Source organism: Pseudorasbora parva, chromosome 13 (genome assembly GCF_024679245.1).
Source record: "Pseudorasbora parva isolate DD20220531a chromosome 13, ASM2467924v1, whole genome shotgun sequence".
NCBI classification, from domain to species: domain Eukaryota; kingdom Metazoa; phylum Chordata; class Actinopteri; order Cypriniformes; family Gobionidae; genus Pseudorasbora; species Pseudorasbora parva.
The window spans coordinates 25,934,909-26,209,481 of record NC_090184.1 but is presented as its reverse complement, the minus strand read 5'-3'; the positions used below and the strand labels follow the sequence as shown (position 1 = coordinate 26,209,481).

Sequence of the window (274,573 nt, the reverse complement as noted above, 5' to 3'; positions counted from 1 at the left end):
AATCCTTCTCAAGCCGGTCCAGGACCCAGTTGTTCAAAAGTTTGGTCTAGATTTGGAAAACCCGTGTTTTGCTATCCAGAATCAGGTAATCTTTCTTATTTTTGTGCTGGAGCTCTGCAAATCTGGATTTGTAGTGCTCCAAATGGGGTTACTTTCATAATGTAGGATGCTAGCTATAAAAGAACCACTGGTATAGAAGAGTCTAAATCTATTGACTCTCTTCTTTTTAAATTTAAATGGAAAAACGAATTGGAACACAGCAGGAAATCTTCAATACAGTCATAGTCTTCTCTACAGGAGGTTTAAATGTTTAATGTTTGTTTTTTTAAATAAATTGGTTGAAAATGTTTAATGGGGAATTCCGTTTGTTTCTGGATTATTAGTTTGATTTTTAAGAACCTTTTATTTTTTGCTTTGATGTGACTTTTAAAATTTCAAACTTTCAAGCTATGAGTCATGGAAGCTGGTGTATTAAACAACTTTTTTGTCATATCAAATTAGCAATCTTAAATTGTTCCCAGTGTTAGTCGTAATTGTATTTTTACTAGTGATAATTCAATTGTAGAGCTCTCTGAATCCGTTCTTACCCGTAAAAATGCAATTACTATAACGCTGGGAACAATTTAAGATAAACTGGCTTGCCAAAGTAAAGGGCGAATTAAATTAATAGACTTCATAATAAGATTATGTCCACATTTTTCCTCCCTTTTGCCGTTTTGCGCATTTTGGACAGAAGCAACGACTCAATCCAGACTGTAGGCCTAGTGGACGCGTTTGTGCAATTAATCATTTTTGTATTATTTTCGGTGGAAAAATAATTCCACCGAAAATAATTGTCTAATAATAATAATGACTGTTCAGAAACCATAAATCTCATTTAAAAAACGTAAAAATTAAATCTGTAGCTATTTAATAAAGTATTCCGATTTGATGTGTGATCACGTGCTCTACTCATGCACGTGCATTTTAGTTGCTATAACGACGCGTTATGAATTCTGAATGCATATGTACGATAGATGTGCTTGCGTGCATTTTAGTTACTATAGCGATGCGTGTTATGAATTCTGAATGAATATATACCATAGACATGCATGTGCATTTTAGTTGCTATAGCGACGCGTGTTATGAATTCTGAATGAATATATACCCACGCGAACCGATCTCTATCTGTTGGTTTGATTCACCAATTCACAAACTTGCAGAATATTTTCTGTGCTGCTGATTTTGCGATCTTGAAGGAAATTTCTGAGAGAATTATTCTTGAAGAACATTGGAAGATAATATCCTTTATAAAGTTATATTTTTGTTCATATTATCTTAGAGGATACTTTTCATTTATTGTTCTTTTCTTATTTTAGCAGGAGTTTGGAGTTTTATTTAATTTTTTTGTTTTATTTTATTATTATTTTATTTTGGGAGGAGTATTTCTAAGGAGAGTTGTAGGTTATTGTATTGTATTGTATTGTATTTTGTATTGTGTTGTGTTTTTTATTGCAGTTTGGACTCGAAGGATGTCGATGGCTCACATGATGGGTGAAAGAGGAGGTGAGTGTGCTTTTGGTTTTCACTTGTTTATGGTTTGAAGTTGTACAATGATTGACTACATTAATGTGAAGAAAATTGTGTAAGGTTAAAAATCCCCCAATGTTCTCAGCTTAGTGATCACATGTATTTGATTCCTTGCATATTAAATAAAACTTTTCAATTTGAGTAATGTAACTATAGTAACAATATTTGTAATTGATCACTGACATTGTTTATTGATTATTATCGAAACATTACCAACGAATGTTATGTGATGTGTGAAATATTCCAGACTCAGGCCGCTCTAGATCCAGAAGAGCTGCTTCCTCTCAGACGGCTGGTCAGGAGATTTGGAGACTCTGTTCTGATGACCGCGATCTGCTGCCAGACCTGACCCAGATCCAGGCGATTCCAAGATGTTTAGCACCTCCGTCTCTGTCTGAGTTTTCTGTTTCTGTGTCCACAGGTCAGGCGGACAGGAGAAAGATGGCGTGGCAGAGCGGCAGCCAGCAGAGCTCAGATGATGATGAACATCCCCTCAATTCAACTTCATCTAAATGCTCTTGCATGGGTCAGAATAGTATTTTAATAAATAAGTTATGGCTCCATTTCTATTTCTAATTTCAATGGCTGATTTGATGTCTAAAATTTTCCAGACTCAGGTCACTCCAGATCCAGGAGTGGATCGGACAGCTTTGATTGGTCGTGCCCTCCGCTGCCAGGTCAAGTTCCTGTCGAGCCAACGGGGACTTCTAATGGCCGAAATGTTCAGGGTGCCATGGAGGCTTCTCCCCTGAACAAGACCTCAACAGGTGAGACTGAAATAAGGCTGGCCAGTGTAAAGTGTACAGACAGAGATTTTGAAAATTCATGCATAACTGCTTCAAGTTTTTATCATGGTAATGTCCGTTCACATTTACTGTTGCTCAGCACAATTTTGCTGATTTTCTTCGTTTTTTTTAGAAAAGATTTGAATTGGACATTCGCAGTGCCGTTTCTAGTCATAGGCAAACTAGGCGGTCGCCTAGGGCGCCAACAGCTGGGGGGCGTCAATGAGCCCCCGCCCCAACAAGATTTTTTAGTTATTTCATATATATTTTATTATTAATATTTCGTACTTTTTCTATTTCAAGGCATTATGATTAGTTGCGATTATTGGAGTGAAGTCGCCATGGTGATAGTGGAGCTGCTGTAATGAAATGAGATCATGTAGAGGGCGGCAGGGAACGTCGTCATCCGTGGCATTGTAACGCTTGTGTCCGAGTGAAAAATGCGGATAGCTCACTTAATGTAACTGTAGTGGATGCAAACACGGAGGCGATTAACATCAAACAGATCGCACTTTATTCCCCGCTGAACTCTCATCACAAACTCCCTTTCCATCCACAGCATTACTTAATAAAACAAAATAACTGTTAGCAACAGAAAACAAAAAATAATCCCCACACATGGGAGCTCAAGACTCAGTGCGCACATTCACAAAATGCAGACTTCGTTTGCAGGGAGCGCTCGCAACTCTTAAAGGGGCCACACTATATTTCTACTCGTTACAGCGTGCTTTAGTTTCATCATCATGAAAAGGTCAAAGCCATCAGGGGCTCAGTATCGTAAAAAGAAAGCGAAATATACAGGTATAGCCTACTTATTGGTTACTTGTTCTCTACTAAGCTGGTCCCTCTATCATAATGTTGAGCAAAACATTACACTGAATATTAGTACTGGACGGACCACACGCCATGCTCATTTCAGGTGCAGAACATTATAGCAGTTAATTTGAATAATTTTTTTTTTACATCAGAGATAGCTGTTTAGTGTAAATTGATCAAGTAGGCTAATACTGTCATAACCATGGGCGTCACTAGGCCCTTTTTTATGAACTTATGCATCAGCCCCCCCCTAAAAAAATATGTGATTAACCTTTAAAACATGAAACTGGCGCAAGGCTTCGGCTACTGCTTCGTCCCGTCTTTTAGTCTTTGATTCACTGTGTTCTTCAATCCGCAGCGGCGCCGAGTGACATGGTTTTCAAGCTATTGTTATCTAATTTTTTGGCCTTCAGAACATCTTAAAATACACATATGTAGATCATAGAAATCAAATTTTTGGGGGGGGGGGGGGGGGGGGTGCAACATATGAATCTCGCCTAGGGTGCCAGAAAGGCTAGAAACGGCCCTGGACATTCGTCTAACATTTTCAAAACATCTAGAGAACATTCAAAAGTAAAGTTCCCATAATGAAAAAGTATAAACTACAATGTTCCTTTAACCAAGAATTTTTTTTTTTTTTAAATGGACGTTTTAAAATTTGAGGAAACATTTAATTTTAATATTAGCAATCTTAAATTGTTCTCAGTGTTACTAGTCATAATGGCCTTTTTACCAGTGAGAATTCAGTTGTAGACATTTAGCACCTCTGTCTCTGTCTGAGTTTTCTGTTTCTGTGTCTACAGGTCAGGCTGACAGGACGCTGCAGAGCGGCAGCCAACAGAGCTCAGATGATGATGAACATCCATTCTCCTCATCTTCATCTTCATCTAAATGCTCTTGCATTGGTAAGAATAGGCTTTTAATAACGAAGTTATGGCTCTGTTTCTATTTCTGCTTTCAATGGCTGATTTGAAGTCTGAAATTTTCCCGACTCAGGCCATTTCGGATCCAGAAGAACTGCTTCCACAGATTCTTCGCTGGGCATCATGTCATCCTTGTCCCTGAGCAGCAGAGGCTCATTCAACGTCATTTGGAGGTGGAGTGGCGATGGATTGGACAGCCGAAGCGAACAGGGCAGGTCTGACAGCTTTGATTGGTCGTGCCCTCCGCTGCCAGGTCAAGTTCCTGTCGAGCCAACGGGGACTTCTAATGGCCGAAATGTTCAGGGTGCCATGGAGGCTTCTCCCCTGAACAAGACCTCAACAGGTGAGACTGAAATAAGGCTGGCCAGTGTAAAGTGTACAGACAGAGATTTTGAAAATTCATGCATAACTGCTTCAAGTTTTTATCATGGTAATGTCCATTCACATTTACTGTTGCTCAGCACAATTTCGCTGAAATGTTCTTTTTTTTTAGAAATATTTTTATTGGACATTCGTCAGAACATTCAGATAAAAAATTGAAAAGTAACGTTCCCATAATGCAAAAGTATAAAATAGAATGTTCCTTTAACCAAGAGAAAAGCATTTTTGAAACATTGAAAAAAACTGGACGTTTTGAACATTCAGGGAACATTTAGAAATAACGCTTTCCTAATTTAATGGTAATGTTAGCAAAACGCTCTCAATAGAACAAAATCAATTTTTTAGCAAGTTCATAACCAGCCAGTGTTCAAAATGATCTTCTTACCGTAGTCCGATTCACAGCGGTGAGCTTGTAATAATGTTTTATAATTTGAGTGGTACTGGTGGGTTTCCGCTGGAAATTCGAGCATGTCGTTGCGTCATTACGTCACATCTGTATAAAGAAGGAGTCCGGCTAGTAGTAGTATCGCATGTGAGGATGCTGCAGGTGGCGGATCATTTATAGCCTTTACTCACAGCGGCTGGAATAATTCAACTTGTCATTTTGATGGCAGATTGTAATCCAGAAAGGTTTAATGCAGATGTATTTCTTTGATTTGATTTTAAAGAATCCATCGGAAAAGTGAAGGCAAAGTTTTGAAGTTTTATTTTATTCATATAGCCTAAAGATAATTTGATTTGGATAATTTTGTTTTATTACGACACAATATTCCTAACACTTCTACCTCCGTAATATTTCAGTCCGGATCGGCACATGACAGATTAGCTAAACTGTTAATTTAAATAATCTGTTAAACGTTTTTTTAAGAAAGATAGTATTTAAGATTAAATTAGCAATTTTAATATTAGCAATCTTAAATTGTTCTCAGTGTTACTAGTCATAATGGCCTTTTTACCAGTGAGAATTCAGTTGTAGACATTTAGCACCTCTGTCTCTGTCTGAGTTTTCTGTTTCTGTGTCCACAGGTCAGGCTGACAGGACGCTGCAGAGCGGCAGCCAACAGAGCTCAGATGATGATGAACATCCATTCTCCTCATCTTCATCTTCATCTAAATGCTCTTGCATTGGTAAGAATAGGCTTTTAATAAAGAAGTTATGGCTCCGTTTCTATTTCTGCTTTCAATGGCTGATTTGATATCTGAAATTTTCCCGACTCAGGCCATTTCGGATCCAGAAGAACTGCTTCCACAGATTCTTCGCTGGGCATCATGTCATCCTTGTCCCTGAGCAGCAGAGGCTCATTCAACGTCATTTGGAGGTGGAGTGGCGATGGATTGGACAGCAGAAGCGAACAGGGCAGGTCTGACAGCTTTGATTGGTCATGCCCTCCGCTGCCAAGTCCAGTTCCTGTCGAGCCAACGGGGACTTCTAATGGCCGAAATGTTCAGGGTGCCATGGAGGCTTCTCCCCTGAACAAGACCTCAACAGGTGAGACTGAAATAAGGCTGGCCAGTGTAAAGTGTACAGACAGAGATTTTGAAAATTCATGCATAACTGCTTCAAGTTTTTATCATGGTAATGTCCGTTCACATTTACTGTTGCTCAGCACAACTTCGCTGAAATAGAAATATTTTAATTGGACATTCGTCTAACATTTTCAGAACATTCAGAGAACATTCAAAATCTACTTCTCAATAAGCCATGAACTCAGTGGTACTTGTGCTGTCTGACACACACCCGAAACATGCGCACAGAAAGCCGCTTCTCAGACGGCAAACAATCCACAGTAGAATTCTATTTCAAGACTTTTTGCTTTTGAATTGTCAAATACACAGAACATTGTCAAACTGGCTGTCATATTACAGAGTCGGTTATGGCATAAATAACACACAGCTATGCATTAAAAAATTAACGTTTATTTAAATATATTGTATTTAATATAACATAAATATATTATATTTGCCATTACCAGAACTGATTTGGTCAAATGAAGCCAAAAAGATCAGATAAAGCAAGAAAAATAACTATATTGTGACCACTAATATTTGTAAAATAAGATTTTGGGACATTTATGCAGGCGTTATCTAGAAGTCAGGAGGATAGCTTGGAAGTATTTCCCTTACTTTGGATATATAACATTACAGATGAGAATTTAAAAGTAAAATGTAAGTCATGTCATTATATCGTTGCTTAATTTGACGTCATTCAAATGAAAATCTTAATTTCAGAAAATCCTCCAGGATGTGGGAAATGGAAAAGAATTCGTTCTTTCTTCACGAGGGTATGGAAGGCTCTGAAGAGTCCTGTCTGCTGCTGTCTCAGTAGTGCTGTGGATGTTGTGGAGCCTTTTTCCCCTGATCCTGAGCCATCATCATCTGCGTCAGATCACTCCGCCGTCAAGCCAAATGATGGTAAATCGCTGATCATTATTTCTCCAACATCATTTTAGACAGTATTGTCATCTTGTTTTTCACTGAAAATAATGCTCATGGCTTTTGAGGAAATATTAAAAAAAAAAAAAAAATTTGGTCATATATTTCATATTTTTCTGTTTGTTTTTCAGAGTCTTTTGAGTCTCTCTATAATGTGGGAGAGATGCTTGGATCCGGAGGATTTGGCAGCGTGTACAAGGGAACACGCAAATCTGATGGCAAAAAGGTAAATCTGACTGAATTGTTCATTTTGCTCTTGAATGCATCAAAACATTTAAAACTAACTTTCTTTTTTGTTGCAGGTTGCCATCAAGCAGTTAAGCAAGATTGAAAACAATCGTTATCTTTATATTGTAAGTTGGCCAACACCTGAATATGTATTTAGTCGTTTCAGTGCAGATTACTGTAGTTAATACACCCGTAGAAAGCATTAAGTGTAAAAGTGATTGACAAATAAGCCTAGAGGCACCAAATAACTTTGAGCTGAAAAGGCTCTTTTGAACGGATCTAAAAATATACTTTAAAAAAAAGGACTTTTTCAAAGATACTTTGATATGTTTTCTTCAGATTTTTACTCAGCTAACCTTCTGATTACTTTTTTTCTCTAGCCTGGGCATCCCAAACCTCTCGTTACAGAAGTGGCGCTGCTGCTGATGATGAGGCGAAAACCCATAAGCCCGCTCATCATACAGCTATACGAGTGGTTTGAACATCCTGGAAAATTCACTCTTGTTATGGAGTTCCCCGAGCCTTGCATGAGCTTGCGGGACTACATCGTTCGTAAACCCGTCCTGTATGAACCCACAGCACGGTTCATCATGCGACAGGCTCTGCTGGCAGTACAGGTCTGCATCGAGCATGGTGTTTTTCATAATGACATTCATGCGCAGAATTTCCTCGTAAATGAAAGGACATTGGAGCTCAAGCTGATCGACTTTGGCTGCGGTCAGCTATTTAGTAATGATGGCTACGAGAGCAAAACATACATTGGTGAGCATTTTGAGAGTGTGAAAACCTGAATGTAGTGACTTATTATTATTTAATGCTTAAAAAAAAGCTCATCAATGTGCAAATTTCTTCTTTACAGGACTGCCGTATTACTATCCACCTGAAATCTTAACAGAACCTCGTTTCCACGCCATACCAGCAAATGTCTGGGCTCTAGGAGTGCTGTTGTACACTATGGTGCACGTATCTCATCCTTTTGCCAATTCGAAAGAAATCAGACGAGCCAAAATTCCATTTATGTACTACAACTTATCCAAAAGTGAGTGAATCATATTGACAACATTGATAACACACACACGCACACACACACACACACACTCACACACACACACACACACACACACACACACACAAAGCAAAGGCTCTGAACAGAAACAGTTAAAGATGAAGTATGTAAGATTTTTTATATATAGCTCAACGTATAGCGAGAGTTTGGGGCGTGGCTAATGTAGCAGGCGGAGCCATGGGAAAAGAAATTTAGCTAAAGAAGCGAAAGCCAAAATTCGCTGCATTTATACCTTAAACAGGTCACAAACATGTCAAAGTGAACAAAGCATTGTGATACAAAGCACGCTTCAATAATAATAATAATAATAATAGATTTTATTTATAATGCAATTTTCATTCCGAAGAATCTCAAAGTGCAACAAAGGGAAAAAATAATTAAAAAAATGAATAACAAGTAAAAATATAGAATAATACAAACAATCAACCAACACAGAAAACTGAACAGAAACAGAGCTGATGATATATCATAGTCATGCTCCCGTTCAGAAAGATACATTTTAATAAAGACAAATGCAACACAGCTAAAAGTATTCCTAATATGTTGAACCTTAAACGAGAGCTGTGTTTGTGATGTTGGGGAAGACGTAATGATTTGACGAAAATATGATTTATTTTGTAATTTATTTTGTAGTGTCACAGAAACTACATACTTCACTTTTAAAGTAAAGCTAAAGAACATTTTACAGTATAATAATCATGTTTTAGATGCTGTTTTCAGAGATGCATGACTAACTCCTTATTAAAATTTGTACAGAATACAGGGATCTGATTAGCCAGTGCCTAGCCCGGGATCCAACTAAACGGCCGACGTTAGAGCAGATGTCACAACATAAATGGATGAGATGACCTACTGTAGATTGGAGAAGTTCAGGAGATTCACTCGATCAGTGATTTCAGCAGGTGTGAGGAAGTGTAACAGACAGAGTAGGATTATTATCAGTTGTCTTATTTCACAGTTGCGTTCTTGTTATAGTCAAGTCACCTTCATTTATAAAGTGCTTTATACAATACAGATCATTTCAAAGCGGCTTTACTGTAATAAACAGGAAAATATACAGTAATAAACTCTAAAAATCATTCATGAGTTGATTTGTTCATATAATCTTTGTATCTTGAATAGGAAACAACATACTTGCTGTCCTTGGTGGAGGGCTTGAGCTCGAGACTTGAGCCGAAGCCTGATGTCCAACCCCAACCTGACTGGGAACTCAGAGCCTGTCCACGTCTGAGCAAGAACACGAGAGACTGCAAGACTGGGAAGAAGTCATCAATCATCACAGCCACATTTGCTTTGATTTTAAACATCAAGACAAGTCATCTTTATTTATATAGCGCCTTATATACGACCGATCTTTACTCACAGCAGCTGGAATATTTTGAACTTGTCATTTTACCTTGTCGTTTGACTGGATTGTTTGCTTTATTTCTTATATAGCTTCTTATACCTTTATAATGGCTATTTGATCTTACATAAACTGACATTTAAGACTCAGTTGTTGCTTTTTTATGTCATATTTAATTTATTGCATTGATATATGCACACTTATTGTCTGAACCACATATTAATATTTCAAATATTTTTTAATAAAAAAAAAGTAAACAAAAAGCGGCAGCGTTGTTTTTTATATTTTGTTTTGTTAAAAATATACATGCAGTGAAGATAATAAAGGTACGCTTTACCTGAACCACATCTGTGTGGTTATTAATATGTTTAAGATTGTTTTAAATGAAAATGAAAAGAGGCAGAGTGGTGTTTTATCACTGCAGTTTAAATTACACTCAGGGACATCTTTTGGGATTTCCGCCAGGATTTGGCCCACCCAAATTGAAAAGCTTCCCATACACACATACAGTGGTCTAGGTTCAAAATGTTGGTGTTATTTTACAGGAAACCCTTTGAAGTTACATAAAACACGGCTAAAAGTCATAAACATGGAAGTATATGTTGTCTAAGCTGTAATAACCCCCCAAAAAGTAGGCGCTTTTTGATTTTTTCCCCCATAAATTCATTTTTGAAAGTGTGTAACTCAGGCCCTGTGTGCTCTAGGAACCTGCAGACAGTTTGGGCTATTTCCACTAAATTCCAGAAAATAGAGGAAAAAAGAAGTTTGTCTGTGTCATGTTGTATGCAAGATTTATTCAAATAGATCTGAAGGGATGACCCCCTTTTCCGCCCTCCCCCGACCCCTCCACCACCATATATAGTGATATAAATGCAATATCCCAGTGTCATTAAATTAATTATATATGCTGGAAGCAGCCCAAACTGTCTGCAGGGTCCTAGAGCACACAGGGCTTGAGTTACACACTTTCAAAAATGTATTCATATAAAAAAAATCTAAAAGCACTTAATTTTCGGGGGGTTATAACAGCTTTCAACATATACTTACATATTTATGACTTTTAGCAGTGTTTTATGTAACTTTAAAGGGTTTCCTGTAAAATGACACCAACATTTTGAACCTTGACCACTGTATGTGTGTATGGGAGGCTTTTCAATTTGGGTAGGCTAAATCCAGCCGGAAATGGTACCAGTGTAATTTAGTGTACATTACTTTGTGTAAAACAAATGTCAAAGTGATGCATATCTCCAGAAAGTAGAGACTCTAAGCTTACAAATCATCTTGACATCATAGCTCTTCCACAGACATTTAAAATGGAAAGTATATGTCATTCCCGTCCCTGTACAGGGTCCACGGAGTTTAAGAGGTTAAATTACACATTCGGGACCCGCAGAGCGATTCTATTGGCTGAAAGAAATTTTAATAGGTAATCTGTTCAGAGCCTGATAACAATTCTTACAAAATCGCGTTTTGATTTTTGCTGTTTAAATTGTGTTAAAATAGTCTTTAATGATAAGATATATAAGCATATCTCGTATATAATCTATTTATTTTGTGCACCTGTTCTGTTGCTGGGTTTTTTTATTTATTCTTTATTATTTACATTACGTTACTATGTCATGATTTTGTACTGGTAACGTACTTAGTGCATCAGTCAAAATAATTAGCAATCAATTACATATTTCAAATAAATGTTTTGCGTGTGTATGTGTGTAGTATGGCAATGAATTCATAGTTTATTTTTAAACAATTGCTTGTCCAGAACCATGTATAACAACTTTTGATCAGCGATTTAAAACCTCTACCAGCGGACACAATTTCATAGGCAGACAGGGATTAGTCATGACACCGGATTAGAGCGAGCTGAGAGTGACGCGATGAAGAACGCGCTACAGCACGCAACAGTTTCGGAACCACGTCGTCCACATAACCGGAAGTGAGCAGCGCTACCCATACACGTGATTTTCTTTCGTTAAATATAAGCTTTTTACGGCGGTTTTCACAAGGATATTAATTGGAACGATGTCTACAATATTTAACAAGAATACTTTTTAATAAAGTCACCATACTTTTCTTTTCATATCCTTGAAACACGCATTTAAGCCAATAAGACAATTTCTGTCCTGATGTGGTGAGTGAATTCACGTTTTATCATGAAAGCTAAACATACTTTTTTTTTTTGCATTTGTCAAAATATATTATTTGTCGTAATATTAAACAATTATTAATTAATAAAACGTATTAATTTCGTTTTCATGGATGACAAGACTAATCCTATCAAGTCTTTCTGCAGAAATGCCATGATATGGGCATAAGAGTCACAAGTTCAGCCATTTAAATGTTTTAAACCTATTATTTTCCCTATATGTTTTCGTGCAGAAAAACATGTTTCACTTGTTCAAGGCCTTATAATAAATGGTTATTTTTATTTGACATTTGAACATTTTAAATGTCACATTCTTTGTGTCTAAGTATTATGTGTAACAACATGAACGTGAAAGAAATAATATGACTGAATATACAGTCAAATGGGAAACACTTTACAACATGTTACACATTCATTAATATATTTTTAAAATAATAAAAAATTGTATGGTTGAAGTAATAGTAAACTACAGTTTTTGTGTCCATTAACATTAAATCTCCTCATACTATGTCTCGTCATACTATGTCCTAGTATTATTTTTAACATGAATGTGAAGGAAATACATACATAGGCTACACTACCGGTCAAAAGTTTCAGACCAGTAGCATTTTTAAATGTTTTTAAAGAAGGCTCTTCTGCTCACCTAGGCTGCATTTATTTGATCCAAACAACTTGTTTTTCAAACTCCCTCTGCACACGATTGGATAGCGCTAAAACCAACCAGAGCAACGAAGGTGAAACGGAGCTTGTTGATAGATTAAACATTCACCATATCCAGTCGGCCAAACTCCGAACACATCTTCCCTTTTTAAGAATGACTTCAGTGCTGTTCTTTATTCTTTTCTCAGAGAAAACTTTAACTCCAAGTCTTCCAGAGTCGCGGTCAAAGATGATTCGAAAGACCGCCGTTCGGATGTTTCTGTGATAACTAGAAGCACGCAAGCACAACTTGGCCGTCGTCACTATGTTAAGCCCCGCCCACCGACTCTATACACAATGTGATTGGCCCGACCAGAGTTTGGTGTTTACAGCTCAGAAGTGTATTGAGAGTTGTTAGACGACACTCGCGGGCAGATTAGATTTGCTGCCACTAGGGTGCGTCTAGATTTCTTGGCTAGAAAAAATTGGTACTGTAATGACTTTCAATGGACTGTAGAGCGGTGTATCCCCTCTCCCCCTCCCCCTGACTCGAGGTTGTCAGATAAGCTGCAGGATCCAGCAGGAACGTTTGTAGCTGCAGATGTGGTAACTAGAGCAGATCTGGCAACCCAGATGCTGAAACACCACTGACTTCGTGATTGGTAGATAGGTGGAGGGCGGAGCTTCAAGGCCAAAACACAACATGTCAACATCAACATCAGTTGAGGGCTGCAACAACAACTTTTAAATGACAATATCCTGGCCGGACTACTGTTGTCAGTGATATAAGTATTTGAAATTAACATGATTTCTTAATGTCTAGTGACATATCAGAGCCATTTTATGATTAATTGAAATACATTTATTACATACAGTTCCTTTAAAATTTTGACAGCAGGGTTTTTTATCCCCGCCCACGGACCGACGAATTGACAGAGGTTTTTTAAGAAAATTATTGTAAGAATAGAGTGATGCAGGTATGACGTCACTTTGCAGGGAACTAGCATTACACTTGTAAAACTCTATACAATCCAAATAGGATTTTCCTGTAGGCTTTTGGTCTGATACTTACAGGTTTTTTTCCATCAAGCTAATTATTACAGATGAACACAATTTTTATTAATTTTGAAGCCTAAATACAGTTTAAAAAAGAAGAAGTAAAAAGCTAAAAGTAGGCTATAAACGGACTACACCACGGTCGCTCAACTTCAGCGTCATCATCACTAAGCTTCTGACATCTCTCAGGTTTTATTCAAAAACATTTTCCCAGAATGTTTGAGTTAGAATAGTTTATTAGAGCACAATTATGAGCATAATGAGGCTGTAAACTGATCTTACCTTTTGGGCGTGATGACGTTTAATCTCCTCGACAGCCTCTGTAGTCCCATTTAGCCACCTGTTAGCAGCCGCCAGACACGGAACAGCTTAAAAAAATCACGAGCGGGGTAATACTGATGTATTTTATGTTGTAGAGTAAAAATTGAAAGTGTCTTTCACAGCTTGTTCACCACAGACCTTATTTCAGCCATTTAAACACAATCCCGTTCAAAAAACCTATTGAATTTGGGACGAGGGGACCAGAAGTGCTAAAATGTTAACTCGCTTCTATTTTGGCCTACGAGGTGATGTCATACCTGCAGCACTCTATAGGTTTATCCCTGAAAAATGTTATCATACTTTTCATATATGTGCACTTTTCAAATACTTTTCATACAGCATTATGATAAAATGGAATACTATGGCAACAGCTTTCTTGCCTGTACGTAGGGATGGGTATCGTTAAGGTTTTAACAGTATTACTACCCTTACCAATACTGCTCATCGATCCGGTACTTTAGCGGTATTCTTATCGGTTATTTTTGTTATACTTTTTTATAATAAACAGAAAAATTAAGAACATAGTTAACAATTAAGAACATAGTTAATCTGAAAATGTAAAATATCTAGGCTATAGCAAAATAAACAACAATGTTTGAACAATACTAATATAAAACATCCATTTTTTTGTGTTTCATATGTATACAATAAGAAGAAGAACAAAGTACAAACAAATGGTAAAATACATACAATAAATAGACAATAAAAGAAACAAATGAAATACAGTGCTTAAATCTCAGGAAGGTCTAACATTACTGTTCAGGTAATGGCCTACAAAATACATCTAATAAAGTTATCAAATATAAAATAACACTAGTTTTCACTGTACAGATTAATAAATTCATAAATATATATATATATATATATATAAAAACAAATTTTAACCGTGTATGTCACTGAGTTTCTTTGTATGAGCTGTGTTCATGTGTTGTATTTTCTCCTCGAGAGGCTACTAAAAGTTTGCTCAAAAGTATTTCCTTCTCGAGCAAGGCAGAATTTGACTTAGTAGGAGCAGATCGGGAGTTGCTTTGGACGGCAACATGCTTAGTGCATTATGGGTGTTGAAGTTTTCTGACTTGTTTGCCTAAAAGCCTTTCTACTGCATAGGCAGCCAACTTTTATTTAAATCCCATTTTGCCAGCAGTGAATTACCCCTTTGAATACGCTTCACTTGGTTTGATCAAATGGGTTGTGGATGTCATTTCATGTTGAGCTTGATTTAATTGGGCCTTTTTTATCGTTTTTTTATTGTGTTTTTTTCAGGGAAAGGTGGAGCTGACTTTGGAGATTGTGAATGAGAAGCGGATGAGAGACCTGCTGGAAAAGGCAGAGATGAGCCCAATATGAATCCAAAACTCCATCCTCCCAAGTAATCGAACTCTCGCTTAAATAAGTTTATTTTTCTGTGTGTTAACAGAAGATGATTACAAGATTTGTTTCTCTTTTAAACCTCTCAGGCGACCTGAAACCTCTTTCTTTTGGTTCACAAGTCCATGCAAGACGTGCAAATTCATAGTGTGGCGCAAATTTAAGTGGCTGTTCATCGGCCTGGTTGTGCTAGTCTTAAGGCATCTTTACACAGAAACCGATTCTGCAGGAGCATAAAATCACAAAAATTTGCATTTACACAGACCGTTTAATCCTTCTCTGAAGCGGCATAAATGCATTTACGGCATTGAAGGAATTTTCCGTATTTGTGTTTTACAGGTCTTTTTCCATATTTTTAGCATAGACAGTAAAAGAAATGGACCGAGCGTTCCCATTGACGTCAACGGCGAAAGAATGAAGTCAACCTAGGGGCACTCACTTCCTGATGGCTGAGCGAACTGCGCAGGCTCAGACTGAGCTTGACGACGTAGATGTGACGTGAGCCTCCTGTCTGACAGCTGTAGGTCTTCTAGTAGATGTGGAAAGTGAAATCTGAATCGCGTTGTTTAAATATTTTCTCCCGTTGCTTTTGGCTCACTATGGGCTTCTCCCCATTCTTCCCCCTTGACTTTATCAGACTTTATGTCTCCACGTCCCCCCGACTGTCTCATAGACAGTAAAAGATTGCCTGCGAGCGTCTCCTCAGGTCTATACGGTAATTTCTCAACTGTGCGACAGAGTCGCGTTGGTTATGACGCAATCGTTAGCCTATTTTTACAAAAACAGCTTCTGCGGGGCGATAGTGTAAGATACAAGGTAACGGAACCTTTTATACATTGTCGTGTTTCTTTAGAAATAAACAATGGACAAATGGAGTCTTTAAACGCCTCAGATGTAAAGTTATTCACTGTCAAAGTGACTCAAAAATGAATGGGAGTCAATGGGATGCTAACAGCAGGTGATGGCTTGGTTAGCAATGGCAGCCCCTATGGGTGGAACGCTTTCCGAGTGCTAGATTACCCCCTTGATTTTTAGTTGCGTTGCATTGTGGGAGCAAGAACCTCAGTCAGCGGGGCAAACAAATTTCTTTACACACACTTATCGCCATTACATGCATGGATCAACATCACTTTCAGTCAGATTTCGGAGTAGGATAAACCTCCCGCTTCTGAGGTAAACATTAAGAATTGTATTTTGTTTCTTTTGTCACATAAATAGGTGCTATCTGACTCGTCTGTCAGACCCTTCACGTTAACCGTTTTGTATTGTAAGGGTGGATCGCCTACGGTGGTTCTGACTGCAGGGTTGCCGAACGACTAAAGAAATGTTATCAGCGTGATGGTAGAAAACTGTACATTTCTTGTCTATAACCACCCACTGCAACTTATACCAACGACGGAAATAAGCGCAGTTACAATAGCAAAATATGTGGGAGAGCGTTGCTTTAATGTGACTATATTGTATTGCAATAGGGAGCACTTCAAAGTCAATACCAAACCAAAACTAGTTAGCAAATCATTTATAATTGAAAGAATTTAATGACAAAATCCGGTTATGGTTACACTTAAAATAGTTACAAAATAGATGAATGAGATGATCAAACTTATACCATTAATCGTACCCAGCATGTGTAGAATGTTACCTGAGAAATAGGGAGAGATAGGGAGAGATAGAAAGATAGAAAGAGAGAGAAAAGAGAAGAGCCAAAGAAGGCCCTAGAAGAGACAGCCAGAGAAAAAGAGAAGACCTTCAGAGGAAGAAGACCCAGAGAAAAGAAAGACCTCGAGCAACAGTTGCAATCTTCTTTTATACATCCCTTGACCATGTGACTGAAACCCTGAGACATTCAAACTGACCAGTCAGACCAGACTTCCCCCACTGTACTACAGGTGTGGCACCATTTGGCCTACAGGCCCTCAACATCTCTTTGTCTTTAGGAATCCCAAACAGCCCCACTGATAAGAGAGAGGGGTGTGAAACACAGTAAAACAAATGTCTTTGTTCAAAGAAAAATATCAAATATCTTTGAATATTTTAGATTCTTTCAGTCCTCCCATGGCACCTTTGGCCACGCTCATAAAGTGTCCAGAGGTGACACAGAACACAAAGACATTCTTCCAGTTGTGTGTAGATGTCATCTTCAGACTTGTCGTCCAGAAATGTTCCAAAAGCAGTTTGCCAGTTCGGTCTTTGTTCTCATTGCAGTCCTGCAAAGGGAAGGCTCCATCAAATGGTGTTGCATCCTTCTTTGATATGCAAAACGTCCATTGAATACCTCACACCTCGAGAGAACAGTCACTGAAGGTTAGAGCAAACGCTTGTCCCTCTTTCTGAGGACACAGGATGTGATCTTGTCCAGCAGGTATCCTGTGATTAAAAGAACATATAGCACCACAAAGAGCAAAAGCATACATGGCATTTGTCATTGGTGAGAAGTTTGATATGGTCAGATTCAAATGGTCTCTGGCAATAAGCCATTAAATCGATATACTTAATAAAGTGGTCAAGGTTGAGAATAAAAGAAGATCTCACAAGCTCTTACATTGTTTCTGGAAACATTAAAAATAATTTACATTATAACAAAACAACAATCATTGCTGGTTTTAAACCCTTTTTTCATGAAGAGTATCAACAAAGTATTCAGTGTAACCAAATACAGAGATTCAATTGAATGGATGTCCTAAAACATTGTTCCAAATCAAGTGGACAAAATTCAAATAATCAAATAAGTTCAAAATCAAAAACATTGTTGCAAGTCAAATGGACGAAATACAAATAATCAAATACGTTTCAGAAATGTTTCAAATCAAATTCATTGTTACAATACAATGATAAAATAAATGTTTGCACTTAGGTAGAGAAATTAGAGAAATACTAACGTAAATTTATATATTTAACTTGGTGAGACAAATAATAACTAACTGAATTAGTAAATCTAAAGAAAAACAAAACAAACAATAACTGGAAGAAATTCACAGTTATAATACAGTCTAGATGTAAAGAATTTGTGTGAGGCAGATATAGATTTGACTTTGTGTGTGAAGATCAAATCTATGTGAATTCATTTAGCTGTGGCTATGTGTGAATCATGCCCAAACATGGTGAGGAGGGTTTACAATTGTGATGTAAATTTGGTCCTGTTGAACAGGCAGCCAGCATGAGTGTGTGAGTGAGGTGTGGTTGGCTCAACATATCCCCCCACCAATGTTTGAGTTAGAGAGCATGATAAAGTGCAAACGTCAGAGTGACTGAATCCTGCTGTGATGAAAACATTTTCATGGTTAATGCAATTGTAAATTACACTGTAGCCAAAATGGCAATTCTATGCTCCTGTACATGGTTTCACTTCAGCTATATGAAAAATAGCAGAGTTTTCCACTTAGGAGACAAACAAACTCAACATAGAAACACATGAAACTTAAAATTGCTTTACAATTCAAGTACTAAAGTTATTCCAATTTTCACAAGATACATGGTCTAGAATGCATAGCATCTACAACCTTTATCCTAAGTGTTTCATAGAACACTTACAGTAAAGCAATCATGTGTTTTAAAGAATAAACTTAACGAGTCTATGTGTATTTATTAACACAAACAACTATAATGTGTTTTCAATGCGCACAATGCGTTAATACAATTACAAATTTGAAAATACAAACAGGATCATTGCAATTTGGATGTTTAACTATTAAACTCACTGCTGTTAGGCTGCTAGCCCACTAGCCAGTGAGGTTAATAGTTGAAGGCCTTGCATGAACAATGCAGTTAACTCACTGAGAGTTTTACCTGCAAATGAGCGATAATCTTTGCCCTTAGAAAGGAATTTCCTATCTTTCTGAAAGTAAGGTGGAGGTCGACCTCGGCCCAGTGACCAGCATTTTACCTCTGAATGGCCTATTTTCTGACAGGAACTGCAAAACCTGTTCTCTTTGCCATAGGGTAGTCTGCTATGTTCTCCTGGAGTTGGAGGATTTTTATGACTCTCTAATGCTTGAACACGAAGCGTACTGGTACATGACTCTGCGCTATTGCGGTGCTGCATCACCTTAAGAACTGAAATAGGCACACTTCCTTGAGTTGCACATGCATTTTATGAACTAAACGTTTCAGATTCATTAGATTGAACATGCGTTTTAGTCCCATCGCTGTTAAGCATTTTGGAGATGGACTTTTTAGCTATTAGCTTAGCCTTGAGATCTGCAATGGTCTCCTTGTGATTTTTACACTTCTCAGTCAGGGCTAACTGATCCGCTAGTAATTTATCTAGCTGTGCTTGAAGATCTTGAATCTTTGCCTCAGACTTTTCTGCTTCAGCATTTTTAGAATGCACTTCTTTACATTTAGCCTCTAGACTTGATAATAGAAATGGTGTCACAACATTATGTAGCCTTTTACAACTTATGAAGTTTAAAGCCTCAATTATTTCACCATGTTTTGATTTCTTTTGGTGTTTGCCAATTATGTCCCACCAATTAAGCATTTTATCATCTGAACTGTTGATTCCAATATCCTCTTTCTTAAGTTTGGACAAGATAGGCTCAACTTTTTCGCTCCATAAAGCAAACAATATCTCACTTTTATCAAAAATGTTCCCTTCCATCCCGAGGTGATATTCTGAATGTACAGTAATGGGACTGTTACAGCTGTTTAAGACCTTCTTCTTGGATAAAGTTCTGTTTCATGCAATTCATAAACAATGAAAACAGACTTACCCAATCCTTAGTCAGAAGGCCAGCTTTAATCCAAACACAAGATCAATTGTGGAAAAATGTCCTCATTCTGATGAATTTCAGACAATTCACTGCAAGGGATCCCGGGTTTTCGGCACCATCTGTAAGGGTGGATCGCCTACGGTGGTTCTGACTGCAGGGTTGCCGAACGACTAAAGAAATGTTATCAGCGTGATGGTAGAAAACTGTACATTTCTTGTCTATAACCACCCACTGCAACTTATACCAACGACGGAAATAAGCGCAGTTACAATAGCAAAATATGTGGGAGAGCGTTGCTTTAATGTGACTATATTGTATTGCAATAGGGAGCACTTCAAAGTCAATACCAAACCAAAACTAGTTAGCAAATCATTTATAATTGAAAGAATTTAATGACAAAATCCGGTTATGGTTACACTTAAAATAGTTACAAAATAGATGAATGAGATGATCAAACTTATACCATTAATCGTACCCAGCATGTGTAGAATGTTACCTGAGAAATAGGGAGAGATAGGGAGAGATAGAAAGATAGAAAGAGAGAGAAAAGAGAAGAGCCAAAGAAGGCCCTAGAAGAGACAGCCAGAGAAAAAGAGAAGACCTTCAGAGGAAGAAGACCCAGAGAAAAGAAAGACCTCGAGCAACAGTTGCAATCTTCTTTTATACATCCCTTGACCATGTGACTGAAACCCTGAGACATTCAAACTGACCAGTCAGACCAGACTTCCCCCACTGTACTACAGGTGTGGCACCATTTGGCCTACAGGCCCTCAACATCTCTTTGTCTTTAGGAATCCCAAACAGCCCCACTGATAAGAGAGAGGGGTGTGAAACACAGTAAAACAAATGTCTTTGTTCAAAGAAAAATATCAAATATCTTTGAATATTTTAGATTCTTTCAGTATGTTCTCAAATTTAGCTGATATTTGTGAAGATGCTCTATGTATTTGTTACTGTTCCTGTTTTATTTATTGAATTATCAACTTATATTTGTTGTTGGTGTCGTTTAAACTTTATGTAGTATTGTTCCAAGCTAGGCATAACATTAACTTTTGTAACAACGTTAAGCAGCTGTGGAAAATGAACTAACGTTAACGTTACAATACGTTGTGGGTATTGGACAGTTAAGGCATCTTTACACAGCAAACGCGGCACCGAAACCGATTCTGCAGGAGCATAAAATCACAAAAATGTGCATTTACACAGACCGTTTAATCCTTCTCTGAAGCGGCATAAATGCATTTACACAGGAATTAAAATCGCGGGTAACAATGCGTCAACATTATTTAAAACTACAGTTTTAACAAAGTTTTATAAATTAATTTAAAACAAATAATGAAATAATGTATAAAAATAGGCCTAAAATAAAAAAACACGTGCTGTGTAGGATGCAGTATACGGAGTGTCCTCAATCAGAATGAAACGAGACGTCCTTCGTAGGACACACAGGCAGGAAGTATCACGTTGCTATGCCAACAAGTTCAGCCTCGTTGCGCTCTCACGCCATGTTTTATGAATGAAAATTATTTATAACTTGAAAATGACTATGAAATGTTTCTTGTCTTGACAGCAATGTACTGTTCTAAACGTTTAAAATGCAATAAACAGTTGTAATCCTGTTTACCAAACTATCTGTTTGAGGTAATAGAGCTTAAAAAAACAACAACAAAAAAAGCTTGAACTACTTAATTTAAACACCACACCTACGCTCGCATGTATATCTGGCGGTGGTGCCGTTTTTTCACATAATATAAAAAAAATATGACGGTTGTTAACGGAAACGCAAAGAATTGTGGGTTATCTCCAGCCGTGAAGGATACTCCTCGTGTATACTCCGAATTCCTGTGAAAGAAGGGACGCATTCGAAGGTCGCGTTTGGAGAGTCCTTCTCACTTTTTTGAAATGAGACGGCCTTATGACGTATGCACCCTTCAAATGCGACCTCCGGAGGACGCAGCCTTCTGAAATGAGACACAGCCATACAAAATGTGCAGTGCTGGGGTTCCTCCAGGACAGGTTTGGGAACCACTGGTCTAGCCTACTGTAATTCTGCAATTCGTCTATTTTAGGCTACGGTATTCTATAGTTATTTTATATTTCTTAATAAAATTGTGCTTGATTGACAATGCTATAAATAAAGTATTTTTAACATTATTACGGGTAGATTACCGCAGGATTGAAAGTGGACTTTAAAAGAAAGTCACTTTAGAGCAGTCACAACAAATGTTCAGGGGTGTCGCATCCGTGGGGGATACACCCACACTTTTTCCGGTGACAGGTTTCAACACCCGCTCTTTTTCTGCAGTTTTTCCGCAGTTTTCCACAAACGCCATTGTAATACGGTTTGTAGATGGGAAGGAAGGAGGCGGGAACCGGCGAACGTTTCAAACATTTATTAACTCAAAATAAAGAAACAAAACGAAAGTAAAACCGCGTACAGCCCCTCACGGACGACTGCCCGCAAACACACACAAAATAAAACGTGGGCAGCCCCTCACGGACGACTGCCCACAAACACATAAACAAAACATAACATAAAATTCCAGGCCTGGTCCTCTCTCATCTTCCGCTGTCCTTGCTCCTCCTTATATGCTCCCGTCACATGGCCGCGAGACGAGACCGGTGTGCCACGCAGCTGGCACTCGTGAACGTTAATCACCGGCCCGCTCTCGCGGTCCCTCGCCCCGCTGCTTGCCACACCACAGCCATACTGCAGTTGCTCCTCCGTTTCTCTGGCCGCTCTGTGTCTGCGCTCGCTGCGGCTGCTTCCCCTCCCTTTACATAATAGATATTTTATAGCTTAATGCTCTTTAAATATGTTGTTGCATTGTGAAAAGTCTCGGTGCATAGGACGGACCTGTCCGCGGTCGTTCTCCGTGGTTCTGACCAAAGAAGAGCGCGGACTCTCCATTATAGCATCAGGCTGCACAGCCTATCTCTCTGAGCCCATAGACTGTAAAAGTGGTCAGGAATGTAATATTTCCCCAAAACAAAGTTTAGTTCTCTGCTCGTATAACATGAGCCCGAATATTGGACAATTCTGTTTAATTGTGAACAGAAAAACGTTACACACGTCAATCCATACCGACGATTTTGGTTCGCTTCTTATTTATTAAATAGGCCTATATAGCCTACAGACAGTTAGGCTATTTAATTAAAAAATAATGTTATAGGCTAATATTTAAACATAGCCTAACTATGACATTATTGGCTACGTTTTCTTTAACCCTTTGTCCAACGAAATTAAGCGCCGGCGCATTTTGTTCCTTTAGGACAGCGGGAACAACTCGCTCTGTAATTTTTTGCCATAGGCTACAGATAGCCTAGGTGCAATACATAGCCTAATTATAGACTATAAACTTTCTACTTTTATGTCACAATAACAACAAAGGCCGTGGATGCTGGGAACATATTGTTTATGCACTTCAAAAGTTACAAATGCTGTCTTAATTCATTTTTTTATTTTTTTTTATTAAACTTTTATTAAAATTGTTATTAAAAACGATAAACTGCAAAAGGTTTGCTTCAAATTGTATGTGCGCTGATTTGTGGAGAAAAAGAAAAAAGATTATGACGGAAGAAATTGTTAAAGAGACAGAGGGAGCCAGGATTGTGTTCTGCACACTGTGTGATTGTCACTCGCGTGCTAGAGCACCAACAAAAATGATACCTTTCAAAAAGACGAAATCAATATCCTTCTAGAGGAGGTGGAGCGGGAAAAGATATTATTTTCAACAGATTTAAAGGGCATCGTACAAACAAAGAGAAACAAAACATCTGGGAGGACATTGTTACCAAATTAAAAGTTATAAGTTAAATTATTAGTTCAAAGATCGGGTAAAGAGGTCTGCAAGAAATGGCAGGAGTTTGCAAGCCAAAGGAAGAGGGCACTGCAGCATTATCACGATGCACTTGAGTAAAGTTAAAGGTGTAATCTGCCGGTTGTCCTGTAGGTGACCTCATAACTCTCTCTTCTTAGAGCTTTACAATTACTCCAGAGCACTCGTAGATCTACGATCATTTTCAAGTGCTACTTAAGTTACGATTAGGGCCGGGACTCGATTAAAAAAATTAATCTAATTAATTAGAGGCTTTGTAATGAATTAATCGAAATTAATCGCATTTTAATCGCATAAAATTTTTTGACCTGAGAACAGTGAGAAGTAATTTTTCACATGGATTTTAGTATACCATTGAATAATGACTGAATACATAAGCTTAATCAACAAAATATTGTTTATTTATTTCAGTCCAGCAGACCAGCGCAATGTTTGCCATTAAGTGTAGCAAAAGCATATTTGTGATATTTGAGGCTCGATGTGCTGCGGTGATACGCAAATTCCTTGTTGTATAGCTTGCACACAACCATGCTCTTGTCGACGCTTATATCCTTTCGTTTTTTAAAACAAAATTTCCCATCCACGGGGCCAAGCAAAGCGGTCTCATCAGCTTCTTCGTTCATGTTCACTGTGGTTTGTTGTTGTCGTGACTCATGCGCGTTAGTTGGTGTTTCAGTATAATCAGTCCGTCGAATCTCATTCATTGAAAAACGTTCCGCGGTGCAAAAATAAGTGTGGTTAAAATTGTTATTTATTTTTTTGCGTAATTAATTAATGCGTTAAAGTCCCGTAATTAATTAATCTTAATTAACGCGTTAAAGTCCCGGCCCTAGTTACGATGCTTTTGGGAAACAGACCTTAATATTAAGATCACTCGTACGATTGTTTTTACGATCAACTTATGGGTCCTGCACACTGTGTGATTTTTCAAAATCCTTTGCGAATGTCCCTTGTCAGACTGTACGAACATGATCGCCATGTCACACTGTAAGATCTCAGTTGACACTAATGTCAGACTGCACGATAGTGAAGGCACGCTAAAAACAGACGCGTGCAAGAAACTCACCCGGAGTTTTATATCATCAATGAATGACTCGTTTGGTGACGGTGAGCTGCATTACACGCGGGACTGAAATGCTGGCTACAAAGAAATCTCTAGTACTCGTTTTGGTCATAGTTTGTCTTGAAAAACTGAGATATTTGACTGTCGTCTTAGGAGAAGTCACACTGCAGGATTGTGTGCCAAATCTTCTGACACTGCCAGAATTTCGTCTGAGGTAAAATTTGATCGCAGTGCTCATTAATCGGCTGCCGGTGAACATGTCAAACTAACGACCAAAGACTTCAGATTTTAGCCTAGGATCAGAGGAATCTTTTAGGATTTGCTAAATTTGTCTCAGACGGCCAAATCGTGGCCAAAATCGCACAGTGTGCACCCGGATTTAGGCTTACGATGCTTTTGGGAAACGCAGCCCTGGCTGACTGGCGGTTGTCACGACAATGATGTAGTTTAAGGCGGCACAAGTTCGCGTTCATTTACACTGAATCAAAACCGTTTCTACATCGCCTTTGGGCCGAGGTGGGTCAGACCCGGCATATTTTAAGTCTGCTTTGCGTCTTTACACAGAATTTTGAGCAGACAGAGACCCGCTTTAGAGCCGCCTTAACTCGGCTGTGTAAAGGCACCTTTAGTGCTATTATTCATTGGGATCTTGTTGTATTCATTACCAGTAAAGACACACTTGATCAATCCTTTCACAAAGGTGATGTTTAGACTTAAGATGTACAATGCTAATTATTTTGTGTTTATTTATTTTCAGAACTTCATCTCCATGAAAATCGTCAAACCCTTCAATTGAGTGCAGGAGGAGTTCAGCTTTTTGTCATTTTATCCATGTAATGTATTTGGCATTTCACACAGTGAACAGAAATGGTTCATTTTCTTTATGACAATCAGACCATTAATAGAGTGTTGGTTTTGTTGTGGTTGTTTAGGTTTTTACCATTAATCACTCTTTGCACCATTATTAAATTCCATCATGAATTTTCACTTTTTGGTTCAGGTTTCACTGATGTTTGGAAACATTTGTACACAAACCATGAAGTGTTTTCTATTGTGAAAGTCTTTTATTGTATTATATTCTCAGATCATTTTAAAGTTTATTGGTTAAATGTTTAAAATTGTTAAATAAAGACATGGTAATATTTGTTTTAAGTGTGTCAATTTGTCTTGAATTAGATTTCATTATTTTGTCATTTTATCAATAAAAACTGTCATGTTCAATTTACATTATCTAAGGGCACACAAATGCAAGTATTCTGGGATTGTGATATGATCAGAGTTTACTGGATGGAGATTCAGAAGATTATTGGTAAATCTTTTGCCCTTTCTCTGAGTATCTTTTGAACTGTAAAGCTGCGTTTTCTCTGCGTTATGATTTTCACCTAAAGTCTAATGCTTTCTTGCATAAATGTTCTCCTAGAACTTAGGAATGTATGTTGAATGCCTTTAATCTCTTGAGTTCTGTTCATTCTGGTCCTGTCGCTCATTATACCTTCAGATTGTTCACCATTGTTTAAGTTACAGTGAGATACCTGTCCCACTGTCGTGTTATTGTAAAAATATTGCAAAACAGTAACAAAAAATGGCACTTAAACATGGTATATTTTAGCAGTGAAAAAAAAAAATCAAATACATTTTATATTATTTATGTCCTTGTTCAAGCTCTTTTTCTGAACATCTGCATGATTGAAAATGTAATGTTGAGTTTCAGTTCAATAAAAAAGTGAATACCGGTAGTAAGTGACTTATATTTTAGATAGATATTAGGCATTATATTTTACCTCATGTACTGCACATGATGATTTTACATGTTTAAAGTATAAAGTATACTTTAAAAAGTATAAAACTTGCATTTCAATGAGGAAAAATTAACTGAATGCACCAAGAAAAGCTTTTGACAGAGCACAGTACCCAAGAACAATCCTTCTCAAGCCGGTCCAGGACCCAGTTGTTCAAAAGTTTGGTCTAGATTTGGAAAACCCGTGTTTTGCTATCCAGAATCAGGTAATCTTTCTTATTTTTGTGCTGGAGCTCTGCAAATCTGGATTTGTAGTGCTCCAAATGGGGTTACTTTCATAATGTAGGATGCTAGCTATAAAAGAACCACTGGTATAGAAGAGTCTAAATCTATTGACTCTCTTCTTTTTAAATTTAAATGGAAAAACGAATTGGAACACAGCAGGAAATCTTCAATACAGTCATAGTCTTCTCTACAGGAGGTTTAAATGTTTAATGTTTGTTTTTTTAAATAAATTGGTTGAAAATGTTTAATGGGGAATTCCGTTTGTTTCTGGATTATTAGTTTGATTTTTAAGAACCTTTTATTTTTTGCTTTGATGTGACTTTTAAAATTTCAAACTTTCAAGCTATGAGTCATGGAAGCTGGTGTATTAAACAACTTTTTTGTCATATCAAATTAGCAATCTTAAATTGTTCCCAGTGTTAGTCGTAATTGTATTTTTACTAGTGATAATTCAATTGTAGAGCTCTCTGAATCCGTTCTTACCCGTAAAAATGCAATTACTATAACGCTGGGAACAATTTAAGATAAACTGGCTTGCCAAAGTAAAGGGCGAATTAAATTAATAGACTTCATAATAAGATTATGTCCACATTTTTCCTCCCTTGTGCCGTTTTGCGCATTTTGGACAGAAGCAACGACTCAATCCAGACTGTAACGTTAGGCCTTGTGGACGCGTTTGTGCAATTAATCATTTTTGTATTATTTTCGGTGGAAAAATAATTCCACCGAAAATAATTGTCTAATAATAATAATGACTGTTCAGAAACCATAAATCTCATTTAAAAAACGTAAAAATTAAATCTGTAGCTATTTAATAAAGTATTCCGATTTGATGTGTGATCACGTGCTCTACTCATGCACGTGCATTTTAGTTGCTATAACGACGCGTTATGAATTCTGAATGCATATGTACGATAGATGTGCTTGCGTGCATTTTAGTTACTATAGCGATGCGTGTTATGAATTCTGAATGAATATATACCATAGACATGCATGTGCATTTTAGTTGCTATAGCGACGCGTGTTATGAATTTTGAATGAATATATACCCACGCGAACCGATCTCTATCTGTTGGTTTGATTCACCAATTCACAAACTTGCAGAATATTTTCTGTGCTGCTGATTTTGCGATCTTGAAGGAAATTTCTGAGAGAATTATTCTTGAAGAACATCGGAAGATAATATCCTTTATAAAGTTATATTTTTGTTCATATTATCTTAGAGGATACTTTTAATTTATTGTTCTTTTCTTATTTTAGCAGGAGTTTGGAGTTTTATTTAATTTTTTTGTTTTATTTTATTATTATTTTATTTTGGGAGGAGTATTTCTAAGGAGAGTTGTAGGTTATTGTATTGTATTGTATTGTATTTTGTATTGTGTTGTGTTTTTTATTGCAGTTTGGACTCGAAGGATGTCGATGGCTCACATGATGGGTGAAAGAGGAGGTGAGTGTGCTTTTGGTTTTCACTTGTTTATGGTTTGAAGTTGTACAATGATTGACTACATTAATGTGAAGAAAATTGTGTAAGGTTAAAAATCCCCCAATGTTCTCAGCTTAGTGATCACATGTATTTGATTCCTTGCATATGAAATAAAACTTTTCAATTTGAGTAACGTAACTATAGTAACAGTATTTGTAATTGATCACTGACATTGTTTATTGATTATTATCGAAACATTACCAACTAATATTATGTGATGTGTGAAATATTCCAGACTCAGGCCGCTCTAGATCCAGAAGAGCTGCTTCCTCTCAGACGGCTGGTCAGGAGATTTGGAGACTCTGTTCTGATGACCGCGATCTGCTGCCAGACCTGACCCAGATCCAGGCGATTCCAAGATGTTTAGCACCTCCATCTCTGTCTGAGTTTTCTGTTTCTGTGTCCACAGGTCAGGCGGACAGGAGAAAGATGGCGTGGCAGAGCGGCAGCCAGCAGAGCTCAGATGATGATGAACATCCCCTCAATTCAACTTCATCTAAATGCTCTTGCATGGGTCAGAATAGTATTTTAATACATAAGTTATGGCTCCATTTCTATTTCTAATTTCAATGGCTGATTTGATGTCTAAAATTTTCCAGACTCAGGTCACTCCAGATCCAGGAGTGGATCGGACAGCTTTGATTGGTCATGCCCTCCGCTGCCAGGTCAAGTTCCTGTCGAGCCAACGGAGACTTCTAATGGCCGAAATGTTCAGGGTGCCATGGAGGCTTCTCCCCTGAACAAGACCTCAACAGGTGAGACTGAAATAAGGCTGGCCAGTGTAAAGTGTACAGACAGAGATTTTGAAAATTCATGCATAACTGCTTCAAATTTTTATCATGGTAATGTCCGTTCACATTTACTGTTGCTCAGCACAATTTTGCTGATTTTCTTAGTTTTTTTTAGAAAAGATTTGAATTGGACATTTGTCTAACTTTTTCAAACATCTAGAGAACATTTAAAAGTAAAGTTCCCATAATGAAAAAGTATAAACTACAATGTTCCTTTAACCAAGAAAAAAAAATATTTTTGAAAATGGAAGTTTTAAACATTCAGGGAACATTTAATTTTAATATTAGCAATCTAAAATTGTTCTCAGTGTTACTAGTCATAATGGCCTTTTTACCAGTGAGAATTCAGTTGTAGACATTTAGCACCTCTGTCTCTGTCTGAGTTTTCTGTTTCTGTGTCCACAGGTCAGGCTGACAGGACGCTGCAGAGCGGCAGCCAACAGAGCTCAGATGATGATGAACATCCATTCTCCTCATCTTCATCTTCATCTAAATGCTCTTGCATTGGTAAGAATAGGCTTTTAATAACGAAGTTATGGCTCCGTTTCTATTTCTGCTTTCAATGGCTGATTTGAAGTCTGAAATTTTCCAGACTCAGGCCATTTCGGATCCAGAAGAACTGCTTCCACAGATTCTTCGCTGGGCATCATGTCATCCTTGTCCCTGAGCAGCAGAGGCTCATTCAACGTCATTTGGAGGTGGAGTGGCGATGGATTGGACAGCCGAAGCGAGCAGGGCAGGTCTGACAGCTTTCATTGGTCGTGCCCTCCGCTGCCAGGTCAAGTTCCTGTCGAGCCAACGGGGACTTCTAATGGCCGAAATGTTCAGGGTGCCATGGAGGCTTCTCCCCTGAACAAGACCTCAACAGGTGAGACTGAAATAAGGCTGGCCAGTGTAAAATGTACAGACAGAGATTTTGGTAATTCATGCATAACTGCTTCAAGTTTTTATCATGGTAATGTCCATTCACATTTACTGTTGCTCAGAAATTTTTTGCTAAAATTATTATTATTATTTTTGTTAGAAATACTTTAATTGGACATTTGTCAGAACATTCAAATATAATGTTCCATAAGGCAAAATTATAAAATAGAATGTTCCTTAAACAAAAAATTTTTTTTGAAACTGGACGTTTTGAACATTCAGGGAACATTTAGAAATAACGCTTTCCTAATTTAATGGTAATGTTAGCAACATTTTCTCAATAGAACAAAATCATTTTTTGAGCAAGTTCATAACCAGCCAGTGTTCAAAATGATCTTCTTACCGTAGTCCGATTCACAGCGGTGAGCTTGTAATAATGTTTTATAATTTGAGTGGTACTGGTGGGTTTCCGCTGGAAATTCGAGCATGTCGTTGCGTCATTACGTCACATCTGTATAAAGAAGGAGTCCGGCTAGAAGTAGTATCGCATGTGAGGATGCTGCAGGTGGCGGATCATTTATAGCCTTTACTCACAGCGGCTGGAATAATTCAACTTGTCATTTTGATGGCAGATTGTAATCCAGAAAGGTTTAATTCAGATGTATTTCTTTGATTTGATTTTAAAGAATCCATCGGAAAAGTGAAGGCAAAGTTTTGAAGTTTTATTTTATTCATATAGCCTAAAGATAATTTTATTTGGATAATTTTGTTTTATTACGACACAATATTCCTAACACTTCTACCTCCGTAATATTTCAGTCCGGATCGGCACTTGACAGATTAGCTAAACTGTTAATTTAAATAATCTGTTAAACGTTTTTTTAAGAAAGATAGTATTTAAGATTAAATTAGCAATTTTAATATTAGCAATCTTAAATTGTTCTCAGTGTTACTAGTCATAATGGCCTTTTTACCAGTGAGAATTCAGTTGTAGACATTTAGCACCTCTGTCTCTGTCTGAGTTTTCTGTTTCTGTGTCCACAGGTCAGGCTGACAGGACGCTGCAGAGCGGCAGCCAACAGAGCTCAGATGATGATGAACATCCATTCTCCTCATCTTCATCTTCATCTAAATGCTCTTGCATTGGTAAGAATAGGCTTTTAATGAAGAAGTTATGGCTCCGTTTCTATTTCTGTTTTCAATGGCTGATTTGAAGTCTGAAATTTTCCCGACTCAGGCCATTTTGGATCCAGAAGAACTGCTTCCACAGATTCTTCGCTGGGCATCATGTCATCCTTGTCCCTGAGCAGCAGAGGCTCATTCAACGTCATTTGGAGGTGGAGTGGCGATGGATTGGACAGCCGAAGCGAACAGGGCAGGTCTGACAGCTTTGATTGGTCGTGCCCTCCGCTGCCAGGTCAAGTTCCTGTCGAGCCAACGGGGACTTCAAATGCCCGAAATGTTCAGGGTGCCATGGAGGCTTCTCCCCTGAACAAGACCTCAACAGGTGAGACTGAAATAAGGCTGGCCAGTGTAAAGTGTACAGACAGAGATTTTGATAATTCATGCATAACTGCTTCAAGTTTTTATCATGGTAATGTCCGTTCACATTTACTGTTGCTCAGCACAATTTCGCTGAAATTTTCTTTTCTTTTTTAGAAATATTTTTATTGGACATTCGTCAGAACATTCAGATAAAAAATTGAAAAGTAACGTTCCCATAATGCAAAAGTATAAAATAGAATGTTCCTTTAACCAAGAGAAAAGCATTTTTGAAACATTGAAAAAAACTGGACGTTTTGAACATTCAGGGAACATTTAGAAATAACGCTTTCCTAATTTAATGGTAATATTAGCAAAATTTTCTCAATAGAACAAAATCAATTTTTGAGCAAGTTCATAACCAGCCAGTGTTCAAAATGATCTTCTTACCGTAGTCCGATTCACAGCGGTGAGCTTGTAATAATGTTTTATAATTTGAGTGGTACTGGTGGGTTTCCGCTGGAAATTCGAGCATGTCGTTGCGTCATTACGTCACATCTGTATAAAGAAGGAGTCCGGCTAGTAGTAGTATCGCATGTGAGGATGCTGCAGGTGGCGGATCATTTATAGCCTTTACTCACAGCGGCTGGAATAATTCAACTTGTCATTTTGATGGCGGATTGTAATCCAGAAAGGTTTAATTCAGATGTATTTCTTTGATTTGATTTTAAAGAATCCATCGGAAAAGTGAAGGCAAAGTTTTGAAGTTTTATTTTATTCATTTAGCCTAAAGATAATTTGATTTGGATAATTTTGTTTTATTACCATACAATATTCCTAACACTTCTACCTCCGTAATATTTCAGTCCGGATCGACACATGACAGATTAGCTAAACTGTTAATAACTTAAATAATCTGTTAAACGTTTTTTTTTAAGAAAGATAGTATTTAAGATTAAATTAGAAATTTTAATATTAGCAATCTTAAATTGTTCTCAGTGTTACTAGTCATAATGGCCTTTTCACCAGTGAGAATTCAGTTGTAGACATTTAGCACCTCTGTCTCTGTCTGAGTTTTCTGTTTCTGTGTCTACAGGTCAGGCTGACAGGACGCTGCAGAGCGGCAGCCAACAGAGCTCAGATGATGATGAACATCCATTCTCCTCATCTTCATCTTCATCTAAATGCTCTTGCATTGGTAAGAATAGGCTTTTAATAAAGAAGTTATGGCTCCGTTTCTATTTCTGCTTTCAATGGCTGATTTGATGTCTGAAATTTTCCCGACTCAGGCCATTTCGGATCCAGAAGAACTGCCTCCACAGATTCTTCACTGGGCATCATGTCATCCTTGTCCCTGAGCAGCAGAGGCTCATTCAACGTCATTTGGAGGTGGAGTGGCGATGGATTGGACAGCCGAAGCGAACAGGGCAGGTCTGACAGCTTTGATTGGTCGTGCCCTCCGCTGCCCAATCCAGTTCCTGTCGAGCCAACGGGGACTTCTAATGGCCGAAATGTTCAGGGTGCCATGGAGGCTTCTCCCCTGAACAAGACCTCAACAGGTGAGACTGAAATAAGGCTGGCCAGTGTAAAGTGTACAGACAGAGATTTTGATAATTCATGCATAACTGCTTCAAGTTTTTATCATGGTAATGTCCGTTCACATTTACTGTTGCTCAGCACAACTTAGCTGAAATTTTCTTTGTTTTGTTTTTTTAACAAAAGTTTTGTTAAGAAATATTTTAATTGGACATTCGTCTAACATTTTCAGAACATTCAGAGAACATTCAAAATCTACTTCTCAATAAGCCATGAACTCAGTGGTACTTGTGCTGTCTGACACACACCCGAAACATGCGCACAGAAAGCCGCTTCTCAGACGGCAAACAATCCAGAGTAGAATTCTATTTCAAGACTTTTTGCTTTTGAATTGTCAAATACACAGAACATTGTCAAACTGGCTGTCATATTACAGAGTCGGTTATGGCATAAATAACACACAGCTATGCATTTAAAAATTAACGTTTATTTAAAAATATTGTATTTAATATAACATAAATATATTATATTTGCCATTACCAGAACTGATTTGGTCAAATGAAGCCAAAAAATCAGATAAAGCTAGAAAAATAACTATATTGTGACCACTAATATTTGTAAAATAAGATTTTGGGACATTTATGCAGGCGTTATCTAGAAGTCAGGAGGATAGCTTGGAAGTATTTCCATTACTTTGGATTTATAACATTACAGATGAGAATTTAAAAGTAAAATGTAAGTCATGTCATTATATCGTTGCTTAATTTGACGTCATTCAAATGAAAATCTTAATTTCAGAAAATCCTCCAGGATGTGGGAAATGGAAAAGAATTCGTTCTTTCTTCACGAGGGTATGGAAGGCTCTGAAGAGTCCTGTCTGCTGCTGTCTCAGTAGTGCTGTGGATGTTGTGGAGCCTTTTTCCCCTGATCCTGAGCCATCATCATCTGCGTCAGATCACTCCGCCGTCAAGCCAAATGATGGTAAATCGCTGATCATTATTTCTCCAACATCATTTTAGACAGTATTGTCATCTTGTTTTTCACTGAAAATAATGCTCATGGCTTTTGAGGAAATATTAAAAAAAAAAAAAATTTGGTCATATATTTCATATTTTTCTGTTTGTTTTTCAGAGTCTTTTGAGTCTCTCTATAATGTGGGAGAGATGCTTGGATCCGGAGGATTTGGCAGCGTGTACAAGGGAACACGCAAATCTGATGGCAAAAAGGTAAATCTGACTGAATTGTTCAAACATTTTGCTCTTGAATGCATCAAAACATTTAAAACTAACTTTCTTTTTTGTTGCAGGTTGCCATCAAGCAGTTAAGCAAGATTGAAAACAATCGTTATCTTTATATTGTAAGTTGGCCAACACCTGAATATGTATTTTGTCGTTTCAGTGCAGATTACTGTAGTTAATACACCCGTAGAAAGCATTAAGTGTAAAAGTGATTGACAAATAAGCCTAGAGGCACCAAATAACTTTGAGCTGAAAAGGCTCTTTTGAACGGATCTAAAAATATACTTTTAAAAAAAGGACTTTTTCAAAGATACTTTGATATGTTTTCTTCAGATTTTTACTCAGCTAACCTTCTGATTACTTTTTTTCTCTAGCCTGGGCATCCCGAACCTCTCGTTACAGAAGTGGCGCTGCTGCTGATGATGAGGCGAAAACCCATAAGCCCGCTCATCATACAGCTATACGAGTGGTTTGAACATCCTGGAAAATTCACTCTTGTTATGGAGTTCCCCGAGCCTTGCATGAGCTTGCGGGACTACATCGTTCGTAAACCCGTCCTCTATGAACCCACAGCACGGTTCATCATGCGACAGGCTCTGCTGGCAGTACAGGTCTGCATCGAGCATGGTGTTTTTCATACTGACATTCATGCGCAGAATTTCCTCGTAAATGAAAGGACATTGGAGCTCAAGCTGATCGACTTTGGCTGCGGTCAGCTATTTAGTAATGATGGCTACGAGAGCAAAACATACATTGGTGAGCATTTTGAGAGTGTGAAAACCTGAATGTAGTGACTTATTATTATTTAATGCTTAAAAAAAAGCTCATCAATGTGCAAATTTCTTCTTTACAGGACTGCCGTATTACTATCCACCTGAAATCTTAACAGAACCTCGTTTCCACGCCATACCAGCAAATGTCTGGGCTCTAGGAGTGCTGTTGTACACTATGGTGCACGTATCTCATCCTTTTGCCAATTCGAAAGAAATCAGACGAGCCAAAATTCCATTTATGTACTACAACTTATCCAAAAGTGAGTGAATCATATTGACAACATTGATAACACACACACACACACACACACACACACACACACACACACACACACACACACACACACACAGACACACACACACACACACACACACACACACAAAGCAAAGGCTCTGAACAGAAACAGTTAAAGATGAAGTATGTAAGATTTTTTATATATAGCTCAACGTATAGCGAGAGTTTGGGGCGTGGCTAATGTAGCAGGCGGAGCCATGGGAAAAGAAATTTAGCTAAAGAAGTGAAAGCCAAAATTCGCTGCATTTATACCTTAAACAGGTCACAAACATATCAAAGTGAACAAAGCATTGTGATACAAAGCACGCTTCAATAATAATAATAATAATAATAGATTTTATTTATAATGCAATTTTCATTCCGAAGAATCTCAAAGTGCAACAAAGGGAAAAAATAATTTAAAAAATGAATAACAAGTAAAAATATAGAATAATACAAACAATCAACCAACACAGAAAACTGAACAGAAACAGAGCTGATGATATATCATAGTCATGCTCCCGTTCAGAAAGATACATTTTAATAAAGACAAATGCAACACAGCTAAAAGTATTCCTAATATGTTGAACCTTAAACGAGAGCTGTGTTTGTGATGTTGGGGAAGACGTAATGATTTGACGAAAATATGATTTATTTTGTAATTTATTTTGTAGTGTCACAGAAACTACATTCTTCGCTTTTAAAGTAAAGCTAAAGAACATTTTACAGTATAATAATCATGTTTTAGATGCTGTTTTCAGAGATGCATGACTAACTCCTTATTAAAATTTGTACAGAATACAGGGATCTGATTAGCCAGTGCCTAGCCCGGGATCCAACTAAACGGCCGACGTTAGAGCAGATGTCACAACATAAATGGATGAGATGACCTACTGTAGATTGGAGAAGTTCAGGAGATTCACTCGATCAGTGATTTCAGCAGGTGTGAGGAAGTGTAACAGACAGAGTAGGATTATTATCAGTTGTCTTATTTCACAGTTGCGTTCTTGTTATAGTCAAGTCACCTTCATTTATAAAGTGCTTTATACAATACAGATCATTTCAAAGCGGCTTTACTGTAATAAACAGGAAAATATACAGTAATAAACTCTAAAAATCATTCATGAGTTGATTTGTTCATATAATCTTTGTATTGAATAGGAAACAACATACTTGCTGTCCTTGGTGGAGGGCTTGAGCTCGAGACTTGAGCCGAAGCCTGATGTCCAACCCCAACCTGACTGGGAACTCAGAGCCTGTCCACGTCTGAGCAAGAACACGAGAGACTGCAAGACTGGGAAGAAGTCATCAATCATCACAGCCACATTTGCTTTGATTTTAAACATCAAGACAAGTCATCTTTATTTATATAGCGCCTTATATACGACCGATCTTTACTCACAGCAGCTGGAATATTTTGAACTTGTCATTTTACCTTGTTGTTTGACTGGATTGTTTGCTTTATTTCTTGTATAGCTTCTTATACCTTTATAATGGCTATTTGATCTTACATAAACTGACATTTAAGACTCAGTTGTTGCTTTTTTATGTCATATTTAATTTATTGCATTGATATATGCACACTTATTGTCTGAACCACATATTAATATTTCAAATATTTTTTAATAAAAAAAAGTAAACAAAAAGCGGCAGCGTTGTTTTTTATATTTTGTTTTGTTAAAAATATACATGCAGTGAAGATAATAAAGGTACGCTTTACCTGAACCACATCTGTGTGGTTATTAATATGTTTAAGATTGTTTTAAATGAAAATGAAAAGAGGCAGAGTGGTGTTTTATCACTGCAGTTTAAATTACACTCAGGGACATCTTTTGGGATTTCCGCCAGGATTTGGCCCACCCAAATTGAAAAGCTTCCCATACACACATACAGTGGTCTAGGTTCAAAATGTTGGTGTTATTTTACAGGAAACCCTTTGAAGTTACATAAAACACGGCTAAAAGTCATAAACATGGAAGTATATGTTGTCTAAGCTGTAATAACCCCCCAAAAAGTAGGCGCTTTTTGATTTTTTCCCCCATAAATTCATTTTTGAAAGTGTGTAACTCAGGCCCTGTGTGCTCTAGGAACCTGCAGACAGTTTGGGCTATTTCCACTAAATTCCAGAAAATAGAGGAAAAAAGAAGTTTGTCTGTGTCATGTTGTATGCAAGATTTATTCAAATAGATCTGAAGGGATGACCCCCTTTTCCGCCCTCCCCCGACCCCTCCACCACCATATATAGTGATATAAATGCAATATCCCAGTGTCATTAAATTAATTATATATGCTGGAAGCAGCCCAAACTGTCTGCAGGGTCCTAGAGCACACAGGGCTTGAGTTACACACTTTCAAAAATGTATTCATATAAAAAAAATCTAAAAGCACTTAATTTTCGGGGGGTTATAACAGCTTTCAACATATACTTACATGTTTATGACTTTTAGCAGTGTTTTATGTAACTTTAAAGGGTTTCCTGTAAAATAACACCAACATTTTGAACCTTGACCACTGTATGTGTGTATGGGAGGCTTTTCAATTTGGGTAGGCTAAATCCAGCCGGAAATGGTACCAGAGTAATTTAGTGTACATTACTTTGTGTAAAACAAATGTCAAAGTGATGCATATCTCCAGAAAGTAGAGACTCTAAGCTTTCAAATCATCTTGACATCATAGCTCTTCCACAGACATTTAAAATGGAAAGTATATGTCATTCCCGTCCCTGTACAGGGTCCACGGAGTTTAAGAGGTTAAATTACACATACGGGACCCGCAGAGCGATTCTATTGGCTGAAAGAAATTTTAATAGGTAATCTGTTCAGAGCCTGATAACAATTCTTACAAAATCGCGTTTTGATTTTTGCTGTTTAAATTGTGTTAAAATAGTCTTTAATGATAAGATATATAAGCATATCTCGTATATAATCTATTTATTTTGTGCACCTGTTCTGTTGCTGGGTTTTTTTATTTATTCTTTATTATTTACATTATAGGTACATTACTATGTCATGATTTTGTACTGGTAACGTACTTAGTGTATCAGTCAAAATAATTAGCAATCAATTACATATTTCAAATAAATGTTTTGCGTGTGTATGTGTGTAGTATGGCAATGAATTCATAGTTTATTTTTAAACAATTGCTTGTCCAGAACCATGTATAACAACTTTTGATCAGCGATTTAAAACCTCTACCAGCGGACACAATTTCATAGGCAGACAGGATTAGTCATGACACCGGATTAGAGCGAGCTGAGTGACGCGATGAAGAACGCGCTACAGCACCGGTCTATGTACAGCACGCAACAGTTTCGGAACCACGTCGTCCACATAACCGGAAGTGAGCAGCGCTACCCATACACGTGATTTTCTTTCGTTAAATATAAGCTTTTTACGGCGGTTTTCACAAGGATATTAATTGGAACGATGTCTACAATATTTAACAAGAATACTTTTTAATAAAGTCACCATACTTTTCTTTTCATATCCTTGAAACACGCATTTAAGCCAATAAGACAATTTCTGTCCTGATGTGGTGAGTGAATTCACGTTTTATCATGAAAGCTATAAACATACTTTTTTTTTTGCATTTGTCAAAATATATTATTTGTCGTAATATTAAACAATTATTAATTAATAATAAAACGTATTAATTTCGTTTTCATGGATGACAAGACTAATCCTATCAAGTCTTTCTGCAGAAATACCATGATATGGGCATAAGAGTCACAAGTTCAGCCATTTAAATGTTTTAAACCTATTATTTTCCCTATATGTTTTCGTGCAGAAAAACATGTTTCACTTGTTCAAGGCCTTATAATAAATGGTTATTTTTATTTGACATTTGAACATTTTAAATGTCACATTCTTTGTGTCTAAGTATTATGTGTAACAACATGAACGTGAAAGAAATAATATGACTGAATATACAGTCAAATGGGAAACACTTTACAACATGTTACACATTCATTAATATATTTTTAAAATAATAAAAAATTGTATAGTTGAAGTGATAGTAAACTACAGTTTTTGTGTCCATTAACATTAAATCTCCTCATACTATGTCTCGTCATACTATGTCCTAGTATTATTTTTAACATGAATGTGAAGGAAATACATACATAGGCTACACTACCGGTCAAAAGTTTCAGACCAGTAGCATTTTTAAATGTTTTTAAAGAAGGCTCTTCTGCTCACCTAGGCTGCATTTATTTGATCCAAACAACTTGTTTTTCAAACTCCCTCTGCACACGATTGGATAGCGCTAAAACCAACCAGAGCAATGAAGGTGAACGGAGCAACAACGGAGCTTGTTGATAGATTAAACATTCACCATATCCAGTCGGCCAAACTCCGAACACATCTTCCCTTTTTAAGAATGACTTCAGTGCTGTTCTTTATTCTTTTCTCAGAGAAAACTTTAACTCCAAGTCTTCCAGAGTCGCGGTCAAAGATGATTCGAAAGACCGCCGTTCGGATGTTTCTGTGATAACTAGAAGCACGCAAGCACAACTTGGCCGTCGTCACTATGTTAAGCCCCGCCCACCGACTCTATACACAATGGCCCTCATTTATCAAAAGTGCGTACACCAAATTTCCAGCGTACACCTTGCGTACACCCAAACCCACGGTGACTTTGAGATTTATCAATATGGACGTTGGCGTACGGCACGCTCAAATCCTACGCCAGCTCAGGAGGTGGTGTACGCACGTTTGAGTTAGTGGGAAAATGCGCAGAAAAACAATTCCTAACACCACAAAACGCACTGACAAGATATGCTATATGACCCACTATTAAAAACCACAACAACAACATTCAGTGTTTATTTTTGTGCAACATGAACGTCAATGTTTAATTTGTGTGACTTTACCAAAGAGTTTGATTTGTAGGCATATGTATTCCTACAGTCGCGAGCCTGTGCGCTTTACCGGCCCGCCTGGCCCAGCAGCTGCGCACGGACTGGGACTAAAATAATTCAGACTGACAAAATAATAAAAATGACCTTCTTTTAAATAATAATAAAATCAATAAAAACGACATTCTTCTTCTAAATAACAAGCGTCATTAATAATAATAAAAATAATAATAATAATAATAATAATAATAATAATAATAAGAAGAAGAAGAAGAAGAAGAAGAAGAAGAATCTTACAAATTGTCATGTAATTATTAATGTGAATGAATACTCCACATCACATCATCATCACTGTCGTACACCCCAATACATGCCGTGATACGAAATCAAATGCTAATTGTTTCAAAACGTGCTGTAAAATAATGCATTGGGATGGTAATTTCTTATCCAAACAGCTTTAAACTGCTGGGGTGCGCTTCTCAACCCCCACACTATTAACAGCTTGTAATGTTATAACGTATTTCAAACTACTCATATTATTACTCATATGAGCTCGTATTTCAGCTCGTAATTACTCGTAATTTGGGTCCATATTTTGTTTTTGTGGGTGCCTTTATTCCCACTCTTTATACTCTTAAATAAAACAATTTCGTTTTTTTTTTCCACTTCCCTGGTGATCTCGATGGGTGCGTCTCAATCATCTCAATAGTTCAGTAGTCAGAGCACTGATCAGGGAGTCAGCCCATTGACTTATGTCCTAATCAGTGCCCTGACTAGTGGACTAGTGAGATGATAGAGCGCGCCCGATCTCCACGTCGGAGAAGTTTCGCTTCTTTGCCGTCTTCCGTGTGTCCATGGCGTAAAATGAGGGCGTGCGGGAGGCGGAGACTTGAATATATATGGGCGTGTTATTCTAATGACGATCGTTTTCAGCCGCGGGATTTATCAAGGGCAAGTATTGCGTACACCTGAATTGCAGAGGTGCGCACAGTTTCATAAATCAGGCGGTGAGAGGAGTGTAAGCATAATCTTACGCCAACATATACGCCTGTTTCTACGCAAGATTGATAAATGAGGGCCAATGTGATTGGCCCGACCAGAGTTTGGTGTTTACAGCTCAGAAGTGTATTGAGAGTTGTTAGACGACACTCGCGGGCAGATTAGATTTGCTGCCACTAGGGTGCGTCTAGATTTCTTGGCTAGCCAAAATTGGTACTGTAATGACTTTCAATGGACTGTAGAGCGGTGTATCCCCTCTCCCCCTCCCCCTGACTCGAGGTTTTCAGATAAGCTGCAGGATCCAGCAGGAACGTTTGTAGATGCAGATGTGGTAACTAGAGCAAATCTGGCAACCCAGATGCCGAAACACCACTGACTTCGTGATTGGTAGATAGGTGGAGGGCGGAGCTCCAGGCCAAAACACAACATGTCAACATCAACATCAGTTGAGGGCTGCAACAACAACTTTTAAATGACAATATCTTGGCCGGACTACTGTTGTCAGTGATATAAGTATTTGAAATTAACATGATTTCTTAATGTCTAGTGACATATCAGAGCCATTTTATGATTAATTGAAATACATTTATTACATACAGTTCCTTTAAAATTTTGACAGCTCCAGGGCTTTTGTGAAACCCTTAATTTGTAGGGTTTTTTATCCCCGCCCACGGACCGACGAATTGACAGAGGTTTTTTAAGAAAATTATTGTAAGAATAGAGTGATGCAGGTATGACGTCACTTTGCAGGGAACTAGCATTACACTTGTAAAACTCTATAAAATCCAAATAGGATTTTCCTATAGGCTTTTGGTCTGATACTTACAGGTTTTTTTCCATCAAGCTAATTATTACAGATGAACACAATTTTTATTAATTTTGAAGCCTAAATACAGTTTAAAAAAGAAGAAGTAAAAAGCTAAAAGTAGGCTATAAACGGACTACACCACGGTCGCTCAACTTCAGCGTCATCATCACTAAGCTTCTGACATCTCTCAGGTTTTATTCAAAAACATTTTCCCAGAATGTTTGAGTTAGAATAGTTTATTAGAGCACAATTATGAGCATAATGAGGCTGTAAACTGATCTTACCTTTTGGGCGTGATGACGTTTAATCTCCTCGACAGCCTCTGTAGTCCCATTTAGCCACCTGTTAGCAGCCGCCAGACACGGAACAGCTTAAAAAAATCACGAGCGGGGTAATACTGATGTATTTTATGTTGTAGAGTAAAAATTGAAAGTGTCTTTCACAGCTTGTTCACCACAGACCTTATTTCAGCCATTTAAACACAATCCCGTTCAAAAAACCTATTGAATTTGGGACGAGGGGACCAGAAGTGCTAAAATGCTAACTCGCTTCTATTTTGGCCTACGAGGTGATGTCATACCTGCAGCACTCTATAGGTTTATCCCTGAAAAATGTTATCATACTTTTCATATATGTGCACTTTTCAAATACTTTTCATACAGCATTATGATAAAATGGAATACTATGGCAACAGCTTTCTTGCCTGAACGTAGTGATGGGTATCGTTAAGGTTTTAACAGTATTACTACCCTTACCAATACTGCTCATCGATCCGGTACTTTAGCGGTATTCTTATCGGTTATTTTTGTTATACTTTTTTATAATAAACTTAAAAAATTAAGAACATAGTTAACAATTAAGAACATAGTTAATCTGAAAATGTAAAATATCTAGGCTATAGCAAAATAAACAACAATGTTTGAACAATACTAATATAAAACATCCATTTTTTTGTGTTTCATTTGTATACAATAAGAAGAAGAACAAAGTACAAACAAATGGTAAAATACATACAATAAATAGACAATAAAAGAAACAAATGAAATACAGTGCTTAAATCTCAGGAAGGTCTAACATTACTGTTCAGGTAATGGCCTACAAAATACATCTAATAAAGTTATCAAATATAAAATAACACTAGTTTTCACTGTACAGATTAATAAATTCATAAATATATATATATATATATATATATATATATATATATATTATAAATATAAAAACTCCTCAATTTGTAACAAATTTTAACCGTGTATGTCACTGAGTTTCTTTGTATGAGCTGTGTTCATGTGTTGTATTTTCTCCTCGAGAGGCTACTAAAAGTTTGCTCAAAAGTATTTCCTTCTCGAGCAAGGCAGAATTTGACTTAGTAGGAGCAGATCGGGAGTTGCTTTGGACGGCAACATGCCCAGTGCATTATGGGTGTTGAAGTTTTCTGACTTGTTTGCCTAAAAGCCTTTCTACTGCATAGGCAGCCAACTTTTATTTAAATCCCATTTTGCCAGCAGTGAATTACCCCTTTGAATACGCTTCACTTGGTTTGATCAAATGGGTTGTGGATGTCATTTCATGTTGAGCTTGATTTAATTGGGCCTTTTTTATCGTTTTTTTTTCAGGGAAAGGTGGAGCTGACTTTGGAGATTGTGAATGAGAAGCGGATGAGAGACCTGCTGGAAAAGGCAGAGATGAGCCCAATATGAATCCAAAACTCCATCCTCCCAAGTAATCGAACTCTCACTTAAATAAGTTTATTGTTCTGTGTGTTAACAGAAGATGATTACAAGATTTGTTTCTCTTTTAAACCTCCCAGGCAACCTGAAACCTCGTTCTTTTGGTTCACAAGTCCATGCAAGACGTGCAAATTCATAGTGTGGCGCAAATTTAAGTGGCTGTTCATCGGCCTGGTTGTGCTAGTCTTAAGGCATCTTTACACAGAAACCGATTCTGCAGGAGCATAAAATCACAAAAATTTGCATTTACACAGACCGTTTAATCCTTCTCTGAAGCGGCATAAATGCATTTACGGCATTGAAGGAATTTTCCGTATTTGTGTTTTACAGGTCTTTTTCCATATTTTTAGTTGCGTTGCATTGTGGGAGCAAGAACCTCAGTCAGCGGGGCAAACTAATTTCTTTACACACACTAATCGCCATTACATGCATGGATCATCATCACTTTCAGTCAGATTTCGGAGTAGGATAGGACCTCCCGCTTCTGAGGTAAACATTAAGAATTGTGTTTTGTTTCTTTTGTCACATAACCTGTTTTAGAGCGTTAATTTGGTATTGTATTTTAGGTGCTATCTGACTCGTCTGTCAGACCCGTCGCGTTAACCGTCTTGTATGTTCTCAAATTTAGCTGATATTTGTGAAGATGCTCTATGTATTTGTTACTGTTCCTGTTTTATTTATTGAATTATCAACTTATATTTGTTGTTGGTGTCGTTTAAACTTTATGTAGTATTGTTCCAAGCTAGGCATAACATTAACTTTTGTAACAACGTCAAGCAGCTGTGGAAAATGAACTAACGTTAACGTTACCATACGTTGTGGGTATTGGACAGTTAAGGCATCTTTACACAGCAAACGCGGCACCGAAACCGATTCTGCAGGAGCATAAAATCACAAAAATGTGCATTTACACAGACCGTTTAATCCTTCTCTGAAGCGGCATAAATGCATTTACACAGGAATTAAAATCGCGGGTAACAATGCGTTGAACATTATTTAAAACTACAGTTTTAACAAAGTTTTATAAATTAATTTAAAACAAATAATGAAATAATGTCTAAAAATAGGCCTAAAATAAAAACACAGAGTTTTAAATAATTTTGTTCTGCTCGCTATATAGCGCTTTTGATGTTTGTCATAATTCTGTAGGCCTAGCCCAGTGGTTCCCAAACCTGTCCTGGAGGACCCCCAGCACTGCACATTTTGCATGTTTCCCTCATCAGACACACCTGATCCAACTCATCAGCTCATTAGCAGAGATGGCAAGACCTGAAGTGGGTGTGTCTGATGAGGGAGACATACAAAATGTGCAGTGCTGGGGTTCCTCCAGGACAGGTTTGGGAACCACTGGCCTAGCCTACTGTAATTCTGCAATTCTTCTATTTTAGGCTACGGTATTCTATAGTTATTTTATATTTATTAATAAAATTGTGCTTGATTGACAATGCTATAAATAAAGTATTTTTAACATTATTACGGGTAGATTACTGCAGGATTAAAAATGGACTTTAAAAGAAAGTCACTTAAGAGCAGTCACAGCAAATGTTCAGGGGTGTCGCATCCGTGGGGGATACACCCACACTTTTTCCGGTGACAGGTTTCAACACCCGCTCTTTTTCTGCAGTTTTTCCGCAGTTTTCCACAAACGCCATACTGCAGTCGCTCCTCCGTTTCTCTGGCCGCTCTGTGTCTGCGCTCGCTGCGGCTGCTTCCCCTCCCTTTACATAATAGATATTTTATAGCTTAATGCTCTTTAAAGGGGGGGTGAAATGCTGTTTCATGCATACTGATCTTTTTACACTGTTAAAGACTTGGAATCCCATACTAAACATAGACAAAGTTTCAAAAGTTAAGGTGGACGTTTGATGGGAGTATTTCTTTGCCAAAAATACTACTTCCGGTTAGTCATAAGTTTCGGCAAGTTTTTTGAGATCATGCGTCCCCTTTGACGTTAATGGGGGCGGAATTTCCTTGTATGGGCCTTACGGACAATTCTACCGGAAGCGCGTGAGAGAGAGAGAGGGAGAGAGCGAAAGCAACAGGCTACGCCCATCAAAGCGCTGGCTTGTAGGATGCTGGACAGGTGATGTGCACATAACAATGTCACCAAAAAAGTGCGTTTTTGGTTGCCAGACCAAGACAGTCCTGCACAGATTCCCCAAAAACCCCGCGTTAAGGCAACAGTGGATGGAATTTGCTTTTCCGGATCAGCAACTGAGTTGCGCGAATGTTTATATCTGTTCGCTGCATTTCGGTGCCGACTGTTTCATAAACAAGGCCCAGCTCGACGCCGGATTTTCCCGATCGCCTAATGCTGAATGATGGAGCAGTCCCAACGTTAGAACCGCAGGCAGTGAGTGAGACTGCTTCAAATGTCTGTGTTTTTGCCTATGCTCATCGAGTAGCCCAAACATGATCACGTATAGTTAATTGATCAATGGAGCATGCGATGTGTAGATCGTGTACATTTGTTTAGCTGGCCACTATATGTGTAACTTTATGTTTGTGTATTGTAAAAGCACTCCAAACAACAATACACCAAGAGGGGGGAAATATGTTGAACTAAATAAGCGCGCTTCTTCATTCAAATGCGCTACTATTCCGTGTCTTTCTATGTAAACACTAACTTAACCTGCCGTGCAAAACCAGTCCGCTTACTGTCTACACAAACCACGCGTAAACACACAAACACACGTGCACAACTGCACTTCCCACATGTACACCTTCAAAGACAAAAATACGACGATATAATTCAAGTATAAATATGTAAATAACACAAGCCGCAAAGCATATTATATAGTTAGTGTATAACTTGTACCACATAGAGACGTCCTGCTCTAGTCGTTTTTGCTGCTGCTCCTGTTCAACTGCAGCCTCTGGGTCTGATTCCGGATCATAGATGTATGGCTGTATCTGATTAAAAGCCATATTTTTATTTTGAATAAAGTTTTTTTCCCGCTGTTAGGGATGACACAGCTTTACGACGCACTCGACTCAACACAATAGCAGCAGCGAGCACACGTCATTATTTAGCTCCGCTCACACGACACGCCCCCACCCGCTCGGCTTTTTTCGGAAAGACTCGGAACAGCGCATCTTTCTTATATAATTATAAAAAAAATAAAGACTTTTCGGAGATATGCAGGATGCAATGCTACTCTATAGGTACTCAAGATTGACATGACACTGACTGAAACTGAGTGTTTCACCCCCCCTTTAAATATGTTGTTGCATTGTGAAAAGTTTCGGTGCATAGGACGGACCTGTCCGCGGTCGTTCTCCGTGGTTCTGACCAAAGAAGAGCGCGGACTCTCCATTATAGCATCAGGCTGCACAGCCTATCTCTCTGAGCCCATAGACTGTAAAAGTGGTCAGGAATGTAATATTTCCCCAAAACAAAGTTTAGTTCTCTGCTCGTATAACATGAGCCCGAATATTGGACAATTCTGTTTAATTGTGAACAGAAAAACGTTACACACGTCAATCCATACCGACGATTTTGGTTCGCTTCTTATTTATTAAATAGGCCTATATAGCCTACAGACAGTTAGGCTATTCAATTAAAAAATAATGTTATAGGCTAATATTTAAACATAGCCTAACTATGACATTATTGGCTACGTTTTCTTTAACCCTTTGTCCAACGAAATTAAGCGCCGGCGCATTTTGTTCCTTTAGGACAGCGGGAACAACTCGCTCTGTAATTTTTTGCCATAGGCTACAGATAGCCTAGGTGCAATACATAGCCTAATTATAGACTATAAACTTTCTACTTTTATGTCACAATAACAACAAAGGCCGTGGATTCTGGGAACATATTGTTTATGCACTTCAAAAGTTACAAATGCTGTCTTAATTCATTTTTTTATTTTTTTTTATTAAACTTTTATTAAAATTGTTATTAAAAACGATAAACTGCAAAAGGTTTGCTTCAAATTGTATGTGCGCTGATTTGTGGAGAAAAAGAAAAAAGATTATGACGGAAGAAATTGTTAAAGAGACAGAGGGAGCCAGGATTGTGTTCTGCACACTGTGTGATTGTCACTCGCGTGCTAGAGCACCAACAAAAATGATACCTTTCAAAAAGACGAAATCAATATCCTTCTAGAGGAGGTGGAGCGGGAAAAGATATTATTTTCAACAGATTTAAAGGGCATCGTACAAACAAAGAGAAACAAAACATCTGGGAGGACATTGTTACCAAATTAAAAGTTATAAGTTAAATTATTAGTTCAAAGATCGGGTAAACAGGTCTGCAAGAAATGGCAGGAGTTTGCAAGCCAAAGGAAGAGGGCACTGCAGCATTATCACGATGCACTTGAGTAAAGTTAAAGGTGTAATCTGCCGGTTGTCCTGTAGGTGACCTCATAACTCTCTCTTCTTAGAGCTTTACAATTACTCCAGAGCACTCGTAGATCTACGATCATTTTCAAGTGCTACTTAAGTTACGATTAGGGCCGGGACTCGATTAAAAAAATTAATCTAATTAATTAGAGGCTTTGTAATGAATTAATCGAAATTAATCGCATTTTAATCGCATAAAAATTTTTGACCTGAGAACAGTGAGAAGTAATTTTTCACATGGATTTTAGTATACCATTGAATAATGACTGAATACATAAGCTTAATCAACAAAATATTGTTTATTTATTTCAGTCCAGCAGACCAGCGCAATGTTTGCCATTAAGTGTAGCAAAAGCATATTTGTGATATTTGAGGCTCGATGTGCTGCGGTGATACGCAAATTCCTTGTTGTATAGCTTGCACACAACCATGCTCTTGTCGACGCTTATATCCTTTCGTTTTTTAAAACAAAATTTCCCATCCACGGGGCCAAGCAAAGCGGTCTCATCAGCTTCTTCGTTCATGTTCACTATGGTTTGTTGTTGTCGTGACTCATGCGCGCTAGTTGGTGTTTCAATATAATCAGTCCGTCGAATCTCATTCATTGAAAAACGTTCCGCGGTGCAAAAATAAGTGTGGTTAAAATTGTTATTTATTTTTTTGCGTAATTAATTAATGTGTTAAAGTCCCGTAATTAATTAATCTTAATTAACGCGTTAAAGTCCCGGCCCTAGTTACGATGCTTTTGGGAAACAGACCTTAATATTAAGATCACTCGTACGATTGTTTTTACGATCAACTTATGGGTCCTGCACACTGTGCGATTTTTCAAAATCCTTTGCGAATGTCCCTTGTCAGACTGTACGAACATGATCGCCATGTCACACTGTAAGATCTCAGTTGACACTAATGTCAGACTGCACGATAGTGAAGGCGCGCTAAAAACAGACGCGTGCAAGAAACTCACCCGGAGTTTTATATCATCAATGAATGACTCGTTTGGTGACGGTGAGCTGCATTACACGCGGGACTGAAATGCTGGCTACAAAGAAATCTCTAGTACTCGTTTTGGTCATAGTTTGTCTTGAAAAACTGAGATATTTGACTGTCGTCTTAGGAGAAGTCACACTGCAGGATTGTGTGCCAAATCTTCTGACACTGCCAGAATTTCGTCTGAGGTAAAATTTGATCGCAGTGCTCATTAATCGGCTGCCGGTGAACATGTCAAACTAACGACCAAAGACTTCAGATTTTAGCCTAGGATCAGAGGAATCTTTTAGGATTTGCTAAATTTGTCTCAGACGGCCAAATCGTGGCCAAAATCGCACAGTGTGCACCCGGATTTAGGCTTACGATGCTTTTGGGAAACGCAGCCCTGGCTGACTGACGGTTGTCACGACAATGATGTAGTTTAAGGCGGCACAAGTTCACGTTCATTTACACTGAATCAAAACCGTTTCTACATCGCCTTTGGGCCGAGGTGGGTCAGACCCGGCATATTTTAAGTCTGCTTTGCGTCTTTACACAGAATTTTGAGCAGACAGAGACCCGCTTTAGAGCCGCCTTAACTCGGCTGTGTAAAGGCATCTTTAGTGCTATTATTCATTGGGATCTTGTTGTATTCATTACCAGTAAAGACACACTTGATCAATCCTTTCACAAAGGTGATGTTTAGACTTAAGATGTACAATGCTAATTATTTTGTGTTTATTTATTTTCAGAACTTCATCTCCATGAAAATCGTCAAACCCTTCAATTGAGTGCAGGAGGAGTTCAGCTTTTTGTCATTTTATCCATGTAATGTATTTGGCATTTCACACAGTGAACAGAAATGGTTCATTTTCTTTATGACAATCAGACCATTAATACAGTGTTGGTTTTGTTGTGGTTGTTTAGGTTTTTACCATTAATCACTCTTTGCACCATTATTAAATTCCATCATGAATTTTCACTTTTTGGTTCAGGTTTCACTGATGTTTGGAAACATTTGTACACAAACCATGAAGTGTTTTCTATTGTGAAAGTCTTTTATTGTATTATATTCTCAGATCATTTTAAAGTTTATTGGTTAAATGTTTAAAATTGTTAAATAAAGACATGGTAATATTTGTTTTAAGTGTGTCAATTTGTCTTGAATTAGATTTCATTATTTTGTCATTTTATCAATAAAAACTGTCATGTTCAATTTGCATTATCTAAGGGCACACAAATGCAAGTATTCTGGGATTGTGATATGATCAGAGTTTACTGGATGGAGATTCAGAAGATTATTGGTAAATCTTTTGCCCTTTCTCTGAGTATCTTTTGAACTGTAAAGCTGCGTTTTCTCTGCGTTATGATTTTCACCTAAAGTCTAATGCTTTCTTGCATAAATGTTCTCCTAGAATTTAGGAATGTATGTTGAATGCCTTTAATCTCTTGAGTTCTGTTCATTCTGGTCCTGTCGCTCTTTATACCTTCAGATTGTTCACCATTGTATAAGTTACAGTGAGATACCTGTCCCACTGTCGTGTTATTGTAAAAATATTGCAAAACAGAAACAAAAAATGGCACTTAAACATGGTATATTTTAGCAGTGAAAAAAAAAATTCAAATACATTTTATATTATTTATGTCCTTGTTCAAGCTCTTTTTCTGAACATCTGCATGATTGAAAATGTAATGTTGAGTTTCAGTTCAATAAAAAAGTGAATACCGGTAGTAAGTGACTTATATTTTAGATAGATATTAGGCATTATATTTTACCTCATGTACTGCACATGATGATTTTACATGTTTAAAGTATAAAGTATACTTTAAAAAGTATAAAACTTGCATTTCAATGAGGAAAAATTAACTGAATGCACCAAGAAAAGCTTTTGACAGAGCACAGTACCCGAGAACAATCCTTCTCAAGCCGGTCCAGGACCCAGTTGTTCAAAAGTTTGGTCTAGATTTGGAAAACCCGTGTTTTGATATCCAGAATCAGGTAATCTTTCTTATTTTTGTGCTGGAGCACTGCAAATCTGGATTTGTAGTTCTCCAAATGGGGTTACTTTCATAATGTAGGATGCTAGCTATAAAAGAACCACAGGCATAGAAGAGTCTAAATCTATTGACTCTCTTCTTTTTAAATTTAAATGGAACACAGCAGGAAATCTTCAATACATTCATAGTCTTCTCTACAGGAGGTTTAAATGTTTAATGTTTGTTTTTTTAAATGAGTTGGTTGAAAAAGTTTAATGGGGAATTCCGTTTGTTTCTGGATTATTAGTTTGATTTTTAAGAACCTTTTATTTTTTGCTTTGATGTGACTTTTAAAATTTCAAACTTTCAAGCTATGAGTCATGGAAGCTGGTGTATTAAACAACTTTTTTGTCATATCAAATTAGCAATCTTAAATTGTTCCCAGTGTTAGTCGTAATTGTATTTTTACTAGTGATAATTCAATTGTAGAGCTCTCTGAATCCGTTCTTACCCGTAAAAATGCAATTACTATAACTCTGGGAACAATTTAAGATAAACTGGCTTGCCAAAGTAAAGGGCGAATTAAATTAATAGACTTCATAATAAGATTATGTCCACATTTTTCCTCCCTTGTGCCGTTTTGCGCATTTTGGACAGAAGCAACGACTCAATCCAGACTGTAGGCCTAGTGGACGCGTTTGTGCAATTAATCATTTTTGTATTATTTTCGGTGGAAAAATAATTCCACCGAAAATACTTGTCTAATAATAATAATAATAATAATAATAATAATGACTGTTCAGAAACCATAAATCTCATTTAAAAAACGTCAAAATTAAATCTGTAGCTATTTAATAAAGTATTCCGATTTGATGTGTGATCACGTGCTCTACTCATGCACGTGCATTTTAGTTGCTATAACGACGCGTTATGAATTCTGAATGCATATGTACCATAGATGTGCTTGCGTGCATTTTAGTTACTATAGCGATGCGTGTTATGAATTCTGAATGAATATATACCATAGACATGCATGTGCATTTTAGTTGCTATAGCGACGCGTGTTATGAATTTTGAATGAATATATACCCACGCGAACTGATCTCTATCTGTTGGTTTGATTAACCAATTCACAAACTTGCAGAATATTTTCTGTGCTGCTGATTTTGCGATCTTGAAGCAAATTTCTGAGAGAATTATTCTTGAAGAACATCGGAAGATAATATCCTTTATAAAGTTATATTTTTGTTCATATTATCTTAGAGGATACTTTTAATTTATTGTTCTTTTCTTATTTTAGCAGGAGTTTGGAGTTTTATTTAATTTTTTTGTTTTATTTTATTATTATTTTATTTTGGGAGGAGTATTTCTAAGGAGAGTTGTAGGTTATTGTATTGTATTGTATTGTATTTTGTATTGTGTTGTGTTTTTTATTGCAGTTTGGACTCGAAGGATGTCGATGGCTCACATGATGGGTGAAAGAGGAGGTGAGTGTGCTTTTGGTTTTCACTTGTTTATGGTTTGAAGTTGTACAATGATTGACTACATTAATGTGAAGAAAATTGTGTAAGGTTAAAAATCCCCCAATGTTCTCAGCTTAGTGATCACATGTATTTGATTCCTTGCATATTAAATAAAACTTTTCAATTTGAGTAACGTAACTATAGTAACAATATTTGTAATTGATCACTGACATTGTTTATTGATTATTATCGAAACATTACCAACTAATGTTATGTGATGTGTGAAATATTCCAGACTCAGGCCGCTCTAGATCCAGAAGAGCTGCTTCCTCTCAGACGGCTGGTCAGGAGATTTGGAGACTCTGTTCTGATGACCGCGATCTGCTGCCAGACCTGACCCAGATCCAGGCGATTCCAAGATGTTTAGCACCTCCGTCTCTGTCTGAGTTTTCTGTTTCTGTGTCCACAGGTCAGGCGGACAGGAGGAAGATGGCGTGGCAGAGCGGCAGCCAGCAGTGCTCAGATGATGATGAACATCCCCTCAATTCAACTTCATCTAAATGCTCTTGCATGGGTCAGAATAGTATTTTAATAAATAAGTTATGGCTCCATTTCTATTTCTAATTTCAATGGCTGATTTGATGTCTAAAATTTTCCAGACTCAGGTCACTCCAGATCCAGGAGTGGATCGGACAGCTTTGATTGGTCGTGCCCTCCGCTGCCAGGTCAAGTTCCTGTCGAGCCAACGGGGACTTCTAATGGCCGAAATGTTCAGGGTGCCATGGAGGCTTCTCCCCTGAACAAGACCTCAACAGGTGAGACTGAAATAAGGCTGGCCAGTGTAAAGTGTACAGACAGAGATTTTGAAAATTCATGCATAACTGCTTCAAGTTTTTATCATGGTAATGTCCGTTCACATTTACTGTTGCTCAGCACAATTTCGCTGAAATTTTCTTTTTTTTTAGAAATATTTTTATTGGACATTCATCTAACATTTTCAAAACATCTAGAGAACATTCAAAAGTAAAGTTCCCATAATGAAAAAGTATAAACTACAATGTTCCTTTAACCAAGAATTTTTTTTTTTGAAAATGGACGTTTTAAACTTTGAGGAAACATTTAATTTTAATATTAGCAATCTTAAATTGTTCTCAGTGTTACTAGTCATAATGGCCTTTTTACCAGTGAGAATTCAGTTGTAGACATTTAGCACCTCTGTCTCTGTCTGAGTTTTCTGTTTCTGTGTCCACAGGTCAGGCTGACAGGACGCTGCAGAGCGGCAGCCAACAGAGCTCAGATGATGATGAACATCCATTCTCCTCATCTTCATCTTCATCTAAATGCTCTTGCATTGGTAAGAATAGGCTTTTAATAACGAAGTTATGGCTCCGTTTCTATTTCTGTTTTCAATGGCTGATTTGAAGTCTGAAATTTTCCCGACTCAGGCCATTTCGGATCCAGAAGAACTGCTTCCACAGATTCTTCGCTGGGCATCATGTCATCCTTGTCCCTGAGCAGCAGAGGCTCATTCAACGTCATTTGGAGGTGGAGTGGCGATGGATTGGACAGCCGAAGCGAACAGGGCAGGTCTGACAGCTTTGATTGGTCGTGCCCTCCGCTGCCAGGTCAAGTTCCTGTCGAGCCAAAGGGGACTTCTAATGGCCGAAATGTTCAGGGTGCCATGGAGGCTTCTCCCCTGAACAAGACCTCAACAGGTGAGACTGAAATAAGGCTGGCCAGTGTAAAGTGTACAGACAGAGATTTTGAAAATTCATGCATAACTGCTTCAAGTTTTTATCATGGTAATGTCCGTTCACATTTACTGTTGCTCAGCACAATTTCGCTGAAATTTTCTTTTTTTTTAGAAATATTTTTATTGGACATTCGTCAGAACATTCAGATAAAAAATTGAAAAGTAACGTTCCCATAATGCAAAAGTATAAAATAGAATGTTCCTTTAACCAAGAGAAAAGCATTTTTGAAACATTGAAAAAAACTGGACGTTTTGAACATTCAGGGAACATTTAGAAATAACGCTTTCCTAATTTAATGGTAATGTTAGCAAAATGCTCTCAATAGAACAAAATCAATTTTTTAGCAAGTTCATAACCAGCCAGTGTTCAAAATGATCTTCTTACCGTAGTCCGATTCACAGCGGTAAGCTTGTAATAATGTTTTATAATTTGAGTGGTACTGGTGGGTTTCCGCTGGAAATTCGAGCATGTCGTTGCGTCATTACGTCACATCTGTATAAAGAAGGAGTCCGGCTAGTAGTAGTATCGCATGTGAGGATGCTGCAGGTGGCGGATCATTTATAGCCTTTACTCACAGCGGCTGGAATAATTCAACTTGTCATTTTGATGGCAGATTGTAATCCAGAAAGGTTTTTTTTTTTTTTTTTTTTTTTTTTTTTTTTATATTTTATTTAAATTTTTGCATAGTGTACAAATGTAAGAAAACAAGGAAAACCAGACAAAATACCCATAACAAAAGAAACAAAAAAATAAAAAAAAATAAAAAGAAAGTAAGTGAATAAATAAAAAAATAAATTAATAAAAATAACAAAAACATGAGGGGTTGAGCTAGCATAAACAAGACTTAGTCATAAAATAATTAGTACAGTGAGAACAATAAATTGTACATTATTCAGGCTTTAGGAAATCCACAAAGGGCTGCCATACAGTTTGAAATTGGCGGTGAGACTTGGACTCCAAGGAAAGTATCTTCTCCATTTGTATGACATGAAACAATTCACATAACCAAGCTTTGAACAATGGAGAGTCTGAGGATTTCCAGTTTAAAAGTATTGATTTTTTTGCAAGGATCATGCCCATCAATAGAGGTCGTTGCTGAGATCTTGGAAGAGTATTCAGTGTCTCGGAAGACCCGAGAATTGCAAGACCATGGTCTGGCTTAACCTCCTTTTGAAAAACTTTTGAGAAGAAATCAAATATATCAGTCCAAAAATTAGACAATTTGTGACAAAACCAAAACATGTGTGACAAAGAACCCTCCTCTATTTTATATCTATCGCAAACCGGAGATATAGAATTGTATATTTTACTCAATTTTGTTTTGGAATAATACAATCTATGTACCACTTTAAACTGAATCAACCTGTGTCTCACATTTATTGAGCAATCTTGGATCTTATTGAGACTGTCATTCCAGGTTTCATCGCATACTTCTTCATCAAAATCCCTAGCCCAGGCCTCTTTTATATGGTTGGCGTTCACAGGCAGTTGAAAGGAATTAACAAAGCGTGAAACCAGATGTCTAGAGCCTGGATTAACCGAAAAAATTTGTTCATAAGTGTTGAACTCTGGTTTATCAATAAATTGTGGAATAACCGTTTGAACATAATGTCTCACTTGTAGATATCGAAAAAAGTCAGACCGTGGGAGATTAAATGCAGATTGCAATTCGCTAAAGGATGCAAATTTACCATCTATATAAAGATCCCCAATAGACATCAGACCTTTATTTTTCCAATCAATAAAACCTCGGTCTAGTTGAGAGGGTTTAAACATGTGATTGTTAGCGATGGGCGTGAGGACAGAGACATCAGGTGATTTAAGATGTTTCCTTATTTGATTTAATATTCGTATTGAATTTTTAACTATTAAATTAGTACCAATTAATTTTGTTGAGGGAGAAAATTTTGAGAAAAGTAAAACTGAGAGACAAGATGTTGAAAGAGAAGATGTTTCTATCCTAAGCCATAGAGGATCAGCCACAGAGAAAGTTTCATTAGGGATACCCTTCTGCCAATAAGATAAAGCCCTGGCATTTGCTGCCCAATAGTAATATTTAAATACTGGGAGCCCTAGCCCTCCCATCTGAGCGGGTTTCTGTAAGTGTGTTTTTGCTATTCGGGGCGTCTTGTACGCCCAGATAAACGGTATGATAGCTGAATCCAAAAGCTTAAAAAAAGATACAGGTATATAAATAGGCAAATTTTGAAAAAGGTAGAGGAACTGTGGTAACATGACCATTTTAATTGCATTAATTTTGCCAATCATGGATAGCGGAAGGAGCCTCCATCGCTCTATATTGTCTTTTAATTTGTCAAACTTAGCTAAAAAGTTTAATTTGAATATTTGTTTGGGGTTCTTTGGTACCACAATGCCAAGATATGTAAAGTGGTCCTCGATTGTTTTGAAAGGTGAGGGATCAACCTGACTGGAACTTGTGTTTCTGGCAAGTGACATAAACTCACTTTTGGACCAGTTAAAGGGGTACTTCAGCGCTGGGAAGATGAATCTGTATTTGAACTGGGTCATCAATGTAGTAGCAATGTGAAATTATTTTTGAATTTGGTGCTTTCTAGACTGAGAAAAGACAGAAAATGTATTTTTGTCTCATGGGGATGAAAGACTACAATTCCCAGAATGCTTCGCTGCCCTGTGCCATTCCCCAACGCCACCAACTTTATTACAGTGACTGAGAAGACACTACAATTAAAAACTGAACGTGTCTGTTCAATATAATGAGTGAGTCACCGCGCGAGTCTCACAGCACTGAGCATTAACTGCAGGAGTGATGAGAGCTGAGGTAATCGCGACTACACTCGCGGCAAACATTCACAACGCGAGTTCAGTCTGGCGCGCTTCAGTTCATGCCTTTACAAGCTTAACTTTCATAGAAATTAATTTGAGAAGTTAAAAGACTTACATTGCACACCATAGCTCCGTTTAAATGAGTGCCTGCCAGCTGAGCTCTCCCTGCAAGCTGAGTGTTACCTCCCATCCCCCATACGCGGATTCAAAACATGCGGAAATGGCTCCCTCTGCTGGCTGTAGTCTTTAGCCTTTGGGCAAACATTCCTCCTATGATGCAAAAATCATCAATTTGCATCATAGGAGGAATTTTTCTAGAAATAAAATGCATAAATCTCCTGTCTCAGGGAGATATGAGGGGGGAAAGCACAATAATTTGAATATACTCCAGGGTTTCTACTGATACAAAGCCATATGCTAATCGCTGAAGTAACCCTTTAATAGTATACCCAGAGATTTTACCGAAAGCATTAATATAATCAAGCAAATATGGGACTGATTTGGCTGGGTCAGAAAGATATATTAATAGATCATCAGCATATAGACTAACCAAAGCTTCATCCTTTCCCATCTTTATTCCATGTATATGTGGGTGACTTCTAATCCCTACTGCTAGTGGTTCCAACGCAATATCAAAAAGGAGAGGGGAAAGAGGGTCTCCTTGCCTAACTCCTCGATGCAACTCAAAAGATTTTGATTTGTTAGAGTTAGTCAAAATGGATGAACGGGGGCATAAATATAAAATTTTTACCCACTTGATAAAACGACTCCCAAATCCAAAGTGCTCCAGCGCTTTTATCATGAACGGCCACTCTATTTGATCAAACGCCTTTTGGGCGTCTAGTGAAATGATTGCTCCTGAGGCTTCCTTACCATGCTCCTTATAGAGAATATTAAGGAGGAGACGAACATTGGAAAAGGAGAAACGACCTGGTATAAACCCAGTTTGGTCTGGGTGTACTAATGGTGAAATATGCTTACCAAGTCTGTTTGCTAACATTTTTGTTATCACCTTCTGATCAAAGTTAAGAAGTGATATAGGTCTATAATTGGCTGGGTCTGTGTCATCTTTTCCTTTCTTTAATAGAACACAAATATTGGCATCATATAATGAATTGGGGAGTCTGCCATTTTCATAGGAGTCGTTGATCATTTTCAATAAGTAAGGGGCTAGTTTTAAAGAGAAGGCTTTATAAAATTCACACCCAAAACCATCTGGACCTGGTGCTTTGCCCGACGGAAAAGACTTGATGGCCTCTAGTATGTCTGCTTCAGAAAATGCACGTTCTAGATCTCCTTTTGCAATTTTGTCTAACTGGGGAAGATTGAGACTATCAAAAAAAGATTCATAATCCTCTTGTCTGGCGTTGCATTTTGAGGAGTAAAGATCAGAGTAAAAATCCTTAAAGGATTCATTAATTTCTTCTGGATTGGTTACAATCTCAGCTGTGCCAGAAAGGTTTAATTCAGATGTATTTCTTTGATTTGATTTTAAAGAATCCATCGGAAAAGTGAAGGCAAAGTTTTGGAAGTTTTATTTTATTCATATAGCCTAAAGATAATTTGATTTGGATAATTTTGTTTTATTACGACACAATATTCCTAACACTTCTACCTCCGTAATATTTCAGTCCGGATCGGCACATGACAGATTAGCTAAACTGTTAATTTAAATAATCTGTTAAACGTTTTTTTAAGAAAGATAGTATTTAAGATTAAATTAGCAATTTTAATATTAGCAATCTTAAATTGTTCTCAGTGTTACTAGTCATAATGGCCTTTTTACCAGTGAGAATTCAGTTGTAGACATTTAGCACCTCTGTCTCTGTCTGAGTTTTCTGTTTCTGTGTCCACAGGTCAGGCTGACAGGACGCTGCAGAGCGGCAGCCAACAGAGCTCAGATGATGATGAACATCCATTCTCCTCATCTTCATCTTCATCTAAATGCTCTTGCATTGGTAAGAATAGGCTTTTAATAAAGAAGTTATGGCTCCGTTTCTATTTCTGCTTTCAATGGCTGATTTGATGTCTGAAATTTTCCCGACTCAGGCCATTTCGGATCCAGAAGAACTGCTTCCACAGATTCTTCGCTGGGCATCATGTCATCCTTGTCCCTGAGCAGCAGAGGCTCATTCAACGTCATTTGGAGGTGGAGTGGCGATGGATTGGATAGCCGAAGCGAACAGGGCAGGTCTGACAGCTTTGATTGGTCGTGCCCTCCGCTGCCAAGTCCAGTTCCTGTCGAGCCAACGGGGACTTCAAATGCCCGAAATGTTCAGGGTGCCATGGAGGCTTCTCCCCTGAACAAGACCTCAACAGGTGAGACTGAAATAAGGCTGGCCAGTGTAAAGTGTACAGACAGAGATTTTGATAATTCATGCATAACTGCTTCAAGTTTTTATCATGGTAATGTCCGTTCACATTTACTGTTGCTCAGCACAACTTCGCTGAAATAGAAATATTTTAATTGGACATTCGTCTAACATTTTCAGAACATTCAGAGAACATTCAAAATCTACTTCTCAATAAGCCATGAACTCAGTGGTACTTGTGCTGTCTGACACACACCCGAAACATGCGCACAGAAAGCCGCTTCTCAGACGGCAAACAATCCAGAGTAGAATTCTATTTCAAGACTTTTTGCTTTTGAATTGTCAAATACACAGAACATTGTCAAACTGGCTGTCATATTACAGAGTCGGTTATGGCATAAATAACACACAGCTATGCATTAAAAAATTAACGTTTATTTAAATATATTGTATTTAATATAACATAAATATATTATATTTGCCATTACCAGAACTGATTTGGTCAAATGAAGCCAAAAAGATCAGATAAAGCAAGAAAAATAACTATATTGTGACCACTAATATTTGTAAAATAAGATTTTGGGACATTTATGCAGGCATTATCTAGAAGTCAGGAGGATAGCTTGGAAGTATTTCCATTACTTTGGATTTATAACATTACAGATGAGAATTTAAAAGTAAAATGTAAGTCATGTCATTATATCGTTGCTTAATTTGACGTCATTCAAATGAAAATCTTAATTTCAGAAAATCCTCCAGGATGTGGGAAATGGAAAAGAATTCGTTCTTTCTTCACGAGGGTATGGAAGGCTCTGAAGAGTCCTGTCTGCTGCTGTCTCAGTAGTGCTGTGGATGTTGTGGAGCCTTTTTCCCCTGATCCTGAGCCATCATCATCTGCGTCAGATCACTCCGCCGTCAAGCCAAATGATGGTAAATCGCTGATCATTATTTCTCCAACATCATTTTAAACAGTATTGTCATCTTGTTTTTCACTGAAAATAATGCTTATGGCTTTTGAGGAAATATTTAAAAAAAAAAAAATTTGGTCATATATTTTTCTGTTTGTTTTTCAGAGTCTTTTGAGTCTCTCTATAATGTGGGAGAGATGCTTGGATCCGGAGGATTTGGCAGCGTGTACAAGGGAACACGCAAATCTGATGGCAAAAAGGTAAATCTGACTGAATTGTTCATTTTGCTCTTGAATGCATCAAAACATTTAAAACTAACTTTCTTTTTTGTTGCAGGTTGCCATCAAGCAGTTAAGCAAGATTGAAAACAATCGTTATCTTTATATTGTAAGTTGGCCAACACCTGAATATGTATTTAGTCGTTTCAGTGCAGATTACTGTAGTTAATACACCCGTAGAAAGCATTAAGTGTAAAAGTGATTGACAAATAAGCCTAGAGGCACCAAATAACTTTGAGCTGAAAAGGCTCTTTTGAACGGATCTAAAAATATACTTTTAAAAAAAGGACTTTTTCAAAGATACTTTGATATGTTTTCTTCAGATTTTTACTCAGCTAACCTTCTGATTACTTTTTTTCTCTAGCCTGGGCATCCCGAACCTCTCGTTACAGAAGTGGCGCTGCTGCTGATGATGAGGCGAAAACCCATAAGCCCGCTCATCATACAGCTATACGAGTGGTTTGAACATCCTGGAAAATTCACTCTTGTTATGGAGTTCCCCGAGCCTTGCATGAGCTTGCGGGACTACATCGTTCGTAAACCCGTCCTGTATGAACCCACAGCACGGTTCATCATGCGACAGGCTCTGCTGGCAGTACAGGTCTGCATCGAGCATGGTGTTTTTCATACTGACATTCATGCGCAGAATTTCCTCGTAAATGAAAGGACATTGGAGCTCAAGCTGATCGACTTTGGCTGCGGTCAGCTATTTAGTAATGATGGCTACGAGAGCAAAACATACATTGGTGAGCATTTTGAGAGTGTGAAAACCTGAATGTAGTGACTTATTATTATTTAATGCTTAAAAAAAAGCTCATCAATGTGCAAATTTCTTCTTTACAGGACTGCCGTATTACTATCCACCTGAAATCTTAACAGAACCTCGTTTCCACGCCATACCAGCAAATGTCTGGGCTCTAGGAGTGCTGTTGTACACTATGGTGCACGTATCTCATCCTTTTGCCAATTCGAAAGAAATCAGACGAGCCAAAATTCCATTTATGTACTACAACTTATCCAAAAGTGAGTGAATCATATTGACAACATTGATAACACACACACACACACACACACACACACACACACACACACACACACACACACACACTCACACACACACACACACACACACACACACACACACACAAAGCAAAGGCTCTGAACAGAAACAGTTAAAGATGAAGTATGTAAGATTTTTTATATATAGCTCAACGTATAGCGAGAGTTTGGGGCGTGGCTAATGTAGCAGGCGGAGCCATGGGAAAAGAAATTTAGCTAAAGAAGTGAAAGCCAAAATTCGCTGCATTTATACCTTAAACAGGTCACAAACATATCAAAGTGAACAAAGCATTGTGATACAAAGCACGCTTCAATAATAATAATAATAATAATAGATTTTATTTATAATGCAATTTTCATTCCGAAGAATCTCAAAGTGCAACAAAGGGAAAAAATAATTTAAAAAATGAATAACAAGTAAAAATATAGAATAATACAAACAATCAACCAACACAGAAAACTGAACAGAAACAGAGCTGATGATATATCATAGTCATGCTCCCGTTCAGAAAGATACATTTTAATAAAGACAAATGCAACACAGCTAAAAGTATTCCTAATATGTTGAACCTTAAACGAGAGCTGTGTTTGTGATGTTGGGGAAGACGTAATGATTTGACGAAAATATGATTTATTTTGTAATTTATTTTGTAGTGTCACAGAAACTACATTCTTCGCTTTTAAAGTAAAGCTAAAGAACATTTTACAGTATAATAATCATGTTTTAGATGCTGTTTTCAGAGATGCATGACTAACTCCTTATTAAAATTTGTACAGAATACAGGGATCTGATTAGCCAGTGCCTAGCCCGGGATCCAACTAAACGGCCGACGTTAGAGCAGATGTCACAACATAAATGGATGAGATGACCTACTGTAGATTGGAGAAGTTCAGGAGATTCACTCGATCAGTGATTTCAGCAGGTGTGAGGAAGTGTAACAGACAGAGTAGGATTATTATCAGTTGTCTTATTTCACAGTTGCGTTCTTGTTATAGTCAAGTCACCTTCATTTATAAAGTGCTTTATACAATACAGATCATTTCAAAGCGGCTTTACTGTAATAAACAGGAAAATATACAGTAATAAACTCTAAAAATCATTCATGAGTTGATTTGTTCATATAATCTTTGTATTGAATAGGAAACAACATACTTGCTGTCCTTGGTGGAGGGCTTGAGCTCGAGACTTGAGCCGAAGCCTGATGTCCAACCCCAACCTGACTGGGAACTCAGAGCCTGTCCACGTCTGAGCAAGAACACGAGAGACTGCAAGACTGGGAAGAAGTCATCAATCATCACAGCCACATTTGCTTTGATTTTAAACATCAAGACAAGTCATCTTTATTTATATAGCGCCTTATATACGACCGATCTTTACTCACAGCAGCTGGAATATTTTGAACTTGTCATTTTACCTTGTCGTTTGACTGGATTGTTTGCTTTATTTCTTATATAGCTTCTTATACCTTTATAATGGCTATTTGATCTTACATAAACTGACATTTAAGACTCAGTTGTTGCTTTTTTATGTCATATTTAATTTATTGCATTGATATATGCACACTTATTGTCTGAACCACATATTAATATTTCAAATATTTTTTAATAAAAAAAAGTAAACAAAAAGCGGCAGCGTTGTTTTTTATATTTTGTTTTGTTAAAAATATACATGCAGTGAAGATAATAAAGGTACGCTTTACCTGAACCACATCTGTGTGGTTATTAATATGTTTAAGATTGTTTTAAATGAAAATGAAAAGAGGCAGAGTGGTGTTTTATCACTGTAGTTTAAATTACACTCAGGGACATCTTTTGGGATTTCCGCCAGGATTTGGCCCACCCAAATTGAAAAGCTTCCCATACACACATACAGTGGTCTAGGTTCAAAATGTTGGTGTTATTTTACAGGAAACCCTTTAAAGTTACATAAAACACGGCTAAAAGTCATAAACATGGAAGTATATGTTGTCTAAGCTGTAATAACCCCCCAAAAAGTAGGCGCTTTTTGATTTTTTCCCCCATAAATTCATTTTTGAAAGTGTGTTACTCAGGCCCAGTGTGCTCTAGGAACCTGCAGACAGTTTGGGCTATTTCCACTAAATTCCAGAAAATAGAGGAAAAAAGAAGTTTGTCTGTGTCATGTTGTATGCAAGATTTATTCAAATAGATCTGAAGGGATGACCCCCTTTTCCGCCCTCCCCCGACCCCTCCACCACCATATATAGTGATATAAATGCAATATCCCAGTGTCATTAAATTAATTATATATGCTGGAAGCAGCCCAAACTGTCTGCAGGGTCCTAGAGCACACAGGGCTTGAGTTACACACTTTCAAAAATGTATTCATATAAAAAAAATCTAAAAGCACTTAATTTTCGGGGGGTTATAACAGCTTTCAACATATACTTACATGTTTATGACTTTTAGCATTGTTTTATGTAACTTTAAAGGGTTTCCTGTAAAATAACACCAACATTTTGAACCTTGACCACTGTATGTGTGTATGGGAGGCTTTTCAATTTGGGTAGGCTAAATCCAGCCGGAAATGGTACCAGAGTAATTTAGTGTACATTACTTTGTGTAAAACAAATGTCAAAGTGATGCATATCTCCAGAAAGTAGAGACTCTAAGCTTTCAAATCATCTTGACATCATAGCTCTTCCACAGACATTTAAAATGGAAAGTATATATGTAATTCCCGTCCCTGTACAGGGTTCACGGAGTTTAAGAGGTTAAATTACACATACGGGACCCGCAGAGCGATTCTATTGGCTGAAAGAAATTTTAATAGGTAATCTGTTCAGAGCCTGATAACAATTCTTACAAAATCGCGTTTTGATTTTTGCTGTTTAAATTGTGTTAAAATAGTCTTTAATGATAAGATATATAAGCATATCTCGTATATAATCTATTTATTTTGTGCACCTGTTCTGTTGCTGGGTTTTTTTTATTTATTCCTTATTATTTACATTATAGGTACATTACTATGTCATGATTTTGTACTGGTAACGTACTTAGTGTATCAGTCAAAATAATTAGCAATCAATTACATATTTCAAATAAATGTTTTGCGTGTGTATGTGTGTAGTAGCCTATGGCAATGAATTCATAGTTTATTTTTAAACAATTGCTTGTCCAGAACCATGTATAACAACTTTTGATCAGCGATTTAAAACCTCTACCAGCGGACACAATTTCATAGGCAGACAGGATTAGTCATGACACCGGATTAGAGCGAGCTGAGTGACGCGATGAAGAACGCGCTACAGCACGCAACAGTTTCGGAACCACGTCGTCCACATAACCGGAAGTGAGCAGCGCTACCCATACACGTGATTTTCTTTCGTTAAATATAAGCTTTTTACGGCGGTTTTCACAAGGATATTAATTGGAACGATGTCTACAATATTTAACAAGAATACTTTTTAATAAAGTCACCATACTTTTCTTTTCATATCCTTGAAACACGCATTTAAGCCAATAAGACAATTTCTGTCCTGATGTGGTGAGTGAATTCACGTTTTATCATGAAAGCTAAACATACTTTTTTTTTGCATTTGTCAAAATATATTATTTGTCGTAATATTAAACAATTATTAATTAATAAAACGTATTAATTTCGTTTTCATGGATGACAAGACTATTCCTATCAAGTCTTTCTGCAGAAATGCCATGATATGGGCATAAGAGTCACAAGTTCAGCCATTTAAATGTTTTAAACCTATTATTTTCCCTATATGTTTTCGTGCAGAAAAACATGTTTCACTTGTTCAAGGCCTTATAATAAATGGTTATTTTTATTTGACATTTGAACATTTTAAATGTCACATTCTTTGTGTCTAAGTATTATGTGTAACAACATGAACGTGAAAGAAATAATATGACTCAATATACAGTCAAATGGGAAACACTTTACAACATGTTACACATTCATTAATATATTTTTAAAATAATAAAAAATTGTATAGTTGAAGTAATAGTAAACTACAGTTTTTGTGTCCATTAACATTAAATCTCCTCATACTATGTCTCGTTATACTATGTCCTAGTATTATTTTTAACATGAATGTGAAGGAAATACATACATAGGCTACACTACCGGTCAAACGTTTCAGACCAGTAGCATTTTTAAATGTTTTTAAAGAAGGCTCTTCTGCTCACCTAGGCTGCATTTATTTGATCCAAACAACTTGTTTTTCAAACTCCCTCTGCACACGATTGGATAGCGCTAAAACCAACCAGAGCAACGAAGGTGAAACGGAGCTTGTTGATAGATTACGCCCGTTTCACACATACTCCGTCTGCAGTGCGTGTGCGTTGCGTATTTTTTTCCGTACCCATGTTAACGGATTACAGCTTTCACACTGCACGCGGATGCTGTCCGTCAGTCCGTTCCAGGAGCATTGCGTCTGCAGCAGTGCACGGATCGTTTTCGTACCGAGTCTATTTTTTGCTGCGCTGCGCTGCGTTGCGTTGCTGCATTAAAGTGATAGAACATTGTTCGCATTAAAATAAACATGTACTGACGCGAAAATCTAGTAATTTCACCACAGATGCATATCATTTAAAATATACTCTTGTTTCAAAGTCAACACATGGCTTTTTTTCTCAAGTAAATCAACAAAACGACACCTTACCTGGCATTTAGGTAAAAAATGTGCCATAATGGAGAGCACTCGTACTTTCTTGGAGGTGAAATGCAAAGTTATTTTTGACCTGCAGGATTTCTTTTAAAAGGGTGTAAAAACGAAAGAAAAGACGAGAGTCGGCTGTTTTTGAATAGACTATATTCTAAGTTTCTAATTTAAAATGTTTATGATTTTAGGCTATAACCTATGTTTAAATGTTTTGCCTTTTGTGTGAGCTAAATCTAAAGTATATTAATATATAAATATGAATTAATGAATTGATAAAATGTTGTTTAAATGTAGGCTTGTAGCCTACGTTAACCTGTCTACTCAGAAAGATTAAACAAAGAGAATTGCAATTCTGATGAGCCAAGATCAGTAACAACTTCTGGATTTTAAATAAAAAAAACATTAATTAATGCTGTATTTGTGATATGTAAAAGCGGATCAGTTGCGGCCTGCAAACGCAGCATATGTGAAAGGACTACAGGGTGTGGGGCTCCTGCAACGCACACGCAACGCAACACGCAACGCAACACGCACCGCACACGCACTGCAGACGGAGTATGTGTGAAACGGGCGTTAAACATTCACCATATCCAGTCGGCCAAACTCCGAACACATCTTCCCTTTTTAAGAATGACTTCAGTGCTGTTCTTTATTCTTTTCTCAGAGAAAACTTTCACTCCAAGTCTTCCAGAGTCGCGGTCAAAGATGATTCGAAAGACCGCCGTTCGGATGTTTCTGTGATAACTAGAAGCACGCAAGCACAACTTGGCCGTCGTCACTATGTTAAGCCCCGCCCACCGACTCTATACACAATGTGATTGGCCCGACCAGAGTTTGGTGTTTACAGCTCAGAAGTGTATTGAGAGTTGTTAGACGACACTCGCGGGCAGATTAGATTTGCTGCCACTAGGGTGCGTCTAGATTTCTTGGCTAGCCAAAATTGGTACTGTAATGACTTTCAATGGACTGTAGAGCGGTGTATCCCCTCTCCCCCTTCCCCTGACTCGAGGTTGTCAGATAAGCTGCAGGATCCAGCAGGAACGTTTGTAGCTGCAGATGTGGTAACTAGAGCAGATCTGGCAACCCAGATGCTGAAACACCACTGACTTCGTGATTGGTAGATAGGTGGAGGGCGGAGCTTCAGGCCAAAACACAACATGTCAACATCAACATCAGTTGAGGGCTGCAACAACAACTTTTAAATGACAATATCCTGGCCGGACTACTGTTGTCAGTGATATAAGTATTTGAAATTAACATGATTTCTTAATGTCTAGTGACATATCAGAGCCATTTTATGATTAATTGAAATACATTTATTACATACAGTTCCTTTAAAATTTTGACAGCAGGGTTTTTTATCCCCGCCCACGGACCGACGAATTGACAGAGGTTTTTTAAGAAAATTATTGTAAGAATAGAGTGATGCAGGTATGACGTCACTTTGCAGGGAACTAGCATTACACTTGTAAAACTCTATACAATCCAAATAGGATTTTCCTATAGGCTTTTGGTCTGATACTTACAGGTTTTTTTCCATCAGGCTAATTATTACAGATGAACACAATTTTTATTAATTTTGAAGCCTAAATACAGTTTAAAAAAGAAGAAGTAAAAAGCTAAAAGTAGGCTATAAACGGACTACACCACGGTCGCTCAACTTCAGCGTCATCATCACTAAGCTTCTGACATCTCTCAGGTTTTATTCAAAAACATTTTCCCAGAATGTTTGAGTTAGAATAGTTTATTAGAGCACAATTATGAGCATAATGAGGCTGTAAACTGATCTTACCTTTTGGGCGTGATGACGTTTAATCTCCTCGACAGCCTCTGTAGTCCCATTTAGCCACCTGTTAGCAGCCGCCAGACACGGAACAGCTTAAAAAAATCATGAGCGGGGTAATACTGATGTATTTTATGTTGTAGAGTAAAAATTGAAAGTGTCTTTAACAGCTTGTTCACCACAGACCTTATTTCAGCCATTTAAACACAATCCCGTTCAAAAAACCTATTGAATTTGGGACGAGGGGACCAGAAGTGCTAAAATGTTAACTCGCTTCTATTTTGGCCTACGAGGTGATGTCATACCTGCAGCACTCTGTAGGTTTATCCCTGAAAAATGTTATCATACTTTTCATATATGTGCACTTTTCAAATACTTTTCATACAGCATTATGATAAAATGGAATACTATGGCAACAGCTTTCTTGCCTGTACGTAGGGATGGGTATCGTTAAGGTTTTAACAGTATTACTACCCTTACCAATACTGCTCATCGATCCGGTACTTTAGCGGTATTCTTATCGGTTATTTTTGTTATACTTTTTTATAATAAACAGAAAAATTAAGAACATAGTTAACAATTAAGAACATAGTTAATCTGAAAATGTAAAATATCTAGGCTATAGCAAAATAAACAACAATGTTTGAACAATACTAATATAAAACATCCATTTTTTTGTGTTTCATATTTATACAATAAGAAGAAGAACAAAGTACAAACAAATGGTAAAATACATACAATAAATAGACAATAAAAGAAACAAATGAAATACAGTGCTTAAATCTCAGGAAGGTCTAACATTACTGTTCAGGTAATGGCCTACAAAATACATCTAATAAAGTTATCAAATATAAAATAACACTAGTTTTCACTGTACAGATTAATAAATTCATAAATATATATATATATATATATATATATATATATATATATATATATATATATATATATATATATATATATTATAAATATAAAAACTCCTCAATTTGTAACAAATTTTAACCGTGTATGTCACTGAGTTTCTTTGTATGAGCTGTGTTCATGTGTTGTATTTTCTCCTCGAGAGGCTACTAAAAGTTTGCTCAAAAGTATTTCCTTCTCGAGCAAGGCAGAATTTGACTTAGTAGGAGCAGATCGGGAGTTGCTTTGGACGGCAACATGCCCAGTGCATTATGGGTGTTGAAGTTTTCTGACTTGTTTGCCTAAAAGCCTTTCTACTGCATAGGCAGCCAACTTTTATTTAAATCCCATTTTGCCAGCAGTGAATTACCCCTTTGAATACGCTTCACTTGGTTTGATCAAATAGGTTGTGGATGTCATTTCATGTTGAGCTTGATTTAATTGGGCCTTTTTTATCGTTTTTTTATTGTGTTTTTTTCAGGGAAAGGTGGAGCTGACTTTGGAGATTGTGAATGAGAAGCGGATGAGAGACCTGCTGGAAAAGGCAGAGATGAGCCCAATATGAATCCAAAACTCCATCCTCCCAAGTAATCGAACTCTCGCTTAAATAAGTTTATTGTTCTGTGTGTTAACAGAAGATGATTACAAGATTTGTTTCTCTTTTAAACCTCTCAGGCGACCTGAAACCTCGTTCTTTTGGTTCACAAGTCCATGCAAGACGTGCAAATTCATAGTGTGGCGCAAATTTAAGTGGCTGTTCATCGGCCTGGTTGTGCTAGTCTTAAGGCATCTTTACACAGAAACCGATTCTGCAGGAGCATAAAATCACAAAAATGTGCATTTACACAGACCGTTTAATCCTTCTCTGAAGCGGCATAAATGCATTTACACAGGAATTAAAATCGCGGGTAACAATGCGTTGAACATTATTTAAAACTACAGTTTTAACAAAGTTTTATAAATTAATTTAAAACAAATAATGAAATAATGTATGAAAATAGGCCTAAAATAAAAAAACACGTGCTGTGTAGGATGCAGTATACGGAGTGTCCTCAATCAGAATGAAACGAGACGTCCTTCGTAGGACACACAGGCAGGAAGTATCACGTTGCTATGCCAACAAGTTCAGCCTCGTTGCGCTCTCACGCCATGTTATATGAATGAAAATTATTTATAACTTGAAAATGACTATGAAATGTTTCTTGTCTTGACAGCAATGTACTGTTCTAAACGTTTAAAATGCAATAAACAGTTGTAATCCTGTTTACCAAAACTATCTGTTTGAGGTAATAGAGCTTAAAAAAACAACAACAAAAAAAGCTTGAACTACTTAATTTAAACACCACACCTACGCTCGCATGTATATCTGGCGGTGGTGCCGTTTTTTCACATAATATAAAAAAAATATGACGGTTGTTAACGGAAACGCAAAGAATTGTGGGTTATCTCCAGCCGTGAAGGATACTCCTCGTGCATACTCCGAATTCCTATGAAAGAAGGACGCATTCGAAGGTCGCGTTTGGAGAGTCCTTCTCACTTTTTTGAAATGAGACGGCCTTATGACGTATGCACCCTTCAAATGCGACCTCCGGAGGACGCAGCCTTCTGAAATGAGACACAGCCATACAAAATGTGCAGTGCTGGGGTTCCTCCAGGACAGGTTTGGGAACCACTGGTCTAGCCTACTGTAATTCTGCAATTCTTCTATTTTAGGCTACGGTATTCTATAGTTATTTTATATTTCTTAATAAAATTGTGCTTGATTGACAATGCTATAAATAAAGTATTTTTAACATTATTACGGGTAGATTACCGCAGGATTAAAAGTGGACTTTAAAAGAAAGTCACTTTAGAGCAGTCACAACAAATGTTCAGGGGTGTCGCATCCGTGGGGGATACACCCACACTTTTTCCGGTGACAGGTTTCAACACCCGCTCTTTTTCCGCAGTTTTTCCGCAGTTTTCCACAAACGCCATACTGCAGTCGCTCCTCCGTTTCTCTGGCCGCTCTGTGTCTGCGCTCGCTGCGGCTGCTTCCCCTCCCTTTACATAATAGATATTTTATAGCTTAATGCTCTTTAAATATGTTGTTGCATTGTGAAAAGTCTCGGTGCATAGGACGGACCTGTCCGCGGTCGTTCTCCGTGGTTCTGACCAAAGAAGAGCGCGGACTCTCCATTATAGCATCAGGCTGCACAGCCTATCTCTCTGAGCCCATAGACTGTAAAAGTGGTCAGGAATGTAATATTTCCCCAAAACAAAGTTTAGTTCTCAGCTCGTATAACATGAGCCCGAATATTGGACAATTCTGTTTAATTGTGAACAGAAAAACGTTACACACGTCAATCCATACCGACGATTTTGGTTCGCTTCTTATTTATTAAATAGGCCTATATAGCCTACAGACAGTTAGGCTATTTAATTAAAAAATAATGTTATAGGCTAATATTTAAACATAGCCTAACTATGACATTATTGGCTACGTTTTCTTTAACCCTTTGTCCAACGAAATTAAGCGCCGGCGCATTTTGTTCCTTTAGGACAGCGGGAACAACTCGCTCTGTAATTTTTTGCCATAGGCTACAGATAGCCTAGGTGCAATACATAGCCTAATTATAGACTATAAACTTTCTACTTTTATGTCACAATAACAACAAAGGCCGTGGATTCTGGGAACATATTGTTTATGCACTTCAAAAGTTACAAATGCTGTCTTAATTCATTTTTTTATTTTTTTTTATTAAACTTTTATTAAAATTGTTATTAAAAACGATAAACTGCAAAAGGTTTGCTTCAAATTTTATGTGCGCTGATTTGTGGAGAAAAAGAAAAAAGATTATGATGGAAGAAATTGTTGAAGAGACAGAGGGAGCCAGGATTGTGTTCTGCACACTGTGTGATTGTCACTCGCGTGCTAGAGCACCAACAAAAATGATACCTTTCAAAAAGACGAAATCAATATCCTTCTAGAGGAGGTGGAGCGGGAAAAGATATTATTTTCAACAGATTTAAAGGGCATCGTACAAACAAAGAGAAACAAAACATCTGGGAGGACATTGTTACCAAATTAAAAGTTATAAGTTAAATTATTAGTTCAAAGATCGGGTAAAGAGGTCTGCAAGAAATGGCAGGAGTTTGCAAGCCAAAGGAAGAGGGCACTGCAGCATTATCACGATGCACTTGAGTAAAGTTAAAGGTGTAATCTGCCGGTTGTCCTGTAGGTGACCTCATAACTCTCTCTTCTTAGAGCTTTACAATTACTCCAGAGCACTCGTAGATCTACGATCATTTTCAAGTGCTACTTAAGTTACGATTAGGGCCGGGACTCGATTAAAAAAATTAATCTAATTAATTAGAGGCTTTGTAATGAATTAATCGAAATTAATCGCATTTTAATCGCATACAATTTTTTGACCTGAGAACAGTGAGAAGTAATTTTTCACATGGATTTTAGTATACCATTGAATAATGACTGAATACATAAGCTTAATCAACAAAATATTGTTTATTTATTTCAGTCCAGCAGACCAGCGCAATGTTTGCCATTAAGTGTAGCAAAAGCATATTTGTGATATTTGAGGCTCGATGTGCTGCGGTGATATGCAAATTCCTTGTTGTATAGCTTGCACACAACCATGCTCTTGTCGACGCTTATATCCTTTCGTTTTTTAAAACAAAATTTCCCATCCACGGGGCCAAGCAAAGCGGTCTCATCAGCTTCTTCGTTCATGTTCACTATGGTTTGTTGTTGTCGTGACTCATGCGCGCTAGTTGGTGTTTCAATATAATCAGTCCGTCGAATCTCATTCATTGAAAAACGTTCCGCGGTGCAAAAATAAGTGTGGTTAAAATTGTTATTTATTTTTTTGCGTAATTAATTAATGCGTTAAAGTCCCGTAATTAATTAATCTTAATTAACGCGTTAAAGTCCCGGCCCTAGTTACGATGCTTTTGGGAAACAGACCTTAATATTAAGATCACTCGTACGATTGTTTTTACGATCAACTTATGGGTCCTGCACACTGTGCGATTTTTCAAAATCCTTTGCGAATGTCCCTTGTCAGACTGTACGAACATGATCGCCATGTCACACTGTAAGATCTCAGTTGACACTAATGTCAGACTGCACGATAGTGAAGGCGCGCTAAAAACAGACGCGTGCAAGAAACTCACCCGGAGTTTTATATCATCAATGAATGACTCGTTTGGTGACGGTGAGCTGCATTACACGCGGGACTGAAATGCTGGCTACAAAGAAATCTCTAGTACTCGTTTTGGTCATAGTTTGTCTTGAAAAACTGAGATATTTGACTGTCGTCTTAGGAGAAGTCACACTGCAGGATTGTGTGCCAAATCTTCTGACACTGCCAGAATTTCGTCTGAGGTAAAATTTGATCGCAGTGCTCATTAATCGGCTGCCGGTGAACATGTCAAACTAACGACCAAAGACTTCAGATTTTAGCCTAGGATCAGAGGAATCTTTTAGGATTTGCTAAATTTGTCTCAGACGGCCAAATCGTGGCCAAAATCGCACAGTGTGCACCCGGATTTAGGCTTACGATGCTTTTGGGAAACGCAGCCCTGGCTGACTGACGGTTGTCACGACAATGATGTAGTTTAAGGCGGCACAAGTTCACGTTCATTTACACTGAATCAAAACCGTTTCTACATCGCCTTTGGGCCGAGGTGGGTCAGACCCGGCATATTTTAAGTCTGCTTTGCGTCTTTACACAGAATTTTGAGCAGACAGAGACCCGCTTTAGAGCCGCCTTAACTCGGCTGTGTAAAGGCATCTTTAGTGCTATTATTCATTGGGATCTTGTTGTATTCATTACCAGTAAAGACACACTTGATCAATCCTTTCACAAAGGTGATGTTTAGACTTAAGATGTACAATGCTAATTATTTTGTGTTTATTTATTTTCAGAACTTCATCTCCATGAAAATCGTCAAACCCTTCAATTGAGTGCAGGAGGAGTTCAGCTTTTTGTCATTTTATCCATGTAATGTATTTGGCATTTCACACAGTGAACAGAAATGGTTCATTTTCTTTATGACAATCAGACCATTAATACAGTGTTGGTTTTGTTGTGGTTGTTTAGGTTTTTACCATTAATCACTCTTTGCACCATTATTAAATTCCATCATGAATTTTCACTTTTTGGTTCAGGTTTCACTGATGTTTGGAAACATTTGTACACAAACCATGAAGTGTTTTCTATTGTGAAAGTCTTTTATTGTATTATATTCTCAGATCATTTTAAAGTTTATTGGTTAAATGTTTAAAATTGTTAAATAAAGACATGGTAATATTTGTTTTAAGTGTGTCAATTTGTCTTGAATTAGATTTCATTATTTTGTCATTTTATCAATAAAAACTGTCATGTTCAATTTGCATTATCTAAGGGCACACAAATGCAAGTATTCTGGGATTGTGATATGATCAGAGTTTACTGGATGGAGATTCAGAAGATTATTGGTAAATCTTTTGCCCTTTCTCTGAGTATCTTTTGAACTGTAAAGCTGCGTTTTCTCTGCGTTATGATTTTCACCTAAAGTCTAATGCTTTCTTGCATAAATGTTCTCCTAGAATTTAGGAATGTATGTTGAATGCCTTTAATCTCTTGAGTTCTGTTCATTCTGGTCCTGTCGCTCTTTATACCTTCAGATTGTTCACCATTGTATAAGTTACAGTGAGATACCTGTCCCACTGTCGTGTTATTGTAAAAATATTGCAAAACAGAAACAAAAAATGGCACTTAAACATGGTATATTTTAGCAGTGAAAAAAAAAATCAAATACATTTTATATTATTTATGTCCTTGTTCAAGCTCTTTTTCTGAACATCTGCATGATTGAAAATGTAATGTTGAGTTTCAGTTCAATAAAAAAGTGAATACCGGTAGTAAGTGACTTATATTTTAGATAGATATTAGGCATTATATTTTACCTCATGTACTGCACATGATGATTTTACATGTTTAAAGTATAAAGTATACTTTAAAAAGTATAAAACTTGCATTTCAATGAGGAAAAATTAACTGAATGCACCAAGAAAAGCTTTTGACAGAGCACAGTACCCAAGAACAATCCTTCTCAAGCCGGTCCAGGACCCAGTTGTTCAAAAGTTTGGTCTAGATTTGGAAAACCCGTGTTTTTGCTATCCAGAATCAGGTAATCTTTCTTATTTTTGTGCTGGAGCTCTGCAAATCTGGATTTGTAGTGCTCCAAATGGGGTTACTTTCATAATGTAGGATGCTAGCTATAAAAGAACCACTGGTATAGAAGAGTCTAAATCTATTGACTCTCTTCTTTTTAAATTTAAATGGAAAAACGAATTGGAACACAGCAGGAAATCTTCAATACAGTCATAGTCTTCTCTACAGGAGGTTTAAATGTTTAATGTTTGTTTTTTTAAATAAATTGGTTGAAAATGTTTAATGGGGAATTCCGTTTGTTTCTGGATTATTAGTTTGATTTTTAAGAACCTTTTATTTTTTGCTTTGATGTGACTTTTAAAATTTCAAACTTTCAAGCTATGAGTCATGGAAGCTGGTGTATTAAACAACTTTTTTGTCATATCAAATTAGCAATCTTAAATTGTTCCCAGTGTTAGTCGTAATTGTATTTTTACTAGTGATAATTCAATTGTAGAGCTCTCTGAATCCGTTCTTACCCGTAAAAATGCAATTACTATAACGCTGGGAACAATTTAAGATAAACTGGCTTGCCAAAGTAAAGGACGAATTAAATTAATAGACTTCATAATAAGATTATGTCCACATTTTTCCTCCCTTGTGCCGTTTTGCGCATTTTGGACAGAAGCAACGACTCAATCCAGACTGTAACGTTAGGCCTTGTGGACGCGTTTGTGCAATTAATCATTTTTGTATTATTTTCGGTGGAAAAATAATTCCACCGAAAATAATTGTCTAATAATAATAATGACTGTTCAGAAACCATAAATCTCATTTAAAAAACGTAAAAATTAAATCTGTAGCTATTTAATAAAGTATTCCGATTTGATGTGTGATCACGTGCTCTACTCATGCACGTGCATTTTAGTTGCTATAACGACGCGTTATGAATTCTGAATGCATATGTACGATAGATGTGCTTGCGTGCATTTTAGTTACTATAGCGATGCGTGTTATGAATTCTGAATGAATATATACCATAGACATGCATGTGCATTTTAGTTGCTATAGCGACGCGTGTTATGAATTTTGAATGAATATATACCCACGCGAACCGATCTCTATCTGTTGGTTTGATTCACCAATTCACAAACTTGCAGAATATTTTCTGTGCTGCTGATTTTGCGATCTTGAAGGAAATTTCTGAGAGAATTATTCTTGAAGAACATCGGAAGATAATATCCTTTATAAAGTTATATTTTTGTTCATATTATCTTAGAGGATACTTTTAATTTATTGTTCTTTTCTTATTTTAGCAGGAGTTTGGAGTTTTATTTAATTTTTTTGTTTTATTTTATTATTATTTTATTTTGGGAGGAGTATTTCTAAGGAGAGTTGTAGGTTATTGTATTGTATTGTATTGTATTTTGTATTGTGTTGTGTTTTTTATTGCAGTTTGGACTCGAAGGATGTCGATGGCTCACATGATGGGTGAAAGAGGAGGTGAGTGTGCTTTTGGTTTTCACTTGTTTATGGTTTGAAGTTGTACAATGATTGACTACATTAATGTGAAGAAAATTGTGTAAGGTTAAAAATCCCCCAATGTTCTCAGCTTAGTGATCACATGTATTTGATTCCTTGCATATGAAATAAAACTTTTCAATTTGAGTAACGTAACTATAGTAACAGTATTTGTAATTGATCACTGACATTGTTTATTGATTATTATCGAAACATTACCAACTAATATTATGTGATGTGTGAAATATTCCAGACTCAGGCCGCTCTAGATCCAGAAGAGCTGCTTCCTCTCAGACGGCTGGTCAGGAGATTTGGAGACTCTGTTCTGATGACCGCGATCTGCTGCCAGACCTGACCCAGATCCAGGCGATTCCAAGATGTTTAGCACCTCCGTCTCTGTCTGAGTTTTCTGTTTCTGTGTCCACAGGTCAGGCGGACAGGAGAAAGATGGCGTGGCAGAGCGGCAGCCAGCAGAGCTCAGATGATGATGAACATCCCCTCAATTCAACTTCATCTAAATGCTCTTGCATGGGTCAGAATAGTATTTTAATAAATAAGTTATGGCTCCATTTCTATTTCTAATTTCAATGGCTGATTTGATGTCTAAAATTTTCCAGACTCAGGTCACTCCAGATCCAGGAGTGGATCGGACAGCTTTGATTGGTCGTGCCCTCCGCTGCCAGGTCAAGTTCCTGTCGAGCCAAAGGGGACTTCTAATGGCCGAAATGTTCAGGGTGCCATGGAGGCTTCTCCCCTGAACAAGACCTCAACAGGTGAGACTGAAATAAGGCTGGCCAGTGTAAAGTGTACAGACAGAGATTTTGATAATTCATGCATAACTGCTTCAAATTTTTATCATGGTAATGTCCGTTCACATTTACTGTTGCTCAGCACAATTTTGCTGATTTTCTTAGTTTTTTTTAGAAAAGATTTGAATTGGACATTTGTCTAACTTTTTCAAACATCTAGAGAACATTTAAAAGTAAAGTTCCCATAATGAAAAAGTATAAACTACAATGTTCCTTTAACCAAGAAAAAAAAATATTTTTGAAAATGGACGTTTTAAACATTCAGGGGACATTTAATTTTAATATTAGCAATCTAAAATTGTTCTCAGTGTTACTAGTCATAATGGCCTTTTTACCAGTGAGAATTCAGTTGTAGACATTTAGCACCTCTGTCTCTGTCTGAGTTTTCTGTTTCTGTGTCCACAGGTCAGGCTGACAGGACGCTGCAGAGCGGCAGCCAACAGAGCTCAGATGATGATGAACATCCATTCTCCTCATCTTCATCTTCATCTAAATGCTCTTGCATTGGTAAGAATAGGCTTTTAATAACGAAGTTATGGCTCCGTTTCTATTTCTGCTTTCAATGGCTGATTTGATATCTGAAATTTTCCCGACTCAGGCCATTTCGGATCCAGAAGAACTGCTTCCACAGATTCTTCGCTGGGCATCATGTCATCCTTGTCCCTGAGCAGCAGAGGCTCATTCAACGTCATTTGGAGGTGGAGTGGCGATGGATTGGACAGCCGAAGCGAACAGGGCAGGTCTGACAGCTTTGATTGGTCGTGCCCTCCGCTGCCAAGTCCAGTTCCTGTCGAGCCAACGGGGACTTCAAATGCCCGAAATGTTCAGGGTGCCATGGAGGCTTCTCCCCTGAACAAGACCTCAACAGGTGAGACTGAAATAAGGCTGGCCAGTGTAAAGTGTACAGACAGAGATTTTGATAATTCATGCATAACTGCTTCAAGTTTTTATCATGGTAATGTCCGTTCACATTTACTGTTGCTCAGCACAACTTCGCTGAAATAGAAATATTTTAATTGGACATTCGTCTAACATTTTCAGAACATTCAGAGAACATTCAAAATCTACTTCTCAATAAGCCATGAACTCAGTGGTACTTGTGCTGTCTGACACACACCCGAAACATGCGCACAGAAAGCCGCTTCTCAGACGGCAAACAATCCAGAGTAGAATTCTATTTCAAGACTTTTTGCTTTTGAATTGTCAAATACACAGAACATTGTCAAACTGGCTGTCATATTACAGAGTCGGTTATGGCATAAATAACACACAGCTATGCATTAAAAAATTAACGTTTATTTAAATATATTGTATTTAATATAACATAAATATATTATATTTGCCATTACCAGAACTGATTTGGTCAAATGAAGCCAAAAAGATCAGATAAAGCAAGAAAAATAACTATATTGTGACCACTAATATTTGTAAAATAAGATTTTGGGACATTTATGCAGGCATTATCTAGAAGTCAGGAGGATAGCTTGGAAGTATTTCCATTACTTTGGATTTATAACATTACAGATGAGAATTTAAAAGTAAAATGTAAGTCATGTCATTATATCGTTGCTTAATTTGACGTCATTCAAATGAAAATCTTAATTTCAGAAAATCCTCCAGGATGTGGGAAATGGAAAAGAATTCGTTCTTTCTTCACGAGGGTATGGAAGGCTCTGAAGAGTCCTGTCTGCTGCTGTCTCAGTAGTGCTGTGGATGTTGTGGAGCCTTTTTCCCCTGATCCTGAGCCATCATCATCTGCGACAGATCACTCCGCCGTCAAGCCAAATGATGGTAAATCGCTGATCATTATTTCGCCAACATCATTTTAAACAGTATTGTCATCTTGTTTTTCACTGAAAATAATGCTCATGGCTTTTGAGGAAATATAAAAAAAAAAAAAAAATTTGGTCATATATTTCATATTTTTCTGTTTGTTTTTCAGAGTCTTTTGAGTCTCTCTATAATGTGGGAGAGATGCTTGGATCCGGAGGATTTGGCAGCGTGTACAAGGGAACACGCAAATCTGATGGCAAAAAGGTAAATCTGACTGAATTGTTCAAACATTTTGCTCTTGAATGCATCAAAACATTTAAAACTAACTTTCTTTTTTGTTGCAGGTTGCCATCAAGCAGTTAAGCAAGATTGAAAACAATCGTTATCTTTATATTGTAAGTTGGCCAACACCTGAATATGTATTTTGTCGTTTCAGTGCAGATTACTGTAGTTAATACACCCGTAGAAAGCATTAAGTGTAAAAGTGATTGACAAATAAGCCTAGAGGCACCAAATAACTTTGAGCTGAAAAGGCTCTTTTGAACGGATCTAAAAATATACTTTTAAAAAAAAGACTTTTTCAAAGATACTTTGATATGTTTTCTTCAGATTTTTACTCAGCTAACCTTCTGATTACTTTTTTTCTCTAGCCTGGGCATCCCGAACCTCTCGTTACAGAAGTGGCGCTGCTGCTGATGATGAGGCGAAAACCCATAAGCCCGCTCATCATACAGCTATACGAGTGGTTTGAACATCCTGGAAAATTCACTCTTGTTATGGAGTTCCCCGAGCCTTGCATGAGCTTGCGGGACTACATCGTTCGTAAACCCGTCCTGTATGAACCCACAGCACGGTTCATCATGCGACAGGCTCTGCTGGCAGTACAGGTCTGCATCGAGCATGGCGTTTTTCATAATGACATTCATGCGCAGAATTTCCTCGTAAATGAAAGGACATTGGAGCTCAAGCTGATCGACTTTGGCTGCGGTCAGCTATTTAGTAATGATGGCTACGAGAGCAAAACATACATTGGTGAGCATTTTGAGAGTGTGAAAACCTGAATGTAGTGACTTATTATTATTTAATGCTTAAAAAAAAGCTCATCAATGTGCAAATTTCTTCTTTACAGGACTGCCGTATTACTATCCACCTGAAATCTTAACAGAACCTCGTTTCCACGCCATACCAGCAAATGTCTGGGCTCTAGGAGTGCTGTTGTACACTATGGTGCACGTATCTCATCCTTTTGCCAATTCGAAAGAAATCAGACGAGCCAAAATTCCATTTATGTACTACAACTTATCCAAAAGTGAGTGAATCATATTGACAACATTGATAACACACACACACACACACACACACACACACACACACACACACACACACACACACACACACACACACACACACACACAGACACACACACACACACACACACACACACACACACACACACACACACACACACACACACACACACACACACACTCACACACACACACACACACACACACACACACACACACAGACACACACACACACACACACACACACACACACACACACACACAAAGCAAAGGCTCTGAACAGAAACAGTTAAAGATGAAGTATGTAAGATTTTTTATATATAGCTCAACGTATAGCGAGAGTTTGGGGCGTGGCTAATGTAGCAGGCGGAGCCATGGGAAAAGAAATTTAGCTAAAGAAGTGAAAGCCAAAATTCGCTGCATTTATACCTTAAACAGGTCACAAACATGTCAAAGTGAACAAAGCATTGTGATACAAAGCACGCTTCAATAATAATAATAATAATAATAGATTTTATTTATAATGCAATTTTCATTCCGAAGAATCTCAAAGTGCAACAAAGGGAAAAAATAATTTAAAAAATGAATAACAAGTAAAAATATAGAATAATACAAACAATCAACCAACACAGAAAACTGAACAGAAACAGAGCTGATGATATATCATAGTCATGCTCCCGTTCAGAAAGATACATTTTAATAAAGACAAATGCAACACAGCTAAAAGTATTCCTAATATGTTGAACCTTAAACGAGAGCTGTGTTTGTGATGTTGGGGAAGACGTAATGATTTGACGAAAATATGATTTATTTTGTAATTTATTTTGTAGTGTCACAGAAACTACATACTTCACTTTTAAAGTAAAGCTAAAGAACATTTTACAGTATAATAATCATGTTTTAGATGCTGTTTTCAGAGATGCATGACTAACTCCTTATTAAAATTTGTACAGAATACAGGGATCTGATTAGCCAGTGCCTAGCCCGGGATCCAACTAAACGGCCGACGTTAGAGCAGATGTCACAACATAAATGGATGAGATGACCTACTGTAGATTGGAGAAGTTCAGGAGATTCACTCGATCAGTGATTTCAGCAGGTGTGAGGAAGTGTAACAGACAGAGTAGGATTATTATCAGTTGTCTTATTTCACAGTTGCGTTCTTGTTATAGTCAAGTCACCTTCATTTATAAAGTGCTTTATACAATACAGATCATTTCAAAGCGGCTTTACTGTAATAAACAGGAAAATATACAGTAATAAACTCTAAAAATCATTCATGAGTTGATTTGTTCATATAATCTTTGTATTGAATAGGAAACAACATACTTGCTGTCCTTGGTGGAGGGCTTGAGCTCGAGACTTGAGCCGAAGCCTGATGTCCAACCCCAACCTGACTGGGAACTCAGAGCCTGTCCACGTCTGAGCAAGAACACGAGAGACTGCAAGACTGGGAAGAAGTCATCAATCATCACAGCCACATTTGCTTTGATTTTAAACGTCAAGACAAGTCATCTTTATTTATATAGCGCCTTATATACGACCGATCTTTACTCACAGCAGCTGGAATATTTTGAACTTGTCATTTTACCTTGTCGTTTGACTGGATTGTTTGCTTTATTTCTTGTATAGCTTCTTATACCTTTATAATGGCTATTTGATCTTACATAAACTGACATTTAAGACTCAGTTGTTGCTTTTTTATGTCATATTTAATTTATTGCATTGATATATGCACACTTATTGTCTGAACCACATATTAATATTTCAAATATTTTTTAATAAAAAAAAGTAAACAAAAAGCGGCAGCGTTGTTTTTTATATTTTGTTTTGTTAAAAATATACATGCAGTGAAGATAATAAAGGTACGCTTTACCTGAACCACATCTGTGTGGTTATTAATATGTTTAAGATTGTTTTAAATGAAAATGAAAAGAGGCAGAGTGGTGTTTTATCACTGCAGTTTAAATTACACTCAGGGACATCTTTTGGGATTTCCGCCAGGATTTGGCCCACCCAAATTGAAAAGCTTCCCATACACACATACAGTGGTCTAGGTTCAAAATGTTGGTGTTATTTTACAGGAAACCCTTTGAAGTTACATAAAACACGGCTAAAAGTCATAAACATGGAAGTATATGTTGTCTAAGCTGTAATAACCCCCCAAAAAGTAGGCGCTTTTTGATTTTTTCCCCCATAAATTCATTTTTGAAAGTGTGTAACTCAGGCCCTGTGTGCTCAAGGAACCTGCAGACAGTTTGGGCTATTTCCACTAAATTCCAGAAAATAGAGGAAAAAAGAAGTTTGTCTGTGTCATGTTGTATGCAAGATTTATTCAAATAGATCTGAAGGGATGACCCCCTTTTCCGCCCTCCCCCGACCCCTCCACCACCATATATAGTGATATAAATGCAATATCCCAGTGTCATTAAATTAATTATATATGCTGGAAGCAGCCCAAACTGTCTGCAGGGTCCTAGAGCACACAGGGCTTGAGTTACACACTTTCAAAAATGTATTCATATAAAAAAAATCTAAAAGCACTTAATTTTCGGGGGGTTATAACAGCTTTCAACATATACTTACATGTTTATGACTTTTAGCAGTGTTTTATGTAACTTTAAAGGGTTTCCTTTAAAATGACACCAACATTTTGAACCTTGACCACTGTATGTGTGTATGGGAGGCTTTTCAATTTGGGTAGGCTAAATCCAGCCGGAAATGGTACCAGAGTAATTTAGTGTACATTACTTTGTGTAAAACAAATGTCAAAGTGATGCATATCTCCAGAAAGTAGAGACTCTAAGCTTTCAAATCATCTTGACATCATAGCTCTTCCACAGACATTTAAAATGGAAAGTATATGTCATTCCCGTCCCTGTACAGGGTCCACGGAGTTTAAGAGGTTAAATTACACATTCGGGACCCGCAGAGCGATTCTATTGGCTGAAAGAAATTTTAATAGGTAATCTGTTCAGAGCCTGATAACAATTCTTACAAAATCGCGTTTTGATTTTTGCTGTTTAAATTGTGTTAAAATAGTCTTTAATGATAAGATATATAAGCATATCTCGTATATAATCTATTTATTTTGTGCACCTGTTCTGTTGCTGGGTTTTTTTATTTATTCTTTATTATTTACATTATAGGTACATTACTATGTCATGATTTTGTACTGGTAACGTACTTAGTGTATCAGTCAAAATAATTAGCAATCAATTACATATTTCAAATAAATGTTTTGCGTGTGTATGTGTGTAGTATGGCAATGAATTCATAGTTTATTTTTAAACAATTGCTTGTCCAGAACCATGTATAACAACTTTTGATCAGCGATTTAAAACCTCTACCAGCGGACACAATTTCATAGGCAGACAGGATTAGTCATGACACCGGATTAGAGCGAGCTGAGTGACGCGATGAAGAACGCGCTACAGCACGCAACAGTTTCGGAACCACGTCGTCCACATAACCGGAAGTGAGCAGCGCTACCCATACACGTGATTTTCTTTCGTTAAATATAAGCTTTTTACGGCGGTTTTCACAAGGATATTAATTGGAACGATGTCTACAATATTTAACAAGAATACTTTTTAATAAAGTCACCATACTTTTCTTTTCATATCCTTGAAACACGCATTTAAGCCAATAAGACAATTTCTGTCCTGATGTGGTGAGTGAATTCACGTTTTATCATGAAAGCTAAACATACTTTTTTTTTTGCATTTGTCAAAATATATTATTTGTCGTAATATTAAACAATTATTAATTAATAAAACGTATTAATTTCGTTTTCATGGATGACAAGACTAATCCTATCAAGTCTTTCTGCAGAAATGCCATGATATGGGCATAAGAATCACAAGTTCAGCCATTTAAATTTTTAAACCTATTATTTTCCCTATAAATGGTTATTTTTATTTGACATTTGAACATTTTAAATGTCACATTCTTTGTGTCTAAGTATTATGTGTAACAACATGAACGTGAAAGAAATAATATGACTGAATATACAGTCAAATGGGAAACACTTTACAACATGTTACACATTCATTAATATATTTTTAAAATAATAAAAAATTGTATAGTTGAAGTAATAGTAAACTACAGTTTTTGTGTCCATTAACATTAAATCTCCTCATACTATGTCTCGTCATACTATGTCCTAGTATTATTTTTAACATGAATGTGAAGGAAATACATACATAGGCTACACTACCGGTCAAAAGTTTCAGACCAGTAGCATTTTAAAATGTTTTTAAAGAAGGCTCTTCTGCTCACCTAGGCTGCATTTATTTGATCCAAACAACTTGTTTTTCAAACTCCCTCTGCACACGATTGGATAGCGCTAAAACCAACCAGAGCAACGAAGGTGAAACGGAGCTTGTTGATAGATTAAACATTCACCATATCCAGTCGGCCAAACTCCGAACACATCTTCCCTTTTTAAGAATGACTTCAGTGCTGTTCTTTATTCTTTTCTCAGAGAAAACTTTAACTCCAAGTCTTCCAGAGTCGCGGTCAAAGATGATTCGAAAGACCGCCGTTCGGATGTTTCTGTGATAACTAGAAGCACGCAAGCACAACTTGGCCGTCGTCACTATGTTAAGCCCCGCCCACCGACTCTATACACAATGTGATTGGCCCGACCAGAGTTTGGTGTTTACAGCTCAGAAGTGTATTGAGAGTTGTTAGACGACACTCGCGGGCAGATTAGATTTGCTGCCACTAGGGTGCGTCTAGATTTCTTGGCTAGCCAAAATTGGTACTGTAATGACTTTCAATGGACTGTAGAGCGGTGTATCCCCTCTCCCCCTCCCCCTGACTCGAGGTTGTCAGATAAGCTGCAGGATCCAGCAGGAACGTTTGTAGCTGCAGATGTGGTAACTAGAGCAGATCTGGCAACCCAGATGCTGAAACACCACTGACTTCGTGATTGGTAGATAGGTGGAGGGCGGAGCTTCAGGCCAAAACACAACATGTCAACATCAACATCAGTTGAGGGCTGCAACAACAACTTTTAAATGACAATATCCTGGCCGGACTACTGTTGTCAGTGATATAAGTATTTGAAATTAACATGATTTCTTAATGTCTAGTGACATATCAGAGCCATTTTATGATTAATTGAAATACATTTATTACATACAGTTCCTTTAAAATTTTGACAGCAGGGTTTTTTATCCCCGCCCACGGACCGACGAATTGACAGAGGTTTTTTAAGAAAATTATTGTAAGAATAGAGTGATGCAGGTATGACGTCACTTTGCAGGGAACTAGCTTTACACTTGTAAAACTCTATACAATCCAAATAGGATTTTCCTGTAGGCTTTTGGTCTGATACTTACAGGTTTTTTTCCATCAAGCTAATTATTACAGATGAACACAATTTTTATTAATTTTGAAGCCTAAATACAGTTTAAAAAAGAAGAAGTAAAAAGCTAAAAGTAGGCTATAAACGGACTACACCACGGTCGCTCAACTTCAGCGTCATCATCACTAAGCTTCTGACATCTCTCAGGTTTTATTCAAAAACATTTTCCCAGAATGTTTGAGTTAGAATAGCTTATTAGAGCACAATTATGAGCATAATGAGGCTGTAAACTGATCTTACCTTTTGGGCGTGATGACGTTTAATCTCCTCAACAGCCTCTGTAGTCCCATTTAGCCACCTGTTAGCAGCCGCCAGACACGGAACAGCTTAAAAAAATCATGAGCGGGGTAATACTGATGTATTTTATGTTGTAGAGTAAAAATTGAAAGTGTCTTTAACAGCTTGTTCACCACAGACCTTATTTCAGCCATTTAAACACAATCCCGTTCAAAAAACCTATTGAATTTGGGACGAGGGGACCAGAAGTGCTAAAATGCTAACTCGCTTCTATTTTGGCCTACGAGGTGATGTCATACCTGCAGCACTCTGTAGGTTTATCCCTGAAAAATGTTATCATACTTTTCATATATGTGCACTTTTCAAATACTTTTCATACAGCATTATGATAAAATGGAATACTATGGCAACAGCTTTCTTGCCTGTACGTAGGGATGGGTATCGTTAAGGTTTTAACAGTATTACTACCCTTACCAATACTGCTCATCGATCCGGTACTTTAGCGGTATTCTTATCGGTTATTTTTGTTATACTTTTTTATAATAAACAGAAAAATTAAGAACATAGTTAACAATTAAGAACATAGTTAATCTGAAAATGTAAAATATCTAGGCTATAGCAAAATAAACAACAATGTTTGAACAATACTAATATAAAACATCCATTTTTTTGTGTTTCATTTGTATACAATAAGAAGAAGAACAAAGTACAAACAAATGGTAAAATACATACAATAAATAGACAATAAAAGAAACAAATGAAATACAGTGCTTAAATCTCAGGAAGGTCTAACATTACTGTTCAGGTAATGGCCTACAAAATACATCTAATAAAGTTATCAAATATAAAATAACACTAGTTTTCACTGTACAGATTAATAAATTCATAAATATATATATATATATATATATATATATATATATATATATATATATATATATATTATAAATATAAAAACTCCTCAATTTGTAACAAATTTTAACCGTGTATGTCACTGAGTTTCTTTGTATGAGCTGTGTTCATGTGTTGTATTTTCTCCTCGAGAGGCTACTAAAAGTTTGCTCAAAAGTATTTCCTTCTCGAGCAAGGCAGAATTTGACTTAGTAGGAGCAGATCGGGAGTTGCTTTGGACGGCAACATGCCCAGTGCATTATGGGTGTTGAAGTTTTCTGACTTGTTTGCCTAAAAGCCTTTCTACTGCATAGGCAGCCAACTTTTATTTAAATCCCATTTTGCCAGCAGTGAATTACCCCTTTGAATACGCTTCACTTGGTTTGATCAAATGGGTTGTGGATGTCATTTCATGTTGAGCTTGATTTAATTGGGCCTTTTTTATCGTTTTTTTATTGTGTTTTTTTCAGGGAAAGGTGGAGCTGACTTTGGAGATTGTGAATGAGAAGCGGATGAGAGACCTGCTGGAAAAGGCAGAGATGAGCCCAATATGAATCCAAAACTCCATCCTCCCAAGTAATCGAACTCTCGCTTAAATAAGTTTATTGTTCTGTGTGTTAACAGAAGATGATTATAAGATTTGTTTCTCTTTTAAACCTCTCAGGCGACCTGAAACCTCGTTCTTTTGGTTCACAAGTCCATGCAAGACGTGCAAATTCATAGTGTGGCGCAAATTTAAGTGGCTGTTCATCGGCCTGGTTGTGCTAGTCTTAAGGCATCTTTACACAGAAACCGATTCTGCAGGAGCATAAAATCACAAAAATTTGCATTTACACAGACCGTTTAATCCTTCTCTGAAGCGGCATAAATGCATTTACGGCATTGAAGGAATTTTCCGTATTTGTGTTTTACAGGTCTTTTTCCATATTTTTAGCATAGACAGTAAAAGAAATGGACCGAGCGTTCCCATTGACGTCAACGGCGAAAGAATGAAGTCAACCTAGGGGCACTCACTTCCTGATGGCTGAGCGAACTGCGCAGGCTCAGACTGAGCTTGACGACGTAGATGTGACGTGAGCCTCCTGTCTAACAGCTGTGAGTCTTCTAGTAGATGTGGAAAGTGAAATCTGAATCGCGTTGTTTAAATATTTTCTCCCGTTGCTTTTGGCTCACTATGGGCTTCTCCCCATTCTTCCCCCTTGACTTTATCAGACTTTATGTCTCCACGTCCCCCCAACTGTCTCATAGACAGTAAAAGATTGCCTGCGAGCGTCTCCTCAGGTCTATACGGTAATTTCTCAACTGTGCGACAGGGTTGCGTTGGTTATGACGCAATCGTTAGCCTATTTTTACAAAAACAGCTTCTGCGGGGCGATAGTGTAAGATACAAGGTAACGGAACCTTTTATACATTGTCGTGTTTCTTTAGAAATAAACAATGGACAAATGGAGTCTTTAAACGCCTCAGATGTAAAGTTATTCACTGTCAAAGTGACTCAAAAATGAATGGGAGTCAATGGGATGCTAACAGCAGGTGATGGCTTGGTTAGCAATGGCAGCCCCTATGGGTGGAACGCTTTCCGAGTGCTAGATTACCCCCTTGATTTTTAGTTGCGTTGCATTGTGGGAGCAAGAACCTCAGTCAGCGGGGCAAACAAATTTCTTTACACACACTAATCGCCATTACATGCATGGATCATCATCACTTTCAGTCAGATTTCGGAGTAGGATAAACCTCCCGCTTCTGAGGTAAACATTAAGAATTGTATTTTGTTTCTTTTGTCACATAACCTGTTTTAGAGCGTTAATTTGGTATTGTATTTTAGGTGCTATCTGACTCGTCTGTCAGACCCGTCACGTTAACCATTTTGTATGTTCTCAAATTTAGCTGATATTTGTGAAGATGCTCTATGTATTTGTTACTGTTCCTGTTTTATTTATTGAATTATCAACTTATATTTGTTGTTGGTGTCGTTTAAACTTTATGTAGTATTGTTCCAAGCTAGGCATAACATTAACTTTTGTAACAACGTCAAGCAGCTGTGGAAAATGAACTAACGTTAACGTTACCATACGTTGTGGGTATTGGACAGTTAAGGCATCTTTACACAGCAAACGCGGCACCGAAACCGATTCTGCAGGAGCATAAAATCACAAAAATGTGCATTTACACAGACCGTTTAATCCTTCTCTGAAGCGGCATAAATGCATTTACACAGGAATTAAAATCGCGGGTAACAATGCGTTGAACATTATTTAAAACTACAGTTTTAACAAAGTTTTATAAATTAATTTAAAACAAATAATGTAATAATGTATAAAAATAGGCCTAAAATAAAAAAACACGTGCTGTGTAGGATGCAGTATACGGAGTGTCCTCAATCAGAATGAAACGAGACGTCCTTCGTAGGACACACAGGCAGGAAGTATCACGTTGCTATGCCAACAAGTTCAGCCTCGTTGCGCTCTCACGCCATGTTATATGAATGAAAATTATTTATAACTTGAAAATGACTATGAAATGTTTCTTGTCTTGACAGCAATGTACTGTTCTAAACGTTTAAAATGCAATAAACAGTTGTAATCCTGTTTACCAAAACTATCTGTTTGAGGTAATAGAGCTTAAAAAAACAACAACAAAAAAAGCTTGAACTACTTAATTTAAACACCACACCTACGCTCGCATGTATATCTGGCGGTGGTGCCGTTTTTTCACATAATATAAAAAAAATATGACGGTTGTTAACGGAAACGCAAAGAATTGTGGGTTATCTCCAGCCGTGAAGGATACTCCTCGTGCATACTCCGAATTCCTGTGAAAGAAGGACGCATTCGAAGGTCGCGTTTGGAGAGTCCTTCTCACTTTTTTGAAATGAGACGGCCTTATGACGTATGCACCCTTCAAATGCGACCTCCGGAGGACGCAGCCTTCTGAAATGAGACACAGCCATACAAAATGTGCAGTGCTGGGGTTCCTCCAGGACAGGTTTGGGAACCACTGGTCTAGCCTACTGTAATTCTGCAATTCTTCTATTTTAGGCTACGGTATTCTATAGTTATTTTATATTTCTTAATAAAATTGTGCTTGATTGACAATGCTATAAATAAAGTATTTTTAACATTATTACGGGTAGATTACCGCAGGATTAAAAGTGGACTTTAAAAGAAAGTCACTTTAGAGCAGTCACAGCAAATGTTCAGGGGTGTCGCATCCGTGGGGGATACACCCACACTTTTTCCGGTGACAGGTTTCAACACCCGCTCTTTTTCCGCAGTTTTTCCGCAGTTTTCCACAAACGCCATACTGCAGTCGCTCCTCCGTTTCTCTGGCCGCTCTGTGTCTGCGCTCGCTGCGGCTGCTTCCCCTCCCTTTACATAATAGATATTTTATAGCTTAATGCTCTTTAAATATGTTGTTGCATTGTGAAAAGTCTCGGTGCATAGGACGGACCTGTCCGCGGTCGTTCTCCGTGGTTCTGACCAAAGAAGAGCGCGGACTCTCCATTATAGCATCAGGCTGCACAGCCTATCTCTCTGAGCCCATAGACTGTAAAAGTGGTCAGGAATGTAATATTTCCCCAAAACAAAGTTTAGTTCTCAGCTCGTATAACATGAGCCCGAATATTGGACAATTCTGTTTAATTGTGAACAGAAAAACGTTACACACGTCAATCCATACCGACGATTTTGGTTCGCTTCTTATTTATTAAATAGGCCTATATAGCCTACAGACAGTTAGGCTATTTAATTAAAAAATAATGTTATAGGCTAATATTTAAACATAGCCTAACTATGACATTATTGGCTACGTTTTCTTTAACCCTTTGTCCAACGAAATTAAGCGCCGGCGCATTTTGTTCCTTTAGGACAGCGGGAACAACTCGCTCTGTAATTTTTTGCCATAGGCTACAGATAGCCTAATTATAGACTATAAACTTTCTACTTTTATGCCACAATAACAACAAAGGCCGTGGATGCTGTCTTAATTCTTTTTTTTTTTTTTTTTATTAAACTTTTATTAAAATTGTTATTAAAAACGATAAACTGCAAAAGTTTTGCTTCAAATTGTATGTGCGCTGATTTGTGGAGAAAAAGAAAAAAGATTATGACGGAAGAAATTGTTGAAGAGACAGAGGGAGCCAGGATTGTGTTCTGCACACTGTGTGATTGTCACTCGCGTGCTAGAGCACCGATTTGCCTGTGATCTCGGGCATTTGTCTGCGATTTCGCATAACCTTCCGCATAACCATGACCTCATAACTCTCTCTTCTTAGAGCTTTACGATTACTCCAGAGCACTCGTAGATCTACGATCATTTAGATGGGAGGAATATTAATTTAGTAACGGCGATGGTCATAACTCACAACTGACCAAAACCGTGGGGGGAAAAACAAGGATCAGTTTAAGTGTCCTTCAGCGTTTAGCGATATGGGATTGCGATTTAATTAATCAACCGGCTTTTAGTTGTACACTATTTGTGTAGCAGACATGGGTGAAGAGAGAACGGAACTCGATGACACGAACAGCAACCTTCGGCGTCTTAAACATAAACTGGTGAGATTTCCCTGACGCTTTCTCTCTCTTTCTTAAAAAGATCATCTCAGATATGTGCAGATAATTGTTATAAGCCTACGTTAAAATATATTTTTTATTTGTGTGTCCTTATCGTAGACTGTAAAAAAAAATAAAAACTAGAAACAATTTTAATTAAAAAAAAAAAAATAGACTGTGGTCCTTATCCAGCTGTTGGCAGTTGGCACGCAGTACTTTGTAAGAAAGTGTGCAACGCAACCTGATTGGCAGCGGTAATTTGAAAATGAGGCCGCTGATTGGCTTGTACTCGCATAGACAGTAAAAGAAAGGGTACTCGCCCTTCTGTAATGATTTAAATGGGAGTGCTGATTTCTGCTGTCTGCTACTCTCACATAAACAAAACAAAAATGCTTTTTCATATTAAAACCTCCAGCATTGCGGCAAAAATATGCTTACCCAGAGCACACAACAGCTCAATTTAATTTGATATTGTAATATTTAAAATGCACTATGTAAAGCTGCTGTAACAACTATAGAGTAAAGAAAAATCTAAATTACATTCACATTTTGACATTAAATGATTTAGCAGACTTTCAAACGATGAAAACAATAGAAGCAATCGAACCAAGGGCATATTACTGTCTGTGACTATAATCCCAGCTAGCACAAGCACAGACAGTACACAGGTCATTAGGCTACACCAGCAGATATGGGCCAGGTAAAGGTCCATTAAAGGGATTTTGCACCTATCTGGGATGGCACCACAATGTGCCATTCACTTGCAGAATACACAAGCTTCTGGAGGGCATAGATCGGAAGTTTTGTTATGGGGGTGCAGAGCCAGGCAAACATCAGCAGCTAGCACAAGTGTGTTGTGTGCTCTCTTTGGCTCATTAAAGGCTGCTCTCACAGCTGCATTCTGGGTCAGTTGCAGAGGTATGACAGTGCATGATAGAAAGCCTGCCAAGAGCTCATTATAATAGTCCAGCCTGGATTTAAAAAAAAAGAGCTTGGACACGGAGTTGTGTAGCATGCTCTGATATGGAAAATGTATCTCTTTGTATCAACATTATAAGTAGTAATGACATTATTGGGAGTAAATTTTATTTATTTGTTTATTTATTCTTTTTTTTCTTTTTCTTTTTGTTAATTTAAAAAAAAAAAACTTTATATGAATAATAGTGGCTGAAAATAAAGAGAACATGAATTAGAGAAAACAGGTGCCTGCTAGATGAGGAAGCAGGGCTGCAAGGATGTTACGCAACCATCAATTATTTGTTGGTGTTGTCAGTGACGTCTGATGAATGCTGCTGTCCGTCTGGGCACATCCCAAAGGAAACTGACTCAAGAGAGGCCAGAGACATGATCACACAATGAGAAATAAGACCTACGGCTAAATCTGGTGAAACACCAAACATGCCATAACTAGCAAACAGGGCTAAGTTATACATGTGAAAGTGATTCATAACAATAAATAACCTCTTTAAAGTTTAAAAAATGAATGTATATATTAAAGTGACTCTCTATGGTTCTACTGCCCTAATAACCAGCTGTCATAGGCTATAAAACACCCTATTTGAAAGTATATTTAAAGGAATGTTTCCGGTCAAATACAAGTTAAGCTCTGTTTCCTCACACCTGCATTTATGACCAACTCAGGAAAATACACACCTCAGCTGTTCATCCATGACTCACAGTCTAGTCATTTCACCCACATGCCCGTTAGCTCCTACATCTCCCATCATGCCTTGAGACGCATTACTGTAGAATAGCATCAGTAGTGCTGCTGTGCTCAGACTGGCTGGTGATCGATCACACTTGTAAGGGAGAGAAGAAACAGAAAGCAGGGAGTGAGACAAGAGAAGGAAAGGAAAGACTGCAGGGTGGAAGAAGGTAGGATTATGGGTTCTATTTGGTGATAGAAGAAAAAAATATAAAAAGAGTATTTTAATGTTATTTGTTTACATGTATTTAATTAATAATTTAAATAAATAAATAGAACTAAATAAAGATGCCAACAGCATAAACATTTTCTTTTTTGACAGAATTTTCACTCATCGTTTTTAGATAAATCTTTAAAGACACATCATGCCTTTCTGTCAAGATCACTTTAACATTCATATTTGTCCAAAAAATAATTAAACACAATAAAAACTCAATACAATTAAATAATAATAATTTTATCCAAACATTTTCATCCTTAATTTTCATTGGGCATGAATGCATCTCTTGTACAGAGCTTTTCACAATATAAACACTAGCATTAAAACCTTTGGAGTTGGTAAGAATGTTTAATGTTTTTGAAAGAAATCTTCTTCTGCTCACCAAGGCTGCATTTATTTGATCAAAATACACTAAAACAGTAATATTGTGAACATTTATTACAAGTTAAAATAGCATTTTAAAACATTAAATTGAAAACAGTTATTTAAAAATACATGTTCTATTAGTATCAGTGTTGAAAACAGCTTAATGTTGCTGCTTAATATTTTTGTGAAACCTGATACTTTTTTCATGATGATGATGATGATGAATGAAAAGCTCAAAGGACCAGCACTTATTATTTGATGTCACTTCTGATCAATTTAATTGATCCTTGCTAAATATAAGTTTCTTTAAAAAAAATAAAAAAAAACATTTTTTAACTAACCCCAAACTTTAGAACAGTAGTATATCAAACCAGATTTGCAGAAAATAATTCCTCAATGCTCCCAATAAGCAATTCAATTTGTGGCGTGGAAAAAACATCAGCAGATGCTGAGCCATGTATCAGTGATGGCACACTGGGCAGAAATTGCAGACAGTTCGGTGTAATATTGATCTTTGAGAATTACTGTAAAGTCAGTGTTATTCATGAGTCACAACAGAATACATTTATTGTAGCTTCATTATGTTGTAATTGCTCTCTTGCGTTCTTGCCTTTCCTATTATAGGATTCTTTGTGGCAGTCAGAGGAGGGTCTCCACGCTCAGATGAATTCTGTGGTCGGTGCTCTCCAGGAGCTCAAACTCTTACAGGTCCAGACTGCTTTGGAGGAGCTGGAGTTCTCAAGCAAAAACAGTCAGGCCTCTTCATACACCAGCTCGATGCTCGATCAGATAAATCACAATTCAAGGATAACCCACCTGGGCCGAACACGGAATCCAGACAAAATTCTTTCACAAGAATGTTTCAAGACTGAGCTTACCGGGAAACCATCTTTGTTTCTCACTAGCTCTCCAGCAGAAAACCACCATATTCCCAGGTTACATGAACCCAGGAAGATTAACAGAGGAAGCCTAAGCACTTCTTCCTCTTTTTCCTCTCAGGAAGACACAAACGACAGCCATTTCTCCTCAAACGATATTGACGACTCCAGCGATTGGACAGCCTCACTGATGAACCACAGCAGAAACAGACAGCCATTGGTGTTAGGAGACAATGTTTTTGCTGATTTGGTCGGGAACTGGCTGGATCTGCCAGATGTTGGAGGCCAGACTGTAGGTGAGGAGCAAAATAACTTGAGTCTTAAAGACAGTCATCATTTGGAGTCATCATCTAGCAGTCACACTCAAGATGTCTCCAGGAAACTCTCATTAACCGCCAGCATCTTCAAACGGGTCTTACGCCGCGTTCGACCGCGACACCACCCAGAAAGTGAAGGGATGGACGACATATGTAAACAACCAAAGGTCACATACAGAAAGCCAAAATCAGATATCTGCAAGCCATTCTGGGTGAGAACAAGAGGAATGAAGAAGAAAACCACACGCACTCAGCAAGAGGATGTGGCCTATCCAGGCTCAGAGGGTATGATAGCTAGAAGATGGGTGGAGAGTGTAGAGAAGCATCCACCTGTCTATGATTACAGCTCAGCTGTGTGGGTTTAAATGACTCATATAGTTTTATACGGAAGTGTTTCCCACATATTACCAGTATCAGCGGTTTGAAGACACAATTAGTGGGGTTAATAATCATAATTGTTGCCTTCAAGTTGCTCCTCCAAGTGGGGTGTTCATTATTACAACCTAATCATTATTATCCTTCTCCAATCTGAGAGGAATAGCACTCAAGAAGCTATTCATTCCAAAGATATGTCAGGTAAACACTGCTGGGATGTTTTTGTGTGTTGGAGATGCGAGTATTGTAGAAGGAAAAAGAAAAATATTGAGTCACAATTGTGTTGGAAATGCTCTGCTGTTTCTATGAGGCCACTTGAGTCTAAATGCTTTTTCTGCTGATGCGTTTCCATGGGTTTAGGTTTAGAGGAAGCCCAACTGTCAATAACTGAAAAAGTCCCGATTGGTGCATTTTTTCACAAGTGTCTTACATATTCATTTAAAAGAAGCTTTGAAAGCATAAAGCGGTTTTGTGCTGGACAGAAAAACTATGCAATGATGCTAATCTGCTATGCAAAATTGAGCAAATGCAAATACCTGCCTGTTTTATCAGCGCCTTTGTGTTCTTTTCTGTATGTATGTGTGTGTGTGTATATATATGGCTGCAATAACCTCTATACCTGTTCTTACATTGTGATGTGGAAAGCTGTTTTTTATATAAATAAAAAAGAAAATCATGTATGAGTCAATTCCATTAAGTCTTACATCAGGAATGAACATCTGCTGTTGTCATGACTAATTTCCTAATATTATTCTATAAATTAAGACACACTTGTGCTGTTTTTTCTGCATTTACTGCAACATGTAATCTGTTATGCAGCAAGTATGTATCACTTATATTGTTGCATTTATAAAAGTGTAAGTTGAATTAATTGTACTGCTTTATTTACAGTACATAAAGTGAGCCACACTGAAAAACTACAAAAACGTATCTCCAATGGTCTATGATAGTGAGGAATGGCAATCTATAAATGCACATAAACACCACATCAATATGAAATACATTTATTTAAATCAATGTCAAAAAAAAATCAAAGCACACATTACTTTAAAAACAAATCAAAAGCCAGCCAGACACTTTGCTTGAAATGCTCAACTAAACCATGGAGCAGAACAAAAAAAAAAAAAACCTAGAATGAAATATTTGACACATCAAGACTGATTTAACTTGGCAAATTAAGTGTCAAGGACTGACTATTGATTATTGGTTTAGCGGTTATTGGAGGAGAAGTCATCTCTGCATTATAGATCTGATTTCATCCTTCTCCTGCTCAGGCACAAAACGGTTGATATTTATCCCAGGCTGAGCTACAGCCTACAGCAAAATACCACCAAGAAAATAAAGGGAAGAAAATATACTAACATTTAATTATGTTTAAAAGCTGTAAAAATTTTGTAATTTTGATTGTGGAAAAAAATGTAGTGGCTACAATATATCTTTATCTTAAAGATAGACAGACCCAAAGTTCTTGTTATTTCAACCATACCACCCTAAAGAAAAAAGAACATTTTTTAATTTTCCACAATTTCTTTAGATGAAAAGAAATGACACTCAGGAGAAATGTTGTGATGAATGAAGGACACAGCTTTTCTGTACAAATGATTATTCAAAGTCCAAACATGATGGGGAAAAACAATTCTGATCATTTTATAAACATGAACATGTTTTGAAATGTCCCCGTTCTTTCTATAGGCATAAAGAAAGTCCTGAACCCTCTCCCAGACTGTCTAACCCCCCATGCCACATCACAGACAGAGCTTTTGCTCCAGTCACAGATCCTCATTGTGGAATCTCCTTCAGAAAAAAAACAGTAAGCAAAGAGCAGAGGGGGAAGAACATTTTCAAGACTGTTCTGGAAGTAAAGGCAGAGGCTGCTTCTCTCTTTTGTTGTCAAGTCTGTGTTTTAGTTGAGGAGTCTGTTGTGGTCGGCCTTATTGTTTGGCCAATAACTGTAGAGAGGAACTGGAATGTTGGCCAGCTGGGCAACAGTTCTTCATTTCGGCGATCTGAAAAAGAAAGAGAAGAAAAAAATTCATCAATGGGATGGGATAAACAGTTGTCTTTCAAATTCCCTCTGCACGCGATAGGGCTACAACCAACCAGAGCAACAAAGGTGAAGCGGAGCTAGTTGACAGATTAGATTTTTGCCGTTGTCATGACAAATCCTGTAAGCCTGTGAAAACGTGTCCGCTTATAGGACCCAACTTGGTAGCTGTTTATCGTGTCCGCTTATAGGACCCAACTTGGTAGCTGTTTATCGTGTCCGCTTATAGGACCCAACTTGGTAGCTGTTTTAAATGCCTGATCAAAAGCTGTTATACATGGTTCTGGACAAGCAATTGTTAAAAATAAACTATGAATTCATTGCCATACTAAGTACACACACACACACACACACAAAAACAACATTTATTTGAAATATGTAATTGATTGCTATAATGGGAGAAATAACATGTTGTAAATGATACCAATACAAAATCATGACATAGCAACATACCTACAATGTAAATAATAAATAATAATAAAAACTAATAATATACAGAACAGGTGCACAAAATAAATATATTATATACGAGATATGCTCATATATCTTATATAAGCAAGTATAGCTTCAGTTATATACTACTAGTATATGAAACATATGATTTGCAAGACCTTAAAGACTCTTAACACAATTAAAACAACCAAAATCAAAAAGAGATTTTGTAAGAATTGTAATCAGGCTCTGAACAGATTACCCATTAAAAGTTATTTCAGCCAATAGAATCGCTCTGGGGTCCTAAGCAGACCAGATTTCACAGGCGGACAGGATTTGTCATGACACCGTATCTAGTCGGCAAATCTCAGAACAAATCTTCCTTTTTTAAGAATGACTTCAGTGCTGTGCTTTTGGGTCAACCTGCTGGAAACATTGATAAGTTGTTTGGTGTCTGTGAAAGAACTATCCGACCGTCATTTACTGATAACTCTCTTCTGTCGCTTAGCTCAGATGGTCTGTGCCGGACGATTCTGTGCGTAAGCTCCATAGACTGTGGTGGGCTCTCAACCAATGATGTGCTGAAGCTACACAAGGACCGCCCTCATCACCCTCATTTCTATGTTGCACTCAGAAAAGTTCAAATAAATTAATTAATCAATCAATAAATGTAAAAATAAATACACGTGGGGATAAATAAATGTTTTTAAAAAAAGAATGCATAAATAAATAAATAAATATAACAAATAAATAAAAGTAAAAAATTTAAAAATATATAATTTTATATAATAAATATAATTTATAAAAGCAGAACATAAATTAAGTGACAGATAATACAAAATGTATTTTGATAAAAAATTCATCATATTTTATCAAGTCGTTTATTCTGTTATTTATTTTCCTATTATCACATTTATCTATTTATCTTTTTATTCATTTACATATGGACATATTTATTTATTTATTCATTTATTTTTAATTTCTGCAGGGTTGTTCCTCCATAAAATATAACTACTTTGATATTAAAACAAAACTGAACTATTTTAATAGCTGCAAAAGTGTGTTTGTTTTTTTTAAACACAGGTTCCAGTCGGACTCCGGCCAAGATTTTTGATAAGCTGTCGGACACGAGCCAGACTAGGACCCGGATCAGGGTAGGGCCTAGATTTGAGGCCCATGCAGGGCTCAAAGAACATAAAGAAGCTACGGTGGCCAAAACAGGACAAAAATATGTTATCTGAGACAGCAGAGAGTTGCAAGCTCTCTTTAGAGCATTTTTTGTTGTTGTTTAGGGCTACTGTAAAACATTGAGGCACAAAATGGTGACTACTGTAAGGGTGTATGTAGACAGAAATGGCTTGTTCTATGGTAATAAAAATGCACTCACCTAAAGGATTATTAGGAACACTGTGTTTGACCCCCTTTTGCCTTTAGAACTGCCTAAATTCTACGTGGCATTGATTCAACAAGGTGCTGAAAGCATTCTTTAGAAATGTTGGCCCATACTGATAGGATAGCATCTTGCAGTTGATGGAGATTTGTGGGATGCACATCCAGGGCATGAAGCTCCCGTTCCACCACATCCAAAAGATGCTCTATTGGGTTGAGATCTGGGGCCTCATTTATAAAACTGTGCATAGGATCCCTACTAAAAGTTTACGTGTGCCAAAAAGCTAAAAATTGCATATGGCAAAAATTCAGATTTATAAAACCTTGCATAACCATACGCAAACTGTACGCACATCTCTAAGCAATGTTCCCTTTATAAATCACAGATCACCCGCAGATGTGCGTACGTGAACCAGCCTCATATCCCGCCCTGTACACGCCTATTTTTAACCATAAATAGTCAATGCAAATCACCTCTCGAGTGCTGATCGGCATGTAAAGGACAGTGGAATCACATATATACCTGGAAAACTGGCATGCGACCCTCAAATTAATTAATCCAAGAAAGTGAAAAGGTGTATTTCTGTTACTTTGAATAAAGGCGACATGTGAGAAAAGAGCAACTGAACACATGCTTCTTCATGACGGTTTTGTAATGAACACCGTAGTTAGGAACGATCATGAGTAGCGGTTGTGCTTCATGACTGTATTTGCAGACTTTGACATTTTATGATATATGTACATTAAGGGAAATATTTTGTTTTTACACTGTGTTCTGCATGATATGTAGTCGCGCATCTCCTCCTGCACTCCCGTTGTGGACAATGGCCCTCATTTATCAATCTTGCGTAGAAACGGGTGTATATGTTGGCGTAAGATTATGCTTACACTCCTCTCACCGCCTGATTTATGAAACTGTGCGCACCTCTGCAATTCAGGTGTACGCAATACTTGCCCTTGATAAATCCCGCGGCTGAAAATAACACGCCCCTATATATTCAAGTCTCCGCCTCCCCCACGCCCTCATTTTACGCCATGGACAAACAGAAGACGGCAAAGAAACGAAACTTCTCCGACGTGGAGATCGGGCGCGCTCAATCATCTCTTTAGTCCACTTAGTCAGGGCACTGATTAGGACATAAGTCAACGGGCTGACTCCCTGATCAGTGCTCTGACTACTGAACTATTGAGATGATTGAGATGCGCCCATCGAGACCATCACCAGGGAAGTGGAAAAAACCCGAAATTGTTTTATTTGGGAGTTTAAAGTGTGGGATTAAAGGCACCTACAAAAACAAAATATGGACCCAAATTACGAGTAGCTACTGTTAGTGTGGGGGTTGAGAAGCGCACTCCAGCAGTTTAAATAGCTGTTTGAATGATAAATTACCATCACAATGCATTATTTTACAGCACGTTTTGAAACAATTAGCATTTAATTTCGTATCACGGCACATGTATTGGGGTGTACAATAGTGATGATGATGTGATGTGGAGTAAGATTCATTCACATTAATAATTACATGACAATTTGTAAGATTCTTCTTCTTATTATTATGATTATTATTCTTAATGACGCTTGTTATTTAGAAGAAAATGCCGTTTTTATTGATTTTATTATTATTTAAAAGAAGAAGGCCATTTTAATTATTTTGTCAGTCTGAATTATTTTAGTCCCAGTCCGTGCGCAGCTGCTGAGCCAGGCGCGGGCCTGAAACGTCAGATAAAGCGCACAGGCTCGCGACTGGAGGAATACATATGCCTACAGATCAAACACTTTGGTAAAGTCACACAAATTAAACATTGACGTTCATGTTGCACAAAAATAAACACTGAATGTTGTTGTTGTGGTTTTTAACAGTGGGTCATATAGCATATCTTGTCAGTGCGTTTTGTGGTGTTAGGAATTGTTTTTCTGCGCATTTTCGCACTAACTCAAACGTGCGTACACCACCTCCTGAGCTGGCGGAGGATTTGAGCGTGCCGTACGCCAACGTCCATATTGATAAATCTCAAAGTCACCGTGGGTTTGGGTGTACGCAAGGTGTACGCTGGAAATTTGGTGTACGCACTTTTGATAAATGAGGGCCAATGTGACTAAGGCAGTGCTGATTATTATTTGTATTTATTTTTTAATACATTTTGAATTACGTTTTGATTTTACAAGATGTTTATAGCCTAAAACAATCAGCACAAATAACACTGTTGGATTTAATCTTCATGATAATGTGGATATAACATATGAAATGGAGTGAAAATTAAATGTCATTAATTCTTATAATCGTTCCTCACATTTATTTTCTACAATCTAACTTCTGTTCACAACCTCACCATCTGTGACGCCAATTCCCTTTGTCTGCAGAATATGTGTACGCACGGCTAAAAGTTTGCTTAAAGGTGCGCAAATTCTCCCGTCAAATTTGTTTTTATAGATCACAACCTTTGCGTGGGAACTGTCGTACGTTAGTTTCCAGCCCTGTTTTGTGCGTACGCGCGCTTTATAAATGAGACCCCTGGTGACTGTGGGGGCCATTTTAGTACAGTGAACTCATTGTCATGTTCAAGAAACCAATTTGAAATGATTCAAGTTTGTGACATGGTGGATTAACCTGCTGGAAGTAGCCATCAGAGGATGGGTACATGGTGGTCATAAAGGGATGGACATGGTCAGAAACAATGCTCAGGTAGGCCGTGGCATTTAAACGATGCCAAATTGGCACTAAGGGGCCTAAAGTGTGCCAAGAAAACATCCCCCACACCATTACACCACCACCACCAGCTTGCACAGTAGTAACAAGGCATGATGTTTAACAATTAAAGCACAGAAAACAGTCAAATTATTCTAAGTCAACTTGGTAGCACCAGAGGCTTTAAAATCTGCCACTTAAATATTCGGAGCCTTGTTCCTAAAATTGATGAATTTAAAATAATGCTTGCGCAATCAAAGGCACATGTAATGGCACTTTCTGAATCATGGTTAACTCCTAGTATTCCTGCCTCTTTTCTTTCCATAGAAAATTATAAATTGTATCGTAAAGATCGTACTACTGGGGGTGGAGTGCTCTTTCTGAACCAGAATTATGCACACCAAATATTAAAAGCTGACACTGAAACTGAAACTTTAAAACTGGTAGTACACTTTACCCCACAACATGCAATTATTATTATTGTGACTTACAAACCGTCTAATGTTACTGTTAGTGCTTATTTATTTCAGCTTTCTAAAATAATTAAACCTGTTTCAACAAAGGAGCTTGTAATTCTGGGTGATATCAACCTTGACTGGAATGATGGTTCATCAAATTCTTTAAAAGCCACTGCAATGAAATTCGGACTTTATCAATTAATTAAGAAACCAACAAGAATTGGCAGAACACATAGCTCAATTTTAGATCTTATCGTTACGAATCAGCCTTCAAAATATGCAATGTCTGGTGTTATAGATTCGGTTATTTCAGATCATTTTCTCATTTATGCAGTCAGGACAATCTAAAATCCTCAAAAACCCAGGCTCCTCATTCTGTACCAAGAATACCAACTTCAAAATTACCGCAATTTAATGCGGAATGTAGTGTTATTGATTGGAGCGATGAGATGAAAATGGAAAATCCAGATAAAATCTTAATGCAATTTCACACTAAACTTCAGAAAATACAGAATACATATATTACTGTAGGCAAGTTTCAGTCTAGACAGCGTAAATTACCATGGATAAATTCTGATATATTACAACTCCTTAAACAGAAGGCCTCTCTTTTTAAAATTTATAGGCAAAGTCGAACATCTGAGAGTAAAAATAATTTCATACAAATTAGAAATAAATGTACTGCTGAACTGCGTAAGGCTAAGGTGGTCTATTTTCAACAACAGATTATTTTATCCGCTAACAATCCAAAGACGTTATGGCAGACCCTTAAAGTCATCACTGGCGAAAATGAGAAAAAAAAGAATGTTAATATTCAAATTGCAAATGCCTTTAATGATTATTTTGTATCATCTGTTAACAAATTTTACAACTCCTTCCTTTTCATCTGTACTTACTTTAACATCTGAACAGTTTTCATTCTCCGAAATTACACAGAATGAGGTAATAAGAATATTGTGTTCATTGAAAAATTCTCATGCTTGCGATATTTATGGTTTAAATATTTTATTTTTGAAGACTCATGCTGATAGCCTTGTACCTCTTTTTCAGCATTTAATCAACCTTTGCATCAGGCTATCGATCTTTCCTACTGACTGGAAAAGAGCACAAATCACTCCAATTTTTAAATCTGACGATTCTACTCTGGTTTCAAATTATAGACCTATAGCAATACTTCCAGTAATGTCGAAGTTGCTTGAAAAAACTTTGCACAACCAGTTGATCTCTTATTTAGAAATTAATAATTTGCTTAGCAACTGTCAACACGGTTTCCGCGCCAAGCAATCTACCATGTCAGCATTATTATTTTTTACTGAACAAATACGTAACGCTCATATCATATCACTGGAGCTGTTTTTATTGACTTTCGTAAAGCCTTCGACACAGTGAACGATCAGATTTTGCTTAATAAAGTTCATTCGTTTAATTTGTCTTCATCTGTGATAAAAATGCTTTATTCTTTTTTGACAAACAGGTCACAAGCTGTTGAAATCAATCATGTAACATCTCAGTCTTTAGTCTGTGATATGGGTGTTCCTCAAGGCAGTATTCTTGGACCTCTACTTTTTCTTTTATACATGAATGATTTCCCTCTATAGTGTAAATACTCAGAAAGCTTACTGTATGCTAATGATACTGTGATTTTTTTCTCTGACTCAAATCCTGACGTTATAAATTTTAAATTAACATCTGATCTTCAAAACATCTGAAAAAAAACATTGACCATAAATGTAAAAAAAACTGAATGTATGTATTTTCATTCAGCTAGAAAAAGTTTCTCTTGTGTGGACTCTATCACCTTTGCAAACCAAGATCTTGTCATTACAAAGACTTATAAATATCTTGGTGTGTTACTTGATACACATCTTACATACCGGGATCATATTTCTAATTTAACAAAAAAACTGAATCAGAAACTTTTTGTGTATAACAAGATTAGATCATATCTGTCTCTTTCTGTTTCTGAAACTTATCTACATGCAGTTGTGCTTTCAAAAATGTCTTATTGTCTTCCAATCTGGTCTCTTACCACTAAGGAAATTACTGAACCAATAGCACGATTATATAAACGAGCTTTTAAGATCCACAGCAATCTTCCAAAATGGTCCCATCATTGCATTGCTCTTAAATGTTCAAACGCTCTGACTTTTCAACACTATATAAATAGTCATGCTATTAAATTTTATTTTCAAATTCAAAATGCCACTTCTTCAACACTTGCTGCACTTCATCCGTCATATAATATGAGACCGGTACGTCTCACTGGCAGTTTCACAGGCACGTATACCAGTCCCTCCATATGAAAATAACTATGGTCAGAAATCTTTTTTTTATACATACACCAAAATCTGGAATGATATTCCACATCACATAAGAAAATAACCATCCATCATGTTTTTTAAAAAGTCCTACCAACAGTTTCTTCTAAACAGTTATACTTGTACAGTTGTACTGCACATATTCCGACAGATGCAAATGTTGGGAGCGTGCATATAAATTATCCCCAATGCTTGCGTTTATGTTGTAAGCACTTTTTTTTCTGTGGTGTTTTTGATTTACCAGATTTACATAAGAAGTAGGAGGCAGTGGTGTTTGAGACTCAAGGACAGCATTTTATATAGTAAATATCTTTGAGGGTTAAATGACGGCAAAGGTGATGATACAAAAAATGTATTTTAAAAAATCTGCCCAATCATGTAAAAACTGGTATATTGTGCATCCCTAGTAGATGTCCATGATGCAAGGAGCATGTACAGATTCCTAATGAATTTCTTATTGACTACCTGGCTCAGAGCTGCTGCAGTGATGCAGTTGTGCTACAGCAGGATGCAGTTCGACTTCTTTTTCGCTCTCTTCTTCTCCACTGGCGTCTTTCTGTTTATCTGTCTTACCAGGTCATAAAAGATCTGACACACACACACACAAATTAGAGAACTGTCTTTGTGTACTTGGTACAAGTACATTTTTTGGATAAAGTGCAGAGAACTGTGACTTACCTCATTGACGTTGATCTTTGATTTGGCAGAAGATTCTAGAAAGGCACAATTACTCCACTGACGAGCAAGATTCTGACCCTGCTCTTTCCCGACCACTCTCTCATCCTCTAAATCACACTTATTTCCAACCAAGATCATTGGCACCTGGAACCAAAAAGAGAGACATCCGATGAGTGTATGCAGTGTTTGAATTTAGTTTAAAGGGTTAGATCACCCCAAAATTAAAATTTACACACACAAATTACACACAAAACACAAATTAAGATATTTTGATGAAATCCAAGAGCCTTCTGACCCCTCCATAAAAAGCAATTTTATTACCACGTTCAAGGTCCAGAAAGGTAGTAAAGACATTGTTAAAATGCTCCATGTGACTCCAGTTGGTTCAACCTTAATTTTAAGCATTGCAAATACAGTACAAAAATACAAACAATAAGAATGACTTTATTCAACAATTTCTTCACATCTATCTCAAGTCTCCTATGCTGTCGATGTAGTAAACACAGTGCATTGCTTCCGAGTTACGTCAAAACTACGGAAGAATGCCAGCCTACCATTGGCCGACACGGTTCATGTGAGAACCATGATGCATGTGTGTGATGCTGACACAGGAGCTGGCCAATGTAAACTGAATAGGAGACTGACACACAAGCAAGAAGAAATTGTTGTATAATGTTTTTTGCGCACAAATAGTCTTGTTGCTTCATAAAATTAAGGTTGAACCACTGTAGTCACATGGACTATTTTAACAATGTCTTTACTGCCTTTCTGGGCCTTGAAAGTGGTAATTAAATTGCTGTCTATGGAGGGGTCAGGGTTTGGAACATGAGGGTGAGTAATTAATACTTTTATGCAGCAAATGGCACAGTAAATTGAACAAAAGTGACAAATACATTACAATGCTCCAAAGTATCTCTATTGTTATTTCTAAATAAAATATTTAGAAACGTGTGTGTGTGTATGTGTATGTGTATGTGTATGTGTGTGTGTATATATATATATATATATATATATATATATATATATATATATATATATATATATATATATATATATATATATATATATATATATATATATATATATATGCATGTTTAATTTGTTCATGTAATTTGCATAAAGAACGGAAATTGTGTATGCTATAAAACCCCTAACGAGCAAAGAGCTTTAAATAGAGAAAATGTGTGATCTGGTAAAGTAGCGTTTCCAGTGTGAAAGCAGATTTTGAAAATGTCATGCATGTCTCTGCACTCTTATTGTCTCAGTAAAAATCACTTGTTTTGACTTTGCTGGTTAATATTTGCTATAGCTGACATTAGCTGGGCTGTCAGGTTCATGCTTTAAATAACATACAAAAAAAGGATTTTATAAAAATTATATTAAAACATATATTAACATAAAAATCATGATGATTTGCCAAAGCAAGCACTGCAAATGATTATAATAATTTATTATAATGCAAAATGTCTCACATCCTCTGTGTCCTTCACCCTCAAAATCTGCTCTCGTAGGTCCTGCAGGTCGTTGAAGGTGGACTGCGCTGTGATAGAGTAAACCAGAGCAAAACCCTGACCATTCTTCATGTACAGGTCCCTCATAGCTGTGAACTGCTCCTGTAGGCAAATAATCAATAATCTATTGAGTTCGCATAGAAGACTAATTAACTAATTGGAACAGTTCATGCATCATATTGAACTCACTGTGCCTGCAGTATCCAAGATCTCTAGCATACATTGCTGGCCATCAACCTCAACTTGCTAAAAAAATTAAAAAAAAACAGAGAACAAAAGAGTGTAAAGTACTGTGTTAATGTATATTCATATAGTATTACTAATGCTATGCCACTTCAACTATCCCAAGAAGGGTTACTTACCTTTCTATACGAATCTTCTATTGTGGGGTCATATTTTTCGACAAATATTCCCTGTACAAACTGGACTGTCTGTGAGAGAAAATACCAGAATCATCAAAATCCAAATAAATACTGACCGGAGTGAAAACCACAACATGTAAAGTTATAAATGATATAAAATGCCCATAGACATTGATCAGGCATAGTGTTGGTCCCCCGTTTGCGGCCAAAACAGCCCTGACCTGTCGAGGCATGGACTGACTCCACTAGACCCCCGAAGGATCCACTTCCATGGATCAGAATTGTTTGTTCAGCACATTCAACAGATGCATGATTGGACTGAAATTTTAGAGACCAAGTCAACACCAAAAACTTGTTGTTGTGCTCCTCAAACCATTCCCATTTTTGCTTTGTGGCAGGGCACATTATCCTGCTATAAAAGGCCCCAGCCACCAGGAAATACCATTTCCATGAAAGGCAATACATGGTCGCCAACAATGATTAGATAGTTGGTACATGTAAGGGATAATGTACACCCAGCCGGTTGTTATCGCAGAATAAACCCCGACAGAGTGATCAGGACCCCAACGCGAAGCGGAGGTAAATTCAAACAATCCCGCTTATTACACGGCTACTATTCTCAAATAAATAATTATTAGACACAAAATATTGTCTTGAGATTAAATATTTTATTAGTTCTTACGCAAAGCTTCCGCGAAGAAAAACAGTTCCAACCTGCTTTAAGCCTTTATCTATTGCTGCTAAATGTTGAAAATGAATGCTGAAAGGGTTAGTTCACCCAAAAATGAAACCAAACCTATGATTTACTCACCCTCAAGTCATTATAGGTGTATATGACATTCTTCTTTCAGACAAATACAATCGGAGTTATATTTAAAAAGTCCAGGCTAACGTTAATCCAAGCAGTAGCCTAGTTGTAGTTGTGTTTGAAGTCCATAAAAATGCAGCTGTCCATCAAATAACGTGCTCCACACGGCTCAAATGGGTTAATAGAGCCTTCTGATTCGAATCGATGCGTTTGTGTAAGAAAAATATCTATATTAAAAACATTATAAAGGAAACCTCCCTTGAAGCTGTTTAAGCCACAAGATGGCACCAGCGTTAAGCACAGAAGTAGTACCGGTCCAGATAACTCGTAGTACCCGTATGAGCGGGTGTTATCTGGAAATAACGTACCGCTGGAATGCGCGATTGACCAATCAGAATCAAGTTTTTCACAGAGCCGTGTAATAAGTCAAAGTAACATCTCACGTGCCCACTGTTGGGCACCCTGACTGGTCTGCGGCTATGTGGCCCCATATGCAAACAAACTGTGATGCAATGTGTGATGACATGCCGTGATGAAGAGATAATCAGTGTTCTTTCACCACTTCACTGTAATGCCTTATTGGTGTATAATACAACAATGATGTGTACACTTAAAAAATGCTTAACTTACCAATGCAGACTTCCCTACACCTCCAGAGCCCAGGACGACAAGCTTATATTCACGCATGCTGAGGCCTGTAAGATTAAAATCACAACACACACTCAAATCACTTGTCAGTGTAATGTCAGTTTGAAGCACTCAATAGGCTTTTTTTTCTGACGTGGTTAGCACACTTGAGGTTACCAGATAACCATATTTACACCACTTTTTCATAATCATACTATCAAACCACTATCATCCCCCATCACCTTTTTTTTCTAGATTTTTGTAAATCTTTAATACAAACGTTCTATGCGCACCCATTACAAATAAAAAAATTAATGCGCCCTCATAACTTAATCAAAAACATGAATGCTGCCTTCACATGGTATTGGAATTATTGTAAATAGTGGTTTCCTAGTAAAAAAAATTGGACATAAACACCCCCTGTAAAGTTAAAATGTTAATGCATATCATGCAAATCACGACTTCAGAAGCGGGAAGTAGGACATTTCTGAACCCCCAGCATCAACCTGTCACTCACATGTCCAACAATGCCGTTTCACACAGATTCACATCACAGTAAAAAAGAAAACATGATCTCAACTACGATTTCATGCCGACTTTAATTAGCATGCTTTAGTTATGCAGATTTGTGGTAAAGCACTATATGATAGGGAAAAAAGCCGATTGAAAAAAAGAGTGCCAGGCATCCCGCCAGCAGGACGGTGACAGTTAGGGGGTTAATAAATTGTAACTAATTTCCTTAAAAGCACCATAACTACAGCCGTGTAACCTAGAAATCTAGACACACCCTAGTGGTGGCAAATCTAATCTGCCGAGAGTGTCATCTAGCAACTCTCAATACAGTTCTGAGCTGTAAAAACCAAACTCTGGTCAGGCCAATCACATCATGTACAGAGTCAGTGGGCGGGCTTAACATAATGACGGCAGAGTTGAGAAAATAAAGAAGCTGGCAAACGGCGGTCTTTCGAATTTGGCCGTGAAGACTTGGAGTTAAGTTTTTCTCTGAGAAAAGAACGGCACTGAAGTCATTCTTAACAAGGGAAGATGTGTTCAGAGTGTTGCCGACCGGCTACAGCTAAAGTTTAATCTAAGCTCAAAGCATAGAGAGTTTGAAAGACAACCTTTTATCCACCCCTCAAGTTGAGCCCTGTCAACGAGTTCCCAGACCAAACATCTTGATGTGGGTCTGGCTTGTCAGGCTAACAGCCGTGCACATTCCCAGCAAAATGTTTTACAGTGCTGTTTGAAATCATTCAGAGCACACTTTAAATGCCATTTTAATCAAGGGTGCACATGCATCCAAATGAACAAATAAACAACTTATCTACTGCATGCAGATTCAACTGATGCTATGTTAATGGACCATTTCATTCAGCCTGAAGTATTTAAATTTAGAAAGAGGCTAAATAAAAACATTTTTATGATTAAGAAATGTTAAAGACAGCATGAAACACAAGAAGTGTTCACCTATTTTCCTCTATCGGCTTAATGCCAAACGTCATAATGAACATTACAAACAGGTGTAATACCCTCTAAAAATCATATATTGTTCTGTAAATAAGAAACTCAGTTACTGGCACGTGATAAATGTTAGATGAAGGTTCGTATGTGTATTGGCTTCCGAGAAAGTACACTTAAGCGACAGACAGCACTATTATGGAAATACCTAATAATAAATAACGAAAAGCCCTGTGTGAATTCAAAAATATCCAAATGTCTTCTATTTACACCATTCAATGTGAATCACAATAAGCAATACAAAGGCATAAACCAGACTGTGCCACCGTATTTTCTTCAGATCAGTAAATTATAACAATATCTACTAGTCTTATCAGACTAGCTCCTATACCTTTGAAAACAGATTACACCAAATAAACAATACAGATAGAAATGCAACAGGTGTAGATGTGAAATGTCCAATGTCTCCACGCGACGACTGAATAATATTATAGTGTCACCAAGACTGTTTTGTAATCGTAACATTGCACAGAATGCAGCTCTTCTATCGCTGTAGGACCCAGATTGCATGAAACATTCCTTTACTCTAACAGCTGTAATATCATTTTGGTCACTTGTCGAATCAAGACTTGCATGCCAGTGTGTAGACTGAGTTCATTATGTGCATTAAAACGCAGTATAAACATACATTTAGAACAAGCACATAGCAGTAACATATATAACACGAAAAGATAAAATATTTCACCGTTAATATGAGGACAGGCGAGAGTAATGTTATGTGTTTTCGTCTGATTACAGGAAAGGCCTGTAAACGCAGCGATGTTTCCTATGAATTCCACTGGGTAGCGGTGCTGCTGTGTGGGTTAATTTCTGCTCAGTTACCCGGACTGAGATTATTAGCTCAAGCTAGCACGTTAGCATATTCGTTACGCGAGGTTTCGTTCAGCGACTTTTCTCCAAAACCCGGGAATCGCTGTACAGCACTAGTAAGCAACTGTCCGTGCCGGCTCGCGGTGTTTCGGGGGCTCTTTAACAGTTCACTCACCGTGTCCCACAGCTCGAGTAGCATGCAGGATAGCACTATTGCGCCGGGCAGTCGCGCAATCACAGACAGACTCCCGTCACGCTCGCGGATGCGAACGTCACTGCAACGCGCGGAATGCTGGCCTGACACAGCAACGAACGGGTTAAAAAAAACAGCATTAATAAACAGTAGTTTTCCGTTACACTTATGGAATAATTCTAAAACATATTTAATCTGATGCAGATTGCTCTTGGATTGACTGCAATCTCTCTATAACGTTGTCTGTTAAAACCTATGTTTATCAATTTTGAACAACATGCATACTTGTTCAAAAGGTTTAAACTTTGGGAACCCTGAGATATGACATTTCTAAAACATTTTACTGATCATGCGCGAAAAAAAACAATACAGAGTTTTTCCAGTGAGCTCAATTGTGACCAGGTAGAGCAGAACCTGCACTAACTTATGCCATCAAAATCCCATATTCTGTTAATACTGGAATCACCAAACTGATGATTTATGCTCTTAATATTCAACATTGGATTTTTAACATTTAGCCCTACTAAATTAGGCTATGAATTGTGACCACACAGATAGTCATTCAAAGTCAAGGGGTAGCCTAGTCGCTTATTTGGTTTGCAACTGCAAGGCCTGACATTTGCTAAATGTTCCATTCTTTGACCACATGCACCACAAATGCTCTGCTGTATCAAAACTAAACAACACAGCAGACAGCAGTGACTGGTTTTTCAGCCAGGAAATGGTGAACTGGGTCAATATATAATTGTTTATTTACAGAATATTATTATCTTCCCTGATAAATCATCCCTGAAATATTGTTTTTAGTCATTGCCAGGCATAATTGATTTCAGATATTTAGTTTTAAAAACAAGAAATGTACTTATTATTTGGTCAACTATGTTACGGACAAAACCTATAAGTTTTAACTTTAAGTAAATGGCAGACATTTTAAAAAAGCATTACTCTTGGAAGAATATGTGTCTATTTGCCTACCTTTTCAATTAAAATACCCTATTAATTTAGAAAATACACATTTTGTTCAATTGAAACCCCAAATTTCAAGTACTGAAGTAACCGGTCTGTATATATTTTTTCCAAACTGCTTGATTTATGATACTTTTCTTGATTAAATTATGCTGAGGTATATATTTGACAGCTACTCAGTTTCTAAATATTTACTTTGAGATTAGGGAACCATTAAAATACATATATTCTTTTAAAAACACAATGGTACCTTAATTGACATACCAGTATCATAGTTGACAAAACTAGTTGACTGGACATGACAAAGTAGGATGATGTATTTAACAAAAACAATCCTAAACTATATTAATTATTATATTTGAGCTAATCTTTTATTGCATTTAATCAAAACCTGTTGAATATTTCATGACATAAAGCAGAAATACAGATGAACATCAGTTTACAAGGATCAATCACAACTTTATTAGTTAAGTTTATTAGTTTTTCCCCCAAAGATATATATTGAGATATTGAGAGCCATCAATCCACGCTAAAGTCAATAATTACCAATCCATGATATTAATAATTTCACTAATAAGCAAGCTTCATTACAAGTGACAAAAAGAAATGTTGGAAATTATGTGTAAAAATGAAACTAAACCTCCGGTGGCAGCAGGTGACCGTCTTAATGAGTGAGTCACTGAGTCGTTCATTCAAACGATTCATTCAAACTCTGAATCATTCAGTAACTTGTTGCTGTGAGTGAGACCCATAAGGGTTTGCTGTGAATGATTTTTACTGCTGAAATAGAACAAAAACACAAAATATTGCATCTAAAATGTAAGTGACTTTAAAGGGGGGGTGAAATGCTGTTTCATGCATACTGATCTTTTTACACTAGCTGTTAAAGACATGGAATCCCATACTAAACATGGACAAAGTTTCAAAAGTTAAGGTGGACGTTTGATGGGAGTATTTCTTTGTCAAAAATACTACTTCCGGTTAGTCATAAGTTTCGGCAAGTTTTTTGCGATCATGCGTCCACTTGACGTTAATGGGGGCGGAATTTCCTAGTATGGGCCTTACGGACAATTCTACCGGAAGAGCGTGAGAGAGAGAGAGAGGGAGAGAGCGAAAGCAACAGGCTACGCCCATCAAAGCGCTGGCTTGTAGGATGCGCTGCACAGGTGATGTGCACAATTAACAATGACATCAAAAAAGTGCGTTTTTGGTTGCCAGACCAAGACAGTCCTGCATAGATTCCCCAAAAACCCCGCGGTAAGGCAACAGTGGATGGAATTTGCTTTTCCAGATCAGCAACTGAGTTGCGCGAATGTTTATATCTGTTCGCTGCATTTCGGTGCCGACTGTTTCATAAACAAGGCCCAGCTCGACGCCGGATTTTCCGATCGCCTAATACTGAAGGACGGAGCAGTCCCAACGATAAAGGTCCCAACGTTAGAACCGCAGGCTGTGAGTAAGACTGCTTCAAATGTCTGTGTTTTTGCCTATGCTCATCAAGTAGCCCAAACATGATCACGTATAGTTAATTGATCAATGGAGCATGCGATGTGTAGTGCGTGTACATTTGTTTAGCTGGCCACTATATGTGTAACTTTATGTTTGTGTATTGTAAAAGCACTCCAAACAACAATACACAAAGAGTGGGGAAATATGTTGAACTAAATAAGCGCGCTTCTTCATTCAAATGCGCTACTATTCCATGTCTTTCTATGTAAACACTAACTTAGCCTGCCGTGCAAAACCAGTCCGCTTACTAACGTTACAATTGTCTACACAAACCACGCGGAAACACACACACACGTGCACAACTGCACTTCCCACATGTACACCTTCAAAGACAAAAATACGACGATATAATTCAAGTATAAATATGTAAATAACACAAGTCGCTAAGCATATTATATAGTTAGTGTATAACTTGTACCACATAGAGACGTCCTGCTCTAGTCGTTTTTTGCTGCTGCTCCTGTTCAACTGCAGCCTCTGGGTCTGATTCCGGATCATAGATGTATGGCTGTATCTGATTAAAAGCCATATTTTTATTTTGAATAAAGTTTTTTCCCGCTGTTAGGGATGACACAGCTTTACGACGCACTCAACAAAATAGCAGCAGCGCGCACACGTCATTATTTAGCTCCGCTCACACGATACGCCCCCACCCGCTCGGCTTTTTTCGGAAAGACTCGGAACAGCGCATCTTTCTTATATAATTATAAAAAAAATAAAGACTTTTCGGAGATATGCAGGATGCAATGCTACTCTATAGGTACTCAAGATTGACATGACACTGACTGAAACTGAGTGTTTCACCCCCCCTTTAAGTGAATGTTAATTAGTTGTTTATGGAACTAGTGGAATAGTGGTTTATGGTTTATTGCATAGTAGCAGACATGGTGTTCAGCTGTGTTCGTCAACTACAGGAAAAGTGTATTGAACAGCATAAACCTCTGTTCTTGGTGTTTGTAGACTTAACCAAGGCTTTTGACTACGTTAGTCGATCTGGACTTTTCCTCATCCTACAAAGACTTGGCTGCCCTCCAAAGTTACTGAAGGTGATCACGGAGTTTCATGAGGGCATGAAGGCAACTGTACAGTCTGAAGGCACTTGCTCTGAAGAGTTCCAGATAAGGTGTGGAGTAAAGCAGGGATGTGTCCTTGCTCCTACCCTTTTTGGAATTTTCTTCTCTGCCCTACTACGCCGTGCCTTCCCTGATGACTCGGGTATCCTGCTACACACCCGCAGCTCAGAAAAACTGTTCAATCCGTCCAGACTGCGGGCGAAGACTAAAGTGCACCATGTTCTGGTACGTGAGCTGTTTTATGCTGATGATGCTGCCTTTGTTGCCCACTCAGAGGCAGATCTACAACTACTCTGCTCATCTTTTTCCGCTGCATGTCTAGAGTTTGGTTTGCAGATCAGTCTTAAAAAAACAGTTATCCTTGCCCAACCTGCAACCCTGAACCCTACAGTATACATTAACAACATACCTCTATCTGTGGTAGACAAATTCACCTACCTGGGTTCCACAGTATTAAATAACAATAACCTTGACGCAGAGCTTGACATGCGCATTGGGAGGGCATCATCGGTGTTTGGAAAATTGAGCAAGCGTGTCTGGCACAACAAGAACCTCTCATTGCTCCTCAAAGTCCGTGTATATCATGCATGTGTACTTAGCACCTTGCTATATGCAAGTGAGACATGGACAACTTACAGAAGGCACGAACATCGCCTCAACGCCTTCCATTTTCGCTGCCTCCGCTCCATACTGGGTGTATGCTGGAAAGACCAAGTGCCAAACTCTGTCATACTTGAGAGAACTGGCTCCAGTGACCTGTACACCATCCTTTGTGAACGCCACCTCCGTTGGACTGGGCATATCTATCGAATGAAGGACACCCGCCTCCCAAAAATCTTGCTGTATGGCGAGCTGGCAAATGCCCCCCGCAAACGTGGTCGCCCCCATCTACGTTTCAAAGACGTCATTAAGAGGGATCTTCAGGCCTTCTCCATCAACCTGGACAACTGGGAGGCACTTGCATTTGACAGAACCAACTGGCGTGCAGCAATTAACAACGGCCGTAGGGACTCTCAGGAGTCCTATAAGTCATTTCTGGAAGAGAGACGCTCTAAACGGGAAGCAGTTCGTCGCACTCGACATGAACGGCCATAGTAGTAGTATGGAACTGTCATATGAAATCAGTGTCATTTTCAGTCGTGATGGTATTCAGGAAAACGCTCAAGTGTTTTAATTTCTCCTCAAGAGGCTGCACGAGCATGAACAGCGCGACCTTATTATCGTCAGTTCATTATATATATTATTATCCCCTATCGATCGCCACTTACACTAAATTAATGCACAAACATTCTTGCATTTGGTGATTCGCTAGTTATTTTTTGTTTAATCAGGCTCTTGTCCGTCGGCCAAGTAAAATTGTCTTTCACTTGTCCCTTCAAAAAATCAACTTGTCCCTGACAAGCGTTAATGTCAACCCCTGCTTTGTATTCGTCGTAAAGAGCTTTGTGGTGCCGTTTTAAGTGATCAGACAAATTGGTGGTGTTTTCTTGTTTTGTGGCCACAACTTTCTGACACTCCATGCAGAGTACCTCTTTTTGGTCAACATTCTCCTTCTTGTAGCCGAAATAGTCCCAAAAAGATGATTTCTGGTACGAAACCTTTTTTGTTTTTTTGCTGCTGATCCTCTTCGTCGCACATTTTAGCAGTGAATGTTTGGCCGTGAGTGGTGAGCAGCAGCACAGCGAACCAATCACTGCACGCGGAACGTGCATGTCACTCCAGCAACAAACTCGTGTTTACTGTGTGCTACCGTTCTCTTAATACTCCATGGGCTACTACCCTTCACATCGCATGTTTCGGCTCATGCGCACATCGCGATGTCGATGTTAAAACAGAATATCGTTCAGCCCTACTCCGAACTGAATGTCAGAATAGGAAATAAATGTGATTTAAGGAATTTTGAGCGTGGCATTGTTGTTGGTGCCAGACGGGCTGGTCTGAGTATTTCACAATCTGCTCAGTTACTGGGGTTTCCACGCACAACCATTTCTAGGGTTTACAAAGAATGGTGGGAAAAGGAAAAACATCCAGTATGTGGCAGTCCTGTGGGCAAAAATGCCTTGTTGATGCTAGAGGTCAGAGGAGAATGGGCCGACTGATTCAATCTGATAGAAGAGCAACTTTGACAGAAATAACCACTCATTACAACCAATGTATGCAGCAAAGCATTTGTGAAGCCATAACACGCACAACCATGAGGCGGATGGGGTACAACAGCAGAAGACCCCACCGGGTACCACTCATCTCCACTACAAATAGAAAAAAAGAGGCTACAATTTGCACAAGCTCACCAAAATTGGACAGTTGAAGACTGGAAAAATGTGGCCTGGTCTGATGAGTCTCGATTTCTGTTGAGACATTCAGATGGTAGAATCAGACCATGGATCCATCATGCCTTGTTACCACTGTGCAGGCTGGTGGTGGTGTAATGGTGTGGGGGATGTTTTCTTGGCATACTTTAGGCCCCTTAGTGCCAATTGGGCATTATTTAAATGCCACGGCCTACCTGAGCATTGTTTCTGATCATGTCCATCCCTTTATGACCACCATGTACCCATCCTCTGATGGCTACTTCCAGCAGGATAATGCACCATGTCACAAACTTGAATCATTTCAAATTGGTTTCTTGAAAATGACAACGAGTTCACTGTAACTAAAATGGCCCCCACTGTCCCCAGATCTCAACCCAATAGAGCATCTTTGGGATGTGGTGGAACGGGAGCTTTGTGCCCTGGATGTGCATCCCACAAATCTCCATCAACTGCAAGATGCTTTCCTATCAATATGGGCCAACATTTCTAAAGAATGCTTTCAGCACCTTGTTGAATCAATGCCACGTAGAATTAAGGCAGTTCTGAAGGTGAAAGGGGGTCAAACACAGTATTAGTATGCTGTTCCTAATAATCCTTTAGGCGAGTGTATATCATAAGCAAGAGATCCTAACATAGAAAACAACAACAAAAACAAAAGTATCAAAAACAGCACTTACACAAAAATTCCACCGTGTAAAATTCCAAAATTCCACCTCTTGTTTGTGGAATGAAATACAGTAGTACATTGTATTGAACAAAAAAAATAATAGTGCACTGCAATAAGTAACAATAACCAAATAGTGTTTTATTCTGTTGGTTAACAGAATAAGTGTGCCGCATTGGATCAAAATTGTAATAGTGCAAACAGTTGTATCTCAGAATCATTCATATGTCAGAACCCAAGTAAAACATTGGCATACCCTCCAACTTCCAGGCATCCATGAAACCGGCGGAGACAGAACACACTCCCCATTTTCTAACCCAAGAGCATGGCCAATTATGGTTTGTTTTTCAATTACTTTGTCAAGCTCAATAAACTAATCTTTGAGTGTGTGTGTGTGTGGGGGGGGGCATGTTTTTGTGACATATGAGGACACAAATGTGTATAATGACATGGGTATGACATAGGTATTACAAGGAGAGGGTGAAATATGAGGACATTGGCCATGTCCCCACTTTTCAAAATGCTTATAAATCATACAGGATGAGTTTTTTTTTTTTCAAGTAAAAATGCAGAATGTTTCTTGTGATGGGTAGGTTTAGGGGAAGGGGCAGTGTAAGGGGATAGAAAATACGGTTTGTACAGTATAAAAACCATTACGCCTATGGAATGTCGCCATATGTCACAAAAAAAAAAAACCTTTGTGTGTCTATATCTGTGCGTGTGTATATATGAGGTGTATAGTCCAGGTGCCAGAAAGTAAAAATCCTGTCCAGCAGCTGTTCCAACCATTACTAAACCATCTCATTTACCAGGTAGATGAGCTCGTTAGTGAAAACACCTGTTCTAGATGTAGAGGCAGATCCAAAAACATGGCAGAATTTTTACATTCTGGCACCTGGACTATACACGTCTGGTGTCTATGGCTGCGTCCGAAAACATAGGCTGCTGACTCATTGCCTTGCTGCCTCATCAGCCAATGACTCTGCAGGCAGCGTTTTGTGCATGAAGGCACCTCACAAAACTAATTTCGGACAGACTTCTAAGGCAGTGTAACAGTTTAATGATCTACAGCAAAATAGAGAGAGCTTTGGTGAGAACTAAACACATATTTAATTACTACAGTAGTGATTTCTCACTATAGAAATTACATCAGAAGTGTAATATGTTGGTAAAAATCGTACATTTACACAAACTGACCCGCAAACGCAACCTCTGGACGCCATCTTTTTTTCCCAGCCCAACTGTCACTGAATGGAAAGCACAGGATTGTGGAATATAAAAGGCAGCGGAGGATACATGTACGCTGCCTTCAAAAATCGATCAGATGAAGGTCTCTCAGGAGACAGGAAGTAAGGCTAACATTAGATTCGGACGCAGCTTGATGCCTTCCTGCCTTCAAATGTGTCCTCCGAAGGCAGCATTTTCCAGGTTTCGGACGCAGCCTGTATGTGTGTGCGCTTGACCATATGCTTGTGCCACTTGTTTGTTAGCGTGTGTGTGTGTGTGTGTGCGTGCATGTCCTTAGCCATGAAGATATGATTTGGCAATATCTTCCCACACATCTCTTTTTATTTCAACATTACGTGCTGTCACGAGCTGTGGGGCAGGAATCAACCTGAGCACATCCTCAAATGGATACCAGAGCGCATCATCTTGCAGTGGCCAGTAGTAACGATTGTGTAACGGTGCTGCTTTTCTGCAGCATACAATCGTGGCATTTGCCTGAAAACAAGTTTACTTTTAAAAAATTTATTGCAAAGTATTTTATAGTTACTGTATAATTAGAATATTAAATGAACTCCTGAAAACTATAAGAACATGACTGTCAACTATGTTACTCTTGGTCAACTAAGTTACCTTTACAGAGTAACATAGATGACTGGTAACCTATAGAACCTAAAAATCCCAACCTAGTTGAATTTTTTTCTGTTTTTAGGGATAGAATCAAAATGATTGCCTAGGACCAGACACCACATGGCATTTTACAGAGAGGTTCTTCTAAATATTATATGTACAACTGAGTAAAATTGAAATTCAAAGTTATTTATGGATTCATTGTAGTAACATTGTTGACATATGATAAGTACACATTTGCCCCAAGCACTACTTTAAGTGAAATAACTGAAAATGTGGCGGGAGAACATACCTTGGAGTCTTGCTAGTTTTCTCTTCAGGAGGAAATGACATCATGTGGAGCAGGTCATGTGATTTGGAAAACGCACTCTTCCTTGAGGGGTGTATTTGCTATGGGTAACTTAGATGACAGCAACTTCTCGGACACATATTCAATTTGTGAATTTCTATTGAAAATGTGACGTATTGCCCAAAAAGACACATCGTTCACAATTACGTCAACTTAATGTAAATAATATAATTTAAACTGTTTTTGAATAAGTTTTTAACATGAGATTGTGGTTGTAATTCATTTCGGACTGTTATTTAGTTGACATTTTAGGGATATCTAGTAAATTTTTATAAATAAATCATTATTTCCATAATAATTAACTATGGAATTTGCAAAGACAAGATCATGAAGAACACTGAAGACTTTTAAAATTTTATTTTAATAAGCACATTTGCAAGATAAATCTCATAGACATGAAAACTCCCTCAATTATATATTGACCCAACTACCGTTGATAACATCTGATCATCATACTTGGATTGCTAAGCTACACTGCAGACAAAATATTTGTATTGATTACAGAAATGAAAAATACAGATAAAAAGAGAGAAGTGAGGAAGATGTTTCTTCTCATGAGGTTAATTTGGGCCAAACATGGAGAGTAGTAAATATTCAATGTAAGATTTCAGAATGACCCTGTTCTTGAGTCATGTGATCAGAATAATATACAGTTGAATATGTTAATGAAGAACTGACTCCTTTAGGTGGATCATCCCATATATACACTACTGTCGTTTCTTTACAGAGGTAACAGACGTCATCCACAGTCTGAGAGAAAAAAAGAACAACAGGAGTCTGTGTAAAGAATCTTTAGTGAGTCTATATTCAAGAACCTCACAAAACTTTCAAATCATTCAGGTTGGCACAAAAGAGAGGTGTCAATACCTGGTTGAATTCTGATGGATCTTGAACTGTATCTTCAGTGATACGTGGTTTCAAAGCATCGACATGTGAATAATACAAATAATGTTAGATTTCATTATTGACTTAAAGAAAAATAAAGGCCTGAGAAATATGATATATCATCTTAGAATGACGTCTGGAAGCATCATAAACCTGGCATATGCTTGGGGTTATTTAAAAAGTCGTTCATCGCTTTATTATTTTATTATTACATTAAAGTAGGCAAGTTGAAGTCTTAAAATGTGTGTAACCCTTACATATTTTCTTGTAGATAAACACTAAGGCCACAAGAATCCAGAAAACCAGGAATGAAAACACACCTGCACAAACCGCAGTCACATCTACAGGAATAAAAACAACAAGATTATATAATTATACAGTATGTCATGTTGCGGTGATGTGTGCCATGATCATAAGCTACACTGTTAAACCTTGCAGTAGATTTCTGGGTAAATAACTGTAAAATCGCCAGTATTTAGCTTTAACATCGTTGGAAGGTATTTTACTGTAATATTAGGTGAGGTTTTGCTGCACAAATAATAAACTACAGTACATTACTTTCAGCGCCCATGAATGAAAATAACTGTAACATTTACTGGTAAATTACTGGTCTACATTCCCATGATGCATTACGTCACCGTTTATTTCAAACAGTTTACATCTTCAGTCAGAAAACAAGGATTAACGCATTAACACACATACGCATGCAAGCATGCATACATGTGAGCTCACAAATACATACACAAGGGCTGGATGTTTGAGCCTAAACGAGCAGGTGTCACCCGTTTGGAGTTTGTTTGCTACTGCTACGTGCTGTGTTGAGAACTCTAATAGTGGATTTATATGTTTTCAGACGGAAAATGAATCACACCGCTACAATTAAGTAAACAATTCAAATATTTGTGTTTTTAAAATACATAATGTAAAGTTAGATGGTTTGCATGGTTTGAAATAGCTTTGAAATAGTTTTTTTAGCCTATCCTCACAACTTCTCACTAAGTAATATCCCATTTTTTTCCTGGAGTAACTGCATTTATCAGCAATTGAACTCTTGTTGATAAACAACTTGTTTTATCATTGCTTTCGTTTTTGTTAGTTAGTCAGGATTTGCCACAATGTACAGATGCAAACTTTGCAATTTGACTTTTCAACAACTAACTTTTTTATACAAAACAACACAAACATAGGGCAAATTTCTTTCCAAAGAAAACTTCTACCCGAATGTCAGTGGAAAATGATCTACATCTACCAGTCACACCAAGGCTAAACATGCACGGTAAGTATGAAATATATCGTAAATAATTAATGTGTTTTGGTAGTTTTTATGGTGAGAACAAATTTCACGAGACAGCCTTCTAAATTCATCTAAGTGGATGAAAGTGACATTCATTGCATTGATGAGCAGTTAGATTTCTCAGTGGCACTGCATGTGTTTTCAGTGTCTTCTATGTATTTAACATTGAATACCAAGAGTCAGCCAGTGCCACATTAGAACTCATTGAAAGGTGCCTGTGCAATAATGTAAAATGAGTTTGCCACAGTGCATTTTATTTTTATTTATATTGTTTCGTAGTATGTTTTTTCTGAACTGTTTGACTTGTTACTCCATTTCTGAAATAACTGTTGTCTTATTCACTCAACAGGTTTTTAATGAGGATTAATTCTGAGGCGACAAAGTGTACTTCCAAAGCTGGAACTAGCCGTAAAAACTGTGTCATCTGTTAAGAAAGATTCAAAACATAAATCCACATGTATATACATTTTGTAGTGGCTCACTGAATTTGAGCGAAAACATACAACTAACTGAAAGCATTTTTGTTAATGTTTTACTTGTACGGATATAAGAAGGTAATTTAATTTGTGTTAACAACAAAAATAACCTGACGGTCATTAGTGGCTGAGATGTAGATTTGGGTGTTGCATCCAAGTTAATTTTTATTTGGTTGGAGGCCGGATTTGACATGTCTTGAATATATTTGGTTTCATATTATATTTGTTGATATTATTGTTATAAAGGAGCAAATTATTATTTTCATTTGTTTTTTGTAATTCTGTTATGTTGGGCAATAACATAGGCAAGAGCATCTCTTTTTTGCTGACTAGATTTTACCTGCAGAGGTGAGTGTTGTTGTCCATGTAGATGTTGTGGTTATAATTGTGATTTCAGAGGTGTGTGAAAGTCTGACAACAAGAGCTGCTGAAAATAAAACAGAAAAAAAGAGGAATTTAAGTTTAATAAACATTTTGTAATGCTATGCCAAATTATTTCAATAGGAAGACAAATGTATTCTATTCACAACTGTTTGCATAAATACCCACCTAAGCGGACAGACAGATGAACTTTATTCAATGAGTCCTGGAACCACTGATTAAGTCCACAGTAATAAACACCAGAGTCTTTGAGGCTGAGACCGCTGATGATTACAGTAAAGAACTTTCCATTTGAATCAATCAAAGAGTATCTTCCTTTTTTACTGTACTCTTTAGCCCCTTCACTTCCAATCAAAACATGTCCAGATGATGTACAGGGATGCTTGCAAAAGTACTTTGGTGTAGATTTGTAATTATCTGGATATGGACATCTAATCTCCACCTTTTCACCCACTGCTCCCTCAAAAACATCTCCAGCCTTCACCAACACACCACTGAAAACTAAAACACAAAATGTTCAAAAGACACCTGCAAAGAAATGATCTGTATACATCTTGAAATATTAAATATCATATTATTATTCTGTATAGATTGTTGATAATAATTTGGTATTGCTATCAAAACGAAAATTGAATGGAAATGGATGGAAAAAGTAAAGAAATGAATATTACCTACGAAAAGGCACAGAATCTTCGTAAAAGTTTTCATTATCATATCCACATCAAAGCAACTTTAGGATTTATAAAGAAACTGCTTGATGTTTCTCACACTGCAAATGCAAAAGGGACTGGAAAGATGAACCCGCCCCAACCCATAGAGTGAGAGAGAGAGAGAGAGAGAGAGAGAGAGAGAGAGAGAGAGAGAGAGAGAGAGAGAGAGAGAGAGAGAGAGAGAGAGAGAGAGAGAGAGAACAGACGCCCCATTGTTTATGGCCTCGCTCACAAATCTAGTAACTCCTATTACCTATAGGCTACTTGATTTATAGCGTGCTCACACGTCCAGGAGTTTGGATGTGATAAAATAAACATCACTAATAATAAACTCCCTAATATACATTTATTTTTCCAATGTCACAAAATGAGTATGGTATGGCTGAAAGGGCAAACACTGCAGACTTTGGGTCAGGACTTCTACAAACTGACAAATAAATGACCGTTTAGCAGTGAAACTAGTACAACTTAAAGAATCAGAAAATAAGCAAACTTTGTGTCGTTAAGAACCAAGAGAGAGAGAGAGTGACAACAACTACAATGAAATACTTTTCTGCTCAGTTTTTTTAATTTATGTAAAAACCAGACACAGTCAAACAAATTCAAACACAACATTGCTCAGTATACATTTGAAATCAACAGAAATCATTAAGTTAATAGTGCTGTACAGATGTGTTTTTTGACAGTGAAACGAGAAGAGAAAGTTGTGTTGTGAAGAGAAACGATCTCATTAACACCTAAGCTATATTCAAGTGTGTGCATGTTTCAGGAAACCCACACACTAAATTAACACTCCGAACCCAACACATTTTAACTCTGCTGTTATCATATCACTGTGGTTTAGTTTAAACATTTTATTGTCATTTTATGGTTTAATATTCCTAATCAGGTTGTAGGCTACTCTCAACTAACTGCTTAGATTATCCTTATAAACACAAATAATGCACTTTCATGTTGCCTTGTTGAGAAACTTAGTTTCACTATATTTGAAAGTGTCATTGTTAAAGTATAATTAAATATTTAAGTAATATAAATTAAGTGCATTAGGGTTAGGGTAGGATTTGGTTTATGGTTAGTTGTATGTAATTATGCATAATTTACTGTTATTACCATGGTAAGTACATGTAACATGCAAGGGCACTGTAAAAAAGAAAAGTGTTAACAGAAAATTGTACATCAGTCATCAGTATACAGAATAAACACGCTTTAATATAAGAGGCAGTGGGGCAAAAGAATGTCTCACAACAATTAACATTATAAACATCAGTCTAGAAGACACAAAAAGACACACACAAAGGTGTAAGAAAAATATATGAATTAAAAATAGATTTAAACATAATTGGTCTTATAAGTTAAACAAATAATATATTTTTTAAATGCAACTTTGCATTTACAACCCTAAAGCTAATGCTGTTATTATACAGGAAATGCATACTAATTATTGAACACAGCAGCTCAGTTCAGAGTCACAACCTAAAACACTTGTCCACAGCAGGATGTTTGCAGGCAGTCACGCCTGTTTAAGCAAGCTGACCACATGCATAATTTCACGTCAACAAGTATGAGTTTTTTTGAAGAGCATGAGATTGATCTAATCATTTATCCTCAGTGGTGTGTGATGAGTGAATAAAAATCATTCACATTTTCCTGAGGTGCAGGATCACAGTGCTGCACGGTGGAATATATATCAGAAGAATCTGCATTTCTAGCAGGTCCAGCCAGGCTATACGTGCTCACCATTTCATTGTAGATGTGAAAGACATCGTCCACAGTCTGAAAGACATATAGGTACACATACAAAAAAATGTTGTTTAGTGTTATCTGGTTTAACTCATGTATATAATGTTGATCAATTGTATTTTGTTGGGATATTGGTACTTTAGAATAAACTTGTGCAAGAGAAGATGTTTCCATACCTGGTTGAGATCTGGTGAAACTTGAACTGAATTTTCAGGAACAGCATGGTTCAAACCTAAAAGAAACATGATGGTACTGTAGAACTCATTCACTTAAACTGCATTAGTGATCTGGACAATATAAGATATGATCACATGACAGGCAAACTAGTTCTGATTTTTATGATGTTTTTTTAATGTTTTTTTTATCACATTATCAACTCACTATAGGACTTGTGAATCAGATCAAGTCTGTAGGTGTGTGTGGTCTTACATCTGGACTTTGAATGTGATATTTTACTGCCGAGAAACACTAAAGCCACAATAACCCCAAACACCAGCAGCACCAGAAAACTTGCGATCACTACAGGCATGCTGACTGAAATAAAAAGAGAAAGACAAAATGCTATTATTACGTTTGCTGCAGCATGTTAAAGGGTTAGTTTAATGTCACGTGATTTCAAAATCACGAGCATTGGTGATCATTGATCGATTCACTGATTCATGGCCGTTTGAATCTTTATTTGAGGTTTGAAAACAAACGCGGAAGAGAAGACTGATGCTGAATAAAATCGTAGTTTTTGCTATTTTTGGACCAAAATGTATTTGCAATGCTTCAAGAGATTCTAATGAACTAACTGATGTCACATATGGACTACTTTGATGATGTTTTTATTCCCTTTCTGGACATGGACAGTATAGTGTGCATAGACTGCATATGCTCTGGGACTAAATATAAAATATCTTAAACTGTGTTCTGAAGTTGAACGGGGGTCTTACAGGTGAGGAACGACATTAGGTTGAGTCATTTTAATGACATCAATTTCATTTTTGGGTGAACTAACCCTTTAAGTTTATCAAGCTGTTGACAGGTTATGACAGTCATTATTAAATAATCTGTTATGAACAATGTTACACAAAGGAATTCTAAAGGTCATAATAAAATACATACAAAATAATAATCCATTTGATCCCTTTGACTGGCCTGTTGGTGAGGACTGCTCATATGAAGTAGAGTTATCTGAGAGAGACAGAAAAAGAGAAAATCACTGATTAATAAAAAAAGAGACAGAATCTCCCCTTTGAAAAAATATTAAAGGTAAAAGTATAAATTAATAACATCCAGATCACCTAATTCACAATACTGCTTACTAATAAAATATGGTTTGACTGTTATATATTTAAACAACTGATTTTACTGTAAGTCATTCTGATTTCCTAAATATTTTCCAAAAGCAGCCTAACCCGACTAAATTAAGTATTTTTGTCTTAAATAATCAAACTATTTTAGTAAAATGGATCATTAGTTGCTGACTGAAAGTAACTCCTGCAGAGGTGAGTGTTGTTGTCCATGTAGATGTAGTTGTAATTATAATTGTGATTTCAGAGGTGTGTGAAGGTCTGACCACGGGAGCTGCTGAAAATAAAACAGAAAAACAGAGGAATTTAAGTTTAATAAACATTTTGTAATGCTATGTCAAATTATTTCAATAGGAAGACAAATGTATTCTATTAACAACAGTTTGCATAAATACCCACCTAAGCGGACAGACAGATGAACTTTATTCAATGAGTCCTGGAACCACTGATTAAGTCCACAGTAATAAACACCAGAGTCTTTGAGGCTGAGACCGCTGATGATTACAGTAAAGAAGTCTCCATTTGAATCAATCAAAGAGTATCTTCCTTTTTTACTGTACTCTTCAGCCCCTTCACTTCCAATCAAAACATGTCCAGATGATCTACAGGGATGCTTGCAAAAGTACTTTGGTGTATATTTGTAATTATCTGGATACGGACATCTGATCTCCACCTTTTCACCCACTGCTCCCTCAAAAACATCTCCAGACTTCACCAGAATGCTGGTCAAAACTAGAGAAAAAGTCATTACTTCAGTCTATCTGTTAAAGATACATTTTCTACACAATCCCCTTTTCCAACAATATGAGGGTCATCAGACAACTACAATTGAACCAGTTCAATTTAACTTCAAATGCACTCCCATTTATATTTACATTGAAAGTCTGAAATGAGATGTCAAGATTTCTTAGTTTATGCATCTCTAAATAATGAGACCGTCTTAAAATCTGTCACATACAGTAATTCAAGCAAAATCATTTAACCTTGGAAAAAATGTAATTATCAATGAAATGTGGATTTACCACAGAACTTTTGTTTGTAAAACACAGTCATATATAGCTCACTGGGATATTTCACTTAAAATGTCACTAAATTTATGCACACAACTACATTGCAAGATTAATAATTATATCAAGCAGGGGAAAAAGTATTTACCTATGAAAATAGTCAGAATCTTTAGATGGGTTTTCATTCTTGCTAACTTATCCTCTTCAAGAAAGACATCAATAATAAATTACAACATAACGCAAACATTATAATCGGCTTCCTGTCTCTCACTTGTCTGCTCAATTAGTTAACTGTGGAACAGTGTTAAGAGAGAGAGAGAGAGAGAGAGAGAGAGAGAGAGAGAGAGAGAGAGAGAGAGAGAGAGAGAGAGAGAGAGAGAGAGAGAGAGAGAGAGAGAGAGAGAGAGAGACACCCCTCTGTTTAAGGCCTCGCCCACTGATCTAGTAACACGTGATAAAATAAACACAGCTAAAAATAAACTCCCTAATATACATTTATTTTGCCAATTTCACAAAATGATGTAAATCCAACCTTTAGTAGGACTGGTATTGCTGCAAGGGGCAAACACTGCAGACTTTGGGTCAGGAAGGAAAAAAAGTTGACACCTTCTGCCACTGATGCATTTGCAAGTAGACATTTGATTATGCACGCTTACTGTTGTTAACAAGACTGTGATAGACAAAAAGAAAGCCAGATTACAAGAGAGCCAGTCACCTAGTAAAATTACTTCCTTTTATTTTGTATGGCGGATTCCATTGCTGATATTTGCTCTGGAAAATGTGTCATATTTACTAAGAAAAATGCACCATGAGTCATTTTATATTTCTGGTATATACCCATACTCTTTTGAGCTAATTTTTCTTCGAAGAAATTAATATTGATTTAATCAAGATTTTGAAATTAATACCTGTTTTGCAATACAGGTCCTTCTCAAAAAATTAGCATATTGTGATAAAAGTTCATTATTTTCCATAATGTAATGATAAAAATTTAACTTTTATATATTTTAGATTCATTGCTCACCAACTGAAATATTTCAGGTTTTTTATTGTTTTAATACTGATGATTTTGGCATACAGCTCATGAAAATTCCTGTCTCAAAAAATTAGCATATCATGAAAAGGTTCTCTAAACGAGCTATTAACCTAATCATCTGAATCAACTAATTAACTCTAAACACCTGCAAAAGATTCCTGAGACTTTTAAAAACTCTCAGCCTGGTTCATTACTCAAAACCGCAATCATGGGAAAGACTGCCGACCTGACTGCTGTCCAGAAGGCCATCATTGACACCCTCAAGCGAGAGGGTAAGACACGGAAAGACATTTCTGAACGAATAGGCTGTTCCCAGAGTGCTGTATCAAGGCACCTCAGTGGGAAGTCTGTGGGAAGGAAAAAGTGTGGCAAAAAACGCTGCACAACGAGAAGAGGTGACCGGACCCTGAGGAAGATTGTGGAGAAGGACAGATTCCAGACCTTGGGGGACCTGCGGAAGCAGCGGACTGAGTCTGGAGTAGAAACATCCAGAGCCACCGTGCACAGGCGTGTGCAGGAAATGGGCTACAGGTGCCGCATTCCCCAGGTCAAGCCACTTTGGGCTACAGAGAAGCAGCACTGGACTGTTGCTCAGTGGTCCAAAGTACTTTTTTCGGATTAAAGCAAATTTTGCATGTCATTCGGAAATCAAGGTGCCAGAGTCTGGAGGAAGACTGGGGAGAAGGAAATGCCAAAATGCCTGAAGTCCAGTGTCAAGTGCCCACAGTCAGTGATGGTCTGGGGTGCCATTTCAGCTGCTGGTGTTGGTCCACTGTGTTTTATCAAGGGCAGGGTCAATGCAGCTAGCTATCAGAAGATTTTGGAGCACTTCATGCTTCCATCTGCTGAAAAGCTTTATGGAGATGAAGATTTTGTTTTTCAGCATGACCTGACACCTGCTCACGGTGCCAAAACCACTGGTAAATGGTTTACTGACCATGGTATTACTGTGCTCAATTGGCCTGCCAACTCTCCTGACCTGAACCCCATAGAGAATCTATGGGATATTGTGAAGAGAAAGTTGAGAGACGCAAGACCCAACACTCTGATGAGCTTTAGGCCGCTATCGAAGCATCCTGGGCCTCCATAACACCTCAGCAGTGCCACAGGCTGATCGCCTCCATGCCACGCCGCATTGAAGCAGTCATTTCTGCAAAAGGATTCCTGACCAAGTATTGAGTGCATAACTGAACATAATTATTTGAAGGTTGACTTTTTTGTATAAAAAAAACACTTTTCTTTTATTGGTCGGATGAAATATGCTAATTTTTTTAGATTTTTGAGGTTTTCATGAGCTGTATGCCAAAATCATCAGTATTAAAACAATAAAAGACCTGAAATATTTCAGTTGGTGTGCAATGAATCTAAAATATATGAAAGTTTAATTTTTATCATTACATTATGGACAATAATGAACTTTTATCACAATATGCTAATTTTTTTAGAAGGACCTGTATATGGTACATTGTCTCTTTCGCCACCTGTAGGTGGGATACATGAACTGCACAAGAACTATACTGTACAGATAAGGTATTTCCTTTATTCATAAAATAAACTTTCACTTCAAGCTTTAATTGCATATTCATTGCACAGAAAACAACAAAAATAAGATATGATTATTAGAGTACAGGTTTCAGCCACAGCCACACTCTACTCCTACCCATATCGCTAAACAATTAGGTTAGGCTGCAGCCATTAGATCCACACAGGTGGAGCTGGACTAGGTCAAGCTCAACCCATTTGGCTATGCAGTGAGCATCAATACCAGGAACCATTTGTGGATGTTATTGACCAATCTGTTATCCAGCTATATAAAAAAGATAAAATTAAGTACAATTAAGGCAAATAGAATTCAAACGGGTAGGAAGACATACTATACATAAAACCCAGGTAGGTAATATTGCTAATTCAATACTTCTAAAGTGATATCTAGAATAATTATCACAATTAAAAAACAGGTGTGCTTGTTTTCATCTTGATTTATGGAGATAAATTAGAAATGCTGCGCATGGATAATTGAGTTTGATAATGTTTGCCGATGTGAAAGGAAGCGGTTCAATTTGTTCTATTTTTCCTCCTTATAGTATCATTCATTAATGTTAAAAGCATATGCTTGTTTATTAGGAACACCATACTAATACTGTGTTTGACCCTTTCGCCTTCAGAACTGCCTTAATTCTACGTGCCATTGATTCAACAAGGTGCTGAAAGCATTCTTTAGAAATGTTGGACAATAATGATAGGATAGCATCTTGCAGTTGATGGGACATTTGTGGGAGGCACATCCAGGGCACAAAGCTCCCGTTCCACCACATCCGAAACCAATTTGAAATGATTTGAGCTTTGTGACATGGTGCATTATCCTGCTGGAAGTAGCCATCAAAGGATAAGTACATGGTGGTCATAAAGGGATGGAGATGGTCAGAAACAATGCTCAGGTAGGCCGGGGCATTTAAATGATGCCCAATTGGCACTAAGGGGCCTAAAGTGAGCAGATAAAACATCCCCCACACCATTACACCACCACCAGCAGCCTGCACAGTGGTAACAAGGCATGATGGATCCATGTTCTCATTCAGTTTATGCCAAATTCTAACTCTACTATCTGAATGTCTCGATAGAAATCGAGACTCATCAGAAAAGGCAACATTTTTCCAGTCTTCAATTGTCTAATTTTGGTGAGCTTGTGCAAATTGTATCCTCTTTTTCCTATTTGTAGTTGAGATGAGTGGTACCCGGTGGGGCCTTCTGTTGTTGTTGTAATTATTAGCCGGCAGCATATCACCCTGTAGCCCAAGACTGGTTTCCCTCTGAAGCTAAGCAGGGCTGAGCCTGGTCAGTACCTGGATGGGAGACCAACTGGGAAACCAGGTAGCTGCTGGTAGAGGTGTTAGTGAGGCCAGCAGAGGGTGTTTAACCTGTGGTCTGTGTGGGGCCTAACACCCCAGTATAGTGATGGGGACACTATACTGATAAAGAGCACTGTCTTTCGGATGAGACGTTAAACTGAGGTCCGACTCTCTGTGGTCGTTAAAAATCCCAGGATGTCCTTCGATAAAGAGTAGTGGTGTAACCCCGGCATCCTGGCCAAATTTGCCCACTGGCCTCTGTCCATCATGGACTCCTAATAATCCCCATATCCAGATTGGCTTCATCACTCGGTCTCCTCTCCACCAATCAGCTGGTGTGTGGTGAGCGTTCTGGCGCAATATGGCTGCCGTCACATCATCCAGGTGGATGCTGCACATTGGTGGTGGTTGAGGAGATTCCCGCTTCCATGTAAAGCGCTTTGAGTGCCTAGAAGTGCGCTATATAAATATAACTAATTATTATGATTATTAAGGTTGTGCGTGTTATGGCTTCACAAATGCTTTGCTGCATACCTTGTTTGTAATGAGTGGTTATTTCAGTCAAAGTTGCTTTTCTATCAGATTGAATCAGTCAGCCCATTCTCCTCTGACCTCTAGCATCAACAAGGCATTTACTGGATGTTTTCCCTTTTCACACCATTCTTTGTAACCCCTAGAAATGGTTGTGCGTGAAAATCCCAGTAACTGAGCAGATTGTGAAATAGTCCGACCGGCCCGTCTGGCACCAACAACCATGCCACGCTCAAAATTGCTTAAATCACCTTTCTTTCCCATTCTGACATTCAGTTTGGAGTTTAGGAGATTGGCTTGGCCAGAACCACACCCATAAATGCATTGAAGCAACTGTCATGTGATTGGTTCATTAGATAATTGCATTAATGGGAAATTGAACAGGTATTCCTAATAATCCGTAACGGTATTCCCAGATGGCTGTGCCCTCTTTCAGCAGGATAATGCGCCCTGCCACAAAGCAAAAATGGTTCAGGAATGGTTTGAGGTGCACAATGAGTTTGAGGTGTTGACTTGGCCTCCAAATTCCCCAGATCTCAATCCAACGGAGCGTCTGTGAATGTACTGAACAAACAAGTCACAACCCCAAACAAACCCACCTCGCAACTTACAGGGCTTAAAGGATCTGCTGCTAACATCTTGGTGCCAGATACCACAGCACACCTTCAGGGGTCTAGTGGAGCACATGAGCAAAAAAGAGGGACCAACACAACATTGTTATGCCTGAATCAATATTATGCCAATAATGTTTTGCATGATATGTATATATGCTTATGAAATTTAATGCAATATCAGACACATAATCAGTTTAGCAGTTTGTAGTTCCCATGCAGAATTTCCTACTATTTAGTCACCTTTAAATCAAAATTGTTCATTCTTGTTGTTGTTTTTATTTAGTATTGCAGTATTCATTATAAATGATTTATGCATGCAGATTGTTTTTGTTTTTTTATTCATGTGCCTTCCTAATCTTCAATCAAAATAACTTCCCTTCCCCCCTTGATGCAGTGACATCTCTAAACATATGCTATCACAGCAATAGGAAACTACAATGATCCAATCAATTCAATACAATGACAAAATCAAGTTCAGCCCTAAACGTTTTTCTTGTTTCACTCAGCTATATGTCACAATAAGGAGGAAAGTACTACTTCTGTTTTATGACTTTAACAAACACAACATCAAGGCAGTAATGATTTAAGATAGGTCTTAAAAGGCCTCAAAGAATGCCAGGGGTTTAGAAACAAATGGCCAAGATGTTCCAATAACCCATTTGATTTATTAGAAAAATCTTTCTCTGAGGGAGCTTAAACCCCAACACATGTCCCTCACTGCTTGAATGTTGAGTGTTAAATTGTCAGTCCATGGAAAAATCAAAGTCAAGTGTCCCACCTCAGATGTTCAGAAATCAGATAATTCAGATGTTCAGATATCAGATAATCCCAACGAGCTGTATTTCAGACTGTCTAAGCCAGTTAAGGAGGAATCTCATCTTGAGGATTCAATGACTCCTCCTATGATGACAGGGTGCTAGAGGAGTGGAGGGGAATCTGGTAGATGCACAAACACTGGACAGATGCTATCTTAACCGCTTAGGGATCTCAACCTGAGAGGCAGATTAAAAAAAGAAGATAGTTAAGCATTTATAATATTTAGATATTTAAACTTCTCTTTTGGCAAAAAAAATCTTCCAAACCATATTTACTTTACCTAAAAACACTTTGAAAACCCTTGTCCAATGAAGTGGAGATTATATTTTAGTGCATTTCTCTGACATCATACATGTCACAGTTTTAATGTCATGCAAAGAGAACATTCTTGCAGATATACCACATGTTTGGAGGTTTCACCAGGACAACAACTTGGTCTTTTAAAAAAAGTGACATTATTGTTTAGCACTCCTATGGAAATATGATAATATTTTGTAATTATAATTTAAATCTTATTCATTTTCAAATAGTTTGTTAAAAATCAACAGGAAAATATTATATATATATTATATTATTATGGAAATGATGCCAATTATTATTCCCATAATTACACTTCTATTTTCATTGCATGTTGCACCAAGAAGGCATTTATATGCAAATTAGATGCAGTGTATAGATACATTGTATTGAATGGGAAAATCCAAGTTTGGCCATTTTACCCAAATATTGCATAAAGTAAAATGGTATAGCAAGCCATTTCATTGTATCTTTCATAACATAGTTCAGAATCATCTTTAAACAATGTTGGTTTTAGTCCCAGGAAGATATAATATATTTTAGAGCTATCGGGACCAATTATGTGACAATTTCATATACACGTCATTTACCTGTGTTGATATGTCACATCATATCTGTACAGAGAAAAGCAGCTCTAGCTGTGGGTACTGTGTAGTGTGAGGCTGAAAGTTTTTTGTCAAAATGTCAACAAAAAAACAACAACAAAAATGTGGTGAAGTAATCACTTATTCAAAAGAAGAGTGTACATAGAATGTAGAATTCACATTTTTCTTATTAAAAGGGTGATATTTAAATGTAGTATCATGAGTGTCATGAGTAGCATCTACAGTGATGTCTCCAACAAAATTACCCAGAAACGTTTGTCCCAGGAACTGTTGCTGTCTGCATTTCCATCACCATCTAAAGCAGTGTTTCCCAATGTTTTTCCAGTCATGGCACCCTTTAAAAATGTTCTAAATTTTGTGGCACCCCCTCGCATCATTACGCTAGGGGTGTAGCGATACAGATTGTTCACAGTTCGGTTTGTATCGCAGTTTTAGGTTCACTGTTTTGATACGGTTCGGTATTTTCTATGTTCAGGGAAAGAAGGACTACTGTCAAATAAAAATAAAGAAAAGAACAAATAAAGAACAAATAACTTTAATACAAGCAGCAGTACAAATAAATACTGTCAAGCAAAGATATTGATAAAATAAACAATGCTTTTCAGATTTTTAGGTAGGTCTAACATTAGTTTTTAGGTACAGAAATTGAATAAAAATGTAATAATCAAATGTAAAATAACTGCATATTTAACTGTTTAAATTAAAGATTGATCCTTAAACTTACAAAAGCTATTCAATCAAGAGCAGTGAGTGATTCCTTATTTTTGTTTGACATTAAACAGACAGCAGTAAAGGCTACTGTCCCTTTTAGACCTAATGGAAGGCTCTGCATTGTCTTTCTCGACTGTATAAAGTTCACTTAAGGCATTTTCAGATTATGTCTGCTTGAATACTTATCAAGATGGACATGTTGAGATATTTTTTTGTGTGAGTTTGTCCGTTCAACCGCAAGGGTCTGTGTACATATTGATTTCATTTCCTTTTCCTTTTCATTTATTTTGTCAGGCAGAATTCGAGTGTGGGAAGGACAACTGCACTTCAATAAAAAATTGTGTGAATCTCACACTGGTGCCGTCTGACGAGAACAGGTGTGCTGTTTTCAACACAACACCGGCACCTTACACGGTACTCCTGCTCTCGTCAGATGGCACCCCTGTTAGGAAACACTGATCTAAAGTACCCTGAAGATAAGGCAAATTTCCAGCTTCCGCTGGATTTCGCCATCCGCATATAAGCTTAAAGGGTTAGTTCACCCAAAAATAAAAATTCTGTCATTAATTACTCAGCCTCATGTCGTTCAAAACCCATAAGACCTTCGTTCATCTTCGGAACACAAATTAAGATATTTTTTAAGAAATCTGAGAGCTCTCTGACTCCCTCCATAGACAGCAACTTCATTGTCATAAAGTCATTTTTGTTTGTTTTTTGCACACAAAATGTATTCCTAATGCTTCATAATATTAAGGTTGAACCACTGGAGTCACATCATGGATTAATGATGTTTTTACTGCCTTTCTGGGCCTTTAAAAAGTGGAGAGGTCAGAAAGATCTTGAATTTCATAAAAAATATCTTAATTTGTGTTTCAAAGATGAACTTACGTGTTTGGAAAATGGAGTGTTTAATGACAGAATTTTCATTTTTGTGTAAACTAACCCTTTAATATAGCCTGAACCTCGTTGTTGGTCCATCGGTCATCTATTTAGAAAACTCCTTTGTGGATTCAAATAGCAAACAACTCCTAATGCACATGCCTCAACAGACTTTTAAAATGCTACGTGAATGCAACCAATCAGCATGTACAGCCCATGTTTCTAAACTGTACTACTCAACGAACAGAAACTTTCTGAGGGGGCATTTTTTTCTCTGCCCTTTTTACCCAGAACTTCATTTAGACCCTGGTCCCTGCGGTCGAAACACACAAAATACCTGCCCAAAGTCCCTAGCTCCTGGGGGAAGTTTGGTGGAAACGCAGCTTAAAACATGTGATGTCCGTTTCACTTGCCTTTTTGAGAGCGTTCATGCTGCAGTTTCTGATAGAGTCCAGGAGCTGATCCCTGGAGCTCCTGTCCATCGGTTGGACAGCAGCACTGCTGTCTGGTTTCCTCTGAGAGATTGGGGTCAGCGACCTCCTCAGGGCCTGAACATCTAACCCTGGGCTGGGAGGTGGTGGTGGAGGAGGAGGATCCCCTCTTTTCTTTCCTGTTACCTCAGTGGGGAGGGGTTTAGATGGTGGCTTTGTGGGCGGAGCTTTGGGAGTTTCCAGAGCAGAGGGTGATTTTGAAATGGCAACAAATTTAGAGTCTTTCTTCTGAGTCTTGATAGACTTATTTTTTTCAACTGAGCCCTTGTCTTCACGTGGGGTTTTGTGGGAGGAATCGCTCTCCAGTCTGGCGAGTTTTTGCGCATCTAGTCGTTGCTGCCGCTTCCTGTCCATGTTTCGGCTCAAGATGTTCGTCATGGTCATCCTGGGCCCAGCCAGCTCGAAATGATATCCCAACTTCAGCAGAGAAGAGTTGTCACGTAAGACTTTGGCCATCTCCATCTCAGTCTTCCCTCCGCAGATGTGTCTCTGGTTATGAAACCTCAGCTCCATAAGCGTGCTGTTGTGCTGAAGAGAGTTGATGATGGCCAGGATGCCTTTGCCTGTCAAATGGTTGGAGTCGAGGTTGATTCCGGTCAGGGATGAGTTATTTCGCAGGGTTCCAGCGATGGCGAACGCAACATGATCATCCGCTCTTGTGTTTGCGAGGCAGAAGTTTTTGACATGAGTGTTGCTGCGAAGACCCTCAGCAAACTGTATCAGGGTGTCTGTCTTGATGGCATCAGAATTATTAACATTGACTTCTGTTAGTTCAGGGTCGTCACTGCGAACCTGCTCTAGAAGGTCGTCAAACATGCTGGAGCCAGTATCACTGTCCACATCTTCACTAAAAGACTCGTCCTCCTCAGTGGTAACAGAATGGTCATCCACGCTATGACAATTCCCCGAGCTGTTACAGGTGGTAGATATCTTCACATCATTCTTTTCTAACTGTTTCACTTGTTCTTTTTCTCTCTCTTTCTGTGCTTTGGTTGTATCTCTCTGTGAGTGACTTTTCACATCCTGCTCTTCTCTCTCCTTTCGTCTGCTTGTCTCTTCTACATTTCTTATTCTGCTTTTCTTCTCCTCTATTTCTCCATCTTTTAGGTTTACTCTTCCTACTGTGTTGTTGATCTTTGGTTCCGCTATGGTTTTAGATCTGATTTCGTCTTGTTTCTTGACATCTGCTTTTTTGTCTTTTACTTTTAGGTCCTCAGCGTCTTTATCCCCCTGCAGTTTGGAAACAAAACCTCGTATTTTGGAATTTTCACTTACTTTTTTCTCCTCCTTCCTCCCTCTTTCTTTCTTATCCTCTTTTTTGTCTTGCAGTTTGGATATGAGGTCTAGAGTTTTGTTGCTCCCTCGCTCTTTCCTTGAAAGCTCTTTTCCACTCTCGGTCTTATTACCTGTCTTCTCTCCTTCTAGCTTCTCTTCCTCCCTTTTCTTCTCTTTGCCTTTTTCTCCTTCATCAAGTAAACCCTTAAAGTCAATCTCCCTTTTTCTTGCTTGCTCCTCATCTTTTTCACTCTCTGCATTTCTGCTCTCTGTGTCAGGAGGATCTCCACTCTGCGACCTGGAAAACTCTCTGCTCCTCATCCGACGGAGTCGATCTCTTCTTCTGCCATCACCTCTTTCTCCTCCCTTCAAAATTAAACACAAAACAAATCACATCACATTAAGTCTGAGAAGCTGTTTGTCTTTTTGTAGCAACCTGATTTTGGCTAATCGGGATCTGGCTCATCATATTCCCATTCTATTTTAGTTCCCATTTACTTTAATTTCAGTTTAATTATAAATGAATATCAGTTTTATCATTAAAATACATGGGGGCATCAAACAAAGGGAACATACAATATCTAATTACAGCCAGTGGCTGGACCCATGCTAGGCTTGACTGAGTGAGCTATTATTAGTGGTCATTAAAAGGGAATGAAGATACTAGATGTGTGTGCTATTGTTTGAAGAAGTCTTAAAACTCTCAGATGTGCCCTTATAAGGCAGCAAAGGGAGGAACATTCAGATCTGGAATGCATCACTGAGGCCAAGCTTAAAGTAAACACATTCACAAATCGCTCTTAACTACTGACTACTGTAAAATAACCTGAACATAAATTGTATTCTCACAGCTGTTTTACTGAATACACTTGGAAGCAGAATATTATCCAAAATAAACTATAAATGGGGAATCACTGATTGTAAAGAGCACCATGTTACTAAGTTACTCTTATTACTCTTACTCTCTCTGTGTGTGCGTGTGTGGTCTGCTGTCTGCTGAACATGTTTCAAACTAACTCATCAGTGTCTCAATCGTTTAAAAGTAGTTTTTGGCCCCTTGAGTGCATCTCACATTACTAGTGCTTCATTAGCACCTGTTTAAAACCCAACTAGCACTCTCCAAAAACATGGAACCACAAGGAACAAGTAACACCATCCAAGACGATTCAGACCATCTGTTCTGTTTGTTACTCTAGACAATTTTACAACATCCTCTCAGAAAATCATATTGAGGTGAAACCAAAAGTGAATAAATACAGCAACTCTGATGTCAAAGGTTAGTGCTACATACTTTATATGGAGTGCCAACTACCATCCCCTAGATTCTAAAACACAGAAGGGTGTTTATACCAGACAACGATAAATTAAGCCATAATACAAAATGTTTATGAAGACATTTGGCTGTAAAGAAGAAATATATAGCTAGAAAAGTTTATAGTTTTAAACTTGTCAGAAGTGGTTTTTTGTTGGAAAGAATAGCTTGACTCACATTTGGAAGTACAAAGTGTTTTGCGGCGCAGGCACAATACCCCAAAGCATAGAAAAGTTCATCTCATCATTATAGGTCATTAGCCGTGTGTGCAGCATGTGTTGACATATGTGACCATGTCAGCTTGTCAGGCACGTACGTAGGCCGGACTGATTAACATTGATCTTACTGCTAAATCAGCTATTCACTGTGTCCATAGATCTACAAAAATGTCACACTATGATGAGATCTTAAACAGGAAAACACTGAATGACAGAAAAACACAGTCCACTGAGAGCAGACTTCCTATAGGGAAAATACATCCATTTTTTTAATATATTTGGATTTTGGAAGTTTGTAACGTTAAGTGTTTTAAAGATTTAAGGTTTTGTTGATGGACAAAAAAAAAAAAAAAAAAAAAAAAAACTTCGTTTAACAGTTAAATTAATTATTATTATTATTTTAACGTAAATAATATAATAGCTACTACTAATAATACTACACCTAATAAAAAGCCCAATTATAATAATAATAGTTGTTGTTAGCCTATTCGCATCACCTCCACGCTCAACTCTCTCCGGATCAGTTTCTTGGTCTCCCGCTCGCAGTAGTCAAGCATAGCCCCTCTGTCATATCCTCGGGACGGTATTTTCTCCGTCTGATTCCGCTGGCGGAGTCCCACTGGCACGGTCGGATCTGGATCAATATAAACGAGGTCCCGCTCGAGCTCCTCCACTTCCTCCGGTGAGAGCGTCGCGAGCAGCAGGTCCGTGTCCGAGTCATCGCTCCCCTGCCTCTCCGAGAACTTTGGTCTGGACATTTTCTTTGGAAATTTTTAATGTATATTAACCAAGTAGGATCCAGTTTAAATATTTTTTTTTCTCTTCGCAAATGCCGTTAAATCGAGAAATCCGTGAAAAAAGGGGATGAGGGTCTCGCGCTCCAGAGCGCCTTTCACGAGCTCCAGCTCAAGCTCGGAGCGCCAAGACGCATTCCGCGCGATCCTTCATATGTGCGTGACCGCGTGCAGTCTGCGTACACGCACAAATGCGAGAACGTCTGTCTATCTGTCAGGCAGGTTACCCCAAAGCCTTTTTTCAAAACCACATCCATTGACTGGAAAAGTTTTAAAGAATTATATCATTGCCTATGCCTATCACTTTCCTCTCCAGTAGCCTTCTCCCACCTATTTCTCTTGAATATAGTTGCCATTGGTATTCTTCCTCTTGTTTCACCAAGTTCTTTTGTTTGAATCATAAGCCCGATCTTGTGGTTCTTTAGATAAATACTGATAAAATTCTGCATAGGAATTACCACTAGATGTCCGCGCATTCACCAGTTCTTACAAGGCGCAACAGCAAAATTATGGTAACACTTTATAATAAGGTTCATTAGTTAACTTGAACTAATAATGAACTGCATTTTCGCATTTATTTAACTTGGCTAATGTTAAAATTAACATTTGCTAATACTTAATTCAAATTAACAAAGATGAACAAATACTGTAACAAATGTACTGTTCAGGGTTAATTCATGTTAGTTAATACATTAATGTTAACTAATGAAACTTTATTGTAAAGCGTTACAAAAATAATTCCTTGTTAGTAGAAATAGCAGAGCATTTACTGTAAATTAAACTTTCAATATTAGCTAATATTACCTAACCTATTCACAAGTAATTCATTGGAAAGTTATCTTCAGTTTAAAGGATATTGGGGTGCATATAAAATACTTTTCATTTAAACAGTTATCTACAAAAAGTTAATGTACAGTTAACTAATATCACTGACACCCCAAAATGTTTTATTATATTTTATTGTTGCTGCGGTTATCATTTTGTTTTTGTTTTTTTGTTATTATTGTTCCCTTTTGTAAAATCACTGTGACAAAGCACAATCACGCATAAAGCTCATCACAGAAGCCGATTTTTTATGTTATATATAGTATATAAACGATGCTAAAATACCACTGGTCTGTGGTCAGTCCGTGCAAATAAATCAGATGCACCAGCATTCCAGCGGTCACTAAATGAAGAGAAGAGGCATTGTCTGATATTAGAACAAAGAGTTTTATTCCACACTATAAATTGGGACTTTTTTTTTTTTTTTAAAACAAGCTAGTCAAACCCCAAACCCTAACACCCCCCACCCTCACCCTTCAAAACGGTTTGAGCAGGTTGTGGCAGTTCATTACACTCTTCTGTCTGCTACAAATCTGACATCTGTGTGTCCGTAACGTATCCTGAATATCTGACCACCATCTCTAAAAGCACCAACACAACTGAGACCCCCCAAACCTGAAACTTACAAACGACATTATTGCTCCGATAAATAAAACTAATTTACAAAAGGAAATAAAATGACACAACGGAGAGAATCCCAGATGCCTGTGTACTGAAACGGCAAGTTTCCAAAAAATAGTTTCTCTGTATTTATTATTTATTGTATTTGGTGAAAACTGTTGGTTTGTCTTGTGTTGTGGCGTTTCTGGCCGTGCATGCAAAAGACCCTCGCAGAGTTTCACGAGAGCGTCTCTCCTCCACACCAGAAAGCAACACAAACACAAACCCATGCACCGCTATATTCATTCAGCATTTAGCATATTTATCATTGTTTTAGACAATCACAAACAGTTTGACAGAAGGAAAAAAAGCTGTAAAAATACAAAAAGGTGACCAAATAGTATCATTCAGGACAATAGAGTCCAACAAAAAGCGTAAAATAGCACCGTTGTTACAAAGGTCAGAGGTCATAGGATAGGGAATGGGGAGGGTCAGTTACACATCCAGGAGAAGGTATGGAGGAGAATGGGGTGGGAGACCGGTTGCCGCCCTCGTCCGTCTCACTTCCGGCGGCCCGCATTGGTTGTGCAGCAGGTCACGCACATGTAATCCTCCTCGGCTGCCAGTTCTGCCGATACCCCCACACATATCATATGAAACCAGCGGTTACAGCAGTCACACTGCACCCAGTACACCTGAAGCAGAGAGAAACTGGTCAAAACACATTCAAACACATGCACACACTAGAGCTGCATGAGTGATCCTGAGAAGAAAAAAATCTCGATTTAAACACCCACGTGGTCTTAAAGGTTATGCAAGTGATGTCACAGTCACATGGGGAGACCGCGATTATGGCGAGACCTGCCACTGAGTGGCAGCATTGGTTTTCAGTGTGAATGCCCCAAAAAGCCCCAAAAGAAAACACATCTAAAATGCTAAGAGCTTTGAGATTGAATGTACAAATAGATTTGACAAGAAATCGGAGGTATATTTTTTTAAAGACTTCCGAAAGCTACCAAAAAGAGAAACAAATGGAACGCTGGAATTCTTTCACAGAAAAAATTGGACTCCAGGCAGCAAAGCATAAATGTTCAGTTATCATTCTGTCTCAATATATTGAATTTTGGGGTTTAATCATACCCTATTGTATTGTTATATATTGTATTAACATCAGTTAATAATTATAATATAATATAATATAATATAATATAATATAATATAATATAATATAATATAATATAATATAATATAATATAATATAATATAATATATACACTCATCAGTTTAATATTTACCATCTTGTATTCTGAATGATTGGATGCTTTTAAATAAACACTGACAAAAAGTTTTAGGGGTGGACAGTATGATGATATATAGAACATTGATATAAGTGATTACCCAGATTTAAAACTACTTATAATGTATTTATATAAAGCAATCTCAGGAAAATTTGCTTCACGTATTTCCCCGGCATTAAAATCAGGCACGCAATCTTGACTGCATGTCAACATCCATGGATCACTGGATCTTTGGTAGGTTGTAAGGAACACTTTCTGAAGTTCAAACTTTAGTTTAAATTGATAATCCTTTGTTTTACTCGTGTTTGATGCTTCAAATAATATTGTATTGATTATATCATTACACCGGTAGGTGGAAACGAGTGACTTAAAAGGATATACTTGTCATTATCCAAAGTTGCAAATTTAACTTGTCTCCAAAGGAACAAAATCATAATTTTCTGGGAAATTGTCACAAAAGATCTGTAACAAAAACTGGGAAAGTCACTGTCATGTTATCTTGCATTCATATGCCTTGCATTTGGGAACTCAATCATGTGAGACACTTTGTGGGAGATATTTATACTTTATCTCAGGCATTTCAGAAGGATCAAACCAACATTTGAGAAGCTGTGCAATGAAATTGGTCCTCTGGTTAGTCCAGTTATCCAATCACATCCTCTGTTAAGGCAAATTAGTGGGAGTTTTTTATTTATTTTATTTTTATTTATTTATCACCTTTTTATTTCTCTTTACCGCTATTTTAATTGTCATTGTTATTATTTTAATTCTTACATAATGTATTCTTATTTCTTATGCATGTTATCACTATTTTAATTAATTTCTATGTAAAGCACTTTGAATTGCCATTGTGTATGAAATGTGCTATACAAATAAACTTACATTTCCATTTTAGTTTATTCGCATGTCTTCTTATCGTATACATAATTTTCAGAATCGATGCTCATCATTTTTTATGCAATATCCCACAATTCACATAAAAATAGGTGGATGTAGAGCTATTGAATCATTGATGTAGAGCTATTGAATCATAATTAAACAAGTGAAGCGTTTTTGTGCGAGTCATTTAATCATTCATTCAAACTGAATTTGATTGTTATTAAATTTTTCATTCACATATTTAAATATTTTTAAAGAGACTGCAGCAATTAACATTGTTATTTTTTTGGTTGTCACTCTAGAATTGTGCAGTTCTAGCACACACTCGGTCATTACGTTGACTCACTCACCTCTTCCCCCTCCGGCTGGAGACAGCTCTCAGCTGGACACAGGGTCATGTCCTCCTCGGAGTCTTCCGACTGAGACACATCGGATGCAGAGACAGATGCTGCTTTCCTCTCCCTCCGCTTCTCTGTACCCATTCTCTGCTTCTTGTTTTTCGGCTTTACCCCTCTATCCCTGATCTCAGTATCCTCTCTGTTCATTCGCCGCTTGGCTTTCTTTTCGGCAGAAGTGATTGCATCTCTCTTCAGAGAGAGAGAAAGAGAGAGAGAAAAAGAGGAACACAGAAATAATGAATGTAAGTTCTTAAACTAAGGTCTTCAAACCATTTTCAGGCTGAAGACCTGGATCAACATACATGTACATCAATGTACAAAAATGTTTCACAGTTTCCACAAAAGTATTAGGAAAACACAACCGTTTAACAATGATGATAAGATATGTTTCTTGAGATCCAAATCAGCATATGTTGTATAGGAGTAATAGTGAGCTTTAAATAAACATAAATATTGGCGGCCTACTTTTTCATTTGTGTATACATATGTACTGTTGTCATAAAATATATGCAATGTATAAAATATATTTGAATGTGCAAAATAATCAAATACATTGTTTGAGAACTTATTGAGATATGCAATTCATGCTTTATAGGAGTAGGAAGGTGCTGCTGAGCTCTTTTGCCATGGTTCTCGTTTCCATGGTAACAGCAACTTCTCTTGATCCAGGAGAATCTCTCTTCAGGAATATGGCTACTCTAGATGGTTTCATCGGACGTACGCGCATTGCCACTGTTACGCGCCTGCCCCAAAGTTAACTTCCGGTCTGTGTTTGTTTATCGGTCTGGCTAGTGGATAGCATGGCGCACTACTCAGTAGAAACACATTTTTTTCGTACTATTCTTGGATAACATGATATAAATATTTTTTTTTTAAATCAAGCAGAGAGCATATGACACCAGAACAAAAACTGTGTGCGACTCACCAAAAAATGCTTCATAAATATCCAGTCTGACTGCATATGAGATCAGCGTCTAATGTAATTTAGAATGTATGTCTAATGTGATTTACTTGTCATTTATTTAGGTTATCAGAAATAATCAACTGTTGAGGTAACTTATTCTGGCTGTGTTTACAAATTGCATTAAAGGGTTAGTTCACCCAAAAATGAAAATTCTGTCAATAATTACTTACCCTAATGTCGTTTGACACCCGTAAGACCTCCGTTCATCTTCATAACACAAATGAAGATATTTTTGTTGAAATCTGATGGTGTCAATGGATACCTTTCTGAGCCAATGTTATTTCCTCGCTCAAGACCCATAAAAGGCACTAAAGACGTTGTTAAAAAGTGTCTCTCACTACAGTGGTTCTACAATAATTTTATGAAGCGACGAGAATTGTTTTTGTGCGCAAAAAACAAAAACAAAATAAGTAACGACTTGTATAGTGATGGGCCGATTTCAAAACAAAGATTCAAACTGTTAGGAATCAGAGTATCGATTCAGGATTCGGATCGCCAATGTCACGTGAATTCAGCAATTTGGCAGTTTGACACGGGACCTGAATCAATACGCTGATTCAAAACGTTTTCATAACATTGATTTGTAACGCTGATTCCTTTGGTTTGAAATCGGCCCATAACTCTACAAGTTGTTATTTAGTGTTTTTTGCGCACAAAAACTATTGTAGAACCACTGTAGTGTGATGGGCTTTGTAACAATGTGGGTCTTTAGTGGCTTTTATGGGTCTTAAGAGAGGAAATGACATTGGTGTCAATGAAGGTCTTACAGGTGTCGATCAACATTAGGTTAACTAATTAATGATGGAATTTTAATTTTTGGGTGAACTAACCCTTTAACATGCGAGTGATCCGAGATCACCGTGATCCGATCAAGCAGATCGGCTCATTAGTCGATCAGGAAACGGTGCGTTTAAATTTGTTCACATCAAGTGGTCACCATCTGGATAACTGATCGGATTTATATTTACCGCAGAATATTAAATTTATCATGGAGTGTAAAACAACTTTCGCTTTATCCTCTATTAATAGCAGTGCATAGAGCATGGGATTTTTGTGATGCATATACAATCTCAAATAGTGTACTTTATCTATAAGTTTCCCAACATCAATCTTATATTATGAAACAAAGAAACATGTTATTCCAACACATTGCATAATTGAAAGGAGTGCGCACACATATTTATATAGGCTGCTGTACAGAAAACGGCATTACACAGTCCTTAAAGGGTTAGTTCAAACAACAACAAAAATGATGTCATTATTACTCACCATGTCGTTCCAAACCCATAAGGGCTTCATTCCTCTTCGGAATACAAATTAAGATATTTTAGAGGTTGGGATCGACATGAGGGTGCATAATGACAGAATTTTCAGTTTTGTGTGAACTAACTCTATAAGGGGGTGTTTCCCCCACTCTATCTTGCATACAGAAATGGGAGATTATTCATAATAAACATGATTAAACATAAATTAAGATGACGTTGCACAATTAAAATGAAAGATGATAACGCATAAGATAGATAACGCAGCCTCTGTTGTTGACGTCTACCGGAAGTTAAGTTTGGGCTACAAAAGCTGAAATGCACATAACGTGTGGTTTCTACAAACTATTGCTTGGAGCTCTTGATTGGTTTTCCTCAAAAGGAGACAAACAGCCAGTCTATACATTATCACCATGGAGATTTTAACTTATAATCCTGATAATTCTTCTCAATTAGTTGATAGAATTTTACTAAACAGCATGAAAGCCCCATGCGTTTTACCTCTCTTTGCGGCGAGGAGTGTTTCTGTGTGAGGTAGGGTGTGTGTTCTGTGTGGGACGTGTTTGTGGTCGGGAGGCCGGACAGCAGAACTCTGTAGAGCTGCTGGGTCTCGGGGAGAGAAACCTGCAGGAGCAAACCCTCCACCATCAGTTCCTCCAACTCCGAACTGAGACCTGAAACAGACACGGTTTCATATTAAACAATTTAGTGAAGTTATTCTGCAATATGAAAATGCTCCGTTTGTGTATGCAAGAATGATACATACCCTGGAGAGGTATACAGCGCTGCTCCGTGTAAAACACCGTCTGTTCCTGCCCAGAAACACGCCAGTCCTGACTCTGAGATGGAGATCCACACAGCTGCTACAATAAAACAACAAAGCATCTCTTTATTCATGGGTGGCAAGCAAAAATAGCACTACACAGCTACAAAAAATAAGTGATGTGAAAACGGATGTAACAAATAAACTGACACAATAATAATAATAAAAAAATTGTCCAACCTTCCTGTTGTGCCCAGTGGTCCTGTGGCTATGTGTAGGTGAAGCTACTCTGCAATCCTGATTGTCTATGACCTCTCTTGCCCGTCGCTGCCAGCTGACAGTCCGTTCAACCATATAACGTAAAGCGTCACCCTCCGGGAGACGCACACGGATCCGCTGCAGTGACGACAACAGCGTCAGGATCTTTTCCAGAGGAGGTTTTGTCGACCGTAGGCATAACGGACACAGCCAGGCTTCTGGGTCGAGGGGATCCGAGGGCCCGCGTACGCACACGCTGTGGAAAGCATCTCGACACAGCTCACACTGCAGCATGGCGCCCATGGCTGGCTTCTGACACACACACACTTTGAGAGAAGAGCAGTCCGCTGTAGGCAGGAGCTTCGATTCATTAGCTGCACGGAGAGAGCATAGCGACTCCAACTCTTTTAAACGAACCTCAGCCAGGGTAAACATCTGCGGGAGAGAAAAAGAGAGAGAATGAATGAGAAAGTGAAGCTTTTTGTTCATCTCAAATATTTCTGGAATGTACCGTATAGCAAGCTTACAGAGGACGCAGAGTCTTTGCTGTCTGAAAGTGCTCTCTCCACATCACTCATATTGTCCAGCTTCACAAGCTTCTTCTTCCCAGATGACACGCACTCTCCCTTCACCTTCCTCATCTTCTTTTTCAAAGAGCTGCCCACTTCCCATCGGGGACACAAGACCTGCACAGGTGATCAAATACATGGATAACCTCGACAACAACTAGTTTTACAAAGTTTCTTTATGAGTGAATGTCATGAAAACATTTGCAGGTATATTTCACTATAAAATAAAAACCAAAAAAATAATTAATAAAAAGTTTATTAGCTGTTTTTTTTTTTGCATTGCATTCCCATAACATACATGTATAGATATGCAGGTAACACTTTAGAATAATGGTCATTAGTTAACTACATTAGTTAACATAAACTAATAATGAACTGCACTAATGAAGCATTTATTTATCTTTGTTAATGTTAATTTCAACATTTACTAATGCATTATTAAAATCTTGATAACATTAGTAAATGCACCGTGAACTAACATGAAAAAACCATGAACAGCTGTATTTTTATTAACTAACGTTAACAAATACGAACAAATATTTTAATAAATGAACTGCTCATGGTTAGTTTATGTTAGTTAATAGATTAACTAATGTTAACTTAATGACCATTATTCTAAAGTGTTCCCGATATGCAAATTAAAATGAAAATTACTTTGCTTTATTATTCTTGAAAATAATTGGGACAACAGGATTTAAATATTATAATCATAGATTATATATTATTAATCACAAACTAAAGCAAAGCAATAACGTAAAAGTGAATTTTTGCACTAAAGTAATTTGATTATTTACATTTAAATTTCCAACCTCTAAGTCACTATATAAAATATATATAAAATTTAAGAACAGAAACATCCATTTAAAATGTTATAAAGTCCACCATTAGTTTAAATTATGTGTCCAGTCTAACCTCTAACAGTGTGAAGGGTGAGTTTTTGATGAGAAAGGTTTTGGCGGCTGACTCTTTCCAGGCCAGCACCTCTGATACCAGAACCTCCAACTGGTCCAGAGGTTCCAGTCGCACAGGAATAGCATGAGCTCTCAGAACCATTTCAGAGAGCAAGCTGAGAACCGGAATCTGACCTCCCACCTGCCAGCACAAAAATTAACACACAGCACCACAACTACAATTAAAATTACTGACTGATTTTTTTTCCACCTTCAACAACATGAAGACGACATGAGACTGTACCCTAGTGTGCAGAATGCATGCATAGTTCATTTAGCAAGGAGTACTCAACCTGTAAATCCTCAGCTTCCTGAAGCCATTCTTTAGCCCGGTTCACTGTGTCTTGTAGTAAGAGGCAGTTTGGCAGGTATGCAGGTACCCCATCCACCTGAGTCAACATGGAACCAAGCGTCTCTAAACTCTCTGGAGGCCTAAAAAAAAAGAAAAAAGAAAATAACAAAATGTCTTATTTCATTACACAATAACTTTGTGTTTTCCCTGTAAGTCCTCAGCACGCACCACAGGAGTTAATTCAGGGTCATTCAAGGGCTGTTTTGCATTTCCAAACCTCAATTTTGTCCTGAACTGATGCAAATGCTCATCTGTTGTAAAAAGAAGTGGTTCTCTTATCTAATTTGTTTCACATAAAGTCACGGTAGTGGAAATGGTCACGGCTTGAGACCAGAGATCCTACTGCAATGAAAACTTTGAAATGTTGCCTTGGAAACTAATTAAAATAAAATAAGCTTTAAGTTAAAGAACTAAAATAAAATTAATTAAAATTCCTAAGTTAAGCTTCCAAAGGTATGAAATGAAAACACACCAAACTGAACATCACGTGCTGCGTGTAGGGCACCAAGTGCTGGGGGGAGCACCACAACAAAAAATTGTGCTGTGACACTTGTTGACATTATATTGAACAGACACGTTCAGTTTTTAATTGTAGTGTCTGTTCTCTAAGTGAACTACATCAACAACGGTAGGGGTGGTGCCGCGGTGGGCAAGTGATCCAGTGGAACTAGTAGCGGTGGGTGACTTTGGGAGTGGCCTCGTAGGGCAGCGAAACAAGTGCATTCTGGGAGTTGTTGTCTTTCATCCACATGAGCCAAAAATACATTTTCTGGCTTTTCTTATGCTGTGTCCCAATTCGCCTACTTATACTATATCCTAAAAGTATGTACTCTTTTTGTAAAGAAAAAGTAAATACTTTTGATTACGTAGCAGAAGAGTATGCAAGCTTTGGAACATACTACCTTCCTTCATCATCTATAACGGACACTGTCGCTTAGTTATGTGCCTCCAATCACTGTTTAAACTTTAGATTCTGCGGAATGAGAAGTGCATTATAAATAAAATTTATTATTATTAAACTGCCCTGTCATTCAACATCACAGTTAAACCCCTCCACATTCACTTTAATTTCCTACCATATCGGAGAGAAATGTAGCTGCACGTTGATTTGTCATGTGTGGGTCTTTAATGCAGAGACTCTCCTCATGCGTTTGTAGTTTAAATATAATGATACATTTAAAAGTTAATGGCCAAACGTGTAAGTTCAAAAGTTCACAATACTGTTGCAGGAGAAATATAACGTGGACAACACTGAATAAATATCTTTTTGTCAGGTTAAATACTGATAGTTGGTCACTCAAACCCCTTTATATAAACTTCTCTACTTAACCGTAGAACAAGTTCTAAATGAATTCTTGCTCAACTCGCAATGGGTTGTAGGCAATATCAGCTGTTAGAGTGATGTTGATCCGCACTTCGAATTCGGAAATAGTAAACCAGCCGGGAATATTCAAAATGCTCTTTTCAACATACTATAAATTGGGACATACTAATCCTATAAATACAACAAATATAAATAAAATTAGATGTCTTTTACACAAATGCATTGCACTGAAGAAAAATTATCCAGTATCCAGCATATTTTTTTACACTATTTTGCAAAGTATTACACAAATATTTACACGTATAAAGACTTATATTCTGAGAAAATATATGAAAATATATAGCTGGAAATATAATTGAGGGAGGGGGTTCATCATACAGTATTTGGGAGTCTGTGACATCACTCAGTGCTGCCCCCACCTGGCTTTCAGCAGTGCCTGCGCTTTGTCCTCCAACTCCTCTGAGATTGTGAGCAGTTCCTGCAGCCGAGCCATCGTGCGTTCAGTGGAGGGATGCGGTGTCAATCCGACTCCCCGATCGATCAGCCGGCGCATGCTGTCAAGCGATAGTCCGCAGGGGTTTGATACAGGATCCTCTGCCTGCTGAACTCCGGCCAGCCAACGAGCCTGTTCCAAACGCTCCCGTAGCAGCGGCAACTCCGGAAGAAACACGTCGAATTGAGAGCCCTCCTCCAGCAAGGACTCGATCTCACCAACAGCATCTGCGCTCACTTCATCAGAGAGAAGCTTCTCGCTGTGCTGCTGGAAATCCTCGATGCTATTCAGCAGTTCCTAAGAAAGAGAGTATGAATAGCTTCAATTATATGAGGTTTTTAGACATGAACTATGCCTCACTCATCTTCAGGAAGACTGCTTGCATCATACATGCATGTGTGTGCACGTGTGTGTGTCACCTTCAGAAGCGGTGCCTGTGTTAGGCTGCAGGGTAGGTTATAAAGCTGACGGACAAATGATCTCATTTCCTCCACAGTGAGCTGATTAAGAGATTTACCCCCACCTGTGCGATACCTGCAGACAGATGACAGCAGACAGACATAAACAAATGCATGAAAATACACAATTCACATGCCACATGTGTCTCGGCCAAACTAAATCAAGCCACTGCGTGGAGGAAAACTAAGCCCACCACACTGGAAATTCCCCTTAAATGGAAATAATCACAGAAATAAACACTGAGTTGTAGTGCTTGTATATAGTGAGTGTGTAAGAGGTCATTCTTTCATCTGTTTGCAATATGTAACAATGTGTGTATAGACGGATGTCACAGAGTTGCAATGCACTCCTGTTTTCAGCAATCTCCACCATGAGCACCACAATTTAAGACACATCAAGCATGTCAAGTGAAAACATATTCAGCAAGAATATATTAAATTGATAAAAAGCAACAGTGCATACATTTAAATTCTAACAAAAGATTTAGATTTCAAGTATACACAGTTTTTTTTTATTATTAAAAAAAATATATCTATGTTTGATAACATTTGCTGCTTTTCAAATGCTGGGCCAAACCGTTCACTTTGCTTAACCATTTTCCATTCCGTGACGATACGGCCCAGCTGATACGGATATGGTTATTTTTTTACTGTGGGGCTGATAACGGCCGCTCTTTCCAATGTAATACAAATGTGTCTGTCTTTGCTTTGGTAACGCAAGAGTTTACAGATGACGTGATGTAAGCATAGCAACCGTTATGGAGGATGATCAGATATTAATTTTACTTGTATTATTAATTTGTGTTTACGTTGCTCAAATAGCACACTTAGCCAGCTACAGAGAATCTGGTATACAGGCAACAGACAAGCTACCAATCCTGAGTTGGGACATCACAACACCCATTCTACCAGGGTTAGCAGTTAACCGTTCTAAGAATTCCAAGATGAGAACATTTGTAATCGTACCATCGTACACGGTAATCGTACCATGCTGTACCAGGCTCAAGTGGAAATATGACTAGTCTGGAACCATTCCTTACCATTCGGTCTGGCAGTGGAAAAGCGGCTATTTGATATATTGTAACAATAATAAGAAATGATTCTTAAGCACCAAATTAGCATTAGGGATGGCGAAAACGAAAAATGTTCTTGACCAACCACCGAGCCTCATTAGCCGGTTAAAACCGGTTAACCGATTAGTTTAAAAGATGCTGCGCTATTTGAAATAACAGCCGCGAGCTGTGCCTGCAATTTTTAGGCACAGCTCGCGTGTTTTAGCCTGTTTACTTTTTGCAAACCTTGTAAGCACACAAACCCAAATGCTGTGACCTCGCGCCAAATGTTTTTATTGGTTTATTAAGTACAAACAGGCGAGTTATGAAAAATTGAGTGTGAGGGATTTGTTCACTTCACACAAAAAGATTTTGGAATGAGATGGCTAACTGTAGTAGCGTTTAGTCCACTGTCTATAATAGCCTAATTTAGAGACCCCTTTTTTTTAACCGACAACTTTGATCGGTTAACGTTGATAAGGTCAACGGTTAACATCCCTAATCAGCATATTTAGATGAAGGATCATGTGACACCAAAGAGTGGAGTAATGATGCTGAAAAATTCAGCTTAAAGCTACACTGTGTAACTTTTTTAGTTTATTCTTAGCTAAAAACACTTAGTTCTTTCAAAAATATATGTGCTCATTAACGTATATTTGCTTCTTTCAAGTAATAAAGTATTCTCGTAAGTTTATAATATGCCATTGAAAATACATACAGGTGAGGGGTTTGAATGCCGGTCGCCATGCTGCCCCTCCATCTTGAAAGTACATTAGCCAAAGAGGGACATACCCATAAATTCAAGCTTCGCCTTTCGCGTTTTAACACTCAATGGCACCGTGTCAAATGTGAAGAGGGGGATTGCCAAGTTAATCTTGGACTAAATCGGCCACCGTAGGAGTTAAAACGAAATTGGAATTGAGAAGAAGAGAAACTGAATGGTCATATACCTTTTCACTGCTAGATGGGGGAAAATATCACACAGTGTAGCTTTAAAGCATAAAATACATTAAAATCGAAAACAGTTATTGATTTTGATAGTTAAAAATTGTATTAATTTCAAAATAGTTCTTATAATATTATAATATAACTTTAGCTTGTTTAAGTAGGCTACATTAAAGTCGTATTTGTGGTTGTGTGGTTTTCTGTGCATCTGTGTGTACCTGGTCTGCCTCTTGCCGTTTAGCAGTTGCTGAGCAACAGATGAGCATTTCTCAGCATCTTGGGTAACTAGCCTCAGCTGACGTAACAGATCATTCTCTGGGAAAGTCTTCTCATCAGACTCCTCTAGAAGGGAGCGAAACACGGTGACATCTACAGCGAAAGAGAGAGAGGCCAGAGGCAGAAGTGAAACTCATGACATGAAATGCATTTGTGAATACCAATTCTGTGATATAACATTTTAACTGCAATACATGATTCTATGTTGTGTAATACACTTTTGCTTAGTATAAAATAATTCTCAGGCAGATTATTGTGTACAGTCAGACCAGGAACATTTCAATACATAAGTTGTAATTTTATATAATTTTTAGAGGGGAACATTATTCATCATCAAATTGAATTTACACATTTTGTGTATGAATACATTTATTTTATTTTTATTTAAGAACAACAACAACAACTACTACTACTACTTGTTAAAAGTGGATTCTCATTCAGAAAGCTTCAAAGAGTAGTTCATGTCAGTTCTGGACGTTTTCAGAATGAAACTCACTGCGTTTCTTTTCTAGCTTTGCTTCCATGACCTCTGTCACCCTTGACGCCCACTCATCATAAGACTCCGCCCTCTGCCGCACAGCATTCATCATGGGGTAAAGGTCATCCAGTGTGTAACGGTAACTGTGTGGTTGAGCATTATATTGAGTGAAACTTTCACCACGTTCACTTAAGAAATCTGCTCCACTGATTATGATTATATCAATGATCTAACATATTAAAAACGTGTAAATGTGTATCTTATTTGATGAAGGAAAAAACACATAAGACTGTCTTTAGATAAGGTCATTGAGGAATACTGAAAGCAGAAGTGGAGACTTACTTGAGTGTGTAGTTGGAGACGGGGCAGGAGCAGAGGTCATGGGCGTGGTGTAGACACACCTGGACTCCTGGTCTGCAGGGGCAGGTGAGAGCAGACAGGTAACAGGTGGTGCGACACTTCACGCACTGCCTCTCATCATCTGCCAGCAAGTCATATTCAAACAACTCACACTGGACCACCCCCTACACAGAGAGAGAATATTAATAAATGAACATTAATAAAGAAGCTCCATAACCATTTTATATTATATATACATTAGGGCTGATTTTTGCTGTATAACTCTCACTGGATTGGATGGAGCTCATGAAAAGGATGGGGAATTTAAAAAAAAGAGCCCTATCGCAAAGGTAACAAAAAAGGTTGACTAAAAGTTTGTCTATGGTGTTTTTTACTTTTTATGGTGGCCTTGACTGAAGTCAGGATAGTTGTTTTATTGAATTATACCAGATTTGCATTTCAAAAATATAGAATTCGGTTTTTTTCAGAGCGAGAGGAGTAATGAGCACAGTTATAAATTTACATTATAGTGTCATCGACACAAATTACATCTCACACACACACAAACTCGACAGGTATTGTTTTTGTTTTTTGTTCTCTCACCATCTTACGGACTTTGTCACGTAGCTCTCTCTCCTCTCTTATCATGATCTTCATGTCCTTCTGTACAGATGATGCTAGAACCACGTCCAGGTTGTCGGCCTTCGCGGCCATATTACACACCATCTCATCATGAGAGAACACACAGTAACGGTGCAGCAGGCGGTAATGATCCACACACTGACGACCCAGCGGCATCTGCACACCAAATTTAAAAGGTGAAGAGATTAAACATTTAGAAAAATTGCAGAAAACCAACCGCATAAATGCTCAGTTCTGAGACGTAAAGAATCATTGTTACAGCAGGATTAAATCGAGGAAATGCTCACCCAGTCCACCGTGCAAAAGTTCACAGCCTCCGCAAAGTTGAAGCCCTGGTTGAAGCCGCTGTGATAGGATCGCGGAAAAGTGATGACGAACTCACCTGCGCACTGATTGGTTCGGTAAATCTAAAAACAGAGCGAGTGTTACTCACATGTGAGCAAGGTTATTTTCGTAAATGAAAACTGAAACTAAGACTAAAACTATTGGTCAAAAAACATTTTCGTAAACTCTAATAAAATTAAAAAATCTGAATAAATAAAAAACTAAAACTAAACGAAACTAACTACTCTTACTAAAAAACTAACTGAAATAAAATAATAATTAGCAAAAATAAATATTCATTTTCGTTATTAATAAGCTCTCTTTAATGTGGTGGAGAATCTGACTGTGACGGTTGAGGGAGTGTCTGTATATTGCGCTAATGCGCGTGAAGTGATCTGAGGAGGAGATTAACCGCTGTCCTGTGACGGACGCGTGCAGACAGGCAACACATCGCCAGTCCTAAACGGCAGTTCACAAAGAATCAATGCGTCCGTGGCAGTGAAATGGGAAATAACACAAGGTAATGCGACGCACGTTGAACTTCTTTTAACTTCTTTTAACTCAACGAGAGATGCAGGCACAAAAGTCAGCAACTATAGTAGCAAGTACTAGGCTACTGTGCATTTGAGATTTCATGTTTGCATAATATTGACAGGCTCAAAGATGTTATCATAATCATTTACTACTACTAATATTATTATCTGTGTGGAGACATTTCCCCACAAAGTAGGGAATACCAGGACACACACACACGTGTTTGTTTCACTATATAAGTGAGGACATTACATGGACATGGACTTTGAACCATTGATTTTATCAGGTGATCAGGTTAATGATATTTTATATCCCCTAACCCAACCCCTATCCCTAAGCCTACCCATCACAAGAATGTGCAAAACAATAGATTTAAATAAAAACATGTTTTGGCCGATTTATAAGCCTTTTTAACTAGTGAGGACCAGTCAAATGTCCTCACTAGTCAGTTATCATAATATTTTACTAGATAAGTGAAGACATTGGTCCCCTTTACAATTATAGCACAACACACAGAGCACAACAGTGTGTGTTGGCTGTATTCAGATGACTTTAGCTGTGGTCTTACACTGCTAGTCTACATTGTACTACTGAAGAAATTAAAATGAGCTTTTAATTGTTTAACAATATTTCATCTTTGTTATGAATGAGTTTGTCTGGAATTTATAATTTTTACTTTTATATTTTTTACGTTGCATTGATTTTATTCTTTAAGATACATCCTCTGAATATTAGCCTATGTCAAAAATATCAAATATAATTTTTTAATATCAAAATATAATTTATTTCATTTTTAATCTCCAGATCGTTGTTTGTATAGGTCATAGTTTGACTCAAGTTTTTTTGCTCAAAGGTGAAGACCCAACTTTATGCATGTTTTGTAAGACCGTCCTGAGTATAAACAATAATGCTTGTTTATCAAGTTATTTCACTTAAGGATGTTTAGTAAGATTAAACTCTAGTCTGTGCAAACATTAAACTTTGCTGAAATTAAAAACCTTGATTTGGTCTCTACACTTCATTATGGTAACTCTGCTAAACTATAATTACTAAAACTAAAACTGAAACTAAATAAATAAAAACTAAATAGAAATGTATTTGCAAAATAAAAACTAAACTAAAACTAGCAAAACCATTTGTAAAACTAACTAAAACTAAACTGAAATTTGTAGCAAAATTGAAAACGATACTCAAATAAAAACTAATTTCAAAAAGCAAAACTATAATAACCTTGCATGTGAGTGTGCAACTTGTGATTGTGTATATAAATGTTACTCACCGGTACTCCATGGGACATGAGTGTATTGGGGTTCATGATTGTGACGAGCTGGTGTAAAAGATCCGGCTGAGACTCAAACAGTTCCGGGGCCAGTTTCTTCATAACTGCTTCCAATTGCTCAGCGGCAAAACCAGGAGCACCGTACCAGGTTTTAGGTTCTCCCCTAACGCACACAAAACACATAATCAAGGTATTCATACATACAGCATTTATCAAAAGTTTTCAGAAATATTTGACATGTTTTTGAAAAAAATCTCTTATGCTCACCACGGCGGAATTTACTTAATAAAAGTAAAGTAAAGACAGTGATCTTGTGACATATATCAATTAAAAATAACTGTTATAAATATAAAACTGCTCTATTTAAATATATTTAAAAATGTAAAGTATTTCTGTGATGGCAAAGCTGAATTTTCATCAGTCATTACTCAGTCTTCAATATCACATGATCCTTCAGAAATCATTCTAATATGCTGATTTGGTGTGGAAGAAACATTACTTATTATTATCAATGCTAAAAACAAATTGTGCTGATTAATATTTTGTGGAAACAGCAATTCATTTTTTTCAGGATTATTTAATTATTGAAAAGTTCAACAGAACAGCATTTGCTTGAAATATAAATCTTTTGTAACATTATGAATGTCTTCACTCTTACTTTTTATAAGCATCCTTGCTGAATTTAAAGTACTGGTACTAATTTCTTTACTGAAAAGAAAAAGATTGAACGGTAGTGTAAAAGCTAATTAAATCATATCAATTAAACATTTTCCCTCTCTTTAGTAACGCACCGTCTTATGGGTAACTGTGTTCGAATCTAAAGCAAAAACAAGGTTGTGGGGGACAGAAACACAATCAGATCAGCATACTGCACTACATAAATCACTACTATGAAGTATACTTTCCGATTAAACAATGAAATTGTGCTTATTACCAGTGCAGGTAGTTGATTGAATAGCTCCAGTGGTCCTCAATGTGCCAGCAGAAAGAGGAGAAGCACATGCCCACGTAGAGCCATGGCAAAGTCATGCCACAGATATCAGCAGTGACATGGGTCAGCACTGATGGTGTCATCATGGCCATGTTATTCAGGTTCCACCCACAGTTAAGATATTTCTACAGCAACCAATCACACCATAGAATAACTAAATCAGCGATGGAAACAGGATGCAGTACATATGGAAAATAAAAAGTCAGACGTTCTGAGTAATAACTTAAAAACTGATATTTCAGTTGTACCTCATCATGCGGTGCAATCTTAAACTTTCCACCCTTGATTGGAAAACCGCTTCCGAACTCTTTTGAGGCTATATCAGCCCCATATTCAACCGTCACATCTTCCTCAATGGTGCCTACCAACCTCCAAAACTCTTTTTCTACCAATTCCGTGGGTACCATCTGCAACAAACACCATATTCAGTATTCACGGGATGTGCTTATGTTAAGGTTAGTTCATGTTTTAATATTAATCTAAACTCTTGAGGGTCACCAGTCTCAGTAGGGTTTGTATACATACATGAACAGGCATGTTGAAATAGTCTGACTTGAAGGAGTCTGCCATTTCCCCAAAGGATTTAAGAGAATAGTCTCTGTATGCTTGCTCAAAGCCAAACGCCTCCTGAGGTTTACTGCACTCCTGCATGAACACATACAAAAAAAAAAAAACGTCAATAATCTATTCTACTGAAGTCTCCTTAAAAGCAACATTGATTGAATAGGGATGCTAAAGCAGAACTGTTCAGATTAATTTGCTGCTTCTAATGACTTTAAACAATGAACAATTATTTTTCACTATGGAAACTCACCCGAGCAAGACACTTAGGGCACCTCCAATCACCTTTAGGGACATCACTGAGGGGCGGGATCAAGCAGAAGGTGTGGTAGCTGTCATCACAACCGTCGCATAGCAACAAACGATCCTCATCATTCCCTTTTCCACACACTAAACACACATACAGGTCCACCTAGAGAAAGACACAGAGCACTATAATATCAAGTTAAGTTTACAAGTTTTAGCCACACAAAATGTTTAAAAAGAGCTTAGTTATAAAAGAAAGTTTTGTTTTTTTAGTTAACTCAAATTAATTTCCCAGTTCTGTATAATATTGTATAGTTTTTGAACTTCAATGGTTTAAGATCAATAAATGAGATAAGTTAACATGTAACAACTACACTGCATTTCGTTGCAATCAACAGAATCACTTCCAGAATTCACGGATCTGATTTGCATGTGGCAGAAAAGCTCAGCAGAGTGGCCATTTGAATGAGAAGGAGGGCAGGAAACTCACCATGCTCACTGGAGGAGGGAGGTTACTGATTTTCTTGTAACGTGATTTGCATTTATCAGGTTCTGGATTTAACTCTTTTATCTCCTCAGGTTCCTGCTTCACCTGTATAGGGATCTCCCTCTCTAACAGACACATACAAACACATTTGTTAATATAAAGACATGTGATTAGAATAGCTTTATTAGTCAAATCAATGTTTTCTTTGCTTGACTGACCACAGATGTTGGCTACTGAAGATCTGAGTCATAAGAAGTTAGATGCACAGGTTAGTTGCTCACCTGGTTCAGGCTTGGCAACAAAGGAACCCATCCTCCTCCTGAGATTGGGCCTGTTCTCACATCCCTCACTCCCTTCCGATTTAACACAGCCAGACTACAAAAACAAAAAAATGACCATGTGAGTTAAAAATACAACATCTAATAATTTTAACATAGAATCATTGATTATACCCTAAATTTGCAGTCATGGCATTGGCATTTCAATTAGGGTATTTAATCTAACCATCAGCTCTCTGTTCAGAAACTTGTTAATTACTTTTTTCCCCTTTTCCATTGTTGCACTTTGAGATTCTTCAGAATGAAAACGTGTTATAAATAAAATCTTACAAAAAAAAGTCTTACAAAAAAAAAAAAACATTACTGGTGCGTATCTTGAGACAAAACAATGGCACTGACAAAATTAACATATGCCAGTGTAAATTGCGCTCAGTTAAAATAGCTCAAACATGCAGTTTAGTCAAGGACAAGGATTAACTTTTGAACTTTATATTAAATCAAAGAATACCGAAAAAATTATCACATTTTCCACAATAATATTAAGCAGCACTACTGTCTTCAATATTAATAACAATAATGTTTCTTGAGCACCAAATCAGCGTTTTAGAATGATTTCTGGAGGATCGTGTGACATTAAAGCCTGGAGTAATGATGTTGAAAATACAGCTTTGACATCACAGGAATAAACTACAATTTAAAACAAAAAACAGGTCAAATTTAAACTTTTAGCATTTTAAAATATTAGTTTTTACAGCATTTTTTAACAAATAAATACAGCAAGAGACAAAAAAAAAACATGTTGCCAATCACCGTTAAACAATACAGTATAACCAAACTGACATATTGACTAACATAGAAAAGTAAAAAAAACTAAACTGACAAAATGGAGGTGTATTGTGATTATGAACATACAGTATGAGAGTTTACATTCACCTCTGTTTTCATCCTCTTGGCTCTTCTAGCAGGTGCGCTCATGTCGTTGGGCTGGACGTGAATGTTTTGCCTCTGCAGCAGGTCGTGAGGTTTATACTCTTTATCATTATCATTTACATCATCCACGGATGTCTTCTGCAGACACTAAAAAAACAAACAAACAAGAAAAACAACTCAACCGGTTATATGAGCTCTTCTGTCTTGAAGTTAAAAGGATAGTTCACCTAAAAATGAAAATAACCCCATGATTTACCTCAAGCCATCCTAGGTGTATATGACACTTATTTCAGACGAATACAATCAGAGCTGTATTAAAACATGTTCTGGTTCTTCCAAGCTTTATAATGGCTGTAAATAGTACTCCACACAGATCCGGGGGTTAATAAAACCCTTCTGATGCAAAACAATTGGTTTTTGTAAGAAAAATATCCATATTTAACATGTTCCTGTATCCGCCTTTTTGTATCATTTGTAGTATTTTGAACTGCGATCGGCATTACACTTTCTGTGCAAGTTGAATAACTTAAGGCAGTACGCCAGAAGCTAGATATTTTACTTTATAAAGTTTTAAATATATATATTTTTCTTACACAAAGGCATTCATAAGGCCTTTATTAACCCCCCGGAGCCGTGTGGATTACTTTTAAAAGGAATGGATGCACCTTTTTGGGCTTCAAATTTTGGGCTGCCATTTACTGCCATTATAATGCTTGGAAAAGCCAGGACATATAACTCAGATTGTCATTTACACTTAGGATGAGATAATTTTCAATTTTAGGTAAACCTTACCTTTAACTTGATTAAACGAAAAATGTTGTAATTTACTTTCCCTCATGTTGTTTTAAATTTGTATAAATGAGCTTTTTTCCCTGTCAAACAAAAGGAGATGTTGGGCAGAATGTCCAAACTGCTCTTTTCCATGTTGCAATTGTGATTAAAATACCTTTTTAATCACATTTGCAACATGGAAAAGAGCAGTTTGGCTGAATGGAAAGATTTTCAGCAAATAATTCACACTTTGTCTTTTTCCTCAAACAAAGCTATCATATGGTTTTACAGAGTTGTATTAAGTACTTTTAAGGTACTATTTTGAGCTTGACAGCCTATGATTAAGAACAGCTTGAGAATCCTGCAAAACATCTCCATTTGTGTAGAGAAAGACAGACATACAGGTTGAGAACAACATGAGAGTAGTAAAATTATCAAACAACAACATTTCTGCATGAACTATTCCCTTAAAAGTGTAATTGAATAATAACAAAGGTCTTTTTTTGATCCAGAGTGATGTTTAAGATTTTGATTCCATGAAGGGTCAAAGGTCACTTAAGGTCATTTTAGGGTTCTTCACGCTGTAAAGTGTGAAACTTTACACTAAAAAAATTCCCTCTAAATCAATGTCATCATTTCCCTCCACTTCACAGATAATCTGTGTTAACTTGTGAATAATCTGTTAGCCTGGTTTTAAAGAGTGTTACATCTCTGATTGCATGCAAGAAATATCCTCAACATTCCCGGTTATGCTTGCTACCACTATCAGATTACAGATTAACGTAGAGACAGAGGATAGAGGGAGGAGAGAGAACAGCTGGAGGTGTAAAGAGATTAGCGTGAACAGAAAGCAGGTCACAGTCTCTGTGGGTTGAGAGGAGGAGTGGGAGGGGGAGGGTGGAAGAAAATATGCAGCAGAAGTCAAAAAGACAAAAACAGAAAGAGCAGCAAGCGAACACAAAGACAAGAGAAGTGGGTGGAGAATGAAAGCAACAGTGTCCCGCCAGGATGGCTGTGGGTTTGGCAGGGGGTCAGGATGGGTTGAATGCTGTCCATCACAATAACAACAGATCGCTTCCATTTGTCACCCAAACTCAAAAAACAAAACACCGGGTTAAGAAAAATAAACACACACAAACACACACTAAAAGCAGCAAAAGGAAATGTTTACAGATCATTAAGATAAAGAGCCAAGGAGAGTTTTGTGTAAAACATATAATAAAGGGTTATTACATGGTTTTATTAATATGAACCCTAATTTTTACCTTTTAAAGATGGCTGGTGTGATTTTCAGATATCTATTAGAGCCACAGCGTATACTAAATGAAACATTCACTGCCACATGCCCCATAATGACATCACATTCTGTCCATATTTAAATCGTCAGATTAAGTAATGGGGAAAGTAGAAACGTACCTCCTCCAGCCCAGGAGGTGCCCTAAAACTTGACAGTTTTGCTGCGATCTCAGGAGCCTGATGTAGAAAAGAGCACCCAACATTACATAGACATTGCCAGTGACCTTGGGGTCAGAGGTCACAGACATCTCTAACAGAGATGTCAAGGAAAAAAAATTAGTTAGGCTCCAAAGTTACTTTTCATATGCTCTTGCACATGACCAATGATCGGATTTAAAAATATATATCAAAAATATTTTCAAATTCAAATCAGCAGCTTATAGTGTGAAAAAAGCTTTTCAAAACATCCAGTTAACTGATATTGAAAATGTATCATCTTCTAAAGACAAAAGAAGTCATTTGCACCCGCATTTGGCAGAGGCTGCAGCACAAACAGCAGTAACGCTGAAAAGATCAGTACACATTACAGAAAACAAGCAGATAGAACACAAAACACACTTAGCCAAAGATTGCATTTATTCAATCTGCATACTCCATCAGACCTTAATAGTGCACAAACTAATACCACTAACCCTGAAGGCCCAGCTTTACAGGGTTAGTTCACCCAAAAATGAAAATTAGCCCATGATTTACTCACCCTCAAGTCATCCTAGGTGTAGGAGATGTTCTTCTTTCAGATGAACACAAAAGAGTTTTAATAAAAAGTCCTGACTCTTCCAAGCTTTATAATGGCAGTGACTGTTGGGTCACATAAAAGTGCTCCACACAGCTCGGGGGGTTTAATAAAAGCCTTCAGAAGCACCTCTTGCTGTTCAAATTGCTTACGCCACGTAAGACGTAGCATAAGCATCTTGAACTTTGAACGCTACACGTTTTTTAAAGTTGAATACGGAAGGCGATTTGCCAGAAGCTAAATCATTAATTTTATAAAGTTTTAAATATGGATATTTTTCTTACACAAGCGCATCAATTCACATCAGGAGTCCTTTATTAACCCCCTGGAGCTGTGTGGAGCAGTTATATGATGGATAAAGATGCACTTTTGTGACCCAACAGTCACTGCCATTATAAAGCTTGGAAGAGCCAGGACATTTTAAATATAACTGACCGTGTTCACCTGAAAGCTGAATGTCATTTACACCTAGAATGGTTTGAGGGTGAGTAAATCATGGGATAATTTTCATTTTTGGATGAACTAGCCCTTTAATACTGCTGACCAGCTGTAGCCCGACTAAACCCAAAAGCCGCCCAAACATGCACTGTGAAAGCTGAAAGCATTATGCTGTGTGTGTGGTATATTGATTTGATGCATCTATAAAATAAACTCACCAGCAGGTTTGTCCCAGACTGGAAGAGGTTGTACGGATACAGGATCCTCTCATAATGCGCTCTCAGGTGGGACCCCACAGCTTTGCCTGGGGCAAAACCCATTGTCATGGCGATCTTCGTCCATCTCCTCTCTCTACAAACTAAATCAAATCCGCCCTCTTCTGCAACCAACTGGCAGATGGAAAAAGAGTGTTAGACTTCATAGTAGGTAATTAACACTTATCTAATTATTTAATTATCTTGGTCAAGGACAAAGAGCTAAGCAGTTACATGAATTCAAGAGTTTTCTGTCATTAATTACTCACCCTCATGTCATTCCAAACAAAGAAAGACTTTCGTTCATCTTCAAAACACGAATTAAGATATTTTTGATGAAATCCGAGAGGTTTCTGAATTACCCATAGGCAGCAGCATCAATGCACCTTTCAAGACCCAGAAAGGTGGTAAAGTCATTATTAAAATAGTTAATGTGACAACAGTGGTTCAACCTTGGGGGGGGGGGGGGGGGGGGGGGGAACCACTCAGTTTCAGTCAATCTCATGTCAATCTTGAGTACCTATAGAGTAGTATTGCATCCTTCATATCTCCGAAAAGTCTTTAGTTTTATTATATTTATAAAATAAATATAGGCTGTACCGAGTCTTTCCGGAAAAAAACGAGCGCTTGGAGGCGTACCGTGTGGGCGGAGCTAAAGAATGATGAGTGCGCACAAAGCGGTGACGTCCTCAAGCGTGTAGAAGAAAATGCTACCCAGATTCAACTAATACATACATGATCCTGAATCAGATCTGGAGGCTGAAATAAATTGAACAGGAGAAGCAACAACAACAGGGAGTCCGTCTCTGTGGTATGTACTGTATTTAGTGGCCTGTCAACATTTGTGTGTTTACTCGCAGTTTATGAGGACATGATTCGGTTTATGGACTATTGTATGCGACTAAACCTTAGCAGTAGCAAGCAAAACAGTTTTGCACGTCAGACTAATGTAACGTTATACATAGAACAACAATGGAGTAACGTTAGCGCATTTGAATGACGAAGCACGCTTTGTGAGAACGCTAGGTTTAAGTTTGGGTGGTTTTACAATAAACAAACTGACACCTATAGTGGTCAGCTAAACAAATGTATTTAAACACACACCATAGATCACATGCTCCATTGATAAATTAACTATACACGATCGTGCCGTTTACTGATGTTTACTCACGCGACGTTAGCCAACAGCACAGACATTTGAAGCAGTTTTACTCACCGGCTGCTTCCAAAGCAGGACCGAACCTTTATCGCTGGCACCGCTCCGTCAAAAACACACTTCTTTGGTATGATTTGGTGAAGTCCTGTGACAGCAGTGACCGTGGAGATCCACTTTGCGACGCGACTGAAGCGATGTTGTGAAGCTTTCCATCATTTCTGCGTTCAAATGCTGCCTTCCCAGAATGCTGTCCTGAAGCGTTGAAGTCGCTTGATGTCAACCATAGGAATAAAGTGGAGCGCGGCGCGGACTATAACAATATAAGTGTTCACGGACGAGTGGATCTGCATCTGAGAGAGTGTTTATGGGCGTGCATTTCCTCTCTCGCTCTAGTCACGTGCGCGCACACCCTACCGGGAGAAGAGCCCGTAAAGCCCATACAAGGACCTTCCGCTCTATCAACGTCAAGCCGACCCATACTCGAAAAAAACTCGCCGAAACTTGTGAGAAACCGGAAGGAGTATTTTTGACACAGAAATACTACATCAAACATCCAACATTAGTTTCTGAAACTTTGACTATGTTTAGGATGGGAATCCAAGTCTTTAACAGTGTAAAAAGCTCAGTATGCATGAAACAGCACCCCCCCCCCCCCACTTAATATTATGAAGCAATGAAAGAATAAGAATAATCAGAAGAATAATAAAGAATCATTTTTGTGCACAAAAAAAAAAAAAAAACTTTAATCAATTTCTTCTTTTCCATGTCCATCTCCTATACTGTTTATGTTGTGCAGCGCTTCCGGGTTCTACGTCAGAACATCGGCTCATTTTTGACTGATACTATTCAATGACGCGTATGTGATGCTGACGCAGGAGCAGGCCAATAATGAGCCAGTGTTCTGCCATAGAACCTGGAAGCGCTGCACTGTTAACCGCGAACAGCGTAGGAGATTGTTGAATAAAGTCATTATTTTTGTTTGTTTTTTGCTCACAAAAAGTAAATGCATTCTTGTCGCTTCATAACATTCAGTTTGAATCACTGTAGTCCCATGGACGATTTTTACCGATGCCTTTAATACCTTTCTGGGCCTTGAAAGTTGCAATGCCGTTGCTGCCTATGGGTGGTTCAGAAACTTTCATTAAAAAAAAAATCTTAATTTGTGTCCAGACGATGAACGAAAGTCTTCCGGGTTGGGAACAACTTGAGGATGAGTAATTAATAACAGAATTTTCTTGGTGAACTAACCCTTTAAGACCCATTCACATCAATAACTATAATTAAAACTATATTAACATCCACACAACAAACAAACAAACAAGTCTTGAGCTCTTTAAAGCAGGATGGAGTCATCAGCTGGAAAATTGTTCTGAAAGTGATTCCAATGATATTGTTCCTCTTCCCCCATTCTCACAGAATTAGAACTATTTTTAAAACTTTATAGTTATAGTCCTTGGTGTGAATGGGCCTTTACTCTGTGAAATATACAGATATGAGTCACAAGTTTCAGCTAACTATATTTACACTTCTGTAGGGAGCCTCACTGACACACTCACTCTGTTCAGCTGGTAGAGATCGAGGATCTTCCGCTCCACATGTGGAATTTTGAGCGTGCATCCTTGTAGTTCCCAAAATTTAGCAATCTGGTCCAAGAAGTTGAGTTTAACTCTGGTTTGAGCCTGTGAGAAGGGGGGAGGGGAGATGGAGGTTGCAAGAAAAATAAAAAAGGAATCAGCAACATTGTAACTGGTGCATGGTAATTATTAACCATTTCAGCGATGTTTTTTTTAATATCCTTAAGACATCTCAAAAGACCCAAATTCTGCTGACAAAACTGACCATTGACCTTACAATACAAACATGCACCCTATAAGTGAAGACTCTCAAAAACAGTGTTTTTTTTGTTTTGTTTTTTTGTAGAGGTGACGATATTTGCAAAACCCTGACCCCAAACCTAACCCTGTGACAAATCTGTTGATATCAGTTGACTAATGATTTGACAAATTTATGAGTCTTTGAAACAGGAAGAAGCACTTTAAATGACCTTGCAGGTTAGTTTTCAGCATGTCTCACTATATTTGTGGGGATATTTTAATATTTAATATTTTAATTTTATTTGGCCCTAATGGATATAGCCAAACTTGTGTACAGGGAATTTTTCAGCTCAAAGCTAAATCATACAATTACCTCTAACTCGTTGAGTCTCTGGATTCGTGGTGTAAAATGGAGTCTGTCAACATCACATGCAAATGGAGGCTGCCAGTCCTAAATACACACAAAAAGTAAACATTCAATTAGTAAACATAATTTCAAATTGCTTGATTAATAAGTTTATTTAACTTTAATATGCAAAGTCAGCATCATTTCAGACATCCAAAAGAAACCAATGAAACATTTAATGTCCAGTGCGAATTACATTCTACATATATTTGTAGTTAAAATATCCACAAAACAAATTATTTCCATCAACAGCAAATCTAAACAGCAGAATGTGACCTTGAGATGAGCCTCTGATTCATTACTGCTGAGGTCATGAACATAAACGTGTTCTTTAGAAGCAAAAGAGGCTTTATCATATAAATAATTTTTATCTTAAGTTTTCTGATTTTCTGAATTCATCAAGGTGTACACACGAAAATGGGAAGCTGTTGATTAGAAGGTGACCGTTTTTCATGTTTAAAGATAAGACTTTCAGAGGGTACTGGACGCTGATAAATTAAACAGGAACACACCATATCTACATTTAACCATTGGAACACTGGATGTTGCCTGAGCCATTTTATTGAGTACACAATTTCAGAAGCAACATAAGAAATAGTGGCTCTGTTTCACTTATTTTTTCTTTGCATTCATAAATTTAATTAAAAATTATCTGGCAAAGACAACCCAGTAAAAATGTGATGGGTATTCTGTGGTTTGTGGTCTACAGACACTGGCTAAAAGTGAGCAAAAAATTTGCATTACATTCATTCACACGCAACCTGCTGTAGATGGCTAAACGGTGAAATTGTGGTTTTCATTCAGCTCAGTCACCTATATAAAAATATTGGTCTAACCACATGCTTACAACCGAGCGCTCAGAAAAACAGCAACACACACAATCGTGTCTCCAGATACACACAATGTAATTAACAGTCTGATTACAGAGACCAGACATTTCCCTCTTGGGATCAATAAAGTGTTACCCATTCTTAGCAAAATAAGGAACCTCATGACAATCACAATCAAAATGAGATGCAAAACCACACATTTTAGCCTCAGTGAATTCAAAATGCAGATATGTTTGCTTTTATACATTTAGCCTATATTTAAAAAAAAAAAGTTTAATTATGTAACCAGTACCTGAGAAAAGCAAAACAAGTTGTTATTCAAAAAAATGCTAAGTGCCTCATAATATATAAAATGGCTTATCCATTGACAAACCAGTGCATGAGTCTGTATATTAAACCACTGTCCATTAAAATCTAAGACTACATACAGATTTCTGCCTGTTTTGTGAACAACATTCACCACAATCTGCAGCTACTACTTCAACAACAACAAAATCTATGACATGAAAGCGAGTTGTGCGCATATTAAGTCCATTTATTACAGTATTTCCTTGTTTGCTGTTCAGGCAGCATAGTTACAGAAAGACACAAAATGGCCAGATGGTTTATTCACTCCAAAGCTCGCAACATGGAGGACGCGCCTGGCCTGAGGACTTCATCTAGGCATCCACAGGGTTCGGGGCCAGAATATAAACCGAGCCGAACCTATTACTCAACACGGTCTAAATTGTTAAAATGTGTCGGGGTCCAACGCACGCATGTTGGTGGTAGAAAGCAAGATGGCCATTTGGAAAACATTGTGAACATTTTTACAATATTCCTTTCTGGTTTATTAATACCGTCAATAATACGAAGCCATCGTACTATAACGAAGCTTGACATGTTTTACCCGTTAATCATCGCTTGTTAAGCACAATTACGCTTTCTCTCATCTGCGACCTCATGCGTGAATCACGTCACGTAGCTTCGAATCTAAAAGATTCACAGAAGAACCCAAGTCAAATCAAACCCGAATCCAGTATCAGAACCAGCGAGTTGGATCCAGAGCGCGTCCGTGGTCATAACATATGAGGCGAGGATTGTCAATAAATAAGTAGCCTAAATAGCATTTAAAATGCGTTTTAATTCCCATGAACATGAACATAAAGATTATCAAATACATAATCGGTTTGCCAGACACATTAAACCATCTGCAAATAGATTACAAAACGATAAATAAATAGATGTTCGTGTGTCATTGATCGCCTAGTGTTCACTAACATACCCTATTAAAATATAAGACGCCATCAGAACCACTGGAACACTTCAAACTGGTTTAGACAGGTTCAGATTCAGATTAACGCCGTTTGTCTGAACCAGATCATTCGCTAATATGTAAACTTATATTTAGTCGCGGCTATAAATGGTAATTAATTAATTGCATTAATCTAATCCGCACAAAACCACTTTTGTCAGAGAATGGATTCGTTCTGACCAGAATAGAATAACTAAACGAAGCCTTCATTATGCTTATATTAACAATATTTTAATTTGGAATATAATAATGCAATAAAAATATAGACCAATTCAATTTATGACCATTTAAAAGTTAGTGTGCCAAGATGAAAATGAAAGGAAGTTTATTTCCGCATTGGCTGGCATCTCATTGTCTGTTTTTATTTTTCGTCTGTCTCAGGACTTTAAATTCTCGTTAAAAAAGCAGGCCTAGGTTGAATTCATTAGCCTTTAAATCAAACGATGAGGTAACAGATGGGGGTTTCTGTTCGTCAATGTCAACAATAAAGATGCAGAAGAAACTATAGGCTACCAGTAACGTTACTACTAATTCAATACACACGATATATAAGCAATATATGATTTTTTAAATATACAATCACTGACAGGCAGCAAAATAAATTCAGAAAATGTGACGTTTAATCCACCACTAGAACCGAGTCAGGCCGTAAACTACTCTCACAGTGGCTATAAAGAGGCATTTTCTTGTGTAATATTCACACATCCGCGACGTTTGCGTGTCGTGAGCAATGTAATTGCGCTCGTGGGTCAGAAATCCGGGTCATGCGGGTCCGCAGGTCGAGCACAGACCCGGCAGAGCTTTGGAAATTCAACTGATATGATGGCTATAGACACACAAAGCGGTTCGGCAGTGCTGTCACTGCGCCGCCATGTTTAGACATTTCCCTTTAAATCGAACTCAGAATCACTCCGCAGATCCGGCCCGGTTCAACCGGTCCGATTCAGACCGTCCGGACAGCACTCACCGGCGGCGGTCGAACCTTGCAGATCCCGGTTTTCTCGGCGATGGGTCGGATTTTATTGATAAACGCAAACGGGTCTGCAAATTCCTCCCAACTGGGCTCGAACACCGGGCACTCGGGCGGTGGGGTAAACTCAGCCGGGCCCCGCTGGGTCATCCTGCAGGTCCGGTTCCGGAGCAGAATCGAGTCGCTCAGCGAAGCGGGGACAGAACTTCCTGGGATCCGCAACAAGGTCTGTCGGTCCGTTACTCCCCTAGTCCGGCCAACACTTGAACAACACGAACAATCAACACACGCGCGCACATACATACACACACTCACCGTGACGTGACTGCTCTTAGGCTGAGACCACATCCGCTCAAAAATCTAGAGACGAAGCGAGCATGTCCACTATTTTTTAGCGATGAAGAAACTCTTTAAAGAAACAATTCACTCGTTATATTTACCGTTCATTGTCGTGTCATTTAAACTGTTTGTCTTTTTGACGCGTAACGATAACAGTCGGAAATACGTTATTGTTCGTTGACATTAGTGCACGTGCTATCCAGAAATCAAGGAACAAAGTAAACCCATTCCATACAGTCACCTCGCCTTCAAATACAAGCTCATATATACGTCTGCAGTTTTTATTCTTAATGTGACTTGGAAAAACAAGACATATTGTAGTCAGTGTTTTTGTACTCGATGAAAACAATTTCATGTAACACGTGCCAGTGCACAAATAGAAACCACAGTAGAAGCAAACAGTTGTGAGTAACAAAGTTTTACAAGTTCATACTGCTCACTTATACGTTAACGTGTTTAAATATACACGTGTTTTTCGCTGTTCATTGTTAATTTAGAAACTTTAGGAGCTCTGTCTTCATACTTATGCTGAACAGAATGCGCTCAAAAGCCGTCAACCTCTTTGCTCCGCCCCAGTGTTTACCTCTGCGTATGGATACTTTCAGGTGACAGCTGATAGTGGCCGGGACTTCTTCTTTAAATAGACTTACTGCGGTTACTGATTGGACGACTTGCGTATAGGGAATGTGACGCATTGCAAGGGGGAGGAGGGGCGTTGTAGTAAAGCGCTTTACGTAGTGGTCTGGTCTAGTTTTGTGTTTTGAAGTAAAGGCAACTCTTTTAATGGCGCACTTAAATGTAACATTAGCATTGCACATTTTGTTAATATTGTAATATAAAACAAAGTACAAAGCCACGTCTGAGGCTTGATATCACAAAGCTTGTTGTTTTAAAAGTAGTAGTAGTTAAAGAAGGTGATTGGAAATTCAGAAGACCCTCTTTAAAAAAAAAGTGCTGCATCTCAAACCTGGTCTATAATCTATGATGCTTTAATTGCAAAGCTATTCAAATAAAAACACTCAAAAATACAATTGAACTAACTCTACATTTGGTGTAATATTGTATTTGTTTATTACTTTATTGTAATTGCAACTATGTTGCATTGATAACCGTTTACTTGGTTTTAAAAAAGGTTTATGTATTCAAATGTCTTGATCACACTATTTATTATAATAATAGGGTACACCCATTGAATCGACCTGTGGATGAATTGCTTGACTTATAATAAATACCAATGACTTGGGTGTGTCTCATTCAGCTCCCTAGTTCAGTAGTTAGGGCACTGATCAGGACATAAGTCAATGGGCTGACTCCCTGATCAGTGCCCTAACTACTGAATTAGGGAGCTGATTGAGACGCACCATTGGTTGCATCTCTCAACTAAAACAACATTACAATTGTGGTCATTAAGAAAATGTCAGTGCTTTAGGGTTACTTTTCAGCAGGAGATACAAAGTTTGTTGCCACATGGCTTGAGCCAAAAGCAGCAAATCCTTAAGAAACATTAACACTTTTTACAGCACGGTCCACTCAGCCCCTGCTGATTGTTGCTGGTATTACACAATTCTGGGTGGGGAAAAAATAAATCCCTATTGCTTGCCATTCAAAGTAACCTAGTATTGAGGAGCTACACATGAAATCATACAATGAAGCAATTTGTTGTTTTTGTTCTTCGAGATATTTTTTTAAATAAATGCATACATGGATAAAACCGTGACCCTACTTTCCACCTTCAGTTATGAAGCATTTGAAATCACTGGGTAAAGCTTCACATCACTTATAAAAATCATATTAAGGGATTCACTTCTCTAAGGAATTACTGCATGTACAAAATAAAGACATGACAATTTATTCTGAAACTGCATTAATCGCTTACAGTATGAGTGAGAGACAAAGACAGCTTACAAAACAAAGTGTTCAGACCAAAATGCCTTTGGCAATGAGGGTCATTGAAATCAGACAGAATAAGATTAATAGAAAAGAACAAAACCAGACACAGAACATTCATAAAAATCACACACACCAGGGCATAGTTCCCATCATTGGGATTTCATGAGGCAACTTGCTATTGGAGAGGTAAAATACTGCTTGTAAGTGCTGGAGTAAGACTAGTTCCTCTTCTGACTGGAGGTGTCAGATCAGCCTCTTAAAGCATATCTAATACTCCTCTCCCTCCTCTTCATCCTCCACAGACTCTGCGCCAACCTCCTCATAATCTTTCTCCAGTGCGGCAAGATCCTCTCTGGCCTCAGAGAACTCTCCCTCTTCCATTCCTTCACCGACATACCAGTGTACGAAGGCACGCTTGGCGTACATCAAATCAAACTTGTGGTCCAGTCGGGCCCAGGCCTCGGCAATAGCTGTGGTGTTGCTCAGCATGCACACAGCTCTTTGTACCTTGGCCAAGTCTCCACCAGGGACCGCCGTAGGTGGCTGGTAATTAATGCCAACCTGTTGAGAAAGAGGACACATTTGTTAACTTGACTGAAGTTTGAATAAATGACACTTGAATGTCTTGTCAATCTCTCCCACCTTGAATCCAGTTGGGCACCAGTCCACAAACTGGATGGAGCGTTTGGTCTTAATGTTAGCAATAGCAGCATTGACATCTTTTGGCACAACATCACCACGATACAGCATACAGCAGGCCATGTACTTCCCATGCCGGGGGTCACACTTCACCATCTGATTGGAAGGCTCAAAGCAGGCGCTGGTGATTTCAGACACGGACAGCTGCTCATGGTAAGCCTTCTCAGCAGAGATGATGGGAGAGTATGTGACTAGGGGGAAGTGGATTCTGGGATATGGCACCAAGTTGGTCTGAAACTCAGTCAGATCGACATTCAGGGCACCATCAAAGCGCAGTGAAGCGGTGATGGAGGACACAATCTGACCGATGAGACGGTTGAGATTGGTATAGGTGGGGCGCTCGATGTCGAGATTTCTGCGGCAGATGTCGTAGATTGCCTCGTTATCTACCATGAAAGCACAGTCAGAGTGTTCCAGGGTGGTGTGGGTGGTTAGGATGGAGTTATAAGGCTCAACTACAGCGGTGGAGACCTGAGGAGCAGGATAGATGGCAAACTCAAGCTTGGACTTCTTGCCGTAGTCGACCGAGAGGCGCTCCATCAGGAGGGACGTGAAACCGGAGCCAGTGCCTCCACCAAAACTGTGGAAAATTAGGAAACCCTGGAGACCGGTGCACTGGTCTGTCTAGATCAGGAGGACAAAAAGAAAGCCAAAACGAAAGAGAAATAATGATTATGTAAAGGGATATGGATATATAAATAAATATTCATTTTCAATCATTTAATAAGTTAAATGTAGTCTTTAACCAATCTCAATGAATATCCATTTTTCATGCTGCACAATATAATGTTGTGATTACCAAATGCACTTGTAGAACTTAAGGAATGAACACTTAATTTTAAGGCAATTGCATAGATTTTTAATATTGGCATTAAATTGAATATTATAGTTAGCCCATCTTTCCTTATTGCTCATACCAATTTGCGGACACGCTCCAGCACCATATCAATAATCTCCTTGCCAACAGTGTAATGGCCTCGGGCGTAATTATTTGCTGCATCTTCCTTCCCGGAGATGAGCTGCTCCGGATGGAACAGTTGTCTGTAGGTTCCAGACCGTACCTCATCTGAAACATAAGATAAAGATTTTGAAATCCAGCTCTTTAAAAAAATAAAAATAAATGTTTTTTTACTCTAATGTCGTTCAGCATCCGTAAGACCTCCATTCATCTTCGGAACACAGTTTAAGATATTTTATATTTAGACAGAGAGCTTTCCGTTCCTCGATTGAATATATGTACAGCATACTGTCCCTTTCCAGAAAGGTAACAAAAACATCAAAGTAGTCCATATGTGACATCAGTTGGTTAGTTAGAATCTCTTGAAGCATTGAAAATACATTTTGGTCCAAAAATAAAAACATTCAGCATAGTCTTCTCTTCGTGTTTTTTTTTTTAAATCCTCAAAGAAAGATTGATATAGAACATAGCTGATTCATAACCGTTCAAATCTTTGTTTGCGGATTGAAAACAAACACGGAAGAGAAGACAATGCTCAATAAAGTATTTCCGATGCTTCAAGAGATTCTGACTAACCAACGGATGTCACATATGGACTACTTTGATGATGTGTTTATTACATGTCTGGAAAGGGACAGTATACCATACATATATTCAATGGAAGAACAGAAAGCTCTATCTAAATATAAAATATCTTAAACAGTGTTCCGAAGATGAACGGAGGTCTTACGGGTGTGGAACAACATTAGGGTGAGTTATCAAATGACAAATTTCATTTTTGGGTGAACTAACCCTTTAAGCTTAAGCACTCTGGATGTTGGTCAAAGTACACATACATTTCAAGGGTAATACAACTGGTTTGCTACAGGATAGAATTTATATGATGGTTTATAGTTTCAGTAACCATTTACCTATGACTGCAGGCTCCAAGTCCACAAACACAGCACGTGGCACATGCTTCCCAGAGCCAGTCTCACTGAAGAAAGTGTTGAAGGAATCATCCACACCACCAACGACCTTATCACTCGGCATATTGCCATCAGGCTGGATGCCGTGTTCCAGGCAATACAACTCCCAGCATGCATTGCCAATCTGTACTCCGGCCTGGCCCACATGGATGGAGATACACTCACGCTACACAAAGAAATAGAAATTGCATTAAATGGCTGCCAACCAACAGCAGCCTCCAAGCCCATGAACCTAGTGACCTCAGTACATGATGGGTAGTCCTTTTTCAAGGGATTTCACATCAGGTTGATTTAAAATAAAATAAAAATGTTTGTGTCCAAAGCCATTACATTAAAAATAAACTGTTTTTGTTTCGGCAGGCAGCTTTTCAGTGACAAGTAATAACAATAAAGGTCATAGTCTTGAAATAAGATAAGTGTTTGTCAAGTTGGAGTCGATTAAATGTGGGATATTGACCTTGAACCTATTGAAGCGGAAACTCTAATTAAAGTCATAACTTCCTTATGCAGCAGAACTTGAAACTATAATTACAGTTCAATCACTAACTGAAGTTGAAAGGCAAGACTGAATGGCACTAGCGAACACCAGGGCCAGATTCCTGCATTTTAGTATGCAATACAATCATTCTTCAGTCTGATCTGAAGACCAAAGAATATCCAGGGAATGTACCTGCTTAATCTATCAAAAATTATTTGAATTTCACTTCCTCATCTTAAGAGTCCCTACTGGTGTTAAAATTATGGTTTAGGAATGTCCCAAACCTGTGTGACTTTCTTCAGTGGAACACAAAATGAGACAAAGCAACAGCTTCATTCTCCATTCACCTTATTTATATGGAAAGGGGAATTAACTTGCATAGAAACATTAAAAATAAACTGAAACTGTCAGTTTATGAAACTGAAAAGGTGACTGAAACGGTCAATTCTTACTGATATTTTACATCAGTAAACACACACAAGTTTAGAACATTTTCCTTCCAAGAGAAACTCCTGAGATGAAATGTCCCAGGCACATTTAAAATCAGAACTTTTTTGTGAAAAATGGTTAACAGTAAGAAAGGAGTGCACGCGCTCTCTATTATAAAATGGTCGACAGGAAGGAGCCAGGCTGAACTATGGCACAATAGAGAAAGGGGAGTATTTTTATTTTCAGCCGCAAACAACAAAGCAACGACACAAACAAGTAACCACATTTTAAAAAGAACGACTGCTCCAAGAGTAGCTTGAGGAGGACAAGTCTGTAAAAGTCAGCAGACTCCCTTCCCCCAGCCTCGCGCTCCCATCGGACCGCGCGCGTGAACAGCCTCCGCGGTGGGATTCCAGGAATTCCTCATGCGCAGCTTCAGAGTTGTATCACTTAACGCTCTAATCATACATTCCGGTGGGAAAAGATTATTATATTAATTTTCAAATGTCGCTTACATAGGGTCACACTTCCTGCATTGAGGACAATAAATATTTCACATTTAAGTGAAAACACGGAAGAGATGGGGAGATAAAACGACGCCAATCGTTATATAAATTTGATAATGTGACAAAGTAACTTTTGTGACGTCAATGTCTTTAAGGTGTTACTCCAAATCAGTTTTCCCCCCTCAAGCGAGTTACTGACAGTAAGCTACATCTTTTTAATCGCGAATGCAGATTGTCAATTTGCAAAAATCTCCTTCTGTATTCCACGAAAGAGCGAAAGTCAGACTGGTTTTATAGTAACGTTACATTTGGGTGAATGACATAACTCACATTTAAGTGAGCTGCGCCAAGATGCTCCAAAGCGAGCCACACGACTATGAAGCAAAAAGCTTAATAAAATGCAAATAAAAAATTTTTTGTGACGGAGACAAAAATGCCACATTTGACTTTTTATCGTTAGTTATAAAGTATTTATATTTTAGACTTGAGTGTCACTTACCATTTTGACTAAGTCTTCGTGGATACAAGTTTGAGAAACGTAAAGGTCTTTTGGTGGGAAAATTCACCAAAAGTCTGTTTTGAGCTCCGTTGAGTGCAGACGCGCAACGTGTCTCCGCCAACACAGCAATAAGGGACCAAAGGTCCGCTGTTCAGTCTATATGCTCGCGTGCGCGTTCTCACCGCTCGCTGCAGCTCGCTATTGGCCGGGAGCAGCATCAACACCTTCCTCGCCATATGATTGGTGTAACAAAACACCCATTTTAGATTTAAAAAGTGTTGCAACATATCTAACCGTTCTCGAGAGCAAAATAGTTAAAAACAAGCCTTTTCCTTTTCCTAAGAGTCCTGATAAGAAAATAGGTTACATGAGAGCTGAGTTATTATATCATTTTGTATTCACAAGAAGGAAGGTTTCCTTGGAAAGTTTAAAGTAGTTCAATTTCTTTTGTTCGACAGCTTTTCTTCACAAAAGCTATTTAACATTAATAGGGAAACAGTGAAAGCACTAAGTAAAACAAATCCTTTTGTAAAAACTAAAAACAAAGCTCATGTGTCTTCCTTGCGTATATGCTACAGGAGCCCTACTCCTGAAAGCTAACTAACTTTTATCAGACAAACATTTATAGCCCTGCTCATGTAAGGAAAAAGGCCTAATGACTCAGCGCGCGCTATACAGATTTTTATTTTTTTGTCCTTGAATCAAATGATCTCTAGAATGAGAATGTCCCTCCTCCAAATGACAGCTGTAACTAATGCTGCCTTTGTGCTATCTAGTTTCTTGCATTAAAAAAATGGACATGGATGTGTTGCCGATTTGGGGATTTTGTCACCAAATGTTGCAATTTGCTCATTGTTGCTGCGACTTTTATTCATGTTTTGCAACAGCTATTTTGCTTCCTATTTTAAGAAACTTCCGATAGCGCGTGAAGACAGCATAATTACCGGGGTTTGAGCATTTGTAGACTTAGCAGACTTGTATTTATAAGTGGGAAACTCGGAATTTTAGCTCATACACGATTTGCGGAGTTGTGACATTGGAATGATTGGTCGATTATATATTAACAAAATATACAATTTAGTGAGCTAGTTCATATTTTATTTTATTATAATTCATACTTTTCATAATTTAGAATTCAGATGTCGATATTTGGGTTTGTTCATTATAATTATTTTGCTTCATTTAGGCTACTTCTGTCACTTGATAGTATGATGTCACCATCATAATGAACCTCTAAGATTCGAGTTTCCCAGGTGTACTTAAAGGCAGCATTAGATACATATCTCAACTTCCTGTTTTAGTAGGAAGTAGGTCAGCACAATAAAGAAAACTGCAAGTCTAACAATCTTAATTTGTCTTTAAATGTTTGAAATAATATGAAATATGAGTAAATTCACTAGTAGATTAAGGGTTACTTCAGCGATTAGCATAATGCTTTCTATCAGTAGAAACCCCGGGGTATATTCAAATGATCGTGCTCCCCCTTCTCATATCCCCCTGAGATGAGAGATTTATGCATTTTATTTGTGGAAAAATTACTCCAGTGACGCAAATATCATAGATTTGGGTCATCGGTAAAATGTTTGGCAATATGCTAAAGACTACAGCCAGCAGAGGGTGCTATTTCCGGATGTTTTCAACTCCCACATGGGGATGGGGGTCGCACTCACAGCTCAGCTCTGCATTCATGGAAACAGTGCGGCCGGCGGAGCAAAGTGAGTATTTTATCTTCTCAAGTTAATTCCTATGAAAGTATATCTTCCAAAGACATGAACTGAATACGTTCATCACGAAAGCTCATTCAGCTCGATGCGTGTAATCTGACTTCTGCTGCGTTTGTGCTGACACTCCCTCAGCGGCTAAATCACAATATGTTGAACAGACACGTTCAGTTTTTAATTGTAGTGTCTGTTCTCTAACTGAACTGATTTTATGAAGATGAACGTGGTGGTGGGAAAGTAAAAGTGATTCAGTAGCGGTGGCTTTGGGAGTGGCCTCACAGGGCAGGGAAGCATTCTGGGAATTGTAGTCTTTCATCCCCATGAGACAAAAATACCTTTTCTGTCTTTTTTCAGTCAAGAAAGCACCAAATTCTAAAATAATTTCACATTTCTAATACATTAATGACCCAGTTTAAATACAGATTCATCTACCCAGCGCTGAAGTAGCCCTTTAAAATATTTCTTTGTCATTTTGGCAGAGGGAGTGCAGATACCATGTACCACATTCAGCAAGTGTTACTTGAGCTTGATTTCTAGCATCTCCTATTTTAAAACAATCCTACAGGTAAACCGATGATGTGAAACCTCTGTACAGGCTTCAGTTTTGTTACATGATAAACAGACTTTTCCTTTATTGTCTTTATCGTGGAATCACTATTAAAACAGCATACCACATCGATGATATACTGCAGAACATCCACCATGCACGTCATCCTTCATTCATATTAATGGGTCAGTTTCCAGTATTTAACAAGACACTTTTCACCAAAAGAGCACAGCTAAATTGACCCGTGCATTCAGTCACACTACTAAACATTTACAACAACAGCACACAGGCTTCATGATATCTCACCGATGGTTTTGTACATGACAGAAAAATCCCTGGTGCATTAGGCACGTTGATAAAGGGTCGAGTCAATGAGAAGAGCCCCAGCAACCAGAGTTGATGACAAAAATGTCATAACGGATATTACAGACAGGATCACACAAAGCACCTCTGCTGTTACATCCTGATAAATCTGACAATATTCTCTCCTTCAGGAAGGATTCAGTCGCTTAGGCAGTAAGGCATACACATACTCGTCTCTTCTTTGAGACATTTTTGACACCAGTAGATTATAATATTGCACTTTAGAGGACCAAACTGAATGAATCTCACAAGTAATCAAAAAAGTCGCAGAACTCTGTATGAAGAAGACAAAAACATGGTGGTGAAACACATGTTGACTGTATCATAAAGTTAGTGTTTTTCTTCCTCATTTCTTCCTCTTCCTCATTAAGGGAAAACAAGGACTGAGATCTCAGATGGCAAAAAAAAAACAAATCCAAAAAGAGGAAAGTGTCATAAAAAGGCTTGTAATGGGATCTGATGCTCCACTGAGCAGTGGAGCACAGATCCCAGCGTCCAGATGTCTTTATAAAGCGCCTCTATGTCAGAATAGCTTTTCTTCTTCTCATTTTTCTCTAAGCACACAAACTCCTGCATCACAGCGTTGTGTTGCCATTGAAGTCACCACTTCCCAGCTGTCAATCACAGGGTCGTAACATTCAATGCTGCTGAGCAGCGAGTTCCCATCATATCTGCAGAAACAACAGACGCAATATCAAAAGCAAATGATTAAGTAATACTTTTATTTTCTGGTTTGTAACAACAGCACAAATCGCAAATGAGAAAAGATCAGTGTTCTACAGTGACATCTTACCCTGCAATGGCATAAAGGCGGCCCCTCAGAACTGTGGCTCCTACGTAGCAGCGTGGTGTGGTCATATTGGCCACAGTGGTCCAATAGTCAGTGCGGATGTTGTACACCTCCACGGAAGACAAGTGAGCTGTGCCGTCAAACCCTCCGACAACATATATGTGATCATTCAGCAAAGCCACACCAGCCCCTGTAACTCAAATAAATCACGGTTTGTCAATTATTGTTTGATCTCAAACTAATTTGAGAAAAAAAATATATACAAGAAAAAAAACATCTGATCTGGTAGTATTAATATTTGTAGGACCTATGATATTAATAAAAAAGGAGACTGTGAGTGTACCTGAGCGTTTGTTGGCCATGGGAGTGACGCTGGTCCAGTGTCCTGTGTGAGGGTCATACCGCTCCACAGAATTCAGGATATTCAGACCATCATAACCACCTGAAGTCACAACGCCACAGTGTTTACCATGTCTGAAAAGCTGCATGTCTTTCTGAACATGTCTGTGCCAAGCCGTTTCAGTTCCTGCCATTACCAATGCTAGTTAGGAGCAACTGTATTCCTGGTTTCTCAGCACAAGAAAACTAGAAGACATTTTTAACAATTTTTTACGTTTAACAACTAATAAAACGCTACCTAAACAGTAAATGAGGCCACTGGCTACGACAAGTCCTGCTCCCTCTCTGGCAGTCTGCATATCTCCCAGCATGCTCCACTGGTCAATATTGGGATCGTAACGCTCCATGCTGGTGTGACGTCGACTACCATCGAATCCACCCGCAACATAGATCATATCTGTAAAAGAAAAAAAATCCTCAATCTAAACTGGAATAGTTCTAAAAAAAGATCTGATTGACATAAAGCTGCTTTGTTCAATCAACTTACAAAAGAAAAGCGCTTCAGGCGATGTAGCCTAAGAACACTGTGTGAAGAAAAACCTCCTGCTATACATCCACAAAACCCACATAATTCAAACTCACTCAACTCGTTTTGTTGGCAGATTTCGTTTCAGGCTTATGTGAACTGTACTGCTGCATTCAATGCTCAAGTACCTGAACATTTTCATAAATGCAACCCATCTTGACCCAGAATCCAAAAGAAACCACTACGAATACTATACTATATGAATACTATACTAAACTTATACTATGTATAAGTACAAGCATATATTTCCCTATACAGAATAGCTACCTCCGAGGGTTGTAGCTCCAGCAAGGCCCCTGCGTACATTCATTGTGGCGACAGAATACCATACTCCATCTTCATCGGCTGTGTAGTCCAAACACTCAACCGAACTCAACCGCGATCGGCCGTCATAGCCACCAATAACGTAAACACGATCATTTAGGGCGACAGTAGCAACGTAGCGTCGCTTCCTTGCAATGTTCTGTAACATAAAAGATGTTTTGAGAGAAACCTTTTTGCTGTCTTTCCTCTCCTACACAGACATATTTGCTTCAGTTTGTCCACAGACACTGGGGAAATGTTTTATTAATGGACAACACAACTCACAGGAAGAAAGCTCCATTCTTGAGTTTTGGGATCATACTTCTCCACAACGTCAATGGGTGATTGCTGGCTGCCAAATCCGCCGATAACCAACAGAACTTCTTTGGCCCCTAAAACCAATTCCAGTGTTAGAAAGTTGTTGTACCAGGCTTCACAAGAAAATCACAAACATGTTAAAACATGCAAAACTGATTCAGCAAAAGCATGAACTGACAAAATGAATGATACAGTCTTGTTCAAAATAATAGCAGTACAATGTGACTAACCAGAATAATCAAGGTTTTTAGTATATTTTTTATTGCTACGTGGCAAACAAGTTACCAGTAGGTTCAGTAGATTGTCAGAAAATAAACAAGACCCAGCATTCATGATATGCACGCTCTTAAGGCTGTGCAATTAGTTGAAAGGGGTGTGTTCAAAAAAATTGCAGTGTCTACCTTTGACTGTACAAACTCAAAACTATTTTGTACAAACATTTTTTTTTCTGGGATTTAGCAATCCTGTGAATCACTAAACTAATATTTAGTTGTATGACCACAGTTTTTTAAAACAGCTTGACATCTGTGTGGCATGGAGTCAACCAACTTGTGGCACCTCTCAGCTGTTATTCCACTCCATGATTCTTTAACAACATTCCACAATTCATTCACATTTCTTGGTTTTGCTTCAGAAACAGCATTTTTGATATCACCCCACAAGTTCTCAATTGGATTAAGGTCTGGAGATTGGGCTGGCCACTCCATAACATTAATTTTGTTGGTTTGGAACCAAGACTTTGCCCGTTTACTAGTGTGTTTTGGGTCATTGTCTTGTCGAAACAACCGTTTCAAGGGCATGTCCTCTTCAGCATAGGGCAACATGACCTCTTCAAGTATTTTAACATATGCAAACTGATCCATGATCCCTGGTATGCGATAAATAGGCCCAACACCATAGTAGGAGAAACATGCCCATATCATGATGCTTGCACCTCCATGCTTCACTGTCTTCACTGTGTACTGTGGCTTGAATTCAGAGTTTGGGGGTCGTCTCACAAACTGCCTGTGGCCCTTGGACCCAAAAAGAACAATTTTACTCTCATCAGTCCACAAAATGTTCCTCCATTTCTCTTTAGGCCAGTTGATGTGTTCTTTGGCAAATTGTAACCTCTTCTGCACATGCCTTTTTTTTAACAGAGGGACTTTGCGGGGGATTCTTGAAAATAGATTAGCTTCACACAGACGTCTTCTAACTGTCACAGTACTTACAGGTAACTCCAGACTGTCTTTGATCATCCTGGAGGTGATCATTGGCTGAGCCTTTGCCATTCTGGTTATTCTTCTATCCATTTTGATGGTTGTCTTCCGTTTTCTTCCACGTCTCTCTGGTTTTGCTCTCCATTTTAAGGCATTGGAGATCATTTTAGCTGAACAGCCTATCATTTTTTGCACCTCTTTATTGGTTTTCCCCTCTCTAATCAACTTTTTAATCAAAGTACGCTGTTCTTCTGAACAATGTCTTGAACGACCCATTTTCCTCAGCTTTCAAATGCATGTTCAACAAGTGTTGGCTTCATCCTTAAATAGGGGCCACCTGATTCACACCTGTTTCTTCACAAAATTGATGACCTCAGTGATTGAATGCCACACTGCTATTTTTTTGAACACACCCCTTTCAACTAATTCAACTAATTGCCCAATTGCACAGCCTTAAGAGCGTGCATATCATGAATGCTGGGTCTCATTTGTTTTCTGAGAATCTACTGAACCTACTGGTAACTTGTTTGCCACGTAGCAATAAAAAAATATACGAAAAACCTTGTTTATTCTGGTTAGTCACATTGTACTGCTATTATTTTGAACAAGACTGTATATTTTGGAGGATTAATTAGACTGAAAGATTTCAGGCCTAAATATTGAAAACACACAGAGGCATCAGACCGAGTCTCGCTTGGGTTCGAGGACTCTGCATCTCGCTGCGCAACTCTGGCCGGAGGTGAAACTTCTTTGCTTCGTCCACCAAATCTCGACATGGCAAACTGCAGCGTATTAATGGCTGAAACAGATACAAACATGAAATAATGCACATAAAATAAAAACAGGTGGGAAAAGCAAACCCATAAGGATTAAAAACTTTGCAACTGTAGAATCCTTTACATTAATACAGGCAGCATGTATTTGGCAGAAGCTGACCTCTATATCAATGACATCAGTGATGTATCGCGGGGTGAGCAGTGGCATGCGAACATACTCCAGTAGATCAGGCAGGTATGGCTCTCTCTCTTTTCTGTTGTGCTTCACCCAGTTAAGAACTGCCTCGAATACAGGCTCCTCTGAGTCAACCTACACATGTACAGTAACATTCAGATTTGTTGAGACACAAACCCCAGTGGCAAAACTAACTTTATTTGTTCCTTCTAATTTTCATGGTTTAGATCTGTGACTTCTGCCTACAACCATAAATATAAGTCCAAACATTGTAAATTACACCTTTAGAATTAATGGACCGTGGTGAGAGACAAGAATTTATCACAAAAGGTACTTATTTTTGTTTGTGCATAAAACAAGACATGTTTTACATGTCTGCACTTGTGTTTTAACTAGTGTTTTTACTCGTCTTTATTACATTTTTTTGTTGCTGAAAGTAAAAAAAAGCGGGGAAAAAAAGATGAAAGACATTTCAAACTTAGAAAATTAGAAATATGGTCTAAAAACCAGCCTGAACTGGTTCCGATGTGTACATTTTGCAGACTAATGTTTAACGACAACCAGTAAATCGCTTGGCCCGTTTGAGTGGAGTCAGAAATATTGTAATTACAAGTTTCAAGCACATAAATGATCAGTCATGTTTATATGATGAATTCAGAATTCTAGATGATACACAAGTCTGTAGTGAATGGCAAGGAATGACTTTGCAAGTTGAATTTTACAGGCTGTATTTAGATCCTTTTAAAGGGGTGATGTATGGAACAGCTGATAGACAACAAGTGTAAAGGTAAAAGACTCAACTTTTGAGTGAAACATTTAGGTACCGTCTATTAATAAGTGATAGAAATTATTCATTTTTGTCATTCTGAATTCAGATGTAGTAATTTGTTTCCTTTCCACAATATAATTCCTGTTTTGTTTAGACTACTTTTGTGTTTCTGACTTGAGTGGCACTGAGCACGTTTACATACACGCTAGTAAGCTGACAACTCACAAATGTCAACTTATTGAAATAACCAGTTTTCCCAGTTTACATGAAAACCAGTAAACTGACAACGCAAGTAAACCACATTTACATAACTATAAATAATTTCCTTGTAGTGACGTCAAAAATAATACTTTCCATATCTGACTCAGAGTATTCCAAATGTTATGTCAGTTGTGATCTTAAATAAAGCTTGCAACGTATCAGCAGGAAATATATGGCTCATATTCTCTCATGCAGTTACAGATGCAGAATTTTGCCTGAACCTTATCTACTTCTGCTGCATGAGATGAAAACACATTTTTCTAATTTTCTGGGTCTTAAAAGAGTCTGTCGTTTGTAATATGTCCTAATTTTATGTAAAACACTCACTGGATGCGTTTAAATCTGCTCTAATTATGCGTTCTTGTCACCTATCACACATGCGCACTTCAATAAGCTGACAGAAAGCAGGTTAATGTGTTTACATGCTGCGCAAAATCGGGGTTTCAGAGGCAAAAAACTCCCTGTGTCGACTGGTTTATGCTTAACGGGGGGTGAAACACTCAGTTTCAGTCAATCTCATGTCAATCTTGAGTACCTATAGAGTAGTATTGCATCCTTCATATCTCTGAAAAGTCTTTAGTTTTATTATATTTGTAAAAGAAATATGGGCTGTACCGAGTCTTTCTGGAAAAAACCGAGCGCCTGGAGGCGTATCGTGTGGGCGGAGCTTAAGAATGACGAATGCGCAAAGCGGTGACGTCCTCAAGCGTGGAGAAACCCTTGCTATCGATCTCAGCTAATAGATATGATCCAGAATCTAATTCGGAGGCTGAAATAGAAACAGCAACAGCAGGACGTCCGTCTCTGTGGTATGTACTGTATTAATGGCCTATCAACATTTGTCTTTACTCTCAGTTTATGAGGACATGATTCGGTTTATGGACTATTGTATGCGACCAAACCTTAGTAGCAAACAAAACGGTTTTGCACGTCAGAGTAGTGTAACGTTATACATAGAACAACAATGAAGTCCGTTAGCGCATTTGAATGACGAAGTACGCGATCGTGTCGTTTACTGATGTTTACATACGCGACGATAAGCAACAGCACAGACATTTGAAGGAGTTTTACTCACCGGCTGCTTCCAAAGCAGGACCGAACCTTTATCGCTGGGACGGCTCCGTCAAAAACACACTTCTTGGAGTGTGGAGATCCACTTTGCGATGCGACTGAAGCATTTCTGCGTTCAAATCGGTTTAAATGCAGCGCTACCTTCCCGGAATGCTGTGCTGAAGCGTTGAAGTCGCTTAATGTCAAAGTGGAGGAATGAAGTGGAGCGCCGCGCGGACTATAACCGACGTTAGTGTTCACGGATGAGTGGATCTGCAGCTGAGAGAGTGTACGGCCGTGCATTTCCTCTCTCTCTCTCTCTAGTCACACGCGCGCGCATGCTACCGGGAGAAGAGCCCGTACGGCCCATACAAGGACCTTCCGTTCTATTAACGTCAAGTAGACCCATATTCGAAAAAACCTCTCCGAAACTTGTGAGAAACCGGAAGGAGTATTTTTAACACAGAAATACTCCATCAAACGTCCAACATTAGTTTTTGAAACTTTGTCTATGTTTAGGATGGGAATCCAAGTCTTTAACAGTGTAAAAAGCTCGGTATGCATGAAACAGCATTCCTTCCCCCCCCCCCCCCCCTAAGTCTTTTATGACCTTACTCTGATAAAAGAAAACGGGTTACCATGTTTACATGACCACTTGTGTTGTCGGCTTATTAGGCATAATCGGTTTAAGACCGTGCATGTAAACGCATTCACTGTTGCAATAACTTGGAGGTCAATCTCACCTGGATCTCATCACATTTGATGAGTTTTTCCACTTCACTCTGACTGAGCAGCATAAACTCTTCCTGTTGCACCACCTCAGCAAAATGCTTTTGTGAAAAGAGTTCAGCAGCCTGCATCAAGTCTAGACAGTTGTGCGTTTCTGCAAAGTCTCTGATTCCAAGACAGTTTGATGGATCTAACTGACTATTAAGAAAATCACAGCAAGCCCTCTTCACACCTGTGAAAAATAAACACACACAATAAATACAGCAGAATATCATCCACTCAACAGGCAAATTGAAAAAATGCATCAAGCTGATGAAGACGCAAACTCAATGTTATACTCCTCAAAATAACAGAAGTTTCTTAGGTTAATTGGGTATATTTTGAGATGGACGTACACTACCATTTAAAAGAGTTCCGTATGATTTTTGTAAAAGAAATAAACACTTTTATTCAGCAAGGAATTTTTTAAATATATAAATATGAATCAGCACAACTGTTTTTAACATTGGTAATGAGAAGAAATACTGCTTGAGCACCACTGTCAAGTTCAAAACTTGTTAACTTAACTGCTAAGTCTGACCAGTGTGCATTCTCTTAAAGGTGCCCTAGAATGAAAAATGGAATTACCTTGCCATAGTTAAATAAGAGAGTTCAGTACATAGATATCACATGCAGTGAGTCTCAAATACCATTGCCATTTACACGTTTCATATGTAAATCTTGTTTGTGAAAAACACCAAGGAAAAACAGGCTATTTTCAACATAACATCAACTGTGACGCAATCGCTGGGATCCTTAATATGTACGCCCCCAACATTTGCACGTCAGCCCATGTTCATTTTCATCAGTTCAGCAGATAAACAAGCATCATGCGAGGACAGCAAAAAATGGCAGATCATGGAAATAAATGTCATGTTCCAGGATGTGCAGGGGATGCAAGGATTTTTCATAGCCTTCCCGCAGATAAAAAATGTCAACAGTCATGGTTGACGTTTATTTACAATCGGATACCGCAACAATTTAATTCAAAGTTGTTTGTTTGCTCGACCCATTTCACCAGAGTTTTTCTAACCTTGGACAATATCAAGCAGGATTCGCTCAGCGTCTAAAACTGAAGAAAGGGCCGATTCCAACCGTATTTCTTCAAGCAGTAAGTAGTGATTTTATCCACTTCTTGACTGTCGAACCCATTTCAAATTAAATTGAAAAATTCTTAGTAAGACAACATTACGATAATATCCCCTGTGTTGTCTAGATCTAACACAAGATGCTATTATTGGAAACTTCAAGTAGCACACAACAGTTTGTCACATGACAAAGGTCAATATTTCCTGCCAGTGTCATAAATTACAACAGTAGATCCCTTTTTACGGATTGAAATCTAAATTAGCCTATATTTTCATCATTAACACACAACTCAGATGCTAAATACGTTTACTACTACTGTTTAGTTGCTTACAGATCGCTCACTCGATCCTTGTAGCTAACATCACCTTCTCCACCAGCTAAGTTGAAACGAGTTATTTGACAAAGCTTCTAGTCAATTTGTTAAATAAATATACATGTTTGAGAACTGAAGTGTGATTATTTTGCAGCGGGTGGGTTGTAAACATGACACTGACTATTGAGTGGCTTCTACATTACTTTGTTTGGCTAAATAAATCCGCACTCTACTGTCAAACTGTAACATTACTGTACAAACAACATACTTACATGCTACCCAGTTCAGTTCGTGATTCAAAGTTAAGAAGCTATCATTGTAAATTGCCATGACGGATTGTATAGATGTGTTAGCTGTGCCGTGAAACAGACAATCAGAGCAAAACTCTGCATTAATATTCATGACCCTTCCAAATAAGGCAAAGACAGAGCATTACATCCTAGGGACAATTTCTAGGGTAGTAAATGGACCTGTAAAACTGTATCTGGACAATTTTTGACCTTAAATAAGTCACATACCCTCTATTTAGATATCAGAGAACAATTTAAAACAGTTTCAAATCATTCTAGGGCAACTTTAAAGGTGCAGTAAACACTTTCTGGTAAGCGTTGTTGATATTTGAAATCACCAAAACAAACGCGCCCCTTTCCAAAAGGATCACACACACCCCTATCATGATGCCTCCACCCCCACATTCATATACACGCTATGCAACAAGCAAAGACTATGGCTGAATTTGCAGTCTGTTGCAACAATGTGTTACTATGATAATTCAGGTCTAATTGTTATTTAATTCCTCCACTCCTTTTGATGGCAAATGTCTTCATGAATAAGCTCCCTACATAACCCGCTAGACCAAGAAAGCGTATATAATATACAAAGGTGACAAGATTAAGGGGTTATAGGGATCACTAAAATGGAAACCAAAAGAAAAAACATATATTAGGAGTATTTTGTCTTCCTTTTTGGACATACTTTGATGTTGAAAACTTGAAACTTGCGGAGGAGGAGGTTTAGATGTTCCAGGCTTATAATGAAAATAATACAAATGAACAAACAAGCCAAATGACAAGTAAAGATAGTATATCTCGGTTCTGTGAAACAGCAAAACCAATGTTACACACGTATTGAGAAAAACTAAAGCACCCATTTCCAGGCCTTTCTGCTTCCTTATGACCTCTCCAGCGCTGGAAAGCTTTTATATTCTCCTGCTCTATTGTATTTTCTTTGCCATCTCTCTTTCTATAGTCATTCTTGTACACTGAGCTCTCTACCCTCATCATGAGTTATCCGCACCTTACTGCTGATTGGCAGAAGTGTGTTTTGGTGCTCGATAGGGGTTTTGGAATCTTTAGGCACCTCACGTTCTGATCTGATTCTGATATTTTTATTTTATTACATGTTATAAGCACTTTTTTTAAATAATGAAAAAATGGAGGAAAAAAATGAAAACAATTGTCTGTTAAGAATTTGGATTGCAAACTTCTTGCAGGCTATCATTTTTAATAATACTTCTGGTCTCACGCACACGTGATCATTTTGCTTATCACGCGTGTTTGGTTGTGAAACGTAGTTTGCGGACGAGACAGTTGTCTGCGATTCTTCATATTTTAAAGTGATGCAATGTGAAACCCCCAGTTGCCGATCCAACAGCAACTGAATGCAACTCCAGACGAGTTTGAACTCTGCATTACACATCGTAACACAGCCACATGCTTTATAAAGCACACGCAAACATTTGAAATTTAAAAAGCAGCCTTCTTTCAGTAAGTTTCATATTTTTAATATATAAGCCCACTGCATTCCAAATTACATAAATGATGCCTCCTAGATCATTTTTAAGGAAAATACTGGGGGAGATGACCGCATACTGCAAAGTGTGCGTTTCTCACACCGCATACGTACCTTTCCGAACTTTATAAAATATATTATATGGAATGTTCATGTGGGGTGTGTGTGTGTGTGTGTGAGAGAGAGAGGAATTGGAAGCAAGTAGAATACGGGCGTTTCAGCACACGCATCTGCGTTTAAAAACTAAGCTCAGAATCGATAATGAAATTCTACGAAACAATCCAGAATTGTTGGAGAGAATCACAATACATACATTTTTTTCTCCCACATCTAGTGCTTGCACCAATCCACTTTCAACAGTGTTTTTAAAAAAAAGAAATCGCTCACTGCACCTTTAAGATACGTCTGCTAATGTTTGCTAAAAATGGCCATAGTCCTTTGTTTTTTTCTTTTGTGGACAAAGGGAAGACAGACAGATTGAATAATAAAAAAAAACTTCTTCGAGATCAATCAAATTCTTCTCTAATCTTTATCTTCAGCAGCTGAGGCGTAATAGCAGGTCTCTGGCAATAATTACACCCTGATTTCATGCAGGTTTGTACTTGTGTTTGTCTCCTTTATAATTAATAGTCTCAGTGATTCCTTATCAAGGTTTGATCTAACAAAGCATGCAATGTTCATTCCCTCATAAAAAATAAATAAAAATCAATTCATGCAGAGTACTGTTTTTATCAAATGCCACATGTAAATGCATATACGTCACAGGTAAATAAAAAAAAGTATATAAATAAATGACATATATATGTGTGTGCTTAGATGTGCTCATCTTGTTTTTCACTTTAAGCACATATAAAAATGTATAAACATTGTACATGATCGTTGTATTGCTGGATGAATTTTTTTTCCAGAACTGCTTTATAATGAACTAATTTAATAATTGATGTTCTTTACAATGGAACTGAATCAGCACTGACTTCAGCTGAACAGCCTTTATTTATACTTTATTGTATAAAGTGCTATATAAATAAACATGACTTGACATGTGATCAACTCTCAAACATGAAAGAACAATGTGAGCTGTGCTGGTTTGTGGGTTTGTACCTTTAAGCTGCAGGAGACAGGCAGCGGGCAGCAGCTCCTGAACGTTTTCTACAGTAACCAGCACCGTCTCAGTGTAAACAAAATCCAGCAGGATCTCCATGGTGGACGCTGTGAGGCCCTGAATGTCCACAAAGGACTTCCCTTTTTCAGCAAGCTATAAAGTTACAAGAAAATAGACTGACATTAAAAAAGCTGCTTTTTCTTTTTATAACCATATTTAAATCAAAACACAATTTAGAGTGGAAATTATAAAAAATTATTTATTCTTAATGATTTATTCACACTTGGGCCAAAGCTGTCGCTTTTTACTCTCTATATTGTTGATTTTATTCCCTTTGCCTGGGCAAAAAACTGACCAATAAGAAATAAGCTTTTCAGAACCAGCATTTCAGATTGTGAGTACTAAATAAAAGCTACAGCTGTAACAAATAACCAAAAACAAGTCATAAGGACAGCAATAATATTATCCTTATAGACTGCTGCAGGGATGACGCACTTTTGTTGACAAAAAACGGAAACGAGTTGGCATTTTTGCACTTCCTATTCCATTGTCCTGAAGTCAATGTTTTTTTTATTTTTATAAATGCCTGAAATAGATATTTGATGAGCACAAGCGCAAAATATTTTCACGTTTTATTCTAAGAGGCATTAGTAATAAAACCTTGAGCTTTTGTGTTTACATTATACATACATACATACATACATACATACATACATACATACATATATATATATATATATATATATATATATAATATATATATATATATATATATATATATATATATATATATACATATACATATACATATATATATACACACGGTATATATAAGCCCCAAGTACTATTATCTACATATATCCCTATCAGTAGTGGGTAATTACTTACAAATTGTAATCTGATTATGATTTCAAATTACACTACAAAATTTGTAGTCAGTATGTAATCTACATTACTTATGTTAGGTAATGTATTTAATTTAATTTAATGAGTTTACATAATATGTGTGTACTGTGTAATTATCAGGCTTGTGCAAAATTCAGAATTGGCCTCCATTCAGTTCATGAATTGGAATTTGAATTGAATTGACTCTGCCCCACAGGAAGTTGAATTGGAATTGGAAGGCAATTCATGGCAATTTAAAGAAATTTCACACAGTCACACAACAAAAAGAATGTGTTGAATCTCACAAACGTTACATTCAGTGTTAGGAAGGCTACTTTGGGAATGGAATTTGCTTACTGTTGTAAGTTACCCATTATAAATGTGGTTTGGATTACTTTATCAATGCAAAGTACTTTCCTTTTAATATGATTAGTAACCATTTGAATTAACATGTTTTACCTCAGTAATACAATTACATAAATTTTGTAATTTCATAACACAGCTACACTGTAAACAATATTACACTACTTAAAAAAATATTTTATGGTAACAATAATATTTAAATCTATAACGTTTATTTTTGTTTTGGAATCTACCTGAAGATTTTTCTATTTCCTTAATTATTTAAACTATAACACATGATGAATTTATTATTATTAGTGGAATGTGCTTTAATTTAAGTTGACTTTTAAAATAAAGTTATAAATTAGAGTATAGAAATGACCTGTTTATATTTGACTTATGTTACAGTTAATAGACTGTATGCTGCTAAAAAAACAGAAAAAAAACAAGTAGAATCAAACGTGATATTGCGCTACTGGAATTGGCAAAGTTATTGCTCATTGAACAGAGCAAAGTGCTTCATAATAATAATACTTGCAGATATTCACATCTCAACATAACCATAACTCCACTCTTCTGCACAATGGTAACGGTCAAAATGTCAACATAACATAAACTCTTTCAAATGTCAATCATGACTGAACATTGTAAAAACACATTAAATTAATTTTAATATTAACTCTCCATTTCCAGCCATATGCAAAGCATGCTGGGAACTAACAATGGCGTCTCTAAATAAAACTGCACACTTGAGCTAATTCTCTTAAAATAAATGGGTAACCTTATTTTCCTTAATTTTATCAGCTAAATTGGTTCTTCAATGGAAGACTCAAAATTGCTTACGTTTCCTTAAAAATTAGGAAAATGTATTTGCTGTTTTTTTGTGTGAAATTTTTCTCAATATTTCTATACAACACTGAACACCATTACACCATATACACACCAATTGTAATCATCTTATTTTTTTGTGTGAAAATCACAAGACCCATGATTAATTTTTACAGTGTATAGAATAATATAGAATATACTGGTAGATAATAGATAAAATATAGATAATGATCAAATTCTTGTAATAAATTACCCCCTCAATGTTGTTTAATTAGTTTTGTTCCAATGTTACTTTCATTTCTAAGTAATCAAATAACACAAGTCGTTGTAAATGCAGTTATCATCCATTCCTATGCAAAACTCACAGAGCAAGACTGTTGCATCTAATTCTCAATAGCACCTTGTTTTATCATTAAGTCTGCACCGTTCTGCTCTGAAGATCTTTGCTGCAAGATTCTCTCAACAGGTGCAGAGAAAGTTGCTATGGCAAGATGGACATATACAAGTCCTTCTCAAAAAATTAGCATATTTCATCCGATCAATAAAAGAAAAGTGTTTTTAATACAAAAAAAAGTCAACCTTCAAATAATTATGTTCAGTTATGCACTAAATACTTGGTCGGGAATCCTTTTGCAGAAATGACTGCTTTAATGCGGCGTGGCATGGAGGCGATCAGCCTGTGGCACTGCTGAGGTGTTATGGAGGCCCAGGACGCTTCGATAGCCGCCTTAAGCTCATCCAGAGTGTTGGATCTTGCGTCTCTCAACTTTCTCTTCACAATATCCCACAGATTCTCTATGGGGTTCAGGTCAGGAGAGTTGGCAGGCCTTACTGACCACAGTAATACTGTGGTCAGTAAACCATTTACCAGTGGTTTTGGCACCGTGAGCAGGTGCCAGGTCGTGCTGAAAAACGAAATCATCTCCATAAAGTTTTTCAGCAGATGGAAGCATGAAGTGCTCCAAAATCTCCTGATAGCTAGCTGCATCGACCCTGCCCTTGATAAAACACAGTGGACCAACACCAGCAGCTGACATGGCACCCCAGACCATCACTGACTGTGGGTACTTGACACTGGACTTCAGGCATTTTGGCATTTCCTTCTCCCCAGTCTTCCTCCAGACTCTGGCACCTTGATTTCCGAATGACATTCAAAATTTGCTTTAATCCGAAAAAAGTACTTTGGACCACTGAGCAACAGTCCAGTGCTGCTTCTCTGTAGCCCAAAAGTGGCTTGACCTGAGGAATGCGGCACCTGTAGCCCATTTCCTGCACACACCTGTGCACGGTGGCTCTGGATGTTTCTACTCCAGACTCAGTCCGCTGCTTCCGCAGGTCCCCCAAGGTCTGGAATCGGTCCTTCTCCACAATCTTCCTCAGGGTCCGGTCACCTCTTCTCGTTGTGCAGCGTTTTTGTCCCACTTTTTCCTTCCCACAGACTTCCCACTGAGGTGCCTTGATACAGCACTCTGGGAACAGCCTATTCGTTCAGAAATTTCTTTCTGTGTCTTACCCTCTCGCTTGAGGGTGTCAATGATGGCCTTCTGGACAGCAGTCAGGTCGGCAGTCTTACCCATGATTGTGGTTTTGAGTAATGAACCAGGCTGGGAGTTTTTAAAAGTCTCAGGAATCTTTTGCAGGTGTTTAGAGTTAATTGGTTGTTTCAGATGATTAGGTTAATAGCTCGTTTAGAGAACCTTTTCATGATATGCTAATTTTTTGAGATATGAATTTTGGGTTTTCATGAGCTGTATGCCAAAATCATCAGTATTAAAACAATAAAAGACCTGAAATATTTCAGTTGGTGTGCAATGAATCTAAAATATATGAAAGTTTAATTTTTATCATTACATTATGGAAAATAATGAACTTTTATCACATATGCTAATTTTTTGAGAAGGACCTGTATTCATTTCTTTGAATTTCTATTAAATTTCAATTCTGCTTCCTTTAATTCAAATTCAAAGTGTCATTCTAGATCCTGTTTTTGATATTAATTCAAATTCAACAATTGAAATGGAATACAGGAGGGATACATATAGACAAAAAAAGTATTAACTATACACATGCATGTGTGGGTGTATTTATGTATACATAATAATACACAATACACATCAAACATGTTAATGACGAGTTAAAAATATTATCTAATTGGTTTCGTACTAACAGGCTAACGCTCAATGTCAAAAAAAGTAATTTTATGATATTTCACAATATTAATAAATTTTATCCCAAAGAACATGCTTGTATAGAAATTGATGGAGCTCCAGTTATTCAAGTGGCTTCAACAAAATTTCTCGGTGTCCTGATTGACGAAGGTTTAACTTGGTCCAAACATGTTGATCTAGTTTGTACAAGATCCTCTAAAATGTTAAATATTTTAAGAATCGTTTTACCTTCAATTCACTCATCTGCTCATGTAACACTCTATTATAGTTTTTTATTCCCCTTTATGAATTATTGTAACATTGTCTGGGGTGCTATTTTTCCCACTTATCTCACAAAAATTTCAAAAATTCAGAAAAAGTTCTTGCGTATGATCTCCAACTCTTCTAAATATGCTCCTTCTGCACCTCTATTTCTTAGATTCAAGATTCTTCCAATTGAGAAAGTCAATGTTTATTTATCATGCATATTTATTCATAAGTTCATTTATAAGAGAGAAGACCTTCCACCAACATTACAACACTTTTTTACTTTCATTTCAGATACTCATATCCATCAAACAAGGCATAGAGAAATACATCTTGTTTTACCGTTCTCTAGAACTTCAGGTCATAAAACTGACCTCAGTTTTAGGGGTCCTCAATTATGGAGTAAATTAAGTTTGTCCCTAAGATCTATGTCATCTTTACTCGTCTTTAAAAAACAGTTGAAAGATCTTTTAATTTTACTATGACAGTCCTTTGTTTTAGTTTCCTGCAGTATATTTCATATGCTGCTCTTCTCCTTTGATCCTCCTTTACCATTACCCTTCAACATCTGTAACCTTAAGTTAAAAGGATAATCAGGCTTCTGAAAATGTGTTTTTCACCCTTTTTTTATTTTTATTTTCAATTTATTTGTCTGCGTGTCTTTTCTTGTGTTTTTTGTTTTTTCATGTAAGTGGAGTGGAACTCTGTATAAACCCAATTGGGCTTCGTTCCACCCCTTGTACTGTATCCATGTGATATTCGTGCAGAAAATAAATAAAGCAATAAATTTATTTCAGATATGATTAATCGTTTGACAGCACTATTTATTATTATTATTAACTTAATTTTAATATTTACCTAATTTATCAACTTAATATCTCAGGCCCTACTTTAAATATATATTAGGGCAAAGAGGTTCAGCTGAAAATAAAGTTGGGGAATCCCTGCATTGCATGTAAATAATGAATGACTTGAATTAGTAAATTTTAATGTGAAAGACAAAAGCCTTCCAAAGACAGTAATACAAGGTTTAATGACTCTAAGTGACAATTCAGATAATGATTAATGTGTTTTTCAGGAGTTGATTAGATTTGCAATGGTCCAATCTTGAGAAAATGCATGTCCTGTGATAATGCTGTAGGTCTCAGTTTTCAGTGGTTAGTGGCTGGACTATGTGTGCAATTCCACAAAAAATGGAAGAACTTATGAATGTATATAAAGCAGTAGACTTTGTCTTTTAAAGAAAGGAAAATGTAAATATTATGAATAATTTAATGTCATTGTAATCAATAAAAAAATAACTGTAGTGTGAGCATTTTAAAATGTAATGTAATCTTAATTAAAGTTGCAAGGAGCGATGAAAGTGTCCTCACACTAGGGGCCACCGCCACCCGTTGGCCTCAAAAAAACAGTGAATAGTGAGTGACGTGCATATAAGAACATAAATAAAGAAGAAAAAGTAACTTTGATGTGCCACGCTTCCTGCTGCCTGGTGGTGCTTTGACTATAACTGAATATTGGCGTGTAGATGTCTTCAGGCCAGGACTATTATCAAACGTGGAGTTTAGGGCAGATCGGACGTTGTATGCCAGAGTAACAACAACTTCCTGCTTCATGGTGTTAATCGCATACATTAGCACTTAACCAAGTGTTGCATGCTTGAATGCGTTTCTAGCATGTTTGGGTTTCAGGGAGTGAATTACAGTGTAAAACATGCCATTTCCTGTTGCCCACAGGTGGTGGTGCTATGATGACTAACTGAATATTGGCATGTAGATGTCTTCAGGGCAGGACTCTTATTAAACGTAAAGTGTGGGGCAGATTGGACACTGTATGCCCTAGTTACAATTAAGCGGTAACCTCCCCCAGTTTCTCTCTAAGCCAATACGGAAGTGACTTAAACTGCAATTCATTGACTGGCTGCTATAGGGACAGGCTCCAGGAGGGAGTAGAATCTTATTGAACCCCATGTTAAAATGCCCAACTTTACAGCAAAAAAAGAATATGTTTACAGCCTGGTACAGATTGTGGTTTTGGTCTATACGGCTAATTTTGCCCTCTATGACAACTGTGAGGAGGGTGATTTTTTTTCATAACTCATTAGTTGAAATTATATTTAGCCTTAAAGTTCTGCATAATTAAGGGCATGTCCACTTGAGTGACAGGTGGGTTGCCGTTTTTCTGCTGTCCGGTAGCCATCACGTCACCTCACTTCCACTCACGTCTTGCTTCTTTGTCCATTTTCAATTATCCGGGAGTGATGCGCTGCCAAGATGGCAACGCCCAGCTTTATGGTTCAAACTGCTCTTCAGAACCCTACGTGTGACGTCACAGACACTAAAGCCTAGTTCACACTACCCGATTTTTGCCCCGATTTTGAGTAGCACACATACAATTTGAAGCAAACTTTGTACAGTTTAACATTTTTAGTTAATGTATATGTCCAAGTCTCGCACGAGAATTCGCGTTATTTACTTGTCACATCGCAAGTGTAGTTGGGAAACATAGTTTGCACCCCGGAGAGAGACAGTTGTTGGCGAATCTTCCTCTTGTTCAGTCATGCAGTGTGAACTCCTCTGCCGTCAAACCATCGTGCAGTGTGAACACAGCAGTGACTGAATGATACCCCAGATAGTCATGCAGTGTGAAAAGACCAGTGACCCGACGAGTTTGAAAATTGTGCAGTCTGAACTAGGCTTAAGTCCATATTTTTGTTTTACAGTCTATGCTTCCTGTTACATGGCGAAACATCAGACTTTGTCAGGCCACACACACATGCCCTTAAAGGGTTAGTTCACCCAAAAATGAAATTTCCTTCATTAAAGACTCACCCCAATTTCGTTACACACCCGTAAGACCTCTGTTCATCCTCGGAACACAGTTTAAGATATTTTAGATTTAGTCCATAGCCTTTCTGTGGGTGTGAAACGACATTGGGGTGAGTCATTAATGAAAGAAATTAATGGGTGAACTAACCCTTTAAGTGAAAACTCAAGCTCTTTTTATTTAACGTCGCAAAGGCCTTTAGATAAGGCTGACCAAATTTGATGATGATCCAATTAAATCTCCAGTATGAGTCTGTTAAAGTACAACTACTGGAAAGAACAAAAACTGCAAAAATTTTGCAGAGCAAATTCAAAACATCTCACTTCCTGTTGGATTTCAAATTTTGCTCCAATTTACTTTTTTGTAGGTACTGAGCATGTGTGTCCCGAATTTCAAACTTGCACTCTCACATAAACACACACATACTAAAGTGCTGCAGGAGCATTTCAATGAGCAATAGAGGTAGCATTACATGGATGCAGGAAAATTAAGACCTGATTTAAAACCTAGAACTCGATACTTCAGTGTATAAGACTTTTTAAGGCCTAACATCTTTATTTTGAAATTTAAGACATTTTAAGACCCTGCGAGTACTCTGACTTGTATGAGAAATGTAATGGCAGGGGCCCTTTGTTGAAATTTTGTTCAAATTTTGGCGCTATTGAACCATTTTGCCATGCTTAATACTGAAACCCTAATACTGAAAAAAAAAAATTGCCACTTCTGGCGCATGTGCAATGTTTCATACTTTTTGGAGCATGTTTAGGCCCTCAAAAATTTTGAAGAACAATATTAATAGGGTAATTCCAATAGGGTCCTCACACCATTGGTGCTCGGGACATAAATTCAAGTACTTGATAAACTTGTTATGTAATCCATGCAATTCAAATACTACCCAGCACTGATCTCTATATTGTGCTAAAAAATACAATTTCTCTTACATTGTACAACATTATGCTTGAATGCATGCGTTCACTCTAGCAACACTGAACCAGCTTCAACATATCTGAGAATAAGAGACTGCCTACACCTCCTACTGTGAATGAGCAGAATTACAACAAAGTTAGAGAAATTCATTTTTTACCCTTTATATAAAATAAAATTTGTGGCTACGTGGACAGAGGACCGGAAATGTTGAAGCATGCCTGCTAACTTCCATGTCAATACAATCTTACTCAAATTAAGGCTTTTCATTGACATTAATTTAGGTCTTTATAGTTGAGACATAAATTGTGAAGATACTGCTCCAATCTGTTCTGTAACATGTGAGTGATGAGTGTGGATATAGAGGGTGTTTGTTACCTCACTTGTGAACATGGCACAGAAATAATCACTGCAAGCTGCCAACACAATGCGGTGGGCCGGGAAATCTGTGCCCTCCACCCTCAGAGTGATGTCACACAGTGTGTTGCTCTTTCTTAGGGCGTTCATGGCATTCAAAATGGATTTGGCGTGCGAATTGGTCATGATGTCCTTGGGCGCCATGACGACAGGGGGTGGGGTGGAGTGACAAAGCCTCAGGCACTGCAGGATGATGATTTCTGCAGGACACACCAATCAATCCAAACTTGTATTACTTTTTTTCTTCAGTGGAACATAAAGGAAGACATTTTGAAGAATGTCAGTAACCAAACAGTTTTGGTTCCCACTAACTTTCATTGTATGGACAAAAAAAAAAAAAAAAAATTAGAAGTCAATGGGAACCAAAACTGTTTGGTTACCAACATTCTTCAAAATATCTTATTTCAAGATAAACCAAAGAAAGAAAGTTAGGAAAAACATAAGGGTAGGTAAATGATGCCAGGATTTATTTTTTATTGAGTGGACTGTCCCTTTAAGCTCAGACCATTTGTGTCGATTTTTGTATCTGTATATTAGCTTAGAAATTGGCAACTGTATATTGACATTTTAAGAGAAAGTTACTTTCAATGATTAATCAAAAATATCCGTATCAATGAAACAGCTCACTGAACATTCTTTATATATCCTGAAACATAACAATACAACAATGTAAATCAATGTATAAACAGTAAAATATTTTAGAAAAATATAGCTTTAGGCTGATGGACATTACGCCTGTGTGTCACTAGACGGAAAACAGGACTCGTTTCTTCGTATTTAAAATTTCATGTGTATAATTCATCTGAAAGTGTTGGTGTGAGCAGGTGAGAGTTTAAAGTCTCACAGAGGTGATATGAGGCTACATGCTAAGGCTAACTAAAAACGAATGCTAAACCACACATAAACATCTTTATGTGAACTCACAGCGTACAGCCGATCCACAGCAGAAAAGAAACGGACCAGGACTGGATGACAGCACACGGCGGTCTATTTGGACATCTGCTGGCACCCCTAACAAGGGAGACCCTCGCAGGTGTGAAGTGAATTGAATTATTTTACTCTACTAGCAATGAAAAGAACAGCGCTCACGTGTGCGCGCATCCCCAGCAAAACACTGCGACGTCACCATCGCGCGTGCGCAGTCAGCGGCTATGCGACCTGAGAATTGTGCTCGCGCGTTTTGTAATAATGTAATCTCCGACACATTTATTTGATAACTTAACAAAAATTCCTTCATTTTTAGATAAAACGTTATAATTTGAATTTTAAAATATACTTTTTTTTTATAAAACAACGCAAAGGAGGTACCGTCAGACACAAGTGGACCGTGGAGTAAACAAAGTTGCTACTAAATAACTACAACTACTACAAATATTAAAGTGTGTATAATTGGTAACTTAGATCAAAACTCGAAAGTCTCTTCATGTAATGTAATGTAGTAAACCACAGACCGTATGGAAATACTTTCACGTGGCTCCTCAACGGTTTTATTTTTTTACTACGGAATAAACCGCTCTCTCTCTATAAAATAATTAAGTAGCAAGTATTTTTGCAATCTTTTTTACAAACATAATATATTGTTATAACTTGGCTGAGGGTGATTTGAAGTTCACGTATGGATTAAATGACAGTGGTGCTAGTTTTGGGCAATGCTGTGTAAGTATTTCACAAAACCCATTGAAATCAAATGTATCCTTTACGTGTTGTTATTGTTAACTACAAAGCTATTAAAAATAGTTTTCAGTTATTGAAATAAAGCTGAAATTAAATTGACTTGAAATTACTCAAACTGAAATAAAAATAATTAAAGATTTATATATAAAAACCTACTACTAATCAAAATGACAAAAGTACATAACAATATTAAAACTTAAATTAAAGTATAAAGATAAATTAGTTCAAATTGAAAATATAAAAACGTGTAACCGTCGGTGTATGAATGGGTGAATGGGAGGCAATATGTAAAGCACTTCGGATGGCCATATAGGTCTGTTGAAAGCGCTATAAATGCAGTCCATTTACCATACAAATAAATGCTAATTCAAATGACTAATAAACATATAATATAATATAATATAATATATTTTCCTCCTTAAATAACTGACCTTAAAGTCATATGTATAACACAAAATCCTCTTCCATATGCTAAAATGACATTATAGAAAAATAAAAAGCTTATTAAAGATCAAAGCAAGTAATTATTGGTGTTTTTATCTTTATTCTGCTCTTTTTAAATATCTTGACTTCTATGATTTTCAAAACCAATACAAGTATTTTGGACCGAAACCCTGATTCACTCAAACAAAAGATAAAATTGCACATGTCCCAATGTGAATCCCACTCCTGAAACTCTCGGTCATTTGAGGCCAAAAGTTAATAAATGATCATGCAAACATGTTTGAGAAAACAGACCTAAACATGTCCATGTGCGTTTTCCCTAAAAAATCTTACAAAGTACAGAACCACAAACCAGTAAATCAAACTTTAGATGATCTCAGTAGATCAGAAGACTGTCAGGGAAAAAAAAAAAAGTGTTGGAGGAGGTAGTGTCTCTTAAGACCTCTGTAATGCTTTATGACTCATTCCAGTGATTTACAATAAATTCTGTGCTGTACTGAAATAGTAAAGAACAATATAAACACAAGACAACCTCATTTATCAATAATTTTACGCATCTTAACAAATAAACGTCTTATTTAAATATGTTAAAATCCCTCAGAGATTATACAAATCTTTAAATCATTCTGTCGGGTCCAGGTTCATTGTTAATTGAGCAGGCACCGGCCAAAGTTCAAGCGATTAATTTTTTGTTTCGTGTTTTTTGTTTTTTTGTTTTTTTTACAGCAGAGTGTCATCTGTGCAGCCTCCTTCCAGACCATAGCGGAATTCCTGCAGGTTTGAGATTCCATAAAAATGGACAAACGCCGCTGCGACAACCAGCACATGGAATATCTGATGAGACTGGAACTGAGAAATCAAAACAGATCGAGACCATGAGTATACTTGCATGAACATTATGCTACTTTACAATACCACATGCAACACAAATTCCCTCAAGCCTTACCCAGATGTCGCATCTTCCAGGAAAGTAGCGTTCAGGAATCCGTGCTGCATACAGTGCTGCTCCACTGACGTACATGGCACCCATTAGATAGAACCAGCCCAACTGACCCACTGTCGTTGCCTTCACAAAACCCTCTACGATGGTGAAATGCATTGTAGGAATGAGTCCACTCAGACCGAGGCCCAGGAAAACACCTGAAGATAGGGAAATGATTTTAACAAACATCTTAAATCAATCATGAAGGTGGAACATTTCGAAAAGCAGGTTATTGTGTTACCTGCACGTGTGCACCGGTGGCGAGGGGTGGCAAATCGGTCCACCTGGGCCACTATGATAGCAGCAACGCCCAGCACACACACAACAGATAGATAGATTAGCCGTGGCTGAGGCGAGCAGTAAAACGAGTAGTACAGCCATGGAACAAATGAGCCCATAATCAACAAAGCGATACCAGAGTAATCCAACCTAGGGGCATAAAAAATACACTGCAGTTACTAAAGGTAATGCATATACATAATATGCCTACACACATACAGTACCGGTCAAAAGTTTGGGAACATTATATTTTGATGTTTTTGAATAGTTTTTGAAGTCTCTTAGGCTCATCAAGCCTGCATTTATTTGATTAAAAATACAGAAACAACTGTAATATTGTTAAATATTATTACAGGTTATTTATATATATATATATATATATATATATATATATATATATATATATATATATATATATATATATATATATATATATATATATATATATATATATATATATATATACTTTAAAATACAATTTATTTATTTGATGCAAAGCTGAATTTTCACCAGCCATCACTCCAGTTTTCAGTGTCACATGATCCTTCAGAAATCATTCTAATATGCTGATTTATTATCAATATTTGAAACAGTTGTGCTGTTTTTCAGGATTCCTCTATGAATAAAAAGCTTTTAAAAAAAGAACAGCATTTATTTAAAATATTTTTTGCCACAATATACACTGCCGTTCAAACGTTTATAATTTTAATTTGTTTCTTTTTTTAAATAAATTAATACTTTATTCAGCAAGGATGTGTTATCCGTGCTGGGGATGCTGCGTTCTAGATAATGGAAGAATAGGATGCAGGGAAAAAAGTTTAAAACTTACTTTGAAAGTCATTTATGCTATTGGTTTAACTGTATCATCGAAGGTTAGCAGCAAGACATTGGTCAATAAATGACATTAAATGCAAATATTTGCAAAATATTAGTTTTATTTAATATTTGATTATTTGAGGTTTGCATAGTATGCTGATTTTGCATTGACTGATTTTATTCATTTTGAGGAGTACTGAATGTTTATTGTGCAAGTGAGATGAATAAAATGCTCACATTTAGTCTGGACCTACAATAGAATGATTACACACAACACCTTTGCACTTAATTTTTCACAACATGGGACAGGAGAGCTGTCAGTTAAATAAATGTGAAAAAGTAATATATGTTACTTTTTTGAAAAAGTAACTCAGACATTTTGTACATTTTAAAAGTAATGCGTTACTTTGCTAGTTTCTTGAAAAAGTAATGTGATAACGTAACTCAAGTTACTTGTAATGCATAACCCCAATAATGTTTGTAAAATTGATAAAAAGTGATAGTAAACATTTACATTGTTAGAAATTTTGAGAGGTAGAATTTTGAAAATAAATGTTGTTCTTTTTAACTTTGTATTTGTCAATGAATCTTGAAAAAAGTATTACAGATTCCAAAAAAATGTTAAGCAGCACAAATGAGTTTCCAACATGGGTAAGTATGAAATCAGCATATTAGAATGATTCCTGAAGGATCATGTGAGACTGAAGTCTTGGAGTAATGGGTGCTAAAATTCAGCTTTGCATCACAGAAATAAATGATAGAAAACCATTATTTTAAATTGTAATTATATTTCACTGTATTACTGTTTACTTAGCCTAGAAATCTAGATGCACCCTAGCGGCAGCAAATCTAATCTGCCCGCGAGTGTCGTCTAGCAACTCTCAATACCCTTCTGAGCTGTAATCCCCAAACTCTTGCCGGGCCAATCACATCGTGTATAGAGTCGGTGGGTGGGGCCATAATGACGACGGCCGAGTTGCATGCTTCTAGTAAACACAGAAACTGGCTAACGGCGGTCTTTCGAATCAGCTCTGACCGCGACTCTGGAAGACTTGGAGTTAAGCTTTTCTCTGAGAAAAGAACAAAGAACGGCACTGAAGTCATTCTTAAAAAGGGAAGATGTGTTCGGAGTTTTGCCGACCGGATACGGCGAATGTTTAATCTATCAACAAGCTCCGTTTCACCTTCGTTGCTCTGGTTGGTTGTAGCGCTATCCTATCGCGTGCAGAGGGAGTTTGAAAGACAACCGTTTACTCCGCCCCTCGGATTGAGCCCTATCAATGGTGAGTTTCCAGACCAAACATCTTGATGTGGGTCTGGCTTGTCAGGCTAGTGTTTACTGTATTTTTTGTTCAAATAAATACAGGCTTTATGAACATAAAGAGACTTCTTTCAAAACATCAAAAATAGTAATGTTTCCAAACTTTTGACTGGTACAGTAGAACATAAAAAAACACGTCACTTACTTGGAGAAAGTTCTGGAGACCTTTTCTGAGTGGCAGTAGACGGTGTGAAAAAGCCATGAGAAGCACAAACAAAGCACTGCACCCAGGAAGAACATCCCAAACACCACCTTCTCCTGCAAGGGTGCCATAAATGACACATTCGGCCGCAGCATTGTCAGTGTGCCCAAGCACAGGAACAGAATTAGGCCTGTAGGGAGACATAACGATAGCTTAATTAGCCTCCAAAATGACTCACCAGAAATATAATTACAGGTTTGACTGACTTTAAAAGTCAAAGTGGTGTGTTTTTTGTTGTCCTCGGGGCAATGATTCACACATATCCAATTATCAGATTACATATATCATACAATACATCTTGTAAGTTCCAGTTGTGGTCGTACATCTTTCTTAAAATGACACTCTGGGGTTAAAAAAGTTCAAAAGCTTGTGATCGATAAGATTTTTTTTTAAAGAAATTAAAACTTTTATTCAGCAAGGACACAATTAATTGATCAGTAACTTGAATAATGTTACACAAGATTTCTAATTAAAATAAGCATTTTTTTCTGTTGAACCTTCTATTCATCAAGAATCCCTGAAAACAATCATAATAATAAAAATGTTGCATGAGCAGCAAATCAGCATATTAAAATGATTTGTGAAGGATAATTTGATACTTAAAAGGGTACTTCAGCACTGGAAAGATGAATCTTTATTTAAACTGGGTCATTAATGTAGTAGAAATGTAAAATTATTTTTGAATTTGTTTGCCTTCTAGACCGAGAAAAGACAGAAAATGTATTTTTGTCTCATGAGTATGAAAGACTACAATTCCCAGAATCCTTCGCTGCCTTGTGAGGCCATTCCCAAAGCCACTGCTACTGGATTACAGTGACTGAGTTAGAGAACAGACACTACAATTAAATACTGAACGTGTCTGTTCAATATAACGATCGAGTCGCCGCGTGAGTCTCGCAGCACTAACTCAGATTAGGAGTCAGATTACATTTAACGTCATAAATGAGCTGATGAGCTCTCATGATGAGAGCTGAGGAAATCACGACCACATTCGCGGCATACATTCACAACGCCTGTTCAGTCTGGCGCGTTTTCAGTTCATGCCTTTGGAAGCTTAACTTTCATAGAAATTAATTTTAGAAGTTAAAACATTACATTGCTTAGCATCCATTTAAATTAATCCCTGCAGCTGCGAGGTGAGCTGTGAGTGTGATTTTCCATCCCCCATGTGCAGGTTGAAAACATGTGGAAATGGATCCCTCTGCTGGGGAATTTTTCCAGAAATAAAATGCATAAATCTCTCATCTCAGGGGGATATGAGGGGGGGGAAGCACAATCATTTGATTATACTCAAGGGTTTCTACTGATACAAAGCCATACGCTAATCGCTGAAGTAACCCTGAACCGCTGAAGTTATTATGCTAAAGATTTTGCTTTGCCAACACAGGAATCAAACTTTTTTTTAACATATATTAAAATAGAAATCAGTAATATTGTGATTATATTTTTTTAAATGTATTTTTGTTTAAATAAATGCCGCCTGGGTGAGCATTGAGCATAAGAGGCTTCATTCAAGAACATTTAAAGAACTGTATTTACACCAAACTTGTGAACCTTAGAGTGTAAATAATTCCTCAGCAGGAGAATTTGAGATACATGAAAGTTCATTAAAGATTATTTGCTGGTGGTCATTTAACATTTAGTTGAATTAAAATCTCTGGCTCTTGATGACCTTTTCAAAAGATGATTGTTGTAATGTTTTACTTTTGCATTAATGTCACAATGTCTAACATCACAAGCACAGACCCAGCAGGTGTGTCCAGATGTTTCCAGTTTCTGTGTGAATCCTAAAGATGCTTCCAAAACAGGCACGGAATGACGGCATGGGTGGGCGATGTCCATGCAGTAGGTAATCATTGTCCTTCAGCCAATCGGGGAGGAGATGGTATGGAATAACTCGCCAACGTCCTTCCCATACCTAGTAATGGTAAGATTATGCTTTAATACAAACATCTCAGACTAGAAATAAGCCACATTTATGTTACAGCACTTTTGGGACATTTGCGGATGAACATCACCTTGTGTACAAACTCCTCCATCTTCTCCATGGCATGGTGTGCCTGCATGGGCAGTGTAACCACCCGCAAACCTTCTTCTTCCTCTTCATCCTCCTCAGGAAACGCAGATGCACCCTGAAAAAACAATCATGCTTGTAGTTAACAGTAGGATTTCTTGCCTCATACTATCTACTGAATGTGCAGTACCATTCAAAAGTTTGAGGTCAGTAAAGATTTGTTTTTGAATGTCTCCTATGCTTAGCGAGATGTTGTAATATTGTGAAATATAAATACACTTTAAAATAAATTAATTGTAATAAAATAATTTATTTCTGTGATGGCAAAGATGAATTTTAAGCTTTGTTGATGAATATAAAATGCAAAACCACAGCATTTATTTAAAATCTAAAAATGTCTTTACTGCCACTCTTGACCAATTTAATGTCCATTTTCTCACTACTCACTGTGGATTTCTCTGCATCATCTTGAGATGTCAACAGCGGCCCAAGCTCAGCGAGCTCCGCATTCTCCATTTTCTCCTCATCATCAGAGGTGCGCCGCTCGGCATCACTGTTGGAGCCGCAGTCACCATGGTGACACGTTGTCATGGGGAGACAAACCTAAAACTCCCCAGAGTTTCTACCTTGTCCAACAGTTCACAATCTGAGTCTGATGATGACATATAAAATGCATAGATTAGATAGTTTTGACATAAATTAATGTCACAGTGCATATAGATGTAGTCACGACAGACTTATAGGTTTCAAAATATGTATTCTTGGTATATCAATAGCTAATTAATTAATCCACTTCAACTTTAAGAAGATGCCATAAATTAACGACATGATGTACAAATGCCTCTAAATATCAAGGGGCCTTAACCTAAATTCTGATACTGATTTGTTTCAGTAAAATCAATTATAGGACTATCTGTTTTAACTTGAACTGAAAGATCTATCCTATGAATTATTAGCTGTTTTTCTGCTCAGACTGGACAGGTTGCTCCAGTTTTCCATATCCGTCAAAGGTTTACATCCTGTTAACTTAGCATGCTTACAGGCTAACCAAACGAATAATCAAACATTAAAAAGAAAAAAAAAAACAGGTTTTCGAATCCTCGCGTCTAGCAACGTTCTGCGAAACGTGTTTGTTTCTGTGTCATGTGTATCTGTGTTATATATGTGCTGTATTATTATACTGCGTGTAACGTCGTTGTTGTGACTGAACTGAATCAAGTTAGCCGAACCGGACAACATTAGCCTGCATGCTAATACACTTCCCTATCGTCTGATTTTGTCATTATTTACATAATACAAGGCTTCTTTCATCACAGGAGATTATTATTATTATTATATAGCGGGCAGTAATATAACATTTCAGTACGTATACGTTACCTGGCTGGACAGGCTGTTAGGTCGGTTCATGGGAGTTTTACAGCTGCAGCTTGCCGTCCGGTCGCTATGAGCGTCTATAGACCTGTAGAACCTGTCGGTTCAGTTCAGTAGCAAATTATAACACAAATAAATAAATTAAAACAGTCCGATACACAGTCTGCTATATAAGCACACGGATACAGTGGATTCACTTTCTGTCTGCAGAGAAAGAAAAACACGTAATACCGTAACCGGTTTGACTTTGACCCACTCAAGCCTTTTTAACATTTAATCCTTAAAGGGTCATGAAACCCCCCTGCTGCAGCGGTGTTTTTTCACACCTTCGATTTGAAAAAGCTTGTTAAAAGGGGAGTGGTCGACTGTGAAAAGGTGGGATGGTATTGTGTGGAAAGAGGGAATGTTTGCATAAATAGGGGAGTGTCTGTTAGTAGGTGCTGAGCGGTTCTGAGACATGTTCTTGGTTCACGTTGGCATTGTTTACCACAGAGAGATTAAATGAGGGATGAGTACAGCGAATGAGAGAGCTATGAGTGGCGTGCAGCAGAGATCGCAAATCATTCAGCTCTTCAAAGTTCAAACCAGCATACTTCAGTGAGAAATGAAAATAAATGTTATTCTGCATGACGAAATATTTTGCAAACGTGATAAAACTATATTTGTCCAAATATGCACGCTGTTTGGCAAGATGAACAACGCGCCGACTTGATAAGAGAACGTGAACCACCCAACATGCGATGTGATAAGAGATGTGTAATTCTAGATCGGGGTAAAAGCGAAGAGGTTTGAGGCTAGTCTCGACCGCGCATTGCCGTGACGATCCGCGCTGTCTATCACTCGGCAGCTAAATCTATATTTGTCCAAATATGCATCACACTGTTTCACTAAGAGCCCGAACACATGCGGTTTAGTGCATGGCTGTGACCACAAATAAAACGGAGAGGACGTGGCTTTTGTTCATTAGCCTACAGATTACAGATTGGTTATTTTGCACTCCTGACATAGATAGTCAACGCTTGGAGGTCCGGCGTGCGATTCCTCAGGTGAATTTTACTTTACCGAGCCTTTGTAGCAAAGGCTTCCACAGACGGCGCCGGTTACAGCTCGCTCGTCGCCCTTTACGTTACTTCGTATCAGCACAACGCCTAGCTTTCCTCCGTGACTTTTCCGCACGCTGCTTCCAAAACTTCCCCACCATATCTCTACAATAATGATGGAAGACGAGCCTGACAGAAGTGACTGTCTCATGCATATTAACTAAATTATCTTGTATGCATACTACAGCGCAGGGATTGGACTGAATGAGCTTCATGTCATGAATATATATCGAGAATTGCTCAGAGCGGTCGACGTCAGCATGTGCCCAGCTGCCCATACTTGGGCCGAAAAGGCCGTGCCGACGTCAGCATTTGTGACGTTGCTCCGACTAAACTTTTCAAACCGGAAGACAGAAATCGCTCTGAAAAATGCAAAAATAACTATTTTCACATATGCATACCATTAATGAGTACCCTTAGTGTTTTCAATGATGTGCAGCCTATACATATCTGTTTACATCTCAAAAAAAGTGTTTTGGGGTTTCATGACCCTTTAAGTAGGCTACCTATCTATTTTCATTCTATATCCTACTTATTTGTTTAGATACTAGGATCTATTCCATTCGGTACGTATTTATTAATTAGCTAGTAAGTAAAAATATATATATATATAGATCCTATTCATAGATACTACTATTAAATAGACACTATACACTAAAGTAGCCTACTAAATTTTACAAGTATCCTAGTTTTTTAGTAGGCTATTTAAATATGTGCTAACTATTATTGTTTCTAGTTAGTAACACATTCTTTGTTATTTTTTTTTTTTTTATTATTATTTTTGCAATTGACTTCTAGGGATCTGTCAGTCAGATAGGCCTAGTATCCACTATTCAGTTTCGACTAGTATATTCCAGTTGTGAGTAGGCTACATTTTGTATATATTAGTAATTATTTATTTTATACTAGTATTTTATTTATTCATTAGATATAGATACTTGATATATTACATATAGTACATTTATTTAGTATTTAATAAATAAGTGTGTCTACAAGTATATGCATATAGATACTCGTAGACATACTTATTTATTAAATACTAGTAGTAGGCCTACTTATTGACACAGGAGATTGTTACTTTGGAGAGTATTTATGAGTCCTTAAAATAAAATGTCATGAATATAAATATGTGATTAGTAGAGAAAGATATTAAGAGATAAACTTAACCCATTTTAAAGCCATTTTACTGGTTTTGGAAAAACAATCACACATGGCACAAAGCTTGCTTTGTGGCACTTGCTAAATGAACACACACACACATGCGCACATTGTTTTATGGGGTTATTCCATAATATATAAGACATAATATATTTTTATACTAACCCAACCCCTACCCCTAAAACTTACTTTTACTTGATCAAAAATATATCATTCTGTGTGATTTATAAATTGTTTCCCTGATGCAGACCAACAATTTTTGGGGGATATTATCACATTTGTGTGCCACAATCTTTAACAATGTCTAAATAAATAATCAAACTGAAAACCTAAGTAGGCTAAGTAATTGCCTGCAAATACTCTTATGAGCAACTGAGGAATACAGGGCTACATGGCATCTAGTTACACTGTGGTATTACACATGATTTTTTCTTTCTTTCACCATGATGGCACCAATATGCATTGGATTTTAAATTGGAATTTTAAATTGAATCCCTTTGCTCTATTTTATACTGCAATAATTGAAAATAATATAAAATATTTTTATATTGAAATAAATGGTGGATAATTTGGAGTTTAATATTATCTAGTACCTTAAACCCTCTCAAAACTAAATATTAAATAATAAATTGCTTAAACAAAATAAAGCATAAAACATGTTACACTTATTATGAATGTGAGGCAAAAATGCAAAGCGCTTTGCATAAAAGCGCTATATAAATGAGGTCCATTTACTATATAAATGCAGTCCATTTATTATCTTTTGAACTCCGATTATCACATGTGTGACCTCCCCCCACCCACACACACACACACACATGACCTTAATTATTTACAAAAAAAAATAAAATATTATGAAATGTATACAAAATATCACATTTAGCTACTATTGAATGCTTCTTACAAATACATAACTATATACGTTGTTCATTGATTTCACTTTTAATACTGCAAAGAGAAAGTTTGGGTTATAATATGGTTTGTTTTATTTTTCTATGATTCATTGCACTTTTCTAAATATCATTACCGATCATTACGCATACGTATTGCGTAAACTCCCAGAACTGCAAAAACTACAAAGCCCAGAAGAATGACGCGGTAACGCTCCGTAGTATGATTGGGCGAAGTGGTTGCCACGCCCCACTACTTTGTGCTGGTTGGCCTTTACCCTGAGCTTGTGGACACTCCCAGTCTTTCATTGGATATTGTGAGGAAAGAGGGGCGTGATCACGACGCAGAGCGGAGAGCCGTGGTGCGGGAGGAGCAAGCAGCGTGTTTCCGGTAAGGGCGACACAACAGTACCATTAGAAACGTTCTGTGCAAAAATTAAAGCAGACTTTAAAAATCATTTATTTTCATGTAATTCGACATCGACTTTATAAGTAATTGTATTGCCAGGGAGCCATCTATCGAGCGGCGCGGTACACACGCGGCAATGGAAGCCGAGTTTCGGGAAATCGATGAGCTCGGGAACTGGAACGCCGTTTATCAGGTAAAGAACTGATACTTATGATGCTCTAAATATCCACAACAACCCAAAACAAGTTAGTTTTGTTTATTTAATGTCTTGCTTATTTTTTGACAGCTAAGAATGCGCTGGTTCTTTGCTAACTCTGAATAAATGAGTTGACAAGTTGTAGAGCTGACCTGAATTTGCATTTAACGGAGATGGTGGGAAAGAGTTCATTTTTTTATCAGCGGAAGTCAGTTATTAGTTGGTTTGACACCTTTATCATCTTCTCTGACTCGCTTGCAGTTTTTTAATAGCAGTGGTGGATGACTTCTTAAACTGGATACTGGTGGTCCTCCCATAACTCTGTGTGCCATATAGTTTCTCCCAGCAAATCATGAATTGCCACATATTTGTTTTACTAACAGAATGAAGCATTTTCATCTCATAGACTTCTGTTTTTACTGTAGGAGATCAGGCAGCTGTCCAGTGACCTACCATGCAAGATCGCCAAACTTCCAGAAAACAGAAGTCGTAATCGCTACAGAGACGTCAGCCCATGTAAGTGTGCTGCTTCCCCTGTTCTACACAGTGAGTGACACCTAACGGAAGGGCCCTGTTATCAGCGAGCTGTTAAAGTCATTTCACACTGAAGATGTCATGTCTTTTTTTCTCTCCCTTTTTTAACTCTTCCGTCACAAAGAGCGACACTGTTGTGGTTTCCTCTTTCTCTGAGTCTTTCTCTTTTTCCACAACAACCTGAAAAAGGCCCTCAGCTTTCAAAACACCACAACAAATGAATGCCTGTGTATTTTATTTGTTTTCAATTGAGCATTTTCATCAGGAAGGTGTTTTACTCTCTTGTGGGGAACTGAGAACAGGACCTGAAAAAGAATCGCTCCACCGCTGAATTTGCAAAGCATCACGGGTGTTGTGCCCCACAGCTTAATCGCTCTTTCTTTTCACAGTTGACCACAGCCGTATTCATCTACAGATCGGCAATAATGACTACATCAATGCCAGTCTGATCTCAGTGGATGAAGCTCAGAGAAACTACATACTAACTCAGGTGACATACTGAATTTTACACCTTAGATTTGCATCTGCTGAGGAATCTGATACTTTATTAGCACCTGGACTACATATGACACACATGCGTTTGATACAGATTGTGTAAAGGCACTGAAGAGTTACATAATATAGTATTAGGGACAATCTAATAGTATTGTGGAAAATATCTTGTCAAGTTCACACAATTAATGGTTATGGTTTATTATTTTTTACTTTTTAAAATCTTAAATGTGCATTATGTGGAAAGTGTTTGTTTTCGCATGAGGTTTGTTTGATTTGACCAATGTGTAAAAAATGCCAGGTGAACTTAATAACAATGCTAAAATCACTCTCTTTAGGTGGTGCTTTTAGAAAAGCACAAATCCTGGCTAGTTCTGTTGACAATGAAATATAAATTAGATTAAATTTCAATTTACATAATTTCCCATAATCTATTAATCATTAACCTCTTAAATCCAAAGCAAATTACTAAATTATCACATTACTTAACCAACACAAGATCGATGTCATTTTAAAGCTTAGAAGCGTGGCTTTACAGTGAATATAGGGAATATTACCAACACTTGACAAGTGCTTTCAAATTTTGCTGACATATTAGATGTGCTCTATTTTTAAAGTGTGCAAAAAACTGCTTTACATGAAAATGTGATCTGTAAAATCATTGTGCATAACGGATAGACTGTCATATATCGTTGATAATGTTACAACTAGCAGAATACAGCAAGCTTATATGTTTCAGTTAGAGACCAAATTATACTACGTATTTCTATTTAAAAAAAAGAGAGAAAATAAATAAACTACTCTCCTTTGCATGGCTTGAAGATATTAATACATTTAGAAATACATTATTTAACCATGGCACGCTTAATTTTTTAAACGCATTTGTTTTGCTCATGTGCCTACACCTTAAAACTACGCACTCTGATGACCTTGTTTAATCGAGCACCGCTAAGTTTTTATCAATTAAAGGTGCTCTATGTTAAAATAAAATAAAAATCAGTAAAATATCCAAAAACCACTAGGCCAGTGTTATATATTTTGTTACAATTGAGTACGGTACTTGCAATATCCCAAATGGTTCCAGCTATTTGTAAATCGTGAGAAAATTGCCCCTTTAACCAAGGATGTCTGAGGTGGTCGCTTGTCAATTGCATCATATTCAAGTTTTATTTTGTAGAAATACTTTACTCTTACTGCAGTGTACAACAAGTGTCACTGCAGCCGCCAAGCAAAAGCCCAGAGTAACGTCATAACATCATTATCAACACACTTAAAGGGGTAATGAATTGAGAAATCAATTTTCCCTTTTTATATATAAAAGGTCTTGATAATATAAGAATATCCTGTAAGTTTCAAAGCTGAAAACTTCCTTGTTAGTCAAAGAAAAGCTTTTATTGACACCAGGCCCAGAAAACAATTGATCTCATATTATGCCTCATCCTGACGTTATCGTGTGATGAAACAACGCCTCTACGGAATAATAATCGCGTGTAATTCAGTAGCCCGCCCATCAACTTGTGGAGCTGTTCGGATCACGCTAGCCAGCAGCAATAAACATGCCGAAGAAGCATATCGGCTATTCCTGGCTGTGGAAGAACACAGTCGCTGCATAAGCTTCCTTCAGATCCTAATATTAGGAATGTGTGGTTAAACTTTATTTTTAATGAAGTTCCATCTCACGTGGGAAGACATTGTACTTGTGTTCGCTTCATATTACAGTGGAATCGTTTGTAAACAAGTCTCAGGTCGATAGTGGGTTTGCAGACATTGAGATTAAAACACAATGCTGTGCCTTCTATATTGAATCTGACAGGAATGGTGCAACCTACTTATGTGTGTAAAACATGTTTTTTTTTGTATGTGATAGTATTGCTATCACATATAAAAAGGCTGGAGAATACTTTTTTTTTGTTGGTTCATTGCGATTCGGGATCATGCTTCTAGGGCTCACAAAGCCCAATGTCCCGGGGCTATGTGTTTGCCAGACAGGCTACCGAAGTCCGTGGGCAGACCGGTGAATCTTAAATAGTGAAATATAACATTCCTTTCTCTGTCTACGATATTTGAAGGGTGCACGTGCACTTGTATGTGTGTGTGTGTGTGGTTTGCGCTTATATCCACAGATATAAACTTATATCCTCAGGCCAAGTATTACGAGGCCAAGTTTACGAGCCCTGTGAGAGAAGAATCATTCTGGTTGCTGCTTTTAAAACAATCCTTCTCTTGTGTGAACTGACAGGGGAGCTGAAGCTCATTAAATATGCAAATCTTATCCAATCCTAATTGTGGGCGTTTACTTCCAAGTCATCAGTGCAGCACACCCATCAAAACCGAGTGTTTCTTGAGACAGCCTCAAAACCAGTGTAGAAAATAGTCTATTAGTTATGATGTTTTTGAATGTAAAAAACACACGAACATCATTAGTTGACCTCAGACAACAGTATACAGTGAGGAAAATAAGTATTTGAGCACCCTGCTATTTTGCAAGTACTCCCGCTTAGAAATCATGGAGGGGTCTGAAATTGTCATCTTAGGTGCATGTCCACTGTGAGAAACATAATCACAAAAAAATCCAGAAATGACAATGTATGATTTTTTAAAAACTATTTGTATAATACAGCTGCAAATAAGTATTTGAACACCTGAGAAAATCAATGTTAATATTTGGTACAGTAGCCTTTGTTTGCAATTACAGAGGTCAAACGCTTCCTGTAGTTTTTCACCAGGTTTGCACACACTGCAGGAGGGATTTTGGCCCACTCCTCCACACAGATCTTCTCTAGGTCAGTCAGGTTTCTGGCCTGTCGCTGAGGAACACGGAGTTTGACTACAACTGAGCTAGGACGTGTGTGTGTGTGTATATATATATATATATATATATATATATATATATATGTGTATGTATGTGTGTATGTATATATGTATATATATATATATATATATATATATATATATATATATATATATATATATATATATATATATATATAATATATTAAGGATGTCACAATACTCAATATAATATCGAACCATTCGGTAGGGCATTCACGCTTCAATACATGCTTGTAAATTGCGTTTTTTTTTGTACTATTTCGTACTATTTCTCTTCGTTTTAAATATTCCTCTCAGTTTATTTCACCTCTTTTTGAGTGTGCCTGTGAGTTGACGCGCTGATATGAGCAAATCCAATCATATGCACTAAAGTTAGGGGGTGTTATCCGCGTTTTAAAGCCTTGGCGGTTAAACATTTTGTTCGTGTTTTACATGCGCTGAGCGCGTGAGCCTGTCAATACACACAAGGTTAACATATAAACACAGTCGGTTATGTTTAAAGTGAAAGTAAAATTGCGCGTTTGTATATGAGATGCCAGCAGGTCTTAGCATGATGTTGTATGATGTTCCTTAGAAATAATAATAGCATTATTATTACTTGAAGTACATTTTAGTTTACATTAGTGATATATATTTCTGTCATAATTTAAGTTAAACAACTTTTATTTTGACAGTTTGTTTTGAAGAGTTTTGACAAATTTTGTGACATGACTCAAGTTTATGTGTTCGTGTCACACAAATCACTAGTGACATGCACCGACTGGCTTTTTCTGCTGTGCGATAATGTTGGATTAATACATATGGAGTAGAAGTGTCCAGAGCTTATCATTATCAATGTAAATGTTTCAACTATCTCGATATGAAATTGTCTATGATATTATCACCCAGCCCTAGTTAGCACAATTTGCTGACATATTAAATGCGCTCTATTTTCATAGTGTGAAAAAAACAGCGTTACATGAAAATGTGATCTGTAAATCATCGTACATAACAGATAGACTGTCATATATCATTGAAAAGGTCTCAACTAGCAGAATACAGCAAGCTTATATGTTAGCATCCATAAGAGTTAAATCCATAAGAACACCTTTTCTTTAAAAATCTGTCACATTGATGTCTTAACAGACATATTAACAGCATTGCATTCATTCATTCATGCATTGAATAAGTACACTGAATATTCGTTATCTAGTTGTTTATTTTCATGACAACTGAACTAGGACGTGGGATGTGGAGAAGGATAGACTTTTGTAATGGTGAACGTTATTTGTTTGATTTGGGGCCATTGCTAAAATTCACACTGCCCATGACAAGTTTTAATTGGTTGGCCACAATTAAAATTTGGAACAGAACAAAATCAAATTCTATCTATTATTTTTCGCACACCAGGTGTCTCAGCCAATCAAAGAAAATGTTTTAAACCGCTTTTTAAGTTTAAAGATGAACCATTGTAACAATGGACATTTTAATTAATAGTTCTACAGTATAAGTTAGAGTTAAAGGTAACAATACTGATTTGTTTCAATGAACGTGTATTTGACTTTTCGGATGGGACTTTGGGAATAAATAAGGCAAAAAGCTTAGGGAACATTGACTTATCCTGGATAGCTACACTAATATAATAAGAAGCAAATAATGGGGAAACTCCCTATTTAGAGGACCCCCCCCCCCCCCCCCCATCCTGGTTTTTACATTTGTGTTTATTTGGTATTACTTGTCCATTAGGCTGCCAACACCCTAATCAGCGTCACACACTGTGATACTACAGTGACATTCCATTTTGACTCGTGGCATCTGCCAGAAAGATTTTCCCTCTCCTGTATCTGGAAAGAACACTGGGAAATGTTGTGAAATCTTGCATGACATGTTTCTTTATAATGCAGATGAATTTGCACATTGATGCTCTGAGACGGCAACAGACTCGTCTCAACCTGCAAGACTTGTTCAGTCAGAGCATTGCCAGCTACCACCACAAACACACACACACACACACACACACACACACACACGCATTCTCACCCCAGCAGCATGTACCCCACGACTGCCTAAATGTGTGGTTTACTCATGAGTACTTGCGTTTCCACTATAAGAAAAAAAAAAAAAATCCCAAACACTTTTAAAAGAAATTTAAATTTATTAACAGACATTTTCACCAAACATGTTGAATTTTTTCCCCCCGTGTATAACAAAAACTTTGGGGTAAAGAAATTAATTAGTTTATTAAGCAATGTTGCATGCAAATTGATCAAATGTGACAGTAAAAACATAATGTTACAAAAAATTGTATTTCATATAAATGTTGTTCTTTTGAACTTTTATGAAAGAATCCTGAAAGAACTATCAATGTTTCCACAAAAATATTAAACAAATATTTTGCACAAATGTTTTTAACATTGATGATAAATTTATTTTTAAGCACCAAATCCGCATATTTAGAATAAAATTTGTGACACTAAAGACTACAGTAATAATGCTGAAAATTCAGCTTTGCCATCACAGGAATACATCACATTATAGGCTCTGTTTACACCTGGTATTAAATGCATTTTGGTTGATCGGATCGGAAGTAGACGAATCAGACACGTACTGTTTAGAGCTGGGGCCTCATGTATCAACTTTGCATATGGCAGCTTTCACACTCCCGGTCGGATGTACTAACAGTAAAATTAACGCGAAAATGTATGTTCCTCCACAACAATTTCCTGTCTGTCGTATGTACATTTCTCATCTGCACACAAACTCTGACCCATGCATACAAACTCTTTTACTAGAGTGAGAAAAGTAATGAAGTAAGAACAATTTAAAACTGTTTTCAATTTGATATAGGTTACACGTGTAGGGCACTTAATGTTCCAGTTTTATTAATGGCAATATGCACTGTAATTACATAGTCATTACTCAGAATTTAAACAAAAATTATATGAATTTAGATAAATGTGGATGTGCAACTTTTGATCACTTCCTGTGACACTGTTTCAGTGGTTTCAAGGATTAAATACGGGCTAATTCCAATAATTCCTCTTTAAACTAGACTGTAGATCTCATGTTATGACAATATGTTTACGCGAGAACGCTGATCAGTAATGTACACTTAGTTCGATATTACAGACACTGCAGGATTAGGTGGTCGAACGGTATATTGTCCGGTTTAAATGGGTCAAATGATAATATCTTGCTGTACAACCGAAGTTGCATGGACACGGAGTGTAAAGACATCACAATAATTCATAATTCACAAAATTATGAAAAATACCACTGTATTGGAAGGAAATGGCACGTTTCCTTTTTAAAATACTTTGCCAGTGACCCGCTGAGTCAGACAATTATTTTTACGCTGCAATAAATATGTAAATACAATTTCTATTTCCATTAAAAATAGCCTAAACACGTTTACATTATCAGCAAAACTGCATGAATTTGATTTGAATTTGAACTGTTTAAAATTAACAATTTTTTAAAATTAAAATAACACTTTATTTTAAAAAAATACCTGAGAAATATTTTATACTATTTTGTTTTTATGGATATTTTGATATATTTATTCTACACCATAAAAAGGATATTGAATGATTTTCAGCAATGTAATGTGTAAGTCACAAATGACATTTATAGTCCGTATCTAATATTTTGACCGTGTTAAACATGGTGTCACGTGGATGGGAATATGCATGCAAATGATATGCAGATGAGGTCATGCATATTAAAACTTGACGTTGTAAGCTCCATGTATGTTGATTTCGGGGAGGAGACAGGGTGGAGATAGACGTATGCCCAATCTTCTACTGGCTGTGATTTATAAAGGGATTTTTGCACATGTTCTGGCATACTCATGGTTTTATAAATCTGATATTTTTGGCGTAATAATCTAGCTTTTGTGCGTACGTACAATTTTACAAAGAAATCTATGGAAAGTTTTATAAATGAGGCCCCTGGTGTTTTAAAAGTCTCTTTTAGGGCACTTTCAACCACTTCTGCCCTGATTTCTTCGAGGGGAAGGGTCTATGAGTGGGTAAATGTATCGTTTTTTTCAGATGTTTCGATCTAATAGACGAAATAAGCTCACACAATTTACATATGAACGCGACCAGAGACACCGAAAAAAACGTACAGAAAAGCATCAGCTTTCGTTTCTGCTCTGACAGCTGCAAGATGCAAACGTATTGAGTGCATGTTACAAATCAAGAACATTGGGAACAATGCTTGCTACGTTTTTGTCTTCAGCCACCAAAGTTGAAGTCAGTAGGCAGAGAGTAGGTGGTCTCTTTGTGGCTTTTCGAATGCATTCGATCTACACTACGAAAGCAATCCGGTTGAATGCGTTTTCGACTACCTCTGGAAGTGAGTTTAAAAGGTTTTAGACCCCGTTTACCTGTATTTAGCGTCTGTTTACCTGTGATCTGATCGACCAAAATGCATTTTAATACGAGCTGTAAACGGAGACAAAAAATATTAAAACAAAAACTGTTTGTTTAAATTGGAATGTAAAAACATTAGTGTTTGATCAAACAAATGCAGACAAATTCATGCTATGTATGTTTTTAAAATGTATTATTAATAGAGTGCACTTGTTGTACTTGTTTTAATTGTTGTGTTTATGTTTAGGGTCCGTTACCAAACACCTGTGGTCATTTCTGGGAGATGGTGTGGGAGCAGCGCTGCAGAGGGGTGGTGATGCTGAATCGCGTTATAGAGAAAGGCTCGGTGAGAGAAACACACAGTACCTGTTTATTTGTACCATACCTGTAGCATTGATACACACTCGCTTTGGATACTTCCCTAAAATACTTCAAGTCTGCATATGGAATGTGTACATCGGTTGTGTGTGTGTGAATCTTGTGGTGTATGGTAATAATGAAGTGTGTGTGCAGGTAAAGTGTGCTCAGTACTGGCCTCAGCGAGAGGAGAGGGAGGCTGTTTTTGAGGACACAAACTTCAGACTTACTCTGATCTCAGAAGATGTGAAATCGTACTACACAGTACGAGAGTTGGAGCTGGAAAATCTGTTGGTGAGACTTATTCTTCATCTCATCTCAGTCTTTCACTGATCATTCTGCTATTTTTAACACTAGAGCTTTTATGCGGTCCTTTTTCTTTCTCCAAAAATGTTGCGTGTGTGAAAATGTTCCTAAAAATGAACTTCTTTATAGCTGGATGGCTTGTTGACTTGACTCAACGCTCTCAGGATATTACAGATGCCAGAGGCTCATTTCAGAAAGCACACACTCATCATGATTAATGTTGTGTCATGTGTGTTTAAAGACACAGGAAACACGGGAGATTCTTCATTTCCACTACACCACATGGCCAGATTTTGGCGTGCCAGAGTCGCCTGCATCTTTTCTCAACTTCCTGTTCAAAGTGCGCGAGTCAGGCTGTCTGAGTCCAGATCACGGCCCTGTCGTGGTTCACTGCAGCGCTGGCATTGGCCGTTCTGGAACGTTCTGCCTAGTAGACACCTGCCTTCTACTGGTGAGAGAACTGACTGCTTCTATGTGATGTCATATCTGTCTGACAAAATTGCTTATATTAATAGTTCACTTTTACTCAACTTTTATATGTACTCAATAGCAAAATAGTTTCTATTACACCATGCAAACTGGTGAGGGGTAAAAAAGAACATTGCGTGGATAAAGAAAACATTCTCCGAGGTTAGGACAGTTTTTTTTCTTTTCTTATTTGTATAATTTATATTTTCATGCTAATTTCTAGACACTATTAAGTATCTTTGCACTCATTCTAACAGGTAAGAGGTATAAAAAAAAAAATCTTATGTAGGGCAAAACAACCCTTTATAAAACTTAATTCAATAGAGGTTAAGCTGAATACATCAACTAAACAAAAACAAGAAGACACCAGATACAATGTATGTTGGAAATCATCTTAGCTTCTTTATTAACACTCAACTGAAAATCCTGCTCGTTACAAATGCATCTTGTATACCACCTCGTGAGTTATGTTTAGCCAAATTTCAAGAGCCTGCTTTCTTTGTTTTGCTGCATGCCTCAATCTTGCCGGCTTTTCTTCGATTGCATTTATTTTCATTTTATTTGTATTACCTTCCAATGTCACTCTTTAAAAACAAAAAAAAAACAAATGGACACTTTCTCATGGGATCCACGCAAATCTCGTAGGTGACCTATTTTGATCTCAAAAGGTGAATTTGCAGGAGGAGTTTGCATGTATGTATTAATGTATTATTCACAATTTCCATCGACGCATTACATTGACCTTGCAAATGGTGTTATACCAGTGAAATTTCATGATTATTGGTACCTTGGTACTCCATTATTGAGAGAAATTAAGCAGAGCAGCTTTGTTTATATACCACATTTCATACACTATTGTAATTCAAAGCGTTTTACACAGAGAAAAGGGAATTCGAATAATCATTAAAAAATAAATAAATTTAAAACGGTTATAAAAGGAATTAAAAGAACAAGCCCAACCTCTATGTTTATACTATACTCGCGTAATAACCTCTCTCTTCTAAGTATGACCTGAACTATTTGAGGAGTATCCCAGAAAGACCAACCCAGTTTATCAGCCTGTCAATAAATATGTTCTGGTCAAGTGACAAATGCTGCACTACGGTCGAGTAGCACCAGCATTGATAATTTACCTACATCGGTATTGAGGCGAATATTATTTATTATCTTTGAGTGCTGTCTGTGCTGTGATGCAGTAGGAAACCAGATTGAAAATTGTCAAAGTATCCATTTGAGCTTAAGAATTTGTTCAGCTGACTAAAAACAACTTTTTCAGTAATCTTGCCTATGAAGGGAAGATTTGAGATTGATCTGTAGGTCTCTACAGTACCAAAAAGAGTGCGGGTGTTGTCCAAAGTTGGTCAAAAGATTAATTGTTACTAGGGGTGTAACGATACATTTTTATATTGCGATATAAAATGCAATGATATCTATTGCGATGAAAACAATAAGTCTTCATATAGTTCGTTTTATCCAAGGCTCAGCTTACTGTTTGTTTGTTTTATAAGTATAAGTATTATTCATCCAAAAATATAAATTCTGTCATTTAATTTTAAAACTATAAGAATAAGAGATTTGAAACAGAAGAGATTTAAAGTCCATTTCCTTAAAATTGAAAAGATCTAAAATGGCCATAAAGTCGTCGTAAAAAAATAAATCGAGATTTATTTCTCTGAAAAAACGTTTTCTGAAGAGACACAATGGCTTTATATGATGAACAACACTATAGTAAACATGAACATTCAAATGCGTGTGAGAACCAAGAACAACGTGAGCGTGGGTAAATGGAGACCATTTTAAATTTTGGATGAACTAACCCATTAAGGATTGGGAATAGTCATTTTGACATGCTTGATATCACTATATCGCAATAATTCATTTTAGTAGTGTGATTATTTAAAGCGTTTTAGATGTTTCATTCTATGTCCTCGCATTAATAGCAGGAGAGGTGGAACAAAGTGTGCTCCTGAAGACTGGAGTATGATGCTGAAAATTTGCTTGACATTTTTCACATAACAGCAGTGTCTGTACTTTAGACTTCCCTAGTACAAAGACTCAAAGATGTTCTTGCTTTTCTTTAGAACTCAGTAGACCCCCTTATGTCCTCTAAAAGCTGCTATTGTGTGTTCTCAGATGTCTCAGAGGGAAGATCCATCATCAGTACGAATCCAGGAGGTTTTGCTGGAAATGCGACGATACCGCATGGGTCTGATCCAGACAGCTGATCAGCTGCGTTTTTCTTACCTCGCTGTCATAGAGGGTGCCAAGTACATCATGGGAGACAAGTCTGTACAGGTAATGCCATGGGATGTTAAAGAAACCAACAAATTTGAAACATTTAAAATTGTTGTTGTGAAATGTTTCATTTCTGGACTCTTTGCTGAAGGTGTTGTAGGATGTAGAGCAGAGTGATGTGCTGGTTGATATTAAATACTAGATACTAGGGGAGTTGAAATGAATCGTTGCATTTTGATTATGCATTAATGCAGTAATAAACCATAATCCATTATAGCCTACTGACGTCATTCGTCAAGCTAGCATAAAAGGGAGGAGGGAGGCGAAACACAAAAGTGAGTAATGTTAAAAATGCACACAATTTTTCAACATTTTACGGCTGTGTGTGCGAGGCTCCTGTGGGGTGCGAGTGTGTGACTGTTATATTGTAACTTAAGTACAACCTACTTGACAGTTTAATGCGCTTTCAGTATTTACTAGCAGGGCTGCTACCTCTCACGCATTCAGAGTTAGACTCCCAAATTACACTTTTCACACACACTCACCCACACATCCATTTTCTCTTGGAGCGAAAAATCGTGAAGCAAAGAGGACACTGACACCGACAGAAGACAGAGCAAGTTACTTTTGACATGATACAAATTAATTCTCAAATTCTGTCCAACTTGTTACCAAATATAAACAATAAATACCGTTTTGTCATTTGGAGAGAAGCGTTTTGCTAAAAGTGTACACTATAATATATTATTACCTTTGACATATAATGTTCTTATTATTATAATAATAATTTTAACATTTTAATAATAATGCCAGCTGACAGGGCTGTCTATATTTTTACAGAAATAGGTCAGATTTTGGTGAGATCTTCCTCAGGTGGTGGTTGGGTAGCTGTTTTTAATGCCTGGTCAAAAGTAACTGCAAACCTAATACTACTACTACTAATAATAATACTAATACTAATAATTATAATAACCACCAGGGCTTGACATTAACTTTTTTGCAAACCAGCCAAAAAACCTGTTGGCTATATGTAAATGAGCACAGAACAGTCATGTAAATGAGCACAGCACACACCAACTCTACATGATCAAGCCTACATTAAATTTTTAACATGACATGTCATCAAATAGGTCTAGATAATACAATGCTTGTCTGAAAAAATATTTTTTGGTGTAAATATAATTTATCATATTCGGCCATTTATTAGGCTATACCTGTATATAATATTTATTCTCAAGAAATATTCCAATGTAAATATAGCACATTTTGTGTATAAGCCTATACTGTAACCTAGTGAAATGCATATCTATATTGTCATGTGATTTTAATTTGATTAAATATCACAAATCTAAAAGGTGTGCTTCATACCTGACACCTAGATTAACAATTTCCAGTTGGACTCACATAGGCTACATGTCTGCTTTGTTATTTATAATGAGAGCGCAGATTTCAATGAGCGAGTGCACACTCTAAACAAAACGCTGGCATTTCCGCGGTGACTAATCTAAACGCCTCTGATTATCAGACATTGCAATCATAAGTTTAAAAGAATTGTGTGTAATTGTTTATAACGCTCAATGCTTTTATACGAGATGAGATGCCTTTTGAGAAGACTACAATAAAATTCAACCCGCCAAAGTGGCTAGTGGGAATGACTGTTACACGCCACAGCTAAAATTCACCCGCAAATGGCAGATTGGCAGTTGTTAATGCCAAGCCCTGATAACAACAAAAGAACACATTACACAATTGTTGTTATTAAATGAAATATTTAGATATTTAACACTTATTAGATAACATTACAGTTTTATAGTAGCTGTATTATGTGCAAACAATATAAATCATAAAGTGATTTTGAAGAGATTGTAATCAGGTGCCAGAAAAAGATTACCCATTAAAATGTCTTTACATAATGGTCCCGATCATGGAACAATGCACAGCACAAGCACAGCGTTGAGCTTCATGAGTCTGTTCAGTAAGGAGCATTTTGATTGGTGGATTAAAAGCTCACCGCCATTGGCTAAACAGAACATCCTCCAAAAAACAAAAACAAAAAAAAAGATCTTTATGAATCTTAACCTTGCCAGGAAGGTCTCAAAAATACCACACACAAATGCAAAGCAGAAGCAGTCCACGCACGTGTGACGATTTGCAAATTCAGATTCATACATGCAACATCCTTTCATAAATGTGTGATAAATTATGTGTGAAGAAAATTAAGAACTTCATGTATACATATTTGTGTAAATTTCTAATTTATTGAATTTACAAATCGGATTTTTTAAATGTGAATTGTGCTGTGTATTTATGAATTTTGTTTTGTAAATGTATAATTTTTGAGGCTGATCCGGTTCCCTAGCCTGACGGCCAACCATTGGCTTGGTGTGTCCCTTTCTTTAAAATAACTTCTCTATTTTAATACATTTTAAAATGTAATTCATTCCTATGATGGGAAAGTTGGATTTTCAGCATCATACTCCAGTCTTCAGTGTCACATGGTCCTTTAGAAATCATACTAATATACTTATTTGGGATTATCAATGTTAAGAATTATTGTTCTTTTTAATATCGTTGTGGAAAAAGTTACTTTTTTTTCCCTTCAAGATTCATTCAATAGAAAAGAAAAAGACAATGTCAGGGCTGTAAAATTATTAATGTATTTACTGTCACTTCTGATCACCTAAAAATAAAAATTCTGTCATCATTTACTCACCCTCATGATGTTCTTTGAAACACAAATGAAGATCTTTAGAATATATCCATATGAAATCAAGAGGTAAATCAGACTTCAGAAGAGGCATGCATGATCACTTAATATGAAGCACAGATTTAATTTAGGCTTTTATTTGCATATATATCTTGATCAGCAAACATGCATAAAGCTTTTAAATGTGATAAATCTGTTCATCACATAAAGTCTTTGAGTCTTTTCAGAAGATTTGGACTAAATAATTCGATTCGTATGGATTTATTTTACAGTCTCTTTATGAACTTTTGAAGCGTCAGAGTTTTGGGTGGATAGATTTTTATTGAGGGGCTGAAATCTTTTTATTTTATTTAAAATATCTATAATTTGTGTTCTGAAGATAAAGCGAAAGCCTTATAGGTTTGAATCGACATGAGGGTGAGTAAATGACGGAATTTTGAGTTTTGGGTGAACTATACCTTAAATGCATCTTTGTTGGATAAAAGTATCAAAACTTTCAATGTTAGTGTACTTGACAACTTTTTTTTTTTTAAATAATAATTTTTTTCTCCTACCACTTGTCCATAAAATATATATATTTTACAAAAAAAATTATATTGTAATTTAATATGAAACATTTTGAGGTTGAACTTCCAGCAAAAATATTTAAAAACTTCTACCGTGATATGTAACATTTTGTTCATGCCACCCACTTCTAGTAGGCTGTATCGATTAGTGAAGTGTTTGCATTTCTGTGTGAGTAGGAGTGTTGGAAGGAGTTATCAAATGAGGAGGATCTCCCCCCTGAATTCACTCCTCCTCCCAGGCCACGGCCCCCTATAGACCCTCCTAACGGCAAAGACGACCTGGAGAACTCTGACAAACACTTCTTCACTGAGATCATAAAAAACAGTGCAGAAATCTGTGCAAACAGGTCAGCCTACTCTTAATATATTCTCTCTGTAGTGCTCATCCACACCCGGCATCCACATACAAACATTTTTTGTTGCTGTTTTTCCAGTGCACCCCAGACGTTCTCAGATGGCCCAGACCTGCGCAGACGGATGGTCACAACTGGTGAGGTCGAAGCGACAGCTTTGTCAAGCGAACCACCCGACGACCTAATAGTTGCAAGAGAAGCCCCTCCAAAACCTGCGCGGTCTCCCCCCAAGACTCCCACAGCAGAGGCTGCTCCTGCCCCCGCCCCTGCCCATGGAGCGTGGAGCCCCTTGATGGCCAGTGTGTGTATGTGCACGGTACTGGCTGCAGGTGCTTATGTCTGTTACCGCACCTATTTCCACTGATGCCCTGTCTTTCATTCCGTCTCTTTCTCTATCCCTCCATCTGCTGGCTATTGGTGGGAAAAGAAGAAGAGAGAGACACACACACAGACACTCACACTTTCTCGGCTGGACCTGTCTCTCTCAGCCGAGCCCATCTCACTTTTTCCAAGTGTCTCCGGGGAAGAGTTTCAGAGGCTTTTCTCTGCCAAACTGCTGTCGTCTCCCTATATACACACTCTTACACACAATCTAATAAATGTGTGTCCGTTTAAAACCTCAGGGCCTCACAAATCAGGTGTTGCTACCTAAACGTTACATACAGGTAAAAGAAAATCCAAAAGACTGTTATTGCTGCAGTAAGTAAGGGAAATTTTGTGTGTTTGTGTGTATTTCAATCATGGCATTTTTTTTGTTTTTTTTTTGCATTTTAAGTCTGACGACTATCAGTGATGGTCTCGGATGGAGCTGCACAGGAGGTGAGCTCGTAATACATGCTGAACACACAAATCTGCTGTACCTAAAATGGGAGTCTGATATGATCAAGTGCTCTGTGTTGAACCTTCGAAATTGTTACAGTAGAAAACTTCCCAAACCTTTTCTCTTTTCATCCTTTTCTTCCCTTCTTCGGCTTTTGTGTGTATGCCAAAGGTGACGCTGGCACTTCGTCTGTGTTCTCATTCATTAGTTTTTTTCGTTCCTTTTAACCAAAAGGTTCAGACGATTTAAAATGCTGGAGCTGGGGTCAAACCTCAGTCAGATCCACCAGTTTTGCTGGTCCCCCAGAGGCCTAATGCAATAAAATGAATTGTGGCCATTTAGCTCAGTCAAAACGAGAACTCTCATTTTATTTTTCATTTAACAGAACTACTTAAATCACTTAAATCAGCCAAGCTTTCTTACTAGACCTAATGTTCTGCACTTGATGGGTCTTTACCCCCAAATTATTGTAAATTTCCAGTGAAAATAATTTTACTTTAATGATGGAACAGTGAATCCCTCAGTGTTTTCAGCTAAACATCCCTGGCTGATTGATTGATTAAATAAAAGTGTGGCAAACCTCAATCAGCAGGTGGCAGTATTGAGTGTAATGAGATTTGTTGTTGTTGTTGTTGCTTGTATTCCCCTTTAGAAGATAGTGATTCATGGGACAGGATTTGAAATTTAATTTGACATTTTTTCTAGTTGCAATACAGATACATTCAGATGCTTCTGGCCTTTGTCACATGACTTGAACGATGGGCAGGGAGCGCAGGGGGTCTGACTAAACAAACAAAAACAAAAAACCTGAAAACACCAGCACTGAATGTATGCAAAAAGAGAAACGATCAGTGACAGTGAGGTGTCTTCGTGTTTTAGTATTTTATCATATTATTGTCATAGTAATTATCAAGAGAGATTAACAGCAGAAGGACATAAACATTTCCTTCAAATCAAACCACGCTGCAGAACTGTAACTTTTTAACAGTGTGAAGAAGTCCAATGCAGTAACCTCAAAACAAAGCCTTTTCTTTAGGTGTATTGAGGCCCGAAACGCTTTTAATTGCGACTTCGCTTTGTGTGGTGACTTTTTTTACTGCTGCTTGACCAGTCCAAAATGGTAATTTTTGGGATGCTGGGCTGAGAGGAGAGATTCGATGTTCCACACTCTGAAGCTGTTAATGGTTGGTTCGAAGATTCTGCCACCATCCATCATAGTGACTCTCAGAATCTGGTCCTGTAGCTGGACCACAGAATGTAAAGTCTCTTTTCTTGATAGCTTTATTTACACACATATATAGAGAAATATATTTGTCTGTGTCATTGTTTGTCATCTTTCAGTTATCTTTGGACTGGCAGACATCAGACATCTTTGGCCTTTGTGTTTGAGGCTCAAGAATCTCCTACATCCTGTTGTGTTGTTTTTAATGTTTTTCTTTTGTAAGTAAAGCGTATGCCTTGTTCCAGTTGGATGTAATGAAAAAATGTTTTTTGGAAAGAATACAGAGCAGACGCTGTGATAATAAATGTGTACCTCTCTGATGATCTTCTGGTTTTGATTTTGTTCCCATTTAGTTCTTATTCCCTCATGTGACGGTTAGAGAAGTTCCTCCGATATGAATGAAAGCTAGAGTTCTAATGTAAGAAAAAAAAAAGCTAAATCATTTATTAAAGTATGGTGTAGTTTGAGCTTGTTTTATCATATTATTTAATTCAAGCTCACATTTGATAACACATTTAAAACTTAATGTAAAGTATACAGGTCTTGATTATGGACTTGGCCAAATCTCTGGCCTGGCTGCCTCATAAGGCTAAATAAATTTTAACCAAGGTCCTCAGTGATCCAGATGCTAAGGACCCCAGCAACAAACAAATAATACAAAAAAAAAAAAAAAATACAAAAAAAAAAAAAAAAAAAAGTGAGAAAGGAGTTTCTACGGAGAAAAATATACTGGTACTATATATTTTTATATTTTAAAAAAAGAGAGATGAAAATGTAGAATAATTGTAAAATGTGTAAATATTATATTAATGTAGTAATGCTACAACTCTAGATGCTATTGAAAGGAGTGCTGTCAAATTGATACATTTTATCACATCTAATAAAAGTTAATATATACAAAATGTGCATTTACGTGTGTGTATGTCTGTGTGCTTGCATGCGTGTCTCTGTATACACACACATACACGGATCAGACATAACATTATGATTCCTAATATTGTGTTGGTCCTCCCTTTGTTGCCAAAACGGCCCTGACTCGTCGAGGCATGGACTCCACTAGACCGTAAAAGGTGCCCTGTGGTATCTGGCTACCAGGTATCAAGATGTTAGCACCAGATCGTTTAAGTCATATAAGTTGCAAGGTGGGCCTCCATGGATCAGACTTGTTTATTCCGCACCTCCCACAGATACTCGATTGGATTGAGATCTGGGAAATTTAGAAGCCAAGTAAGCACCTCAAACTCGTGTTCCTCAAACTATTCCTGAACAATTTTTGCTTTGTGGCAGGGCGCATTATCCCGCTGAAAGAGGCCATACCATTTCCATGAAAGAGTATACATGATCTGCAACAATGCTTGTAGGTGGTACATGTCAAAGTTACATTCACATGGATGGCAGGACTCAAGGTTTCCCATCAGAACATTGCCCAAAACATCACACTGCCTTAGCCAACTTTATTCCATAGTGCATCCTGCTGCCATGTGTTTCCCAATTAAGCAACACATGCCACCTGCCGTCCACATGATGTAAAGAAAACGTAATTCATCAGACCAGGCCACCTTCTTTCATTGCTCTGTGGTCCAGTTGTGATGCCCACTGTTGGCACTTTCGGTGGTGGACAGGGGTCAGCATGGGCACCCTGACTGTTCTACAGCTATGCAGCCCCATATGCAACAAACTGCGATGCACTGTGTATTCTGACACCTTTCTATCAGAACCAGCATTAACTTATTGAGCAATTTGAGCTACAGTAGCTCGTCTGTTTGATCGGACGACACGGGTCAGCCTTCACTCCCCACGTGCATTAATGAACCGTGGCAGCCCATGACCTTGTTGCCGGTTCACCACTGTTCTTCCTCTGCTCTGACCACTGCAGACTGGGAACACCCCACAAGAGCTGCAGTTTTGGAAATGCTCCGACCCAGTTGTCTAGCCATCACAATTTGGCCCTTGTCAAACTCACTCGAATCCTTACACGTGCCCATTTTTCCAGCTTCTAACAAAAAGGACAAAATGTTAACATGCCGCCTAATATATCCCACCTACCAACGTGTGATGACCCCCCCGTCCCCCACTTAATTTTCGAAAGACCTATATAGCACCCCTTTCTTGCACTGTGAATTTTAGCAGTTTGTTTACAAAATCACTATTACAATTCTTTTTGGCAGACGTGTCCCTCTGGTTGTCTTAGGTCAGGTGATTACATTCCTGACGTCAGTACACACACGTAACCTTGTGGCCAGTGGAGGGCGCTTAAGGATCAGTAACGCACTTCTTGGCTTACATTTCAAATGGGTCTTACCCAATAAGCAAACTAGAACTTTTTTTTATAACTTGTTTGAACTGGTGTCATTGCTATCTAATAACATGTATTTTAGAGTCAGTGAATTTTAGCTTTTCAGTGTGCTTGTGCTCCTTTTCTAAGGAAACCCGTCCTCATGTTGGCATGTTCAGAGCAAAAATGCTGATAAATCCATGTTTTTTTCTAAACCACGTCTTTGTCTTTGAGATGCTCTACTTATGACAGTTGTAACCTAATGTTTTCTCTTGTGTACGTGCTTGAGTGTGTGTCAGCACAGTACATCTGGTACCCAAGCATTTCCTGTAGCATTACCTTGCCTTAGCTACTAACAATAGGCTAGCTTACTTTACAGATTCAAATAAATGATTTTGATCTCATTTCTTTCCTCACAAGTTGTATTATCCCACATGGACTGTTTCTGTGATACATGAGCTTTCTTGAATGTTTTTATAACTGAAGTGTCATAAACATACTTTCACACTTACAGTAGGCTATGTACAGTATAGGCTACAGGACATTCCATAACCATTCTGTGCTGCCTTTGAGTTGGTTTCAGTTAAGCTTATGACGTTCTTCTGACGCTACTTGTCTGAGGTGACAGATTTGGGGTTGTCTTTACCTGTTTTTACTTTGATATACTAGTTTGTGTCAGTTTATACTGGTCTGAGAAGGTCCATAGTCAGTTTGTCTTCTTATGTGCCTAAACATATTATTGTAATGTCTCAATTAGAGGTGATTTATGTCACTCCTGCCTAGCTGTTCATCCCATTTCCTGTGACAGCCTATAACATTATAATGTCTTTCCCTCCCTTAACAGTTAACTTGTTGTAGTGTCGCCCATTTTTCTCTTTCTATCATTGTTTTTCAGGGTGATTCAGTAGTTTGGAATCATGTTCTGGGCTGCGTGGAGCCATTTATTAACCGTTTCTGGCCTTGTTGAAAGGAAATTCAGACTCAGTTGATTTTAGGCTATAGATGTTTTTCTAAAATACATATTTCATCACATATTGCTAAAAACGGTATTCTTCCACGCCCACTCATGAAAAGTGCTGAAATGAAATGTCATTATAAGTCCTGTGATAGTACTGATTCATCTGATGTTGACGCACACGTTTCCTATGATCAAAATAATGCTAAGTGAAGTATACACTCAGAACTGTATTCAAATGAGTTTGAATGTAAACCAACAGGAAACTGTAACATTTGACATGAAGGACTAGAACACACAAGTGTCATTACATAAATTAATGTTATTGTTCCAGATGGTAAATTGTTTTTATACTTGTCTGACAGTCGTTCTTATGTGTAATCACATTCTGTTGTGAGTTAAACTTACAGTAGAGGTGAGTGCATTCTCAAATATGCGTATGTGGTTCATAAGTATGTTGGTTCACACTGTTCAGGAATGAGTGTGTGTGTGTGTGTGTGTGTGTGTGTGTGTGTGTGTGTGTGTGTGTGTGTGTGAGCATGAGTCAGGGCACTCCCTAACTCGTGTTACTTTGACGTAAAACAGACAAGACCAAACAGGCTGATCCAACTGGGAAAAACACATTGAGGTGGGCGGGGCTTAGTACCGGAAACACTTAAAAAGACAGCGAACACATACCTCCAGCTGGGGCTCGGGGTCAGTTATGGGTTCAGGTATCAAACATTATTATTTCTGGCATTTATGTGTGCTGACAACAAACACAAGCTCTATGAAACTATGCTTGGCCTGTATATTTAGAGTAAAACCATTTGTATTGGATAGGTGGAGTTTTGGCAAGTGCATGCATGTGTTACAACACAAATGAGGAATGGTATTGGTTTTCTCCTGCACTTGTCTCTCTTTCCTGTACGTACCGCCCTCTGTTCTGTCTCCTCCCATTTCCGTTCCTTTTGGAACATTTCCTGGGAGCAACAGAATTAGGAAACTCCAGAAAGAAAAAAGAAAACGCTGCTTGAGTTACTCATGCTCTTACTCAATTATGATCAATGTCAAACCGCAAATGTTTAAACTGATTTTTAGTCAGTGCAACTTTTACAGAAATATTTAACTTTAATTAAATAAAATTAATAAAATCTGTAAATGAGTAACAACAGAAAACGAATAAACAATACACAGACTTTTCAGGTGACAATCCGGTTGTTTTATTGTGCTTCCGTATTTTAATTAAATGTATGAGGCACTAGCATTGTTCTTAAACCTAGTGAACATTTTAAGGCATCAAGGCTGGCAGCTTAATTATACACTCACCTAAAGGATTATTAAGAACACCTGTTCAATTTCTCATTAATGCAATTATCTAATCAACCAATCACATTGCAGTTGCTTCAATGCATTTAGGGTTGTGGTCCTGGTCAAGACAATCTCCTGAACTCCAAACTGAATGTCAGAATGGGAAAGAAAGGTGATTTAAGCAATTTTGAGCATGGCATGGTTGTTGGTGCCAGACGGGCCGGTCTGAGTATTTCACAATCTGCTCAGTCACTGGCATTTTCACACACAACCATTTCTAGGGTTTATAAAGAATGGTGTGAAAAGGGAAAACATCCAGTATGCGGCAGTCCTGTGGGCGAAAATGCCTTGTTGATGCTAGAGGTCAGAGGAGAATGGGCCGACTGATTCAAGCTGATAGAAGAGCAACTGACTGAAATAACCACTCGTTACAACCGAGGTATGCGGCAAAGCATTTGTAAAGACACAACACGCACAACCTTGAGGCGGATGGGCTACAACAGCAGAAGACCCCACCGGGTACCACTCATCTCCACTACAAATAGAAAAAAGAGGCTACAATTTGCACAGGCGCAACAAAATTGGATAGTTGATGACTAGAAAAATATTGCCTGGTCTGATGAGTCAGAATTTGGCTTAAACAGAATCAGAAAATGGATCCATCATGCCTTGTTACCACTGTGCAGGCTGGTGGTGGTGGTGTAATGGTGTGGGGGATGTTTTATCTGCTCACTTTAGGCCCATTAGTGCCAATTGGGCATTATTTAAATGCCACGGCCTACCTGAGCATTGTTTCTGACCATGTCCATCCCTTTATGACCACCATGTACCCATCCTCTGATGGCTACTTCCAGCAGGATAATGCACCATGTCACAAAGCTTGAATCATTTAAAATTGGTTTCTTGAACATGACAATGAGTTCACAGTACTAAAACGGCCCCCACAGTCACCAGATCTCAACCCAATAGAGCATCTTTGGGATGTGGTGGAACGGGAGCTTCGTGCCCTGGTTGTGCATCCCACAAATCTCCATCAACTGCAAGATGCTATCCTATGACTATGGACCAACATTTCTAAAGAATGCTTTCAGCACCTTGTTGAATCAATGCCACGTAGAATTAAGGCAGTTCTGAAGGTGAAAGGGGGTCAAACACAGTATTAGTATGGTGTTCCTAATAATCCTTTAGGTGAGTGTGTAAATCCAAAATGGCAGATGAAGTGAGAAATGTAGATTATAAATATAGGTAAACTGAAAAGTAAAAACATTTGTGCAATTAAATATGTACCGTTTTGTGCTATGTAAGTTTGTTAGAATAGCAACATGTTAGCATCAATCTCTATTGAAATCATTGCCAAACTGAATCTCCCATAACACTGTGTGGCTGCCATTAGCTTATCAAAATGCTAATATCAAACTCAGCTGCAAGTTGATTCTTCTGTGACAACAGTCAAAATGGTTTTTCAAGCTATAGCTCATGTTTATTGAGAAAAACAATAAAACAGCAAAGTGGGAAAACGTGCAGAGACAAAAAATGCAAGGTCTAGAAACTTCTATGAATTCGAACAGTTCATTTTGCAGAATGTTGTATATGCAAAAACAGCCTGTAAAATAAGGGTACTTTGAGTTTAAAATAATGAGAAATGACTCCCCGTGACACTGAGTGGTGTGTAGTTTGCTGCCTATAATGTTGCAGTCTATGTTGGCAGTCAACAGGAAGGCAGCTCACTACGTTTTGGAGTTGGAACCCACTGAAACTCAGCATGAACTGTGTTACCCTCAGATTATACTCACAAGTCAAAGTAAGGTCAGTGTATACAAAATAAGTTATGCCATTATGACTGGAGTAAAATGGCTAAAATATCCTCCCGAGTTCCATTATTGCACTTGTTTATGCATAAGTAAATGGAAGAAGAAAAAAAACTGCTGCTGGCCATTGTGTTTTTGGAGGCTTTTGGTCTGTTTGAGGGCACCCCTCAACCGCATCTTGTTTTTTTGAGGTTGGGTTTCCTCGGCAACAAGCGCGTGCCCTGTAATTTCCTGTTGCTATGTACGCTGCGTGCGCATGCACTCCACTGCAGAGCTTACGTAAAAAGCTAAGCTCGGTGCTTCCCCTTCTTTAGGACAAGCGCTTCCTTCCTCACGCGCACACAAATGCCGTGACCTGCTTAAAAATTGAGATCTTCCACAACAAGTGTCCTATCGTTGACCACCTTTACATCACAGTCGTCATTTTGACGCTTTGTGAGATTGACAGGGGGATGTTTTCATACGCAGAATATGGCAGGCCTGCTGACGACTTGCAGAAAAACTGCAACAGTAAATGGATTATATGTGCATTTGTTTGATCACCCAATAGTCTATTTCAAATTGTGCAATTTAATATTTTATGGGGTGCCTTATGGACAAGACGAAATGGGTGAGGACCTCAGGCCACAGATAAATAGTCCAAACTGTGACAACTAGGGCCCTTGGGGCTCCTCAGCACATTCAGAACAAGCTGCTTACTGTGGTCCTTGTTTAATTTTTTAAAAATGTTTCTAATGTTATCCTAACAAAAACACATTTTCTAGTTTATTTAGCTAAATAATCACTGTTATTTTCCCTATGCTGTTATAAAAAATGTACTAAAATTGTACAACTGTCACTTGGGCAGTAAACACCACAAAGACTACAGTCAATGGCCAACTAGCATGTACGCTGCGTGCCTGCAGGAGAGGAAATAACTGTCTATACCAGCAGATGACAGTAGTCTGTAAACAAACTGTAAATAAACATTACCATTTTTAATATTAATCAGAGGTGGAAAGAGTAACAAAATATTCTACTCAAGTAAAAGTACTTAAATTAAATTTGACTTAAATACAAGTAAATTTACCAGTCAACAAATGTACTCAAGTAAAAAGTAGTTAATTTACAATGTACTCAGAGTACAAGTTACTGAGTTACCTTTTTTGAACAGCGTGGGTGGGGGACTCTCCCTTGTAGGGTTGTAATAGAATTATATTTTCATGATATGAAAACATCAGTTTCACAGCATCCCGGTATTAACAATTATTTAATAAATAAACTGTATTATTAAATTAGTTATTACCACCAGTTAAAATGGCGTTAAATGAATGAAAATGTTTTTTGGTTTTTTTTAACAAATGCTTTATTATAACAAACTTGAAACCATTTGTTTGTTTTGTTTATTAAAATTTCAATAAAACATATCTAAACTCAATTCAATAAATTATTTTGAATCAGATTAACAACTTTTTTTATCATTCATTAATTTATTTAGGTATTTAAGAAGAATAGATTCCTGGGAAATTTTTATTTTCATGATTTAATACAATTCAATTATCAAAACAGTGGTAATCAAATATAATGTTACAAATATTTATCTGTTGGCAAAGTGTTGCAAAACAGATATTTACTAAATTAAACCAAGGATTAAAGATATATTCTTAAATGAAGTTTAAATTATGTAATATTATTGGTATTATTATTATTATTATTATTATTATTATTATTATTAAGTAGCCTACCTTCGTAGGCCTAATAGTAATATATTTCTGTCATAATTTCTTCTAGTTAAACCAAACGTTTATTTTGACCGGTGAAGACCTGTTTCAGAGTGTATTTGACTGTTTTTTGTTCAAATAAACTGTTGAAAATGCTCATTAGGGATCAGCTCCGGAAATGTCCAAATATAGTTTGTGAGACGTTAAAAACACCACGAACTAGCATCACGAGTAGTCTACTTGAATGTGTAGTATATTAAATGGCACTGCTCATTCACAGTGTTTTTACTTTCTATGATACAGAACAAGCAGATCATATTCAGTGTTTTCATATTCAGCGCTTTAATATTTACAGACCATATCGCGATTTGATTTATTGTAAGCATTTTAATTAAACAGCTCTACTTTCGAGTTATTCGTTCATCTATCAGTTTGCGTGTTTTAGCCTACGTGATTTCTGCATTATAATGTAGGTAAAGTCAATGTTTATGACTGGATTCCCTCTAGCCTGGCTCTGCCCTCCTACATCCGCTCAATTTTCATTTTCCTTCAGTACTACAATGTATGTACAAATGAAATGTACGAAAGACTGGTAAAACCAGGCTAGATTCCCTCTGCCTCAGAAAACATTCGGCCTTAAGTTATAAGTTACCTTTATCTGCACAGAGGGATATTTCTGAACATGTTCTTTGTGTTTCCTCATTTTCATCCACATTTGTTTTTGCAAACTTGATATCCTCCAGGACAACAACGCGTCTTTTTCGATTTCCAGGGTTCACGACGGCGTTTCGCTTTCGGCTGGATCTGCATCACTGACGTGACGTGTCACGTCCGTCTCCATCTTTATGTGATTTTTGCACCCGATGCAGTCATTTCCAAATCGCGATTTTCATCCCCTTTGTATTATTGTTTTTTTTTTTTACTCACTAACGGATGTGGTTTAAAATGTAGCAAATTACAATATACTTCAAACAAAACGTACTTGAGTTAAATTACAGATTTATAAACTAGGCTACTTAAAAAAGTAAAAGTAGCCTACACAAAAAAACTATTCAGTAACGCGAGTAAATGTAATTTGTTACTTTCCACCTTTGATATTAACCATGTTGATCATGTCGTTATGAAAACATTGACATATTGGAATGCTCATGTAAGATGATGTAAAATTTCAATAGCCCTTTTAAAATTGTGTCCCCCCTTTGACTTTGTAGATTGCATCACTTTTGTTTTTCTTCTCTTGCACTGGTTTGCTAAACTGCAGCAGCCAATCAGTGTGATATCTCTCTAGCTGGGTTTCTATCCAATCTTTTCAAAGTTCGCAAAAAAAAAAAAACTAATGTGAATTAGGCGTGTTTCCATCAAGTTGTTCAAGTGGATGAGGGTGGTATGGGTAACCAATAGTAATTACCAACTGTAAATTAAACACCATCAGCGGAAACAGCTGGTCACATGGGTTTGCTACGTCAGAATTTATTCACCAAATGTGTTTCGCACTGTTCAAAAATCATCTTAAATGAGCGTAAAAACTTTTTGGTGAATTAAGATTGTTTCTGATGCAATACTTCAAAATGCGCATACTAATAGGGTGATGGAAATCCTACTGACTGCCCGACGCCATTTCAACACAAAAAGTCACAACAGGGTTTGACTCAACGGGACCAACGGTGCGGAACACACTGCAAAAACTGAGCTGAGAAACTTTCAGCAATTGCCCAACTTTGGCTGACGGTTGGCTTAGTGTGTCACGACCTTAAGGGGCCCTAGAGTGCAGGACAAAAACATGCCTAGAGGCCTTGGGACCATGATCATGCCCAGTTTACTCATCAGCAATCTGGCATTTAATGTTTTGGCCATAAAAAAAAAAACCAAAAAAGGTTATTTGTTTCCCTTTTTTTACAATCATGTCTTCATGCGATCACAGGCCACCCCCACTCATGAATGTCAGTTTTCAGTTATATTTTCCATTGTTTTACAGCATGACTAAACTTCTTTTGAGAAGACATGACTTAGCAGCTATCTTCTCAGGTGCAGTGCAGACCATGACAGAGAACCCACAAAGATCCAACACAAAATCATTGTGTGGTTTCCTCCTTGCAATTCATTGAGGGATTTTTCCCAGATTGCATCAGGGACATATGTGAGCCACATTAAGAGTTCAAGCGGAAATGAGCTAATTGTAATTAATTATTTTTTTTTTTTTTATCCAATTGACTCATTAGTTAGTGTTAATGGATTTAGAGCTTTTAGTATCAACTGCCTAAAAAAAATATAAAAAAATAAAGATAAAGAAACAAAGATCTGGTTTGTTTGTGGGGACTCTACTACAACTGTATGTTATATCCCCTTACACTTACCCTATCACTAAACCTACCCATCACACAAAATTTCTCATTCTATATGATTGACAAGCTTGTTTTCTCATGAATTTAGTACCCATAAGTCAGTGTGCACCAAGTCCCCACCAGGACAGAAAAACATGCACACGCACACACACGCAAAATGCTGTAATATTAACATGAAGTATTACTGTATATGCAAAGCAGTTTATGTGCAATAGAGCCCTGTCAACTTTGAATAATATTCTTCTAACTAATTTCTGAGTCATGCGTCTGGCTGTAAAGGGTGTGTCTGGAGTTTCAGGAGTGTTCAGTAGGGCAGAGTGTGTTTCTGGGATCTTAGACTAGGCTTTGTTGCATTATTCTTTCCTCTATCAGACAAAGTAAGATTAAACATAAGTAATCATAGGGGTTTTGAGCTCAAATTTTAAATGCTACATTTCCTCATAATCTGCATCATAGCGCAATACTGCTTAGCACTGCAGGAAGTTGTAGAGTCTACCTGGGGTCAGAGAGTGAGATAACCCAAAGTCAAGGCCTGACCCTGAGGTTTTTAAAGTTCAAATGCATACATTGTAAAGAGGGAGGGATCTTCATTATTCAAGAGCTTAACAAGCCAATATGTCACCAATTGTGTCCAAAGTGGTCTTTATCCAAAGTCCAATCAAGTGTTTGTGAAGTCACTCATTACTGACCAAGATTCCAACAGCTTGTTTCTTTTTAGGTGAATATAAATTCATTAAGCATTGTATGTATGTATGTATTGGAATCTAATTTAAATTTACATTCTTCAGATTTTACAATTTTAACATGAACAAATACATTTAATGTGAAGCATAAGTTTTGTAGTTTATTTTAAAACTGTATAGTGCAAATGTATTTCAAAAGCATAAATCTAAAATTAAGTCCTACATATTTTGAGCATATGTGTTGATACAAAGGAGATTAAAATCTATATTTAGAAATTTTCTGAAGATAATGGTTTGTGGTGTTTGCGTCCAACAACTTTCTGATCTCGAAGTATCTTATTTCTCAATGTTAAGTGGTCTAAAATTTTTCCAGAGCTGTATATGTATGGACATTTTTTCAGCTATTTTATAATCTACCAGGTGAAGTTGGATCCATTCAAAGAGTTACAGTGCATCCAAAAAGTATTCACAGCGCTTTGCTTTTTCCACATTATGTTATGTTACAGCCTTATTCCAAAAATGGATTAAATTCATTATCTTTTTCCTCAACTCTACAAACAATACCCCATAATGACAACATGAAAGAAGTTTGACTGAAATCTTTGCAAATTTATTACAAATAAAAAAAATCACATGTACATACGTATTCAAAGCCTTTGCCATGACACTCAAAATTGAGCTCAGGTGCATCCTGTTTCCGCTGATCATCTTGAGATGTTTCTACAACTTGTTTGGAGTCCACCTGTGGTAAATTCAGTTGATTGGACATGATTTGGAAAGGAATACAGAGTGCATCTCAGAGCACAAACCAAGCCATGAAGTTCCTCCGAGACAGGATTGTTTCGAGACACAGACCTGGCTAAGGGTAGAGGAACATTTCTGCAGCATTGAAGGTCCCAGTGAGCACAGTGGCCTCATCATCTATAAATGAAAGAAGTTTGGAACCACCAGGACTATTCCTAGATCTGGTCTGCCTGGCCAAACTGAGTGATCGGGGGAGAAGGGCCTTAGTCAGGGAGGTGACCAAGATCTCAATGGTCGCTCTGACAGAGCTCCAGCATTTCTCTGTGGAGAAAGGAGAATCTTCCAGAAGAACAACCATCTCTGCAGCACTCTACCAATCAGGCCTGTATGGTAGAGTGTCCAGACGGAAGCCACTCTTCAGTAAAAGGCCACCTGAAGTTTGCCAAAAGGCCCATGAATACTCTCAGACCATGAGAAACAAAACAGGCACCTCTCATTACCTGGCCAATTCCATCCCTACAGTGAAGCATGGTGGTGGCAGCATCATGCTGTGGGGATGTTTTTCAGTGGCAGGAACTAGGAGACTAGTCAGGATCGAGTGAAAGATAAACGCAGCAATGTACAGAGACATCCTTGATGAAAACCTGCTCCAGAGTGCCTTGGACCTCAGACTGGGGTGAAGGTTCATCTTCCAACAGGACAACAACCCTAAGCACACAAACAAGATAACAAAGGAGGGGCTATAGGACAACTCTGTGAATGTCCATGAGTGGCCCAGCCAGAGCCCAGACTTGAACCCGATTGAACATCTTTGGAGAGAATTGAAAACAGCTGTACTCCGATGCTCCCCATCCAACCTGATGGTCCTGCAAAGAAGAATGGGAGAAAACTGCCAAGAATAGGTGTGCCAAGCTTGTAGCACACTCAAAAAGACTTGAGGCTGTATAATTGGTGCAAAAGGTACTCCAAAAAAGCATTGAGCAAAAGCTGTGAATACTTATGTACATGTGATTTTTTTTTCTTCTCAATAACTTTGCAAATATTTCAGACAAACTTCTTTCATGTTGTCATTATGGGGTATTGTTTGTATATTACAGGAAAGAAATAATGAATCGAATCCCTTTTGGAATAAGGCTGTAACATAACAAAATGTGGAAAAAGCAAAGCGCTGTGAATACTTTCCGGATGCACTGTATTCGACTCCTCACTTCAAAAACCTGCACAGTCTTATGTCCATAGTTACACACCACAGTTTATTAGTTAGACTTAGTGGTGGTTAGCAATAATAAGTTATACTTGCTAATAAAAAAAAACTTGAAGGCGATGCATTGGTCATTAAATGCACACAGCAACCTTCACCACTCATGTGTTAAGAGCTTTCGTCAGTTAAATTCTGACTTGCATCTTTTTTTCCTGCACTCTTGCTCTCTGCGTTTTTGCGTCCTCTTGTTCACATTATCTCTGCAGGAAGGAAGAGATCCAATATAGTGATGTGGGTTGAGTGCCACGGTCTGTTTGTGAGACAGTTAAGATTCCATCACGTGAGTTTAAGAGAGGTTATACGTACATGCACACGCAGCCAATATCAGTACCCTCTGTGACTGACTGTGGCCTATTTTGCGCCGCCTGCACTGATTGTCTATCTCATGTTTGGAGGTGAAGAGAGCAGATGCAACCTTTACGTTGGAGCCCCTCGCATACTCGGCAATGGAGAGATGGCAGATAGAAGTATGTGTTTGTAAAAAAGATACAGTGACATCATCAGTGCAAGGAACAGATCACTTCAAAAACCACTGCATAGTTTTGGGCTATTGCGACAACAGAGGCCTCAAGCAAAAAATAGATAAAAGTCTTAATGGTCTTACAAATGTTTTGAGATTTAGTCTCAAACTATTTAAAATCAAAATGTGATGGACTATTGCTTGAGGTAAATATCCATATAATTATTGCTCATATTTAGTCCTGATTGTGCATCAAACATGAATGATACCTCAAATAATGTTGCTTACTTAGAGGAAGTGCCATTAATTTAGTAAGCAATCAGATTTATGAAATTCACCTGGAGGATATAAAATGAGGTGACCCCCCCCCCCCCCCCAACTTACAGTACCATTTGTCTATAATGTTTTTTAAATGTTTTTTTTTTTTAAATAAGGCTCACCAATGCTGCATTTATTTGATCAAAAGAACAGTAAAAAAGTAATAGTGTGAAATATTATTAAAATTTAAAATGGTTTTCTATTTTAATATATTTTTAAATGTGATGTATTACTATGACAGCAAAGCTGAATTTTCGACGGTATTTACTCATTCATTTCTACTCCATGATTTCAGTGTCACATGATCCTTCAGAATTCATTCTAACATGCTGATTTGGTACTCAGGAAACATTTATTATTATCAATGTTGAAAACAGTTGTGCTGCTTAATGTGTTTGTGTAATATGTTTGTGTTTTTTTACACTGCGCTTAACCGAGGGTTGTCTTTCTAAACTCTGCTTTTAACCCTGGGTAAAGGAACATTTCACAATGTTACTTTAGAAGCGAGGCTAGTACCGCTTTTTATCCGGGTTTATGAAACGCCGCTTTGGCAGCGTTAACCGCACATTGTGGTGCTTAACTTGTACAGTATGAAACTATGCGGTGTTAGAATTTTAAATCTAGACACTTAGCAACAGATCACGTACATATTTGTGTGCTTTGTACAGTCAAATAAACACTGCACATTGTATATAAACAGTACATTCAGAGTTTAAAACAGGACATTTTATTAATGCTGACAAATTTGTGTTAAGAAGAGACTGTTTCATTCTTACCACTATATTGCCAAAAGTTTTGGGACGCCTGCCTTTACATGCACATGAACTTCAATGACTCCCCATTCTTAATCTGTATGAGCCACCCGTTGCAGCTATAACAGCTTCAACTCTTCAGTATTCCACAACGTTAGGAGTGTGTTTATAGGAATTTTTGACCATTCTTCTAGTGTAGCCTAACGTTGTCATACTCAGATTATAACCAGTATATGAGTCTGATACTGCCCCATTGAGGTGAAAATGCCTTCGCACTCAATTGGATAGACTACAACAAACCAGAGCAACGGAGTGAGTGACCTATATTGAGCAACGCATAGTTGTCAACAGAACTCAACTGCACGCACACTGGAAGAAGTAGAAGAAGAAAATGAGTGTAAACAATCTTTCGGTGTTGTAAAAAGAATTTAAGGATACACAGAGTGCTTTACCAGCATGATCATCATTTTTGAGAGAAATAGTAAATGTGAATGCATTTACAAACAAGTTCTTTGTTTAGTAAACTAATTCAACCCAAGCGCTCTTTGGTAATGTGAATGATTACATTCAGGGGCGTGGGACTGGGGGGATAAAGGGTACTGAGTAACCAGGGCCCGAGGCAGGGAAGTCCGTTTTCTATACATACACATACATGGTACGGGGGCCCAGCAAGATGGTTTGTACCCAGGGCCCAAAATTTGGTGCTACGCCACTGATTACATTACTGTTGATCATCTGTCCATCATCGTATAAAAGCCGCCCTGACAATTTGATTAGTGCGAGAAGCTCTGGTGTGAGTATAGTTGCTCCACAACGGATCAAGTCCAGACCGAACTTCCCAGCCTCAAATGTTTGGCAGGCATCCAGGCTACTAAAAGCGCATTTGTGAGGTCAGGCGCTGATGTTGGGTGAGAAGGCCTGGCTCGCAGTCTCCGCTTTAATTCATCCAAAAGGTGTTCTAATGGGGTAAGGTTAGGACTCTGTGCAGGCCAGTCAAGTTCCTCCACACCAAACTCACTCATCCATGATGACATGGACCTTGCTTGCGCAATCATGATGGAACAGAAAGGGCCCATCCCCAAACTGTTGCCACAAAGTTGGGAGCATAAAATTGTCCAAAATATCTTGGTTTCAAAATAAGAGTTCCTTTCATTGTAACTAAGGGGCCAATCTTCACACCATAATCCCCCCCTCACAAACTGTACTCTTGATACAGAGCAGTAGGACAAGTATCCTGGCAAACACCAAACCCAGACTTGTTCATCGGATTGCCTGACAGAGAAGCATGTTTCGTCACTCCAGAGACCACGTCTCCACTGTTCTAGAGTTATTGATCTAATCTGAAGGCCACACGAAGTTTGGATGTCTGTAGCTATTAACTCTGCAGAAAGTTGGCGACTTCTGCGCTGGTTGGCAACCTATCATAGTAGCATGTTTGAATTCACTGAGCTCCAGAGACCCATTCTTTCACAAATGTTTGCAGAAGCAGTCTGTATGGGTGCTTGATGTTATATGTCTGTGGCCATGGAAGTGATTGGAACAACTGAATTCAATGAATTGGAGGGGTGTCCCAATACTTTTGGCAATATAGTGTATATAGTCTGAAGTATCCATTCAGTATAAACTCAATAGTACAGTCGATAATACGAGGATGTACAATGATAGAACTTTAAAGTAAACAGGTCACATGCTGCATTCATCCAAACAATTACACTGATCCTGCAAATATGCAAATAAGAACGTTAACCCAGGGTTTAGGAAAGTACAATGTGAAAGGATTCAGTCTACTCAGGGATTAGAATGACCCAGGGTTAACTATTTCAAGTCAGAAAAGCACTACTATGTACTTATTATAGCAATTACAATAACTGGGTGATAACTTACCTATGGCTAGACCTAACCTTAACCCCTGTAGTTACCTAACATGACCAGGTACATTGTAATTACACATACTGTAGAATAATGTGCTTTTTTTTTCAAGAGAAAAGCATATATTTGAAATAGAAATCAGAAAAACTTAACACGGAGACATGTAGGTGGGATGTTTTGACTTAAGTTTTTTAACACCTTAGCAACCGCATAAAATGCCCTGGCAACCATCCACAGCACTCAGTAATCTTGGCTGTAAAATTTACGCTGATAAGCACCGCTCACATTTTCTTGAGAAAAACTGTGAAAATAGTTGAATTCTCTGTCGTTTCTGTATTTAGCAATGTGATTCTTTGAATAAAGAAAACACAACTATAACTGGTCATTTGTGTGCCAACGGTTATATTTCACACGCTCACACATTTGCATGCAGCAGTGACATTATTTTCCGGTTCATGATGGATCAATATTTATCAATCTCCAAGATAGTCTTCATACATCCAAACACGAACATGTACACAACATTTTTGATCAACAGCCCAGAGCCTCAATGGGATAATGGGATTTTTGTCCATAAAAGTAGAGTCAGTGGGATCCAATGGGATTTTGGACCCCATTGATTACCATTAACATTTTGTGTTCTACAGAAGAAAGTTTTGAACAATATGAGGATGAGCAGAATGTTTACTCGAAATAGCTCTAACCATAAACCAATGTACTCTAGGTGGTAGCATGCTGATTAAGATTAACAAACTCTACAAGTCTAACCAGTTTAGATATTAGCGTTCAGTACTAGTTTTATGGCATGTTAAAGAATCCAGTGGGTAATTTTGACACCTAAATGTGTGGCTAGTGATGGCCGTAGTGGCCTGATCACTGTTATGTTCTATTCTGTTGTTTTGCAACAACAGGAAGGCTGTCAATTACTCAACTGTGTCCTGCATGATACGAGCGGTACGACCCAACATCGTGGCGGTCGTCGTGAGCCACTGCGCAAGCGTCACAAGGGAGAATAGCAGAAGTGCAACAGTGTCGAAATCTGGGCCAGTGTCCTGCTGGGTCATGGCTCCACCTCTTACGGCCATTGTGGACGTCCGAGTTCCCGGCAGCCGCGCCGCAAGGACCCCCGGATGTTCACAGCCAGCGTCATCCATTCGAGACCAGGCAAAAGAGGAGAACGGTGACAGAGAGATCGAGAGAAACAGGGAAGTGGTGGATGAATGAAAGCTTTTGCCATTGGTACATCACAGCACTTTCAAACTGCTGAGCTCATCCCCACACTCAAACCTACATTTCTACTGCGTGTAGTAGACCACAATGACTCTATAGTCATCGTTATCCTTCTTTAGATGGTTAAATATAATTAAACTCTTAATAAGCCTTGTTCGGATGCAGGTTCGAGTAGGACCTAAAGCACATCTCAGTCCTGTTTTAACTCTTTACGTGTCCTTTTCTGTTGCTACTGCTTATTTTATGTAGTGTGAAAATAAAGGCAAAAAGCAAATATAACCACACACACAAAAAAAAACCTACCCAAAAAAAATTTATATTCTTGTATCTTGTCAACAGTGTGCACCTATAATAGAGTATATTCCTGTTGACCTGATGCCTTTTGACAATTTTTCAATAAAAAAATTATAATTTTTTAGTATCACTCATGCCATAAAGGTGACGTTGACCACTTGGGAAGGTGTCAGAAACTCATTGACTATTAATGTGTCTGCCAGGGATTGTTCACCTTTGATATGTTGGCCCTGTTAGTTGCAACAATGGTGTTGTTAATATTTAACCGTAGCATTTTATATTGGGACAGTATCAGCTGGCCTGTTCAAACTTTTTGCAATGAAGACCAGCTGAGAGAAATTCTTTTCTTTTAAAATGTGTTTTCAAGGAAAAGGCCATTTAAGGGAAGTGAGAGAAGAACCACATGCTACAAATATGCAAAATCTGTTTGATTTAGTTTAAAACATTTGATTTCGGTATGATTAAGATTTCAGTGCCAAACTGCAATTCTAAAGAAGCAGATAGTGACCAAGACACAATAGCTTAAGGCCATATGAGTTGTTTTTTTATTGTTTTCTAGGTAAGATGCACGAGTGCGTGGGATAAGGGCTCGACAATCCAGTGTAGGCTGGATCATATTAGTATCAGCAGGTCGGCTGGCAGCGTGACGCAGCAATTCATTTACTGACAGACGTTACACTACTGACGGTAAAATCCTGCCTGGAAGCGGGTGGGGCATTGCTCTCTAGTAAAAGGGGAAAAGAAACTTGTAATCCTGACAATGGAAACCCCTGTGTTTGCAATCAGTGGTGCTCAGGAGACTGGGACACAAACTTAATAAACAAAGCCAACTGGAACCGAAATATTACAATGATGTAATATTTTAAAATGCGTAATGTAATTCACAGGCACAAAGTATTATTATTTGCCATCTTCTGCTTAGTCTGGCATTAACAAAGCAAACATCTCAAGAAAAGTAAATAAAGTACAGAAAAATCTTGTTCAATAGATTCAAATAGTGTATGGCAAGTTTATGCTGGCTCTTGGACTCTTAAAAATATTAAAACTTTCAAATGTAGATGTACTCAGGCTGTGCTGGACTAAAACAATTGTATTAAATGAAAGTATCTAAGATAGCAGTACAATACATACGCAAGAACGCTTGCATGCGCAGATGGAGAAGGAAGTTGGAAGTGTTGTGCAACTCAGATCCTCCTGCACTATAGGACGACGTTGTGAAATGCACTGTTCAAAACAACACCCTTTTCCTCCTTTTAGAGATCAGTTTCTCACTGTTCTACAGGTTCCCTAAACATCAAACAAAATGTAAAACTAAAATTCTCAAGCAAACTGCGAGTGTGGTGCAATCAGCATGTTCGCAATTCAATACGAAAGACAACCACTTAATAGGCTATATATATATATATATATATATATATATATATATATATATATATATATATATATATATATAGGGGTTGGACAATGAAACTAAAACACTGGCCATTAGTGTTGTTGATTCACTAATTCTTCACTGATTATACATTCAATCAGTAAGAGAGTGTGAAGGTTTCCACAAAAACGATTCATCTGGAGCTCCACAGAGTCAATATTCATGGTCGGACGGCAAAGCTTTGATCAGTCATACCAATGGCAAATGTCAGTTTCATTGCCGCCAACAGTGCAAATCTTGGACTGTGGACAATGTGAAACATGTTTTGTTCGTTGATGAGTCCAACTTGTCTTTCTTGTCTTTCCCACATCCGTGAAGAAACCCCAAAAAGGCTTAACACCCGGACTGATGCATGGCTTTGCTGCAATATCATGGCATTCCCTTCTGTGTCTGATGGCTACGTCACTGCCAAAGACTACCGAAATATTCCGGAGGACCATGTGCACCTGATTTAAACGTCTAAAAAGGGTGTTGTGTCAGCATCATAATTCACCAATACACAAAGAGCAAGACTTGTGACAGAATGGTTTGATTCAAGTTGAAGATTTCACAAATGTTTTCCTCCACCACCATCTCGTAGTGACCTGGCCACTGTTCTGGAAGAGGAATGGATCAAAATCCTCTGCACTGTGATGAAATGTCTGATGCCATCGGCACAAAACGAGGCCCTACACCATACTAAATTTTACTGTCCAGCCCCTATATATGGTGGTGCACCTAATTTCATACACACATTGTTTTGAGCCTTTCTTTGAAATAGATGTTTGTGGTTTTAGTGATTTTCTATCAGCTCAGCTGCTGTGTATGTGGTGTAAGACCACAGTCCTTCTCACACACAAAATGAACCATCATACTTGAAGTTTAGATGCTGCTGATCACAAGTTCAGATTACCCACTGATACATTAATTTAGCCCCCCCCCCCACCTTCTATTGTCATGTTGATGAACTGTCCATTGTCTACCTATACTTACTCTCCTCCCTGACTGACAGGTCATTCAACCTGTCCATCAGGTTTCATTTCCTTCTGCAGGATTCAGACGGTCACGCCTCAACAGCTCATTTTCTGTTACCAATGAAGAAATCTCAACAATAATTTTCACATAAAAATATATTAAGCATACACACATTCATATATATATATATATATATACATATATGAATGTGTGTGATGTCAATTTTTAATTAATTGAATCTGGTCCACCTTTGCTAGATTTAAATTTACATTGATTTCTATATCATATATGATGAAATGAGTTGATATATGTTGATATAAAATGGTATAAAATTATATATATATATATATATATATATATATATATATATATATATATATATATATATATATATATATGTGTGTGTGTGTGTGTGTGTGTGTGTGTTTGTGTTATGTATCAATCATCCATGTATTTATTTATTACATAAGTAATGTGTAAATAATAAATAATTTGATTCAATTAAAAAAGCATTTTTGCCCTTAGGCCTGAGGTGTAGGCCTAACAAATGAGTTTGTATGTTGATTAAATCCATCTCGTATTGATCATTTCTCTTATCTAAATCTTCATTTTCATTCAAATCCATCCATATCTCTGCTTACTTGTCCACGGCAGCCTGCAATCCATGCCAATGTTTAATGTCTAGTTATCTCACCGTGACATGCATGCTTTCTGTTGAGTAAACTGAGTGTTTGTATGTGTTTGTGTGCTTTGAGGGTCTAGAAAGTTCAGCGCTTATCTAGCCTTGAACCAGTCTTTAACGGACCACTGAACTCTTTGGATTGTTGACCCTGCCTGTGTATTTTAGATAGCTGACCCTCTAAGTGACTCATGAACACAGATTTCAAAAGATCTCCAAATATCCAGTCACGAAACAGGAGGTTTCTATCAAATAACTGTAAATGATTATCGCGTCTTCATGTGCAGGCACATTTTAAATGTATATGTCCTTATAAAAAGAGACTATTAAAGGTAAAGTGAAACTACACACTGCATAGTGGAAACTAAATCTCAGCCGCTGTGGGTGGGTGGGTGCTAACATGTTTTTGACAGCAGTAATAAAATGCGTTTAGACACAGGATTCCAGTACAGTAAAAATCATTTAATTCAATAAAATAGTATATAACAGTAGACCAGTTGTACCTTTATCATCTTTTTAAGACTACTTCACTGCGTTTCCAATACTGTTACAATGAGTTGCATCATACCTCTGCAGTACAACTCTTCCCATGACAACCACTGCCCCAGATATGGCGAAAGGAATTTAAATAACAGAATATTAAACAGTAGATATCTCACTTTAAAACCCGTACAAAAATACTTTACAGACGAAATACATGACAGGGTTTCCAGATTACCAGAGTTATACCGAGCACCACGGTGGGATATTGCGCAATCCAGGCGCACAGTCCACTTTCATGTTTTTTCTCTCGGTTGTAAACGCATTGAACGAGCGCTCAAGTATCAATCGCAGAAAACTTTTGTTGTTAATTCTGCACTCTTTAAAGTCACTGACAGTCATTAAGCACCGCTTGAGTCCCGTCAGCACTGGCCGGTGGCGGAGAGCAGGTTCCGCAGCGTCGACAGCTCGCGCGACAGCTGCTCCACGCGCTTCTGTAACCGGTCGTTCTCGGCCGCGAGCTCGAGCACTTTGTGCTGCGTCTCCAGGTTGCGCATTTTGGCTTTGTCTCTGCTTTTGCGGACGGCGAGATTGTTCCTCTCGCGTCTCTGTCTGTACTCGTCGCTGTCCTTTTCCAGCCTCTTCTTCCCTTTGCCGCCAGAGGCCATTTTTCCGCCCGACTGAGGTGATCTTCCCTTACCTGGCGGCGCAGGTGTACCTGGCGGGCTCGAGCAGGAGGACGACGCGGTTGAAATGTTACCCAGGCTGCCGCTCGGAGCGTACTGCAGATACGAGCGCATGTCAAAGCCCCCGGAACCATCCATCGGCGGCTCTTCGTGTCGCCAGTTACTTTTGGCAAAACTGCCCAGAAAGTCTGGGCTGAACACGGCGTCTATGCGCGTCTCCTGTATCTCTGGATACGCCAGCTGGTTATTCGGGTCCCGCTCGGTCAGCGAGATGTAGTTCTTGTAGTTCTGTAACGCTGCTCTCTTGCTCTTGTTTTCCTCGGAGAGAAAGTCGCTGTAGATTCCCAGTGCGCGGTGCCGGGTCTCGTCTTGGCTGGCCAGGTGCTGGTACTGGGACGAAGAGTCCAAATAGATGCTGAAGTCTATCGCTTTCTCGTGCTCAGAAATATCATGAAGCTTCGTCATGGAGCCGTTAGTGGGCTGCTTGCATGTGCCGTCGCTGACCGGACTGCTGCTGGCGTTAGTGCTGTGATAAGCGAGGTAGTCCCCCTCGTAAAAACCGGCCACTTCCATGGATCTTAACACCCGCCGGATTGCGGCAGGACGGAGATCAGGGTTTCGCCGCCCCTGATAACTTCGCAAGTGTCACTCACCGACGGCTGCGAAGAACTCACGCAGAAATTCGAATGTCTTCCGAAAAGCAGAAATAACTAGATCACTTTTGTCTAGTTATGTGGGTGATAGATAGGTTGACTGCCCAGCGATCGCTGGAGAGCTCGAGTCAGTTCCCATGCCTCGGATTGGGGTGTTTATAGGGGTGTGAAGAGGGGGCGGTGATTCTCTATTTGGAATGTGACGCGTTATTCTGGTTTGACCGCAGACTCAAAACTGGGGTCTGTGAACACACGAGTGAATAACAATAAAAAAAAATAAACACGGCATAAACAGATACTTATGTGCTGAGTTTTGGCTTTTTAAAATAACACGTTTTACAGATACATTTTGATCTATATTAGAATGATTATCAGATTTAGATTTATTGCCAAGTAGGCTATGCGAACACACAAGGAATTTGTCCCGGTGAAGCTTATATAGCCTAAGCTTATATATATATATATATATATATATATATATATATATATATATATATATATATATATATATATATATATATATATATATATATATATATATATATTACTTGTAAATTGTAAATAAGTAGATGTAATGGGGTCTGGTTAACACCATTCTAGAAAAAGTGATATTTGAACTTGTAAATAAGGAATAATGTAGCCTATCTCTCTTTTTTTGCATTTATTGTATTAGTTAATTACTTATGTGCTAAAAGAACTCTACGAACAGCACTCCTAAGTAAACCCCAGGTTTCTCATTAGCAGTCACAACACTCTGCCATGTGGACCAGTTACCATTATTCTGCAATATTTAACCTCTTAAAAGAATGTCTTCTAGAGCAGTGTTTCTCAACGTCAGTCCTCAAGACCCACCCCCTAAAACGTGTTAGATGTCTCTCTATTCAATACATTGGAAGATGATGAGTAGAATCAGGTATTTGAATTGTTGAGATATCTAAAACGTTCATGGTGGCTTGGAGTCCCAAGGACTGGAGTTGAGAAACTAGCATCCTATTGCTGTTAAGGGTGTTTTATTATGGTTACCACATAATAAAAATATTAGGAGCATTTAAAAAAAAAGTATTAAAAAAATTTCTTAAGCAGGGTCATTAAGTGACATTCTAATAGGGTTGAAGATCACAACAAAATGACATTCTATATAGGGCTGTGCAGTGATACAGTGAGCACATCAAAACTGTTACTATCTTCATCGTTGTCTGACCAAGTTCTCACAGTAGTAGCCTAATTTCAATTTCAGGTTTCCAGGGGCAGCAGGCGTTGGCTGCTGCAATAAACGTGTTTATGTTTCTTCAGTGATGTGGTTAGTCTGCCATCTGGTGGTAAAGGATTGCACTACAAGGGCTGGTTCAATTATTTCATCATTGTCCTCTAGAAGCAGACTGCTTCACAATCTTTCACAATCTTTCGTTTTCTAATTCTGTGTCTGAACATTCCCCTGTGTGCCATATCATAGTGCAACGTGTTGCAAGAACTGACTCATTAAGCTGCCAACACTTAGTGAAATGATATAGGCCTACCTTTTCATGTCCATTTTATTTCCAATACTGTGTATTTATTATTTTGTTATTTAAAATATTATTCATGATATTATATTTTACACATTCCAATCTTTTTTATAGAGCATCAGTGACGCAGATCCTACATCAAGGATTAAAGGTCTTGATTTAAATAAACATTAAAGTCTACTCAGGTTGGGTTCATTTCATTGTAATAAATAATATGTTTAATTATAAACTAATATTTAGCCGTGTCCCTGCCATTTCCTTTTGTGTTCCACTGAAGGAAATGTGTAGTTCGTGTTGTTAGGAACAAAAAAGGCTGACTAAATGATAACCGAATTTATTATTTGTGTAAGGAATGTTTTCATTTTGTTTCGAGCGTGAAGTCCAACTCCCCCTTGAAAACTTTTTTTTTTTTTATCAACATAATGAAAATTAATATTTAGACAATGCACTAAAAATACCAGGATCCATACCGCACATTAAAATAATTAAAATGATTCACCGTCAGTATAGCCTCTTTTCTGATTGGTTGCATCCGGGTGGGGTCAGGACATTTTTGCTTTCTAATAGGTCGTCGTGTTAGTTTTGAGAACGTAGCCTAATTGCTGATTGGCCGAATGCTGCAGCGGGACGCACGCAATTGGTGGAGGGAGGAGACGCGGAACAGGACGGACAGAGGCGTGGAGTTGAGGATGCGGAATTAACGCATCCGCTGCGCCCGAGCCGGATTGAATATGGCGAGCACCGAAAGCAAAAGTGGGTCTTCGGAAAACTTTCACACACCCGGCCCAAGTGGATCGGATCAGCCAGGTGCGAGATGGGGTCCACAGCATGCCGGTGCTCGAGAGCTCGCGGAGTTATACTCGCCAGGTGAGAATTTAAACCTCGTTTTACATTTCCCGTCGGCGCCGGTGTCTGCCTGCCTCTGCCCACACCAGGGATTGAACGGACTGACAGCCAAGAGTTTCTCATAGGCAGCCTCGGACAGCCACGAAGCTGTAGCATTCGCCTCGTAGTCTAGAATAGTCGGTTTTGAAAGGGCATTTAGCAGAGCGCGTTTATATTCGGTCGGTGGGCTCTACGGGGGTAAACACGACGCAGCATAATAGTATGGCATATACAACGACGGATTAATGAGTGATGTTTATGTGGCAGGGAGTTTAAATGAGAGCAACAACGCCCTATGTGATGTCAGTCATCAGATGAGTCGAACACAATTGTCAGTGTTAAATTTAACCAAATGGGTTATTAATTATGGTCCCAAGGGATGTAATTCTGGAGATCTCTTTGGTTTCATGTTTATCACAATTCCTCAGCATGTACTCAGTCATTTTTCCTAGTTTAAATAGTTATAAATATAAAATATAAACGGCACTTTTGAGGAATAACATTAAAATGACTTACAAACTAATACAAATGCTGTTTTTTCCCTAAATGGAGCGGGTCGACCCTTCATGGTTGCCGCTAATATTGACATCACATGACTAGTAGTTGCTAAGCAACGGTCATCTTTACTACCTAAAACAATTTATGTAATTTAACACATGATGCAGATAGTGTTTACTGTGATTTACAAAGCATAAACATAAAAGCTAATGTGAATTAAAAAAGTAACTCTAATATAATGCCAAACACAATAACATAACTTGTATGACAACAGAGCCAATTTCTAAATTGCTGGCAAAAAAGGACTATACACCTTATTCAAAGCAGCGACATTACTGGTATGAAAGCAGTAAACAGCTGTTTAAAGCTCCTAGATCACTTATAATTTTCCACAGCTCATAATTGTGCTGTGTTTTGTCAGCAGAACAATCCAAAAACAACCCAGTACAACCCACTGAAGAGATGATGGTGCCACTGTGAATAAGGTCTATTCAATAGTAATTTTCTATAAAGCACAGCTCTCACAGAAGTGACTGTCAAACCAAGTTGCATTCTGTTGGTAAATCCTGAATTTGCATGATCAACTTAAAGGGTTAGTTTACCCCACCCCCCCCCAAAAAAAATCTGTCATTTACTCACCCTCATGTCGTTCCAAACCCATAAAACCTTTGTTCATCTTCAAAACACAAATTAAGATATTTTTGATGATATCCAAGAGTTCTCTGATCCTTTCATAGACAGCTATTTAGTTACCACTTTCAAGGCCCAGAAAGGCAGTAAAAACAGTTAAAATTGTCCGTGTGACTCCACTGGTTCAACCTTAATTTTATGATGCGACGAGACTTTTTGTGCACAAAAAACAAACATAACGACTTTATTCAACAATTTCTTTTCTTCCGTGTCAGTCTTTTATTCAGTTTACGTTGGCCAGCTCCTGTGTCAGCGTCATGGTGCTCAAGTTGACCATGTCGGCCAATGGTAAGCCGGCGTTCTGGCGTAGCTCTGACGTAACTCTGAAGCACTGTATTTACTATGTCGACAACGTAGGAGACTGACACATGCATGAAGAAATTGTTGAATAAAGTAATTATTTTTGTTTGTTTTTTGCACTCAAAAAGTATTCTCAATGCTTAAAACTAAGGTTGAACCAACTGGAGTCACATGGACTATTTTAACAATGTCTTTACTCCCTTTCTAGACCTTAAAACCGGTAATTAAATAGCTGTCTATGGAGGGGTCAGAGAGCTCTTGGATATCATCAAAAATATCATAATTTGTGTTCTGAGGACTAATGGTTTTGGAACGACATGAGGGTGAGTAAATATTGGCTGGATGTATCCCGCAAATATTCACAGAACAATGTTAAATGTGACCACACCGTAACAGCAGTTACACAAAAAGATAAACAAACATCTTTAACATGAAGCAACAGCAGTTAGTAAAGAAGCTCCATGCATTCAAGCCAAAAAGTATCAGTACAAAGTCCAAAACCACTAGTACTACTGAATATCAAAAAAGAGGCATCTCAACGTAAACAAAAACCTACTGAGTGCAGCTTTAAGGACAGTTTCGGGTTGACTCTTGGCTGATCACTCTATTAAAGATGAATTGCCACAAAATAGTAATTTATAGCATTAGCACAACAAGGTCACACAAAACCACAAGCCCAAGATAGTTGATTAGATGGGTGCAGTAAATCTGAATAATGGATCTCCATCAGTACCAGCAGGGAACAGTGTGAATGAGACATGTTGTATATAAACACAAGAACAGAAGAGAAGTGGAAACAAAACGGCACAGTAAGTACTTAGCAGACCAGGTGTGAGGGTGTGTTAGGTGTGAAAGGTATGTGTTTGTTGAAGTTGATGTGGGTGGGGTGCTGCGGTTCAATGTCAAATCGAGCAGGACCGATGTGGGTTTCTGGGTAGAATGAGATTTAGTGCTTCTCTAACTTCACATCAATGTCCTCTGACAGCATTGTCCTGTTGACAGTCACTTTGGTGATTCAAGGAGTGTTGAGGTTCTCAGTATTTCTGTATCAGATTAACTCAGGATGAATCAGTCATCCTGGAACAAACATAGCAGTATTTCTAGATCCTGTCAACTGTGATGTGAATAATGTTCTCTGGTCACATATTTTCTGCAAAGTGGTTCTGCACTGAATTCAGGGCAAAGGTGACATTGCCCTCGGCACACAATCGTAGCTGTGCAAAGAAACAATGCGACTTTGTTGTGAGCATTGCTTTAGTAAATGCTCACAGCCATAACCATCTGTCTCGATCTGTTATAAACATCAATTCAAATATTCGTTCTCAACAGTTTCTATGATAATGATGCTGTATTTTTGGAATATTAGTGACCAGTATTGTAGGTAGTTACTTTGCTGTATTGTTGATTTGATTTTACTTTTATGTACAGCAAACACATTGGTACTTCAGTGAAGTTACATTCCTGAGACACTGTAGAATCTTATTTAAACTTATAAATCTCTATATATGTATGAATTAACATTTTTTTACCTTCCATAACTTTACAAACAGATTCCAACATTGCCATTTTGGTGGGTGAATGGCAGGTGAATTAAGATAATTTTCATTTTAAAATGTGCATTATTTGTATTATTTTTTTATTTTTGGCAGCAAAGTTCGTTGTTTTCCTCCCATATTTTGTTACAAAAAGTGCATGTCATTGTGTTACAGTATAATATTTGAAATGAACCAGTTCATCACAAGGACACTATTATTTCTCATATTTTGTTTCATGTTTCTACATAAAATATTAATGTGTCACCAAATTCTGTAGCCGTTGAAAATGTCAAGTATGCTAGATGACTTTTTCAGTATTAGCTGATTAAAGTGTCTTTGATTTGAATTGTATTCATTACATCAGTTAGATCGACTTCTTCCAGAAGATCGTTCTTACAGTCTCTTTTTAAATAATGCATTATGTTGCAGTTATGTCACCAAAGCCTTTTTTTACTCAAATGTGGTGCTTTGCTGTTATTTTTGGACCTTGCTGACTAAAGACTGCTGTTTAAAAGATCTCAACTCTGTCGCTTTCTCCCAGGAAAAAGATGTCAGGAATGGATCAGTGTGCTTCTTTGCTTTACCCTCATGGCCTTCAACTTCTGTTACCTGGTAACATACTTCCACCTGGGACACAGCTGGTACATCCTCCTGGGCATCGGTTGGTACAACAAACAAACCCACACACAGGCATCAATGTTTAATAAAGTAGTGGTAGACACAACAAAGAAGTTGCAAAGTACAACTCTGAAATTCCCAGTATTTAAGAATGCTAGTAGTTCTGGGAACAGAAAGCCATTTTGGTTAATAATAGGATTTAAAGATTGATTTTATGCTGAGATTCTGCTGTATTTTTGTGTATGAAGTGGCAGGGATCCTGACAGCAGACTTTGCTTCTGGTCTGGTCCACTGGGGTGCTGACACATGGGGTTCAGTGGATCTGCCCATCGTTGGGAAGGTAAAAACACATTTTTCCTGATATTAAAGGGATAGTTCGCCCAAAAAATGAAAATCTGTCATCATTTACTCACCCTCCAAGTTGTTCCAAACCTGTATGAGTTTAATTCATCTGCTGAACACAAAAGAAGATATTTTGAATGTTTGTAACCAAGCCGATAGAGCAACCATTGGTAGGGAAAAAATACTATGGTAGTAAATGGTTGCTCTATCTGCTTTGTTAAAAAAATGCAAATTAAAAAAAAAATTCAGCAGAACAAAAAAACTCATACAGGTTTTGAACAACTTGAGGGTGAGTACATGATGACAGAATTTTCATTTTTGGGTGAACTATCCCTTTTAGTGCTATTTAAGGTAATACATATAATAAAATGTTTTGAGAACAAATAGATATTAAAGGGATAGTTCACTTTAAAATACAAATTCTGTCATCCTTTACTCACCCTCAAGTTGTTTTAAACCTGTATGAATTTTTTTCTTCAGCTGAACACTGGGGAGATATTTTGAAGAATGTCAGTAACCAAACAGGAGCCATTGACTTCCATAGTATTTTTTTTTCCTACTATGGAAGTCAATGGCTCCAGTTAACTGTTTGGTTACTGACATTCTTCAAAATATCTTCCCTTGTGTTCAGCTAAAGGTTTGAAACAACTTGAGGGTGAGTAAAGGATGACAGAATTTTTATTTTAAAGTGAACTATCCCTTTAAATCACTTGATCTCACAAGTAGATTTTTAGGGCATCTTTTAAGCCCAATTCAGACAGACACCAACCAATGGTGACAGTCACCAAATTACAGTATGTCACCTCTCAGACATTCATTCTATAAACAGATTCAACATGTTCATTTGGCAAAAACGATCGCCGACCAATGGCAAGAGACAATTTAACACACTGATCAGAACCTGATGAATGTGTCTGCTGGTCGGTACTGTGTGAATTGGCCTTTAAATGTCTTGAACCCCTTTAAAGATCTTTAATCTCAGGAAAATATTCTCAACTACTTAATTGCTCTAGCTTAATTACTTATTCTAAAATTTTTTTTTCCTTTGTTTGTCCATTCCCAGGCCTTCATTCGTCCATTTCGAGAGCATCACATTGATCCAACAGCTATAACGCGCCATGATTTCATTGAGACAAACGGTGATAACTGTATGTTGACCATCATTCCTCTCGCTAACATGGCCGCAAACTTCTTGATGCTCTCACCAGGTATGAAATTTTTTGGTCTAACACAGAGACAAATATCGAACCACATTTATTTCTGACTCATATTGTCCTGTTCTCTCTTCAGCGGAGATCTATCGAAACTACCCATGGTACTGTTACGTCTATGCTTTAGCCATTTTTGTTACACTGACCAATCAGATTCACAAATGGTCGCACACATATTTTGGGCTCCCACGCTGGGTGACGTTTCTTCAGGACTGTTACATAATTTTACCACGGAAACACCACAGAGTTCACCATGTTTCACCTCATGAAACCTACTTCTGCATTACCACAGGTACACTCGCACACATTACAGGTTTGAATAGAAAGTTCAAGAGAACAGCATTTATTTGAAATAGAAATGTTTTGTAATGTGTATTCATCCATTCAAAAAGATGTCTGCAATGCAATGCATGCATACAAGTATAACAAAGGCATATGATGCAACTAATATGCAGATAAAAAATAAAATCAGAAATAGGACCATTATGGCTTGTTTTCACCGAACGGTGCGGTACGGTTCAGTATGTAAACCCTGATCCGCCGTTTTCACCGCCAACAATACCCTTATGATAGGCGTGATGTACTGATCAACATCATTCAGGCACGAAGAAGAACGTGAGTCATGCGACACAGTAAACAACATTGGAGGATATACCGCCACTGTTTCTGACCTGTAAGGTTGCCAAAATAATAATCATACTCTGTTTGTTAATAGGCCAGAGGAGAACTGGCACCCTGACGGAGCCTGGTTTCTCCCAAGGTTAATTTTTCTCCATCATGCCCTGGTGGAGTTTTGGTTCCTTGCCACTGTCGCCTTTGGCTTGGCTTGTTCAGTTGGAGACACTAAAATTTCAATCTAAGTTTTCAACTAAATATCCGAATAAAATGAATTACTAAATGAACTGTATCAACTTTATTATTACTTATGCTGCCCACATTATCGCTATATGATAAATTGAAATGAGCTGATGACATCACCGTACAGAATGACTGTACAGCCGAATCAAATTTTGTTGCAATATTTTTCCTGTTTAACACTGTGAAGCTGCTTTGAAACAATCGTCATTGTAAAAGCACTATGAATAAAGTTGACTTGACATACAGCAGATTTTGTCCTTGCTTCGCGACATGGCGACGTGGCTGTTGTCACAAGAAGACACGCTTTGTTTGAGCTAAGGCCACAGGCTGCAAGGGAAAACACAGCCGAAAAAGCATGCGCGACTAGCGATTCTCTGTCAACCAATCAACGTTCTGCAGTGAGTCTAGCTCCACCCTTTAGTACCGGACTACTGTGCTAGGTACCCTAGTGATTGGTACGGTTCGGAATTAGGTTACCATTCACAACTTCTGACAGTGGAAAATGCAAAAATTGCGTACCTTACTGAACTGTGCCGCTCGGTGGAAACGAGCCATTACATGAGTGTGATACTACCTAAAGATATTTATCAATAAATAAATGATTTTGGACACATGTATTCAAGGTGTTAGGAAAATGTTATTTTTCACTTGAAAGTTACATAACTAAAAGCCATTAAATGTAAACTTTTTTTGAAAATGGTGTTAAAGATTTTCCTAAACCACATGAAAGACTAGTTTTGTTTATCATTGACAGTGAATTATGTGTAAAGTTACATCAGTTAGTTATAGAGTCACATGTCATTGACCTAAATGTGTTTGTACGCGCAGGCTGGTTAAACTATCCTCTAGAGAAACTGGGATTCTGGAGAAACCTGGAAGATCTGATACAGAGCCTGACAGGAGAGAAACCCAGATCAGATGACCTCAGATGGGCCCAGAAAACCAAGTAATCTTCCTCTGCCACCGACCCACCTCCCCTACCTCAGACCTGCTTGGAGGAGAACAGTCTTTTTCTCCGTCTACTTGTCCTCCCTCAGGCAGAACGAGGAATGGCAAGATATCAAAACCTAAATTAGAAAGCCATCAATTCTTAGCAAAAGTTGAGAAAAAAATAGGGTTGACAGCAATTGAAAGCAATATCCCACCCCGCTCACTCTAAAGACCCAAACATCCAAAACTTGAGACTTCTGTGAAATGTTTAAAACTATTCAAAGTGCAAAAAAAAAGCGAATTTAAAATGTTAATACTTGAACAAAGTGGGCTCTTTTCTGGACACCCTCTCATCTTTCAGCTGCTCAAAAGCACTTTGTTTCTGAGTTTGTATCTGAGGGACTGGCTTCTGCACTCTTGGGTTTGGCCTTAGGGACTGATATTTCTGGCTTGGGGTTAAAGTGCAGTAAACTCAAGGCATTTTGGCTCTTTCACCACAGAGGGCTGAAAACCTGTGTCTTCATCTGTTGCTTGTGTCTGAACGGACGGAGCAGCATCATATGCAGTCTTACTTCAGTACGCCTTAAAAGACGAATCGCAAGAAACTTGCTTTGCTTGGCCTCATCCTAGTCCTTACATTCATCTTTCCCTTATTAACACTTTCTGTTGAAGCACATTTGCAAATTCAGCGGTTCTGGAAGCAGTGAGCTCTTGACCAAGAGGAGTATATTAGAAGCATTTCCACATTGGTCAATATTTAGGTTAATAATATGTGAATAAGCAATGGTCTCGTGTATCCATTTTTATTCTGTATTAACTTCATCTTAGGGTAGGTTGGTGCAAGCTTGCTCAGCTGACACAAAACTTAAACTTACACTCCATTGCTTGGGTTTTAGGTTTGTATACATTGTTACTTGACAGTTTAATGTTCAACTCAACACTAGCATGTTAAATTACATTTCTTATTTATTAATAATATGAAATGTTAAAGGTGGTTACAGCATGATGAAAAGGACAGAATCAACATCTAGCTGTCCAGTGACTTGCAACTACTACTAACTGCTTATTTAATGAGCGTTATATACATTTTCTGCTATAAAGCTGCAATGACAATGGACTAGAAAAAGATTTATTTACTTGACTTTATATTTAAATAGAGTAGTCATATTTTTAATTATTAGAAATATTAAAATTAATCATTCACTAATGAAAAAAAAACTTGCTTTGCTTTAAAAAAATGAGCGTCGCTATTTAAGCCATGTAGTTTAGATGAAACTGAAGAAGTAATGAAAAATGTAATATTTTATATCACATCTTGCATAACTTTTTGTTGTTGTTGTGCCATTTTTGGGGGTATTAGTTTATTTATTTTTCTAATGGAATATTAACTGTTACACCCTGTTTGCAAAAATGATAAATATTTCTGATCTTCACCCCTTCAAAACTAAAAAGGTCAACCTAAATGAGTTCTAGCTTAGAAGTTTTATGCTTTTCATGCCAAAATTTTGTTACTGTCAGCAGGAATGTGGCAGTTGTTGTGTTTCATAGGTCAGTATGGTGATAGTACATGTTTAAGATAGGTCAGCTTTCTAGAAGTTCAGAGAACAAATTCATTTGTCCAATATGTAAAACTGTTACAAAGGAGTCAGCCAGAACTGTAAAAAAACAAAAACATATATGAGGTGTTTTGAGCTGATTCATAATGTGTCATGTGTTGTGTTACATCTTATTTTCCTCCTTTTTTATGAGTCCAGGAAGATTTGTTAGTGGAATATTGTAGTATTTTTGACAGTCAACCAATATCTTATATATTTCTATGCTGATACGAGATGCCAAACTTATTTTTGCTCAGTTAATAGATTTGTTGTGGTGTGTTTGGTCGGTGTTTATTTGAAGAGGACACTCCAGTGGCGATGTTCACTGTACAGGGAACTGAAGCTTAAACCAATTATTTTGATTTCGTAAAATGTTACATTTATCCTTTATCATTGGATTTCACTTAATTTTGTATTTTTGTTTTCCAATGAGTTTTTATTATGACATACAGCCTACATTCATACCATATAATGTATCTCAACCTTTTTTTTTATTATTGTAATGTACTGATCATGAAGGATTTCACCAGCTGTGACATTTCTGAGCTTATTTCCTATTCATTTCAAATGGTGGAAGGGGTGAGGTGGAGCAGCCCGTGATCGTGATGTGTTGATGCATTGAAGACTTCTGTGCTTTTGTCTGGGCAAGCTTAGTGTTCTGCAGGTATAAACCGATAGAAATGTAGGAAATTGCTTAAGAAATGTTACTAGATTGGTATGCAATGCGTAAAGAAGATTGCTATAGTGCTAATATAGCGATTGTATTATCAAACATGCAAGAGTGTTAAAGACTATTTCTCTTTTGAGGCTCCTTGCTTTCCATGCACAAGTATGTGGCTGTGAGGAGATTAAACTAATCACATTGTACTTGCTTAAAAACACTGTATTTTTCTTAAGATAACAAAAACGACCCCTTATTCACTGGGGTCATTTGATTGATGACCTTTGGCATTCACACTTGTTACTGAATGTTTACTCTTACTGATTTATTGGAAGAAGCCTTTTAAAACGCTATCTCGGCCGACTTTGCAATTCACCTCAGTCTCACATTCAGTACGTTTTTGTAGGACGGCTACTTGTTGAAAACTGAAAATAACGCCTTAATGCCTTTTTGTTGTTTCTTGTTTTGAAAACTTATGTCATTAAGTTCATATTTATAAAGAAATTAATAAAGAACTGGAAAGATCTGTGGCCTGATTTGTGTGTGTTTTTATTTCTATTATGTTAGGTCATTGAAGATGTTTATTATTGAGTGCAGTACAAAGTTGAGGTTCAGGGGTTTAACGAACATTAACTCAATCCTAGCCACACACATTTTGGGTAATAATCATCCCAAGTTGACTTTTTAGAATGATGCCATTTATTTAGAAAACTGAACATGTGAGGCATTCCTTTTTGTTCTTTTTCTTTCACCTTTCACCTTCATTCCAAAGTTCAATCACACCTCTCTCTCTCTCTCTCTCTCTCTCTCTCTCTCTCTCTCTCTCTCTCTCTCTCTCTCTCTCTCTCTCTCTCTCTCTCTCTCTCTCTCTCTCTCACTCTCACACTGCACGCGTAAGCAGGGCGTAAGCAGCGCGTATTTTTTTCGGCGCTCATGTTAACAGATGAGTGCATTCACACCGGCAGCAGAGGCGGCGCAGCGGCGCGTAGCAGGAGCAGAGCAGAAGCGTCAGTGCCGCGATCGTTTCGGCGCCAGGTCTATTTTTGACGCGCTGCTCACGATGAATTAAAGCCACAGTTCATTGTTCTGATCAAAATTAACCTGGTTAACATGAAAAATAACACATTTAACCATGAAACAATTTAGTGAAGTGTTCCGTGTGTTTCTCAGTCACCATGACATCCGGCGCTGTGGAAGAAAAAAAAGTTCTACACAAAAAACGAAGTCACTGCCATAAGTTTTTGCCTGAACTACAAAACTAATTTTAAATAATGTATGCCAGTTTAGCTTAAATTAAATATGAATTAAATTATGTATATATTATAACTATATGCTGGCATAACAGAAACGATAAACAAAAAGCAAGTGGTGTCACAGGCAGTGTTCTTCAGTGTGCACCTGTCCTGGAAAGACAGGAATGGATGACACTCTCATCGTGGAGGTTTAGAAGCACACAGTTCTCTGTGATCCACACAGTTTGCTTTATAAAGACTTGCAAGTGAAGGAAAAAGCATGGGAGGAAGTTGGTGAGCGTGAGCGGCTCTTGGTGCTGATGGTACGTCATTTTTAAGTGTTTTTGACAGTCTTTCGTTGTCTCACGAACGAACAACTAAATATGGATAGGTAAATAGAATATACACACATTAATATAGCACACAAACAGTATAGACATGTAGATAGACTATGATGTGCGTTATTTTGTCATTTTTTTTAAAAAACGTTTAGATAATTTGCTCATTTAGTTATTAATTATTCGATAAATCATTAAGAAGTTTCCTCTTAGTTATTACTGTCATTTATGAATTATCTTTAAGAGGTTTATGATGGGTAATGCATGTAAATTTGATGCCTATCCAATATTTCAAGACGATTTCCTGAAGTTTCTCTTTTTAGCAGTGCTTTTAATGGACATATAGTGCGATGGCCTTTCTTCTATCAAAAACGTACTCGGTTACTTTCGTAACCTCGGTTCCCTGAGAGAGAGGAACGAGTATTACGTATGGGAAAAACTCCTTTTCTCGAGAATGTGAAGCAAAACTTTTAATAAAGGTATCTATGTAAAGCGCAGTGAGCTGCACGGCCATAGCCCAGCGCGAGGAGCGCTCTGATTGGCCGGGCTGCGGCAACTGCAGGAACCTATGGTGAGGCGGCTGAGAGGAACGAACCAATGGGGGGCGTTCCAGAAGCCCGCCGAAAAAGGTGCTTATATTTGCATACAGGAGGCTATATAAGACCCTAATTCGCCATAGGTGTCAGGTTTTAAGATCGACTGAAGCGATACCTGAGAAGCATAAACACGGCACGGAACGTAATACTCGTTCCTCTCTCTCAGGGAACCGAGGTTACGAAAGTAACCGAGTACGTTCCCTTTCGAGAGAGGTTCCTCGTATTACGTATGGGAACACAATGTAAAGCGCCGTGTGTGCTGACTGACCCAGTATACCCAAAGCACATGTTATAAACCCCCGAGACACCGACAGAGGCGGCTTATAAGGGGAATGAAGAACCGGAAGAGTCGGTTCGTTTGAACAGCTGATCGGACATAGTCGGATCTTATGATGAATGAATAGTGCTTAAGGACTAATGTGTACAGGCCAAAATGTAAGGCAATCTGTTTGCCAGGGTCAAGATAGAGCCTAGATGGAGAGAAGCCCTGCTTGTAGAGCTGGAACCTCCAACTTGTAGAATCTGATAAAAGTGGACGGAGAGGCCCAGCCTGCCGCCGCACAGATATCTTCCAAGAAATGTCACACGACCAAGCCCAAGATGAGGCCATGCCTCTAGAGGAGTGGGCTTAAATGCCTGTAGGACAGGTTAGGTCCTGGACCTATATGCTAGTGGGACTGCATCCACTATCCAGTGTGAGAGACTGTTTCATGACAGCACAAACTTTAGTGCGGCCACCGAAGCAATGAAGAGCTGATCCGACTGCCTGAAGGGGGCGGAGCGCTCTAGATACAATCTCAATGCTCTGACTGGGCAGAATAGGTTTGCGTCTTATTCTCTCTGAGACGCGGGTTAAGCAGTGCAAAGACCTGCATACTGAAGGGGTTGATAGCACTTTCAGCATAAAACCATGCCTCGGTTTGAGCACAACCTTGAAGTTGCTGGACCCAAACTCAAGACAGGAAGGGCTCACGGAGAGTGCAGGTAAGCCACCCACTCGGTTAACCGAGGCCACAGCCAGCAGAAAAACGGTTTTGAGTGATATGTGCTTCAAGCTCGTGTTCTGAAGTGGTTAGGAGGGGGAACCCTTCACGGCCTCCAAAACCATGGCGAGGTCCCAAATAGGGACCGAGGTAGGGGCAAGGCGGGCTGAACCTCCTGGCCCCTTTAAGAAAACACACAATAAGATCACTTTTCCCTAGTGAATGTGCCGCGATCGGAGCGTGGCTAGCTGCTATGGCGGAGACACACACCCCGAGTATGGAGGGGGGACGACCCGCATCCATTAGCTCTTGGAGAAAGCGAGCGGTTCCGCCAGTTCGCATGAGTGTGCGTCGATGTTTCGCGTAGCCCATTGGTTAGAAAACCACTGACCACTTCAAAGCAGAGCTGCCAGATAGCAGGGGCTCTAGCTTCCGAAATAGTGTTCATAACTTGTCAGAGAGGTTCCCGGATACCGTTGATGGGCCATACGTGGAGGGCCCACAGCTCGGGATTGGGATGCCAGACCTTCCCTTTCATTGGCAGAATAGGCATGGGGCTGTGTCTGACAGCTGAAACAGTATGGAGAACCATGTGCGGTTCTTCCAAAGTGGGGCTATTAAAAAGCACAGGCTGCAGCTGGATCGCGATCGGAGGGAACATATAGAGGGAGTCTGGGCCAACATGGGCCAGGGCATCCCTGCGTTTGCAGAAAAAATATTGGGCAGCGTGTGCTGTGCGAGCTGAATTGTTTGCGGGTAAAGGGACCATCCCCCTGGGGACATGGGTCCTCTGGATAACATGTCCGGACCCTGATTCAGAATACCTGGCACGTAAGCCGCCCTTAGGGAGCTCAGATTGTGCTCTGCCCATAAAAGGAGATGCTTAGCCATGCAGTGAACAGAGTCTGATCTCGGCTGCCCTAGCGATTTTATGTACATTATCAAGACGTGGTGGTTCTTATGCCGTAAGTCTTGAGTCTATGACAATGACTGTACTGATAAGCCTGCCCCTCGAAGGCGAATCTCAAGAATGGCCTGTAGTGGGGTTGGGGGGTTATCGTAACGTGAAGTATGCGTTTTTCAGATCTATTGAGAAAACCCAATCCCCGGGGCGAATGTGCGCGAGGATTTGTTTCACCGTCAGCACCTTGAAACGAGCGTGTCATAAGTGCTTTGTTCAGATGCCTGGAAAATGGGCCTGAGACCGCCACCCATTTTCGGCATGAGGAATTAGCGACAGTAAAAACCTGACTCGCTAGCGTCGGGTGTACTGTTTTCGCCGCTCTCTCCTTTAACAGTCTCAATGCCTCAGCGAGAAGCACGTGACTGACACTGCTTCTTACAGAGGGCTCGACCACGGCTTGAATCGCGGGGTCTGCGAGCAATACTGTAGCGAGAACCTCGTTTTATATGTTCAACACCCAATATTATATACCAGGAATGGCCTGCCAGGCCTGGGCTCGTAAAGCCAGGGGTTGAATTAGATTCGGGGGCTGGCCGCTTAGTAATAGGGGCCTGTTAGCCGGGTTGCTTGTGCTGTAACACTGCTTGTAACACTGTGGGGATAGTGTTAGTTTTGGCGGTGCAGGCTTTGCAGTGGGCGCACGCCTCACATTTATATTGTGTGTGCGAGAGTGAACTTTGTGAAAAGTGCTTGGGTGCAGGAGTGCAGACTGTAAAGTGGGCACATTTCCTACATAGAAAGCTCTTTTGTGTGTAGTGTAAACAATGTGCAGTGGCGCACAACCTACGTAGAATACCCACGGTGCAAACCAGTGAGCAAATCCACAGGGGTAAACGCACACAGCATTAGTGTGCAGACGAGCGTGTTTAACACAGGCTAGTTGACTGCAATATTTCATCTCCAGTCACTTAACTTAAGGGAACTGGGAGAATGTAAGGAAGTGTGGGTGGTATGTGAGCCATTCCACAATGCCGTTATGCTCTAGTCTAGACTGAAAGCACGCATGCAGACAAGCGTGTTTGACCACAGGCTAGTTGACTGCAATAAGGCTAGTTGACTTTATATGGTGTAATCCGGCCGCGGCGGGATTTATTTGTGATTTTGTGAGGCTGAATTAACAGTGCTTATGTAGGGGTGCACACTGTGTAGTGGACACTTTGTCTACAGTGTAAAAACCTTTCCAGCCGCCTGAATAAAGGGGACTGGAAGTGATAGAGTGAAAAAAGGGCTTAGCTTGGCAGCCATTTTCCGACGCCCTTATGCTCTGACAGTGAGCGCGTGCTATGACGTAAGCCGCGCTCTAGTCAGCAACGCGCTGTGGAAGGGGCGCGCGCTATCATGACAAGGCAGCCATTACAACTTCCTTGGCAGTAAGCGCGCGCTGCAGCGACATTGTTCTTGACATACCCAACAGCCCGAGCTCGCTCGTCTAACTTACTCTAGTATTCTCTGTCCGCAGCGCTTCAGCACGGCGGCGGTAGAATGAGCACGGCGAGAGCTTCGGCTCGAGTTTGTTTATTCACTCTAGTATTCTCTGTCCGCGGCGATAGAGCGACAGGACGAGAATTGGAAGCGTGAGGAAAAACTCTGTCCGCGGCGCTTCTAGCACGGCGAGAGCTTCGGCTCGAGTTAGTTTATTCACTCTAGTATTCTCTGTCCGCGGCGATAGAGCGACAGGACGAGAGAATTGGAAGCGTGAGGTAAAACTCTGTCCGCGGCGCTTCTAGCACGGCGAGAGCTTCGGCTCGAGTTTGTTTATTCACTCTAGTATTCTCTGTCCGCGGCGATAGAGCGACAGGACGAGAGAATTGGAAGCGTGAGGTAAAACTCTGTCCGCGGCGCTTCTAGCACGGCGAGAGCTTCGGCTCGAGTTAGTTTATTCACTCTAGTATTCTCTGTCCGCGGCGATAGAGCGACAGGACGAGAGAATTGGAAGCGTGAGGTAAAACTCTGTCCGCGGCGCTTCTAGCACGGCGAGAGCTTCGGCTCGAGTTTGTTTATTCACTCTAGTATTCTCTGTCCGCGGCGATAGAGCGACAGGACGAGAGAATTGGAAGCGTGAGGAAAAACTCTGTCCGCGGCGCTTCTAGCACGGCGAGAGCTTCGGCTCGAGTTAGTTAATTCACTCTAGTATTCTCTGTCCGCGGCGATAGAGCGACAGGACGAGAGAATTGGAAGCGTGAGGTAAAACTCTGTCCGCGGCGCTTCTAGCACGGCGAGAGCTTCGGCTCGAGTTTGTTTATTCACTCTAGTATTCTCTGTCCGCGGCGATAGAGCGACAGGACGAGAGAATTGGAAGCGTGAGGTAAAACTCTGTCCGCGGCGCTTCTAGCACGGCGAGAGCTTCGGCTCGAGTTTGTTTATTCACTCTAGCATTCTCTGTCCGCGGCGATAGAGCGACAGGACGAGAGAATTGGAAGCGTGAGGTAAAACTCTGTCCGCGGCGCTTCTAGCACGGCGAGAGCTTCGGCTCGAGTTTGTTTATTCACTCTAGCATTCTCTGTCCGCGGCGATAGAGCGACAGGACGAGAGAATTGGAAGCGTGAGGTAAAACTCTGTCCGCGGCGCTTCTAGCACGGCGAGAGCTTCGGCTCGAGTTTGTTTATTCACTCTAGCATTCTCTGTCCGCGGCGATAGAGCGACAGGACGAGAGAATTGGAAGCGTGAGGTAAAACTCTGTCCGCGGCGCTTCTAGCACGGCGAGAGCTTCGGCTCGAGTTTGTTTATTCACTCTAGTATTCTCTGTCCGCGGCGATAGAGCGACAGGACGAGAGAATTGGAAGCGTGAGGTAAAACTCTGTCCGCGGCGCTTCTAGCACGGCGAGAGCTTCGGCTCGAGTTTGTTTATTCACTCTAGCATTCTCTGTCCGCGGCGATAGAGCGACAGGACGAGAGAATTGGAAGCGTGAGGTAAAACTCTGTCCGCGGCGCTTCTAGCACGGCGAGAGCTTCGGCTCGAGTTTGTTTATTCACTCTAGTATTCTCTGTCCGCGGCTGTAGCGCGACGGAATGAGAGAAGAGTGGGAACAACTCTGTGGCAGCGGCGGAAGAAGAGCCGCGGCGGCGGCAGAGTGAAGAGAGCTTCGGCTTGAGTGTGCTCATGTCCTCTAACATTCTCTCTTTCCGCGGCGCTATTCAGCGCGACGGGACGAGAGCAGAGGGAGAGTGAGAAGAGCTCCGTCTTTCCGCGGCGCTTAACGACGCGGCGGAACGAGAGAGTCCTCGAGTAGAACAAGCCTGTAAGCTCTAGAAGTGGCGTTGCAGCGGCAACACACACACAAACACATATAACACTCAACATAGACACAGTTTAAAGGATATATAACGCCGGATGGCGTAGCTGGAACGGCAGAGAAGGCGGAGAGGGAGTCCGTCGTCCTCAGCTGCAGGTTCCGCTGGTGCCTTTTCAACGGCGGTGCTTCTTCCGGAGACCAGCGAAGGTATCGCTGAAGGAGATAAAATCTGACACCTATGGCGAATTAGGGTCTTATATAGCCTCCTGTATGCAAATATAAGCACCTTTTTCGGCGGGCTTCTGGAACGCCCCCCATTGGTTCGTTCCTCTCAGCCGCCTCACCATAGGTTCCTGCAGTTGCCGCAGCCCGGCCAATCAGAGCGCTCCTCGCGCTGGGCTATGGCCGTGCAGCTCACTGCGCTTTACATAGATACCTTTATTAAAAGTTTTGCTTCACATTCTCGAGAAAAGGAGTTTTTCCCATACGTAATACGAGGAACCTCTCTCGAAAGGGAACTCGCACTAAACGAAATAAAAAAAACATCAGAAACAAGTGAAACGATTTTTTAAATATAAAATTAGCTTCATGATAAATCTTTGCTTTATTTCCATTTCATATACATTAAAGAGAAATGCAAACTTATCCATTATAGAGTACTCTGTACACAACTGCGCGTGACAACTGCGCGCGACAAACGCTGCCTGTGTGAAAGGAAAAAGTGCGCGCGCCGCTACTGCTTTACAGAGATTTTTTTACGGTCTATGCTTTACACACGCGCTGCTTCGGCCCTGCCTACGCCCTGCTTGCGCGTGCAGTGTGAAGCCGGCGTCAAGCCGGCGTTACGCGTGCAGTGTGAAGCCGGCGTCACACTCACACACACACACACACACACACACACACACACACGTTACAATGCTTATGTCTTCACATTGTGACTGAACCAAAAGATAAAATAGAGGTAGTTAACACCAGAACGGATTGCAACACTTCATGATGATACATGAAACATTGTTATTAGATTACTCACAATGATTTACATTTAAATAATACATTTATATTTAGATCATGGATCGCAGAAGCTGGGGTGCCGCCCAGGCCTGGGTTACTTTTGAGGTCTGGTTGAAATATTTTTGTTTGATAAATACGTTTTGAGACTGAGCCCCGTCAATTATTTTGGCCGCTTTAAAAACAATCCCTCATGTGAAATAATGGGAGCAGAAGCTCACTAAATATACAAATCTTGTCCAATCCTAGCCATGGGCATTTACTTCCAAGTCTCCAGTGCGGCACCCCAATCACAACCCAGAGTTCAGAAGACAGCCTCAAAACCAGTGTAGAAAATAGCCTATTACTTATTAGTTATGATGTTTTGGAATGTAAAAACAATGTAAATGTCATAAGTTGACCTCAGACAACAGTATAAAACAATAAAAAGCCAGTTCATGACACCTTTAAAATGTCTTTATGTTCATTAACAAGGACTCAGGACAATTATCATGTTTTTCTTTTGGTGTGTTTCATGATTCCTGAAGTAGATTATAGAAATAATTTTACTGCGGAATCGCTGCCCGCAAAGTTTCACAAATGACAACGTTTTTTTGTATTGTGTAATAACATGTTCTTTGCTTCAAAGTTCAATGTGTTGTATGTTCAGAGATGCTCTTCTGCAGATCTTGGTTGTAGCGAGTGGTTATTTGAGTTACTCTTGCCTTTCTATCAGCTTGAACCAGTCTGGTCATTCTCCTGTGATCTCTGGCATCAACCAGGCATTTCCCCTGACAGAACAGGCGCTTACTGGATAATAATTTTTTTTCCAGATCATTCTCTATGAAGCCCCAGAGATGGTAGTGCATGAAAATCCCAGAAAATCAGCAGACCAGTCCATCTGACACCAAAAACAATGGCATGTTCAAAATCACCTTTCTTCCCCTTTCTAATGCCCAGTTTGAACTTCAGTAGATCACCTTGACCAGCTGAGTTGCTGTCATGCAATTGTTTGATTAGATATTTGCATTAACAAACAGTTGAACAGGTGCACCTAATATACACATACTGTATACACTCACCTAAAGGATTATTAGGAACACCTGTTTAATTTCTCATTAATGCAATTATCTAATCGACCAATCACATGGCAGCTGCTTCAATGCATTTAGGGGTGTGGTCCTGGTCAAGACAATCTCCTGAACTCCAAACTGAATGTCAGAATTGGAAAGAAAGGTGATTTAAGCAATTTTGAGCATGGCATAGTTGTTAGTGCCAGACCGGCCGGTCTG

General features: G+C 38.0%; 16 protein-coding genes and 5 long non-coding RNA genes across 34 annotated transcripts; 12 read left to right on the top strand and 9 right to left on the bottom strand.

The window, feature by feature from the left end:
- Positions 1-1,364: 1,364 nt before the first annotated feature.
- Positions 1,365-9,756, top strand: LOC137039318 (uncharacterized). The gene is made up of 13 exons (XM_067414674.1): positions 1,365-1,545; positions 1,817-2,095; positions 2,181-2,336; positions 3,974-4,075; positions 4,167-4,436; positions 5,501-5,602; positions 5,694-5,963; positions 6,704-6,886; positions 7,039-7,133; positions 7,210-7,260; positions 7,516-7,897; positions 7,995-8,174; positions 9,324-9,756. The coding sequence occupies exons 1-13, from the start codon at positions 1,512-1,514 to the stop codon at positions 9,371-9,373; spliced, it is 2,154 nt and encodes a 717-aa protein (XP_067270775.1). The 5' UTR covers positions 1,365-1,511; the 3' UTR covers positions 9,374-9,756.
- Positions 9,757-11,434: 1,678 nt separating this feature from the next.
- LOC137038181 (uncharacterized) lies at positions 11,435-26,182 on the top strand. Of its 2 annotated transcripts, none has more exons than XR_010897414.1 (4): positions 11,435-11,677; positions 14,972-15,077; positions 15,436-15,596; positions 25,448-26,182. It is a non-coding gene; the product is annotated as an uncharacterized lncRNA (long non-coding RNA). The 2 variants fall into 2 exon arrangements; XR_010897413.1 differs by having other exon boundaries at positions 15,416-15,596.
- A 1,429-nt stretch (positions 26,183-27,611) lies between these two features.
- LOC137039317 (uncharacterized) lies at positions 27,612-36,745 on the top strand. The gene is made up of 15 exons (XM_067414673.1): positions 27,612-28,160; positions 28,432-28,710; positions 28,796-28,951; positions 29,393-29,494; positions 29,580-29,855; positions 30,896-30,997; positions 31,089-31,358; positions 32,430-32,531; positions 32,623-32,892; positions 33,668-33,850; positions 34,001-34,095; positions 34,176-34,226; positions 34,482-34,863; positions 34,961-35,140; positions 36,316-36,745. The coding sequence occupies exons 1-15, from the start codon at positions 28,127-28,129 to the stop codon at positions 36,363-36,365; spliced, it is 2,532 nt and encodes an 843-aa protein (XP_067270774.1). The 5' UTR covers positions 27,612-28,126; the 3' UTR covers positions 36,366-36,745.
- Positions 36,746-38,476: 1,731 nt separating this feature from the next.
- Positions 38,477-50,457, top strand: LOC137038179 (uncharacterized). Of its 2 annotated transcripts, XR_010897412.1 has the most exons (4): positions 38,477-38,688; positions 43,433-43,538; positions 43,897-44,035; positions 49,612-50,457. It is a non-coding gene; the product is annotated as an uncharacterized lncRNA (long non-coding RNA). The 2 variants fall into 2 exon arrangements; XR_010897411.1 differs by lacking the exon at positions 43,897-44,035.
- A 1,331-nt stretch (positions 50,458-51,788) lies between these two features.
- On the top strand, positions 51,789-55,565 carry LOC137039316 (uncharacterized). Its single transcript, XM_067414672.1, has 6 exons — positions 51,789-52,323; positions 52,595-52,873; positions 52,959-53,114; positions 53,552-53,653; positions 53,745-54,014; positions 55,471-55,565. The coding sequence occupies exons 1-6, from the start codon at positions 52,290-52,292 to the stop codon at positions 55,563-55,565; spliced, it is 936 nt and encodes a 311-aa protein (XP_067270773.1). The 5' UTR covers positions 51,789-52,289.
- Positions 55,566-59,792: 4,227 nt separating this feature from the next.
- LOC137038178 (serine/threonine-protein kinase pim-2-like) lies at positions 59,793-62,989 on the top strand. 3 transcript variants are annotated; one of them, XR_010897410.1, is made up of 7 exons: positions 59,793-60,100; positions 60,244-60,338; positions 60,415-60,465; positions 60,721-61,102; positions 61,200-61,379; positions 62,193-62,338; positions 62,557-62,989. XR_010897410.1 is itself a non-coding variant. In XM_067412629.1 (6 exons), exons 1-6 carry the CDS (start codon positions 59,899-59,901, stop codon positions 62,282-62,284), a joined length of 1,002 nt encoding a protein of 333 aa, XP_067268730.1. In that variant the 5' UTR covers positions 59,794-59,898; the 3' UTR covers positions 62,285-62,527. The 3 variants fall into 3 exon arrangements, 2 of the variants coding, with proteins under 2 accessions (XP_067268730.1, XP_067268731.1); XM_067412629.1 differs by lacking the exon at positions 62,557-62,989 and having other exon boundaries at positions 59,794-60,100; positions 62,193-62,527; XM_067412630.1 differs by lacking the exon at positions 62,193-62,338 and having other exon boundaries at positions 59,840-60,100.
- A 1,692-nt stretch (positions 62,990-64,681) lies between these two features.
- On the top strand, positions 64,682-74,625 carry LOC137038177 (uncharacterized). The gene is made up of 3 exons (XR_010897409.1): positions 64,682-64,920; positions 69,217-69,322; positions 73,663-74,625. It is a non-coding gene; the product is annotated as an uncharacterized lncRNA (long non-coding RNA).
- Positions 74,626-75,826: 1,201 nt separating this feature from the next.
- LOC137039315 (uncharacterized) lies at positions 75,827-79,871 on the top strand (the record flags this gene model as incomplete). The annotated part of the gene is made up of 9 exons (XM_067414671.1): positions 75,827-76,375; positions 76,647-76,925; positions 77,011-77,166; positions 77,608-77,709; positions 77,801-78,070; positions 78,811-78,993; positions 79,145-79,239; positions 79,320-79,370; positions 79,626-79,871. Coding segments are annotated over exons 1-9 (1,416 nt in total), but the record flags the coding sequence as incomplete, so codon positions are not given.
- Positions 79,872-79,880: 9 nt separating this feature from the next.
- On the top strand, positions 79,881-82,029 carry LOC137038176 (uncharacterized). Its single transcript, XR_010897408.1, has 3 exons — positions 79,881-80,007; positions 80,105-80,284; positions 81,600-82,029. It is a non-coding gene; the product is annotated as an uncharacterized lncRNA (long non-coding RNA).
- Positions 82,030-83,716: 1,687 nt separating this feature from the next.
- Positions 83,717-95,811, top strand: inka2 (inka box actin regulator 2). Of its 5 annotated transcripts, XM_067412627.1 has the most exons (4): positions 83,717-83,955; positions 87,255-87,360; positions 87,699-87,879; positions 94,250-95,811. In XM_067412627.1, the coding sequence occupies exon 4, from the start codon at positions 94,289-94,291 to the stop codon at positions 95,183-95,185; it is 897 nt and encodes a 298-aa protein (XP_067268728.1). In that variant the 5' UTR covers positions 83,717-83,955; positions 87,255-87,360; positions 87,699-87,879; positions 94,250-94,288; the 3' UTR covers positions 95,186-95,811. The 5 variants fall into 5 exon arrangements, with proteins under 5 accessions (XP_067268728.1, XP_067268727.1, XP_067268725.1 ...); XM_067412626.1 differs by lacking the exon at positions 87,699-87,879; XM_067412624.1 differs by lacking the exons at positions 83,717-83,955; positions 87,255-87,360; positions 87,699-87,879 and adding an exon at positions 89,588-89,769.
- A 374-nt stretch (positions 95,812-96,185) lies between these two features.
- rap1aa (RAP1A, member of RAS oncogene family a) lies at positions 96,186-111,134 on the bottom strand. 2 transcript variants are annotated; one of them, XM_067413638.1, is made up of 8 exons: positions 111,013-111,134; positions 108,513-108,577; positions 107,075-107,143; positions 106,902-106,958; positions 106,674-106,814; positions 105,202-105,345; positions 104,989-105,111; positions 96,186-97,201 (listed from the first exon to the last, which is right to left on the bottom strand). In XM_067413638.1, the coding sequence occupies exons 2-7, from the start codon at positions 108,567-108,569 to the stop codon at positions 105,022-105,024; spliced, it is 558 nt and encodes a 185-aa protein (XP_067269739.1). In that variant the 5' UTR covers positions 108,570-108,577; positions 111,013-111,134; the 3' UTR covers positions 96,186-97,201; positions 104,989-105,021. The 2 variants fall into 2 exon arrangements, with proteins under 2 accessions (XP_067269739.1, XP_067269740.1); XM_067413639.1 differs by lacking the exon at positions 111,013-111,134 and adding an exon at positions 110,713-110,996.
- An 11,614-nt stretch (positions 111,135-122,748) lies between these two features.
- On the bottom strand, positions 122,749-123,568 carry LOC137038174 (uncharacterized). Its single transcript, XR_010897407.1, has 3 exons — positions 123,465-123,568; positions 122,962-123,294; positions 122,749-122,839 (listed from the first exon to the last, which is right to left on the bottom strand). It is a non-coding gene; the product is annotated as an uncharacterized lncRNA (long non-coding RNA).
- Positions 123,569-124,125: 557 nt separating this feature from the next.
- On the bottom strand, positions 124,126-127,816 carry LOC137038172 (CMRF35-like molecule 1). Of its 3 annotated transcripts, none has more exons than XM_067412620.1 (7): positions 127,694-127,816; positions 126,938-127,270; positions 126,714-126,815; positions 126,351-126,419; positions 125,673-125,777; positions 125,420-125,475; positions 124,126-125,276 (listed from the first exon to the last, which is right to left on the bottom strand). In XM_067412620.1, the coding sequence occupies exons 1-7, from the start codon at positions 127,728-127,730 to the stop codon at positions 125,109-125,111; spliced, it is 870 nt and encodes a 289-aa protein (XP_067268721.1). In that variant the 5' UTR covers positions 127,731-127,816; the 3' UTR covers positions 124,126-125,108. The 3 variants fall into 3 exon arrangements, with proteins under 3 accessions (XP_067268721.1, XP_067268722.1, XP_067268723.1); XM_067412621.1 differs by having other exon boundaries at positions 126,714-126,812; XM_067412622.1 differs by lacking the exon at positions 125,673-125,777.
- A 2,294-nt stretch (positions 127,817-130,110) lies between these two features.
- lmod1a (leiomodin 1a (smooth muscle)) lies at positions 130,111-140,360 on the bottom strand. The gene is made up of 3 exons (XM_067413637.1): positions 139,677-140,360; positions 136,297-138,015; positions 130,111-133,567 (listed from the first exon to the last, which is right to left on the bottom strand). The coding sequence occupies exons 1-3, from the start codon at positions 139,935-139,937 to the stop codon at positions 133,541-133,543; spliced, it is 2,007 nt and encodes a 668-aa protein (XP_067269738.1). The 5' UTR covers positions 139,938-140,360; the 3' UTR covers positions 130,111-133,540.
- Positions 140,361-141,241: 881 nt separating this feature from the next.
- kdm5bb (lysine demethylase 5Bb) lies at positions 141,242-171,027 on the bottom strand. 2 transcript variants are annotated; one of them, XM_067413634.1, is made up of 28 exons: positions 170,688-171,027; positions 167,564-167,641; positions 166,933-167,055; positions 164,185-164,355; positions 162,916-162,972; positions 160,732-160,875; positions 159,802-159,895; positions 159,524-159,645; positions 159,041-159,199; positions 158,752-158,871; positions 158,475-158,633; positions 158,170-158,351; positions 157,236-157,398; positions 155,386-155,505; positions 155,060-155,254; positions 154,460-154,641; positions 154,136-154,260; positions 153,582-153,732; positions 151,328-151,442; positions 150,835-151,205; positions 149,033-149,171; positions 148,702-148,881; positions 147,748-147,906; positions 147,203-147,655; positions 146,966-147,062; positions 146,701-146,873; positions 143,926-144,162; positions 141,242-142,093 (listed from the first exon to the last, which is right to left on the bottom strand). In XM_067413634.1, the coding sequence occupies exons 1-28, from the start codon at positions 170,991-170,993 to the stop codon at positions 141,959-141,961; spliced, it is 4,710 nt and encodes a 1,569-aa protein (XP_067269735.1). In that variant the 5' UTR covers positions 170,994-171,027; the 3' UTR covers positions 141,242-141,958. The 2 variants fall into 2 exon arrangements, with proteins under 2 accessions (XP_067269735.1, XP_067269736.1); XM_067413635.1 differs by lacking the exon at positions 162,916-162,972.
- Positions 171,028-172,855: 1,828 nt separating this feature from the next.
- Positions 172,856-177,623, bottom strand: tuba5 (tubulin alpha 5). Its single transcript, XM_067413636.1, has 5 exons — positions 177,457-177,623; positions 175,488-175,710; positions 174,536-174,684; positions 173,562-174,242; positions 172,856-173,480 (listed from the first exon to the last, which is right to left on the bottom strand). Exons 1-5 carry the CDS (start codon positions 177,457-177,459, stop codon positions 173,187-173,189), a joined length of 1,350 nt encoding a protein of 449 aa, XP_067269737.1. The 5' UTR covers positions 177,460-177,623; the 3' UTR covers positions 172,856-173,186.
- Positions 177,624-179,779: 2,156 nt separating this feature from the next.
- On the bottom strand, positions 179,780-201,483 carry LOC137038759 (kelch-like protein 12). 2 transcript variants are annotated; one of them, XM_067413631.1, is made up of 12 exons: positions 201,277-201,483; positions 200,314-200,552; positions 191,716-191,869; positions 187,397-187,614; positions 184,559-184,708; positions 184,307-184,421; positions 182,391-182,497; positions 182,070-182,265; positions 181,515-181,673; positions 181,221-181,319; positions 180,881-181,067; positions 179,780-180,758 (listed from the first exon to the last, which is right to left on the bottom strand). In XM_067413631.1, the coding sequence occupies exons 2-12, from the start codon at positions 200,494-200,496 to the stop codon at positions 180,632-180,634; spliced, it is 1,695 nt and encodes a 564-aa protein (XP_067269732.1). In that variant the 5' UTR covers positions 200,497-200,552; positions 201,277-201,483; the 3' UTR covers positions 179,780-180,631. The 2 variants fall into 2 exon arrangements, with proteins under 2 accessions (XP_067269732.1, XP_067269733.1); XM_067413632.1 differs by lacking the exon at positions 201,277-201,483 and having other exon boundaries at positions 200,319-200,418.
- A 1,067-nt stretch (positions 201,484-202,550) lies between these two features.
- On the bottom strand, positions 202,551-209,691 carry adipor1b (adiponectin receptor 1b). The gene is made up of 8 exons (XM_067413630.1): positions 209,462-209,691; positions 208,532-208,736; positions 208,089-208,202; positions 207,817-207,988; positions 206,014-206,200; positions 203,694-203,881; positions 203,417-203,610; positions 202,551-203,319 (listed from the first exon to the last, which is right to left on the bottom strand). The coding sequence occupies exons 2-8, from the start codon at positions 208,673-208,675 to the stop codon at positions 203,191-203,193; spliced, it is 1,128 nt and encodes a 375-aa protein (XP_067269731.1). The 5' UTR covers positions 208,676-208,736; positions 209,462-209,691; the 3' UTR covers positions 202,551-203,190.
- Positions 209,692-212,885: 3,194 nt separating this feature from the next.
- Positions 212,886-230,776, top strand: ptpn1 (protein tyrosine phosphatase non-receptor type 1). The gene is made up of 10 exons (XM_067413628.1): positions 212,886-212,994; positions 213,112-213,205; positions 213,634-213,724; positions 214,132-214,232; positions 221,669-221,767; positions 221,935-222,072; positions 222,326-222,535; positions 224,686-224,847; positions 228,238-228,407; positions 228,495-230,776. The coding sequence occupies exons 2-10, from the start codon at positions 213,149-213,151 to the stop codon at positions 228,775-228,777; spliced, it is 1,311 nt and encodes a 436-aa protein (XP_067269729.1). The 5' UTR covers positions 212,886-212,994; positions 213,112-213,148; the 3' UTR covers positions 228,778-230,776.
- Positions 230,777-251,942: 21,166 nt separating this feature from the next.
- cebpb (CCAAT enhancer binding protein beta) lies at positions 251,943-253,465 on the bottom strand. Its single transcript, XM_067413629.1, has one exon. It carries the CDS (start codon positions 253,238-253,240, stop codon positions 252,404-252,406), a length of 837 nt encoding a protein of 278 aa, XP_067269730.1. The 5' UTR covers positions 253,241-253,465; the 3' UTR covers positions 251,943-252,403.
- Positions 253,466-255,493: 2,028 nt separating this feature from the next.
- peds1 (plasmanylethanolamine desaturase 1) lies at positions 255,494-265,472 on the top strand. The gene is made up of 6 exons (XM_067413627.1): positions 255,494-255,692; positions 259,275-259,394; positions 259,600-259,691; positions 260,757-260,901; positions 260,984-261,196; positions 262,591-265,472. The coding sequence occupies exons 1-6, from the start codon at positions 255,557-255,559 to the stop codon at positions 262,710-262,712; spliced, it is 828 nt and encodes a 275-aa protein (XP_067269728.1). The 5' UTR covers positions 255,494-255,556; the 3' UTR covers positions 262,713-265,472.
- The last annotated feature ends 9,101 nt before the right edge of the window (positions 265,473-274,573 follow it).

Coding starts and splice junctions, on each gene's coding strand:
- LOC137039318 (XM_067414674.1), top strand. CDS start 1,512: ATGTCGATGGCTCACATGATGGGTGAAAGAGGAG. Junction 5,964..6,703: donor CCTGAACAAGACCTCAACAG/GTGAGACTGAAA, acceptor TCTTAATTTCAG/AAAATCCTCCAGGATGTGGG. Junction 6,887..7,038: donor CGCCGTCAAGCCAAATGATG/GTAAATCGCTGA, acceptor TTTGTTTTTCAG/AGTCTTTTGAGTCTCTCTAT.
- LOC137039317 (XM_067414673.1), top strand. CDS start 28,127: ATGTCGATGGCTCACATGATGGGTGAAAGAGGAG. Junction 28,161..28,431: donor CATGATGGGTGAAAGAGGAG/GTGAGTGTGCTT, acceptor GAAATATTCCAG/ACTCAGGCCGCTCTAGATCC. Junction 30,998..31,088: donor ATCTAAATGCTCTTGCATTG/GTAAGAATAGGC, acceptor TTCCCGACTCAG/GCCATTTTGGATCCAGAAGA.
- LOC137039316 (XM_067414672.1), top strand. CDS start 52,290: ATGTCGATGGCTCACATGATGGGTGAAAGAGGAG. Junction 53,115..53,551: donor CCTGAACAAGACCTCAACAG/GTGAGACTGAAA, acceptor CTGTGTCCACAG/GTCAGGCTGACAGGACGCTG. Junction 53,654..53,744: donor ATCTAAATGCTCTTGCATTG/GTAAGAATAGGC, acceptor TTCCCGACTCAG/GCCATTTCGGATCCAGAAGA.
- LOC137038178 (XM_067412629.1), top strand. CDS start 59,899: ATGAAAATCTTAATTTCAGAAAATCCTCCAGGATGTGGGAAATGGAAA. Junction 60,466..60,720: donor ACAATCGTTATCTTTATATT/GTAAGTTGGCCA, acceptor TTTTTTCTCTAG/CCTGGGCATCCCGAACCTCT. Junction 61,103..61,199: donor CGAGAGCAAAACATACATTG/GTGAGCATTTTG, acceptor TCTTCTTTACAG/GACTGCCGTATTACTATCCA.
- inka2 (XM_067412623.1), top strand. CDS start 91,272: ATGGGTGAAGAGAGAACGGAACTCGATGACACGAACAGCAACCTTCGG. Junction 91,338..94,249: donor GGCGTCTTAAACATAAACTG/GTGAGATTTCCC, acceptor TTCCTATTATAG/GATTCTTTGTGGCAGTCAGA.
- rap1aa (XM_067413638.1), bottom strand. CDS start 108,569: ATGCGTGAATATAAGCTTGTCGTCCTGGGCTCTGGAGGTGTAGGGAAG. Junction 107,144..108,512: donor GTGTAGGGAAGTCTGCATTG/GTAAGTTAAGCA, acceptor TTTCTCTCACAG/ACAGTCCAGTTTGTACAGGG. Junction 105,112..105,201: donor CAAAGATCAACGTCAATGAG/GTAAGTCACAGT, acceptor TGTGTGTGTCAG/ATCTTTTATGACCTGGTAAG.
- LOC137038172 (XM_067412620.1), bottom strand. CDS start 127,730: ATGAAAACCCATCTAAAGATTCTGACTATTTTCATAG. Junction 125,778..126,350: donor ATCAAATGGATTATTATTTT/GTATGTATTTTA, acceptor TTTTTATTTCAG/TCAGCATGCCTGTAGTGATC. Junction 125,476..125,672: donor ATCACATTCAAAGTCCAGAT/GTAAGACCACAC, acceptor TGTTTCTTTTAG/GTTTGAACCATGCTGTTCCT.
- lmod1a (XM_067413637.1), bottom strand. CDS start 139,937: ATGTCCAGACCAAAGTTCTCGGAGAGGCAGGGGAGCGATGACTCGGAC. Junction 138,016..139,676: donor GGAGAGAGTTGAGCGTGGAG/GTGATGCGAATA, acceptor TTAATTTTGAAG/GGAGGAGAAAGAGGTGATGG. Junction 133,568..136,296: donor GCATGAACGCTCTCAAAAAG/GCAAGTGAAACG, acceptor TCTGCCTCTCAG/GTTGAGATCCCTAAGCGGTT.
- kdm5bb (XM_067413634.1), bottom strand. CDS start 170,993: ATGTATGTGCGCGCGTGTGTTGATTGTTCGTGTTGTTCAAGTGTTGGC. Junction 162,973..164,184: donor AGTCTGGGACAAACCTGCTG/GTGAGTTTATTT, acceptor TTTCTACATCAG/GCTCCTGAGATCGCAGCAAA. Junction 159,896..160,731: donor CCAAGAGGATGAAAACAGAG/GTGAATGTAAAC, acceptor TTGTTTTTGTAG/TCTGGCTGTGTTAAATCGGA.
- tuba5 (XM_067413636.1), bottom strand. Junction 174,685..175,487: donor CTTGGAGCCTGCAGTCATAG/GTAAATGGTTAC, acceptor CTTATGTTTCAG/ATGAGGTACGGTCTGGAACC. Junction 174,243..174,535: donor TGGAGCGTGTCCGCAAATTG/GTATGAGCAATA, acceptor CTCCTGATCTAG/ACAGACCAGTGCACCGGTCT.
- LOC137038759 (XM_067413631.1), bottom strand. CDS start 200,496: ATGGCGCCCAAGGACATCATGACCAATTCGCACGCCAAATCCATTTTG. Junction 182,266..182,390: donor AAGAATGGAGCTTTCTTCCT/GTGAGTTGTGTT, acceptor TTTATGTTACAG/AACATTGCAAGGAAGCGACG. Junction 181,674..182,069: donor TGGAGCTACAACCCTCGGAG/GTAGCTATTCTG, acceptor TTTCTTTTACAG/ATATGATCTATGTTGCGGGT.
- adipor1b (XM_067413630.1), bottom strand. CDS start 208,675: ATGACAACGTGTCACCATGGTGACTGCGGCTCCAACAGTGATGCCGAG. Junction 206,201..207,816: donor CATCTGGACACACCTGCTGG/GTCTGTGCTTGT, acceptor GTCTCCCTACAG/GCCTAATTCTGTTCCTGTGC. Junction 203,882..206,013: donor GTCTCCAGAACTTTCTCCAA/GTAAGTGACGTG, acceptor TTATGCCCCTAG/GTTGGATTACTCTGGTATCG.
- ptpn1 (XM_067413628.1), top strand. CDS start 213,149: ATGGAAGCCGAGTTTCGGGAAATCGATGAGCTCGGGAACTGGAACGCC. Junction 213,725..214,131: donor CTACAGAGACGTCAGCCCAT/GTAAGTGTGCTG, acceptor TTCTTTTCACAG/TTGACCACAGCCGTATTCAT. Junction 224,848..228,237: donor TGGGAGACAAGTCTGTACAG/GTAATGCCATGG, acceptor CTGTGTGAGTAG/GAGTGTTGGAAGGAGTTATC.
- cebpb (XM_067413629.1), bottom strand. CDS start 253,240: ATGGAAGTGGCCGGTTTTTACGAGGGGGACTACCTCGCTTATCACAGC.
- peds1 (XM_067413627.1), top strand. CDS start 255,557: ATGGCGAGCACCGAAAGCAAAAGTGGGTCTTCGGAAAACTTTCACACA. Junction 255,693..259,274: donor CGCGGAGTTATACTCGCCAG/GTGAGAATTTAA, acceptor GCTTTCTCCCAG/GAAAAAGATGTCAGGAATGG. Junction 259,692..260,756: donor ATCTGCCCATCGTTGGGAAG/GTAAAAACACAT, acceptor GTCCATTCCCAG/GCCTTCATTCGTCCATTTCG.